The following is a 236,010-nucleotide window of genomic DNA, read 5'->3' as shown; positions in this document are numbered from 1 at the left end:
CTTGTGTATATATATGTATAATCTTGTATATACAAGATATACAAGATTATACGAGATACAATTATACAAGATTACTTGAAACAAAGAACAAAAGAAATAGCCTTGGTCAACAACTTTCTGAATATTAATATCAAGCAAGAAAAAAATAGAAAACTCTAGACTTTCCACAGTCATGGAGGAGATACAGTGCAGATTCCTTTTGAGGAGATACTCCTGGTAAGTGGTGTCCTCTTCGTGGATGACATGATATTTATTGAATCAATTCCCAGAATATTTCGAAGTCTCCAAAATAAGATGCATAAATACTCTCACGAATTTGGCGTAACTACCCGCATGCGAGAGATCAAGAGGATTGATCATGGATGATGACTGGCAGTTGAATGGGCCAGTCCACAGAGTTTGTCCATTAGTAGCTTTGTCCCTTGGACAGATTCAGCAAATAGACAGTGAATTGGTTCCAGATAGAAGAGGGGAACATCCAGTAAGATTGCCTTTGGGAAATTGCAAAGTTCTCTTAATAATTCCAACCTTCTCCCTAAAAAACAAAGGCCATATTTTTCAAAGCAATACTCTTCCAATGCCATTGTATGTCTGAGAGTCATGGAGTGTTACAGTCTGCGAGGAGCTGAAATTGAGGGTCATTCAAAGGGAGTGGGCATGATGGATGTGGTCAGGCTCCCACGTAACGTGTCCCAAGCAAGAAATCACAAAGAGGCAAAGGTATAGAAGCTGTTGGTCATCAATGATCGATGAAAAAAGAATGTTAACGCCTTCCCTTTGTTGATTAGCTTTGCTCTGTCCCATCTGTGGCTTGTTTGTATGTAGTTCTTTGCCTGTTTTCCCTACTGTGAGCTCCCCGAGTGCAGGGACGGCATGTTTTTCACCTCTTTCCAGCTCTCAGCATCATGCCTGGCACACTGTAGGAGCATAATAAATGTTTATTGACTGACTGACTGAAGACGGCTGGTCACGTGGTGAGAGTGAAGGATAACCGATGGACAGATGACGTGCTCCACTGGGACTCTTGGGAGGTCAAGAGAATTCGAGGAAGCCCCCCAGTATGTTGGCAGACGTCCTGTTGGGACCTCATGTGAAGATATGGGCAAGAATTACACAGAATGGACCGCTAGGATAGGACTAATAGAGGTAATAATGAGAATACAGATCTGTTTTCATACTTGAGAATGTAAATAAAAATAATTGCTGATGTTTATCTAGTGCTTTAAGGCCTGAAAAAGCCCTTCACATGTCCTCTCATTCGATCCTCACAACAATCCTGCAAAATAAATGATACTATTAGTTCCATTTCACAGATGAGAAAACTGAGTATTTGTAAAGTTGAGTGAATTGCCCAGGGTCAAACAGCTAATAAGTTCCTGAGTCAGAATTTGAACCAGCACTCTATCCTTACGTAAAATAGAAATCAGCCCCCCTGTGACTTTCTCATTTGCTCTGAGTTCTACACTCCGTTGCCAAATGGAATGAGTATATCTCTTTTACATTACAGTCCTTCAAATACTTAGACAGCTATCTTGTCTCTCCTAAGATTTTTTCTTCTCCAGAATAAACATTTCCACTTCCTCCTCCTGTTCCTTATAGGACATGGTTTCAAGTTCCCTCATTATCCTGGTTCCCCTCCTGGGGACACCCTTGAGGTTCCCAGCTCAGGTATGGGCTAGAACCAGTTCTAGCAGGAGCCGGAGAGCAGGTTGTTAAATTTTCAGCGTGAACATTTACACTTTGGAAATAGGTAAATGCTGCAAATCAGGACTTGATTTATTGTTTTGTTGATGGTCTAGCTTTAAGAAAATGACGCAGGAAATGTGACTAATGCATATGAAATGTAAAATGTGTGTCCTGGGCACCTTTTTTTGGAACAGCTGTTAAGCATTTACTAGTATATAGTTGTAAATGTGCCTCCTCAAATGTGATCCTAGCACTTACACAGTATTCCCGTGTGGTCTGCCCCAAGTGGAGAATAACAGAGCTATAATACTAAGGAGCTGACATTTATAGAATCCACAGACCTTCCTATGACCAAAATGGCGGCCAAAGTAATGTTAACGACCACAGACCCAGATGTCTGCTTTCCCATCTATGTAAAAATTTTATGTTGTTTCTAAAATGTTTTACAAACTGACTGGAGTCTTATAACAGCCTCATGAGGAAGATACTACGAACACTGTTGCCTCCGTTTTGTGTGGATGAAGACAAGGAAGTTCATTGGTATGCCTTGCCCATAGTCACATGGCTATCAAATGGTGGAGACAGGATTTAAATCGAAGGTCTACAGGTCCAGCACTTTACACAGCTACTCACTGCCTTTGTTTTGGCTGCTTTGAGTATAACCTAATTGCTCTAGTCAGGAGTGGGGAACCCGTGGCCCTCGAGGCCACACGTGACCCTCCAGGCCCTCAAGGGGCCACACTTGAGGACCTAGAGGGCCAAAAGTGACCTCAAGGCCACAGGTTCCCTGCCCCTGTGGGTTATTTTTTTTAAATTGCTTTATTGCTCTGTTGATTCCTATTGAATTTCCAGCCCATTAGAACCCTTCACTCTAGAACCAGCATCTAGCCATGACTTCTCCCTTTTTGTACTTGTATGATTAAATTTTTAAAAATACAAATACAGATTTTTACATTTTAAAATTCTTATTTTTAATTTATGGAATAGAATAAGCATTTCCATAACATAGTACAATAAAAAGATGATTGCATGTGATACTGCAAACCCACTATGTACAACTTGCTATTCCTTTCAAACATACAACAAAATTATCTTGTAAATTTCTTTTTTTTCTTCCCTCCCCCCACCCTACCCTAGAGATGGTTACCATTACACACAAGTAGGTATATATAGGTAAAATTATTCCATACATACTTCTATTCATCCGTTCTTTCTCTGCATGCAGATGACATCTTTCTTTATATGTCCTTTATAGTTAATTTGGGTATTTATAACAATCAAAATAGCTTATTCACTCACAGTTGTTCTTAAACCAATACTGCTGTTACTGTATATAATATTCTCTTGGTTCTGCTCATTTCGCTCTTCATTATTTTGTTCAAATCTTTCCATGTTTTTACATTTATTAGTGTTAAATTTCACCTTGTTAAATTTGATCCATCATCCTAACCTATCAAGAGCTTTTTGAATTCCAGTTCACTTGCTTAACATGTCATTCCTTCCATCTTTGCATCATCTGCAGATTTACAGCTATGTCTTCTATGCCTGCATCCAAGCCGTTGATAAAAATATTGAATCACACAAAACCCAAGGAGAGCTCCCCGGAGTGTCTCACTGTCTAGTTGCACATAATTCCATGAATCACTATTCTTTACACCCCATTATTCAACCAGTTCTGAATCAACTTGTCATCTAGAGCTCAAGCCTCAATCTTGTCCCTAAGGATACTTCCTTGAAAGACTTGATCACTTGCTACTTGAATCCCAGGTATGCATAGATAGAGAATTCTCCTCATCCACCCGTCTTATCAGCTTGCCCCAAAAGGAACTAAGGTTAGTCTGTCTGGGATGATCTTTTCATGATGAAACCATGCTGGCTCCTGGTGATCACTGCTTTCGTTTCTAAATGTTCACAAACCAGCCTTTTAATAATCCTTTCTGTATCATTGCCAGAAATCAAAATCATGCTTCCTAGCAAAGAGCTTAAAGAACTTACACTTTTCCCTTGTTTGGTAACCAGAATGTTTGCCCTTCTCTAGTCTTGTGGTTCATAGTCTTCCGAAGGTCATTGACAGGGTCTGATGGGAGAGTGCAGGAAGCAGAATTTGGTGAGCTTATGTGTCCTTGTAAGAAGATTTTGTCTTCTGTTTTACAACAATAGTTTTTCTGCACTCCATTCTCTTGGGTCCCAAATTAATAAAAGGAAGGGGGGGAGAGTTGGGGGAGAGGGGATACAAGGCAAGCAATAATCTTACTCTTTGACTCTTACGCACACACACACACACACACACACACACACACTTTAGAAAAGTCCTTCTGAGGCAACCAGGTGTAGAGAATTAGTCTTGGTGACCTACAGCAGGAACAAGGAAGAGGCCCTATTTGTAAATACCATTCAGAGGGAGCTGGAGCTTCAAAGAACTAGAAAGAAATAGGGGGAGGGGAGGTCTCTGTGTGTCTCTGTCCATGTGTTTGAATATGTGTGTTGTCTGTGTGTACCTGTGAGGCTCTGTGTGTTTTTGTGTATGTGACTGACTCTGTGTGTGTGTGTGTGTGTGTGTGTGTGTGTGTGTGTTCATAACCTAAGTTCTTCACAAGTAGCTCAGGGGATGGTAAGTCAAGCCAAGGTGGTCTCAGATGAGTATGTGTATGTGTTTGTGTATGTGTGTATAGATCTAGTCTCTTTGGATATCTATGTCTGTGTGTATATCTATAAGTGTGTGTGCCTGGTCTCTTTCAATGTGTATGTATCTGTAAGTCTCTGTGTGTGTGTGTGTGTGTGTTTTACTAACAATCCCTCATGGGTAATTCAGGGAATAGTCGGTCAAGCCAAGGTGGTCTGAGAGGAGGCAGGGTAGGGTGGGAAGAAGTCGACACTAGTCTGCGTTTATGAAAGGAAAGGTTTGTGAGGTGGCTGCCTCGGACCAGTGCCAGGGCTTGGAGGGTCAGCTAGTTAAGCATCTCCTGGCTGGGAAAAGAATGTGCAAATTGTTTGTAACTCAATCCTCCCTCTCCCTGCTCCCACCCCAACCCCCTCTCACAAATGGTCCTTCTGTGGAGGAAAATCTCCTCCCCAGGGTTAATGGCTGCTTCAATCTCCACTGAAAACTTCTCTACAGGCAATTCAAATAGGAAATGAGAACACCCAGGCGGCTCTCGCTTATTGCCCAGCTATAATTCAACAAGCAATCTGAAAATTTCACTGGTATCTTTAGTTTTTTCACTTTCACTTCCAAATCTCTCTCTCCTCCTCTCCTACCCAGCTCTCCATTCCTTGTAATAAAGATTTTAAAAGGAGAGAAAAAAAATTTCCATAAAAACCACGCACTATACTCATGTCTGACCGTACATCCAATATTCTATTTCTATGCTTCTGCATCTTTACAAAGGGAGGAAGGCGCTGCCTTTTCTCAGTTCTTTTCTGGGGCCGAGCTTAGGTGTTACTGTTACAGTGTTTCATTTTTTGTTCTACTTGCATTAGTTATATCTGTAACAATAACTACAGGCTCCCACATCCTGAAGGCAAGGTATGCTACATTTCATTCCTTCCCCAGAACCCTCTGGTGCCCTTAAGGAGGAGGAGGGGGTGTCTGGTCTCCCTGCCATCGGCTCAAACCCCACCAACTAAGTTTACTCAATATTAGAGTCTCTTGCACTCCAGTTCCATTTAACCAGTTGAGTGGGATGGTGAAGCCCTCTCATGGAATTTGGATCTCTGCCTTTCTGTGAGTTGAGTGGGATGACTGGGGATGGGGATTTTTCAGCGTGGCTGAGGGCTTCTAATTGTCAGCTAGGCCTAAGTTTCGAATCACCTGACCCGTAGGAATCTAGAACTTAGAGTAGCTGGACCCACTTCCTCCCCACTACCACCTCAACATGAGCCTCGCCAAATAAGGAAAAAGATGTTTTTCACTTCCTTGTTCCTGGGTTAGATTTCTCCTGAGATTGTGAGCCTGAACTCCAATGAGGGTGAAAGTCAGCAGTGGGAGGAGGATAGAACTGCTAAGGTATAGAGTTATGCTTCACTTCCTGTACCCCGCCTCTCCCTACCGATAGTCTATCAGTTCAGAGACTGCCCTTTCTCCCAAGATCGTAATAAAGAAGTTTTCTGTTTCTAAATTTGAGAGACCTCTGACTCTTTTAATTAATTGTTGGTGGGTGGTCTCACCCCACACACACTTAACAGTCAGATGGGCATTTACAAAGGAATATTAACTCCAAAGTTAAATCTAACATACAACACTCTCCCACACCGCCCCCCCAAAACCTGGGAGGCATAATCGTACTTTATACCACCTCAGTCTCTGGGAAAGGTAGAGGGGATAAAGTTCATAATTTAATGCAGTTTCCTATTTAGCATAGAGGTGCCGCAGTGGATACAGTGCTCAGCCTGAAGTTTGGAGCACTCATCTTTATGAGTTCAAATATGACCTCAAACACTTATTAGCTATGTGACCCTGGGCAAGTCATTTAACCCTGTTTGTCTCAGTTCCTCATCTGTAAAATGAGCTGGAGAAGGAAAGGGCAAACCACTGCAGGATCTTTGCCAAGAAAACCCCACAGGGGGTCATGAAGAGTTGGACACAACTGAAACTGAAAGACTAACAACAAAATGCAATATATTACATAGTCCCATTGTTGTGGTTTACGGGTCTTGAGAACCCCGAAATGCAAGCGCAAAGGGCACAGGTCTGCCTTGAAAGAATTCAACCACTCAAGCCTTCTTTCAATCCAAGTAGCAAGTTTTATTTGTGATGCAGATAGAATCAAGTCAGACTCCTAGTGAGTCTGTGCTATTTGTAACACCAATACAAGTGGGCCAGATTTTAAGAATCTGAGTCATTTAATGGGGGCAACATTGATATTTAAACAGAAAGACTCTAGAAAGATCTGGATGGGATTAAAGTGTAGCAAGTAGCCTGGAGTGGGCCAGGTGCAGACAATGGAGGGAGTTAAGTGTCCAGAGAACCACAGTGAAAGGATAGTTAAAAGAATTATTGACTGGGATAGGTTGGGAGTGCCTCAGGAGAACAGCAGAGACCTGGCTTGGGAAGCTTTGGGGTCCAGGTCCCAAAGACATAGTCTTTTTCTTTTAGGGGGTCCAGGGCAAACCCCATCCTCCTTCACCATCAAGTTCCCAATCCAAAGCCCCTCTGGGCTTATATCCTCGTATGCTGGCTTCTCAGAGCTTCCTTAATGGGCTGGAAGCAACATCTGGCCTTGAATCCTTCTTCCAAGGTCACCATGATTTAAGCTCCCTGGTCCAAGGACTCCGCTATCTGATCCTGGAACTGAAAATGACAAACAAAACAGAGGAAAACCCTAGAGCCACAGAACCTAAAAGGGAGAGAGGGAAGATAGCCCTTCACACCATTCCCTACCCCCTGCTTAAGCCATGCTGTGGATGAAGAGCTTAACCATTCCAGTTGGGTAGTTTTAAAGACATAGCTAATGGAAAAAGGCTGTTCCCACCCACAGGTAGCACAAGATGTCTTCTCACAGAAGCAAATCCTAGCCATCTCCCACATGGGCACCTCCAATTTAGGTGATCTGGACCATACAACACCTGGTTACATATGTTTTATGCATATATTGTGTGTATATTGTTTCCCAGATCAGCTTGCTTCATTCTATATTAGTTCAAATGTATCTTTCCATGTTTTTCTGAATTCTCTGTATGCATCATTTCTTAAGGCAAAGTAATATTGCATTATGTTCACATAGCACAATTTCTTTTATTCCTACAGTAATTACTATATTATTTTCAAAAAATATTTAAAGTGTACTCTACTTTACAGGGGACTGCGATAGGCACTGGGAATACAATGACAAAAACCAAACCATCCATGCCCTCAAGGAATTTATTTTCTAATGGAAGAAAGGGAGGGATGACTGACTTCCTGCCAAAATGACTGCCTCATCTGGAGGCAGACTGCCCAGCTCCCAGACACCTACTCCCTTCATACCAGATGGAATAATAGTCTCAAGAAATCCAAGAAGAAACTATAGCAAATGACATCTTCCACCTCTGATTTGCACCAAAAGTCATCCAAAAGCCTATGGGCAATAGAAAAGAGGGCCCTCACAAGAAAAGAGAGCATTAATGCAACCAGCAAGACGACTTGTGTCCCCTGCATGTTTGTACCCAAAGGAGGAAAGAGCAGAAGGCACCTCTGAGAAAGCCCCAGGTGGGTACCTTAGAAGCCCTAGGGAGTGGCCCAGGGAAGGGCTCATCATAATGTCCACTAGTATTCAGACTCGGACTGCAAGAGGCTCAGGGACTTTGAGGTCCTAATACTCTGGCCTTAGCCTCAGAGAAGACCCTAAAGAGCTATTGCTCTGAATATTAAAGAGCCAAGGGGCCCCAACCTCAGGGGGTAGAGAATAGAGCAAGAACCCAGGGGATCCAAGAGCAAACAGGCCTGGGCACAAAGCCCCAATTCATGAACTGAAGCTAGAGAAATAAATAAATCAAAGAAAACACCAACCAATATCATCATTATTGCAAATCTCACTCCAAAGACCCAAAGGAGGAAATGTATTTTCCACAAGGACTGCATGAATATCTAGAAGAAATGAAGCAAAAGATTTTTTTTTAATGAAATAAAATCTCTTGAGGAAAGAATTGGAAGGAGAATAAGGACATTAGAAGAGGAAGTGGTAAACTTTACCCAAGAAAGGAAATCCCTGAAAACTAAAATAGACCGAGTAGAAATCAGTGACTCCACAAGACAACAAGAAATATTAGGTCAAAATCAAAAGATTTTACTTTGAAAACAACTGATCTGGAAAACAGGTCAAGGAGAGAAAATTTAAAAATCATTGGACTCCATGAAAACGTTGATTAAAAAAAAAAGTCTAGACCTTGTGTTTGAATAAATCATGATTGAAACTGTCCTTGCCTTCTTCCCTGAACTCTTGGTTTTATTTTTGACAGTAAACAGCTCAGCAGGAGCTGGCTCTGGGCCTGATAAACTGAAACTTGGAAACTTCAATTAAAATCCAAATGCCCAGTTTTGAGTCAAACTAATTTCCAAAATGGCCTAGAATACACTTTAGCTTGACATCCCCATTCCCTTCACCTCCGGAAAAGATGTATGCTACCTTACCAAGTATGTAAGTGTCTCATTAGACAGTGCCTGGCACATAATAAGCACTTATCTGTCTATCTATCTATCCACACTATGTATGTATGTATGTACACAGATACATACACAAAGTATATATTGTATATAAGTTTATGAATATGTATATATAAATATATACATATATTAACACATATACATACAAGCTTACATATGTACATAAGTGTATATAGAAGTATATATTTGTATATGTACACAAGTATATTTATGTATACAAGTATATATACATACACATACATGTGTATATACATATGCATACACATATACATATACATACATGTTTGTGTGTGTGTCTGTGTGTGTATACACTATTACTGGCAGCTAGGTGGCGCAGTGAATAAAGTGCTGGGCTTGCAGTCAGGAAGACCCCTCTTCCTGAGTTCAAATCTGGCCTCAGACACTTACTAACTACATGGCCCTGAGCAAGTCACTTCACCCTATTTGCCTCAGTTTCTTCATCTGTAAAATGAGATGCAGAAGGAAATGGCAAACCACTTGAGTGTCTCTGCCAAGAAGACCCTAAATGGGATCACAAAAAGTCAAACATGACTGAAAAAATGACAGAGCCCCTTTTGTATTCCCTGTTCTTAGCACTGTACCTGATACATACTAAGTGCTCAATAAATGCTTTGTTGACTCGTTGTTGACTGGTGGATCTTTTGAGCTGAAGAGTTACTTGTGAGTTGTATTGGGTTATGCCAATTGGCTTTCTGCACTAAACTCAGCATCAATAGGGTAAGCCCTAGGGGATATGGGGATAGGGCACCAGGTTGCCTGAGGAAGGGTAAACTGGCCTAGATTAGAAACAGAGCAGGTCAGAGCTCCTGTGGTGATCACAAGCCGTAAGTAGCCTCTCTACTTCTAGCCTGGGTGAAAAAGGGAGACCTAGTCTTTAAAAAAAAGAGTACATCTATAAATGAGATCATAGGTCCATCAATATGTTATAGATTACATTAGTTTGTTGAGCTTATAGCTTATTTGTAGGGGGAATTATCTGCTCATGCCCAGATTGTCTAATACAGCGGCACTTGCTTCCCCAGCTTCTCCAGCTTCAATAAGCATATATTAAGCACTGCATGGGTGGAGGTAGCCTGCTTTGATCAGCTACATAGCCAGAACATACTGTACCTTTAAAACTGGCCGGATTGAGAAAGTCTCTCTATTTCCTGCTGCATCTAGAGAGTGAAGATCCTTTACATCCTGGTTGCCATGAACTGAAGTGGGAGGAGCAGGGTGATACCTTCCCTCCCCTCTCTTTCACCCAGGCTCTCTAAAATATGGGCCTAGGGATGTTCGTTTCTGTTCTGTTCTGTTTGTCCTCAGTTTTAGGTGCCAGCAATTATCCCCACTGGATCAGGAAGCCCGAGCTATGGCAACCTTAGAGCCAAGATGTCAGGATGGATGTTGTAGCCAACCCAGCTGGGAAGTTTCAGGGAAGCCAGGATGCCCAGAACTGTAACAGGACTGTACTCTACAGGGACTGAGCTAAGCTATTTGCTGTTATATCTTATGCAGCAAATATTCCTTTGTCAAAACTAATCCAACTGTTAATGCTTAAATGGAATTGGAGTACCAAGGACCCCCCACCTAGACTTGAGGGAGCCCCATCTGTGGTTGCTGGAATTTGCAGAGAGAACCATGGAGGACCATGGAGGAGGGATGAAATAGAACAAAGCTGGCCTTCAGGCAGTGGAGGGCAGGATAGTCACTGTTATATATTAAAATGCCCAGGTCTTTTTCAATTTTGCTACATTGCCACCACCCCATTTTATCAAAGTATCATAGGTTTATAGGATTAAGAGCTAGACAAGACCAGACATCATTTAATCCAATCCATTACTCATTTTAGGGTCCTGATTAGTGCAAATAATGTATCCTTGACATGGTCACATTATTCAAACTTAAAATGTGTATTTCCATTGTGCTGGAACCAATTACCACATTTTACATAATTATAACTACAAAAAATACAAATTCAAATATATTTGACCACTTCAGAGGGATTCATTATTCATCTTTTATTGGAGCCTGGCTGCAATCAAAGAAACCAAGTTCAGAAAATGAAAAACATTCATTCTTTCATTCAATAAGCATATATTAAGCACCTACTAAATGCTGGGCTTTGTCCTAGGCACTGAGGATAGGGAGGCAAAAACAAAACAGTGTCCCTGCTTAAGGAGCTTACATTCATTCTCTTGGAGAAAAATAATGTATACACAGAAAAAATTAAATACAAAATATATAAAAAGTAATTTCTAAGACTAGGACACTAGAAAATGAGTCAAAGGAATCAGGAGAGATTTCCTGTAGGAGGTAGCACTTGAGATAAATTTTGAAAAAAATCAAAATATCAAGGACTTCTATGGGGTGACCCTGAGGAAGAAGCGCATTCCAGGCACAGGGAACAGAAGCCTGTACAAAAGGCACAGAGATAGAAGACAGAGTGTTGGATATGGAGAAGAGCAAATAGGCCCATTTTGGGCCTGTTAGAATCTATACCAAAGTATAGCCATATGAAATAAAGTTAGAAAAACAGGGTAGAATCAGTTTGTGAAGGACTTCAAAAGCTAAAGATTGTGCATTATCTTAGAGGCAAAAAAGGGAGCCATTGTGGTTTCTTGAGCAGAGGGAGGACATAGTCTGACCCACATTTTATCTGGCAGCTAATGTGGAGGATGGATTGACAAGGGGGAAGGATGGATGTAGGGAGATCAATTAGGAGACTATTGCATTGGTTTAGTGAATAGGTGAAGAGGGCCTAAATGAAGTCAGCAGCTACATGAGTGGAGAGAAACAGATGAATATAAATGGACCCAGAATCAAGGAGACTTGTCAGCTGTCTGTGAAGGGGAAGGAAAGGAAAAAGTCATGGTTGACTCTTACATGACTCGAAAGATTGTAGTGCCCTCAACAGAAAAAAAAAGTCAGAAAGAGGGGAGGGTTTAGCAGGATGAGAGGGAAGATCATGAGATCTGTTTTGGGCATACTAAATTTTAGATGACGATGGCACATTCAGTTGGAGATAAACAGTAAGCAGTGACCTGACTAAGATCATACAGGTTGCCAATAACAGGTCCCCTGACTCTGTACTTATGCAGTTGATTTCTTGAACCCAACCATAGCACTTTCCATTGAGTCCCATTATATTTTATCTTCTTAGTTTGGGCACATCATTCTAGCTTTCTGGAATCCTGATTGTTACCCAATATATTAGTCATCCCTGTCAATTTTGTATAATTGGGAAATTTGATTAGCATGCCATCTATCCTTCATACAGATCATTGACTGATAGTTGTTCATACGTGTGTGCATCAACATTACAACAGATGAATATGCATATGTTTGCATACAACATAACATATGTGTTTGCATACGCATGTGTGCATGCATACATATTTGTGTATTTGGAGAAAGGGGTGAAGGGGGGAGCGGGGAGAGCAAGAAGGAGAATGAGAGAGCAAGAGAGTGAGAAAGACAGACAGAGACAGAGAAAGGAAAGAGGGAGAGGGAGAGAGAGAGAAAGAGAGAGAGAGAGAGAGAGAGAGAGAGAGAGAGTCTTGCTTCCTCTTGCCTAATCCTCACCCCCTCCACAGGGAAGCAGGCCTCTCTAATTTCTCTGGCTCTCAGTTCTTTCCTACCATCCCAACCTACATTCAAAGTGACTAATGACTAATAGCTAAGCCCTTTGACTGTCTGACCCAGCTTGAGGCACTGAGGCCAAGTAGAGTTGGCCTCATCTGTCCTGTAACTTCAGGAGGTGATTAGATTCCTGCCTTTCTTACTCAAGGGCCCAAGTTTCAGCCTTGTTTTCTAGAAACCTGCAAGGGACCCTTTGACAATTAAGAAGCCTGGGATTTTAGCCACTGTATTGTTCATTTAGCCCACTCCTTTTTTGTTTGTTTGGTTTTTTTGCTGTCCAACATCCCCCCACCCCCATCTCTTTGCTGGCCCATCTCTCAGGCCACTGCTTCTTTTCTACCTTTTCTGCCCTTTTCTCCGCACCCTTTCCTTTCTTCCTTCTTTTCTCTCTCCCTTTGGGGGAACTATTGGAACAACATAATCTCAGAAGAATCAAAACTGCGAAGGAGCTAGAGGTCGATGGAGAGAGATTTGGTGGGTGTACATAGGCTGAAGCTATTAAATACGATGACTTGAAAACAAGAAGTTCTTTCCTTCCCCCACTCTGTCTCCTCTGGTTGTCTCTCTTTTTTTTTCCTTCCTCTTACTCTCCCTTTTGATCTCTCCATACCTTTCTCAATCTGCTTTTCTCCTGTTTTTTTTCCCCCTCACTCTCCCCTTCACTCTGTCTCTCCTTCCTCTTTCAATCTATTCTGTACAAACCACCAGTTTGATATTTGTAAAACAAAGTCACTGTAAAAAAATAATAAAAGCCAGTATACACACACATGCATACATGTGTATATGTAAAATCAATCCCTGGGAAGTAGATGATAGAATCACATTCTTGTCTGCATCTTACAGATTAGGAAACTGAGGCTGGGAGAAGTTAAGTGACTTGTAAATGTCTGAGACAGGATTTGAACTCGGGTCTTCTTGACTCCAAGTCAGAAATTTCTATCAGCTCTATCATTCTAAGCCTCGAAGCCACACGTGGCCCCCTAGGTCCTCGAGCATGGCCCTTTGACTGAATCCAAACTCCACAGAACATAAAAGGATTTGTTCTGTAAAACTTGAACTCAGGCAAAGGGCCACACTTGAGGATCTAGAAGGCCACATTTTCCCACCCCTGTAATTAAGCAGCCAGTATATGACAAAAGTGGAACTCAAACCCAGACCTTTCTAACTCTGAGACTTAGCCTCTGCTTTTTGTCTGGTATATAACGGATGTTAAATAAAAATGTATATGGAATAAAATAAAACCGCACTCTAAATCCTATAATCCCATGATCGTCTGCATTTGAGGCACTTCAAAGTCTGTCTCTATCCTCCCTAGACAAACTAGATTCCCAAATAGCCTCTGCATTTATCCCGGTCTCAGATGAAAATGTCTTCCCCGTCCCCCACATGGGCCTTGCAGATTCCAGCCTTTGCTTACAGCATTCCCCCTTCCTGGAATTCCCCTTCATGTCCTTTCCGTCACTCCCATACTATCAATGCCCAGCTCAGGTCCCACCTCTACCAGGAAGTCCCCCGATTACTCTAGCCTTCAATGACTTCTCTCTTCTCTGAACTCCTCCATGGGCTATACCAGTCACTGCAACTCACAATTATATTTTGTCTCATACTCTTCAGACTGAGTGCCCTGAGTCTTAATTAAGCTATGCCTTGATTCTCTGTCTCCTCATCAGTAGCTAATAGAAGAACTAGGCAGAGTAGGCCTCAGCAAATGGCTATTCTTGCTGCATGCTTTTGTATGTGTCAAAACACCCCATGGAAACTGAAATGTGGCCAGGATAGCAGTGACAATAACCAAACAGCATGGCATGATGGAGAGACTGCTGACTTAGGTGTCTGGGAAATCTGGGTTCAAATCCAATACTCTTGATCTGGGTAACGCTGGGTAAGTCACTCAGCCTCTCGGCGCCTCAGGCAACTCTCTCAGACATATTTATTGAGTTAGAGTAGGGCCTTGAGCTATATTAATGGAAGGAATTCCCAATTAATGAAATCACTGATTCTTTTTGTTTGTTTGTTTCTTTTTTCTTTTTTTTATTATAGCATTTTTTTTTATTTTTAGTTTACAACACTCGGTCCCACATAATTTTGAATCTCAGATTTTCTTTCCTCCCTCCGCCCCTCTCCCCAAGATGGCGTGGAATCCCATATAGCTTCCACGTATAACTTCACATTGAATTAATTTACACACTAGTCAAGTTATGGAGAAGAACTGTGATCAATGAAATGAATCATGCGAAAGAAGAAACAGGACCAAAAAAAAAAAAACCAACCCAAAAACAAAAACAAAAGAGAGAAAAAGGAAAAAAAAAGGGGGGGGGGGGAAGGCTAGCATGAAGTGTGCCTCAATCTGCATTCATACTTCATAGTTTTTTCTCTGGATGTAGATAGCATTCTCCATCATGAGTCCTTTGGAGTTGTCTTTGTACCTTGTGTTGCTGAGAAGAGTGAAGTCTGTCAGGGTTGGTCCTCACAGAATCCATATATCTGTGGTTGTGTATAATGTTCTCCTGGCTGTGCTCCGCTCACTCAGCATTATGTCATGTAGGTTTTTCCAGGTTGTTATGAAGTCCGTATCATCCCCATTTCTTATAGCACAATAGTATTCCATTACCTTTATATACCACAACTTGTTCAGCCATTCCCCAATTAATGGGCATCCCTTTGATTTCCAATTCTTAGCTACCACAAAAAGAGCTGCTATAAATATTTTTCTACATATGGGTCCTTTTCCCGCTTGTGTGATTTGTTTGGGATACAACCCTAGAAGTAGTATTGCTGGGTCAAAGGGTATGAACATTTTTATAGCCCTTTGGGCATAGTTCCAAATTGCTCTCCAAAATGGCTGGATCATCTCACAACTCCACCAGCAATGTAACAATGTTCCAATTTTCCCACATCCTCTCCAGCATTTATCATTTTACTGTTTTGTTATTTTAGCCAATCTGACAGGAGAGATGTGGTATCTAAGAGTTGTTTTGATTTGCATTTCTCTAATCACTAGTGATTTAGAGCATTTATTCATATGCCTATAGATAGCTTTAATTTCTTCCTCTGAAAACTGCCTGTTCATATCCTTTGACCATTTCTCAATTGGGGAATGACTTGTATTCCTATATATTTGGCTCAGTTCCCTGTATATTTTAGAAATGAGGCCTTTATCAGAGACATTAGTTGTAAAGATTTTCTCCCAATTTTCTGCTTCCCTCCTAATTTTTGTTGCATTGGCTTTTTTTGTACAAGAACATTTCAATTTAACATAATCAAAATTATCCATTTTGTATTTTGTAATGCTCTCTATCTCTTGTTGTGTCATGAATTCTTTTCTTTTCCATAAATCTGATAAGTAAACGATTCCTTGCTCTCCCAAATTACTTATAGTATCAACCTTTACTCCTAAATCATGAATCCATTTTGACTTTATTTTGGTATATGGTGTAAGATATTGGTCTATGCCCAGTTTCTGCCCTATCATTTTCCAATTTTCCCAACATAGTGAATTATTAGCCCAACATAGTGAATTATTAGCCCAGAAGCTGGCCTTTTTGGGTTTATCAAAGAGTAGATTGCTATAGTTGTTGACTTCTCCATCTTGTGTTCCTATCCTATTCCACTGATCCACAGCTCTGTTTCTTAGCCAGTACCAGGTAGTTTTGATGACTGCTGCTCTATAGTACAGTTTAATATCTGGTATGGCTAGGCCGCCTTCTCTAGCATTTCTTTTCATCAATACCTTAGATATTCTAGACCTCTTGTTCTTCCAGATGAATTTTGTTATTATTTTATCCAGCTCTGTAAAATAATTTTTTGGTAGTTCAATTGGTATGGCACTGAATAGATAGATTAATTTAGGTAAAATTGTCATTTTTATTATATTAGCTCGGCTTAACCATGAGCAACTGATATTTTTCCATTTATTTAGATCTGACTTTATTCATGTGAAAAGTGTTTCATAATTATGTTCATATAGGCCCTGGGTTTGTCTTGGCAGATAGACTCCCAAATATTTTATAGTGTCTACAGTAACTTTGAATGGAATCTCTCTTTCTATCTCTTGCTGTTGGGCTTTGTCAGTAATGTATAGGAATGCTGAGGATTTATGTGGGTTTATTTTATATCCTGCAACTTTGCTAAAGTTGTATTATTATTTCAAGTAGTTTTTTACTTGATTCTCTAGGATTCTCTAGATAAATCATCATATCATCTGCAAAAAGTGATAATTTAGTTTCTCCTTTGCCTATTCTAATTCCTTCAATTTCTTTTTCTTCTCTTATTGCTACAGCTAATATTTCTAGTACCAAATTGAATAGTAGGGGTGATAATGAACATCCTTGTTTCACCCCTGATCTTATTGCAAATGCATCTAGTTTATCCCCATTACAAATAATGCTTGTTGATGGTTTTAGGTAGATGCTATTTATAATTTTAAGGAAGGCTCCATTTATTCCTATGCTTTCTAGTGTTTTTAATAGAAATGGGTGTTGTATTTTGTCAAAGGCTTTTTCTGCATCTATTGAGATGATCATATGGTTTCTGCAAGTTTTGTTGTTGATATGGTCAATTATGCTAATAGTTTTCCTAATATTGAACCAGCCTTGCATTCCTGGGATAAATCCTACCTGGTCATAGCATATTATTCTCACGATAAGTTGCTTCAATCTTTTTGCTAATATTTTATTTAAAATTTTTGCATCAATATTCATTAGGGAAATTGGTCTATAATTTTCTTTCTCTGTTTTGACTCTACCTGGTTTGGGTATTAGTACCATATTTGTGTCATAAAAAGAATTTGGTAGGACTCCTTCTTCACCTATTTTCCCAAATAGTCTACAAAGTATAGGAATTAGTTGTTCTTTAAATGTTTGATAGAATTCACATGTAAAACCAGCTGGCCCTGGAGATTTTTTCCTAGAGAGTTCATTGATGGCTTGCTCAATTTCTTTTTCTGAGATGGGGTTATTTAGAAATTTTACTTCCTTTTCTGTTAACCTGGGCAATTTATGTTTTTGTAGATATTCATCCATATCTCTAAGGTTGTCAAATTTATGGGCATACAATTGGGCAAAATAATTCCTAATTATTGTTTTGATTTCCTCTTCATTAGAGGTGAACTCACCCTTTTCATTTTTGATACTGGTAATTTGATTTTCTTCTTTCTTTTTTTTTAATCAAATTGACTAAAGATTTATCAATTTTATTGGGTTTTTTTCATAAAATCAGCTCTTTGTTTTATTTATTAATTCAATAGTTTTCTTGGTTTCAATTTTATTAATCTCTCCTTTGATTTTCAGTACTTCTAATTTGGTATTTAATTGGGGATTTTCAATTTGCTCTTTTTCTAGCTTTTTCAGCTGTATGTCCAGATCATTGGTCTCCTTTTTCCCTATTTTATTCATGTAAGCATTTAGGGATATAAAACTTCCCCTAAGAACTGCTTTTGCTGCACCCCATAAGTTTTGGTATGTTGTTTCATTATTGTCATTCTCTTGAATGAAGTTATTAATTGTTTCTCTGATTTGTTCTTTGGCCCACTCATTCTTTAGAATTAGATTATTTGGTTTCCAATTAATTTTTAGCTTATTTTTCCCTGGTTCTTTATTACAAATAATTCTTATTGCATCATGATCTGAAAAGTATACTTTGACTACTTCTGCCTTTCTGCACTGGATTGTGAGGTTTTTATGCCCTAGTACATGGTCAGTTTTTGAGTATGTGCCATGTACCGCTGAGATGAAAGTATATTCCTTTTTATCCCCATTCAGGTTTCTCCAGAGGTCTATCATATCTGCCTTTTCTAAAATTCTGTTTACCTCCTTGACTTCTTTCTTATTTATTTTGAGGTTAGATTTATCAAGTTCAGAAAGGGGGAGGTTGAGGTCTCCCAATATTATAGTTTTGCTGTCTATTTCTTCCTGTAACTCCCTTAACCTCTCCTCCAAGAATTTATATGCCATACCACTTGGTGCATATATGTTAAACAATGATATTGCTTCATTGTTTATGGTGCCTTTTAGCAGGATGTAATGTCCTTCCTTATCTCTTTTAATTAAATCTATCTTTACTTTTGCTTTGTCTGAGATTAGGATTGCTACACCTGCTGTTTTTTACTTTAGCTGAGGTGCAATATATTTTACTCCAGCCTTTTACCTTTACCCTGTGTGTATCCCCCTGTTTCAAATGTGTTTCTTGTAAACAGCGTATTGTAGGATTATGGTTTTTAATCCATTCTGCTATCTGCTTCCGTTTTATGGGAGAGTTCATCCCGTTCATGTTCACAGTTATGATTTCTATCTGTGTCTTTTTTCCATCCTATTTCCCCCTGTTTATGCTTTTATTTCTCCCTTTCCCCTTCTCCTCCTCAACAAAGTTTTGCTTTTGACCACCACCTTCCTCAGTTTACCCTCCCTCTTTGAAATCACTGATTCTTGACATATTATTATTACACTGTGGGAATGGGGGGCGGGGAGAGAAGGGAGAGAAATAGTCTTAAAGTCAGAATACCTGAGTTTTAATCCTGGTTTTGTTGTTGTTTCAGACCATTGTTCTCATCTATAAAAAGGAATATCTGCATGCTCTTTTTTACAAAGATATAAGGAAAATGCTTCTTAAATCTTAAAAGCAAAATATAAATGTTATTACTATTATTATCGCTGGAATTTACATAATAATTAAGAGTTTACATAGAACTTTACATATGCAAAGAGGAAGCACAGAATGACTGGTCAATGAGGTCCCAGTCCTAGGCATATGATCCAAAAAGGAGACTGTTGGGCGTCCTTGACCGGTAAGGGACCCGTCCCAGTACGCAATGAATGAGGCAGGAGTCAAGATGGGAGAAATCATCCATTTTTATAGGGTTTGTACTACATGAGCATAAGCAAGTGGCCAATGGGTATGAGGATGACAGCATGGGAAGGAACAGAAATGTTGCAGAGGGACAGGATAGAAATGTTGCAGTACGGGTATATGGTTGTACTTTGTTTCAGTCTGGGTATCGGTATGGGCATGGGAAGGATCTGGATTGTTGCAATATATGGTACACTATGGTATCTCCAAGGGTATGGGAAAGATCAGGACTGTTGCAAGGTGGTATCTGTAGGGGTATGGGAATGAGGGCAAATGTCATATTACAGTATCTACGAGGGCATGGGAATGCTCGGGCATGTTGCAAGGTGGTATCAGAGCTGTATGGGCTACGTGAGACACGAGGCAGGATGTCCCCGTAAAGTATCAAAGATGTTCCAGTAAGTAAAGTAACAAAGCAGTGCGTTAGGTAACGGTTCAAGAGCATTAGGTAATGGCCAGCTGGGTCCCTCCCTCTGGGCTTGTGAGTCCCTTGTGGACAGGCTCTATGTAGGTAGACTACAGGGGCTTCCCAAAGGAGGAGGCCCTCCCTCCGGGTGCCCACCGTTCCACTCCTACTAAGCCAGTCTGGTTTACCCAGGAAACAGGCCAAGTGCTGGGGTCCTAACAGCCCCAGGGTCGGCACCAACCCCTTATAGGAGACCTAACCCTCTTCATTCTAACTCATCAGGACCTTCCATAAGCATCTTCATCCTAGGTGCATGCTCCAAGGATTGGGCCCTCATTGGCCAATCCCCTGTTACATGTATATTATCTCACTTGATCTACACAGCAGCCCTATGAGGCAGGTAGTCAGCAAAAAATATTAATTTATCAGAGACAGCCCATGGTGCAATGGATAGAGAATAGGCCCGGAATCAGGAAGACTCGAGTTCAATTTCAGCCTTACACACTTGCTATGATATGACCCTGGGCAAGTCACTTAACGTCTGTTTGCCTCAGTTTCCTCAGTTACCTGCAAAATGGATATAATAACAGCATCTACCTGACAAGGTCATTGTGAAGATCAAAAGAAATAATATTTGTAAAAATGAAAAATGTTTAGCCTAGTGCCTGGCGCATAATAGGTGCTATAGAAATGTATAATCCCTTCCCTTTTCCATGTAGCCCTTTCAAGTGCCAGGCGCTGTGCCAGCACTAGAGATACAAAGGAATGTAAAAACAGGTCTTCAAAGAACTCCTAACGTAGGACAAGGATCATCTCCCCTATTTTGTGGAGGAGGAATCTGAAGCACAAACAAGGACATGACTCGCTAATGGACATGCCAGTAGCAGAGGCAGGGCTAGAGTCTTCTCCTCCTGTTTCCTCCACTGTGCCTTGCTTGAGGGCTGGTAGACAGTAGATGCACAGTCAATACTTAAGGAAATGGATGGAATTTCTCCTGTCTCCTCCTCCTCTTGGCTGGGGGAACAATGAGAGGCCTGTAGTCACTGGAGTCTATCTCCTCCATGCCCAGGTGTCCGTGTATCAGCTGAGTCATGGCGGGAGGAATCCTTCTAGGTCTTCTCTCAGGCCTATAAAACAGCTCCAGCTCCAGCTCTTCCCCAGGTTCCCACAGACCTTGGCTCCTCAGCATCTCCCACACACATCTGTCTAGCTGCTTCCCAGCTCTTGCCTTTTCTAGAACTCTAGGATAAAATTCCCTTACCCTCCTCTCCTTGCCCAAGATTGGCACTTAAGGCATCTTGGTCTGGGAGCCAGAAGAGCTGGGTTCAAATGTGATCTTCCTGGATGACCATGGGCAGGTCCCATATCCCCACCAAGACCCAGATTCCTCCTCTGGCAAATGAAAGGGTTAGAGGAGTTCTGACATTCTGTGACTCTATGGTTTACTCACTCCTCATCCTCTGCAGGGCTCTTCTTTGCTGAGGGGCAGTGGGTTGTAGGTGAATAGGGAGCAAATTTTAGTGGAAAAAGCAGTAGACCTAAGACTTTTTTTTTATCCCACCCACCTGCACTTATTTGGATTTATCAATCATGCCCCCAGGAACTTCATCATCCTGCAAGATTGAATCAACTTTGGTATTCACATCTCATCAGTACTCTCTGCCCCTCTGATGGGAGGGCAGTAGTAAGAGCTCCAAGATTCTCCATTGAAGGAGGCCACCCAGAGCCATCGAGTTATGCTCTCAAACTGGGTAACTTCCCTCCCCAACTTTTAGCTTCCTTTTGCTTGTTGTCTCCCACCCTCATTAGATTGTAAGTTCCTTGAGGGCAGGAACTGTCTTTTTTTTGTATTTATATTCCTAACGCTTGGCACATAGTAGGTGCTAAATAAATGTTTATTGACACTAAGAATCTGAGGACATGGAGGCAAGAGATCTGAGAACTAATCTAGACTCTACGCCTTAGTAGGTGTGCAATCTCAGTCAAGACACTCTTACTCTTTGGACTGCCTCCACTGTAAAATTAGGGGACTGGGCTAATCAAAGAAACTCAGAGTTTGAAGAGGCCTCCATCAATTCTAACATGGAACCCCCTCTAAACACAACCTTAAAGGGTTCTTATGGCCCAAGTGCTTGCTGATCTTTAGTGACAAGCACCCATTACATTCTGAGGAAGCCCATTCAGCATTTGGATAGTTTTTATTGTTAAGAGGGGGCAGCTAAGTGGCAGAGTGGACAAAGTACCAGACCCAGAGTCAGAAAGACTCTGCTTCCTGATTTCAAATCTAGCCTCAGACATTAACTAGCTATGTGACCCTATGCAAGTCACTTAACTCTGTTTGCCTCAGGTTCCTCATCTATAAAATGAGCTGGAGAAGGAAATGGCAAAGCCTCCAGTATCTTTGCCAATGAAACCCCAAATGGGTCAAACATGACTGAAATGACTGAACAGCAGCCATATTGTTAAGAATTTTCTTTCATCCAGGCTCCAATTGCTTTTCTTCAATCTCTAGTTATTACTTCTGTTCTGGGCCACGGAGAACTAATCTAGTCCCTCTTCCATGCGACTGCCCCTTCAAGTACTCGAAGACAGTGAACATGTCTCGTCCCACCACTATACTTATATATCGCATGAAGTCAAAGCCCCTCATGATCCTCTAGACACTCCCCAGTTTTTCAATGTCCTTCTTAAACTGTGGTGCCCAGACCGGAAACCATATTCTAGATGTTGTCTTGTCTAGACAGGGCAGTGCACAAGTAGACTGTTACCTCCTTGGTTCTGGACACCAAGGCTTATTTTTAAAAATTGATTTGTATTTATTTTAGCTTTTACATCAACTAAATTTTGTCTTGTATCCTTCCCCTTCCTCCTCCCAGAGAGTCATCCCTTAAGGAAAAGAATTATTTTTAAAAGAAAGAAAAAAGAAGGAAGGAGAGGAAAAAAATTCAGCAAAGCCAATCACAGAAAAAAATCTGATGTTCTATGATGGTCCCAGACCTGTGGACTCCAATACTCTACAAAGGAGTAGGAAAACCCACTGCCTTCTTACTCTAACCTAAGTTGCGGGTGGCCTTATTCCTCTGTAAATTCCTATTGGGCTTAAATATAATAACTATCCTCCCTACCTCCTCAGATATTTCTCAACTGGACCAGGATCTAGCTATATCTCCCTTATCTTGTATTTGCAAAGTTGAAATTTTGAGACAAGGCTTTACATTTTTTCTAATAAATTTTATCTTATTATATTTATCCTTATATTCTAATCCATCAAGGTCCCCTCTGGCTCCCAAACCACTGCCCAAACATATTAGCCATCCCTCCTAGCTTTGGGTCATCTTCAAATTCTAAAAGCATATCATTTATGAGTTCTTATGTCATATTTGTGTCATGGAAGGAACTTGGTAGGACTCCTTTACCTATTTTTTCAAATAGTTCATATAGTATAGGAAATTAATTGTTCTTTAAAATTTGGTAGAATTCGTTGTAAATCCATCTTGTCCCGGGAATTTTTTCTCTGGGAGCTCATCTGCGGCTTATTCATTTTTTTTTCCAGATCAGTGTTATTTAAGTATTCTATTTTCTCTCCTGTTGATCTGGGCAATATATTATATATAAAACATATTATCCATATATATTATTCATATATATGGATATATTAGTTACCCATCCATTTCATATGGATTTTCATTTTTATTGGCATATAATTGAGCAAAATAGCTCCTAATAATGGCTCTAATTTCATCTTCACTGATGGTTCATTCACCCTTTTCGTTTTTGATACTGGTAACTTGGTTTTCTTTTCTTTTTTTTTTAAATCAAACTAATCAATGGTTTATCTATTTTATTGTTTTCTTTTTTTCATATAAAACCATCTCCTAGTTTCATTTGTTAGTTCAAGAGTTTCTTACTTACTCCTTTGATTTTCAGAATTTAATGTTTAATCAGGGATTTTTAATTTGTTCATTTTTTGTTTTTTTTTAATTGCATGCCCAATTCATTGATCTCTCTCTCTCTCTCTCTCTCTTTCTCTCTCTCTCTCTCTCTCTGTAAGAGTTTACAGGTATAGCCAAGATGGCGGCTGGAAAGCAGGGACTAGCGCGAGCTCCCCGCCGAGTCCCTCCAAAAACCTATAAAAAATGGCTCTGAACCAATCCTAGAACTGCAGAACCCACAAAACAGCAGAGGGAACCAGGGCTCCAGCCCAGCACAGCCTGGATGGTCTCTGGGTGAGGTCTATTCTGCACGGAGCTGGGAGCAGAGCAGAGCTGAGCAGAGCAGTGAGTAGTGCGGACCAACCAGACCAGAAGCCGGGCAGAGTGTGCCCTAGTGCCCTGAATCAGTGAGCTACAGCAGTTACCAGACTTCTCAACGCACGAACAGCAAAGATAACAGAGAAGGTTAGTGGCAAAAGCTGCGGGAGTGGAAGGAGTTCAAGGTTCAGCTACCACCCCAGGGGCAGCGGAGGTGGGGCAGCTACAGAACTACAGCTGCGGTTGCTTCTGGCCCCAGGCCCACCTGGTGGGAGGAATTAAGTGGCAGATCAGAGCAGGAGTGCAGAGCCTGCTGAAGATCTAAGTCCAGTCCGGGTTGGGGGTTCTTGGGGAGCGAGGAGTGGTGGTGTGGCAGAGCTGGTGCATCGCCCCAAGCGTGGAACATAGAACTCTTTAGTCTACAAGCAGTCATACTCCACTGAAAAACTCAAGGATCAAGTTAGTTGGCTGGGAATATGGCCAGGCAGCAAAAACACACCCAGATTCAGTCACAGACTTTGGATTCTTTGTTTGGTGACAAAGACCAAAACATACAGACAGAAGTTAACAAAGTCAAAGAGCCTACAACAAAAGCCTCCAACAAAAACATGAACTGATCCCAGGCAATGGAAGAGCTCAAAAATTTGGAAAAGCAAGTTAGAGAAGTAGAGGAAAAATTGGGAAGAGAAATGAGAAGGATGCGAGAAAACCATGAAAAATAAGTCAATGACTTGCTAAAGGAGACCCAAAAAAATTCCGAAAAATATACTGAAGAAAACAATACCTTAAAAAATAGACTAACTCAAATGGCAAAAGAGCTCCAAAAAGCCAATGAGGAGAAGAATGCCTTGAAAGGCAGAATTAGCCAAATGGAAAAGGAGGTCCAAAAGACCACTAAAGAAAATACTACCTTAAAAATTAGATTGGAGTAAGTGGAAGCTAGTGACTTGATGAGAAATCAAGATATTATAAAACAGAACCAAAGGAATGAAAACATGGAAGACAATGTGAAATATCTCATTGGAAAAACCACTGACCTGGAAAATAGATCCAGGAGAGATAATTTAAAAATTATTGGACTACCTGAAAGCCATGATCAAAAAAAGAGCCTAGATATCATCTTTCAAGAAATTATCAAGGAGAACTGCCCTGATATTCTAGAGCCAGAGGGTAAAATAGAAATTGAAAGAATCCATCGATCACCTCCTCAAATAGATCCCAAAAAGAAATCTCCTAGGAACATTGTCACCAAATTCCAGAGCTCCCAGATCAAGGAGAAAATATCGCAAGCAGCCAGAAAGAAACAACTTGAGTATTGTGGAAACATAATCAGAATAATCCAAGATCTGGCAGCTTCTATATTAAGAGATCGAAGGGCTTGGAATACGATATTCCGGAGGTCAATGGAGCTAGGATTAAAACCAAGAATCACCTACCCAGCAAAACTGAGTATCATGCTCCAAGGTAAAATATGGATTTTCAATAAAACAAAGGACTTTCAAGCTTTCTCAGTGAAAAGACCAGAGCTGAATAGAAAATTTGACTTTCAAACACAAGAATCAAGAGAAGCATAAAAAGGTAATCAAGAAAAAGAACAAGAAAAAGAAATTGCAAGGGACTTACTAAAGTTGAACTGTTTTGTTTACATTCCTACATGGAAAGATGATGTGTATGCTTCATGAGACCTCAGTATTAGGGTAGCTGAAGGGAATATGCATATATATGTATAAGTGAATATGTATGTATATACATATATATATATATATATATAGAGAGAGAGAGAGAGAGAGAGAGAGAGGGGGGGGGGAGGGAGAGAGAGAGAGAGAGAGAGAGAGAGAGAGGGCACAGGGTGAGTTGAAGATGAAGGGAAGATATCTAAAAGAAATAAAATAAAATTAAGGGATGAGAGAGGAATATATTGAGAGAGGGAGATAGGGAGAGATAGAATGGGGTAAATTATCTCATATAAAAGTGGCAAGAAAAAGCAGTTCTGTAGGAAGAGAAGGGAAGGCAGGTGAGGGGGAAATGAGTGAATCTTGCTCTCATCAGATTTGACCTGAGGAGGGAATACGATACATACTCAGTTGGGTATCTTACCCCACAAGAAAGAAGAAGGAAGAAGATAAAAAAAAAAGGTGGGGGGATGATAGAAGGGAGGGCAGATGGGGGTGGAGGTAATCAAAAACACTTTCAAAAGGGGACAGGGTCAAGGGAGAAAATTCAATAAAGGGGGATAGGTTAGGAAGGAGCAAAATATAGTTAGTCTTTCACAACATGAGTATTGTGGAAGGGTTATACATAATGATACACATGTGGCATATGTTGAATTGCTTGACTTCTTAGGGAGGGTGGGTGGGAAGGGAAGAGGGGAGAGAATTTGGAACTCAAAGTTTTAAAAATAGATGTTCAAAAACAAAAAAAAAGTTTTTGCATGCAACTAGAAAATAAGATACACAGGCAATGGGGCGTAGAAATTTATCTTGCCCTACGAGAAAGGAAGGGAAAGGGGGATGGGAGGGGAGTGAGGTGACAGAAAGGAGGGCTGACTGGGGAACAGGGTAACCAGAATATATGCCATCTTGTAGTTGGGGGGAGGCTAGAAATGGGGAGAAAATTTGTAATTCAAACTCTTGTAAAAATCAATGCTGAAAACTAAATATATTAAATAAATTTTTAAAAAAAGAGTTTAGAGGTACAAATTTTCCCCTAAGTATTGCTTTGGCTACATACCATACAAATTTCAGTATGTTGTCTCATTGTTGTCATTATCTTTAATGGAATTATTGGTTATTTATATGATTTATTTTTTAGGATTAGATCATTTAGTTTCTGATTAATTTTAAATCCATGCTTTCAAGACACTTTATTAAATGTAATTTTTATTGCACTATGATCTGAAAAGGATGCATTTAATATTTCTGCTTTTTCTGCATTTGTGGGTAAGTTTTATGACCTAATGGTCAATTTTTGTGAAGGTGCCACATATAACTGAGAAAGGATATACTCCTTTCTATTCCCATTCGATTTTCTCCAGAACTCTATCATGTCTAACTTTTCTAAAATTCTATTCTTCTCCTTAATTTCTTTCTTATTTATTTTGTGGTTAGACTTATCTATTTCTGAAAAGGCAAAGTGGAAGTCCCTCACTAGTATAGTTTTACCATTTCCTCCTGTATCTCATTTAGCTCTTCCTTTAAGAATTTGGGTGTTCTGATGATCAACTATGAATAACTTAGCTCTTCTCCAAAATACAATGATCTAAGAAAATTACAAAAGACTCATGATAGAAAATGCTATTCACATCCAGAGAAAGAATTTATGTAGTCTGAATGCAGATTGAAGCGTACTATTTTCACTTAATTTTTTTCATGTTTTTTTTCCCTTTTGATCTGTTTCTTCTCTCACATGACTAATACGAAAATATGTTTTGGGGCAGCTAGGTGGCACAGTGAGTAGAGCACCAGCCCTGGAGTTAAGAGGACCTGAGTTCAAAGCTGGCCTCAGACATTTGACACACTTACTAGCTGTGTGACCTTGGGCAAGTCACTTAACCCCAATTGCCCTGCCTTCCCCCTGCAAAAATAAATAAATTAATACATTAAAAAAAAAAGAAAATATGTTTTACATGATTGCACATAATGTAACCTATATCAAATTGCTTGCCATTCTGGGGAGAGGATTGGGGAAGGAGAGAGGGAGAAAATTTGGAACTCAAAAAAATTTTAAAATGAACATTAAAAATTGTCTTTACATGTAATTGGAAAAAATAAGATACTATTAAAAAAGAATTTGGATGTTCTGCCATTTGGTGCACTATGTTTAGCAAACTGATTATCTCTTTTAATTAGGTCTAGTTTTGTTTTTGCTTTGTCTGAAATCATAATTACTATCCCTACAATTTTTTTTACCTCAGCTGAAGAATAATAGACTCTGCTCCAGTCCCTTATCTTAATTCTCTGTGTGTCTCTCTGTTTCAAGTGTCTTTCTTATAAACAGCATATTATTGGATTCTGGTTTCTAATCCATTCTGTTATCTGCTTCTGTTTTATGGGTGAGTTTTTCCCATTCACAGTTATGATTATTAACTGTGTATTTCCCTCCAACATCTTTTCTTCTGTTTATTCTTCTTTGTCTTTTTTTATCCTGTCCCTCCTCAAAAGTCTGTTTTGCTTCTGACCACTGTCTCCATTAATCCACCCTCCCTTTTATCAACTCCCTGCTTTCTCTTCTCCCTCCTCCTCCTACTTCCCTGTTGGGTAAGATAGATTTCTATACTCAGTCAAGTGTATACACACACACACACACACACACACACACACACACACACACACAGTTTTCCTTCTTTCAACCAATTCCGATGAGAATGAGGTTCAAGCATTGCCCGCAACACCTTCATTTTCCGCTCCACTATAAAAAGCTCTTCCTTGTATACCTCTTTTATGTGAAATAATTGTCCCCATTCTTCCTCTTCCTTTCCCCTTCTCCCAGCACATCCCACTTTCTCACTCCATTCTTTTTAGATCATCCCAACATAGTCAAATCACCCATGCTCTCTTTCTATGTAGACTCCTTCTAACTGCCCTAATAATGAGAGAGTTCTTAGGAGTTACATGTATCATTTCCCTATATAGGAATGTAAATAGTTTAACTTCATTAAATTCATTACAATATCTCTTTCATGTTTACCTTTTCATGTTTCTCTTAAATCTTGTTTTTGAATATCAAATATTGTATTCATATTTGATTTTTTTCATCAGAAATGCTTGAAAGACTTCTATTTCATTAAATATCCATTTCTCGTCCCCCCAAAGGACTATACTCAGTTTTGCTGGATAGGTGATTCTTGGTTATATCTTAGCTCTCTTGTCTTCTGGAACATTTTATTCCAAAATCTCTGCTTCTTTAATGTGGAAGCTGTTAAATCTTGTGTGATCCTGACTGTCTCCATGATATTTGAATTGTTTCTTTCTAACTGCTTGAGATATTTTCTCCTTGCCTTGGGGGTACTGGAATTTGGCTATAGTATTTTTGGGAGTTTTCTTTTTGGGATCTCTTTCAGGAGGTGATTGGTGGATTCTTTTTTTTTAATAGTATTTTATTTTTTCCAACTACATATAAAGATAGTTTTCAATATTCATTTTTGTAAAATTTTGAGTTCCAAATTTTTCTCCCTCCTTCCCCCCTCCCCAAGGCAGCAAGAAATCTGATTATAGGTTATACTTGTACTGATTGGTGGAGTCTTTCAATTTCTATTTTACCTTCTGGCTCTAAGATATTGGGGCAGTTTTCCTTTATAATTTCTTGAAATATGGCATCTAGGCTCTTTTTAAAAAATCATGACTTTTAGGGAGTTCAATAATTCTTAAATTATCTTTCCTGATCCATTTTCTTGGTCAGTTGTTTTTATGATGAGTTGATTCACATTTCTTCTATTTCCCCCCCATTCTTTTGACTTTGTTTTATTGTTTCTTGATGTTTTAGGGAGTCATTGCCCAATGCTAATTTTTAAGGAATTATTTTCTTCAGTGAGCTTTTGTACCTGTTTTACCAGTTCTGTTTTTTAAGGTTTTACTTCCTTCAGTATTTTTGTGCCTCTTTTATCAAGCTGTTAATTCACTTTTTCATAATTTTCTTGCATTGCTTTCATTGATTTTCCCAATTTTTCCTCTCCCATTCATCTCTTTCTTTAGTTCTTCCCGGAATTTTTGTTGAACTTGTGTCCAATTTACGTTTTTTCCCTTTGAGGCTTTGCTTGTAGATGTTTTCATGTTATTGTGATCTTCTGAGTTTGTGTCCTGACCTTTTCTGTCACCATATTAGCTTTTCATGGTCAGATTCTTTTTTGTTGTTTTTGTTTGCTCATTTTCCCAGCCTATTTCTTGTCTTTGAACTTTATATTAAAGTTGAACTCAGCTCACCTAGGGGTGGGGAGGCACTGTTCCAAGCTTCAGGCTTTTTCACACTGCTATCTTCAGAGCTAGTTCTGGGGGTCTGTAAGTTTTTGGTGCTTCCAAGGTAGTGTTATCCTAGGAGAACTATGGTTACTGCTCCCCTGGTCTGTTCTCTGGTCTTTACCTAGGAAGGGCCCCTGTTCCTCTGCAGCCGAAAGGGCTAGCTTTCCTCTCTGCCCTACAACTGTGACCCACAACTAAGTATGGCCAATGGAGTTGACAAGCAGTGCTTAGTCTTGTGCCCAGTGTCAGCTCAGGCTCCCTTGTAGTCTCTTCTAGATCAATTGTCTAGTCCCCTTACTATTTCTAGGCTTAGAGTTCCTAAAGTTGCTGCTGCTGCTGCCATCATAGCTGCCTCCAAGGCCACTGGTGTTGCTGCCGTATGTACTTTTGACTGGCCCCCACCCTGATGTCACAGATCTCTCCAGCTGACCACTTAAGTTGTCTTGGGCTATAATAATGTCTCATCCCAACCTTGTGCTGGCTGTACTGCTCCAGAATTCAATTTGGTACATTATTTTAAAGTACTTTAAAACATTCAGTACTTTAGAAAATGTGAATTCCCCTTAATGTGCATCCTCCGACACCAACCAAACAGAAGGAATCTCAGAACATCTACGCCAACTCCCTCATTTTACATATAAGGAGACTGAAGTCCAGAAAAAGAATCACCTGCCCAGTATCCTTCAGGTAGCCAGCTGAAGAGCTCAAATTCAAATCTTGGTCCTCAGATCCCAGAGCTTGGGCTCTCCCTCTTGTACTGTGGCGTGACCTAGCCTCTAGATCTCCAGAGAAGGCTGAGGCCATTCAGAGACAGCTCCCTCATATTTTTTCATTCTAGGGGGTGTGCTAGAGCCAGCTCACACCAGCTCCCAGAGGAACTGATTGTTAAATATCACTATAAGCATTTATTCGTACTTTAGAAATTGGCAAGAAAGTGATAGAGCAAATATTCATATGGTAATACAAATTTAACTTAAAAGTGCCTACATTTCTCCCCCAAGAATCATTTGTTAAACACTTATCAGCCCATTCTCCACCAAGAGTTGGTTGTTAAACACTTATTAGCCCACTCTTGCCTTGTTTTCCACCTCTCCATAGCTCTCTACCTACACGTTCTTCTCCTTACCCACCAATGTCAGGAGGTAACCGGATTATAGATTTTTGAGCTGAAAGGATCTTGGAGGTGATGGAATCCCTTTTTCATTATACAGAGGCCCAGTAAGCTTAAATGACTAGCTCAAGTCACATATATAGTAAGTGACAGAGGTGGGGTTTGAAAACAGCCCCTCCCAACTCTATAATCCAATGCTATTTCCACTGTACCATGGAAATAAATCCCCCGCCCCTTTCCTCTAAAGTTAACCCTTCCATCTGTTCCACTGACTATTTTTAGATACCTAGCCATCCTATCTTCCTTCCCTAGCAAGTTTCTTTCCCTGCCCAAGGCTCTCTACCCAGGCCCAATTCCATCTTTAGCTGTTGCTGAAGGCATCATGTAAAAAACTGGGCTTTTCTAGCTCATTTCTAGCACTAACTTCCCAGGAGGGTTGGCGGGGGGGGGGGGGGGGGGGGGGGGGGTGGGGTGGGGTGGGGGGGGGGGTGGGACTCTGACATTGACTCCGGGTTTGTTTTTTTTTAATACCAAAAGGAAGAATAGTAAGTCCTTCAAAGTACTGTGAAAAGAGGGCTTCAAAATCCTTTGGTGGCTGCAGAGATGGGAGTTATCTGGGGCAGCTGGGGCAGTGGGAAGAGCTCTGAGCAAACAGTCATAAGATAATGTGTTCTAGGACTGGAGAGGACTCAACATGTCCAAAACAGAACTCATTTTCTTCTCCTCCCTGCACTTCTCCTCCAAATCTCCTTATTTCTACTGAAAGCACCACCTAGGCTTACAACTGTGCTATCATTCAAGTCCTCACTCTTCCTCAAAACCACACATTCAGCCAATTGCCAGATCCTAGTTTTTCCTCCAGTCTTTTCCATTTGTCATCCTCTCTCCAACCTAGCCTTTTACAATAGCCTCCTATTTAGTCTCCCCACCTTGTCTCTCCCTTCTCTGAACTATCCTCTGCACAGATGACAAAGTGATATTCCTTAAGCATGTGGGTCTGACCATGCCACTCCTCTGCTCAATCAGTTGCAGTGGTTCCCTATCACCTCTGAGATCAAATATAAACTCCTCTGATGATAATTCAGAGCTTCAATCTACCTCTCCACATAATGATAGATTATTCCCTTTCACACATTCTTTGAGCAAGCCAGACTGACCTTGCTATTCCTCACACTTGGCATTCCATCATTTCCCATTTCTATGCCTTCACAAAGACTGTCCCATACTTGGAATAATGCTTCTACCCCCTTAGAATTCCTTGTTTCCTTCAAAGCTCAGCTCAAGCATCACCATCCACATGAGGTCTTTCCCGATCTTCCCAGTGCTAGCTTCCTCCCCTCCACAAGTAACAATAATTTATATAGTGCTTTAAGGTTTTCAAAGTGCTTTGCAAATATTATTTCATTTGAACTCAGGTCCTCCTCACTCCAAGCCCAGAGTATCCACTGTACCACCAGCTGCCTTTTTTTGATGTGTGTATATAAAAGCTCCTTGAGGGCAGAGCCTTTAATTTATGTCTTTGTCCAGAAGAGTCCACAGTAAATAAACCCTTAATAAATGCTTGTGGATTGATTGATGAATTCGAGATAATCTAGTCTGACCCCTTTGTTGTATTGATGAGGAAACCGATGTCTCAAGTAGGTGAGTAACTTGCCCAAGATCACACAGGAAATCAGTAGGCGAGCTAGGATTCAAACTGGAGACAGCTTCACCCCAAATTCAGTCAGGAGAAACATGCTCTGAACCCGTTTCTGTCCCTAACTTTGCTAGGAGATACTTCTCATCTCTGGGTCTTAGTTTCTGATTCTGATTCTATGGCTCTTTGTCTGTCTTGGCCTCAGTTTCCTCTTCTGTAAAATAAGGCTATTGCTAGCACTTACTGAGAGTTACTGCATTATTGAATTACTTTGTGTTTGGCCACAACTGCACACACTTACAAAGCTGGTTCTGGGTGATCCAGGCAGCCCCAGGGTGCTTTATAAGTACTTTACTTGTTGCTACTCAACCACTGTGGGCAGAAATTTGGTGCTAATGAGGCTTCCCAGCTTTTATTGGTACATATAAAAATGTAAGTAACCTGGGGAAGGGGTGTGGCTGGAGCTATTTCTAGCTATAGTGGACAGCCCTGTCCTGAGAGTCCAAAGTCCTGGATTCTCATCCAGGCTTTTGCACTGGTGTGTGTCTTTTACCAACTGTGTAACTTGGGGTAAGTCCATTCCTCTGCCTGGACCTACAATTTCTTCACTGTGAAATGAAAGGGTTGGATTAGAAATCACTAGATATCTTTGAACTCACACAGTTCGTGATTTGTTAGCTTACCACTCAGAGTTGAAAGGGATGGAGATGGGTCAGAGATAAGCAAAAGGATGAAAGAGAGAGAGAGGTGAGGGAAGAGTAAGAAGGAAAGGCCTGAGGAAGGACCAGGAGAGAGACAGGAACAGGAAGGGCAGAGGCAAAGGAAGCAGGGTCAGGGCACAGAAGGAGAGAGGAGGGAGGAGAAGAAAAGGGAAGGGACAAAGGAGAGAGACTGAAGAAATGTTGGAGGGGATAAACTGGGGAGTGCAGGGGAGAGAAAATGAGCAGATGGGATATGTTGGGCCCTCTGCAAAGTGACTTGCTAGTTGGATTCTGTCCCATGACAGACTGACAGAAAAGATCTGCTTAGCTTTTTGGTGTAGGGAGACAGGAGTATTGGTAGAGAGATTGGTTGAGACATCTTCAAGCCATGGCACTATGGGAGAGGGGGGAATGTACAGGACAGGGAAAAGGGGAGAGGAAGCAAGGGGAGGAGAGAGAGGGGGAGGGGAAGGAAGAGAGGAAGAGAAAGGATTAGAAGGGGAGGGAGAAAGGCAGAGGGGGTGGGGGACAGAGTGAGAGAAGAAAGAGGAGAAAGGGAGAGGCAGAGAAGAAAGAGGAGAGAAGGAGAGAGACAGAGAGAAGGAGGGTGAGATCGTCTTAGAATGTCACAGGTATGTGGAGAGAACAGGTAGTCCAATATCTCCCTTGATTCCCAGCAGCACCTTCATCCCCCATGCTCCTCTAAAAGAGGACTTCTCAGGTGAAATCATCTTCTTCTTGGTTCAGCCTTCTCATGTTCCCTTAACTCTTGTGTGACCTATTGCCTAATCCTATCGGTATAATTTACCCATTACTGTTTTATTACTTGCTTTGATAAATATGTTTGCTCGTTATTCGTGATATTCGTCTTTTGTGTAATAACTGTTTAGTATGAGACTTAAGAAACCCTCCTGACTTGGGACAGGACTATTTCCTACTAGGAATGACCAGGAAAGTAGATACTAGGTCAAACTTTTTCCTCTCCCCAATAGAGCATTCTGCTTCTAGTCTGCAAATAGCTGGTGTGTAGAAGAAGGATACAATTATTACCCAATAGTCCTCTTGGAGACTGGGAGTTTGAAAGAGTGCATGCCTAGCCTTGGTTCTCCTACTCCCCACAAAGGTGAAAATCCAAGTATTCTTGGCTTCGGGGTGGGCTAGATCCTAGATATCTAAATAAACTCCTTAAGCACAGGCCACCCAGGGTGCCTGTGGCCTCTTACAAGTAGGCCCAGTCTGTTGCCAGGTCCATATGTCACACAGGTGCATGACATTAATATCCTGTGACACTGTTCTATATTAGGCACGTCAAGTGCCTTGCAAACCTTAAAGCACTAAATACATTTTAGCTGTTATTGTTCTATTTCCTCCACCTCATTTTCTAGCCTGATTTTGTCTCCTTAAATTCCTCGAACATGGACTGTCAGAACTAGTCGGGTGTGGTGTCCGTATTTGTCAAAGCTGAAATAGACAGTCAGCTGCAGAGTTGGGACTCAGAGCAGAGGCCCCCCAGCTTCTGGGAGAGATCCAACCCCACTCCTCCCTACCCTCCTAACACAGTCTCATCTATTTTCCTCTAACTACACAACTCTACCCAGGGTTTTGGGAGGCTTTTCGTTGCTAATAAATACAGGGACACAGGCAGGGAGGGGGTAATATTAACAAAGGGGAAAATTAGAAGTTTCAGGAAGTCTTTAGAGCTTGAAGTCGCCATGGTCTGTATTAGAAGGTGTATGGAACTGGACGTGATCTTTCTCAGCCCTTATCCTGATCGTTTCAATTTAATTTAGTTCATTTCACTTCAGTTCCGTACACTGCGGGGCAGAGGAAAAAGATTCATGATTTGCAGTCATGAGAAGACCTTGGTTTCAATCCTGTGGAAAATGAGCTCAGCCATTCCCCACCTGATGGCTATCCTCTTCGTCTCTGGTTCTTTGCTACTCCAAAAAAAGAGCTGCTATAAATATTTTGTGTATTTATGGGTTGTTTTCTGCACTCCTCACTCTTTGATTTCTTTGGGGGGCAGTATTGGCCTGGGTCGAAGGTTACATACACACAGAGTTTAATATTTTTTTTTGCACAGTTTCAAATTGCTTTTCTGAATGGCTGCATCAGTCCATTGTTCCACAATTTTGTATGCCTGTCTTCCTACAGCCCCTCCAGCAATGGTCATTTTATTTCTTTTCCACTTTGCCAATCAGAGGGGTGTCAGGTCGTCACAGGATGGTTTTGAAGAAAATACTTTACAAACTTTAGAGCTCTATAGAAATGTGAGCTCTTCATATGGAAAATTCAAACCGGAGTTCGCTGACTCCAAATGTTTTCTACAGCCATTCAGCAATGAGGTGCACTGAATTTGTATCATGGGCCCCTTTAATTCTCCTCCTCCTCAAGATAATTGTTGATGCTCCTTCAGTCAGACTTTGTAAGACATAATTCCTAGTTCTCTTTTCATTCAAGTTCTCCCCCCCAGATGAACCCCCTTCCTCAACAAAGATAATATTGTTCCTGTTATTGCTTGACCTGACATTTTAAAAACATTTTACATAAGTTATGTCTTCTTGACCTCAAAATAACTCTGCAAAGGAGAAAGGGCAAATATGCTGATTTTACAGAGGAGGAAATTGATGGTCACAGTGGTGACCCAACTTGTTCGAGACCACCCAGTGATAAGTAGCAGAGCCATGCTCTGCCCACAGCCCTTTGCCAGTCTCTGTTCCTACTAAGCAAATAGTGACAATGCTGGATAAAGGGAGAGTGACCTTGTCCCTGCTCTGCCCTGAGGAGCTACAATCTAATAATGATTTGCTGTTGTTTTCTTTAATTCGTTGTGTCTGACTCTGTGACTCCATTTGGAATTTTTCTTTGCAGAGATAGAGGAGTGGTTTGCCATTTCCTTCTCCAGATCATTTTACAGATGAGGAAACTGAGGCAAACAAGGTTAAGTGACTTGCCCAGGGTCATTCAACTAATAAAGGTCTAAGGTAAAATTTGAACTCAGGTTCTCTGGCCTGGCACTCTATCTATGCTCCATCTAGCTGTAATAATTATAGCTTACCTTAATGTACTTCTTTATAATAACCCTAAGGGGAAGGTATTATTAACTGTCTTCTATGACTAAGGAAAGAGGCCCAAGGAGGGGAAGTCATTTGTCCAAAATTATAAGGCTAATTGGCAAGTTGTAGAAGGAGGACTACATATCCAGGTCAGCTGACTTCAAGTGCAATGATGCCTTAAGGCTGAGGAAGAGAATCAGCCCAGGTCAGATCTAGAGAAGGAAGGAAGGAGCTTCCAGTCAGACTGGGAGTTTCCTTTGGAGGCAGCCCTGGTATGTAACAGAGAGAGTGCTGGTCCTGGAGTCCAGAAGGTCTACTTCTGCTGCACATTAGTCATATGACCAATGAGTCTCCCAGAGACTCAGTTTCCTCATCTGTAATGATGAAGATATTCATACTTGGGCCCTCCCACACAAAGTAAGAAGGATGAAGAGGAGGTCTCTGGCCCAATGAACAGAATTAATACACGTGAATGCACTGAACTACTATACTTGTCTAAGATAAAGTTGTTTCCTGGACCTGGTGGGACGAAGTCTGTGGTGGTGCCTTAGACTTTGTCAGACGTACCCCTGTTCTCTCTGCTCCTCCCCATTCCACGGGGTAAGATAGTTGAGGTCAGGGACATTTATTTTTATTTGTTGCTTCAGATCCCTAGTGCCTATAGAACTGCATAGTAATAAAGGCAGTATAGTACAATGGAGAGAGGACTTTGGAGTCTGGGGACCTGGGTTCATATCCTACCTCTGATGCTTCCTACCTGTGGAACCTTGGCAAGTCACTTAATCTACCTGGACCTCAGTTTCCTCATCTATAAAATGAAGGATTTGGACTAGATGGCTTCTGAAGTCTCTTCCAGCTCTAGAACCACGATCCTATGAGATAATGTACATAGAGTGCTTTGCAAACATCAGGCTTTGTAAGTATGCAACAACATGGTGTAGTGCCTAAGACAGACCTGGGACCTGCAGGCAGGCAGGCAGTCAATAAACCTGGCACACAGGCCTATGCACCAAGCACTGTGCTGAGCAGTGGAGAGACAAAGAAAGTCAAAACACAGTACCTGCCCTCAAGGAGCTCACAATCTAATGGGGGGGGGGATGACACACAACATGCAAACAACCACGAGGAAACAGGCTATATACAGGACAAATCGGAAATAATCAACAAAGTGAAAGCACTAGCATGAAGGGCAATCAAGAAAGTCTTTCTGTAGAAGGTGAGATTTTAGCTGGAACGAGAAGGAAGCAGAACCAAGAAGGGAGAGCTCTCCAAGCATGGGGGACAGCCAATGAAAACACCCAGAGTCAGGAAGTAGATCGTTGTATTGTAGAGTATGTAGTGAAGAGTAAGAAGTAGAAGATTGGAAAGATAGAAAGAGGCCATATAATAAATGGATCATTGTACTGTGGAGTATGTAGTGAAGAGTAAGGAGTAGAAGACTGGAAAGATAGAAAGAGGCCATATAATAAATGGATCATTGTATCGTGGAGTATGTAGTGAAGAGTAAGGAGTAAGAAGACCGGAAAAATAGAAAGAGGTCATATAATAAATGGCTCTGGCTACCAACAGGAGGACTTTATATTTGATCCAGGGAGCCACTGGAGTTTATTGAACAGGGGCATGATTTGCTCACTTCAAGTCTAGTATTCTTACTTCTCCACATGGCAGCTATCAGACAAAAACCTAGCAAGTGTCCAAGGATGGGTGTCTTCCAATCCCTCTGACCCTCAGTTCTTTTGTGAGCTGTAACTTCTATACTAGCTATACTCTCCTACCTTCCTTATCTTTTGTTTTTTAGGTTATACATGTACAATCATATTAACCATATTTCCACATTAGTCATGTTGTAAAAGAAGAATCTGAACAAAAGGAAAAGACCATGAGAAAGAAAAAACAAAAAAAAAAGTGAAAACAGTATGCTTCGATCTTCATTCAGACTCCATAGTTCTTTTTCCGGATGTGGATAGCATTTTTCCTCATGAGTCTTTTGGAATTGTCTTAGATCACTGTATTGCTGAGAAGAGCTAAGTCTATCATGGTTGATCATTGCAGAATATTGGGGTTACTGTGTATAATGTTCTCCTGGTTCTTCTTATTTCACTCAGCATCAGTTCGTGTAAGTCTTTCCAGGTTTTTCTGAAATCCATTTGCTCCTCATTTCTTATAGCACAACAATATTCCTTTACATTCATATGCCACAATTTGTTCAGCCATTCCCCAGTTGATGGGCATCCCCTCCTCAATTTCCAACTCTTGGCCAACACAAAAAGAGCTGTCATAAATATTTTTGTGTATGTAGGTCATTTTCTTTTTTTTTTTATGATCTCTTTGGGATACACACCTAGTAGTGGTATTGCTGGATCAAAGCTACCTCCCCCATCTTGACTCTGTGGTGAATCAGTTCAACTTTGCATTGTCCAAAACTGAACACATTCTCTTTACCCTAGAACCCTCCTCCTTTCCAAACTTCTGCAGCACCACCAACCTTCCTCGGGCTCCCAACCAAGGGGTCATCCTTCATTCCTCGATATCTTTCACCCCCATCTTCAGTCTGTTGTCAAGCCCTTTCAATTTCACTTTTGTAACATCTCTCTTATACACCTCTCCTCTCTTCTGCTACTGTCCCCATAGGTTCTAGTCACTTCATGCCCAGACAATTGCAATAGCCTCATGGTTGGTCTGCTCATCTCAAGCTTCTCCTTACTCCAGCCCATCCTTCATTCAACTTCCAGTGTAATTTTCTAATGCCCAGGTCCAACCACATCACCTTCTCCCACCCCCTTACTCAGTGGATTTCTATCACTTCCAGGATCGGATATAAAATCCTCTGTCTGGCAGTCAGAGCCCTTCATGACCTATGCATTTACTATGTGCCAGGCGCATTACCTCACTGGATCCTTACAACAACCTGGAAGGTGCTATGGTTATGCCCATTTATAGTTGAGGAAACTGAGGCTGACAGGTTAAGTGACTTTCCCAGGGTCACATATCTAGGAAGGGAATGTCTGAGACCTAGTTTGCACTCAGCTCTTTCTGTCTCTAGGCACGGAGGCACCTATAAGATCTCTGTAAATCATCTTCTCCAACTCCCTTATTTTATATATGTAGAAACCTAAGGCCAAGGAGGTTAAGTGGATTGACTAAAGTAGGATGGGGAACCCTCTGCCTTGAGGCCACGTGTGGACTTCTAGGTCCTTGGGTGAGACATTTTGACTGAGTCCAAGTTTTACAGAACAAATCCTTTTATTAAGGGAATTTGTTCTGTGAAGTTTGGATTCAGTCAAAAGGTCACACTTGAGGGCCTAGAGGCCACAGGTTCCCCACTCCTATAAAAGGTAGTATGTGGCAAGACTAAAATTTGAACCCAGATCCTCTGATTCCCAATTCAATACTTCTACTAAAGAATGATGCTGTTGTGACCACACTAGAGGTCTTCAGGCAAAGTTGAAATTGTGAGTTCTGAGGTATGTGGCAGAAGGGATTTTTTTTTTTGGTAATGTTATGTCATCTCTTCCAGCTGTGAGAGTCTGTGGATCCATGACCCAAAAGTTCCTTCCTGTGACCCTCCTTTCAAGGCTGTGTGTGGATAATTGGGGAGAAAAGCATGCAAGTGAGATGAGAAAGCATAGGAAAATGGGGAAGCCAAAAATAGGAAGTGATAGAGAAAGATAAGTAGAGAAGGTGTTAGGGAATCACAGGGATAGGGTAAGAAAAAGGAAGAGGGAGACAGAGATGGAGGAGAAAGAGAAGTAATAGGGAGAGAAACAGGAAGCCCCAGAAAGAGTGTTAAAAAGAGAGGGAGATGAGAGATGGGGACTAGAAGAGGAAGTGATGAGATGGAAGAAGGGCAGAGAGGGGAAACAGGAGAAGGGATATAGGAAGTGAGGAAGAGGGAGTAAAAAGGGGATGGGGGTAAAGATGTGAGTAGGGAAAGGGAAGACTGGGAGAAGAGTGATAGAGCTCCGAGTTGGGGAAAGGTTTAAGAGAGAAAGAGTAAGAGGGAAACTTAAGGAGAAAGGGAAACGTGGAAGTAAGAGACTGGGAGAGAAAAGGGGGCAGAGAGCGAAGAGGAGCGTCGATCACAGTTTCTCTTTCTAACTCAGTCCCTGACCCTTCCCGACCCTTTCCCACTCCGCTTGCTCCAACCCCGGAGGCCCCCTCCGTCCCCAATCAGCCTCTCTTTAGGAACAAGTCCGCATGCGCGGCTTCCCCCCTTCCCCTCCCCACCCTTTTCGTCCCCTCTGAGGCCCCGCCCCTAGTCCTGATTGGATAGGAGGACTGGGGCCCGAAGAGCCAGAACCCTACGGGGATCGTAAGCAGGAGGAGTTGGCTCTGCAGCCTCTGAGCTTCTGCCTGGGCGGCGGGAGCACCTGGCTGGCCGAGACACCTTCCCCCCTACACAGCACACTGCCACCGCCACTACTACCACTGCCACCAACCGGGAGCTAGCCCACGCCTGGCGACAGCCGCACCTTCGGCTCCTTCCTGCCCAGGATCCTGCCTCCGTTGACTGCTGGGCTTGCCAGCCTCAGGTAAGAGGCTCTTTCGGGGTGCATCGAGCAGTGTGTGGTTGTGTATGTGCGCGCCCGTTGTGTACGTGTGTGCGTCGAAGGGTGTGTGTGTGTGTGTGTGTCTGTGACTGTGATGTGATGTTCGCGCGGTGTCAGTGCATGGTGTGAAAAGTGCATGTGCTGTGTGTTGTTTCTGTGGGGGTTTATGTGGTGTGCGAAGTGTACCCGTGTGTGTCTACGGTGCCATTATATATGATTTGTATACAGGCTGAGTGTGTGGTTTGTAGCGGAGTGCATATATATATGTATATATGTATATGTATATACAGGGGTGTGTCAGAGACAGTGTGTGTACATACATAATAAATACAGTGTCTGAGAGACTGTGTGTGGTTTATATATAGTCTGTGGTCTGTAGCAGGAGCATATATATATTTGGGGGTGTGTCTGAGAGAAACAGTGTATGGTGTCACTGTGAGCGGTTTATATATAGTCTGTGTGGCCTATAATGGGAGTGTGTATATGGGGGTGTGTCTGAGGGAAACAGAGTGTGTGTGTGTGAGAGAGGCTGGTAAGAGAAGGGGTGTGTGATGTTTGAGGGAAAGTCAATTTAACAAGTATTCAAGCATTAATTAAGCACCTACTATGTGCTGAGCAAAAGGGATACAAAGGCAAAAAGGAAACAGTCTGCTCTTATGGTGTGGATATCAGGTTTGTATTTGTGTGTGGAGGAGAATAAGAGCAGTGGGAAATGGATGTGGTGAAATTGTGATGTTTGTACATAATTGTAAAGTTGTGTTGGGTGAGATTGGGATTTAAGTGAGATTGTGAGGGAGTATGTTCGGTGTGTGAGACTGAGGGATGCTATGTGTGTGTGAGATTGAAAATGGTTGGGGTGAATGTGTGTGTGTGGGGGTGGTGTGTGAGCTTGTGTGAACGTGTAGTCTGTAAGTGTGAGACTGAGAGTAAGTGATGTGTTTAGTGTGAGACTGTGAGTGTGGTTTGTGAGATTGGGAGAGTGTGTGGTGTGAGGTTGTGAAAGTATGTGGTGGTGTGTAACTGAGATTGTGAGAGATGGAGCGGGAGTGTGTATGTCATTTGAAGACAGAAACCCCAAATCACGACCCCCTACCCCAGGAAGTGTCCCCCTGTTAGGGGCCTCCTTGAGGAAGAGGGCATGGTGTGGGGGAGGGAGGCCGAAGGAAGGAATTTATTTGTTTTGTTATGAACTACATGACCATGACTGCAATTTCTCCTCTCCCCCCTTCTCTGCCTCTGCAGAGACCCCAGGAGGCTCTGTGAGCTGAGCCTTGGTGGTGGTATTCCTTTTCTCCCCCACCCCATCCCTCCCCATTTGCTTTCCTTTCTCTGACCTCGTTTTGAGTTATGGAGGAAAAGTCCCACTGCCCTGCCCCCTCCTCCTTCCATCCACTGACGATTTACAGCTGGAAGAAGCCTCGGAGATCTGGAGCCCAGCCCCCTCATTTACAGTGCAACTGAAGTGACTTGTGTGGGTTTAGTGGAAGGCCTGTTGCTTTGTACGCTGGAGTCCAGAGATCAGATCCCTGCCCTGAGGCTGTATAACCCTGGGAAAGTAAATTCCTGAGCTTCAGTTGCTTGTTCCACAAGGTAGAGATCAAAATAGTACTCACTGTGCTGGGTTACTGTCAGGTAAGAGGGAAGGGAAAGGGAGTAGGCATTTATTAAGCACCTACTTACTATGTCCCGGCACTTTGCTAAGCACTTTTTACAAATATTTTCTCATTTCATCCACACAACAACCCTGTGAAATATATTGTGCTGAGATCCTTGTTTTACAGTTGAAGAAACTGAGGCTGAGATAAGTGACTTGCCTGGGGGTCATCCAGCTAGTAAGTATCTGGAGGCTGGATTTGAACTCCTTTCTTCCTTACTCCAGAACTAAGGCTCTCTCCACCTAGCAGAGCCACCTGGTAGCCTCCAGGAGAAAAACTTGAGTATTATTCATCTATTATATTCGTCCAAAGTTACACCGCAAGTGGTGGATTATTCTAATGGCAGTGGGGGGGGGGCGGGGAAAAAACACATGGCTTTTTCTAGGATCCCATACTCACAATCTCTCCTCCCTGGGCCGGTCACCCCTCTTTTTTTCCTTTTCTTAATACTCCCTTAAATGTCCTTCAGTGCTTCTGGAGGCTTAATTTCCTTTGCCCACCTGCTCCCCACTTCCCCATCTTTAGGAATTTGGTCCCCAAAGGAAAGGTGAAGCTTCTTTTCATTCTCTCCCTTCTCTGGCTAGAAACTAAGCCTCCGTAAACCCCTAGTATCAGAGGGAAAAAGCTCTGAACTTGGGGTTAGAAAGACCTGGATTCAAATCTAACCTTCATCACTTAATGGAATTAAGTCATCAGGCAAAAAGTCTGTCCTCTCCATGGTCATGTTTCTTCTTCATTTGTCAGATAGGGATAATACCAAGTACCTGTGATAGCTACGCCAAAGGGTAGTCCAACTCACAAATAGCTAACATCAGGTCATTTATAAAGTGCTGGATAACTGCTCTACTCTGATTGTTTCCATCCAATGACTGCTGTGATTGTTTAGGGGGATGCTAGGAGAGTGTCCAATACGTCAGGCTGTCTGCTACACTGGCAATTGGGGAACACCAGATTTGGAGCCAAGGATCCTGGTTCAAATCCTAGCTCCATTGCCTACAACTTGTGTGATGTTGGCCAAATCATTGGCCTTCTCTGTGCCCCAGTAAAGGAAGGAACTGGACCAGATGGTCTTTCGGGTTTCTTTCAGCTTCTAACATTTTATGTGCAAAGATCACTTCCTTCTCTGTAATTCCATGTTCTGAGGTCCCTTCGAGCTGTGACATTTTATGTTCTAAGGTTCATTTCGGCTCTGATGCTCTATGCTCTTGTATTTTAGCACTGTCATTCAGTTCTATGGTCCTTTCTAGCTCGAAATGCTCTAATTCTTAAGTAATAAACTATCTCTGAGAAATCTCTTTTTTTTAAGGGGGGTCAGCCTTGGCCCTAAGTTTGCCCCAGTGTCTCCCAGCCCCCCCACCCACCCAGTGAAGAACTATCTTTGAATCACTTCCAGACAGGGCCACTCCTTAAAGTTTTTAGCAACCATAACTGGCTATGAAATAGGGAAAGAAAAGAGATAATAAGATCTGGTAATTGGATGTATGTGGTACCTACCTCAAGGAGTTCATACACCTGGTCCTACAGGGTGGTGCAGTAGACTGAGTTTTGGACCTGGAGTAAGGAAGGATTGAGTTCAAATTCTGCCTCAGACACTTAGCTTGGTGATCTTGTACAAGTCACTTACCCCTCCACACCCCACCCCGTGCCTTTTTTCTCCTCTGTAAAATGAGACTTGCCTCACAGGGTTGTTATGAGGATCAAATGAAATAACACACAAAATACTTCGTGAACTTCAAACTGCTATACAAATACTAGCTATAGTAATAATCATTAATTAATATTTTTCATTAACAGTGATTTAATTATTGTTAATTTTATTATTAAATAATGAATTATAATACTGTTATAATAAATTAACAGTCATTTAATGGTTGACAATAATATCAATTTGATTATTAATATTAATTATAATTACAGGGAACTCAATCCAGCTTGTCAGTGTGTGCTAAAATGTGTGATACAGACTCACGTGCTGTAGGAAATTCAGGGGAGAGAAAGATCTGGGAAGGCTTCATGGAGGAGAGGGGATCCTGGAAGAATGGCTTGGATTTGCTCTTACTCCTACTTCATATGGTGTTCTGTACCTAGAAGGGACTAGTGAGGATAATGAGCCCTGAACATTCCATAGCTTTTAGCACACATTTATAAAGTGCCTGCTGTGTGTGCAAAGCCCTATGTTTTGATCCTTAGGATGAGGGAGATGGGATTACAAAGTACAGCTAAGCAAATTCTTGCCATAATGTGGTTTATAATCTAGTAGTGTATTTATTTCAGTACTTCTAGGAACTGTGATCTCATCAGTGTGGACAGAGATCTCAACTCCTCAGTGGATGGTTTTGTGAATTGGTCCAGTGTTGGCCCAGTGTTGGCCAATCTTCTTATGATAAACTTTTCCGTGATTTATTTCTCCATGCTTTTTTATTCTAGATGTAAGAGATACATAGTCAAGCACCTTCCCTCTAAGATTATCTGCCATTTACTACATATAGAATAATTAAAAGTAGATATTATTTGAATTATATAGTATATACCTAGCTTGTTTGCATATTCTCTCCTCCATTGGAACAGGACCTCCTTGAGGGCAGGCATTGTGTTTTTGCCTTTCTTGGTATCTGTGATGCCTAGCACAGTGCCTCCCATATATGTGCTTAATAAATTCTTGTTGACAGAGACAGACTTACCAAATTGCTAGGTCTGTACTGGAAGTCTTCCCAGCTTGGTACAACCAGCTGGAGCTTTTCACCCCAGGGGCAAAACCTTTGAGAACCTAGGGATCACTTCCATGGTGAAGTGAGGCATTGGACAAGTACTTTAAGGAAAGGACAGAAAAATATGATGGAAATTGATAAGGGCCTACAGGGACTATGGAATGCTATGGAAAGAGTGATATTGATGGGGCCAGGGTAGGATACTGGGGAAGGCTTCACGGAAGAGGGAACCTTTGATCTGGGCCTCGAAGGATGAGGAGCATGCTGACAAGTAGCAGAGTTTGGGGGCAATACTGACAGGAGCAAAGACATAGATGGGCTGTGTCTGGGGGAGGGGACCAGGAGAGGCAGCAGTGAGCTGTTCAGATTGACTGAAATAGAGAGTCCATGGAGGTGGGAGGGGAAAGTAGTGGGAGCTATGCCTGGAGAGGGAGATTGGAGCCCAATTTTAGAGGAGAGAGGATTAGGGCATTCCAGAGGGGGAATACTATGTGGGCCTGGGGAAAAGAACAGCTGTCCCTAGGCAGTTTGGGAAGGAATTCCTCTTGAATTGGATGGGTCATTTGGAGACATTCCTTTATGTCTGGGGTTTGGGTGTACTTAATTTTTAAGTATATTGGTAATTATTTCAATATAGTTTCCTTTGTAATCCTTTGTATTTTATGCAATTAATAACATTATTCTGAGAAGGGGTCCACCCAATTGCCAAGTCCATGACAGAAAATGTTAAGAATGGTAGCCAGTCTTTAAGTAGTGAGCTCTGCCAGAGACAGGTAAGACTTGGGTTGCCTCCACGGGGCTCACTTTCTTATATCAGGATAAGCAGATATATACAACCCTGAGTACAAGACAGAATTTTAACCAATCCCTTTTCTTTCCTCCCAACCTTCCCTCATTGCGTCTGATCTGAAATGGGTGGAAATATAACATGGAATGGGTTGGGAATACAACAGAAACTGGGTTCAAGTGCCGGCTTCCGGTGTGACTGAGAGCAAGTCTAGATCCCACGCAGATTGGAAGGACCCTTGGAGGCTGCTCATTCCAGCCTCTTCATTTTACAGATATGCAGGAAACCAAAGCTCTTAGAGGTTCACTGATGTTCCCAGAGTCACTCTGGGAGAGGCCAAGACAGGATTTGCACTCAAGTCTTCTGACTCCAATTCTATTGTTCTTTCCCCTAAACCTAGCTGCAAGCCATTTCCTTTCTTTGAGTCTTGGATTCCTTATCTGGAAAATCAGGATAAAGAATGCTTGGGCATTACAACCCCACCCAAACCTCCCCAACTGAGGACTGAGCTTTGTAAGCTTTAAAATGCTGTAAAAGTGGAGCTCAGCTGGAAGTAGAGGGGGTGGGGCAGGAGGGAAGAACAAATTGGGGCTAATCTTTCATCTCTAAGGTCCATTCCAGACCCAAATCCCCAGATCCTTTTTCTTTCTTTGGTGTGCTCATCTTCATTCTCTTCTCAGCCCATGCTGCCTTGCCCTACTGAGGGATGCCTCTTCATTCATTTGGCCTCCCCACTCCTTCCCCATTATCATCCTCCATCCTTCCCTCCTAACAAAACCTAATCACTATGGGATTTATTTGTTAGAACAGCTGTCTTTCTGTAGCTTAGAAATGCATCTGGTAGACCTATCTGGCCTTGAGTCAGAAAGACCTGAATTCAAATCTAGCCTTAGACACTAGCTGTGTGACCCTGGGCCAGTCACTTAACTCTGTTTGCCTCAGTTTCCTCATCTGTGAAATGAGCTGGAGAAGGAAATGGCAAACCATTCCACTTTCTCTTCCAAGAAAACACCATCCTTATAATCACCCTGTGAGGGATGCTGCCAGTGTTATCTCCATTTTACAGATGAGGAAAACTGAGGCTTAGAGATGAAATGGCATGTTAATGATTACACAGCTGGTAAATGTTGGGGTCAAGACTTAAATTCAGGTGACCCCTGAAAGTTTCTTTCCACTCTAAAACTACTCTAAAACAGTCCCATAACCCTTTGTCACTTTCCTGCTCGTGAAGCTTCAGTTTCTCCTCTATTTCCCTTAGGATAAATGATAAGCTCCAGTGGGAAGCCCTTCTCCTTCTGGCTCCAATCTGTCTTTCCAGACTTATTTCCCTTTCCTACCCCTTACATTGTATTTGAAACTATATCCCCTATTGTTCCCTATGCATGACATTCTATCCCTTTCCATGCCTCCACATGTATTTCCCATGTTTAGAATACTGCTTTTTTCTCACCTCCCCTTCCTAGAATCCCTTCCTAGTTCACAGTTCAGTTCAAGTACAGCCTCCAGCATAAATAAGGCTGTTACTGATAAGACCCTCTCTGACAAATTCTTTTACATTTATCTTGTATATATTTTGTATCCACTTCTCTGTGTGATGTATCCCCACAGAAGGGTGTAAGTTCTTGGAGAGCAGAGACTGTTTCATTTTTTGACTTTGTATCTCTAGCACCTAGGACAGTACCTGGCACACAGTAGGCACTTCATAAGTGCTAGTTGAATTAAATTGAATAATGATATCTAACTCCTTTGACATAACTGAATGCTTTCTGGCTATTCAGCTCTTCCCTCAGAAAGCTCTCCCTGTCCTGGTCAATAATTTAATTCACTTCAACACAGTGCATTTATCAAGCACTTACAATCTGATGCTCAGTGCAAGAAATACAAAGGTTGATGCTGCACAGACCCTGCCCTCCCAGGTAGAGTCATAGAATCCTAGGTCATCATACTGGGAAGGAGCTGTTGTCATGGGGCTCGGCCAAGTCCCTGTCTCATCTTCCCCGCAACTTTCACCACTCCTACTTATTTGATAGGTGATGATCCCAGGGCCCAGAGAGCCTACGCAATAAGTGAATGGCAGAGCAGGGACCCAAGCCTTGATCCTCTGCCTCCCAGGCCAGCTTTTTCCACTGGGCTGTACCATGTAAAATTCCTTCTTATTCTTTTCCAAAGGGTTCTGTTGCTTCCTATGCCATTCTGGGCCCAGGACCTGATGCTGTAGTATGAACCATTCACTCCCTAACATTCTTCCCATGGATGCTTGTGTTTTTCTTTAGCCAAAAGAATTTATCTGTAATGGTAGAATTAGGTAGGGTGGTGTAGATTCTGGGGGAAGGAGGAGGGAGTGTGATAGGGACTACTGGTGCCTCTCAAATTGTATTATAAAAATGACTGTCTCAAGATACTGGAATTTGGCCAAAGATGATGTATGTTTAGTGGAAGAGAAAGGGAGGATGTTGGAGAAACAGCTTCTTTTCTGAATATTGTAATGATAACACATTTATAAAAAGACAGTTCAGTTAAATATTTATTAAACATCACATGGTGGGGTTTTAAATTGAAATTGAGGTGGGCAGTGCAAGTATGATAAGCTCCATTTTATGGCAAGTGACTTTCTCATAGCCATACTTGTTCATTTGTTTTATTGGTGTCCAACTCTTCATGACCCCATTTAGGTTTTCTTGGCAGAGAAAGTGGAGTGGTTTGCTATTTCCTTTGCCAGCTCATTTTACAGATGAGGAAACTGAGGCAATCAGGGTTAAGTGACTTGCCCAGTGTCACTTGTGCTTGAAACTGGATTCAAACTTACGTTTTCCTGACTCCAGGCCAGGCCCTCTATCCACTGTACCCCCTAGCTGCCCTCCCATAGCTACACTGGAGAAGTATCTCTGAGAATCACGGACACTCAAAATTGGAAGGCACCCCAGAGGTTATCTGTTCCTGACATTTCTGCCAAGGAGGCAGCTTGCTTCTGATGCAAAGCCTCCAGCGGTGGGGACCTCAATTTGCATGCCTTGAATGAAGTTTGGGGCCTGATTGTAGAGGGCCTGATTGTAGATTGAATGCCAGGTTAAGGAGTTTGTCAGGCACATTTGATGGCCAGTGATAGACATGTAATAAAATAATAACAGCAGCTCTCTCTACTGTAGTGCTTTCTAGGAGTAAAACTCACATAGAAACAGGGGCCATCAAACCGCACATAAGGATCCCTATGGGCTGCATAGTGACATAGAAAACTACATTTTAATATTATCTATATCTATTATATTTTTATTTATTTCATTAAATATTTCCCAATTGCATCTTAATTGGCCTGGGCTCAGTCTGAATTGTTGTGGGAACACATTCGTGTTGTGGGTACACATACGTAAGTGTGTGATTGTGGTGCCAACTGGCAAAACACAGTGTGGAAACAACCAGCTTGCATGGGGCTGGGCACAGGAGGCTTCTTGGAGGGGGTAATTCCTGAGGAAGGAAGGAAGAGATGGATGAAGTTTGGTCCTAAGGAGGGAAAGGACAGCCTGGATTGGAGAGAGCACATGGGCAGATTTGGGGCAGGGTAGTGGGGCAGGAGCCGAGTGTCTGTGCCAGGGCTATCTTTCAGAGAACCTGTTTAAGCCCTTCCTGTTTCTCCTGTCCTCTAGGTCAGATAGGATCTTGGTATTGAGGGTGATGTGATGGTGATGGTGATAATGGGGATGATGATGGGGATGATGGGAAAAGTGAGATAATTGTAATAATTATTGAGAGGCAACCTGACAGACTGGATACTGTTTCAGCTTTTGAGTCAGAAAGGCCTGGGCTCAAGTCTCACCTCTGAAGCATACTAGTTGTGAGGCTCTGGGCATGTCTGGCACTTAACTTCTCAATACCCTCAGGTGTTTCTCTTAGGTTGTAGGTGGCTCAGCAGTTGTCATTCTGCCATCGTAGAGGGAATTCCTCCTTCAGTATTTTTCTACATTGATGAAGTCACAAGTCTAGTTTGCTGCCTCTTCCCACCCCTCCTCCATGCAAAAAACAAAAAAAAAGGACTCAGGACTTTCCATGCAGTAGCCTTTGAAGTAAGTAGGGAGGGTGAGGATTATTGGCTCCGTTTCATAGATGTAGAAACAGGCTCCGAGAATTAATGACTTGGCCAGTATCACATGGGTAGTTGTTAGCATCAGGACTCAGGAGATACTTGGCTCTCTTTGATGTTTATCTAGCTCAGAGAACCCAAGGTCTGAGCTAGAGCCTCCAGGCTGAAAGATGTGTTCCTTCCAACTTATGTCTTTATTCAGGGCCTGGGACTCAGGCAGGAATAATGATGTTTAAAAATTGTTACTCGTGCATGGTCCTTGAGGCTCTGTGAAGTAGGTAGGGCAGGAATTACCATGAGAGCTCAACAGTGTATAAAGGAATGAATGATGACCAGTCTGGGAATAGGACACCTGGGTTCTAGTTCTGGCTTTGTCACTAGCTTGTCTTGTGGTCTTTGCTGATTCACTCTCCCTTTCTTGGCTTCATTTTGCTCAGAATGAAGGGGTTGAATGAGATGGCCTGTTCCAGTGATGACATTCTTGGGTTCTGTGAGTCTGTGCCCAGTTGACAGATAGGAAAAACAAGGCCCAGAGGAGGAAGGTGAATTGTCTAAGGTCACACAAGGAGTTGGTAACATCAGCCAGGCCTAGAGCCTAGGTCAAGTGGTAGTGGTAGATTAATGAAGTCTCTGGACCCTTTGAAGAATAATGGGTTTTTTTGGAGGTAATCAGGGTTAAGTGACTTGCCCAGGGTCATACAGCTATAACTGTCTGAGACTGGATTTGAACTCCTTTCTCCTGACTCCAGGGCCAGTACTTTATCCACTGTGCCACCTAGCTGCCTCCTAATGTTTTACATATTTGAAAGAAATGTTTCAATTAGAGGTCAGTCAAGTTGATAGATATTTATTTTTCATTATGTTTTATTTAATAGTATTTTATTTTTTCCAGTTACATGTAAAGATAATTTTCAACATTAATTTTTTGGAAAGATTTTTGAGTTCCACATTTTTCTGCCTCCTTCCCCCCACCCCCTTCTATCTCCCCATCCCCAGCAAGCAATCTGATATAGATTATACATGAGCAATCATGTTAAATATATTTCTACATTAGTCATGTTGTGAAAGAAAAACAGAACAAAAGGAAAAAACCACATACACGCACACACACACACACACACAAACAACAACAAAAAGTGACAATAGCTATGCTTTGATCTGCATTTAAATTCCAAAGTTCTTTTTCTGCATGTGGATAGCTTTTTCCATCATGGGTGTTTTGGAATTGTCTTAGATGATTGCATTGCTTAGAAGAGCTAAGTCTATCAGAGTTAGTCATTGCACATTGTGGATGGTTCTCTTCACTTCACTCAGCATCATTTCATGTAAGTCTTTCCAGGTTTTTCTGAAATCATCCTGTTCGTCATTTCTTTTAGCACAGTAGCAACAGATATATGTTAAGTACCTACTGTGTACCAGGCACAGTGTTAAATGTTAGCAATACAAAGAAAGGCAAAAGATAGTCCCTGTCCTCAAAGAGCTCCCAGTCTAATAGGGAAAACAGCAGGCAACTATGTACAAACAAGCTATGTATGCCAACACACACAGAGGATACATTGGAGATAACCAATGGATGGAAGGCAGTAACATTTAGGGGAATGGGGAAAAACTTCCTGTAGGAGATGAGATTTGCCTTGAGACCTGAAGCAAGCCAGGGAAGCCAGAAGGTGGAGATGATGAGGGAGAGAATTCCAGGTGTGGGGGCCAGCCAGGGAGATGAAGATTTGATTTTACCCTACTGCCCTGAAACTGATGGGGGTCTATGGGCACTAGGTTAAGAGGCCTTGGCTCAGGCAGTTTGACTTGCATTCCTGTGCTCCTTCCATTGAGCCAAGAAAGCCTGGTGAGAACATGTACAGTCACCATCCATATCCTCAGATATGTATGTAAGCACACAATTCTCATGTTATGACCATACAGACACGTGCCCAGAAACATCCATGCGTGCGCGCATGCACAAACACACACACACACACACACACACACACACACACACACAAAGGTATAGGTATCTTCAAGCCAGGAGGTGACCTGTGATTCCGTTTATCTTCACAAGATAGGATATAGCTTGTTCTTGCTTTCCTTTTTCTTCTGTATGAGCCTCTTCTTGTTACTCTTTGGAAGTTCTGTTTCATGTCTCACTCCAGCTGTCCCTCTCTGACATCTGTATTGTGAAAGCTTTTTTGGGCTTAAAAACATCTTATTTTCCTAATATCCTGAGAAGGGATAAGACAAGACAAGGTGACACTTTTTTTTTGGTGAGGCAATTGGGGTTAAGTGACTTGCCAGGGTCACACAGCTAGTAAGTGTTAAGTGCCTGACATCAGATTAGAACTCAGGTCGTCCTGACTCTAGGGCTGGTGCTCAATCCACTGCACCACCTAGCCACCCCAAGAAGGTAACCCTCTTGTAGCACACTGACACCCTCACCCAAACCTACATCCCAGCACCTTTCATACCCTTTCACATACCTAGATCCTCCCACACTTTTCATGTCCGTACCTCCCTGTGCATCCTCATACTCATACATCTGTCCCCCTCGCATTGATGCACACCGATTCACCCACATATGCCACCTCCAGATGTGTCCATATCCACAGTGGGGTGCAGTAGAAAGAACACAGGATTTAGAGTCAGGGGCCTGGGTTCAAATCCTGATTTTGCCCCTTACTATCTTTGTGACCTTGGGCAAGTCACTTAAGTCTTGTTGGCCTCAGTTTCTTCGGCTGTAAGATGTAGGGATTAGACAGGATGACCTAGAATGGCTCTTCTATCTATGATTCTATGACACATTGTCCTCCCCCTAGACCTGCATATATCTACAAATGTTTCTATTCCCCTGTGCCTCCTTCCCCACATACTCACTACCTGTAGTAATATAAAATATTCCTGTACACTTACTCATGCATCCTCATACTCATGTGCAGACATCCCCAAAAGCCTACAGTACCACAACACATGCAAATATATGTCTGTGCGCACACACGCACGCGCACACACACGCACACTTGTGTTGGTATGCATACATACATGTATTCACGTATACACACATATATGTGTATTTGTAAAGCATAAGTTTATGAAAACCAGGTGCACACACATACAACCACAAAAAGTGTCCACCCCATCTAAGATGGATTCAGATCTTCACTTCCTGTCTAGAGTTAGTCTTTGTCCTGGCAATAGCAGGGCAACTCAGAATGGGCATGTTGTCTTGATCAAGGTAATGGTATCGGTCTGTAGCCTTTTGTGAGCCAAGGAGTTACAGTAGCTGCCCTGTCCCTCCAGAAGAAGAAAGATAGCCCCTGGCACTCATCTCTGTTCACAGGGCTGGAGTATTTAAAGCTGAAAGGAGCCTAAGAGGTCACTTGGTCCAATCCCCTCATTTTAGAGGTGAGGAAATGGAGAGTCAGGAAGGGATAGGTGGTTTGCCTGAACTTACAGAGCTAATAATAAGTAAGCGATTTTTCAGGGTCTGATTTCTCTTAGCTTGATTTTGGTGTGTTGGGGCGTGGAAGGTTGGGAGGCCTTTCTTGCCTGCAGAGACCCTGCTTTCTAAATGTCCAACCCCTCAGTTGGCAGGGATGATGCGGTATTGGAAAAAGTCTTCTTCCCTCATGCTTCCTCCACTGCTCTGTCACATTGCCTGAAATTCCACCGTTAGAGGGTTGATTTGTAATCTTGCTCTCCTATTTGCTCTCAGTAAACTTGAATACTTCCAGTGACAGGATGCTCACTTACCATCTCAAGTAGCTGGCTCTATTTTCAGACAGCTCTAATTTTGGGGGAAATTTCCTTTATATTGAATTGAAATCTGCCTGGATGGAACTTTCATCTTCCCTTCCCCTCCCCTCCTCTTCCTTCCCTCTTTAATGTCTCCCCTGCTAGCCATCATTATTACTCCTCTCCTATAGTAATCCCTTGCACATCAAGGGGGTAAGGGCATGCCCCTACAATCTGGAAAATCCGTGTAAAATTTTTTAGCCCTCTCTTCGGACCAGAAAAGAAGTCTGAATTTTTTCTTTTTCTTTTATGGGGTATTTACGTACATTATTGTAAAATTTGAGTTAAGTATTTGGTCATAGGCTTTGTGTTGTCTGCTGGCCTTCATGTGTCATCTGCAGCTTCTGCATAAACTCCCAAAATGTAATTTTAAAAATTTATTTATTTATTTATTTTTTTTGAAAATTTTTTTTTTAACTTTATTTTCAGTTTTTAACATTCACTTCTGTAAGAATGAGTTCTAAATTTTCTCCTCCTCCCTCTGCTCCCCCTTCCCCAAGATGGCATGCAATCTGATACAGGTTATGCATGTTCAATCATATTAAGCGTATTTCCACATTAGTCTTGTTGTAAAGCAGAATCAGAACCAAAAGGAAAAACCACGAGAAAGAAGAACCCCCCCCCCCCCCAAAAAAAGAGAGAAAACAGTATGCTTTGATCTGCATTCAGACTCCATAGTTCTTTCTCTGGATGTGGACAACATTTTCTATCATGAATCTTTTGGAATTGTCTTAGACCCTTGTATTGCTGGGAAGAGCCAAGTCTATCAAAGTTGTTCATCACACAGTTCCTATTTAATTTCTTATTCTGGCCATCAATATATCAAAACCGCAGCAGGGAAAGTCGAGTTGTAGAAGGGATAACTGTGATGTGCTAACAGCCTCCTCACTGGTATCTCTGTGTCCTGGCTTTTGCTTTCTCAGTGCATCCTGTTTACACTGCCAGAGTGAACTCATTAATGCACAGGGTGTGACCACATTAGAAGCAATTGGGCTCAGTGCTGTTGGCATCCACTCCCAAAGGTTTGAGTCTGCCCTTGAACGTTAACTAGCTTTGTATTTATGGACATATCACTTAAGCTCTGTTTTCTCCTGTGTGAAATAGGGATGGCAATACGCACACTACCTCACAGGGTTCTTGTAAGGTAGGACTTTAGAAATTTTAAATTGATAAATAAATCTGAGTCATTATTGGGTAACCATCCTGCTCAAGAACCCTCAATGGCTCCCCACAGCCTGTTGGAGAAATCCCAACAACTCAGTTTGGCACTCGAGGCCCTCTTCATTTTGGCCTCAGCCTTGGACAGCCATTGCCATCCAAAATGAAATTTCAGACTTCCGCACAACTCTTTTCCTTTTTTATTACTTCTTCTTCCTTCTCCTTTAGACATCCCAGAGGCTGAGTGGAATGACTTGCCCAGAGTCATGGGGCTGGAAATTGGAGCCTCATCCTGGAACTAAACCTGAATCTCCTATCCCCCAGAAACAGTTCTCTTTCCATTAGGCTGCTCTGTCTCTGCCAAGAGTCACATTAAAACTGGGAAAGATCAACAAGTCCTCAACAAATTGAGTACTAGAAGTATTGCCAGCCAAGGAATAGATGCTTTAGCTGGAGAGACAATCATTCTCTAAAGGAACAATGAGTGGACAGTGCAAGATAATATATAATCTAGCTGGAGCACTGGCATATATTAGCATTTATTAGCTGTGTGACCATGGGGAAGCCACTACCTTTAAGCTTCACTTTTCTTATCTATAAAAATGGGGAAAATTATCTCCCTCTTCTCTCCTCTTCTTTCCTCTCCCATTCCCCACCCCCTTCTTTTTCTTCTTTCTCTCTCTCCCTTCATCCCTCTCCCTTCCTTCCACTCCCCTCCCCCTCACCTCTTTCTCTCCCATTTTCCCTCTCTCTTCTCCCCCTCCCCCTCTCCCCTTTCCTTTCCCCTCTTTCTTTCAATCTCTCTCCTTTTCTTTCTCCTCTCCCATTCTCCCTCTCCTTTCCACTTCCCTCCCCTCCCCCTCTTTCTTTCAATCTCTCTCTCTCTCTCTCTCTCTCTTTCTCTCTCTCTCTCTCTCTCTCTCTCTCTCTCTCTCTCTCTCTCTCTCTCTCTCTCTCTCTTCTCCCTCTCCCCTCTCAATCTTTCTCTTCCCTTCACTTTGTCACCCCCACCAGGTTTGTTCTGAGGAAAGCAGTTTTTAAACCTTGAAACACCCTCCATACGTGAGCTTATTATTATGATTCAAACTCTAGAGGAGAGTGAAAACAAAGGGAAAGGGCATCATGGGTTTGAGTGTTTAAGGGAGCCTGGGAGGAGGGGAGGTGTAAGCTGTGTCCTACAGACCGGGTAGGATTTTGGACTTAGATATGAACCCTAGCCTTGAAAGTGTAGCTATAGATCAGAGGTTCTTCGCTTGGGGTCCCTGTCAAAGGATCTGTGAACTTGAATTAATTTTTTATCTCATTATCCCCTAACTGAAATTGAGCATTTCCTTCAATTATTGAAAAACATGATTCTGAGAAGGGTCAGTAGTAAGCTTTACCAAGTTGCTGAAGGGGGCTATGACATAAAACGTTAAGAAACCTTGTTAAAGTACATCAAGACCAATGCACTTATTGAGGACGAGAGATAGCAAGAGACTGCCAAGGGCTACCTGCTAAGTTGGTTAGAGAATCAGATCCTGAGACCAAGCCTCTGGACCCCAAGCTTGGGGCTCTCCCCACCATGTGGCACTATGCTAATTGCTTCCCATCCCCATCCAGGAGCTCATCTATCACTGACAGTTTCCTTCCCCATATTGGGTTTCTGTATTTTGGAGGTGAGAGAAGCAAATGCCCCAGCAGGCTACAGTGAAGTCCATGTAGGGTTCCTAAGCTTTGGGACTCATGCATCATGCTAAGCAGTGCCCTTAGTAATGCTAATCTTGTTCTTAGCTCACTCCTATAGTCTGGAGAGAAATAAAATTGATGGAGGCTCCCCAGGGACCTCTAGTCTCCTGGAACACAGACAGGCAGAACTCAGCCACCTCCTGGGGTTCAGATCTTGCAGACACCACTCCCACAGAGCTCACAGAAATCACAAAAACAGCTCTGGGCACCAAGACCAGAGATTCATAGATTATCAGAGTGAGAAAGAAGGGAATTCAATTTCTCATTTTAATACTCAAATACTGAAATGGATTTGTTTTTGATTTGGAAGTTTCCTGTAGCAAAACCTATCCTTGTCAGCCTATCCCAAGTGACTTTTGTCTAAGTCCTCCTGTGAAATTGACATAGGGAGTCCATGTACCATGCTGGATGCCTCTGTCAGGATACCAGCAGAGCCCTCTGGCTATCTGCCATCCCTTCTTTTCCCTTTGTGATCAGCCCATCTTTTCATCTTATCAATCAATTCCTCAATAAGTCCATCAGACTGGGGGATCTTAACCTTTTTTTTTTTGTATTTTTGTAAAATATGTTTAGTAAAGTGCCTGGCACGTAGTAGGCACTATTTTATAAATGCTTATTCCCTTCCCTCACCCCCTTATAGTGATATAAAAATCTAACTGTTTTCCTATACTAATTCAAGGATCCCCTGAAATCTGTCCTTGGACCTTTTAGGGGCTTGAGAACCCCCAATCAGGAACCCTTGCATTAAGTTGTCCCTTTCAGCCCAAGGTCTAACATATAATAGGTACTTAAATATGAGGACCACATTGCCCAGGATCGCATAGTTAGGGCTAGAGCTGGCACTTGAACCCACTTCTCCTGCTTCTTAGTCGAGTGATCTCTCGTGAACCTTGTGACCTCCCTATGGGCTGTATTTGAAATCCTGAAGCTTTCCTTCCTTGTTACCTTTCCTGAATAACACCCCAATGATACTCACTCTCCCTGTCTCTCTTTTTGTCTTTGTGTCTCTCTTCTTTCTATCTTCTCTCTCCCCCTGCCTCTTTCCCTCTTCCATCTCTCTTTCTGTTTCTCTATCTCTCCTGTCTCTCCTATTTTTCTCCTCTCTTCTGTCTTTATCCTTTCGCTCTTACTTCCCCTCCCCCTTCTCTCTCTCTCTTGTTCTTATTTCTCTCTGTCTGCCTCTCTTTGTCCCTCCTTTCTTAACCTTATCTCTCTTCCTCATCTGATAGTAGCATCAATCTCACAAAGTTGTTGTGGTGATATCATCATCATCATTATCATAATAGTTACCATTTACAGTATATAGTGCTTATCATGTGCCAGGCACTGTGCTAAGCTCTCTACAGTTATTATCTCCTTGTAAAACTCTTTGTGAGTCTTTAAGCATTATAAAATTGCTTACTATCAAATGAAACAATATGTATAAAGTGCTTTTTAAAACTGAAAGTCTTAAAAGCCATCACTGTTATTAGTGAGCTGATCAGGAGATGAATTTAGGGGCAATGGCTCAGTTCTCTATTACGGAAGAGGAAAGACCCTGTTATTGGGCTGGCACAGAAGTCCTCAGGGGCAGAGTTAGCTATTTTTTTTTTTTGAGACAAAGGGATGATGGAGTGGTACCAAGTGACTTTGCTCTGAAGGACTTGAAAGCAGAGATTCCATTGAGGCTGTGTGTGTGTGTGTGTGTGTGTGTGTGTGTGTGTGTGTGTGTGTGTACACATACATACATATATACATGGGAGATATGTATATGTGTATATGACAGACAACTGCAATCCACACAGTATACAAACATATGTATGTGCATGTACATATACGCACATGTGTATGTGTATTGTTTAATACTGTGGATTGCAGTTGTCAGTGTTAATATCTTATCGCCAATACACCCCAACTCTCATCTGTTCTCCCTAGAGACACAAGAAAGAGACTCTAGAGTCATATTTGGATGCTCTACATCTCCACATCTTGGAATCCCTGACTTTCTGAAAGGCTGAATTTACAGACTGCTTCTTACACCAGGGGTTCTTTGCCTTTTGGAGTCTCATGGACCCCTTCAGCAGTCTGGTGAAACCTAGGGACCCCTTCTCTCAATAATGTCTTTAAATACGTAAAATAAAATGCATAAGATTATTAAGGAAGCCAAATATGTTGAAATAAAAGTATTATTTTTTTTGCATCCAAGTTCATAGGACCCCTGTAATATATCCATGGACCCATCAGATATCTGTGTGCCCCATGTTAAGCATCACTTTCCCACATCTTTCCCTCCAGTTGTTAGTGTTTCCACCCTCCTCAAAATGACCTTGTTTTTACTTTGTATATATTTTTTGTATTTACTAAATGTTGTACATTTTTCTCCCAGTAGAATGTAAACTATTTGAGCTGAAGGACTATTTCTTTTGGTTTTGTTTCTCCAGTGCCTTTCATTGTGCCTTCCTGGCACATGATAGGCACTTTAATAAATGCTGGGTGAGTTGAACGAAACTGAAGTCAAAAGAACTGGGTGAGGACCTGGCTCCAGCCCTTTCTAAAGGAGGGAGGGGAGGAGGGTAGCTTTTCACTTCTCTTTCTTCCTGTGTAAAGACTGATACTTTCCTTCTTTGTCTCTCAGAACTATTCTGAGGGAAATGCTTTGTAAGACTTAGAGAATTAAGAGTCATGGGCAGTTGGTACAAATTTAAATCATCTTCCACACCATTAAGAAGCAGGGCTACTATGTGAAAAGCAGGCCAGCTCTGGTTGGTTTTGAAGGAAATCCCCTAAACCCCACAGAAAGCAGGAGAAAGAAACTTTCTCTTCAGGGGATCATGATTCATTGGATCTAGAACAGGTTTACCTGCTTTTCTACCCCAGGGGATCCGACTGGTTTCTGAGCTGATATGTCCTATCTCCAATTCCCTATGGCTTTGCAGGGATGGGTTACCCCACTCACTACTCTTCTCTAGGAGCCTAAGCTAGCAGGTTTTGGCCTCCCTCTACTCCCTAGGAGTGGCAACTCATTTTAGTGATACAATCCTCAGTGATGCCAGCTGACCCAAACATCAAGCTTTAATTCTGAGTCCTTAAGGAATTGTTCTGAGTGCCTGTGGCACACACTAGCAGTGTGTCTCTGGACGAATCACTAAGGTTCTCAGTGCCATGTGGGAGCTAAGTAACTGTGTATGTATGTGACACATCCAGAGTAGAATGAACATAATCTGAAAGGAGAAAGGGCAATTGGGAAAGGCATCCTGCAGAAGATGGGATTTAAGCTATGTCTCAAAGGAAGCCAGGGTAAGCATGGAGGCAGAGGTTATGGGGCAAAGCATTCCTGGCATTGGAGACAGCCTGTGTAAAGGAATAGAGACATCATATTTGAGGAGCTACAAGTAGGCTAGGGTCACTAGGTCACAGAGTGTATGGAGGGGAGTAAAGTGAAAGAAGATAGGAACAGTAGAAATGAGCCAAGTTATGAAGAATTTAAATATATATGTCTGTATGTATATATTTTGTTTTAATCAGCCGAAGTGCACTTTCTCAGGAATGCTTAGAAGTCCTCTATTTCATTAAAGATCCATTTTTCCCCTTGTAGGATCACACTCAGTTTTGCTGGTTAAGTTATTCTTAGCTGTACACCCAGATCCTTTGCTTCGTGGAATATTGTATCCAAGTTCTCTACTCCTTTATAGTGGTGGCTTCTAAATCATGTATGATCTTGACTGTGGTTCCACAATACTTGAGTTCTTTTTGGCATCTTGTAGTATTTTTCTTTGACCTGGAATTTCTGGATTTTGGCCATGATGTCTCTGGGAGTTTTCATTTTGAGGTTTCTTTCAAGAGGTGACTAGTAGATTATTTCTATTTCCATTTTGTCCTCTTATTATTCTTTTCAAGTATTAACTATAATTTATTAATGCGATAAAAAGTATAGCAAAGCTTCCCTAGCCAATGTACTTTCAGAAGCATTATAAATAAGTAGCCTTAAACACTGAAGAAATACATGTAGTACATCGAGTCAAGCCTTATTGCAAAGGATCCACATTGAAAGATTCACATAAATGTTAAAATTGTTTTTACATATGATTGGGGGAAAAATAAAATATTATTTAAAGAAGGAAAAAGAAAAATTCACATAACCTTATAGATACAAAAATAGGTTTTTCACTATCACAGAACTCTTTAAACCGTGAATTAAATTAAATAGGTGGCCTTGTCTGAAAATTTCATCCCAGGCCTAACTAAACCTAAGAGGCATGTTACAGTCACACAGTTGTTCAGCAAACAAAACCCAAATACATAGATGATTTCACGGGGAAAACCAATTCCTGCCTGCAAGCAGATTTGCCAAATTTTGTTTCTTCCAACATTTCTCAAACCCACCATTGTCTTGAAAACACAATTTTCTTTCAAATCCACATACTAATGACATCTAAAAGAAACCAAACCGGTCCAATCCCTAATATACTTTGTATGAGTAATCAGTCATTATTTCATGGAGAGTTCAGATGAGGCCCAGAATGTTGTTTAGTAAGAAGTAAGTTCTTTATCCTCACAATACAATTAGAAATCACTGGTCTTTTTCAGTGCATGCAACATATCAAAGTATATTGCAACATACTGAACAGTCACAGAAAGCAGACGTCCCACAAATCCTGTTGCTTTAGAGCAGAGACATTGTTCACAAAGTAAAGACACTCAGTCTGCAAGTGCCCTATAACATTCAAATTCACATTAGTTTTCCACACTAAATCTTTGTGAAAAATGCTGAAACAGGAGGAAAAAAAATACCCACCCAGGTTCAAAGCTTCCTTGTGGCTTTTTTTTTTAATTGACAAATTGACAACAGATTTTGCTCTCATGGTTTTCTGTGGTTGACAAGCATGAGGTTTCTGACAAACCTCCAAAGCAAATGTTGCACTGGCCCGGCCCCTTCTTTAGGAACATTCACTGAATATCTATTTTTTGCCTTCAACCCTTTTATAATCCATTATTGATGAAATTTGGACATGCCAAGGACCTTCAGTGTTAAAACCATCTTTAGTGTTAAAATCATCTTTAGGCCATGTTGTTGTTGTTGTGTTTGTCCTTCATTTTTGAAGAGAACCAAGACATCAGGGAGATGATGACATGACTTGTAGTTGACTTTGATTTGAGTGAGGGAGGGCTGTGCAAGGGCACCAGCCTCATTTTCTCCTCCGGAGCCATCTGGGTCCTGTGGCCTGATATTCACCAGGATGACTAGAGATGGCCCAGGTTGCTTTAGGAGACCCTGACCCTTTCAGGCTCAGGCCTTTTCATGTACTCAAGATGGCATGGATAATAAATTGCTGGTAAACTATTCAAAATAACAGCTTGTCTCCAATTTCTCATATTGGAACACAAGCGCGATAATCTATTGTTAGCATCCTGATGGTCATTCCTTGTTGGGAAGCATCCAGTTTTTTCAGCCCAGACATCCTGATCAGGTGCAGTGGGGAGGGGAGGACTGAGACAGAAAGGGGCAGAATGATGACAACCACCTCACTGCAGGTTTGATCTGGAGGATGTCACTTCCAGATTTTTCAACAGATTAAATATGTGAGCGAGAGTGAGGATAAGACCAAACCTTGGTGACTGGGAGGTTAGTGGAGTCTTCAACAGTCATAGGAATACTCAGAAGGGAAGAGGGTTTAGGGGGAAGATAATGAGTTCTGTTTTAGATGTGTTCAGCTTAAGATGCCTGTGGGGCATACAAATTGAGATGTCTAGGTGGCAGTTGGGCAGGTGAGGCTATAGCTCCGGAGGGACACTAATGCTAGATAGATTTAGGGTGATCTATATAGTAATAATAGAGTTCCTGGGAGCTAATGAGATCACCAAGTGAGACAGAGGGAAAAGAGAAGATGGCCCAGGGCAGGGCTGTAGAGGACATCCATGGTTGGTGGGTGTGATATGGATGAGGAACCAGCAAAGGAGACTGGGAAGGAAAGGAGTGAGGAAACAAAAACCTAGAGGGGAGAGAATATCCAGGAAGAGAGGGTGGCCAACAGTGTCATAGGCTGCAGAAAGGTTAAAGCAGATTGGGACTTATTAATTTGATTTGGTAATTAAGAGATCTTGGGCTTTTTGGGGAGGTTTTTTTTTTCCTGACTGATGAAGTCAGAAGCTGATTGCAGAAAGGTTAGATTGGAATGAGAGGAAAGTGGAAGCACTAAGATCCCTTTCTGAAGGAGTTTAGCCATGAAGGAGAGGAGAGGCATAGGAAGGTAGCCAGTGGGGTGGAAGCTCCAAGTAAGTGTTGTTTAAGGATGAGGGACATGTGGACATGTTCGTAGATATTCGAGGAGCCAATAATTAGGGAGAGGTTGAAGATAAGAGATTAGGGACTATAGAGGGGATGAAATAAAGGTCTTATGTGGAGGGGTTTGCCTTGGCATCAAGAAGGACCACTTGTTCATCTAAAACTAGAAGGAGGGGCAGCTAGCTGTTGCAGTGAGTAGAGCAGAAGCCCTGGACTCAGGAGGACCAGCCTCAGACACTTGCCACTTACTAGCTGTGTGACTTTGGGCAAGTCACTTAATCCCAATTACCTTGCTTTCTCTCCTCAAATAATAAAAAAAAAAGACTAGAAGGAAAGAAATAGCAAGGGGAAGTGGCTGAATGATGTCAGAATAAGAAGGAGGAAAGAAAGAAGACTTTTTTTTTTCCAGTGGTTTCAATCTTTGTGTGATATAAGGTCTTCAGCTCAGAGGGTTAGTGGAGAGGGTTACCCTTGGGAGAGGCGTGATGAGAGAACAGGTTTGGAATAGCAGCTGAGAAAGGGATAGTAAGTAAATCAGGGAGGAATACGATTTTTACCTTGCTTTAGTGAGGGCTTAGTTGAGATTAGATAACATAAATCTGTAGTGAGGCCAGTCAACGTGGGGTCATGATTTTCTCTAGCTTTGTTTGGCAGCATGTGAATAGGAATGAAGGAAGTGGATGGTGGAAGTAATCACAGACCCCACATTAAGAACTCCTAATTTAGTGTTCTGAGGGTCACAAAGCGCCTTCCTCACAACAAAACTGCGTGGTACCTAGGGCGAGGATCATCATTCCCATTTCACAGATGGTGAAACTGAGGCTCAGAAAGTTTTACGTGCCTCGCACAGGGACATACAGCCAGTAAGTAGGATTTATCAGGGCTCTTGACTCAAGTCTAGCGCTTCATCCATCAAAACATTTATTAAGCGCTTTGTAACAAGATAAGATATACAGCTTAGATAAGACAGTCCTTGTCTTCATGGTTCTTAGTAGGGGAATAAGACATAAACTCGGATTATTGTGATAATAATAATAATAATAGCTAGAAATTGTATATCTAATATATTTTATATCTAATTTAAAGTTTGCAAAGCACCTTACAAATATTTCATTTTATCCTTACTACAGCCCTCGGAGGTAGGTATTATTATTTCACCTATTTTAACATACGAGGAAACCGAGTCAGGCAGAGACTCAGTGACCTGCCCGGAGTCACACAACTAGTAAGTTTCTGAGTCAGAATTTGAATTCACATCTTCCTTCAGGTCCAGTATTCTATGGACTGCACCGCCTAGTTGCCTATAGATTACTGTAGTTTATTATGTTTTATGATCATTGCATTTGAGAAGTATGAACAAGGTACAGTGAGGAAGGTTGTTACCAGTAGAGGAATCAAGAAAGGCTTCATGGAGGAGGTGGCATTTCAGTTGAGTGTTAAAGGTTGGATAGGGACTTATCTGAGGAGGGACATTTGGAAGAGAGCAGGGATTTTTTACCTTTTGGTGTATGTCACAAAGCCCTTTAGCAGTCTGGTGAAACCTGTGGAGGCCTTCTCAGAATTGTGTTTTTAAATGTATGGAACAAAATACATAGGATTTGAAAAGAAAGCAATTATGTAATAGTTTATAAGATAACTTTTTAAAAAATATTCACAGATCTGTGTTTAAGAAACCGTACTTTAGGGTCTTGTCTCACTTTACAGATAAGGAAACTCAATCTCAGAGAAGGAATTGACCTGTCTGTGGCCACACAGTGAGTTAATATCTGGATTAGGACTGACCTTGTAGCTCAGGGCTTTTGCTGTCAGTCCTAGCTGCATGAGGGAATATTATTCCAGCCTTGCTTCAGCCTCCCACAGAGTGCACCTCCTGTCCTCCTCCCAGCAAGTTGTTCCTCTCCATTGCTGTCCTTTATTCTGTCCATTAGGCAGGAGGCAGAATGTCCCAGGGACCAATCTGGATGTGGCTTGAGGACACAGGGCCATATTAAGCCAAGTCCCAGGAGAGCAGTTCTGGGGTTTGCTCCTGGATTCCAGGATGGCCCAGGGTTTGGGAGGTGGACATGGAGCTGTTTCCGAATTGCTGAAGAGCAAGAAGGAAAAAAGAGCGATGGGTGGTCTTTGGGGACCCTTCATCAGATGTTATCACTATGTGCAAGAACCTTTGAGTAATACAAAAATGAATCTGGCACAGGCTGTATCATCAGCCTCTTCACATGCATTTAGTATGCCAGACACTTATCCCTTTCCCAGCCCCCTCCTCACTCCTTCTCTATTGGAAAAAAAAAAGAGGAAAAGAAAAACAAAGCCCTTGTAACAAATCTAAATGGGAAACAGAAGACATTCCCACATTGACCATGTCCCCAAGACGTACATCTCCTTCTGCAGCCTGAGTCTGTTCCCTCTATGTCAGAAGGTGGGTAGCAGGCTTCATCATTGTTGATCAGAGTTTTTAAGTCTCTCAAAGTCTGTCATTTTTATGATGTTGGTATGGTGGTAGAATAATAATAGTTAATAAATAATAATAAAAAATAATTAAAGCTAACATTTCTTTTGTTTGTTTTTTTTTGGAGGGGGGAAGGCAGGGCAGTTGGGGTTAAGTGACTTGCCCAAGGTCATGCAGCTAGAAAGCTAACATTTATATAGTGTTCACTATGTGCCAAGCACTGTGCTAAGTGCTTTGCAATTATTATCTCATTTAATCTTCACAGCAACCCTGGGAGGTAGATGCTGTTATTATCTCCATTTTATAGATAAGGAAACCAAGGCAGACCTACTCAGGGTCCCACAGCTGGTGAGAGTCTGAGATGGGATTTGAACTCTGGTCTTCCTGACTCTGGGCCTGGTGCTCCATCCGCTGTAACACTCAGCTTACCAAATTGTTCTCCTGGCTCTGCTCATTTCACTCTGTACCAGTTCATACAAGTCTTCCCAGATTTCTTTGGAATTACCCGCTGCATCATTATTTTACGGCTCGATAGTATTCCGTTACATTTGTATACAATACTTCATTGGTCCATTCCCCAGTTGACAGGAACCCCCCCTTTTCCCCAGAACACCTCCCATTCTAATTGGAAGACAGCAAGGTCATGCCTAGGTATATACACAGTGAACATGAAGAGAATACACCAATACAAAGAATTTAGAGAAGGAGGGCCGTGGCTGTGGGAAGGGATCAGGAAAGGTTTCATGCACAAGATGGGAGAGAGGGACTGCCCTCTGTGAGGTTGAAGGAAGGATGGAATGCATTTCAGACAACTGAGATCACTGGCGTAAAGGCCTGGAGGAGTGCTGTGTGGGAGGGACCAGAGAGAAGGCCAGTTTGGCTCAATCCTAGAACACGGGGAGGGGAGTAACGTCCAGTGAATCTGGAAAGATAGTGGGGGACCAGGCTAGAAAAGGATTTATTGAGTGCCTACTGTGTGCCAGATACTGTGCTAAGCCCTTCAGTAATATCATCTCATGTGATCCTCACAACAACCTTGGACTGTTGCTATTTTGGGTAGGTGCTATTATTATCCATACTTTACAGTTGAGGAAACTGAGGCACACAGATTAAGTGACTTGCCCAGAGTCACACAGCTGATAAGTGTCTGAGGCAGGATTTGAATTCAGGTCTTCCTGACTCTAGGCCCATTGCTCTAACCACTGTGCAACGGGAACTTTAAAAACTAAACAAGGCATTTTATGGAGCTTATTGAATAGGGGAATGATATATTCAGATATCTGCTTAAGAGAAATCACTTTGGCAACCCTGCTATCATGGAGTTTGGGATGTGATATAGTTAAAAGAACACTGGTTTTAAAGTCATTGTGAGAAAAAGATGTGAAGGTTTCACGGCGTTCTCAGTACCTGAGCTCGCCCCTTTCAATATAGCACCTTATGATTAAAAATATTAATAAGTCATATCCCTTTAATGTCATTCTCATTTGGGAACATATCCTTCCTCTGCCCACTGAGCTATCTCTTTTAACAAAAAATAATAAAAAAAAAAAGAACGGAAAGGAAAAGAGTCAGTTCAGCCAAACCAAGCAATACATCTGCTCAGTCTGATAGGCTATTCATGCTCCACAGTCTGGTCCCCGCCCCAGCTCTTTAATGCAGGGAGGGAAGGGAGTTTTCTCATCTTTGCTTCCAGGATAAGCTTGCGTATCCTATGATTCCTCAGGCCTCTTGCCTGCTCCGCATCTTTAAAGGTTGGGCATTCCGGACTCTCCTGGGGTACAGTTTGGCATAGCGCTTCTGTCTTTACCTCTCTGGGCTTCATTTAATTTCACCCCTTCACAGGGGCGTGCACCACCCCATGCTCTTTGTACTGGGCAGCCAGTAGGATCTTTAAGTAACCTGCCGTGGAACAAGCTGCCATAGGAGAGCTTCCTGCAAGCCCCAAGTGAGCAGAGGGGGAGCATTCTTCCTGGTCTAACCTCTGGTCTCCTTCCCAACACTGTCTCCTTTGGGGCCAGCAGTTCTGGTTGTGATTACCAAGGACCAATCATTTCCAGGAACTTCCAGTCTATGTGGGACTAGCCTCACAATTTAATTGCACAAAATGATTTTTTTAAAGTGACCCTGGAGCTCTCCAAGTAATAAGAGAAGGATTGGGGGAGGGGAATTGTCTGTCTTCAGAGAGGTGGTGAGATGGATGGATAGAAACTTTCCCAGGATTATTGAGTAGCAAGGGGACTGAACGGAAATCAGGTTCTGGTCCTGATTGTCACTGACAGGCTGGGTGGCATTGGGCAAATCACTTCCCTCGCTGGGCCTCTGTTTTCTTCCCTGTAAAATGAGGGGATTGGATGAGATGATCTTTGGGTCTCATTCTAATTCTGGAATTCTGTGATTCTGGCTTTGGGAAGCAGGCAATCTAGGTTGCTAATCCATCCCTACTGCTGGTTTGCTGTGTGACCTAGAGTAGCTGGCTTCACCCCTCTGTGTCATTTATCCTTAGGGAGAGTTGGTCCAGTTTAGTGGCCTGCCTTGCATAGAGTAGGCATTTAATAAATATTTGTTGAATAAGCATAGTGTCGAAGGTGCTGGGAGCCAGGGCACCTGGGTTTGCAGCCCTGGCTGTGCTCATAATCAGCTATTTAAAGTGTAACTGTAAGTGTCATTTCTCAGGGACTCTGAAAAGTTTGTTCTATAAAATGAAAGTGTTCGACTACATGGTTCCCTTCTAAATAAAATCATGCTTTGTACATGTTCTAAGGTCTCTTCCAACTATGACCTTCTTCCATTCCGGGATCCCACCCAGCTGACATTTCGGTGTTTTGGGGTCTCTTCCAACTTCTGTCCTGAGGCCTCCCTGCTCTATCCTATGGTCCAAGATTCCTTTCTATTCTGAAATTCCAATTCAGACAATCAGTGAATTCATCAGTAAACATTTACTAAGCACCTGGTATGTGTCAGGCCCTCTGCTAAGTGCTGGGGACACAAAAAGAGGCAAAAGACAGGGGAAGACAAGCAAACTAATGCTATATACAGGATAACTAGGAAGCCAGAGTTCAGAGGCCTTGGAAAAGGTTTCCTGGAAAAGATGAGATTTTAGTTTGGACATGAAGGAAGCCGAGGTTAGTCAGTAGGTGGAGACGAGGAGGCAGCGCAGACCAGGCATAGGGGACAGTTCGAGAAAATTCCCAGAGGTGAGAGATGGAGGGTCTGCCCTCAGCATCCTAAGGTCCCACCTAGCTCTAAACATTCTTGTGGTTTAAGGTTTATTCTAGCACTGCTGTCCTCTGTTCTGAGTTCTCGGGTTCTATTTTGTGCTGGCATTCTCGTTCATTCTTTGCCCAGGAGATAACATTATTATTCACCGTGAGCTTGGGGAGGATTTGATTCTGGCTCTTTCTTAATTGGAAAAAGGATGAGGTAAGAGGCTGCAGTGGGCAGGAACTGAGACTACTGGGAAGTATCAGTTCCTGAGTCCTAGGATGCCTCCAGCTCATCAGACCATGGGAACCAGCTGAACTTGGGCATAGCCCACTCACTGGAGGAGGCAAAGGTGATCCAGCACTGTCCTCAGGAATAAGGAGTGCCCCTTTTTACTCAAGGGAAATGGGGATCAGGAGCCTAGACAGCAGGGGAGGGGCTGAAATCGGCCTGGGGTACCATCCTGAGATGCTCTTCATAGAAGATGCCTAGGAATCACCTCAAATCAGGGACTAAACCTTGCAAAATCACTTCTACCTCTTGGTTAGTCTTTTGTTTCTTTTCTGTGTATCCCCCACAATCCTTTGTGCTTGGTAGGTTCTAAATGTTTGTTGAATAAATGAATTAATAAATGAGTGAATCATAGAATCTTAAAAGACATTGAAAACTATTTTTTTGTTCTTATTCTGAGTCTATCCTTTCCTTTCTTGTGTCCAGCAAGCTTTCCCATGAAGAAAGATTGAAAAAGAAAAAGAAACAAGTTAAGTAAAATCAATCAAGACATTGTCTTCATCTAGATGCATTATTCCATACCCATTTCCTCAGCTCTTCCTCTGGACCCAGTTTGGAGATTAAAATGAGGATTATGGGATCAGAGCTCCAGAGCTGAGAGGGCCCCTCATGGTCATCTAGTCCAGGCCCTTCACTTTACAAGTGAGGGAACAGGCCTGGAGAAGGGTCATGATTCCCCAAGTCCACACACATCATGATTAGCATATCTGTTTCAACCTCCTGTCCCTCACTCTCTTTCAACGAGTGCCTGCTGTCTGTGGCTCCTCCGTTCCTTGTATTGCTCACCTTTTTGAGCACAGATGCTCAGCTTTCAAGCCTTGGAGACTTCGCTCACATTTCCCCCTGTGGTTCCAATATCTTTGCCCATCCGGCCTGTTAAAACTCTACCTTCCTTTCGAGGAAGTTTGGGCGCCACCTCCTCAATGAAACTTTCCTTGATCCCTGCTCCCTTCCCTTCAGGCAGCCTCTCTCGTAACACTTGGTGCTCTTCTCATGTGCTTTCATATTCCTGAGTAAAAGGCAGCAAGATATAGTGAAAAGAAGGCCGAGCCTAAAGTTGGGAAGAACTGGGTTCAAATCCTGCTTAGGATACTTTTATTCAACATTTATTGAGTGCCTATTATGTGTTACGGTTTCATGGTGTGTCTCAGCGGCACTGTCTCAAAGAATTCAGAGTCAGACCACCTCTAATCCAAGTAGAGGCATTTATTGAGGATTGACGTCCCTCAGAAGTGGGCTACGTTCCAAGAAGAACCAGCAACTTCAGAGAAAGCAAGATGGATTTTTATAGGGTAAAGATGTAATTACATAGCAGAAATTATGACTATTAAAAAGGCAAGAGGGGTTTGTCAAGGAATTGGGTAATAGGGGAGGGGTCCCATCTATGGTCTGGTGGTCAAACATCCTGGTCGTGCTGCTTTCTCATTGGCTAGCTATTGTGGTCCCGTCTGGTCAAGATGATGGATAGTTAGGTATTGTGGTCTTGTCTTGGGCTAAGTGGACGATGTGCTTGTGGTTGAGTACAAGAACACACCTTTTAAAATATGTGAATTGGTTCTGGGGGCAGTGGCTACGCTGAGTTTGGGGACCTGTGGTGTGGTTAAAACCAGATTGTTTGGTTAAATCAGGACATGCCTGCTGTTCATAAGGAACTTAGAATATTGGGGGGTGGGGGCAGCTTTATTAGGATGCTGTCATTCCCCCCTCAAAGAGCTGGGGCCCACATTCATTTGGGAAAAGGGATGTAGGTCTTGGCTTCTATAGCTTCTTTAGGCTGACAAGGGCTGTGGAGCTGTCCCTGCCTCAGTGGGTCCTGAGGAGGAGGTTGACTGGAACTGAGCATAGGCCAAATCCAGGGGATGAAGGGTGATTGTGGGCTGGTATCCAGTTTGCTACCAATTGTAAGCGAATGGCCTGTAGTTTGGAAGACACAAATCTGACAAACAAGTTTAATATGTAGGGCCCCAGAAATAAGAAGAAAGAAACCAAGAGCCCCATGATGCTACTATTTTGTCTTTGTCGAAATAGATATAAAAAATAAACACGAGAATTCCCACTTTCAAAGAGCTTACATTCTTTTGGGGTAAACAATGTGTTTATATAGATAAATTTAAAAATAGAAAAACAAAGGAAGGGTAAACGTTGGCAGCTGGTGATGTTAGGAAAAGCCTCTTGCTGAAAGCAGCTCTAGAATTGTCGCTTGGAGGGCCTAACATCTCTAAGAGGTGAGATGAGGAGGGTATCTAGACATTGGAGAATGGTGTGGCATGGGAGATAGAGTCTTGTATACCAGGCTTTGTAAGCATGCCAGTCTGGATGGACCATCCAGCGCATGAGCGAAAGTGGGTAAGTCAGAAAAGGGAGGTCAAGGCCAGATTCTTTAGGGCTTTCAGTGCTAAATAGAGAAGTGTGTAGTTTCTCCTAGAGGCAATAGGGAGTTCTCAGAACTTCTTCAGCAGGGGAGTAACCTGGTCAGCTTTGGGAATAAATAGCATTTGTCCGATAATTGGTAAGTCTTTGCTGAGTTCTGATTTCTCTCCATCTGTAAAATGGGGATAATACTTATGTTAATCACTTCTCAGGGTTGTTTTGAGGAAAATGCTTTATAAATTGTAAAACACTATAGAAATGGTGTTTTATTATTATATGAATTATTATTGCTTGTCTGGTAGCTATATGGCCCCCTGTGTTGTCTTCTTTATTACATTGAGAACGGATGTTCTCTGCAACTCCAGTAATCCATTTCTGGATAATTGAGAGCTAATGGTATTGGAATAGTTATAAGGAAGGCATGGGTGTCATGGAAAGTGTTCAGGACTGAGAATCAGGAGTCTTGGCCTCAATTTAATTGAGTTCGGTTCAGCACACATTTATTTAGTGTGGTTGATGGAAAGCTAGCTAGCTTCAACCTGGACTTGGGTTCAATACTGGCACATACTAGCTGTGTGACCCTGGGCAAATCACTTAACCTCTCAAAATTCTGTCTAGGTAATTTGAAAAGGAGATGCTGACCTGCATTGGTTCATTGGGAGAGGGAATTTCCTCAGCAAAAGAACTCACAGACCCAGTCCTTGTCCTCATCCCCACAGTACAATGTACTGTGCCAGGCACTGGGGACCTCACAGATCAAAAAAGGACATACCTCCTGCCTTCTGTGAGCTTATAGTCTAGGAGGGGTAGATAAAGATTCTGCAAGGCAGAGTGTGATGGGCCAAGGAGAGGCAGACCATGTGCTGAGAAAATAGTTATCGTCCTGGCTCTCCCACTAACATGATGTGTGAGCAAGTCCCTTCTTTTCACTGGACCATCTTTTCTTCTGAAATCAGGAAGTTGAACTAGATTTCTAAGGTGCCTTCTCACGCTAAATCTTGTGGACCATAAAAAGAGAGCAGGTCCTGTTTAGATCTTTTCATCAATAAAACCATGAAACTTTGAGTACAAAAAAAAATGACTATAGAAAAGGATGCTGTGGGCTTGTGGTTTTGTTTTTTTTTTTTATGCAAGGTGGGGTATGGGGAGGAAAAGGCCAACTCAGAGACAGTGTAATTCATTGGAGAATTTCGTGCTGGCTGTTAGGAGAGTTAAGTTTCACTCCTGGTTTTTTCTCTAACTCACTGTGTTACTTTTGGCATAACGTTGAGATTCTTTGGGCCTCAGTTTCACTATCTGTAGAATGAATCAAGGGTTCAGTGCAGGATGCTGAGGCTTCGGGCACAGCAGGTAGGGCGGGTGGGGCTTAGGAGCTCACGATGACTCAGGTTGGGTTTAAAAATGTAACAGGAGATAAAGGCCGATCCTGTTGATTTTGGAGGCTGGCACTAGATCTAGGAAATCCTGTTTTTCTTCTCTCTTGAGCCTGTCATAGAACAGCACCCCTGCTACTTCCCAGTTTATTGTTATGGGACAGGACCACTCCAAGAGGATGAGGAGGATCTCCCCCCCTCCTGGAGCTCAGAATGGGAAAAAGCAAGAAGGGTGGGCAGAGGAAGGGACCCAGTGCCCAAGTTGCATCCCGTCCTTTGTCATAAGCCTTTGCCTCAAGGCTCTAAAGGAAAATTGGACTCCATTCTCTTCTCCCAACTCATTCACCGTCATCTCTTCCCCCAGTCTTGGTCCCAAAACTGGCCAAGCTAGGCCGCCTTTCTACTTCCCTATTCTCTCTTCTATCTTTCCTATTCCTGTCTCCTTGTCCCAAGACAATGTCCTCCATTCCCTGAATCATGTCTCCTCATCTTCTATCCAAATCTCATCTAGCCTTCAAGGGCCAGCTCTAGCCCTAGTCTCCTGCTTCACCATCACCTAGGTACGTGATCTTGGTCAAGTCACTTCCTTTTCTCTGCGTCTTAATTTCTTCCTTTGTGTTTGTAGGAATTTGGGCTAGAGCATCCCTAAGGTCCTTTCTAGCTCTTGACAGGTTAGGCTTTGTGCTAGAATAATGAGGAAGCATCAAAACATGGTATTTAATTGAGATGAAATGTGAAATCCTTCATGTGGGTAAAAAAAAAAAAACCAGAAACCCAACAGCTTTGCAAGTAAAAGATGGGACAATCTGGACTAGATAAGCCTCATGTGAGAAAGTCCATGGGGGTTTAGTGGACCGCAAGCTTCATATGAATCACAGGCTCTTGAGTTGGAAGGGCTGGAAAGGCAATGTCACCCAAATAGCCCCTGAACAGAAGTAGTCATCCAGCTGTCGTTTGTAAAGCTCTAGTGAAGGGAAATCCACTACCTTCTAAAGCAGCCCATTTCACTTTTGAAGAGTTCCAATTACTAGCAAGTTCTTCCTTACATGGGGCCCCAAATTGCCTCTTAGTAACATCTACCTGTTGTTCCTAGTTGTGTGCGCTATGGCCAAGCAGAGCAAGTCTAATATTAGGCAGCTAGGTGGCACAGTGAATGGAGTGCCAGGCTTGGAGTCAGGAAGACCTGAATTCAAATGTGAGCTCAAATACTTACTAGCTGTGTGAACCTGGGCAAGTCACTTACCCTCTAGTTGCATCATTTTCCTCAACTGTAAAATGGGGATAATAATAACACCTATCCCCTAGGATTGTGAGGATCAACCAAAATAGTAATTATAAAGTGCTTAGCACAGTGCCTGGCACATAGTAGGTGCTATATAAATGTCAGCTATTTATTTTATCCTGATTTCACACGTCGGTCCTCCTTGGTGTCTTTCTTCACCCTGAAGTTTTCTCTTCTCAATGCTAAACATCTTCAGTTCTTCTAGCTAAACCTTGTAGGGCACAATCTCCGATCCACTTGACACTTTAATCTCCTTCTCTGAGTTTTCCTGTTTGTTGGTATCCTTCCTAAAAGATGGTAGCCAGAATAGAACATGTTTTTCCTGATGTGAATTGACTAGACTCTAGTACAGAGGGACTCTTACCTCCCTAGTCCTGGATACTGTGCCTCTCTTAATGCATTCTAAAATCTCACTAGCTTTTTTGTCTGCCCTATCACATTGTTTACTTATATTGAGATTCTAGTCCATGAAAATCATCTGATCTCTTTCAGACAAATTACCATCTGGCCGCATCTACCCCATCTTGTGTAAGTGAAGTTGATTTTTTGAGCCCAAATGTAATACTTTACATTTATCCCTATAAATTTCATTTTATTAAATTCAACTTAGTGCTTTGGCCTTCTGAGACCTTTCTGGATGCTGACTCTAGATGCCAATAGGTTAGCTCTACTTCCTAACTTTGTGTTATCAGGAAAATTTATAAGCATATAATTTATGCCTTTATCCATGTCATTGCTAACAGTATAAAAGATCACAGGGCCAACCACAGATTCTTTCAGCATTCCATTAGACCTCCTTCTGAGTTGCCATCATACCGTTAATGACTACTCTTTGGGCCCAGCTCTTTCAAATATTTCTTAATCCACCTAACTGTACTAACATCTAGTCCATGTCTTTTTCTTTTTAAAATTTATTTATTGATTTTTAGTTTTCAGCATTCACTTGTATACAGTTTTGAGTTCTAAAATTTTCCCTCCCACCCCCCCCCCCAAAAACAGTGTGCAATCTGATATAGGCTGTACAAGTACAATTATATTAAATGTTTCCACATTAGTCATGTTGTGAAAAAAGAATCAGAACAAAAGGGAAAACCATGAGAAAGAAAAAAAAAGAGAAAATAGTATGCTTCAGTCTCCATTCAGACTCCATAGTTCTCTGGATATAGATAGCATTTTCCATCATGAGACTTTTGGAATTGTCTTAGATCATTGCATTGCTGAGGAGAGCTAAGTCCATCAAAGTTGGTTATTGCATAAGGTTGCTGTTACTGTGTACAGTGTTCTTAGCCCATGTGTTTTCTACTTTGACTATAGTAATAAACAAAGTGACATGGTAGTTGCCTAAGCTAATGTGATTTGTGTCTGAATGAAGAGAGGTATAGGGTCAGATCCAGGGAGATGCTGCCAAAGCTGATGTGTTCTGAGCGATACAGGTCTCAGGTCCTGAGAGGTTAAAGTCACACTGGATGGCTGCCCTGGTAAGGCCACACTTGAAGTGTTGCATTCAGTTTTCTGGGTCCACATTTGAGGAAGAATGTCCTCAGGATGAATTCAGCTTCTAGAAGGACCTGGATACTGTCACATGAAAGGTCCATTTAGGACCTGGCTACTGCCACATGAAAGATCTATTTAGGAAACTGAGGATCATTAGCCCCCAAAAGAGAAGACATAGTGGAGACAACTTATTTCAAGAAACAGATTAGATTTATATTTTGCCCCCAGATGACAGAACCAGGAAACAATGGGTTGCTGAGAAGGAGATTTTGAATCTATGTAAGGAAAAAATTTCTAATAGTAGAATGGGCTATTTCAGGCAGAAGTAAATTCCCTATCACTAGAAGCCATCTAGTTTGCGGAGGAAGGGGTTACATAACCACTTGTCAGGGTTCTTGGTTGGGGGGGATTCTTGGTTAGGTACAGGTTGGATTAAATGACCTCTAGGGTCTCTTCCAATAATAAATATGAGATTCTATGATTTCTTCTCTTCTTAATCTGTTATGTAAATTTGTTATTTAACTGTTGGTATTTATATTGAGGACTTGGGTAATGTTCTTTACAAAGGGATAGGTACTTAGTAAATGTTTATTGATTTGACTTGCAAAGATATTCTGGAAGTGGGTTGCAGATTTTTGGGGTCACTAGGGCAAGTCTTTGAGATGAAATCTAGGCCTTGTAATCTTTCTGCAGTTGGCCACATGTAGCTGGAGAGGATTAGTCCCAGTGTGCTGTCCAGGAAAAAGGTTGCTTGGGAGCATGTGGCCTGTTTTTGCTATTTCTGTTATCACATGATCTGTTCACTATGAAGCCTTCAGTTATTCAACAGCGGTTAAGTGCTTAATATACACCAGGCACTGTGCTACACTCTGAGGCTATGAAAAGAAAAAGGAAAAATCCCTGCCCTCAGGGAGCTTACCTCCTGTCTGAGGAAACTTGCATACACACATAATCAATACAATGTAAAGTCCGAGTGAATGGACATATGGAAGGTTTCCTGTAGAAACTGATACTTGACCTGAGCTTTGAAGGGAGCTAGACATTCTAAGAGGCCAACCTTCAGGTTGATTTGTGGTGTTTACTCCTTAGACAGTGAATTTGCTGTCACTTGTGGTATCCAGATATGGTTGACCCTCTTTCAGGAATTCTAGAGAGGGGATTCCTGCATTAACTCAAATACTTAGAATCTTTCATTGTTCTGATTTTCAGTGCTCTAACATTCTGTGTTCCTCACTCAAACATTCTATGTTTTGAGGTTCTTTCAAGCGCTGACATTCTAGGCTCCAAGGCGCAGAAGCCTATGGCTGAATTGTTGAGGAGTTCATGGCTTTACTTTTATTATTGACTTTTTTTCCTGCTAGAAAATTTTGGAGGGGGGAAGTTTTGAGTCCGTTTTTCCCTCTCTCTCTCATGATCTCCTCAGGTACACAGCAGACTTCCTTGGGAACAAAGAGTCCCTTTATATTCTTCTGGAGCTCACAGAGTAGTTTCTAGGCCACTGTGGTATAGGGAAAAGCACTGAACTGAGACCCATGAGGTCAGAGGCCTGGATCTGTGCTAAGTAACGTATTCTGTGACTTTTGGCATGTTCCTTCCCCTTGCCAGGCTATACTATCCTACTTTGAAAAGTGGCTGGATAACAGCAATCTGCCTACTCATGTGGCAGTTAGCAGGAAGCACCCGAGGCTTTGTAGATTCAAGGGTACTACAGGCAAACCAGCTGGTAGACAAATAGGAGCTGGGATTTATAGAAGTAAAAATGCTCACCATCCCTTCTCCATGGCCAGTCTGCCCTGGATCCCTATATTCCTAAGAATGGCTTGCCTGGGGGAGTCCAGTGAATTGTGGAGTCTAGTAGGGAAAGGTTGTTTATTCTCGTTACCAACCTTTGTCCTTCTCCTCCTACACCTCCTTTCAAGGTGTGAACACCTGTCCTCCTCTGCCTCCATCCACCCTCTAGTGTTCTCTCTTCCAATACTGAGATTCTTTGATTCTCTAACTTATACCTAAGATGTAGGGAATGGTTATCCATTATCAGTTGGGTGGGACTGGGAGGAAGACAAGGATTCCACAGAACCAGCATAACAGTAACATGTAGGTGTCCAGTGCATGGGGAGATTCTTGGGAAGGGTTTGCCTCCTTTTCTTTAGTAAACTTATTTGTTGTCTTGGAAAGGGTCCCTGCTAGGGCTGTCTGACTTTTACTGCCTGCCTGGGGGTGTTAGGGAGGTGGAGGAAGGGAAGGACAAGGCTGATAGGATACCATTAGTGAGACTAATCCAGATGCCCTCTGGGGCAGGGAGTGGCACAGTTGTTAAGCCCCAACCTCCACTCTCATTCCTCAAGTGCAATCGGGCTATTCACTTGCTGGCCATTCTTCTTCCTGGTCTTGTGTCTTTTCACAGAGTTTTCAATCATGGGGCCAATATTTGTTCTTTCTGTTACCTCTTTTCAGACAAACATTGTTTGTCCACCTTAGGAATAGCCCAACCCATGCTTATTTGGGCATCTGTCACCTAGCCTCTCTCTGGCTCAGTTTCCTTCTTAAGAGAAACATCATAGAACCATAGTATCTAGAAATGAAGAGCCTTTACAGATCATTTGGCTCAGGGGTTCTTAACCTTATTTTGCAACATGGATATCTTTGGCAGTTGTGTGAGACCTATGGACCCCTCTGAGGAGATTGCTTTTAAATGAATAAAATGGAATACATGGCTTTACAAAAGAAACCAATTACGTTGAAATTAAGACATCACAGGCCCTCCGACATCTCTTTTGTAGACCTCAGTTAAACCCCGAGTCTCATCTAGCTTACGTGCCTTACTTGGAGCCAGTTAGCTAGTTAGTGGTGGTGGAGAGACAAAATCTAGGGCCTCCGACTACAAATTCCTTTCTCTTTCTATTACAACACGTGGCAACATGAATGAGATGGTCTGGTGGATAAGTTGCTGGACTTTGGAGTGAGGAAAACTAGGGTTCGAATGCCACCACAGACCCCAGCTGTGTGACCCAGAGCAAGACACTTCATTCCTTTGAGCCTCAGTGCCTGCATCTGTAAAATGGGAACAAACCATAGCACCTACAGTACTCCACAGGGTTGTCGTGAAGATCAAATGAGATCATGTAGATAATACCCCTTGTTGTTGCTCAGTCCTGTCTGACTTTCCATGACCCCATTTGGGGTTTTCTTGGCAAAGATGCTGGAATGATTTGCCATTTCCTTCTCCAGCTCATTTTACAGATGAGGAAACTGAGGCAAACAGGGTGAAGTGACTTGCCCAGGCTTACACAGCTAGGAAGTGTCTGAGGCCAGATTTGAACTCAGGTCTTCCTGACTCCAGATATGGCGCTCTATCCACTGTGCCACATAGCTGCCCAACTTACTTTATTCATGTCAGGTATTATTGTTATAATCTCCAAGTTCCCTCTCATCTGTATTCTCAGTCCTATACCCTTCATGTACTGTTCCAGCCAAATCGAACAGTGCTTTACCTTTGACTTTGGACCATACTTTCCTGCCATCGTTATGTTCGTGTCCCATCTCCATTCCAGACCATGAGCTTCGTAATAGGAAAGACTGTGTCTTGTTCAAATGTTGAATCTTCTCCAGGGATCATCACAATGCCCTACGTACAATAGGTGCTAATGTTTGTGGAACTGTTGAATTTGAAGGCACAACTACCAAGTCAAGATATATTTATGAAGCACCTACTATGCACCAGGCACTGTGCTGAGTGGATAAACCCAGGATTATGGAACTTGGAGCTGCCTGGGATCTTAGATATCATCTGGTCCCACTTTCTCATTTTTCAGAGAAGGAAGCGGAGACCCAAGTTACTTACCCAGGATGATTCAGTTAGTTGGTAGAGCTAATGTTTAACCCAATTCCTTTGAAGCCAAATCTGTTATTAGTAGCTGACCTGTTAGCCAAGAAATCTTGGATGCAAATTCTGTCTCTCACCTATTCTGTGGTTCTGAGCAAATCACTTAATATCTTAATGTTCTAGGTACCTCTTTAAGACATAAGTTTCAAGGGTGCTCCTAACCTGCATTAGTAAAGGGAGTTTCCTCTTCAAGGAGCTCCCTATAGCAGTAAAATCATGGGTCCAGTTCTTCCTCCCTCTTGATAAAATTCTTTCAAGTTTGCACAAAGGTTTTCATATTTTATCTCATCTGATCCTCTCAATAATGCTTTTGTTTTCATTTTACAGATTTAGAAAATGAGTCTGTAATGTCACATAGCTAATAGGGCTGCCTTTAGCTCCCTACCACCTACTTGACGACAGCGTACCCTCACTGTAAGGATAAAACAACAACAACCCAGAATTTTGGGGTCTGGGCTTATCTGGGCATTGAATGTTTCCTAGCACTGAGCACTGCGCTCTTGTTTGAGAATTCTCTGCTAATGGGATTTGATAAATGTTTGTTGAATCAGTGATAGGATGGATGCGCAGGTACCTGGAGTACAATGGCTGAAACTCTGTGAGTCTCACTTTAAGAACCTCCTGGGTCCTAAATATCTATGACTCAGTGTTTGTTCTGTAGGAGGAGGGCCTGGGGAAGAGCAGCGAGGCCCTGGCCAGGTGGGCACCTCTGGGTCAGGCCTCACCTGGGGAGGCACTGAACTTTCCCCTTGTTGACTCTGAAGTTCAGACAGGTTAGTGAGATGGGCTGGATCAGGTACTTCCAGAATGTCTGGCGGGATTCCAGCTCTCAGCCTCCTGAGCTGACTTAACATTCCTCGTTTCTTACCCTTGTGCAGCCAAGGTATGGTCTGTTTACAGACATGATCACAGCAGGTGCAGTGGAAAGCACTCCCCACTATGAGTCAGTATACAACTCCAGTAGAAGAATTACTCGCATTCCGATGAGCCATTTCTAGTTTACCATAAAACAGAGAGACAGTTCTGTTGTCAAAGGCCCCTGTTCCATTCATGCTCTTCCATATTCTAAGGTCTCTTCCAGCTCTTGCATTCTATGTTCTAAATTTTTCTGAGTTTTAAAGTCCTTTCCAGACATCCTATTTGGTATTCTAAACTTTCTGGCTCTGCGCTAGCCTTAGAATATATTTTTTTCACCTAACTAGCAGTGTAATTACTATTGTCCCCATTATGTAAGTCTGAAAACTGAGGCTTGAACAAATGAAGTGACTTATCAAAGGATCATAGTTTCAGAGCTAAAAGGGATTTTAGGGGCTCTTAAGATCTCATATCCTTATTTTATAGATGAAGAAAGTCTCATAGATGTAAAATGACTTGTCCAAAGTCAAACAGCCAGTTAGCATTGGAGGCTAGGTTTGAATCTAAATCCACTGACCTGTCAGGAGTACTTAAACTTTGTTGTATCATAGGAATCTTTGGCAGTCTCGTGGAGCCTATGGCTCCCTTCTCAGAATCTTGGTTTTAAATGCCTCAAATAAAATTCAGAGCATTACAAAGGAAATCAATTACATTAAAATAGTTATCAAAATAATCTTTAAAACACTAAGCTCCCAGACTCCAGCTTGAGAACCCTACACCACACTTTTCATATCAGTGGTTATACAGCCAGTAAGCATCGGAATGGGGATCTGAAGCCACTCCTTTATTTCTATTATATTTCAGCACTCCTTTATCTGTCACACACACACACACACACCCAACCCTATAGGGGTGTGCTGGAGTCATTGCATACTGGTGAGCCTATTGTTAAATGTTCAGTGTGAGCATTTACACCTTGAAGTCAGCAAATGCTATAGGTCAGGGCTTGATGTATTGTTTTGTTGATGTCTAGCCTTAAGAAAATGATGGAGAAAATGTTAATAATAAAGATTAAACTTAAAAGTGTCCCGTGGACAATTTTTCTCTCCAAAAAGCTGATTGTTAAAACATTTACCATTATCTCTCTGAGTGTGTATGTGTATACACACATGTTGTTGTTCAGTCGTTTTCAGCTGTGCCTGACTCTTCATGAGTCCATTTAGGGTTTTCTTGGCAGAGATACTGGAGTGGTTTGCCGTTTCCTTTTTCGGTTCATTTTACAGATAAGGAAACTGAGACACCAGGGTTAGGCGACCTGCATAGGATCACACAGCTAGTAAGTGTCTGAGGCCTGATTTGAACTCAGGAAGTTGAGTCTTCCTAACTCCAGGCCTGGTGCTCTATCCACTGTACCACCTATCTGCCACCTGTACATATTACATACATACATGCCTGTATATGTGTATGCATGTGGCCTTCTGATTCCTTCTGCGAGGCCTTTTGACTGAATCCAAATTTTACAGAGCACCCCTGGTATACACACACAAGAACAATTAGATGAGGAATCAGAGTTGACTCAGCTGTGTGGCATTGGACAATTCTGTCCAATTCAACAGACATTTATTCCTGCTCTGTATCAAGCGCTGTGGTAGGTGCCGGGGATACAAAGACAGATGTGAAACAGTTTTCTGCCTTTTAGGAGCTTACAGTAGGTTTGGTTGGGGGAAATAACAGAAGCACCAGTAAGTAAATACAATCTACGTACAAAGTAATTTTCTAGGTTTGGGGTGGAGAGAGCGCTAAGGGCAGGGCTAAGCTGCTTCCCTTCCCTAGGTGTCATCTATAAAGGGAGAAAGTTCATCTCTAAGGATCTCTAAGGAGACAGGAAAATGTTGTGGTTGCGAGAAGGGGGTGGGGGAAGGTGGACTCTGGAAAGTAGAGATTAAAGTGTGGCATTGGTGGGAAACTCCTCAGAATGTGAGTGTGAGCAAGACGATGTAGCCAGAAAAATGCTGGATAATAGTGTAGTTTTGAGAGTTTGGAACTGACTTGATCATCAGAACCAAATTGCAGTAGTCAGGAGGGCCAGAGTTCACATCAGAGACTTACTAGCTATGTGGCCCTCAAATAAGTTCCATCAAATCAGGATCTCAACCATTTTTTTTTTTGTATGTGTGTTCTGGACCCCTTTGGCAGTTAATACGTAGAATTGCAGAGGAAACCTATTACACATTGAGGCAGTGCAGTGGATAGAGTGCTGGGCCTGGAGTTAAGATGACCTGAATTCAAATCCAGCCTCAGACGCTCACTAGCTGTGCGACCCTGGGCAAGTCACTTAACCTCTGTATGCCCAGTTTCCTTGCCTGTAAAATGAACATAATAATGTACCTACCTCCTTAGGTTGTTGTGAAGATCAAATGAGATAATATTTGTAAAGTACTCTGCAAACCTTAAAGCACTATATAAATGCCATTATTATTAATTATTATTATTATTGTTAGCAGTAGCAGTAGTAGCAGCAGTAGTAGTGGGTGCCATTAATGTGGGTGAATGTCAGTCTGGAGGGAGATCTTAAGGACCATGCCTTAGCCCTTCGCTAGCTCCCGCTGGCATGTGATTGTTGTTATTCTTTGTCCTTCATACTAGGATGGATGAGGTCAGGAAGGGGGTGTTGTGACTTGCAAATGAATTGGGTTTAAGTGAGGCAGAGCCGTGCAAAGTCACCAGCCTGACCCAGCACATGATATGCCCTTAACAAAGACTCATTGACTTGACTGTTATCCAGAAATTTTTCTTCTACCTGTGTTGTAAGGCACCTCTTAGCTCTGACAGTTTTGGAATATAGAATGTTAGAATGAGAGATGATTTTAGGGACTACTGATGAGAGAAATGACTACTAATAACCAATATCTTTGGGAGATGCAGAGACTCTCCCCCCATTCTTCCAAAGTCCTGACTTTAAGTTGAGGTTTCTTTTTTTGGGAAGGACATTACTGATAATGAGACTACATTAACTCTCCTATCTTGGTCAGTCCCCATCCAGCCTTACAAGAAGTTTATTCTAAGGTTGGAAAGCCCATTTTGTTCTACTCAAGCTTGGGTGCAGACAGATCCTAGCAGCCCCTGGTTGCTTAGAAGGGGATATAAACTGTGAACCCACTGCCATGATTGTCCTTGGTCTAAGAGAGGTGGCCCAATGACCATCCTTTTATTAATAACCTGCTGGCCTTATTAATAAAATGCTTATTATTACCCAGAAACTGTCTCTCGAACCTTTTAGTTGTCACACTTAGTTGAAACACCCTACTTTACCCATAAGATCTTTCTTCAGTTGAGATACTGAGTAGATAGTGCGTGTGTCCCTGCCATGTATATCCTCTCATAGACTATGCTTTCCTTGAGATCGGGAAATCTTTTGCCTTATTGGTCTCTGTCTGCCACTTAGCCCTGAGTATAGGCCTCAGGTGCCTCGACTATACCATCTCCTCTGCGCTTAATGAATTCTGAAAGGAGAATTGGCTGAGATCAAAACCAAAAAGAAGAAATTTACATGATAACTTTATTATATATTTAAAAGGAACAGCAAGTTGTACATAATAGATTTTCAGTTTCATGTGCAATCATATTTGTTCTTATACTATGTTATGGAAATGCTTCTTTTATTCTGTAAATTAAAAATAAAAATTTAAAAAATTAATAAAAACCAAAAAAAATGATGGGAAAGGTCAGTCCATCCCTGTTGTCCATAGTAGTGCTTCATTCTTAGGAAGTCTCTCTCCTTCTGAGATTGTTTAGAAAGGAAGTATGGTACAATGGAAAGAACCTCACTGACTGTGGAATAATCAGAACTGGCTTGAGATTCTCCCTTCAATAAGTACTGCCTGTGTGACATGGGGCAAATCACTCAAGCTCCCTGGGCTTCAGTTTCCTGGAGACGTTGGACTCCGTGGCTTCTAAGATTCTGTCTGGATCTTGATCCCAGACTCCATTTATTGAAGAAGTTTTGGTAATGCCACTTCACTTACAGTGGACTTTTCTCCAGTTATTCAAACCATGCCTGACCTTTGAGGCTCAGGTCAAGATCCTCCTCCTCCACAAGAGCCTTCCATATGCGCTCGAGCCCAAAGGAATCTCACCTTCCTCTGAACTCAGGGTATAATAGGGTCTGTCCTGTTGATTCATTTACTAAGCACCTCTTATGAATAGATATCCTTCTGCTGTGTGGGGGAGAGGGAGGAGAGGGAAAAGATAAATAAAATAGACTTCTTACATTTGGGGAGTTCAAGGTCTAGCTGGGAGAAACAAAGTCTGTCCAAATAATTGGAATACCAGGGAGGATTTGATAAGAGAGGGACAGATACAGTATTGTGTCAGGATGTCCTAGGAGGATGCCATATTCAAGGTCCTTTCTAGCTGTAAAGTTCAATGATCCTTTGACCTGGGTTCTAGTCTCAGTTCTGTTAACTGTCACCTGTGTGACCATGGGCAAATGACTGTAGCTTTCTGAGCCTCAGTTTTCTCAACTATATAATGGTGAGCAGATTGATAAAAGACAAAGAATTCTGGGTTTGAAGTTAGAGAAATGCTAGTTCTGCTCTTCAGAAGTTGCGTACCCTACCTCTGCAGACTTCCTGCAGTTCCTTCCCTGTCAATGGAAGGAGCTGAACCAGACAGCCTCTCTGCATTCTTCTTCAGTTTTCCTGTCCATTAAAGGAGAGAGTTGGAGCACATGACTTCTAAGGTCTCTTCCAGCTCTCAGCCTTATGATCCTTGAAGCCATCCATCAACTAAGGGTGTAGGTGTTGGCATCACTATTAGTAGAGAAAGCGTCTATGCTGATTAACTCCTGGATATTGGTATCGTCATGGACATAACACCTATTATTATCATTATTTCTAATCACAACAGTAACAACTGTGTAAGAGAAGATAAAATTAAATTCTGTGTGAATAGTACAGTATAATCAATACTATGAGAGGGAGAGAGATCCTGGTGGGAGCCAAGATTGGATGTGGGAGAGATCTAGACACATCAGTGTAGTGTTGCAGGGATAGTTAGGCTTGATAGGAGTGGTGAGGAGTATATGTTGGGAGTCATGGGAGAAAAGATGGGAGAGGTGGAGTCATAGAATGTTAGAGCTTCAGGGGATCTTAGCAGTTACATAGTCCAGCTGTCTCATTTTACAGAGAAGGAAATCGAGAAGCAGAGAAGCAAAAGAACTTGCCCATGGTCACACAGGTAAGTGGTAGACGTTGCTCAAAGACCTACATGTTTTGATTCCAGATCCTGGGCTCTGTCTACTCTGTGCTACCATTATGATTTGGGGTAAATTGGGGTAATCATGGGATAAATTCGTAGCTCCAGGAGTAACTCATAATTAGAAGCTAGTCTACACAAGGGGACCCAGTGTTAGACTAGAGAGGAAATGTTGTAGCAGGATGTCACAATGAGAGATCCTTTTTAATAGTACTTTTTAAATGTACCTATTTTTCTTTGGTTTTATCTCAAAATCTTTTTTCCTTTCTTATCTTTCCTCTAGGCTGACCTAGACAATGTGTTCTTCCGTGAAACCCTATGAGAACCAAAAGTATTGGTCCCTGAAGAAGGATTGTCTGAAGAGGAAGGTGCTCTTTGAGGACCCTACCTTCCCAGCCAATGATGAATCCCTGTATTACTCAGGTACCCAGCGTCAGGATGTCCAGTGGAGACGGCCCAAGGTTGGTGGAAGAACCAGAGTTGGGTGGAGTGGGAAGCTGTGGTAGGCATACTACTATAGAGTGGGTGGTATCCCCTGCTGAACTCCATCCCTGACCTGCCTTGCTAAGGTCAGGACTCTGCTTGTTCAATGATTAGAGATCAGCGATTAATAGCCAGAGCACTGGATTTGGAGTCAAAAGCCCTGGCTCTTACAGTTAGATGATAGCATCACCTGGATACACTGACTCTCTCACAGACAAGGCCCAGGAATGATTCTGTTATGTTTTGATGAATGGAAAGAGAGGGAAAGAGGAATATTCTAGGGGGAAAAGGAAAGGAAGCTTAGGGAAAATTATCTAACATATTCAGGGAGTGTAAGTAGTTGTTCAGTCATTTCAGTCATGTCTGACTCTTTTTGACCCAAGTTGGGGTTTTCTTGGGCAGAGATACCAAAGTGGTTTGCCATTCCTTCTCCAGTTCATTTTACAGGTGAGGAAACTGAGGCAAACAGGGTTAAGTGGCTTTCCCAGGATCACACAGCTAGTAAGCGTCAGAGATTGGATTCGAACTCAGGAAGATGAATCTTCCTGACTCTAGGTCTGACACTCTACCTACTGTGTCACCTAGCTGCCCCTTGTGTAAGTAGACAGCTATACAAACAAGGAGGAAGGGGTAAGGAGAACATCTGAATTGATCAAAGGGAGGAAGTTGTATATGTATACACACACACATACACACACACACACACACACACACACAGAGTTAGGTACAGAAATACATTTCACTCAACAGGGAAATAAGAAGGAAAGGGAAGGGGGTATTAAAAATATGGTAGATTATGAAAGGGATTGATCATAAGCATATAGCTCTTTTTTGAGGTGACAACGAATGAGAGTCTGAGAGTTACCCATAAATTGGGGAGTAGATGGACAAGTTATGGTATATAAAGGCAATAGAATACTGTGTGCTTTAGGAAATGATGGAGAGGAGTTCAGAGAAACCCAGGAAGATTTGTATGAACTGTGCAGAGTGAAGTGAACAGAACCAGGAAAAGTTTTTACAAAATGCAGTGATATAATAAAGAAAAACAACCTTGAATGGACTAGGAACTCTTATCAGTATAATGGCCAACTATGATTCCAGAGGGCTAATGATGAAACTTTCCAACCACCTCTAGATATAAAGGTGAAGGACTCAGTGCAGAATGAAATGTATTGTTTTTGGACATGACTAATGCAGAAATTTGTTTTCGATTGACCATATGTGTTTGGGATGGGTTTTGCTTTTCTTGTGTTCTCAGTATGGAGATAGAGGACTGGGGTTGTAGGATGAGAAAGTGGATTTTTGCTTATTGAAACCAAATATAATTAAAAATTTTTCTTAAAGTTTACATAGAGAAGGTTAGCGCTAAGTCCGAGAGGTGACAGAGTTGCTAAAGGCACACAGGGATAGATTCTCAAGATTATCAAAAGGAGGGAGAGATATCAAAAACATGAAATAATTGAGAAAAGAAAAATTTTTAGTAAGGCAACCAAAGAAACACTAATAGCTGTTGATTTGCATACCTACCTTCCCATCTGCATAAAATTTTTGTGAGAATAGTCTACACACATATCAAGATCAGCTCTGATGATGATATTAAGAGGGAACACACAGTCCTTCACAAGACATATTCCATAGTAGATCACATCTGAAAATAGAAAGATGAAAACAATATAAGATCCCCTTGTGCTTACTGTTTACTTATTATAAAAAAGCATTTGCTTCAGGGGAGCAAAACTTAAAGGTTCTTCCCTAAGAAGACCTTTCCCATACATATGTCAAAAATTAAAGTAGATTCTTTGAAAGAAATAACCAAGATGGCTGTTCAGTAATCTAACAATGTCAGGCATAGAGCAGGAAGATCCATGCTGGTCAGGGACATCAAGGAGTTGTAGTAAAGAATCCAAGTTGAAGAGAGATTTCATCTGAAGCAAGAGTTCTTGACTTTTTTATGTCCTGGACCCTCTGCTTTGGCAATCAGTCAAGTAAAGCCTATAGACCCCCTCCTCAGAAGAATATTTTTATTTGTTTGGTTTTTTTTGGCAGGGTAGTAGGGGTTATGTGACTTGCCCAAGGTCACACAGCTAGTAAGTGTATCAAGTTTCTGAGGCTGGATTTGAACTCAGGTCCTTCTGACTCCAGGGCTGGTGTTCTACTCACTGCGCCACCTGGCTGCCCCAAGAAAATTATTTTTAAAGCCACAAAATGAAATACATGGGATTGCAAAGGAAACCAATTATATTGAAATACAATTATCAAAATATATTTTTAAAAAAACAACCAAGTTCATGGACTCTAGGTTAAGAATCTCTGTTATAATTGGTGAACTCTTCCAGATGCTGCTGTTTAATGGATCCTGAAACTAAGGCCTATTATACCTATATTATTCTAATGCTGTTTTATTACTGCATAACAGAGAACATCCTTAGTCTCACACTAATTGAAAATAAATATTGCAGTTAAGAAGGGCATGGCAGCCATGAGCAGGCTGAAATCCATCACAAAGAATTGTGAAGAGGTAAAGTAAAATATGTTCTATAACAAGAGGAAAGGGAAGGAAGACTGATGGATAGCTCTATGTTCTGCTGTTATCTTCATGATGTCAGGAGAATGCAAGGAAGGACCCCAGAACTTTTGGCAGGAGATTAAACAAGATATTATAGGTGAACTCAGATATATTAAGATCTGCATCATTTCCATGGGAAACATCCACACTGATGAGATCACAGGTCTGTTCGAATATTTGAGAGTCCTCACCAACACCCTTGGAAGATAGATCATGCAAGTATAACTATTCTTGTTTTATGGGTGAGGCAACTGAGAAGCAAAGACAAATGATTTGTCCTTTGAACCTTATGCTACAGGCAGGTTATATGTATCATCATCTCCCCATATTTGAGTTTAAGTACTTTATCTTTGTTCAGTCCTTTATCATTGTTTATTTATATTTACTTTTTAAATGTTTTTCTTTGCTCCTGTGTTTGAACTTCAGAGTTTTGACACAGCTCTGGTCTTTTAATCAGGAATGCTTAGAAGTCCTCTGTTTCATTAAAGGTTTATTTTTTTCCCTTGGAGCATTATTTTCAATTTGGCTGGGTAAGTTATTCTTGACTGGGAGCCCATATCTTTTGCCTTCTAGAATGTTGTATTACATTCTTTCCTCTCCTTTATCATAGTGGCTGCCAAATCAGGTTTTATCTTGACTGTGGCTCCTTAGTACTTGAATTTTTTCTTTTTGGCTGCTTGTAGCATTTTAAATTTTGATCTGAAAGCTCTGGATTTTGGCTATGATGTTCTTAGGAATTTTCATTTGGGGGTTTCTTTTAGGAAATAATAGGTAATATCTTTCTGTTTCCACTTTTCTCTCTAATTCTGAGAGATCTGGGCAATTTTCTTTTAAGATTTTTTGAACTAGGATGTCTAGGGTCTTTTTTTGGTGGGGGGAGGTCATGTCATTCCAATGGTTCAATGATTCTAAATTTTTTCCTTCTCAATCTGTTTTCCTGGTCACTTGTTTTGCTATGAGATACCTTGTATTTTCTTCTATTTTTTTTAGCCTTTTGACTTTGCTTTACTATTTCTTGTTGCCTCATGGAATCATTGGCTTCTATTTGGTACATTCTCATTTTCAATGAGTTTGTTGCTTGAGCAAGAATTTATGCCTCTTTTATTATGTTGTTAATTCTATTTCTAATTCTATATCTCTCATTTCTTTTCTGATTTTTTTCTTCTAGTACTCTTATTCCATTTATGAAAAGTGTTGTTTTTTTTTTAAACTCTTGCTTCATCTGTTGTAGGAATTTTAGTTAAGTTTGTACCCAACCTGTTTTTTCCTCTGAGGTTTGCTTAAAGATGTTTTAGAGTAATTTTCTTCTTCTCCATTTGTGTCTTGTGCATCCCTGTCACCATAAGAGCTCTTTATGGTGGGATTCTTTTTTTGGTCACTCATTCTTCCAGCCTACTTCTTGTCTTTGGACTTGATCTCAGGGTTAGACTCTGCTACATTTCTGGAGGGAAGAGCTGGGCTGATCTTTTTGCTTCTTTCTTGGCATGTTGAGTGTTATGTTATTCCAGGATCTCAGGGAGAGACTAGGGACCTGACAACTTTCATTGCTCCCAAAGTGGTCTGATCTAGTTAAAAATCAGATTTCTGCCTCTGTGGTCTGAGTTCTGCAAGTTCCTCACTTGTGTTTGGGTCTGTGTAAGAAAAGACTGCTGCTGGACTCCTCGTCTATCAGTTATCTGGAAAACTCTGTTGGTTCAGCATGACAGAATTATAGGCTCCCCTTTGGTTTAAGATTCTTGTCTTGGTTATTCCTATCCATTCTGGGCTAGAAGCTGGAACTAAGACCCTGCTCTATGTGTGGGAAGTCTGAGCCATGCCATTGCTTCTGCTTTCTTCTGAACTTCCTCCTTTCTTGGTACATGGCCCAGGGCCTCCTTACCTGTGAATGTCACTCCTCTACATAGGTTCCCTTCTCAGTCCTCTCTGGGTCTATGACGCAGTCCTGGGTAGTGGGCAACAAAACTGCTAGTAAGTTGCTGTCTTCATTGCAATGCCCTGGTATGGGTCTGGTGGTGTTTTAGTACGGGTCTGGGACTTCCTAGGGTGTTGGAGTGCACTGTGCAATCTGCTCCTGGCTTGACCCCATCCCCAGTGTCCACAGACATCTCTGTCTGTCTTGCTGTGCTGAACTGAGATGGAAGTATGACTCACTGTAATTTTTTTCTGGATTTCCCTATTATGATTTGTTCTGGTACAATTGCTAAATTTGTTTGTAGAAGTTTTGTAGAGGGAAGCTTAGCAATACTGCTCTGCCATCTTGACTCTGCTCTCCCTTTCTGTATATGTGATCTAGTATTGCCATTTTCACCCTTCTTTCTCCCTTCTGTGTCATTTCTACCTCCTCTCTAAGCACATCCTATACAATAAAGTTTGATTCCAGGCGTGGAGCCTCAACTGTCCTCAAAACTGAAAAAAATTTGTTTAACAATCTATGAATCTTTTCCATCTTTCCACTTTCCTTCCCCTTGTAGCTTCATTCTTCGGTGTCCTCATAATAGCTGCTTACTTGGGTTTCTTGCCAAGTTTTCTTTAAAGTGGTTTAAGCAAAACCCCTCCAATTTCTCTCTGTTTTGTGAAATGATACTGCTTATAATCTCCAACCATCCTTCTCTCTAGGATGTAACAGATGAGTATTGTATTCTAAGCCTGTGATGGCCTTCCTTGTCTGTCTTAGCTTTCTATTTGGCAAGTAAAGAATGTTTTTGCTGACTAAGGCATTTTTAAGGCTCCTTTGGTCTTCTTGCTATGACAATTGATTTCGGTAGATTAAAGTTCTATTTGAAATGATTGAAATTGGTGTTGATATCCTATTCATATTCCATTTCCCAGCATCAAAAATTTATTTAAACATATCAGGTTACAGTTGTTTCAGTTTCTCCTTTTTATTCTTTTGGCTTTGTACTAATTTTTTATTTTTCTTCTAACAAGTTGGGAGTATCACTGTTATAGACAGCTGATTCAGGACTAACTCTCATATTAATGATGAGTCATTTTCATTAAGGTAAAAATAATAATCAGTTTTATTTTTATGACATCATTCTGTGTTTGTTATGTTCATCATTTTTCAATTCTTTTCTTAAGAGAGTATTCAGGATATATAGCCATGAGGTTTCTGTTTGTTTGTGAGTCTTTGGCCTTTGGAATAAGATATTCCAACATTAACAAACAAAAATTTTTTATGGTCTCTGACAACTTTTACGTGCAGTCATTGAGTATCAAAGAATATGTTGGTTTGAGGATCTTGAAAAGTGTTTTACAGAATTTCTTTACCTTTTCTATAACACATATTGGTGAATAAGCTGCATTTCTTTTCATAGCAGTCCTTTTTGTAGATGTTTATCATATGCACTGTACCACCAGCTGACTAAATAAAATAGTCCATGAAGTGATGTCTCTTACTGTCTTTGGACGGAGGACAAAACTGACTCTACCAATTTCTTTTTTCACTTTTCCAAAGGAACTCTGTGAGCCATTTAGTTATAACTTCCTCTGTATTAAAGTAAGAATATAAAGACTGGGGGCAGCTAGGTGGCACAGTGAGTAGAATACCGGCCCTGGAGTCAGGAGGACCTGTGTTCAAATCCGGCCTCAGAAACTTGATACACTTACTAGCTGTGTGACCTTGGGCAAGTCATTTAACCCCAATTGCCCTGCCTTCCCTTCAAAAAAAAAAAGAATATAAAGACTTCTAGGATTTAGTTTTTCTATCAGTATATCGGTCATGAAAAATCTCCTATTTAGGGTATCAACCATAGTCTAACAAGCCAAGTTGTTCTTAGTGCCTGCTGTCCCCTTTCCTGCTGCTGCCATTGGCACCATCACTCAGGTGGTCTTGACTACACAGGACTGAGGACCATTTTTCAATTTTCTTAGTTTCTTGGGCTGCCAGGGTCAAAGAATTCATCACCAGAGGGTTAGCCTACTAGTGACTAGCCTCCCTAGACTTGATGAGATATGAAAAATAGACATAACCTTTTTCTGGGATTCTAATTGAAGTTTTTCTTGGAACTAGATGCATTCAGAGCATGTGCTTCAACCAGTGGGATAATCTTTGAAAATTCAATTACCTCCATTCAAGGCAACAGAGTAGGGCTTTGGGTTGTGAGGACAGTGCTTTGCAAATGTGAGGGGGCTCTAAAATTTGTGCAATTATTACTGCATTGTTCCTATATAGAACACCCCCTAAAATGCTCTTTGGGGGGGGAAATTACCATATAACAACTCATAATTCTACATGACTTTAAGATTTGCAAAGTACTTTTTTTGTCACAATAGGGAAGTCCAAAGAACAAGAATTTTCTCACTTTTAAACAATAGGAAGCTAATGTTCAGAGAAGTTAGACATTTAGGAACTGGGATTTGAACCCAGGTTTTCTGATTCCAAATTTAGTGTTCTTTTCATGTCATCACATTACATCCCTAAAACTTATCCTGGGGGCAGCTAGGTGGCACAATGAGTAGAGCACCAGCCCTGGAGTCAGGAGGACCTGAGTTCAAAACTAGCCTCAGACACTTGCCACTTACTAGCTGTGTGACCCTGGGCAAGTCACTTAACCCCAACTGCCTTGCCTTTGCTCCTCCACAAACAAACAAACAGACAGACAATTTATTCTGATTACAGCCCATGGGCTTTATATAAGCCAGATTTGAGGAAAATATTCAGTATTTATTCTGATCGATATGATAGTCTGGAGGCAGTTGCTTCTTGGGGGACAGGTTCAAGGAGGCACTCAGGAGAATCCATTAGGTAAGGGGTTGTTTTCCCAGGATTGAATTCTATAACTTTGGCTGGTGCAGGAATATAGATGGAATATGAATCTGAGAATCCATTCAAGAATTCCTCATTTTCTCTTCCCCTAAAGTGTTTCATGTCTCCTATCTGTCTGGCATCACTTTGGTGGTATAGTAGAAAGATCTGGAATCAGTCAGGAAACCTGGGTTCAAGTCCTATCGGAGCCACTCACTGACAACGGTGACTTTGGGCAGATTCTTTCTCTGGTTCTCAGTCTTTTCACCTATGAAAGGTGAAATGATACTTCACTCTGTACCTTACCAGAATCTTCACTCCAGATTTGCATATGGATTATCTGTGGCTGACCTGCGGCGGTGCCTTCCAAGCTTGTATTGGTCTGATCAGCCACAATCGGACGCAGTGTACCTTGACACCGACATAGTGATGTCATTTTGGTCCTCTCTGAGCACAAAGGACGGAAAGATATTCTTTGTGGATGGAAGCCATGAGGAGGTCAATTTCAGATTAGTCTACAGAGGAAATAAATATCTAAGAATTAGAGCTGTCAAGGGATGGAATATGCTGTCTCAGAGTAAGTGGTGAGTTTTCCATCGCTGGAAGTCTTCAAGTGAAGGCTGAATGACCATTTGTCGGGACGTAGTGGGGGGACTCTTGTTCAGGCTCAGGTTGGACTGGATGGTTTTTGAGGTCTCTTCTAACTCTGAGACTACAGAATGTCCACCATTATGATTTCTCTGTCTCTTGCTGCCGCCTCCCACATCTAGGCACGTGTTTAAGAGGCTAGTAATAATGAGTCATCATTAGAGCACATTTTATCTTCCTGATACCTTTTTCTTCAGGATTTCAAAACACCTCATGAAGTAATTTCATCTGGTTTTTTTAATTTAATTTTGTTATATGATACTTCATTTCCCTACCATGCTCAAATCAAGCATCTTAACTTCTGTTGACTAATAGTGTCAATACATCCAGGAACTGTCATCTTTGCTGGATAGGAGTGTGGAAATTTCCTCCTGTTGCAGACACAACTATTGATAGCTTATAGCCTTTATTGCTTGAGCCTCAAGTAGGTTTAGTGACTTAACATAGGTTATTCTTAAACCATATAAGTTAACATAGTCAAATATCAGAGCAGGATTAGAACCCAAGTCTTCTAGACTCCAAGTTAGACATTCTATCGACTACTCCCCTGCTTCTCACTAGTGATATTTTCCATAAAACTTCTGTCATCTCAAAACTTCTGGCAGCAATAGCTCTTGGGTAAATCTCTCTCTTTATGCCACATGACTGACCCTGGGCCATGATTTCCCTCAGCACCACAGGCGGCTGCCTCCTGTGTCTTCTCAAGTGAGTGGAGGCGCTGATGTTTGAAAGGCGGCTTTGTGAGAGCAGAGTGCTTGTTAAAGACACAGAGCTTCTCTCTGTTGCGAGAGAGGAATTATGGGGGAGGAGTACATGACCATTTGCATGATGAAGATCTGTCTTCTTAGGATGATAGAGGGCTATGAGTTTCCCTTATTGTCTCTGCACAATGATTCTTTCTTGTTTTTGGCCTCAAAGTTCGTTGGCATTTTAGACCCCCTAGAATCATAGGATATGAGAGCTGGAAGGAACCTTAGAAACAGAATATTAGAACACAGAACTCTCAACATCAGAGTAAGACAAGAACTTAGAACATAGAAATAGAATGACAGAATTGGGGGGACCCTCAGAACACAAAATCAGAGTTAGAAATGACCTTAAAATTATATAGCTTAAAATGTTTAAAGATAGAAGAATTAGGAAGGAGTTTAGAAATAGTTTAGTCCAACCCTTTCATTTTACCTTAGAGGAAAATGAGGCCCAAAGGGTCAGGGACTAGAGCCCAAGAGATCCCCTGACTGTCTTGCTTCTTGTTCCCACTGAACCACACACTGCCTTTAGCTTTCACTTGGATATAGGTTAGAGGAGACACTGTGTGTTCATCTGGGTCAACCATGTACCTCTAGCACATACGTCTCTCACCACTAGCCCTTGAATATAAAATTTGATCACTGGAAACCCCCTAGGATATTTTGGAGTTTACATGATAGATTTCTTTCTTTTTTTTCTTGATCTTTTATTATGTGTACCTTTCTATATAGGAAAATGATACAAGTATCATCTGAGAACTTTACCATTATTAGGGCAGTTTGAAGTTGTTTGGAGGGGAATGTTGGGAGAACTCAGCTCTGACTCCAAAAGTTCAAATGACTTCTAATGTAACGTTCATTCCTAATATTCTATGTTCTAAATTCCAGCAGTCTGCGTTCTAAGTTCCCTAATATTTCTAAGAGCCCTAATATTCCATATTCTAACAGTCTAGGTTATAAGGTTAGATTTCTTTCTTAAGGACCATGCCTTAAACCCAAATCACCCTGGCCTCTATTCATTGGCCAACAGTAGGCCAAGCCCCATTTGGTCATTGTTTGGGCCCTGATTGGCTCAGAGTGAATGTAAATAACAATTGTTTCTGTTTTGGCCAGAAATCCTGAGTGCCTTCCCCTCCCAGACTCATTTTTTTTTAACTAGGTGAAAGAGGCCATTCTCTGCCTCATTTTTTGCCTAGCTTTAATCACTGAATGGGCATTGCCTCGGTCAAACTGAAACCTGTTAAAGGCCTTTGCCTAAAAAGGTCAAGGTCTCCCACTGCGCCCAGGGCCATCTCCAGTCATTCTGATCTATATCTGGCCACTGGATCCAGATGGCTCCAGATGAGAAGGTGAGGCTGGTGACTTTGCACAGCGCTTCCTCACTTAAATCCAATTCATTTGCACATCATGGCATCACCTCCCTGAGTCATGGTCCTCTTTGAAAACAAAGGACAAATAACGACATGTCTCCTTCAACCTTGGTGATTAATCACTCAGTTCTTAACCCCTCACACTCTCTCACACTATTAAATTAAGTATTTAATTTTCCAAAGACCCTTTACATCCATTATCTCATTTGATACTCACAACAGGTCTACAAGGAAATAGACAGGAATAATTTGGAGAGATTTATAGATAATTAGAATTGAAAGGAACCTTATAACACAGACCACAGCATGCCAGATGTAGAAGGGACAATCAGAAGATAAGATAAAACATAGAATATTAAAGCTGGAAGGGAGCTTAGAGATCATCTATTCCATGGATATCCATACATTAACATACAGTGTTTAGGTTGAATATGGTGCCTCTGACCCTGAGGTGGGGATTTCTTGAGATTTTTAGGGAAAAGCTTTTTTTTTTTTTCTTAAGAGAGGCAGCATGTTTTATTTGGAAGAATGCTGGTATTGGAGCTCTAAGAACTGGCTTCAAATCTAAGCTCTAATACTTATTAACTGTGTGATCTTGGATGAGTCACTTATCTCTCTGAGCCTCAGTTTCCTCTTCTCTAAGGAGGAATAACAATAGCTAGACTGCCTCATGAAGAGACTACCTCATGGCATTGTGAGAAAAGTGCTTTTTAAGAACCTTAATAAAAATTTGAGCTTTTAGCTGTAATACTTTAAGCAAGTAGGACCTAACCAGTAGCTAACTGCTAACATTTAACTGCGGTCAAGTTCCATATTAGCAGACTTGGTACTTTATTTTTTTCATTTCTTTATTTTTAACATCCATTTAAAAAATTTTAAAAAAATTTCCAAATTCCTTCCCTTGCTCATGTCCATCCCCTCTCCCTATTGAGAAGGCAAGCAACATGACGTCAGTTACACATGTGAAGTCATGTAAAACATATTTCTGTATTTGCCATGTTGGAATAAAAAGCAAGGAGGAGGAGGAGGAGGAAGAGAAAAGGAGGAAGAGAAGAAGAGGAGGGGGAGGAAAGTGGAAAAAAATGCTTTGATTTGCGATCAGAGTCCATCAGTTCTCTTTCTAGAGGTGGAATAGAATTTTTCATTATGAGTCCCTTGTAATTGCCTTGGGTCGTTGTAGTGTCAAAGTAGTTAGGTTCTTCACAGTTCATCATTGTTATGATATTGCTGTTGCTGTGAAGTGTTCTCCTGGTTCTGCTCACTTCACTTTGCATCAGTTCATAGAAGTCTTCCCAGGTTTTTCTGAACCCATCCTGAGGCCTAAACTTTAAAACAATGACAGCCTTTTATTGATGCCTTTCTTTACATTGTGGTCATTTCTGGAGAAAGGACCCCATTCACCTGCCCTCCAGATTGAGCAGTTCCTTGTAACTAGGAAAAGAAGGTGAAACAAAAACACTCTGTAGAGTGTTTGAATGTGAGAGTCTATAGACCTTTCTATCCTAGTAGCTTATAGATAGGGAAAGTGAAATCCAGAGAAGGAAAGGGACTTACCCAAATTCACATAGGTAATAGGGGTTAGAAACCAAACTAAAATGTGCTCTTCCACCCTGAAGTTTTTTGAAGCATTCCATGTGCCGCCTCCTAGCATCTCCTTTTGTGTCTTAGGGTACAGAGCAATTTATTACATGGGACACAATCTCCTCATCTGTAAAATGGGGAGGAGTTTGGACCAAATCTGAGCCTTTAATAGGAGAGATGTTTTTCATTTTTGAGCTGTGCTAGAGAGCCAGGAGGATGGAAGGCAGGTCTAGAAAAGTAATGCTTAGATAATCACTAATCAATCATGACTGACATGTGGGAGAGCCATGGATTAGAAGGGATGATCTCTGGAATCCCTTCCATCTCCAGTAGGCTAACATTCTATGCTCTAATTTCCCTTCCAGCTCTGACATTACGTGTTTTGTGGTCATTTCCAACCCTAACATTTACACCCTTCTTATTCCTTTCATCTCTAACATTCTACATTTGTTAACTTTTACCTGTCGTACTTAAAGCTAGCTGCTAATGTTTAACTGCTACCAAGTGCCACATTAGCTGGGTTAGTATGATTATTAATTTCGAAATGTTTCTGTAGCCTCTATACAAAAAAAATAGTTCTGATTATGAAGCCCAAGCTTAAAGAAAAATGAAATCCTTTATTGATGCCTTTTGTTTACACTGTAGTCATTTCTAGAGAAAGGATATTTGTAAAGATCTTAGTGCAGTGCCTGACACATAATAGGCACTAATAAACACTTGTTCCCTCCCCCATAAAGCCCCTTTTAGCTTTGACATCTAATATTCCAGACTGTAAGATTCCCTCCAGATCTGACTTGATGCCTCTTGGTTGTTTCTCCCAACATCTCTGTGGTAGAGTTGAAGCCTAGCACTCTGGGAACTTGGTGCTGAGAGCCTGGTAATACCAGCTTCCATGGCCTGCACCCTTCTCCATGCCAGATTAATGTTTTTTCTCTCTTTGGCTGGAGCAGTCAACCAGGCTGCCCCTAGGCTGAGATTCCAACCGATTCCCCTCCTAGAACTGGGGCAACTCTCTAGAGCCACATCTATAACCAGATGACTGCTCTCTGTCCTCCCCTCCCTGGGGTCATGAACTGATGGACAGAACACCTACCCACTTCCAGGCCTCCCCAGCCCTCTGCCACCAGGTACCATGCCCTGGATAAGTGGGCAGTGAACTGTATCGGTGCTGTTTTATTGCAAGCTGCTGCTAGCACTCCCTTTGCCCTTCCTTGCAACTATACTTTTTTTTTTTAATTTTAAAATTTAGTTCACCTTCAGCGACATTTTGGTCTGGAAGCCTGTTAGTGATTCATTTCAACAAGCACTTGTGAAAATTGGCCCTCTGTGTTTGTAGCTTTGTGACATTGACTGTGGGGGAAATAGGAGGAACTCAAGGAATCTCAAAATACCAGACCTGTGAGATCTCAGAGACAATTTAGTTCAACCCCTTCATTTTCTAGATAGAAAAACTTACTACTCTTAGAAGGCAAATGACTTGCCCAAGGTCACAAAGTTCTATGTGCTTATGGCTCTATGGCAGAACCAGGGATAAAAGCCAGGTATCTTGACTCCAATTCTATTATTTTTTCTTTATTAAAAAAAATTTTATTTTGTCTTAATCAGCCAAAATCTGCTTTCTCATTCTCTGTCCTCAACCTTATCCCACCCTTCCATCCATGCATGCAGTTGGGAACATCACAAATACATATAGTTAATCAAAACAAATTTCCACATTGGCTGTATCCAAAGGAAAAAAAAAATTGTCTCATTCTGTATTCTGAGTCCCTCATATTCCATCTTTAGTCCTCTGGAATGATGGTTGGTCATTATGCTGATAAAAGTTCACTGCAGTAGTATTCCATCACACTTATATACCGTAACTTGTTTGTTGGTTTCCTAATTTGTGTGTATTTTTTTCAGATTCCCATTCTTTGCCCCCTCAAAAAGAGATAAAAAATATTTTTGTATATCCTTAGAGTTTGTTTTACTTGGGATCAATGTCTCCCTTAATCTGCCCCCCCCTCCAATTTCCCCTGTATACCCCTCCACCACTCCCATCCTTGTCCTCTTTCTCTTCTATTTCCCTGTTGAGTGACATGTATTTCTGTACCCAACTCTGTGTGTGTGCGCGCATGCATATTATTTTGACTAGTTCAGATGCGAATGAGCTTGAAGTGTCAGCTGTCCTCTCCCTCCTCCTTGTTTGTGTGGATGCCTACTTGTATACCCTGATTATGCGAGATTATTTTCCCAACCCTCCCTTTACTTGATCTCCCTGTATAGGCTTTTCCCCCTCTTTGCATTCTTTTCCTATGAACATCAAGACAGCACAGCGCCGCTCCCAGGCCTTGTCTAATTGGATGCTCTCTGTGGCCCCTCGTGATGACAGGTTCAAAGGGGCCGTGGAGATCATCTTTCCATATTTGAACATCCTTGTTCTTTGTCCTTGTTTAGTCCTTTATCGTTGTTCATTCATGTTTACCTTTTTATGTTTTTCTTCCACTCCTGTGTTTGAACTTCAGTGTTTTGAGGCAGCTCTAGCTGTTTTCATCCACAATACTTGTTGTTCAGTATTTTTTCAGTCTTGTCTGATTCTTTGTGATCCCATTTGGGGTTTTCTTGCAAAGATACTGGAATGGTTTGCCATTTACTTCTCTAGATCATTTGACAGATGAGGAAACTGAGGCAAACAGGGTGAAGTGAATGGCCCAGGGTCACACAGTTAGTAAGTGTCTGAGGCTAGATTCGAACTTGGGTCTTCTGACTCTGGGCCTAGTGTTCTATCCACTGCACCACCTAGCTGCTCCCCAGGAATGCTTGTAAATCCTCTATTTCAGGTCTGTCCAAAACACGGGCTGTGCGCCCCCATGTGGCCCACCTATGTCCACCACAAGTACAGAAATCATCACAAGTGCTTTAGTTAAAGCATTTATGTCAATTTCCACTACAGGCGGGCCGCATAAAATCACTCTGCGGGCCGCACTTTGGACAGCCCTGCTCTATTTCATTAAAGATCTATTTTTTCCGCTTGTAGCATTACACTTAGTTTTGCTGGGTGAATTATTCCTGACTGTAAGCCCATCCTTTACCTTCTAGAATATTGTATTCCAGGTTCTCTGCCTCTTTATAATGGTAGCTGCTAAATCATGTGTGATCCTGACTGTTGCCCCTTGGTATTCAAATTCTTTCTTTCTGACTGCTGTGTGGTGTTAATGTGATTAAAGATCTTCCCCTTCCTCCCCCCACCCTCATTCAATAGGCCTCTGGTGGAGCTAGTTAAGGGAAGCTCCATTAGCAGAGGCTTGATTGTAGGCAAGCCTACACCCTTTACTTACTAGGTGTGAAGCCCCAGGCCCACACCCTTTTCCTAATTAGATCACAAGGGATGTGAAGCCCTTGGGCCCTAAAAAGAGTATATATACCCAGCAGATAGCCATTGAGGAGTGAGAAGAGAAGCCAGAGTTCAGAATTTAGCCCAAGGAGGAAGAGTTAGCTTCAAGACAACGGAGCTGCAAAGAGAGTGGAGAGTGGAAACCAGGGAGCTTTGGAGACCAGAGAACTGAGGGGAGAGAGAGCGCAGGCACTGGCAGTTGGGATTCTGAGTGTTTACAGGGATGCCGCAGCAGGAGGGAAGGTTACAGGATGACTTGGTTCCTTGCTGTAATACTGTGTTATAATTTCTTTGTTGTTACGTTGAAGTGGGCTTACTGGTTTTGGAGTACAATTGTTGCTATGTGGAATTGGAATTACTGGTTTTGGGATTTGATCCTCTGGTGTCTAAATAAATGTTATGCTTCCTCTGCCCTCTACCTAGAGAATCTCTTATACTTTGAGATTCCAAACTATACAGGCATGTTCATGGTCATCTTCGAGATCATGAATCTTGCCTTACTGATACAACTGCTTGCAGTATTTTTTCTTTGACTTGGAAACTCTGGATTTGGGCTATGTTGGTCCTGAGGGTTTTCATTTTGGTGTTTGTTTTAGAAGGTAACAATGGATTCTTTTTCTACATTTCTCTCTGGCTCTAAGAGATCTTGGCAGTTTTCTTTTAAAATTTCTTGAATGAGGATGCCTAGGTTCTTTTTGGGGGGGCAAGGCTCATGATGTTTAGATAGTCTAAAGTTCTTAATTTTTTTTCTCCCCCATCTGTTTCCCAGGTCATTTGTTTTTGCTATGAGATACCTTACATCTTTTCCTTTTTTTCCCAGCCCTCTGACTTTATCATACTATTTCTTGTTCCTTCATGGAGTCATTGACTTCTGTTTGGTTCAATCTAATTTTCAGTGAGTTTGTTGCTTGGGCAGGTATTTGTACCTCATGCACTGTGTCGTTTGTTTCATTTTTAATTATTTCTTTGATTGTTTCTCATTTCTTTTCCACTTTTTTCTTCCCATTCACAGACATTTTTATACCTAAAAAAAACTTTTGCTTTATCTGTTCCAGGAGTTCTAGTTGAGTTTGTGCCCAAGCTGTGTTTTTCTTTGAGGTTTTGCTTATAAGTGTTTTGGAGTTATTGTCTTCTTTTGGGTTTGTGTCTTGAGCTTCCTTGCTACTCTAATAGTTCTTTATGGTGGGAACCTTTTTTGTTTGCTCCTTCTTCCGGCCTGCTTCTTGACTTTGGACTTGATGTTAGGGTTAGTCTCTGCTGTACTTCTGGAGGGAAGGATTAGACTGATCCAGTTGCTGCTTTCTTGGGGGGTATTGAGGGTTGTATTATTCCAGGATCTCAACCAATTGTTTCCCTCCAGCCCCTGATCTGAACTCTGCTAATTCCTGACTTGGGTTCGGGTCTGTGTAAGAGTAGACCTCTGCTAGATTCCTCTCCTCTCAGCTATCTGGAAAGCTCTGTTGGTTCAGAGTGATGGCTCTCCTTGGGTCTGGGATTCCTTCTCTGGTTATTCCTTTACAGCCTGGGATAGAAGCTAGAACTGAGATCCCATCCACTCTCTTCCTGGGAGTCTGAACCACACAACTGCTCCTTCTTTCTTCTGAACTTCTTTCTTTCTTGTTACATGGTTCAGGGCCTAGCTACCTGTGAATATTCCTCTGCACTGGTCACCTTCTCAGTCCTCCCTGGGTGTGTGATCCAGAACTGGGTAGTGGGTAGCAAAACTGCCCATTGGCCCCTGTCCATATTGCATTGCCACAGTATGAGTCTAGTGGGGCTGTGGTATGGGTTTGGAACCTTCTCTTGCCTGGGTGCACTAGTGTACTCAGGCACTAGAATACTGCACATGGCCTAATTGACCCTGTCCCCACTGCCTATAGATCTGTCTGTCTCAGTCTGCTGAGCTGGGCTGGACAAAGGACTCACTGTGACTTTTTTCTGGATTTCCTCATCACGATTTGGTCTGAGGCATTTGCTAGATCTGTTTGGAGGATTTTGTGTTGGGGAGCTCACCAAATTGCTTCCTCCCAGTCCATCATCTGATTAGCCTCTAGTGTTTTTTCCAATGTACTTCTTGGACTCTGGGTCCCTGAATATCCAGAGCCTACATTCTATACTTGAGGTAAAAGAGCAGCAAACCTATAATTCTGCTCTTAATACATATGGGAACCATAAAGGAGGACAGGGACCATGTCTTTGCATCTAGGGCAGCAGATAGAGTGCTGGGCCAGGAATCAGGAAAACCTGAGTTCAAAAATGACCTCAGACACCTTGTGCAAGTCACTTAACCTCTGTTTGCCTCAGTTTTTTCAACTGTTAAATGGGGATAATAACAGCATATACCTTGTAGGTGAAGATCAAACAATATTTGTGAAGCACTTAGCTCAATGCGTGACGCATACTAGGTGCTTATATAAATACTTTCTCTCTTCCTCCCTCCCTCCTCTAGCCGAGCCCAGCAGGAGGTATTGTTCAGAGTGGTTTTTTAATAGGTAGTATTTTAAAGAATCAATAAATGAGTAGAAAGTGAGTAATATGATCATACTGACCCACCATTGAGTGGTGTCTTATGGAGTTTTGAGAGTTGTGTACACTCACTCATCTCATTCTCCCCACCCTTATGACTAAGGAGAATTTACTCTCTATAGATAAGGAATTAGTTCAGGACCAGAGTCAGAGCTTATTCTGCGAATGAACTCAACACTCATTTTGCAGTCAGAGTTAAGATCTAGGCCTAAGTCTGTGGCCAGGGCTTAGTCTATGGCTACAATGAACTGGTCAATACATGGATGGAACTGTCAAATTTGGCCTTATTTACACTGAGTTCTAGACATGGTGCCAACAAGTCAGTCAATGAATATTGGCCAAGCACTTGGGATATAAAGACAGGCAAAAAACAGTGCTTGTTCTCAAGGAGCTCATGGTCTGATGATGGAAACAGCATGCAAACAATTATTTAAAACAAGCCATGTACAGGATAAGCTGGAAATAATCAGTAGAGGGAAGGCACTAGCATTATAGGGAACTGGGAAAGTCTCCTTGTAGAAGATGGGATTTTAGCTGGGACTCGAAGCCTAGGAAACCACAAGGCAGAGATTTGAGGAGGCAGAGCATTCCAATTATGGGGGACAGCCAGTAAAAATGCCCGGTTAGGACATATGGAGTGTTTTGTGTGAGGAACAGCAAGTCCTATGGGCCAGAAAATGAGAGCAGGTGAAGTGAAGGCTCTAGAATATCTTTATATTTTAGTAGCTGTGGGCAGGAGATGAAATCTTCCCTTGGTCCTTCAGGGAAAAGTTAATGCACAGAGGCTTATGGAAAAAAACCTCAAAATCTTAAGTAACAGAAAAGCCAAGCTTTTGTAAGGAGTTTGGAGATGTCCTTGTCCATTGGCAGCCAAAGGCAGTGATCTGTAGACCTTCACATTCTCAGTGTGGGAGGAGACCTGCCAATCACCAAGCTTGGCATCTGATCCCAGGGATGGCTTCAGACACAAGAGATAGATTTATAGGTCATAAAACTGACCACCTGTCAGGGACATTCCAAAGGAACAAGCTTTTGGCTGATTTCCAGTGAATTTCTATAGCTCTGATTAGAGGGTTGGACTATATGGATGATTTCTAAGGTTCCCAGTTCTAAATCTAAGTTTCTGTGGTCATCCACAGATGTTGCTAAATTTCTGTTCCTAGTTTTTAGGTCCATAATTCATCCAGCCTCATATTCTGGAGATTGACTTAGGCAGAAATCTTGCTTGTGACCCACCAGTATTCTGTAGAGGTGTGACATTATTATCACAGTCAAAGAGATAGAACATGATTGTGTTCTAGAGTTGAAAGGCAAAAAGTTCCTGCTGGTAGGCCCACCAAGGATACCATCTTTCCTTCTTCTCTGAGCCTTTCTGCAGGCTATGGATAAAATCAGGGAGTCTGGTCTGATAGTCGTTAAACTGGCCCTTATATTCTGACTGCGATCGTTCATGGAATTGGTCGAGGGAGAGGAAGAGGGGTGGGGGAGGGGGGCTCTCTTCGTGTTTAGCAGCAGTGGAGGGAGGGATGTCCGAGGAGAAGGATTCAGTGTCTGGCATGTGGTATTATGGGTTGAATTGGACTGAAGTGATTTTTCTCTTATTCATGCACCTTGGGTGAATCCTTCCCTGCCAGGCCATAGAGGGAGTTGCTTGGGGTCTTAAATGCAAAGTATACCTAGAGGCTGGCTAGAGAGACTGCTGTCTGTCACACGGTCATAAGAGTTGTGTCCTTGATTGGAGCCTCTCAGATTGGCTTATGTCAGAGGTTGTGGGACCTTGACTCTCACGTGCTTTCTTTTACAAAGGAAGATAAATCTGTGGGTCCTGTGGAAAGAGTTCTGGGGTTCAAGGCTGAGAACTAGGGTCTGAGTCCTGCCTCTTTATATGACATTGGTGTGGTCATGCAATGTCCTGGGCCTCATCTTCCTCACTTAAAAAATGAGAGAGTTCAATTAGTTGTTATCTGGATTCCTTTTCAGTTATAGATTTCTTATCTTTATAGTCCCTTCCACTTCTTCATAATCCCATACTCCTTGGTGCCACTGGCCAACCAGGCTACCTTGAGTCAGTTGGAGGCAGTGACCTGACCTTTATCCTCTGAGCCAGTTGTTAATAGAAGTTATGGGGTTTAGAGGGGATTTCACAAAAAGAATCAGACAGCCCTATAATGCACAAAGCAGTGGGCCCAGTAACATAGCACTAACTGAGGGCGGGCCCAAGGCCTCTAGCATGGCACCCTTGGGTAAGAGCATAGGAGACCAAGAGAAGTATACAACCAGGGTGGTCCCAAGCGGCCGGGTCAGCTGCTGTGGTGTTGTGGCAGGAGAAGAAATGGATGGCTACTACAGTTCTTTAGGGGTCCCCTTAGGAATCAGCACAGATAACTCCAGGATCTCTCGTCAGTCTTCCTGAGGTGGCATGACTTAGTGAAGATTCCTTTCATACCAGGGCAACTCATTGAGGCAGTTGAAGGTCAGGGAGATAGTAGGTATTGGCCGGCCAGGCCAGGCTGACTCAGGACTGGTTGTGCCAGCATGGGGTGTGGCAGAAATGGACAGGAAGGGAGGGCTTTAAGAAGGAAAGGGATTTTTAAAAGGCTTTAAGCAGAAAAATCTCCTTGCCTATGTTTTTTCTCTTAGCAGTAGAAACAGTAATTGATATTCTCCCAGTATCTTTGCGCTTCTCTCCTTCCTCACTCCCAGTGCTACAATAAAACAACAAATATTTTATTTATGACTCCTCAGGGAGGAGGAGTGGGAAGGATAATGTTGGGTAGTTTTGGGTTTTTTAGTCTCCTTTATGTGTTAAACTAAACAGAAAATAATAGCATCACCCATTCCTCCCATATGATCTTTGGGGAACAGGAGCTGACCGTTGTATCCTAGTAATGACCCCTCAGGCATAACCTCCCTGGAAGCCTCTCACATCCCTCTGAGCTTCCTTTCTTTGCATAACCAGAAAGTCTGGTTTGGAGACCCTCATGTTAAAACCAATATGAATGGAAAAATCGTTGGCAGCCTCCGTAATTCCTAGCCCAAAGCCCCTCCTCCTCCTCTCAGTGCTGGCCCCAAAGGAATCTGGGAAAGTTTCTTGGTTAATTGTTAACAGATTTCATTACTGTAGTCTTTAAAGTTTACAAAACCTTTCCTTTACATCCTCACTATTAGGTAGAGAGAACGTGTATTATTAACTCCGTTTTCTAGGTGGAGAAACAGGATCAGAGAGATGAAGTGATTGGCTGAAGTTTTCATGGCTATTAAGTGTTGGGAAGCCTCTTGCCGCTGCGCCAAACTGCTGTCTTCTGACTGAGGACTGACAAGAACGCAGCAGAACTTTCCCTGATGCTAGAAGGCACCGACCCAGAAATTCTTAACAAGGGGCCCAGGGCAATCATTTGTTTGTTTATTTTTATATGACTGAGTCTCCCTTATCTCACCTAGGCCAGAAGTGACACAGCCACTCATCCGCCCCAGTCCCACTGCTGATCTGCAGGGAAACTTGACCAGCTCTATTTCCAGTCTGAGCCAGTTTGACCCTCCCTAGGCAGTCTAGTAGCAACAAAGAACAAGAATTTATTAAATGCCTGCCAGACCCTGTGCTAAGCTCTTTATAAATATCTTATTTGATTTTCACCGCAGAGATAGGCCCATTTCATATAGTTGAAGAAATTGAGGCAAACAGGTTAAGAGACTTGCCCAGCTGGAGTCATGCAGCTGATAAGTGTCTGAGGCTGAATTTAAACTTAGATCTTCCTGACTTCGGGACCAGCGTAGTAGCAATACTGTGACATCTTACCTATGCCTATTGAAGTTCAGAACTCTTGAGCTCAAGGGATGCACTAGCCTTAGTCTCTCTGGTAGTAGAGATTACAGAGATGAGCCACCATAACTAAATTTGTTAGCTGTATTTCGATATAATTGGGTTTTTTTGTAATCCTAAATATCTTATTTAATGCATTTTTAAAAATTCTAAGAGGGTCTGTAAACTTTACCAGGTTGCTAAAAGGGTCCATGATCCTAAAAAAGGTTAAGGAGTCCTACACTACCCTCCTTTTAAAAATATTTTTATCTTATGTTTACTTCCATCCCTCCTAACAAAGAATAAAAAAAGAGAAAAAGCATGTACTCATGCTAAGAAACCAAGATACTCTAATCTCTGCATCCTCCAGAAAACATATAGCCTACCTGGAAATATTGTAGACATTTATGCATGATATAAGGGAAAATATATCCAATGAGTAAAGGAGGGATCTAGCCAAGGGAAATGGAAAAGAGAGTGATCACTTGGGGTCAGGGACAGGAAAGGCTTCCTGGAGGTGGGAACCTGTGAGCTGGGCCTTGAAGGAAGAGAATCCTAGCTCTACAGCTGGAAGGACTTTAGAAGCTATAAAGTCCAACTCACTCATTTTACAGTTGAATAAACTTTGGTCTAGGGAGGTTAAATAACTTGACCCAAGTAAGGGTCAGAGGTGAGAGCTGAACCCTTTTCCTCTTGGATTCACATTACATCCCAGCACAGTCAAGGAAGGAGTGTGTTCTAGGCACCAGGGGATGGCCCATTAAGGGTGAAGGAATAGTTTGTAGTCCCTTTTGGGAATAGTGAGTAACTAGTTAAGTTTGGCTGGAGCTGAGATTATAGGAAGGGTAGTAAGTAACCTGGGATAAGGTTCATTGCTGCTCCACATGTGTCTCATAAAATAGTGTATAAATTCTTTAGGGAGCTGCAAACATGGTGCTAGGGGATAGGGTGGGGAAGGATCCTGGTGCAATTCAACTGGTCCATTTGGGGGGTGGTGAGGACCTGGTGGATTCTGGGAGATAAGGCTAGGGCTAATTTTCACAGCCAATACTATTGGGATATTCCTTTTTGCCTGATTCCACTAATACTGGGCATTTCAACCACAGATTCCCTCATCTTCCTTTCCAGATGGCTTCTCCAGCCACCCAGTGCTTTCAAAGACTTCACTCCTAACAAACATTCATTTCTGCTTAGACCCACTGCTATGGTTACCAGATATGAAAAGGGTGAGGGAATTCTAGGTCAGGATAGCATTTTTTTTTAAGTTTGCTTATTCTTTTCTCTCTGTGTTTCTCCTTCTATGAAGTGCTACATTATCCTGGCACAGAGAGGTAGGAGAGTATAAAACAGGATTTAGAGTATCATTAAATGATATACAGTGTAGTAGAAGACCAGCCTGGGGTTCAGGAAATCCTATGGTAATAACTTTGGAATGATGCACTCTGACCTTTGGCAAATCCCTTTCCTTCTGAGTCTCAGAAATCCCTGTCTGTAAAATGACAAGGGATTGGACTTGGCATCTCAAAGGTCCTTTGCACCATGCCATTCTGTGTGGTTGGGTTTTTTTTTTTGTTTTTGAGCCAAAATTCTTTGGGACCAAGAGCACGAGAGGTCATTGTTTAGGTTCCTTGAATAAAATTCAAGGCATCCTCTAGCTTCTGAGGAAGACAGCCCAGATAGCCATCATGAAAATGGTTGTCTCTTCCTTGATAGCAGTTCCTACATACCATGTTCTAAATTCCCTTCCTTCCACTTCTAACATTCTGTGTTTTAAGGTCCCTTTCAATGAGCACATTCCATATTTTAAGGTCCCCGCCCCCAGCCCAAACATTCTGTGTTCTAAGTTCCTCTCCATTTCTAGCATTCTGGCTTCTATATTTCTTTCCAGTTACAATATCCTATCTTCTAAAATCCCTTCTAGCTCTCACTTTCTATGTTCTAAGTTCCTTCCCACTTTCCATTCCATGTTCTAAGTGTTTTTTTCTATTTGTAATGTCCCATGTTCTAAGGTTTCTTACAGCATCTCAGGTTCTTTCCAACTCTTAACATTCTGATTCTCTTCTCCGGGAGAGAGAGCTCTGAGCTCATGACCACTTGTCCGACAGTTGGGAACATTGTACACACCCTTGCCAAAGGTTTTAAGCAACTGAGAGTTTGGGGCTCTCGGAGGAGCTTTTTATCTCCTTACACAAGACTGGGTTTGTGAAGAGTGATGGAAGCCAGTGCCTTCAGTTCCTTTCTAGGTAAAGCTGGACCCCATGCTGGTTGGCAGAGACTCAGCAGCAAAGCAGAGATGGAACAAAGCAGGACCTTTAGGCTCTGATCCAGTAAACACAAACTCTGTAAAGATCACTCAAGAAGGCCTGCTAGAAATTAGTCTTGGGCCCCAGACATCGGGGCACAAGGATGGAATGAAAAGAATTCTAGATGTGTGGGAAGAAGATCTGGGCTCTAGGAGGACTTCTGAAACCTGGGACCCGCATTTTTTTTTTTTTGAGAGCAAATAACTTCCCCCTGCGAACTTCAGTTTCCTTCCTGTAACAAGTTGCTAATAAAACCTGTGGGGGGGTGGGGTGGGGTCGGGGTGGTCTTGAGGACAATGCTTTGTAAACGTAAAGCTGGGAAGAAATGTTAATTATCTTGCTGGGCAATACCATTTTCTCCTTTAGTGCCACGTTGTGGTAAAGCTGGGGTCCTGCCCGTTGGAAGGGCTTCCTATTTGAACTGGGCTGTTGCTTCCTAAGAGCAGTCTAAGTGTGGAGAGTCTAGTTATTTAGATTAGGGTGAATTTGGGGGCCACAGCACCTCCTGGAGCCTGCCTTTATTGTGCAGGGGCCGTGATCTCTGTAGGGGAAGGGAGGAGAGACTGTACAGATAAAGTCACAGATCCTTAAAAGCGTAAAAGGAATCAATTTGATCCAGTTCGTTTCAGGTCCTCTAAAGTCCCTTCTGTCTTTAAATCTATGATCCTATGAATAAACCTTTATTAAGCATCTACTATGTCCCAGGCACTAGGGTACAAAGATAAAAATGAGACATCTCCGGACTTCAAGGAAATTATTTTATACTGGGAGAGTAAGAGTGGAGGCCAGGAACAAAGTGCACCATACACACTGATACTCTTATAGACCCCCATAAACTCTGGGCATTGTCTTCACATGCTCCTCCAAGCATCTCTGGCTTTCTCCAGTGGAGTATCCCTTGACTAGTTTCATTCATCTCTCACATCCCTGTTGAGGGAGGGTGGTATAGGGAAGGCCATGATGTTGTTCTCCAAGTTGGCCAAAACTCCTTGCTTCGCCAGCCCAGGATCTTCCAGGCCACTACCTTCCCCTGTGGGACCCCATCCCTGGGGTGTGGAGTATCTCATGCTTTGGAGTCTTAAATACTCACAAATACACACACACACACATATACATTGCAGATGTGCATTCACACACACATACTCTCACACACACGCATATACACCATATAAACCATACCTGGGGAAGTATTATTGTCACAAAACTATTTCTTGCTGCTGCCACCAGGAAGAAAACGAGTGACTAAACTATGGTGTTATTGATGTAACCAGGTGCTGTGCTTGGGTGAGCAGTTAGTACAGAAGTAATGAGCAGAAACTCTACCCTAGCCCTGATCAGGGGAGGTGGAAGGAAGACCCCATAGCTTGATTGTTCTTTCTCCCTTTCTGGTTAGATCAGAGGCAGCCAGGGAGTGTGGGGAGGCATCCATCTTAGTATGGATCTCCACTCCCCATGCTGCCCCCCACCCCCAGGCTCCAGAGCTTGCTGATGTCTGAAATTTCCCCTTGAGATCATTATTTAGGAACTAGGATATAGAAGACGTTTTTCAGTTCAATTCAGTAAATGTTTATTTAACACCTATTGTGTGTAAGGCACTGAGGAAACAGAGGAAAAGAAAACGATCCTTGGCCTTAAGAAGATTACTTTTATTGGGAAAAATCAGTGATTTGCCATTTTTTTCTTTTGCTTCATAATGTAATTGGACAGTTTTCCTTTATGATTCAAACCAGTTCCTTTGAGTTAACTTTTGTTTGGTTAAATGCGTAACTAATATCCTTAGCATCCTAGTCTGGTGTCTACCATTTTGGCTAGAGCATATTACCATGTGACAAATAATTCCTTTGGACCCTTACTCTAGTCCAATCAGTATCGGAGTATCGGTCAATTTGACATGATTCCAAAGGGGTAATGATGATAAGTTCTGTATATTAGGCCCCAGAACTGTGTGTTGCAGGTTGTAAGATGACTTGCTTAATCATAGGAAGCTAAATGGAGGTTCTCCACCCTTGTTTTTCCTTGTTATGGTGACCAAGCCCAGTGTGTCCGGGATGACTCAGTTGCATGGAAAGTCCTCCAACTTATTTTTGTACTCTGTACCTTTCTCTCTTGTCCAAGAGCAAGTGACCATTTTATGACCACTTAAGTCAATGGAGATGCCCCATGCTTCTTTCAACCTGTGACTACCCTGCTAATATGTCATTTTTGGCTCTCAAGAGCAAGGCCTATCAACCAATGAGATTTGGTATTTTGCCATGCCTCTTTGGCTTATTTTGGCATCAAACCCTATAAAAACAAGGTATTAGAAGAAGGGGGCATCTTAGATCATGAGGAATTAGAGGGGACCACTTTAATAAAAGTGCCAATGGCTCAGAGCTCCACCTCGGTCTCTTATTGTAGGTTGGACAATTTTAATCCCCGCAATGGAAACTCAGCCATGTAAATTTAAAAAAAAACACCCCAAAAACTTCTAAGCAGACCTAGACTGTTTGCCTTAAAGGTCCCTGAGGCCAGATGGCTTGTCTGAGATCCTTACAGACTGTAGGTCTATAGGACATGATTTGCTTGTGCAACCTCAAGTAACCAAATCCAAATGCTTAATGTTTTTAGGGAAAGCCTGCACTTTTGGGGGGAATTTCTTTTAATGTTTGTCAGTTTGTCCTGGTGAGAGGTGAATTCAGAACTCCTTTTGAATTGTCCGTTGGACAGATTTCAGTTGCTGTACATCTTGTAGGGCCCTAGAAGGAAATTTTGGCCGCACCCTTCTCTCATCTCGCCCTGTGCCTGATCCTTGGAAAAAATTTCAACTGTCTTAAGTCTTGGAGAGAATTTTTGACTAGGACAATTTGCTTTCTTACCTGATGGTAAGGGGGTGACTTCTAGTCAACTCCTGGTCTGTAATCCCTTTGGGGAGAGTCCTATGTGTTGTGGGAGCTCTGTAGGACTAAGTTATCCTTCGGACGAAGGAGGCTTGATTTTCTTTTTACTCATTTTTTTTTATTGACTGACACTGTGTTAGGTCAGTTAGGGAGGATTAAAGAATTGTAGTAGTGCAACCTAGAAGGGATGTGTTAGAAGTCATCTCATCTAACTCCTTCATTTTATAGAAAACCAAGCCCTTGAGAGATCTAGTGACTTGTTTAAAGTCATGCTAATAAGCAGTAGAGCCAGGAGCAGTAGCCCCCCCACCCCCAGCTTTCCAGATTTCCCTTATGTGTTGTTGAATATAGGGTCCTTGATGCTAGGGATTCTCTTGCTTGCTTATCTTTGTAATCTCAGCCCTTAGCACAGTGACTAGTATGTTGTAGTGATTAATTCATTATCTGTTTATCTGTCTGTCAATCTATCTCATCCTTGGTTGGGGGTGGGCAAGGGATGGAGGGGTCAGGAAGGCTTCCCAGAGGAGTTGGCATTTGAATTAGGCTTTAAAAGATGGCGTGAATTCATTGGGTAGGTAGGAGGAGGGACAGTCTGCACTTAGGGAACAGCATGATCAAAGGCACTGGGCATATACCGGGGAAAAGGGGCAGGGCTATGTAGATTGGCTTCAGGGAGGGCCGGAGGAGGTATGATGAATCAGTGATGTGGAGTATGTACTTTCAAAAAGATGCGAAGTGTTCCATTTGTAAAGGAGAAGAATGAACCTTTTCAGGAAGCTGAGGGTCAGCCAGAGCCAAGTGACCCAGCAGAGATGATGGGCCAGGTAAATGACTCATGGCCATCTGGGACCCTTAGGAAACAACTTCTTTTCAAATTCTTGGAAGCTGCTTCCCTTTGGCTGCAGAAACTAAGCACTCAACTTGGATCGGATCCAGACCAGGGTCCCCTCAAGGTCAGAAGCCTTGCCTCCTCTAGGCCTAAAGATGGCCCTTTTAAAAAATGAGTTTGGGAAGCAGCTATGGTATAGGGGATAAGAATGCTCTGCCCTGGGGTCAGGCTTCCTGGCATGAAGCCCTGGCTCTGAGCAATTATCAGCTGGGTGACCCTGCATGAGACCCTTCCTTTCTTTGGACCCAGTTTTCTTGTGTATAACATAAGGATAATTCTATCCTGCCAAATCAGAGTTGTTAGCATTAAATGAGAGAATAGATGTGAATGTACTTTGTAAAAATCTATGCATTTAGGCAGGCTATTTCCCAGCAGTGGATGGAGGCTATAGAGAGCAGATCTTACTTTCACAACAGGGAACACTTCTCAATAATCAGAGCTATCTAAAAGCAGACCAGGCTGCCCCAGGGGTTAGTGGCTGCCCCATCACTGAAGATCTTAAAGCAAAGGCCAATATTCATTGGGCAAGGTATAGAGAGGAATTTCGAACAGGTGTCATTGGCCTGGATCAGGCATTTTTGTGTCATGGACCCTTTTAGCAGGCTGGTGAAGCCTATGGACTCCTTTGTTGTTTTTTTTTCAAGACACAAGTACTTGCTGTCTTTTATTTTTTACTAGACCTTGGATTCTGATGACATGGGGAATGTCTGATGGGGAAACTCCTTCAACCAGTGTAGAGCTGTACCTGATGAGAAACATTTTCTTTTTTCTTTTTTTTTTTTTACTCCCAAGGAATTTATTAGTTAAAAGAAGGAAAGATTCCTTCTTTCAGCATTGATTTTCACAAGAGTTTGAACTACAAATTTTCTCCCCATTTCTACCCTCCCTCCCACTCCAAGATGGCATATATTCTGGTTGTCCCGTTCCCCAGTCAGCCCTCCCTTCTGTCACCCCACTCCTGTCCCATCCGCCTTTCCCTTCCTTTCTTGTAGGGCAAGATAAATTTCTACTCCCCATTGCCTGTGTATCTTATTTTCTAGTTGCATGCAAAAACTTTTTTTTTGTTGTTTTTGAATATCTGTTTTTAGGAGAATTTTTTTAATGTATAAAAATAAAAGATATAGGAATACATGGACAATCAGTTATAGTGAGCTACATTTATCAGAATTACAGAATATTTATCAGAATTACAAAATAAGTTCATGAAGCCATGGACTAGATGATCTCTCTCTCAGCTCTTAATCCTGAGAGTCTCTGATTCTATAAATTTCAATAGAAATGTGAGATACTAATTTTATCATACTTTCCTGAAAACATGGTTTGCTGGGGCAGCTATAACAAAGGAAGAGGAAATGCATAAACATGTGGAAGGCATTGAAAGCAGAGGTTGAGGACCTCATGGCCTTTTTCAGTTGTGGCTGGTCTTGTATACTTTGTGCATGAACTGTATAGAGAGCTTTCTTCTAGGCATTCTTGGGGGGGAGAGAAGAAGGTAGGGCTCCCAGCCCTGGGACCATTATGATATATAAGGGCTGACAAAAGGAAGCATGAATGACAATAACCATGGCACCCCTTTCTCTAGACCTTTCACATTTTACAAAGCCTTTTCTTACAATCAGAAATGGGAAATGACATGCTTATGGCTACATAGCTAGGAAAGCTTGAAGCCAGAATGCAGATTCCAGGCCCTTCAGACTCTTATTCAATGTAGCCGTGGGATGTCAGTTATGATTTATGTTGAGCAAATTCTCCCAGTCTTCTCCCAATTTAGTGCAGTGATCAGTCTCCCTGAATCCCTGAAAGGTATTTGTGAACCAAGAGGAAAAGTAGATTTCAGCTTAATATAAGGAAGATCCTACCAACTGGAGCTGTCCAGTGATAGAACCATCACTGAATGTGTCCAAACAGAAAATGGATAGCCATTTGTCATGGATGCTGTAGAGGAGATTCCTGCTCAAAGGGTTCCTTGTAGCTCCAAGTTTCTAGGATTCTGTGAAATTATACTCTATTTATTTTTGCTGCTTGGTGTACATTTAGGGACCAGACTTGTGATTCCAAGGGTATTAGGAATTCCTAGGTGAGGAAACTCCCTTTACCAATGCAAATAGAAAATTTCTTTGCAACTAAAAATCTTAGAGATTTGCCTGGAGTGCCACATTCTGAAGGAATCAGATTTAATTCCATAATCATTTGTAAAATGCCTGCTGTGTGTCAGACTCTATGATTGGTACAGTAGCTACAAAGACGAAAAACAACACAGCACCTACCCTCAAGGAATTTATAGTCAAGCGCTGTATCCGCCACACAGTGCTGTCTTTCTATTGCGGATGCAGATCTGAGGCTCGGGGAGGGGCAGGGGGTGCGGGGAAAGGTTGAGGCTAAATATAGAGACTGGAGTCATCTACATGGAGATTCTAATCCAAGCCATGGGAACTGTTGAGATGGCCAAGGGAGAGGCTACAGAGAAATAGAAGAGAATTGGACTCAACACAGAGTTTTGGGAAATACTTAAAGGGGTCATGATGACAAAGACACAGTGAAGGAGACTGGGAAGGAGTGGTTCAGGCAGCTAGGTGGACTTCCAGGATAGAACAGTGTTTGGGACCGAGCACAGTGGTTTCCGTGCCATGTCACCATGTATGTAAACCTCATCCCATCCCCCTTCTAGTTTTGAGTGCAGTAATCAAACTAACACTACTATTCTTAGAAGTACCCTGTGGGGGCAGCTAGGTGGTGCAGTGAGTAGAGCACTGGCCCTGGAGTCAGGAAGACCTGAGTTCAAATCCGGCCTCAGACACTTGACACATGTACTAACTGTGTGACCTTGACCAAGTCACTTAACCCCAATTGCCCTGCCAAAAAACCAAAAAAAATTTCTTAAAAAAGAAGTGCCCTATGACTCCAATCATCATTCTCCCTAATTTTCCTACCCCAAACAGTCCTCCCTGGCCTCCATCACCTAGATGTATCATCTTCCCCTATCAGAATGTAAGCTTCTTGAAGACAACGGCTGTCTTTTATTTGTATTTCCAGAGCTTGACACAATGCTTGGCACGTAGTAAGTACTTAATAAACACTTATTCATTCATCCATCTATCTGTTCATTAATTCTATCACTCATGCCAAGGGAGAAGAGAGTATTCAGGAGAACCGGATCTCTGATGGTGTTGAACACTGCAGAAAGGACAAGGAGAATGACTGAGAGAAAGCTGCTGAATTTGGCAATTAAGAGGTCACTGGTGACCTAATAGAGGGGTGGAATTGGAAGCCAGATTGCTAGAATTTGAATGGTGAGAGAGTGGTGCAGACATGGTAGAAGCACATGACTTTCTTGAATTCCTTGAGTTCTAAATATATTTTGAGTTGACCTTTAAAGGATTGGCAGGAATTCAACAGGTGGAGGGTGACACTGCTCAATGGGGAGGGGGACTAATTATTCTAGGCATGAGCCAAAGCACTGGTAACTTTGGGATGGTTCATATGGTCACTCCCTGTTAACCAGAATAGCACATTTCTCAGTTCTGGAGGATCAAGAGGGGCTTACTTTTTTTTTAAATATTTATTTTTAGTCTTCAGCACTCACTTCCATAAGATTTTGAGTTCTAAATTTTCTCCCCCTTCCTCCTCTCCTGCCTCCCCAAGGTGGCATGCAATCTAATATGCTCTCTACATATATATTCATATTAAACATATTTTCACATAAGTCATGTTGTAAAGAAGAATTAGAACCAATGGGAGGAACCACAAGAAATAAACAGCAACAAGAAAAAAGAGAGCAAATAGTCTGCTTTGATCTGCATTCAGACTCCAAAGGTCTTTCCCTGGATGTGGAGAGCAGTTTCCACCATGAGTCTTTTGGAGTATTTTTAGATCCTTGCATTGCTGAGAAGAGCCAAGTCTGTCAAAGTTAGTCATCACACAATATGGCTGTTACCATGTACAGTGTTCTCCTGGTTTTGCATCAGTTCATACAAGTCTTTCCAGGTTTTTCTGAAGTCTGCCTGCTCATCATTTCTTATAGAACAATAGTACTCTATTACATTCATATACCACAACTTGTTCAGCCATTCCCCAGTTGATGGGCATCCTCTCAATTTCCAATTCTTGACCACCACAAAAAGAGCCGCTGTAAATATTTTTGTACATGTGAGTCCTTTTCTCCTTTTTATGATCTCTTTGGGATACAGACCTGGTAGTGGTATTGCTGGGTCAAAGGGTATGCACCTTTTTATAGCCCTTTGGGCATAGTTTCAAATTGCACTCTAGAATGGTTGGATCAGTTCACAACTCCACCAACAATGCATTAATGTTCCAATTTTTCCACATCTTTTCCAACATTTATCATTTTCCTTTTTTGTCACATTAGCCAATCTGACAGGTGTGATGTGGTACATCAGAATTGTTTTGGTTTGCATTTCTCTAATCAATAGTGATTTAGAGCATTTTTTCAGATGACTATAGATAGCTTTAATTTCTTCATCTGACAACTGAGGGGCCTTCTTTTGTAATTATTCAATCATACCTTTATCCGTTACCTACTATGTGCCAAGCTCTGTAGCAGAGTAGAAAGAGCTCTGGATTTAGAATCTGAATCCCAGCTCAGCTCCCTACTGTGTGACCTTGGACAAATCACTCATCTCCTCTGCGCTGTGCTTCTTTCATCTGTAAAGTGAAATTTGGACTAAATGACTTCTGAGTTCCTTTCTATATCTAGTTGGATGGATCATCAAAGGAATGGAGACTGGAGATAAACATAATTCATGGTTTTTCTTTGACTTAGTCTGTTGTTTTGGTGCAGATTGTATTGGGTTTCTTCTATTTCTCTGGTTTTCTCCTAGTCTCCCCCCTCTTCCCCCTCATCCCATTCCTGCCCAGGCTCACAATTTGCCCAAGAACGACCCAGCAAATCCTTTATTTGAGCCCTTTCACACGTGTTCATTTATATCACCGTCAGGGGCTTGCAGCCTCTCAGCGGCAGAGTGGCTACTAGAACCCAGGTCTTTTGGCCTCCTAGTGCAGAATTTTCTGAGCCGCATTAGACATTCCCTTCCTAGAAGCTGACTCAGACCCCAAGTGTATCTGAGCCGTTGGAAGGAGAGCCCTAGGTTAGGTTACTCTATAAAACTGTTCCCACTGCCACAGTGAGATTCAATAGGGGTGAAATGGAAGCATTTGTCAGGGTTGGCTTGAGCTGACCTGGGTGTGGCCAGCTGGATGGAGATAGAGGAGCTGAGGAGAGACTTCCCTCCACACTCTGGCTCTGATTCCTTTAGCAGAAAGAGTGACTCATTCAATTCGACATCCATCCAGCTGGCCTGGGCCTCTCTTTGTGCTGCTCAGCTTCACTTACAAGGAGCCTACTGTAAATAGTCACCAGGCCAGAGAGTGCATGTCGGCCCCTCGCTCCCCATTTTAGGTCTGTCCCTTTCTCCTGTACTGCCATGGGTGCCACAAGGGAGCCAGGCCTTTTCCCTCCTTTGTCCACTCTCAAGTTCTCTTGGTTTCCTGCTTCCCCTCTTTGCCCCTCCCTCTCCTTTCAATTTGGAGAAGTTCAGAAGCTATTCCCTGTTACTGCCTTCCTCCTCCCCCTTCCTTTCATTCTTCCCTTTTTTCTTCCTTTCTTTCTTCACTACCTCTCTTGACTCTTCTCTCTTTTGAAGAGTGGAATAAATCCAATCCAGAGCCTCTTTGTTTCTCTGTCCTTCCCTTTCTTTATTTCTTTCATTTCTCTCCCTCCCCCTCAGCACCCAGAAGGTACAATACAGATCTGTGGAATTAAGTTAATGCTGGTTATTATTAGCGTGCGTGTGTGTGCGCGTGTGTGTGTGTGTTAGTAGGTAGGACCATAGGATGTAGAGATGGAAGGAACCTAGAGGTACTCTGTTCTAGTTGTCTTACTTGAGCAAATGGAGAGACTGAGACCCAGAGGGGTCAAGTGATGTTTCCAAAGTCACATAGGCAGTGAATAGTATAGCAAAAAGTTAGAATGTAGGGCTTTTGACCACAGATCAAGTTTTTTCCACTGTAGCACACTGCCTTCTTCATACACTGTGCTGCTTCCTTTCCCTGGATAGAGTGCTGGCCCTGGAGTCAAGGAGACTTGAGTTCAAATCCAGCCTCAGATACTCCCTAGCTGTGTGACCGTGGGCAAGTCCCTTAACCACTGTTTGCCTCAGTTTCCTCAACTGTAAAATTGGGAAAACAATAGCACCTACCTTCTTTGGTTGTTGTGAGGATCAAAGCAGATAATACTTGTAGAAAGCACTTAGCACAGTGCCTGATATGTAGTAGGTGCTATGTAAAGGTTTATTCTTTTTCCCCCTCCTTTTTCCCTACCTCCATCCCAGCCCCCCAGTATGGCATGTCTCTCTGGCTGGCAGAGAAAGATGCATGGAACAGAGCAGAGTCTGGGATACCACAAATAGCTGGGAAAGTTTAGCATTTACCAAATACTTAGCAATCAGGCCCTGGTGGCTAGAAATATACATCAGGAGCTTGTGGTCTTTCATAGCTAACAGATGACAAATCCCCATACTACAAATATAGATCCCCAAATATCCTTGAGAGGTCAGTAAATAAACTGGACTGTAACTGGATCATTCTATATCACATAACAACTTGTGGACAATTGTCCAGACATAACATTGATCCATAAATATTTTTTTAAACTTAGCTTATTTTTTTCCAACTAATAAGCATTTATATTCTCTCTCTCTCTCTCTCTCTCTCTCTCTCTCTCTCTCACCTCTGCCCTAATGGGGGGAAAACCCTTGGGACAAATATGCATAGACAAGCAAAACAGACTCCTCTATTAGCCAGGTCCAATTAGTTAGACACTAGCACCAATTAAGTGATTACTATGTGCCAGGCAGCTAGGAGGCACAGTGAATAGAGTACTGGGCTTGGAATCAGGATGACTCATCCTTGTGAGTTCAAATCTGGCCTCAGGCACTTACTAGCTGGGTAACCTTGGACAAGTCACTTAACCCTGTTTGCCTCAGTTTCCTCATCTGTCAAATGAGCTAGAGAAGGAAATGGCAAACTATTCCAGTATCCTTTGTCAAGAAAATCTCAAATGAAAACCTCAAATCTCAAAGAATCAGATACGACTGAAATGACTCAAGAACAACAAATATGCCAGGCTCTATACTAAGTGCTGGGGATACAGTGAAAGGCAAAAGACAGTCCTTGGTCTTAAGGAGCTCTCAGTCTTATGGGGAATCAACATGACAAAAAATCCCTATGTGCAAACGAATTATATATAGGGTGATTAACTGGAGATACTCTACTGAGTGAAGGAATTAGCATTGAGGGGGATTGTAAAAGGGTTCTTGCATAAGATGGGACTTTAGCTGGGACTTGAAGGAAGCTGTGGAAGCCAACGGGTGGAGTTGAAGAGGGAGAGCATCCTAGGCATGGTGGACAGCAAGCGAAAATGTCTAGAGTTTCTAGAGTCAGAGTACATGGAAAGGGGATAAGGTGTATGAAGACTAGAAAGATTGGAAGGGGCCAGTTTATGGAGGGTTTTAAAAGCCAAACCAGATTTTCTGTTTGATGCTGGAGGTAATAGGGAGCCACTGGAATTTGTTGGATAGAGGAGTGACATGGTCAGACTTGCCTTTCAGCAAGCTCAATTTGACAGCTGGGTGGATGATAGATTAGAGTGGGGAGAGACTTGAGGCAGGCAGACCCACCAGCAGGCTACTGCAATTATCCAGGCATGACGGTCTGCACTAGGGTGGTGACAGTGTTAGAGGAAAGGAGGGGCCGTGTTGGGAAGGTAGAAACAATAGGACTTGGCCACTGAATGACTGTGGGTTTAAAGAGAGTAAGAAGCGAAGGATGACACTTGGATTTTGAGCCTGGGTGAATGGTGGTACCCTCAACAGTAATTGGGAAGTCAAGAAGACAGAAGAGTTTGGGAGGAAAGATAATGAGTTCAGTTTGGGGTGTATTGAGTTTGAGATTTCTAGTAGGCAGTTGCAGATGCAAGACTGGAGGGCAGGAGAGTAGTTAGGGCATTGGTTTCGAGTCTAGCCCCTCTCTGTCGGGAGCCGGGGGGCAGGCTTCATCATGGGACCTCTAGCATTGTGGCTCATTGTTTGGTTGACCAGACTTCCCAAGTCTTTCAAAGCTGTTCGTCTTCCCAGTGTTGTTTCTGAGCAGATTGATCTGTTTACACAAGTCTAGCCAGGTTTCTCTAAAACTACCTTTCGTCATAGTAGGCACTTAATAAGTGTCTGTTGGCTTGGATATCTAATCAGTTCCCAAATCTTTTGCAATTGGACCTCAATATTTCCTTTTGCATCCATCTCTTTTTCTCCTGTCACACACAGTCACTACTCAGGTCCATATATCGCTAACCTGGACAACTTTCTTAAATGGAGATCCTGGAAGGAGGGATCTAATCAGAGGGAGAGGCCACAGCCAGAGAGAACCTACAATGTGTGAAGTCTTGAGTTGGAGGAGAGACCACCATCTCCTCTCAAACTCTGATGGAGACAGCCCAGGACTCTGAGCTTTGGAAATACACTACTTCCCCAAAACACCAGACCTGCTCTTAGCCCAGCCTATGTAAGGGGGAGAAATCACTCTGGAGGAGGGACCCACCTTCTTCATTACCAATAGATGCCACCAATAAGCAGATAAGCACAAGAGCTCCGGGAGTGGTAGCACACTCCCAGATCACTGGCCCCCAGCCCAACCCTCATACCATCATCCCGAGAAGCAAGTATTGTGCAGAAGGGGCCAATCATCCCTACCAGCTGCCAACTAACTGCTACCCATGGGGCAGGCAAACCAGCCTAGCTGAAAGACAAGGCAGCATGTGCTAGGAAAGAAAGGTCAAACCATCTTTGACTACTTTTCCTACAGACCCCGATGGAAACAGAGCATTTGGGCTCCTGGAACCCAGGAGTTTTGGGAAGGAATAGCATTGTTTCTAGCCTACTACCTGGTGCAATCAGCCTGGGTGGCTGCCCCTGTGATATGTAGTCTGGCAATTGCTCCCATCAGTGTTATGGCCCCAGCTACTGAAGACCCAGGGAAAAAAGTTCTTGCCACCTAAGACCTTGGCGTTGTCAAATGGCTCAATATTAGAAACTGATGTGGTTTTATTAGTGGAAATGCCACTAAAGAAGAGGCATTATCGTCTTCTTTGCTGTTGCACATGAAGGATCGTGGGACCTTTCCATCTGACTTGGAGCTGAAAATTTCCATATATGTTAGAATATGAGCTCCTTGAGAAAAGGGATTATTTTTTCTATTTGTATCCTAAGAACATGGCACATACGAAGTGCTTAACAAAAGCTTTTTAAAATTCATTCATTCAAGAACAAGATAACTAATATTTCTGTTGTGCTTTGAGTTTCACAAGGCTTTTTTCTCACAGCCATCTGGGTAGGTAGTACAGATATGATTATTCCTATTTTCCAGAGAAGGAAATTGAGGCTTACAGAGTTTGAGCTTTTAACAGGACACAGAGAAGCTAAGAATGGAAGAAACTCACGTCATGGCCTTATCATTAACTAGTTTACATTGGGGATTGGGGAAGTGGTCTTTGTCTAGATCCTGGAGCAGTACCAGATTCACATAGATCTTCTAAAGGACACAGATCTCTAAGAGATGTCAGTGGTCATGTAGTCCCGATCTTATAAAGAATTTCTTCTACAATCTTACCTGACTAGTAATTTTCCAGCTTTTGCTCAAAAATTCCAAATAAAAAGGAGCCCACTGTCCCCCAAAGCAGCCCATTCTACTTTGGACCAACTTTAATTGTAAGGAAGCTTTTCCTGATATCAAGCCTAAATTTATCTTCTTGGCATTCCCACCATCGATTGCTTCTAGTTCTAACCCCTGGTTTCGAGCTGAATAAGACTGATCCTCCTTCTACATGATGGTCCAAATACTAGATGATAAGAATCTGGACTCCTCTAAGTCTTTTCAATCCCAGGATAAACATTACTAGTCTCTTCAATCAATCAGCCAGAATTTATTAAGCATTTACTATGTCCTAAGCACTGTGTTGAACTCTGAGGATACAGGGGAAAAAAAACCCAAACTTAGATCCCCATGGAGGAGACAACATCTATAAATCAGAACCAAGGAGATAAATTCAAACACTTACAGACAACTTTCTTGACCCCTCTAAGTTTTTCTCATCTCTAGGCTAAACATTCTCAGTCCCTTTTTATAGTCGACCAGAATTGATTAAGCACTTACTGTGTGCCAGATACTTCTAAGCTCCAGGGATACAAGGAAAAATCAAGGAGTTTACATTCTAACATCTTTGAATTAGAACAGATAAGATAAACATAGAGTACATGGAAAGTAGCCTTGGAGAGGAAAGCCAGGAAAGGTTTCCTGTAGTAGGTGACACTTGAACTGAGCTTTTTCTTAATGTTTTGAAACTTTTTAAAAAGAATTGTTGAATTTTTATTCTCTTTTAGGGCAATGCTTTTTCTTTTTTCTTTTTGGTTTTCAATATTCACTTTTATAAGATTTTGAGTATCAAATGTTTTTCTTCCTCCCTCCCTCCCCTCCCCATTCCCCAAGACAGCAGACAATCTGATATAGGTTATACATGTGCAATTATGGTAAACATATTTCCACAGGCAAGAAGGGGCCAGGTCATGAAGAACATTAAATGCTAAACAAAAGATTTTATATTTTATCCTGGAAGTAATAGGCAGCTGCTGGAGTTAATGAGTTGGGAAGCGATATAGTCAGACCTATGCTTTTAGAAATATCCCTTTGTTACCCAAATGGAGGATGGATTGGAGTGGAAAGAGATTTTAGAATCTAGTGCCATGCAAAACAAGTCTTATTTTTTCTCCCTAATTGGTTGACCAATCAGGAGGCTATTGTAATAGTCCAAGTGAGAGGTGATGAAGGCCTGATGAATTAATGTTATGGCTATGAGAGTAGAGAGAAGGAGATACATGTGAGAGCTATTTTAGAGAAAGAAATGACATTTGACAACTCCTTTAATATGCATGGTGAGTGAGAAAGAGGAGCCAAGCATGCCACTGAGGTTGCAAATCCAGGTGACTGGAAGAATCGTGGTACCCTTGACAGCAAGGAAGTTCAGAAGAGAGGAAGGTTTGGGGGAAAGATAATGAGTTCCGTTTTGGATATATTGAATATAAGTTGTCTACAGGACATCCAGTTTGAGTTGTCCAGTAGGCAGTTGGTGATCAGGAGAGAGACTAGGGCTGGCTCAATAGCAGTCATCTGCTTAGAGATGATAATACAGTTCTTGGCACTTGGCACTTGATAAGCTCACCAAAGTAGAACATAGAAAAGAGAAGAGGGCCTTTGAAACAACAAACCTTGGAGGACACCTGTGAGTAGTGGGCATAATAACATGGATGAAGATCCAGCAAAGGAGACTGAGGTGACCCAAGAGAGAATAACTGTTCTCTCTTCTAGGGCTTCTCACTTCCCTTCACCATTCTGGTTGCCGGTCACTGCACTATCCAGCTTCTCAATGCCTTTCCTAAAGCATGGTGTACTTCAGATGTGGGCTGGTTGGAACAAAGTACCGTGGGATCCTCGTTGCCATATTCTTGGACCTTGTGCCTTTTCAATGCAGTGTGCATTGCATTCACTTTCTTGGCTGCCATATCATACTCTTGGCTCATTGAGACTGTAGTCTACTAAAGCCTTGGGATCTTTTGAGAGGAACTACAGCCTATCAAAGCTTGCCCCATCTTAGACTTGTTTAGGTATATAAGGATACTTGGATTCTTACTTATTTACTTATTTGGATATACTTATGTATATTTTTAACCTAGCTGAAATATTATACTTTTTTTTTTTTGGTTTAGGGATATGATTTCATCAGCACGGTATTATTGTTTAGTATGCTTGTTCTATTGAGAACAGCTGTGTCCTGGCCTGTTGGGGGCCCCCTTAGTATAGGAACTGTTAAAATGTTTGACTAAAAAGTTTGTAATCATTCATTTTTTCATCTTTACCCACTGGGTGACTGGAGGGGGCTGGGGAAGTGTCCTTAATCCATCCCTGTTTCTCTTATTTGAATAGCCTGTCTTTCTCCTTCATTTTCCTTGCTCTCTTTCTGTCTCTTTGTTGTTTTTCACTTGCGACTGACTCTTCATTTGGGGTTTTCTTGGCAAAGGTACTGAAGTGATTTGCCATTTCCTTCTCCAGCTTATTTTACAGATGAGGAAACTGTGGCAAACAGGGTTGAGTGACTTGGCCAGGGTCACACAGCTAGTAAGAGTCTGAAGGTATGGAAGTGGGATATTTTAGTCACTTAATTAGCATAATTCCAAATTTCTTTCTCCAGAATTACTGGATCAGTTTATACTCCCACTAACAACAGCATATTAGTATTTCTGTCTTCCCAGAACCCTTCTAACATTGACCTTTTCCTATCTTTTGTTATCTCTTCTAACTTGCTAGGCATAAGGTGAAACTTAGGGTTTTTAATTTTTTCTCTTATTGTTGGCGATTTGGAGTAATCTTTCATGTGGTTAGTAATTATTTGCAATTCATCTTTTGAGAACTGTTTGTTCCTGTCCTTTGACTACTCATCCATGAAGGAATTTTTTTGTCTTATGTATAAAGTGTCCCAAAAGTCTTACTGAAATTGTAAGCTTTTAACAACAGAAAATTACAGTACAACTTTTGGTACACCTTGTATTTATGTTAATTTCCCATATATCTTGAAGCTCAAACCCTTATTAAAGATTATATCTCTTTAGTTCTCTGTGTATATCTCCTTGTCAATCTCTGTTTCTCTTGATCTCCTTTTCCGTGTGTCTTTTTCTCAGTACATACATTTATGCACAATTAGAGTAAGCCTTTGCAGGGTGGTGGGCATAGAGGAGAGAGTATCAAAGAGACATGGAGCTTTTGTTTTGCCAGTTCAGCAGATCCCATCTGAGCGGGCTCATTTTGACTTTGCACAGAGAGCCTCATGTAGCTTCTGCAAATAAAAGTCCTTTTTGTGCTGTCGGGGTCAGCTTCTTATCAGCTGGGAGCTGCAGAGCCTAGAGCATGTAGCCTAGCCTAGCACCTTGTCTTTTCTGCTTATCAGCCCAGTCCATGATCATGCTTGGGTCTCTGCCCTTGGTGGGCATCCTTTTAATTTATTTTTTATTTTTAGTTTACAGCACTCAGTTCCACAAATTTTTGAGTTCCAAATTTTCTCCCCTTCCCCTCCTCCCTCCTCACCCCCCAAGATGACATGTAATCTGATATAGGTTCTACATATACCTTCACATTAAACTTATTGGTGGGCATTCTTTAACTTGTTTCCATGGGTACTTTAATGTGCTCCTTGGTGACTCCTCAGTACCCACAGAATTCTCATGTACACTCACAGCCATGATCAACATAGGCACATACCCATTCTATATACGGGCCCTTTCGGGCTCATTCCACATCCCCTTTTGATGGTTCAATAACATAAAGTAAGGCTTTGACTTCCTCATTTAGGTTTCACAGTTCAGACCACTAGGTGGCATAGTAGTTCGAACACTGGGTCCACAGTCAGGAAGAGCCGAGTTCAAATAATGATCCTGGGGAAAGTCACACTTCACCTCTATCTAACTCGGTTTGCTCAGCTGTAAAAGGAGGATAATAACAGCACTCAACCCATTGGGTTGTTGTGAGGATCCCAAGAGACAGATAATATTTGTGAAGCACGTAGCACAGTGCCCGGCACAGAGTGGACACCTGATAAAGGCTTGTTCCCTTCCTTTCCCTCCCCTTCATAGACGTAGAGCTGGGGAGCGACTTTATGGATCGTAACTATGGGAGGTTGACTTGGAATCATGAGAAACCTGATTTAAATCCCTTTCAAAACACTTTCCGAGCTTTGGGACCGTGGGCAAGTCACTTAAACTCTGATCCTCAGTTTCTCCCTCTGGAAAATACTAGATACTGGAAATGTTGCAGTTTAAGGGGTTCAGGGAACCCCCAAAGACCAGAGTACTGGACAGGGTCATCTGGAATGAATTCATGGGCTCAAGCATTCTTTAAGTCAGGGTGGCAAAGGTTTATTGTAAGGCCAATATGGTGGGCAGAGCTCCCTAAGGAGCTTGCCATTTAACAGGAATGATGCTAAAGCTTACATGGGAAAGTGGTGGATTATCTGGCAGATATGCTAATTAGGTGATAACTTACAACCTTGGCCACAGGAATCATTCACTGCTGGAAACCAGGGGAAGGGGTTTCTCAGGGGTGTATTTATGGTCTGTTTATGTCTATAGCAAAATAGCTTTGAGAATTGATGTCTATAGCTTGACTTTTGGATTGAATATGATAACTCTGGGAATCAATACACGATAATTCTGTGGTTACAAGATAGTCCTGTTTTTACAAGAGAATTTCTTCAGAGGTCAGCTTGTTCCTGTGATGGGGAGAGATAGTTTGTTTTACTGGGGCCCACTCAAGAGTAATTTCAGGGAAGGGTAGTTTGTCTTACTGGGACCAATTCATGAGTTAGTGCTAAGCATAGTGTCCTTGGGCTGTGGAGAAAACTGCCAGGGATAGTGTTTTGAGGCTAGGGAGAAATGTGATCTTGGAATTGGGGTCCAAGCACAAGCACCTCATTAATAAGACCTGTAGTCCCTTACAGCCTTCTTGTGGGTATCCAGTGAGATAATGTATGTAACCTGCTACATGTCAGCTATCACCATCCAGTCCTCTTCCATTCTGTGGGAGAGTGAGGTTCAGTTACTAAAAGATGACCCAGGAAGCAGAGCTGAGATTTGAATGCAGGTTTACTGACTGCAAATCTGAGTGAATATAGAGCACACTGCTACCTCTTGCTTTCTGATTCACTAGTGTTAATGAAACACTTTAATTAGCATTAATTAAGCAGTTCACTGTTGGGAAGGGACCAAATTTTGCTAAGACTAGTAAGGTAGTTGAGACATACACAGATAACTTTAATACCCAATAGTACATGCTAAGTGCATTCAAGAGATGCAAAGTACTGTGTGAAAGTGGCAGACTTGTTACAGTGTTGAAGAATTTACCCAGAGCACTGTAATTTCTCCTTAACCAAGGCATAGCTTTATTTTTTACAGCTGTTAAAGGAGGCAGCTTCTCTCCAGACTGCACCAGGCTGAATATGGCTTTTCTTCTGAAGAAATAAAAATGTCAACTGAGAAAAGTACCAAATAGGCAAGACAAACGAAGTTATTATACAAAGTTGGAAGGTTAGTGGAGGTATACAAAGTAGACAAGGTAAATGAAGGTATGCAAAGTGGAACCAGTGATTCCCAGCAGCCATGTGGGCTTCTTAGAATATTTAGAGAAAAGGGTAAGATATTAATAGATAGTTGATTCATAAAAAGTCATACAAACCTTGCCATAGTTTGGCCTGAAGGCTGCTAAGTTTCCCATAGTCATTCAGCATAGGAATATCCAGTGTGCCCACAGACTTTTGCAGCAGTGCCATAGAAGCATAACAAAATAGAATCCTGATTTTCCGATTCCATGCTAGACCATAAACTCAGTGAATGTAAGAACTCTTGTCTTATTAAAACTTCCTTCCTGCCTGGCCCCCCCCCCCCCCCATCAACAAGCACACAGCAGATACTTAATAAACATATATTGTTGGAAGTGAGTTCTTGCAGTGATTTGATCTGTCCATTAATATACAATTAATTACAGTTATTGGTAAGTCAGTTGTCAGCTTATAGTATCTCACATGTTTGGGCCGTGGTAAAGAAAGAATCCAGCTACATAGGGTGCATGAAGGGGAACCAGGGAAGGATAAAGTCTAGAAAGTTATGTTGGATCCTGATTATGGCTGACCTTTTAATTCCTGGCTATGGGGTTTGTATTTTATCATGTAGCAGAAGGGAGCCAGTGAATGTTCTTAAGCAGAAAAGTGACAAAGTCATACCTATTTCTTGAGAAGATGATTCATTCAGGCAGTATGTGAAGGATGGATTGGAAAATGGAAAGAGACTGGAGGCAAGGACATAGTCTAGGTATGTGATGATGAGAATCTGACATGGGGTAGTGGCAGTGGGAGCAGAGAGGAGGGTGCTGGAGTTACATTGTAGAAGAAGTCACAAGATTAGTGACTATATACAAATGAAAGGGAAAGGGAAGAGTCAAAGATAATCATAGGGTTCTAAGCCTGGCTGACTGGAAGAATGGTGCTACCAATAACCCAAATGGAGATGTTGGAAGGACGAATATATTTGGAGGGAAAGATGACTCCAGTTTTGGACAATTGTGAGGTGTAGGTGGAATATGCAGATGGAATTAAGCCAGAGATAATAGGAAAAATAAGAGATGAACAGCTGGGCTTGGGGAAAACATCAAGTTCTGAGAGAATAGGTTTTGAGGAGTCAGCCTCACTGCTCCTGAGTGTCATGGGTTCTGTCTTCCATACTTTCATTTTTCACATGAGCACTCTATAAATGGGGCATTGCAATTTTTTTATGTGTCGGTAGCAACAATTTTTTTTCTTTCTCTCATGTTACTTACTTTTCTCTTGTTTCTTGTAGGACATCTGTGAGAACCCTCGCCTCTTTGTGGATGGCATCAGTTCTCATGATTTGCACCAGGGCCAGGTGGGAAACTGCTGGTTTGTGGCCGCCTGCTCAGCTCTGGCTTCACGGGAGGGCTTGTGGCAGAAGGTAAGGTGGTTTGCTGACACTGTTTGTACCCTGGCTCATTTCCTGAAGAAATCTTAGAATGCAGCTAAGCTGTGGAGATAGATAGATAAGGTAGGTAGATAGATAGATGAAGTAGGTAGATAGATAGATGAGATAGGTTGATAGATTAGATAGGTAGATAATAGATTGGAGAGATGATAGATAGATAGATGAGGTAGATAGGTAGGTAGATAGAGAGATAGATAGGTAGATAGAAGAAGAGGGGGAAGGGAATTATTCTTTATATAGCACCTGTTTTGTGCCATGTACTGTGCTAAGTGCTTTACAGATTTACAATATTATCTCATTTGAACCTCACGATAACCCTGTGAGGTAAGTGCTGTTATTATCCCCAGTCAAAGAATCTGAAAGAGGTTGAGTGACTTGCCCAGGGTCACCCTGCTAGGAAGGGTTCAAGGTCAGATTTGAACTCGGGTCTTTCTGACTCCAGGCCCAGTGCTCTATACATTACACCACCAGGTGGACCGAGAGATAAATGATGGATAGACAGATAGATGATGGATGGATGGCTAGATAGATGGTGGCTAGATAGGAGGATGGATGGGTGGACAGATAATTTATTGAGCTGTTACTATGGACCAAGTTTTAAGAGGTGGGGTGGGAGGTGATAAAAAAAAAAAAAACAAGGAAAACAAAACAGTCCCTACTCTCAATGAGCTTATAGACTGGTAAAGGAAAATAAAACAAACAGGGGAGTTAGAAGGCAGGGGGGTGGTTGAAGGGGAGAAGGTACCCATGAGGGGAAAAGGCAGTGGTGGGGAGGCAGAGCAGGGAGTGAGCAGCCCAATAATCTTGCCTGGGCCTGACCTTCATTGCTCGTGTGACCGTGCAGAATGACTGGATGCAGAGTTTGGGTGTGGTAAGATATTTGGGAAGCACCTTGGTGCAGGGGAAAAAATGCTTGGTGAATTTGGCCTCAGAGGTTCTAATCCTGGCCCTTTTGCCAGAGCAAGTTCTCTTAACCTTTCTGGGCCAGACTTGCTGTGAGGATTAAATAAGATCACGTTTGTAAAGCAATAGAAATGCTAGCTAGCCAAGTCATTAGTATGGAAATGTTAGAAGGAAGGGCAGCTTGATAGAGTAGGCATTGGGATCAGTCAGTCAACTAGCATTTATTAAATACCTGCTGTGTGCCAGGTGCTGTGCTAAGTGCTGGGGATACGAAAAGAGGCAAAAGACAGTCCCTCCCTGCCCTCCGGGAGCTTACAATCTAATGGGAATGACAATGAGCAGATAACTATGTACAAGCAAGTTATATTACAAGTTAACTGAGAAATGACCTCAAGACTTGGCCTGGGCATGTCCTAGCTAAGGAACCCAAGGCTTGCTTTTTCTGTGCCCCAGTTTCACCCTCTGTAAAATAAGAGATAATAGTACTTGCATTTGAGAGCTATCATGGTGTAGTCAAGACATGGGCTCAAGTCCTGTCCCCAGCACATATTGACTCTGTGATGCTGGACAACTTATTTAACTTTTTTTTTTTTTCTAAATCCCAGGTGCCTCCTCTGTAGGAAAGGAATAGTTACACTAGGTGCCTCAGGGTTATTGTAAGCAGAGTGCTACAGAGATATGAGCTGCTGTTCTTATTCAAAGCAAAGGAGAGCTGGGAGTTGTCACAAATTTTAGACTTTAGAGACCATGTAGCCCAAGCTTCCCATTTTACAGGTGGGGAATCTGAGATGTTGAGAGGTGAAGTAATGAAACTTCATTAATATCATAGGAATTGTAATACAGGGGAAAAAAAGTAGAAATTCAGAATGAGAGGGGGCCCATCATCCCCCAGTGTCAAGTGGATTTTAGGATGTTTCTGGAAAATGGTACAGGCTCATGAGGTCCAAGGACACTTAAGAGGGTGTGAATTTCAGATAGAACCATCCTGCCCACATGTGTACTCGTTTCAAGGTTCCGTGACCCAGAGCTTATGTAGAGCCTCATTAACCAAGGAGAAAGGTAGACCGAGGGAGAAGTGTTGATAGATTTAGGGACTTATTGGTCATTCTGTGAGCATTTTCAAAACTCGTAGAGGTGATGAGTGAATATTCCAAACATTTGGAGCTCCTTCCTTTGATTCAGTCCAGTTGTTGCCAAGGCAATGTGCTATCATGACAAGAGCCCCGAATTTGGAGTCAGAGGACTTTGTTTTAAATCTCTGCCCTGGTACTTACTACCTTGTGTGACTTTGTGCAAAGGATTTAAAATGTCCGGACCTCGGTGTTCCTCATCTGTAAAATGGGGTGAGGTAGATTAAATGATCTCTGAAGTCCCAATCCACCTACCATCGTAAATTAACAAACATTTAAGTGTTTGCTCTGTGCAAAGCGCTTTTTCCTTACTCTGGCTTCAAAGACTGAAAGATGGAGAAATATTTGCCTTTTGAATGAAAAAAGATAACCCAGGGTTTCATGTTGGGAAACAGATAATTTAGGGGACTCTCGTTTCTTGTGGTCTCTTTCTTTTTTTCTTCCTCTTTTGTTTCCTTCTGGCCTCGGTTCCCAGAAGGGTTATGGAAAAGGGTGTGCCCCCAGAAAGGAGAGTTGGAATCTTTGGGTACTTGCTTTAGTGCTTGTACGTGAGCAGAGAAGTGACAGGATTCTATAAGGGAGTGATTCTATAACAAGAAACTGAGAAGTTGTGAGGGTGTTTTGACTCCTAGCAGACAGAGAGAAATCACCCAGAGTTCATCCACCACCTGTGGAAGCTGCCAGAGCGCTAAGGCTATCAGGGGCCATGTCTGCTCCCTGATGAGGTTACTTTAAGATCGTCAGAATGAGTTGAAGGGGGAGCATTCAACTTTAGATGGCTGAAAAACAAGATGAAAGTAAATGGTGATTGATAACAATTAATTAAGGAACAGTGAGGATAGTACCTATTTGTGCCCAGGTGTTTATATTTCTTTTGATTTTCTTCTATAATTATCTGCCAATCCAGTAAATTATAGTTATTAATTGTACTGGTTAATATTTAGGTTCAGGCATTCCTAGTAAAAGAAAGATAAGTGAGTAGTAAAACATGTCCAGCTCTTCCTCTTACCAGGCTGGCCATTCACTGGGTAGTGCCATTGTCCACTTGATGGCAGTATGGCTTAATCAAAAACAGAGTTCCTAAAAAGAAATAAACAACTTGTGGAAACATGGCTTTGTAAGTCAAATTCAATTCAGTAAGTATTTGTTAAGCACCTACTATGTGCAGTCTACTGTCCCTAGCACTTAGGATTTAACGATGTATATGTATAATGATGCATATCATGAGTATAGGCAGTACAGTGCCTAGACTCAGGGAGCTTATAATTCAGCTTACACACACACACACACACACACACACACACACACACATACACACACACACAAGACTATAAGTTAGGATGTGATAGGTAACCTTTGTTAGGTCATTGGGCAGGGAGGGATCACTTACAGGTAGAGAGAACAGGTATGACCTCATGAAGGAGCTAACACCTCATTGGACTTGGAAGGAGGAGGAGTCTAGCAGATAGACATGAACATTTCCTTATGCAAAAAAAAAAGAATATAAAAAGGATTTGCATGAAACTATAAATCTCTCATATACCGCTTATGCTTTTTAAAAAGTATATATTAAATTTAACACCAAACATTCTCCTTTTGTCCATGCACCCTTCTCAAATTCCTTGTGCTTTCTTCTATGTGTTTAAAAAAAAATGTTTCATTGGGTCTTCTTTTTTCTTCTCTCTGTCTCCCAAACACTTCCCCCCCTCTTCTAATAAAGACCTTCTTTTATAGACTATTCCATTTTAATATACCTCTAATGGTTAGGAACTTTTCCCTTCATTCTCTTTTAAAAAAATTTTTTTGGCAAGGCAGTTGGGGTTAAGTGACTTGCCCGGGGTCATACAGCTAGTACGTGTCAAGTGTCTGAGGTTGGATTTGAAATTAGTCCCTCCTGACTCCAAGGCCAGTGCTCTATCCACTGTACCACCTAGCGACCCCCTCATTCATTCCTTCTTAAAAATCACCTTTCTGCAATATCTGCCCCATTGCTTCTAACTCTGGGGGTCAAATTGAATTAAATCTAATTTCTTTTCCATAGGACAACCCTTTAAATACTTGAAGACAGAATTATAGACTGTTAGAGTTGAAAGGGGCCTTGACGATTATCTAATTCAACCATTTAATTTCACTATTGATGAAAAAGGCAAATGACTGGTTTACTGTCATGTGTCTAGTGAGTGGCAGGGCCAGGATTTGACCCCCAGGTCTTCTGACCCCCGAGTCCAGTATTCTTTTTACTCTGCCAACAGATTGAGACTGGATGGAGGTGGGGTAGAGATCACTTAAGAGCTTACTCAATCTTCACATTAAAAATGCCTTTGGATACACTATAGAATTAATTAATTCAGCATTTAATGAGCAAATAACTATTTCAGTTGCTGAGGGAGACACAAAGAAGAAAACAGGCCCTACCCTCAAAGGCTTTATAATATAGTAAGAAAGGCAAAACATGGATACAAATGAATTAGGAGAATGTTTTATGGGCCCCACTAGAAGAACAAGCAAAGCCTTGTTGGAGTTAATGGATGGAGAGATTATTTATAGCTGAGGGGTTAGTGGGATCAAGGTATGCTTGCTGGAGGAGGAATCACCTGAGCTGGGCCTTGATGGATGGGTTTGAAACCCAGCAGGCAAGGATTGGGGAAGTGAGGCAATTCTAGGCATAGGGACAGTGGAGGCCAAAGGCCGTGAGTAGAATTCTTGGGGTGGGGGCGGATAGGATGGGGGATGGAGAAGGCTAATGCTGTTTGATGTGAGTATAGAATGAATGGAGGGAAGTAATGGGAGATAAGAAATGTTGGGTACAAATGTTAGGCCTTGAATGCCAGCTTAGAGAATCTGGACTTTATCATTCAGGCAATCAAGTGTCTTTGAAGGGTTTGGAGTAAATTAGGGGTTCAGGAAGATCATCTGACATCACGTGCAGGAGGCATTGAGGGGTATGGAAACTTCATGTTCTTTTGATAGCTGACTGGTGCCTTGTCTTGTGTTCTTACAAAGCTGCTGGTCAAGGAGATGGGGTTTGGATTGTGGCCATTGGAACAGGGAAAAGCTGGTTTATGGACCAGGAATTTCCTGTATTTTTGTTTCTTCTGAAGCCTGGCCAAAATGTTTAGGGGTTTGGAATGTTTATAGGATTTGGAGTGGACAGGGGCTGGAATCAAGGTGCAGGGACATAGGAGAAGTTGTGTGTGAAGGAGAGTTACATGGACTTTCTTTAGAAACACTGGCCATAAGCCCAGATTTCAGCTAGTTCAGTTTAGTGAAAGCTGCTTTGAGCTAGGTAGTTTCCCCCTCTGGGCCTCAGTTTTAAACATCTCGTTCTATATCCTAACCTTCTGTATTCTAAGGCCCCTTCCAGTGCTAACATTCTGTGTTCTGAGATCTTTCCCAGCTCTGACAGTCTATGTTTTAAGGGCCCTCTCAGCTTTGACATTCTGTGTTCTAAGGTTCTTCCACATCTCACATTCAGTGTTCTAAGGGTTCTCCCAGCTCTGACATTCTGTGTTCTGAGGGCCTCCCAGCTCTGGCATTCTATGTTCTGAGGTCCTTTCCAGGTCTGACCTTCTGTGTTCTGAGGTCCTTTCCAGGTCTGACATTGTGTCCTAAGGTCTCTTTCAGTTCTGACATTCTATGGTTTCCCAGCCCTTTTAAGGTACTAATCTGATTAGGGTATCCAGGAGCAACATTTCCTTCTTGCCTGGAGCCCAGTAATCTTGAAAGGTTCCTTCCTTCCCTCCCTCCCTCCCCTTCCTCCCTTCATTTTTGCCTAGAAACCTTCTAGAGCACCATCATACACCCTTCTGGAAGGCCCAGAGAAGCTGTGTCTGGCTCCTATGCAAGACAACATGGTGTAGTAAACAGAACTTGGACCCAGAAGAGAGCTAGGTTCAAATCCCTCCACTGGTACTAGCTGTGTGAGTGTGGGCAAGTCACCTGACCTCACCCAATCTAAATTTACTGATCCGGAGGTATGAGAATCATAATTCTGATGGTAGCTCTTTGTAGAGTTATTGTGAGTTGCTATAGGAAACCAGGCACATGACATACTTTGCCAGCCTTGAAGTGCTATATAAATATAAGTGATTATTGGTGAGCTAAGGATTCTGGGCATCCAGGTCTATCTCCCCTTCCTGCTCTATGGCTCATGTTAGGCAGGAAGCTTTCTTTCTCTGTGCCTCAGTTTCACTGTTGTGAGGCATTGCTGTGAATGTCCCAGAGCCACGATGCTTGGGAATCTTTAGCATTTAAAACCTTTCACCAAAACTTCAGGCCACACAGTATGGGAAGGGGACCACACAATGACAAAACAAACACCATAGCCTTCAGACTAGTCTCAGGGGGTTAGGGGTTATGTTGCAAAAAGGACTAGGCTCTTTAGAGAGAAGCTGCAATTCTTAATCTGTTTTGAGAAGGTGGGGATGGGGTGGGAGGAAGAAGACTTCCTATGTGCTCATTGTGGAAGAGGTGGTTGTCCTTCCAGTGTCTAGAAGAGGGCACGATGATGGGAGGGGAGGGAACACTGGCCTCCGAGTCAGAAAACAGAGTTTTGTCACTTAGTACCTGGGTGATTTTGGACAAGTCCCTTCCCCCTCTTTGAACCATTTTCTTCATCTCAAAATGGAGAAAATACTGTTTGCACAGCCTTCGAGGGACTTCTCAGGAAAAGAGACTTTTGTAAACCCCCAAGTGCTGTAGAGATGGGAGTCATCATCACTGGCTCCCTACTGCCCACAGAAGAAAGCACAAGCTCTTCTGCTTGGCGTTCAAGGCCTATTACAAACCGCTGTTATGCTCCAAGCGGTTATTACTCTGTCTCAGCTCAGATGACTCCTTTTCATATGCTCCATGCTTCAGTTAAACTGATTTACTCGTTGCTTCTAAATTGCCTCCATATTTTTTTGGTCAAGCTATTCCCTGTGTTTGAAATACCCTTTTTGCTTAATGACATCCTACTCATGCTTTAATGTTATTATTGTTCAGTTGTTTCAGTCGTATCTGCCTCTCTGTGCCCTTATTGGGGTTTTCCTGGCAAAGTGGTTTGCCACTTCCTTCTCCAGCTCATTCTACAGATGAGGAAACTGAGGCAAACAGGGTTGAGTGACTCGCCCAGGGTCACACAACTAGTTGGTGTCTGAGGCCAGATTTGAACTCCGATCTTCCTGACTCCAGGCCTGGCACTTCATTCATGGCACCACCTAGCTACCCTCATGCTTTTGATACCCCCATTCAAATTCTACCTCCTCTGGGAAGCTGTCTGTGAGCTTCCATAAGAAAGACTTTTTAAACCAACTGATGCGTCACATAACATGTTGATTGTCCTCTAATGTATGGATGTAATGCTGTCCATTGTATAGTTTGTCATGTCCTATCCCTTTGCTGGAGTGTGAGACCTCCCTATCTGAGTTCAGATCTTATCTCACACTTACTAACTGAATGCCTCTAAGCTCCTTTCCAACTAAATCTACAATCGATCGACCACAGTGCTGTGTAGACAACATAGCTCTTTGCTGAATTCAGTGGAGCAGAATATTCCAGCCATACTCTTCCTGTTGCTGGCAGGGCAGTTTCCTCTCTGTCTTTTTGGCAACCACCCAGCTTTCACCTCTTCCATGAAGTCTTTCCCTGCGTTACCAGTTCAACCTGTAAGAGACTGGGGTGAATATGGCATGGTGGGGTGGCTGGAGAGAGAGAGAGAGACACACACACACACGCACACACACACACGTGTTTGTCAGGAGTTCTGGATACACAATTTCTCCTTTCCACAAATAGTTTAAATGTAATTGTTTGTATGTCGTCTCTCTTTCCCTCCTCCCCCCGTCTTCCTTTGGGCTGTGAGAAGGCAGGGATAGTGTTTTTGCCTTCCTTTGTGTCCCCAGTAGGTACCGAATAACACAAAGCTGTGTGACCATGGGAAAGGCTAAGCCTGTTTCCCTAGTGGCATCCTTTCCTTCACAGGGTACTTCGAGGGAAACCCTTTGCAAATCTACACGCTCTATAAAAATGGGAGTTGATACTTAGTACTTCACAAGAAGAGCCCAGGGTGCCACTGTTTCTTTCCATAGGGAGCAGATCTAAGCCAGTGGCTCTGTACGAACAAGGGGCATTTTTTTTTTTCCACTGGAGGGAATGTTTTGGGGACAGGAAGACTGTCCCAGATAGAAAAAGACAAGTTGCCATGGGTTTTTTAATGTCTTTGTAAGTGCTGCCCTCCAGTGGTTTGCTGTGGAAGCAAAGCTACCAGCCTGTGGAAAGCCAGTTGTCACTGTAGGACCTAGAACTGGAAAGAGACTAAGGGTCCCCTACAGCATGCTACCTCTTAGCAGGATTTAGTAAATGGTTGCTTATCGATTCATTACTTATCTTAGGGGAACTCAATCTTCCAGGAGCAAAAGGACTCACAACTTTCCAGGAATCCATGCAGGGGCTGCTAGAGTCCATCTCATACCGAACCAATCGTTAAATTTTCAGTGTGAGCATTTACACCTTGGAAATGATAAAATGCTCCAAAATGGGGCAGCTGATTTATTGTTTGGTTGAATTTCTGGACTTAAGAGGGTGATAGAGAATATGTTAGTAATGGAGATTAAACTTAAAAATGTGTCATGTGCATATCTCCCCCTTCCCGCCCCAGCCAGTTGTTAAATATTTATTAGCACACGGATGGATCCGTGGTTTCATTCTTATGGGAGCTCCTTTCACCGAGGCAGATTCTTTCAGGACTTAGTCATAGTCTATGAGTTACTGTGACTTTCTCCCTAATATACTTATCCTCACTTTACCTTCTAATTTTTAGCATCTCTGAGCCTTGTTAGGGTAGCCTGTGACAAAACACAGAGCCCACTGGCAGACCTCTCTCTGTCTAAAGAACATCCACCTTCATGGGGTCGAGCAGGGCTTGTGTTCCTATGACATGAACTCCAAGGAGCCCAAGGTCACCTCTGTGCCAGAATAAGACTTTAGCCCTATCAAGCTTTGCCGGCATAGGAGTATAAGAGTGATTAGGCTTAATTGCTAAGTGATTTGGCTCAGAGAATTAATTGGAGGAGCTAGGGGTTCTGAGGAGCCTGGAAAAGAGATTATAGGGGACACGATAGTTGTCCTAAATTATCTGCAAGTCTGTCCTAGGGAAGAGGGATTAGACTTGGTTTGCCTGGCTCCAAAGGCTAGGATCAGGACTAGCCAGAGGGAAGTGACAGGGAAAATAATTCTGGCTGAACATAAAGAAGAACTTTCTATCAACCTAAGCTGCCCAACAAGTAATGGACTCTCCTTGTTAAATACTGAGCTCCCTGTCACTGGATGTATTCAAGCAGAGGCTGGATGATCTCCTGACAGGTGTGTTATGGGGGAAATTCCTTCCTTGGGAGGGAGGTTGGACTAGGTGAGGAATTCTTAAGCTTTTTTGTTTCATAGACGCTTTAGCAGTCTGCTGAAGCCTGTGGAAAGATCATTTCCCAGAATCACGTTTTTGGCCATATTCATAGTGAAAGGAAATGCTAAATTTCAGTGAGAAGTTAGTGAAAATATAGAACTTTTTCCTTAACCCCAAGAATCTATCTATGAACTCCTTGGAGACCTGTGAACCTCGGGTTAACAACCCTTGAAGTAGATGCCCTCTGAGGTCACTCCCAGATTCTTGAACCTAAGCTGGTGTATGAATTCAGTGGTGGGAGACAGGTCATTGTGGGCCAGTTCGGTTGGTAGCCAAAGTCTGTAGAGCCAGGAGTATAGTATTTCTGGAGAGGAATGAAGACATGAGTAGCTTGGGTGTCTTCCTTAAAGTAGAGGCTCTGGAAGGAGGCAGCCAATCAGAGAGAGGGGCCGGCTGTGTGAAGTCTAGGGGTCTGTGAGCTCCTAGGGTGAAGAGGTTTTGATGACTCCATAAAGTCAGGAATGCAGTCTGGAGAGGAACTGAGACCTAGTTTAATTAGAAGTTAATGGACCTGTTTTCTAGTGTAATGCTGATATTAACTTCAGGTTGGATCTTTAGCACTTGGGTCTAGATTGAGACTGGGAAACAAGTTGGAGCGCAGCTGGAGACCAGGTCAGGATCTCAGGTCAAGGTCAGGGCCTACTGTCAAGGTCATGCTCAGTCTGTGACCAGCATCAGATTTCTTTCTGCCTGGCATCATTGTCAGAGCTCAGTATACAGCTGGGGTTAGCACCTCGTTTGGAACCAAAGTGTGAGACTGACTTTGGAGATGAAACTGAGTCTGAATTCGGGGCGCATTCAGCCTAAGAACAGAGTTAAAAAGGCCTTCATTTCAAGGAAATGACAGAAAGGCCAAGCAGCCCCATTTTACAGATGAGACAGCTAAAGGCCAGAGGCCCTGAGTCCCTTTCCTAACCCAGCAAAGATGGAAATCAGTTCTTTTGCCTCAGCCCTAATTTTAAGGGCTTCTAATCCCAGGTCCAGAAAAACAAATCCATAACTCCAGATGCAGACAACACAGACCCTGGACTCTCATTAACATGCGTAGAGCAGAAGACAAAGTGGAGGGGCCTGGGTTCTGTTCAGAGGCAGCCATGTCTATCTCCTTGGTTCCTCTCTGCATAATTTGATTGTTTCTTTTCTGCCAGAAGCTAAGTGACTCTTGGCTTCCCCCTGCACAGCTGCTGCTGATGTCATGGAGTGGGAGCCTGGGGCTGGGGAGGGAGGGAGGGAGGGAGGGAGGCTGGGTGCCTGGTGGACTCAAAACAAATGCATGACATCATCTCCAGTGCTTCTCACATCTCATAGGCTCCTGGCCTTAGAAGGGGTCTCATTCAGCCCCTTCATTTTATAAAGTTCCTGGAACCCAGGGAGATTGAGCGACTGTCCCAAGTCACATGGGTGGTATTCATCTGAGGAGGGATAGTCTGACTCCAGAGATTTTAGACTTTCTTCTTCTTCAGGCTGTACTCCCAACCCTCCCAAATTAGTATCCTCCCCCCCTCACCCCCACTTTTCAGCTTCCTTTTATTTGTTGTCTTCCCACATTAGAAAGTAAAGTCTTAGGGGGCAGAGACTGCCCTCTGCTTGTATTTGTATTCCTGGCCCTTAGCACAGGACTTGGCACATAGGAAGCCTTAATAAATGCTTGATGACTTGTCTTGACTAGACTTGTCCTGCTTAGACCCAGAGACCAGAGGCAAGAACTAGACACAATGGGGAGGAAGTTGCCAAGTGACAGATTTAGGCTCCATATAAAGGAACATTTCCTAATAACTGGAGCTTGGGACAGGCATCCTGGTACTTGTGGTCCTCTGTGTGGCATTTCAAACACCTTTCACAACCCGGCCCTAACCTAGCCTTTCCAGCCTTATTCCACATTCCTCCCCTTCACACAGTCTGAGGATCTTCCACATTCACCTTTGTGCTTTTGCTCACACACAGATCACGCCCTCTTTCTCTCCATGGCATTACCCTGGATAGTACATGCAATATTTTGCACCCATAGTCCCTCTGCTCTCCACTATCTTTCTATTCTTTTAAGCTAATCAACTTCAACCTGCCTTTGCGTTTATTCACTTGTTTCAGTTGTCTCTGACTCTGTGACCCCATCTGGGGTTTTCTTGACAAAGATACTGGAGTGGTTTGCTATTTCCTTTTCCAGGCCATTTTACAGATGAGGAAACTCAGTCAAACAGGATCACGCAGCTAATAAGTATCTGAGGCCAGATTTGAATTCAGGTCTTCCTGACTTCCTGTATCACCTGGCTGCCCACCTTTGAACTATCACTTAATCAAAAGAGATTGAGGTTGGAGTTGGGAGTTGTAAGTTCTACTCCTGGCTCTGAGTAAACTTGAACTAGTGGGGCTCAGTTTTCTCACTGGTAAGAAGAAAACTGGAATGGTCTCTAGGGAGCCTCCAGCTCTGATATTCTATGTCCTGTCCAAGGTGGCTTCCAACTTGACATTCTGTTTCTCTAGTCTAACGTTTTCCTGCTTTGATGGTCTGTGTCCTATGTGGTTTAGGAGGCCTTCCAGCTCTGACATTCCGTGTCCTATTATCTTAAGCTGCCTGATGTTTTGTGTTCTATAATCTAAAATGCCTTCCAGATCTGATGTTCTCTGCTGTCTGATCACACAGGGTTTTTAGGATGTTCTTCTGTGTAGGGCCTTGAAGATATAACATGAAGTTGACTAATTGTCGTATTCCTCTCTAGACTCCATTACCCCACTCCCCCCTACCCCAGATGGTTGGGAGAATGGCAGAAGTTAGGAGCCTTCAGGGAGCTCATTATCCCCAACTCCAATCTGCCTTGCTCGCTCTCCCCTCCCCTGACGACTGGGGTGTGTTTGTTGCCACCCAACATTTTCCAACCTGGTTGCCCTCCTTAGGGAAAACCTTTTGAAATCCTTTATTATCCAGGGAAGGGGGTGTGGGTTCCGAAGCACACATCTGCCCTCTCGGTTCGGATGGCTCCCACCATCTACTCTGGCAAATGTAGCTGTGTGGTTGATGTGATTAATCGAAAGGCTGTGCATTGAGTTCAATGTGTTAACAAACCCCACATATCCTAAAAGGCCAGTTCTTCCAGGAAGCCTGCCCTGAAAACTCTGGCCCATCAGTCCTTTCTTTCTCTGACCCCTTAGTGCCCTTACTCCCTCTAACACATGTCTAGCAAATTACCAGGCCCTGGTTTGTAGTAGATTCCTAGGTACTACAGCCATAGAATATCAGAGCTAGAAGAGAACTCAGAACATGAATGTCAGATCTGGGAGGGACCTTAAAACAAAGAATGTTAGAACGTAGACACTCAGCTAAGATGGATTGTAGAGCACAAAAAGTAGAACCAGGAGGGACTTAAAGCAGAATGTTGGGTCTTAGAATAATTGTTAGAGCACGAAGGAAAACAATTTCAAAGTCATCTCATTCCTTCACTTTATAGGTGAAGAAACTGAAACCCAGATAAGGGAAAGTACTTGTCTGTAACAGCTTCATAAGTGTCAGGATTCTATCCCCATGTAGACTATAAGCTGATTGAGGAATAAGAGGTAGTTTAGCATGTACAATCCAGGGAGTCCTAATCTTTTTGGTGTCATGGCTCTTTGGCCGTCTGGTGAAGCCTTCTCTAGATAATGTTTTTAAATGCATGTAATAAACTACATAGAATTACAAAGAAAACCAATTATATTGAAATATAGTTATCAGATGTTTTTAAAAACAAATGCCTGGACCCTACATTAGGAAACCCTGTTGTGTACACATGGTCTTCATGATTTCCTGTGGCCAAAACTTCAGCCCCCTGTGGGCAACCTTGGGCTGAGCCTCTCTGAACTTAGCCAGGATGGTTTTGAGACAAGAGACGTCATCCAGTTCATCACTGGATTTGTATTTGAAACTTGTCCAGCTTGGTAGAATCTCACAGAGTGTTCCCCTGGCATGGCATCAGAGAGCCCAGAGGTACAGCTCCATGATGAGAACCTCGGTGGAAGCCGTAAACATGAACATCATTCAAAATGCAAGGACTTACTGATTGTGGAACAATTTGGGATGCTATTCAGCCACAATCTTTCTTTTCTCTTCCCATCTTCCAACTAGAGATTAAGAGTTGGCTATGTTCTCTGTTTTGAGTTCAGTCTTTCAATGAGGCAATCTTTCCCTCTCCCTCCCATCTTCCCCTCTCTCTGTCTGTCTCTATCCTTTCTTCCTTCTCTCTCTCTCTCTTTGTCTCTCCCTCTCTCTCTCCCTCCCCCTTACCCTCCTTTCTTTATCTCTCTCTTCCCTCCTCTTTCTCCTTCCTTCATTATATCTTCCTCTTTCCTCCCCTCTCATTTTCCTCTCTCCTATTTTTCTTCCTTCCCCCTCCCTCTCCATCATCTTATTTCCTCTCACCCTGCTCCTTCCTTTCTTCCTTTTTTACCTCTCTCCCTCTCTGTCCCTCCTTTTGCTCCCTCCTTCCTTCTCTTCTTCCTCTTCCCTTAGTCCCTCCATGCTCTCCCTCCTCCTCCTTCCCTTTATCCCTTCCTCTTCCACTCCCTCCCTCTCCCTTTCTTGCTTTGGGCCTGGCTTCCCACACTATTCATCTATTTACTATTTCCTCTTCTCTGGGGATGCCCTGAAAGGATGTTGTTTGGGAAGTGGTTTCCGCTCAGAAGTGGCCTGCCCGCTATTCTGTCAGTACACACACACACACACACACACACACACACACACACACACACACACACACACTCCTCCCTGGGGTGTAGGGCAAAGCTCCTATCTCCAGGTGACAGCCCTGACACTTTCCTCTTAGTGTTGAGGTTTTCTCTGAGGGTTTAATCAAACACAGAAGACAGTAACAACCTACCATTTTGAACATCATGGAGGAAATTAAGGCTCAGAGGTTTGAAGCATCTTCCCCCATGTCTCATAGCAACTTTGTGGCAAACCTAGGTCTAAAACTCGTAGTCGCAGCCTTTTTTTCACCCCTTCCCTTCCTGCATTCCTCCTTAGAGCCCTCATACTTTTCTGTAATTTCCTCATGCTCATTAAATCATGTGTGTATCATAGTGGTAGTAGAAGAAAGAGGGCTGCATCCTGCCAGATAAGGAGAAAAGAATTTCACCCTGTGAAACCAAATTATCCCTTTCATCTCCTTTGAGCATGAGTAGGAAAGAGGACTCCTAAGCTTTCCCAGGTGTAGTAGCCCAAGCCCTAGACTTGGGGGTAGGGAGGTCAGGAGCCTTGGTCCACCACTACCTTGCTTTATAAGTACAGCCAGAGATGATCTCTGAGAGTGGTTGTTATTTTATGGTCCTATGTTCTATTCAGAAACAGGTCTAGACCCTGGAACCTGCTTTACCATAGTACCCAGGGCAGCACAATAGAAGAAGTAGTCTGAACCTCACAAGGCCTGGGGACAAGAGCTGGATTTTCTACTTCCTGGAAAAGTTTCCACTCAGGGCTTCAACATCCTCCTCTATAAACTAGTGTTTAATATATCTTACACTATCTACCTTACAGGAATGGAATTTGTAAAGCTTGAAGGGCTGTAGAAATGGTATCATTCTTATTTTCATCATCATTATATTAAATATCCCTCAGGATCAGCCCCATACCCCTAACAGCTCAGGATGCTGTCATTGTCAGGTGGTAGTCTAGAGGTCCTGCGCAGAGCCTGAGGTAGGGTGATGGCTTTGCCCTACCTGACTTCACCCTAAAAAATTCAGGTAGGTGCCTTGAAGAGCTTCACACAAAAACTATGAATGGAGGAACCAGCTCTGAACCTGCTAGAGACAGCATGGTGGTGGAACACTTGCATTTGGAAGAGTCTGGGTTCACAATTCTCTTCTGCTTCTTAGTATTATACCTTTTGATTGATCTAACAGATATTCCTTAAGTGCCTACTATGGGTGAGGCAATGTGCCAAAGGCTGAGGGAACAAAGACAGAAATGAAATAGTCCCTGTCCTTAAGGACCATCTACAATCTACTAAGGGGCTACGACACAAATAAGTATTCTGTTCTTGTGCAGTCCTTTCAGTCATATTGGACTCTTTGTGACCTCATTTCAGTTTTCTTGGCAGAAATAGTGGAATGGTTTGCCATTTCCTTCTCCAGCTCATTTTACAGATGAGGAAACTGAGGTAAACAGGGTGAAGTGACTTTCCCAGGGTCAAACAACTAGTAAGTGTCTGAGGTCACATTTGAACTCAAGAAGATGAGTCTTCCTGACTCCAGACCTGGTGCTCTATCCACTGCACCACCTAGCTGCCCCAACAAATAAGGGTAGTCCAAAGTAAACTATGGAGGGAGGGAGAAGGCATCAACAATTAAGAAAATCACAGATGGAATGCTGTCCGAAGGAAGACAAGAATTCTGAAAGGTGGAGAAGAGGAAGGAGTGCATTCTGGGTACTGGAAATGGAATTTCAAGGTCAGGAAACAACTGGAACATAGAGTTTGGCTGAAGAATACAGCATGATAAAGGAAATAATGTGAAATAAGGCTGGGTACAGGGTGTCAAATTATGGAGAGCCTTACGCACCAAACTTATGTACTAAGCTGAGGAATCTGTATTTTATTCCATGAACCGGAAGAGGTTTTAGAGCGGGGGGATGATGATGTTCAAAACTGTGTCTTAGGAAAATGATTTTTAGCACCTGAGTGGAGGATAGATTAGAGAGAGGAGGTAGAGATCAATTAGGAGACTATTTCATTGGTCCAGACAAGAAGCATGATGAAGATTTTAAATATGGTGATGGTCACCGAGGCAAAACTGACCGTTATTTGGTAAATGATCAGATTAGACGAGTATCAGTAGGGGAAGGAAGGAAGGAAAAAGGGAGGGAGGAGAAGGAGGGAGTTGGAAAGGAGAAACGAAAGTGTTTGCTATCACTGTCCTCTCAAGGAGATTATATTTAATGAGGATAAGACAAAACACAAAATGCAGCTGAATGGGATGAAGAAGCCCAATGTGGGGACTTGGTTTTCAAAGTTCAGAAAGTCAGGAAAGGAACAAAGTCTCCTCAAAATGGAGGCTTCTAGAGGAATTCACCAGTGGGAGGAGAGAGATGGATCTTGTGGAAGGACATTCCAAGAGGATTATTCCATGGTGAGCAGCCTATAGTAGTGGGTAGGATGTTCCAGGGTGACAGCATGAGGCATAGTTTTGAAATCCAGAAGGTCAGGAACAGGGCTGGGAGGGGAAAGAGAGAAGGGTCAAACATGATTCTGAGGTCATAAACCTGCGAGGAGGATATTTGTATCTTTAAGAGAAATGAGGGAATGTGGAGTTGGAGAGGGTTTGCATGGAAGGTCCCTTTTGGACACATCAAAGTCAGGATTCCTCTAGGACTTCCAGAAGGTGTATAGCAGGAAGTCGACAGTGTGTGGGTAAAGTTCATGAGAGAAATTAAGGTTGGGCATATATATCTAGGAGTCATCTGCATAGAAATAACACTTGAACCCATTGGAGCAGATGAGATCACAAGGGTGGAGAGTATATAGAGAGACCTAGGTTGGGGGACACCCAGGTGCCAAGGGGGCTTACACAGACTATAGACTTTTTGCTAATCCCCCAGCTGTTGGTGCTCTCTATACAGCTGCCAAAATTACCTTGTGTTATGGATTCCAAAATGAAGAGCTTGGATTAAGTGGTCTATGGATTTCTTTCAGCTTTTGCTGATCTTGGGATACAGTCATCATTACCCAGACCCTCAGTATCATGTTTTATATGTATTTATCTGTGTTGTTTCTTGAGGAAGGTGATTGCCTTGTTTTTGGTTTTCCATCTCTAGTGCCCAGCACAGTTCCTGCCACATAGTAGGCATTTAGTAAGCTTATTTAGTGGAATGGAATTGAACCTATGGTGATTCTATCCTTGTAACCCCCCCCACCTCCACCCCACTTACCCTACCTATGTGTCCCATTTAACCTGTTTGGGGTCTTCTTCTGCCATCATTAATGTGTTGGTTACAGGTAGTTCCAGTGTGGGCTAGCGTGCTCATCAGGGATACCAGGGCAGCTTCTACCCCCTTCTGAACTCTTCTGGTAATGCAAATCTGGGCCAGACATTGGGTGATTTGGAGCTTGTCTGAAGGTAGGAGAGGGTGACCTTAAAAGGTTGAATTTAGTGCAAGGATGGTGAGTGCTTTGTAATCATTACTTTTTTTGGACCCTTTCTTGCCCCCAGCCACAGGGTCTTAGAGTATCCATGCTGGACCTCATGTGGTCATTTTATTCAGTTTCTATCTAGTGCTGGCATACCCGTTACACCATTCCCTGCAGTGCAGCTGTGCCTAGCCATTTTGTTGACCAGAACAAGCAGCATGAAACATGCCCTAGACTCAGCTTTGTAATTCATGATGTGGAAATAATACAAGAAGTAATTAAGATGAATTCTATTGTGTAGGAGGGAGAGAGAAATCATAGTGACTCACAGAGATGTTTTTAGTTTCCCATTTTTGCTGCAATTTTTCTTGCTAAGTTAGGTTGTTTCTAGCTGCTGAAACTGAGAAACAGTGAATGTGTTAAAAATCTTGAGTCCTCAAATTTCTATTCCCTGGGGCAGAGGCATGACTGATCCACTCTAGCTACGGCTTTGGCTGGCAAAACCGGGACACCTTTAGTGATGGAAAGCTTACTACCACCTGAGTGAGTCTGATTCATTGATGGATAACACTGATTGTTAAGTTCTTTTTACTAATTCAGAAGTTTTCCCCCCGTGACGTCCCCAGTTGTCCTTAGTTCTTCCCACTTAGCCAGATGTGAAGCATTTCAGGTACTTGAAGACAACTCTCAATATCTGTTCTCTAAACACCTCAATTCCTTTAGTGGACACTCACATGACTTGTGTGGTCTTGGGCACTCTCACCATCCTTGGGCACCTGCCTTCAGATATGTTCTGGCTTGTCAGTGGCCTTTCTAAAACATGGTGCCTACAACTGGATACACTACTCTAGAGGTGGTCTGATCAGAGCAGAGGACAAAGGTCACCATGTTTCTGTTACCAAAGCCAGCATCGTGTTCATTCTTTTTGTTACTGAATCACATTGTGATTGTCACACAAATTCATATTGAACTTGTGATCCACTGAAACTCCCACACCCTTTTCACATGAATGAACTGTTTCCCTCATTGGGTATGTCTTCAGATGGGCACCTTGGCATAGAGGAAGAATGCAAGTGATCTGGGTTGAAATTCCAATACTGCAATTTTTATGGCCTTAGACAAGCTGAGGCAGAAGAGTACAGTGAAAGAGGACTGGCTTTGTAGTTGGAGGACCTGAGTTCAAATCCTTCCTCTGTGACTTACTGCATGTGTGACTTTGGGCAAGTCCCTTAATCTCTCTGGGGTTCAGTTTACTTATCTTTAAAATGAGAAGACTAGACTAAATCTGAAGTTCTTCACCTTGGGTCCATGGAGTTCCAAGAAGTCCATGGATAGATTTCAGGGGGTATTTTAAACTAGATGTGGGGGAAAGAAGACATATTTATTTTCGTTAACCTGTAACTAAAATTTAGCCTTTCCTTTAATGAGGAATTAAAAAAAATACCATTCTGAGAAGGGGCCTGTAGGCTTCACCAGACTGACTGCCAAAAGGGTCTATGATGCACAAAATTCTAAGAATCTCTGGACTAGGTGATCTCCGTGTTCCCTTGCAACTCTAAATCTATGACCCTAAGTCACTGGGCCTAAATTAGAAGTTGAATTTTAAGCTGTAACCATGACAATCTGTGAGTCTATGAAAACATTCCATATGATGTTTCCCCTACTAGAATCTTCTCTTCCCCCAAGCCCATTTCCCAGCTGTTGCGTAGAGCCTTAGAACACTTGTCTTAGTAATAATGATGATAGCCAGGTTTTCCATAAATTGTTTTGAATACATAATCTTCCTTGATCCTCCCAATGGCCTTGTGAGCGAGATAGTTTATTCAACATTTAGTTCAAGTATTATTATTCGTGTTTTACAGATGAGGAAACAGATTCAGATAGTTTATGTGATTTGCCCAAGGTTACTCTCCTGGTAAATGTCACAGGTAGGATTAAAACTCAGGTCTTTGACTCCAAGTTCAGGACTCCGTTAGTTTATACTGCCTTGTTTTAAACATAAACAAGCCCCAGCTCCTCATTGTCTCTATGTTGGTTGTCAGAACAGTTGCCTTGGCAACTGACATCAGCATCTTCTTCCCTGTGGGTTACCCTGCCTGCTTGCACTGCAAATAAGAACCAAGAAAGCTTTCCTTAGGGCCCTGGGGAGGCTCTGCATCAGGCCCTGGGAGTCCCTGACTTGTACTGGTAAGGAAAGTTGGAAGGAGGAGCCAGAGCTGGGGAAAGGGGTAGGGGTAAGCAGGTTGGAGGAAAACAGGTGAGGGAGGGAGGAGGCGGGGTTGGCAGAGGTGTAGCCTGGATGCCTCCTTCCCACAGCCCCAGTAACCCCAGGACACTCAAGACAGCAGGTCTAGTGTGAGGAGCTGAGCAGGGGCCATGGCTGCTGAGGAGGCCGATAAGCCACAGCTGGAAATGCCACTGGTCCTTGATGAGGGCTTGACCAAACAGATGAGGATACGAGTGGATACTCTGAAGAAGAACAATGAGAAGCGCCAGGATGGGGAGAAGTTGCTGCGACCGGTAGAGTTTGTGTACCGCCTGGATTTCATCCAGCAGCAGAAACTACAATTTGAGCGCTGGAACATTGCACTGGACAAGGCTGGCAAGGTGACCATCACGGGCACTTCCCAGCACTGGACACCTGATCTCACCAACCTCATGACCCGGCAGCTCCTGGACCCAGCGGCCATCTTCTGGAGGAAGGAGGACTCTGACGTCATGGATTGGAATGAGGCAGATGCCCAGGAGTTTGGGGAGAGGCTGTCAGAGCTGGCCAAGATCCGAAAAGTGATGTACTTCCTAATCACCTTTGGCGAGGGCCTCGAGCCTGCCAACCTTAAGTCTTCAGTGGTTTTTAATCTGCTCTGACATTGAACCTGGTTGCCCACTTCAATCCTTGCCCCCATCCTTTGGATCAAGGTGTCTTCCCTCCATTCTTCTCTCCTAGAGCTTGCCTTTTCTCCCCCTGCCCCAAACTAAAAAAAAATCTAAACATTTCACACATTTTTCTAGATGAAGACATCTCCCCTTCTCCTCCCCCAGTTTTTTTTCCTAATGTTTGCTTGTCTCATCTTTGCACCCCCTAATATTTTGAATCCCATCCGCTTGTCTTATTTTGATCAGGAAAACCTTTCCATCCCCAGCCCCTTCATTCATTTCTGTTCCTATCCATTCCTTTTCTTGCCCAAATCCCTGCCCTTTTAGATCTAGGTCTTCCTCTCTTCCCCTCTTTACTACTTTCCCTCTATCCCCTCGATCAGCAACCACCCTGCCCTTTTGATCTGATCAATCCTCTCTTTCCCTCATTCCCACCTTCCTGTCTTTTGGGGAAAGGATTATTTATCCCCACATACACCCTCAGTTCTTTTGCCTGGTATTTGTCTCCATCCTGCCTTCCCCACCATCATCTTCTTCCTTCCCCAGCACCTCCCTCTTCATGTAGGATCGGTGTGTCCCAGCCCTCCCTCCTGTTTTTTGATGTCTGCCCTCTTTCTCCACTATCTCCCTCCCACTGATATTGCTGGTCGCTGACCACCTTGTTTCTAGAGGCAGTGACAGCATTGTTGCTGTGTCTGGTCTGAGCTTTTGGGTGTGCTCAGCAGCTTTGGAGAAACTCGTCAGTGTCTGGCTCACTTTTCTCCCTGACTTCCTTCCTGCTCTGGGACAGAAACCTCAGCTGGCATTCTTGATTATGCAAGGTGGGAACAACCTTCTGCTAGCCTAGGGTATACTATTGCACACAGACTGCTGGCAGGATCAATGGATTAGAGATGGATGCAGCTAAATGTCGGGCCAGCAAGAGACTAAGTAGAAGGTTGGGTGCAGGGAGAGACAGTGAGAGAGATCAGCTCATGCTGGGCATGTTGTGATGGCTGAAGACTTGCCATTCTCTCTTCATCCAGGGCAAGGGAGAGCCATTCCAGAGAAAGAGGCCTTTAAATCTCTATTGCTTGTCTAGAGTTTTACATCAAACTATCAGTGCATCTGAAGCAGGATTTCTTTTAGTGAATATCCAGCTTTTCATATAGCTGAGGGATCTTGACTCCTCTCTCTGGGCTGTCCTATGGACCCTGCCCTCACAGTGCATGAGCTGACATGGGCTGTCCCAGGCAGCAAGGCATAGAAGGAAAATCCTCACTTGAGACATGTCCCTTTTATCTGAAAACTTCTTTTACAGAGAACCCAGTTTTCTCAGGCTAGATACAGTAGCCTAGGGGAAGAGAAAAGCATGGAGCAGTTAATGTTGGAGCTGAACCCAGGAGTAGAGAATTACCAGGGAAAGTGGTCTAGTTCCGTTAGGTTCTTAAAAAAAAAGACAAAATGCACATATATATATATATATTCATATAGATAATATACCATAGCTCTCTATATGTTACAGAATATTGAATCTCCATATTTACAGATATATATATATTTTGCATAGCAAAAATGTACAAATAGTTTGTTCTTCTAAGAGGCAAGGGACTTCTCTAGATGACCTTTGGAGTTTGCTTCCAGATGCAAGATGTGGTGATTCTCAGTAGATTTCCAGTTCTGCCAAGTTCACATAAAAAGATTTACTCATCATTTCCAGCAGATGGAGGAGGGGGCAAGGTCGTTGGTGAAGATTTCCATCCTCAGGGAAGCTCAAAGATGGGAATGGGGACGGCCGAAGGGTCCAGTTGTTCAGGTGGCAGGAGGGGCAACACTAGATACTGTGGCTCAATGCTAGGGCCGTTGGATTCCATCAGAGGACACTGTGGACTCTTTGGACCTTCCCTGTAAGTGACGTTTGTTGTATGGATGGCCTTTTCCATGGCCCTAGTCCTTAAGGATGGCTGCTTTGGACTGGGGTGCTCTCTGCCCATAGGCATTTGGCTACTTAAAAAAAGTTTTATTGATATCTTTTGTCTTTACATCGTAATCATTTCCTACCCCCCCAAGTTGAACCCCCCCTCAACAAAGAGTGACAACATCTTCTACAATGACTGTATCTGGATCTGATGATACAATGTTTTGTCCTAGTTGGCTCCCTTTCTCTTTGCTAGGATGGGAGAGCTATAGTTAATCATCTGTTTTCTGGGACATTGCTTTGTTGGTTAATCAGAGTTTAACTTCCTTTTGGTGATCTCTTCATTACATATACTGTTTTCTTGGTTCTGATTATTTTACTCTGCCTCAGTTGCAACAAGTCTTTCCCTGTTTCTCCAAATTCCTCAAATTCACTGTAGTATTCTATTCCATTCCCATATCTGTTCAGCTTCTGTCCTGGGATTGGGAGGAAACAGATGTTGTATGGTTAACAGGACATGTGTTACACAACTGCAGTAGTGTTTATGAGGCAGGCAGCATGGTTTAGTGTGGAAACAGTCCTGGACTCTGAGGAGGCAGGATATCAAAATTATAGTTTCAGCTTTGTCACAGGCTCACTGTGTGACTTTGGGAGAGTCATTTTCCCTCTCTGGATTTTGAGTTCTACTTTTGAAAAATGAGGGTGTTGGAGTCGATGATCTGTCTAGTTCTAATAACATTTTATGGTTCCATTATTTGATTGTATGGCTCTTGCTAGCTGTTGGCTAGTATTGGTCACAGCTTAACATAACCAAATATTTAGTATCTGCTCTATGTGTAAATCTTGGGCTCAACTCTGGGCAAAGATGAAAAACTGATATGTTCGCTGATCCTCAGGGGCTTACATTTTAGTAGTACAGAATAGTAGAGTTGGATGAGACTGCACAGCACCTAGGTCAGCCTCCTCATTTCACTAGCTTCAGAGTGGCAGAGTTATTTCCTCTAAGTCACACAGGAAGTCCACAGAAGAGCTAGGACTAGAACCCAGGCTGCCCAACTCCATTCAGCAACAAATATACTAAAACCTATACATATTTTCCTTTTCTGAGTCATCAGTTGCTACCTGGATCTTCAGGCTAACTATAGAAATCTCCCTTTCTTTAGAGGGAATGTATTTTATTTTCTAGAACTATTTCAAAAAATAAAAAGGACAACAACAAGAACAGCAAAAAACAAACCAAAGGTCCAATTGTAACTTCCAGGGTTTGTTCACAGACTGAAACAAGAGCTTCTCTATGCTGTGGTTTACTTTGAGCAGGGTAGTGTCCACCATTAGCTGTGTCATTGTTAAGATTGCTATTGTTTTCCAAATTCTGTCTTATTATCACCGTGCTTGCCATACAGTAAACACTCATAAGCAATGCTTTATCTATCCTTACCTATCATTTGATCCTCCCTCCAAACCTGTAGAGGTATGAGGTGGGGGAGGGCAGTGATTGTTTCCCACCTAGTTTTACCCATTTGGAAATGAGGAAAAACAGGTGAGACCCCTAGTCAGAAGGGCATTTGCTTGAGCTCCTACAATGAATTAGTGGCAAAGCCGGGACCAGAACCCCCATCTCCTAGTCCCTCTAGTCCGTGGCCATAGGAAGCTCTCCACTAATTAGTTCTCTCAACATGAGCAAATCACTCAGTCCTTGAACCCCCTTTTGTCATTTGTCTAATGTATTACCTTCCTTGAATGGCTGTTGTGAAGATCCACTGGGATAACTCATGTATTTTAAAAATAGAAATTGCACAAAAAAGTATGAATTGTTATTGTGAACTTCATATGTCTACCGGTGCCTTTCTAGCCTACCCTAGGCAAGACCCCCATGGCTTTGGAAACTTCACTAAGATTAGCATGATATAGATGTTGGTGCGGGGTGTCATTGTGGGTGACAGCTACTTCATCTTTATACTCCTGCCCATCTGGTCTCTCTCTTTCAGTGTGAAGTCTCTCCAAACTTGTATTCTGTATATGTATCCAATAAAAGTCTATATTCTCTCGTACTCCAAGGTGTACGTTCTCTCCCTGGATGGTGTTTCCTTCAGGGCCATTTTGTTACTACCTCCTTCATTTGCAATCAATTGATCAACCAGCATTTATGTGCCAGGAACTCTGCTGGGGATACAAAGATAAAAATGAAATAGTCCCTGACTTCAAGGAGATTACATTTTATTAAGAAAGACATGTATACATAAAAACAAAAGATAGATGAGATAAATACAAGCTAATTGGGGAAAGGGCCAGGAGAGCTCAGTGTAGATGGCATTTCAGTTAAGTTCTGAAGACTATTAGGGATTCTGAGATCGTGGGGTTCCACAATTCTCACCCACATCATATCACCTGAAGGAAGAGAACATTGATGTTGAAAGTTTGGGCTTTGGTGGTGAGGAAGAGCTCTGAACTATTCCCCAGGGGAATCCCATCCCATCTCTGCCAGTTGATGATTTCATCAAACCCTTCTTCCTAACAGGATTATCCAGATTTGGGAGTTTGGGAGTTACCTATTGCTGGGGGCTGGATGACACTATGTAAGGTTGAAGAGGGGCTTCCTGTTTGTGTGTGGGTTGGAATCGGTGACTCTGAGATGCATTCTGTGAGTCCACAAGGCATAATCCATATGTACTATTAACAATGATAGATACCATTTATATCACTGTTTAAGACTTGCACAGAACTTTCCATATTATCTCATTTAATCCTTGCAAAACAGCTTAGTAAAATTGGTACTCTTAATGTTACCATTTCATAGGTAAGGAAACTGAGGCTTATAGCTGGTCAGTGTCTGAGGCAAGATTCTTGACCCCAAGTCTAACAGTAGCCACTGTGAAACCTAATGTATTTACTTGTGGACACTAGATATCTCCCACCCTAAGCCTTATGAGATGTACATTATTTTATTATGTAATGTAACGAGCCCGCAGAGCAGCTGGAAGGTCTCTGAAAGACCTGGCTGATCCTATGTTAATGGAAATTGAAACAGAAAGCAGCAGAGTTGTGAAGAAGTGACCTTCATCTTTGAGGATAACCTACCTGTAGCTTCCTTCCAAGCCTTTGTCCCTCTTATCCCATCTGTGTATAGGCCTGATGTTATCCCTGGGCCTGGTTGAATTGCTGACCCCTAGGGCTAATTTCTAAATATTTTCCACCACTACCAGCTGAAGAAATTGAGGCCAGAGAAGTAAAGTGATTTACTCCAAACCACACAGATAGTACTAAGTTGGAGAGGTAAGATTTGGACCCAGGCCCTCTGATTCCAAATTAAATTCTCTTTCTACTGTATCATAACAATTCATATTTATAGGGCACATTAAGGTTTACATTTTGCTTTCTTCACAACATTCCTGTGGGATACGTAGAATAAATCTCCCCACCTTTACAAATGAAGAGTAGATGAGTTTAAGGTCCCTTCTAGCCAGGCTAGGGGTGTGCCGATAAATGTTCAACAACCAGCTCTTGGAGGGGATGCACACAACAACACACTGTTGGGTTTAATCTGTACTCTTAATATTTTTCCCCATCACTTTCTTAAGTCCTGACAATCAATGAAACAGTAAATCAAGCCCTGATTTGTAGCCTCTGCCAATTTCCTGAGGTGTAAATGCTCACATTGAAAATTTAACAATTGACTTTCTGGAGTTGGTTCTCATTGGTTCCGACATTGCTTTTTGCTTTAAATACTATGGCCCCTTAAGGAAGTGACTTCGAGTCCTCAAAATGGGAAATGTAGAAGGGATCTTAGTAGTAATCCAGTCCTTCCTTCTAATTTTATGGCAGGTGAAACTGAAGCCCAGTTAAGGCGAATGATTGGCCCAAGGTCTCATGGCAAGTTTATGGAAACATCAAGATTAGAACCTAGCCCTACTCTGGAAAGTCAAGAACCCTTTCCCCCTGGAATTATAAGTTCTAGACATAAAAGGAACCTGGGGGGGTACCTAGTTCAACTCCCTTATTTTTCGGATATATAAAACTGAGGCCCAGGTAGGTTAAGTGATTTTCCCAAGATCCCACAGGTAGTGAACACCAGAGGTGGGGATTCGAATCCAGTCATTATGGCTCCAGTGCTCTGTCCACTATATCATATGGCCTTTCTTTCCCCATCTTGCTGCCACCCACTAGCATGACAACAGGGCAAAAGTAGGCACCCCAAACCAAAAACTCCCTTCTTGTTGTTTGTGTGGGAAGGCTCTGGAATCCGGCCATCTCTGGGTTCTGAGGCCGGAGTAAACAGAAATCCCCAAAGCTTCCTCCCATCGATTGCATCAGCCTTGGGTGTGCTTCTGGGTCTTTATCGCTCCCACTGCTTGCCCAGAATTAAACAGCAGCCAGGATTTTCAGGGCAGATCCATTTCACCAAGGTGCTTGATAGTAAAAGCCAGATCTCCCAGATACATGCCACTAAGGACCTAGGATGCCTGAAGAACCTGATCTTAGACTCAAACGATCCCTCTCCTAGAATCTGAGAATTTTAAGATCATAGACTCTTAGACTGCCATCCTAGTGAATAGTATTGTTAATGACCTGTCTTTTTATAACATTTTAAGGTTTACAAAGTGTTTTCCCCACAGTGCCCCAGCAAGGAAGGTTGTGTATTAAAGTCACCTGCATGTCGTAGATGAGAAAACCGAGGCTCAGAGAAGAGAATTTACTTGCCCAGAGAACCATGACTGAAACCCAAGTCCACCAATGACGGGCCCAGTGCTTTCCCCACCTGGTTAGGGATGATAAATTCATCATTCAGCCTGACTCAGGCTCTCAGAGGTAGGGGAGACTTCTGAAAGCATCTTATCTGATCCAGCCAGGCATCACCCTTTCAGGCCAATCCTAGCCAGATAGATAGATAGATAGATAGAAAGAACACTCCTTAGGCATTGATAAAGTACTGGGGATATAAATAGAAGTAAGCAAGACAGTTCTTGCCCTCAAGGAGCTTACATTCTAATAGGGGAGCACAACATAGATAGAAAATTGGGGGTATACATCTGGTGGCATGGTATGGAGGTATCTGGGAAATGACATGTAAGTTTTGAGTGAGGAAAAAACTCTTTTCTGAGACCCCAGTATGTTAGGGGCCAAGTCTAGGGTTCCTATGGAAAGGGGATAAACATGATGTCTGAAGTGCAGAGGATGCTACACCACTCTTTTTTTTACATGTAATTTTAATTTTATTTTACTTTTAAAAATTAGCTACTATTTTTTTCCCTCTCATCTCTCTCCCTCCCCCAAAGAAAAAGGAAAAACAAAACCCTTGTAACAAAAACTCATAATCAAACAAAACAAATCCCCATGTTGTCCTTGTCCAAATTTTAAGTCCGTTGTCCCCCGTTAGATGGTGGACTGGCAGCTTCATTATCGATACTCTTTGGAATTGGGTCTTTGCTGTACTGCTCGTTGTCAAGACTGTTCTACATCCACTGTGTTTCCTCAGCTCTCCTCCATATTCAGTCCTGGTCCTTATAAATATACAGTGTTTAGCTTTTATTTTGAAGTTCTTTCCATATGCATTGTTACAATCATTGTATAAATCATTCTCCTACTTCTTTTCCATCAGCTTATACAAATCTTCCCAGTTTTCTCTGAATTAGCCACATTTGGTATTTCTTACGGCACAGTAGTATCCCGTTACAGATTTGTTCCACCATTCTCTCAATCAACAGGCATCCCCTCATGTTGCCAGTTCTTTAAGTGCAACTTTGAATGTGTGTTTGAGATATTTCTCTCTGTTTTAGACCTCCTCACGGTATAAGATTAGTGGTGGACTCTCTGAGTCAAAGGGAAACAGTTCCAATGTTGTTGTTGTTTTTAATGAGGAAAAGACGGATCCAGACCTGTGATATAATTGGTGTAAAGGAAGTAGATTCACCCTACACTATAAATCTTTTAAGAAATGGTCAGATATGTTATAGAGGGAATTTTTATTAAGGTACAAGTTGAACTAAAGACCAGTGGGGTCCCTCCCAATTCTGAAAAATCTGTGATTCAGTAACTAATTAGAAAAAAATTCTTTTTTTTCTTTCTTTTTTAATTTAATATATTTAGTTTTCAGCATTGATTTTTACAAGAGTTTGAATTACAAATTTTCTCCCCATTTCTACCCTCCCCCCCACTCCAAGATGGCATATATTCTGGTTGCCCTGTTCCCCAGTCAGCCCTCCCTTCTGTCACCCCACTCCCCTCCCATCCCCTTTTCCCTTCCTTTCTTGTAGGGCAAGATAAATTTCTATGCCCCATTGCCTGTGTATCTTATTTTCTAGTTGCATGCAAAAACTTTTTTTTTGTTTTTGAACATCTATTTTTAAAACTTTGAGTTCCAAATTCTCTCCCCTCTTCCCTTCCCACCCACCCTCCCTAAGAAGTCAAGCAATTCAACATAGTCCACATGCATATCATTATGTATAACCCTTCCACAATACTCCTGTTGTGAAAGACTAACTATATTTTACTCCTTCCTATCCTATCCCCCTTTATTGAATTTGCTCCCTTGACCCTGTCTCCTTTCAAAAGTGTTTGTTTTTGATTACCTCCACCCCCATCTGCCCTTCCTTTTATCATCCCCCCTTTTTTATCTTCTTCCTCGTTTTTTCCTGTGGGGTAGGATACCCAATTGAGTATGTATGGTATTCCCTCCTCAGGTCAAATCTGATGAGAGCAAGATTCACTCATTCCCCCTCACCTGCCTTCTCTTCTCTTCCTACAGAACTGCTTTTTCTTGCCACTTTTATGCAAGATAGTTTACCCCATTCTATCTCTCCCTATCTCCCTCTTTCAATATATTCCTCTCTCATCCCTTAATTTGATTTTATTTCTTTTAGATATCTTCCCTTCATCTTCAACTCACCTTGTGCCTGCTCTCTCTCTCTCTCTCTCTCTGTGTATATACACACACACACACACACACACACACACACATATATACACACTCACATATACATATATATACATAAGCATATATATATATGCATATTCCCTTCAGCTACCCTAATACTGAGGTCTCATGAATCATACACATCATCTTTCCATGTAGGAATGGAAACAAAACAGTTCAACTTTAGTAAGTCCCTTGCAATTTATTTTTCTTGTTCTTTTTCTTGATTACCTTTTTATGCTTCTCTTGATTCTTGTGTTTGAAAGTCAAATTTTCTATTCAGCTCTGGTCTTTTCACTGAGAAAGCTTGAAAGTCCTCTATTTTATTGAAAATCCATATTTTGCCTTGGAGCATGATACTCAGTTTTGCTGGGTAGGTGATTCTTGGTTTTAATCCTAGCTCCATTGACCTCTGGAATATCGTGTTCCAAGCCCTTCGATCTCTTAATGTAGAAGCTGCTAGATCTTGGATTATTCTGATTGTGTTTCCACAATACTCAAATTGTTTCTTTCTGGCTGCTTGTAGTATTTTCTCCTTGATCTGGGAGCTCTGGAATTTGGTGACAATATTCCTAGGAGATTTCTTTTTGGGATCTTTTTGAGGAGGTGATCTGTGGATTCTTTCAATTTCTATTTTGCCCTGTGGCTCTAGAATATCAGGGCAGTTCTCCTTGATAATTTCTTGAAAGATGATATCTAGGCTCTTTTTTTGATCTTGGCTTTCAGGTAGTCCAATAATTTTTAAATTATCTCTCCTGGATCAATTTTCCAGGTCAGTGGTTTTTCCAATGAGATATTTCACATTGTCTTCCATTTTTTATTCCTTTGGTTCTGTTTTATAATATCTTGATTTCTCATCAAGTCACTAGCTTCCACTTGCTCCAATCTAATTTTTAAGGTAGTATTTTCTTCAGTGGTCTTTTGGACCTCCTTTTCCATTTGGCTAATTCTGCCTTTCAAGGCATTCTTCTCCTCATTGGCTTTTTGGAGCTCTTTTGCCATTTGAGTTAGTCTATTTTTTAAGGTGTTATTTTCTTCAGTATATTTTTGGGTCTCCTTTAGCAAGTCATTGACTTGTTTTTCATGGTTTTCTCGTATCCTTCTCATTTCTCTTCCCAATTTTTCCTTTACTTCTCTAACTTGCTTTTCCAAATGCTTTTTGAGCTCTTCCATGGCCTGAGACCAGTTCATGTTTTTCTTGGAGGCTTTTGATGTAGGCTCTTTGACTTTGTTGACTTCTTCTGTCTGTATGTTTTGGTCTTGTTTGTCACCAAAGAAAGATTCCAAAGTCTGAGACTGAATCTGGGTGCATTTTCGCTGCCTGGCCATATTCCCAGCCAACTGATTTGACCCTTGAGTTTTTCAGCGGGGTATGACTGCTTGTAGAGTTAAGAGAACTATGTTCCAAGCTTGGGGGGATGCGCCAGCTCTGCCACACCAGCACTCCTCCTTCCCCAAGAACCCCCACCCTGGACTGGAGTTAGATCTTCAGCAGGCTGTGCACTCCTGCTCTGATCCGCCACTTAATTCCTCCCACCAGTGGGCCTGGGGCAGGAAGCAACTGCAGCTGTACTTCTGTAGCTGCCCCATCTCCGCTGCCCCCAGGGTGGTGGCTGAACCACAAACTCCTTCCACTCCTGCAGCTTTTCCCACTAACCTTCTCTGTTGTCTTTGGTGTTTGTGGGTTGAGAAGTCTGGTAACTGCTGCAGCTCACTGATTCAGGGTGCTAGGGAACGCTCCACCCAGCTCCTGGTCTGGTTGGTCCACACCGCCCACGCTGGGCTGTGCTCCACTCCACTCTGCTCCCAGCTCCGTGTGGGATAGACCTCACCCAGAGACCATCCAGGCTGTCCTGAGCTGGAGCCCTGCTTCCCTCTGCTGTTTTGTGAGTTCTGCAGTTCTAGAATTGGTTCAGAGCCACTTTTTATAGGTTTTTGGAGGGACTCGGCAGGGAGCTCACACTAGTCCCTGCTTTCCAGCTGCCATCTTGGCTCCGCCCCCCAGAAAAAATTCTTAATGGTACTTGAGATGACCTTTATAGCCTCTTCCAGATCCAAGCCTATGCTCTTATGATTCTAGGTAGTGGTTTTGTGGTTTGTGCACTTGCTTATCCACATATCCATCCATACAAGGAAATATACATATGACTTACTGCACTGTTTAATCTGCTGCTTATCAAATCATCAGTAGCCTACTGACTCCTAAACAAAAGCCAGTCTGCTTATTCTGGCATTTGCTGCCCTACATACTCTGTCCTTTCAGCTTTGTCTAGCCCCGCTCTTATTCCTGCAGTCTGTGCCCAAACTAGATTGGTCATAGACTCCCTAATCTCATCCTTCCTTCAGCTCTTTGAGAGTTGGGATTGTTTCATTCTTTATCCCAATGCCTGGCACATAGTAGGCACTTAATAAATCTGTCGATTGGTTTACATAGGCCTACAGTGCATTCTATCCGTATCTCCACCTGTCAAAGTCCTCCATAGCTCAGATCATATGTCACTTCTTCCATGAAGCCTTCCCTGATTCCCTCAGCTAAAAATCAGCCCTCTTTCTAAAATGTTCTCATAAAACTGTTTCTCTTCTCATGCACTGATTTTATTCAAATTTTTATCATGGTTCTGTGTTTGTGTCATTTTCCTACTAACCTGTGAAATCCAGGAAGGTGGGAAGTGTCTTGTTTAAACTTCAGAACTCTTCCCACTCATAGCACAAGGCTCTGTGCACAGTTGGTGCTAAATAAATGTTTGTTAAATGAACACATACACTCATACCTATATAATAGACAGTTAGATATGGTGGATAACACAGTAGACTTGTTTAGGAGACCTGTATTTAAATGTCCTGGAATGGATATTTTCTACCTGAAATCATAAACCTAGGGCTGGAAAGGGACTTCCAAGACTATTTAATTTTGTTTGTTTTATACATGAGGAAACTAATGTGCAAAGATGTTAAGGAACATCCCCAAAGTCAGGTAGGGAGTAAAATCAGAGGCAGGATTTGAATCTAGATCTTCTGATTTCAGAGTCAGTGTCTTTCCACTGTACCAAGCTGCATCTTGGCAAGTCATTGGTTCTCAGAACCCCAGTCTCTAAACCTGTAAAATGGGGAGACATGTTTGTCCTCTGTCTCACAAGGTTGTTCAGTGAGGAAAACGCCTTGTAAATCTAAAGTGCTCTGTTGCTCCAGGGTGTGGAGAGAGAGCATGGCTTAGTGGAAAGAGTACTAGATTTAGAGCCAGGAGGACCTAGGTTCAAATCCAACCTTGGATACTAGCTATGAGACTCTGGGCTAATCATTCTGCCCTCTTTGTAATGACTGAGTCACAGATGGGTCCCTATTTGCATTGGTGGTGGTAGTTACCACACTAAGCAAGCACAGCTCCTGGACACATCTGATGTATTATTATCTACGTTGTGTACATGCATATACAAATACGTTGTCTCTGACACATACACACACGAGTTTATAAGTACAGATCCATAAACCCACTTATACATAAGAATGAATAAACAGACATCCACACTCACACATAGACACATATGAATACAAAAACAGATACAAGTATTCATCAATCATTGCTACTTTAAAAAAAAGGTTTCTTGCTGCCTTTTGTTTTTACATTCCAGTCACTTCCAAATATAACCCTCTTCTCTGAGCTTTCACTGTAACAAAGGGAAAAAATTTTAAACAAAAACCTATAGATACAGTTCTCAAGCCCGATAGTGTATGCAACATTCCATATTCATAATCCCCCACAAATTACTACCTCCTGGGACTGCACTTCCTTCTAAGTCCACACTCCTGGTCACATCTTGATTAAAGGGAGGAGGGTATGTGAGGCCCAAAGTAGCCTCAAGATACCTCCCTGTAGCTCTGAGAAGCCTAGCAATAATAATAAAAAATAGCTCATATTTATATATTGCCAACTATGTGCTGGGCAGCTCGGTGGCACAGTGGATAGAGTGCCAGGCCTGGACTCAAGAAAACCTGAATTCAGATCTGGCCTCAGACACTCGCTTGCTGTGTGACCCTGGGCAAGTCACTTAACCTTGTTTGCCTCAGTTTCCTCATCTGTAAATGAGCTGGAGAAGGAAATGGCAAACCTTGCCAAGAAAACCCTAAATAGGGTCACGAAGAGTCAGACGCGACTGAAACGACCGAACAACAACAATTACCGTATTCCAGGCGTTGTGCTAAGCACTTTACAAATACGATTTTCTTTGATCCTAACAACAGCCCTGGGAGATGGGTGCTATCATTATCCTCATTTTACAGTTGAGGGAACTGAGTTAAGCAGAGGGAAACTTCCTAGGAAATGTCTGAGGCCAGACTTGAACTTGGATCTTCCTGACTCCGGGCCCAGTGCTGTATCCACTGTACCACCTATTTCCCTGGGAAACATGAAGCTGGTGAGGAGAGCTTGGGCAGGATCCTTCTCCCTCCTGCCTCCCCACAGCCCCAGCGCTCTTCCCCGAGGAGCTGCTCTGTACCTGATCACCAAGAATCAGGAGCCCGACTGAGGATTAGGACCAGCGGAGCTCCCCTGACTCCCTGTTCACCCCTCTCATCATGAGGCCCTAGTGACTCATTAATTGGCTTCTCTGGTACTTACCAGGCTTCACGCAGAGCCTTGTTAGCTACTAATGACCTTCATTGGGTCCTGAAGGAGATCTCAGAACCAGAGAAGGATGGTGACTTTGAGGCAGTCTGGCGATTGGGAAGAGCCCTGGATGTGGAGCCGGGGCCTACATCCAAATTATTGCTCTGCTCCTGTCTGGTGAAGGGGCTTTGGCACAGTCTTAGGTCCATAGTCAAAGGACCTGGGTTTATCTCCCAGCTCTGCCACTTCTGCATCTGTGTGATTTTGAGAAAGTCACTTGCCTTCCCAGGGATTGAATATCTTCATCTCTAAAATGTCTAGGGAGACAGCTCTCTACTACACTGTGTTCCCTTCATCCCCATTTTACGGGAGAGAAGATTGAGGTCTGAGAAGTTGAAGGAAATCTCCATAGTTCACATAGCCAGTAATAAGTTGAGGCACGATTCCACCCCAGGTCTCCTTTCTTCCCTTCCAGTCCTCAGTCCTCTATATCCCAGTAACTCTTTTTTTTTAAAAAAATAAATATTATTTTATTTTTTAAAGCTAATTTTCAACATTCATTTTTCATAAGATTTTGAGTTCCAAATTTTTCTCCCTCCCTCTCTTCCTCCCCTCTCTAAGCAATCTGATATAGGTTATACATGTGCAATCATAGTAACCCTTTTCCTAAAGTAAATTGGTTTTGATTTCTTTTGTTTATTGACATCACCAAAATTTCTCCCAATGTCCTTCCCTTTTCCATATAACAAAGAATATTTTTAAAGGGAAAAGAAATCAGCAAAACTGATCAATACATTGAAAAAGCCTCAAAATGAAAATAGAAATCCACACTTGAGGATCCCATCTCAGTGAAGGAATGAGATGAGTGAGCCTTATATCTTTTTGCCCAGTCTTATTCTTTGTAACTTTACAACATTCCTTTTTGATTGTTTTGTGTTTGTTCTTTCTGTTTGTGTGGCTGCAGTGGGAAAAGGGAATAAGCATTTATATACACCTACTGTGTGCCAGACACTGTGCTAAGCGCTTTACAAATATTATTTCGTTTGATCCTCACAATGACCCTGGGAGGTAGGTGCTATCATTACCCTCATTTTACAGATCAGGAAACTGAGGCAAACAGAGGTAAAATGATTTGCCCAGGGTCACACAGCTAGTAAATGTCTGAGACAAAATTGGAACTCAGTTCTTCCTGATTCTAAGTGCAGCACTCCATGCCCTACGGCGCCACCTAGCAGGCTGTTGTGTGTATTGTTTTCTTCTCTGCTTACTTCGCTCTGTATCAGGTTATGTGAATCTTTCCACGCTTCTCTATTTTCATTGTTTCCATTGTTTCTTCCCGCACAATAACACTTCATTAATTCACATACCACAGTTTGCTTAGCCACTCCCTAATTTATAGATATTGATTTTGTTTCCAATTCTTTGCTACTCCTAGATTGCTATTACCGTGATCGCTATTAAAGAAAATTCTGTATTATGGGGTATTGGCTTAAGTGTCATAGGATCACAGATTTAAGATTTACAGAAGAGGAAACCGAGGCAACCAGGGTTAAGTGACTTGCCCAGGGTCACACAGCTAGTAAGTATCTGAGGCTGGATTTGAACTCAGGTCTTCCTGACTCCAGGACTGGCACTCTATCTGCTGTGCCACCTCGCTGTCTGACATGTAGTAGTTCAACCACCTGGTTTTACAGTGGAGGACCCTGAGGCCCAGAGAAGTTAGGCAATTTGTCTGATGTCACACAGCTTGTAAATTGTGGAGCCAGGATTCAAACCAAGCTCTTTGACTCCAGGCCTTACACTCTTTCCACTGTATCATGGATGCCTGTGCACACAGACTGGTAGACAAGATTAGTGTCTGGCTTTTCCAGTGGGTTCCTTCCCTTCTGGCACAGCCACTTCCTAGATTCCTGGTGCTACCCTTCCAGTATCTCATGCCAGCTCTTCCCTGAAGCACCAGGTTTGAGGAAAGGAAGCAGATGTTCTCTATACCAATGGTATCCAACTCAAATGGAAATGAATCCCTGCAGGCTACATTTTTACTTAGAAAACCACAAATTAACATGATCTATGTTGTATTCTATTTTATTTATTTTGTTAAATATTTCCCAATTACATTTTTTTGTTATCAGTTGTATATTCAAAGTCATGCAGAATGTATGTCCGTATTAGCCATGTTGCCAAAAAAAAAAGATAAAAATAAAAAGCCAGAAACACAAAGAAAGTAAAAAATAAAGTATGCTTCAGTCTGTACTCCTAACTTCATGAGTGGATAGCATTTTTCATCATGGGTCACTTTGGAGTTGTCTTGGCTCGTTGTCTTGATCAGAGTAGCTGAGTCTTTCACAGCTGATCATCATAGTATTGCTGTTAGTGTGTGCGGTGATCTCCTGGTTCTGTTCATTTTGTTTTGCATCAGTTCATACAAGTCTTCCCAGATTTTTCTGAGACTATCCCCCTTGTCATTTCTTATAGCACAATAGTATTCCATGACAATCCTATATCACAACTTGTTCAACCATTCCCCATTTGATGGGCATCCCCTCAATGTCTAATTCTTTGCCACCACAAGTAAAGCTACTGTAAATATTCTTGTACACGTAGGTCCCTTTCCTTTATTTTTAAATCTTTTTGGGATACAGATCTAGTAGTGCTATTGCTGGGTCAAAGGGTATACATAGTTTTATATCCCTTTGAGCATAGTTCCAGACTTTTTTCCTCCCAATTACATTTTAGTCTGATTTCTTTACATGGGGAGTTTTGGGGGGTCAGGTGTGACACCTCTGTAGAAGGCCTATTCCATTCATAGAATCTCAGATTTGGAAGGTGAGTCATCTGGTCCAATTCTCACCTTAACAACCAGTATTGCCCTCTATATCATCTCCAACAAAAGGTCATCCACAATCCACTTGAAGACTTCTGCCAGTAGAATGTAAGCAACTTGAGGGCAATGACACTTTTTTCTCTTGTCTTTGTATTTCCAGCACTTAGTATAATGTCTTGTACACGGTGGATACTTCAGAAATGCTTGTTGGATTGGGTTGGACTTCCAATGATGAGGGATTCACTACCTGGTTACACAACTCATTCCGTTCAGAAGCTCTAATTTTTTTTGCTAATAGGGAGCTGAAATCTTCCTCCTTATAACTTCCAACTCATGGAGTTAAAGGACCTGGGTTTGTACCGTACCTTTGTCAGTAACTCACTTTATGACCTTGGGGAAATCATTTTCCCTCGGTAAGTTTTCTGTTTCCTCATCTAAAAATAAGGGTAATAAATCTTGCTTCTCTTAGGACTGGGTTGAAGAAAGTTCTCTGTAAAACTTCAACTTCTGTAGACATTTTTAGTTTATAATAATTATTGCTAAGAGGGTTGTCTCTTGTCTGTTTCTAGGTTATCCCTGACTGGAAGGAGCAGGAATGGGATGATGACCCTTCAAACTATACGGGCATGTTCCATTTCCATTTTTGGCGCTTTGGAGAGTGGGTTGATGTGGTCATTGACGATCGGCTACCTACCATTTATAACCAGCTCATCTACTGCCACTCCAATGTTAAGAATGAGTTCTGGTGTGCTCTCATTGAGAAGGCTTATGCCAAGTACGTTCTCCTGTGCTGGGGCAGCTGTAGAGACTGGGGGGGGGGCGGGTGGGCAAGGGATTGTTGTATCAGGAAAGAGGGATTTTGGTCCCAGCTGATTAGAAAACAGGTAAGTGAGAAAGTTAAAATTAAGAAGGTAAAGCATGTTGGTTGCCTAATTATGGGACCCAAACTCTCTCTCTTGGCATGTTAAATTTTATAGCTTTTCCAGCAGCCTGAATGTATGCATAAGGATCCTTGAGAATGGGGATTTAGTCTTGTTTCATTGACCTCTGTGTTCCACTCCAGCTCAAAGTCCATGCATGATAACAATCTTGGTATCCTCATGGCCTAGCACAGTGCCTGGCACACAGTAGGTACTTAACAGATGGTAATAGAATAGAGCACAGAATGTCAGAGTTGGAAGAGGCCTTAGAGCACAGAATGTCTGAACCAGGAGGGGCCTTTGAACAGAGAAAGTCAGAGATGAGAGGGGCCTTTGAAAAGAGAATGTTCCAGCTTGAGGAACTTTAGAACTCATCTAGTTCAATTTCTTCATTTTACTTCTGAGAAAATGAAGATTTAGAGGTAAAGAAATGTGTGCAGGGGGAGACTGAGTAAGGAGCAGAGCTGGATCCTAGTCCAAATCTTCACACTCAGAATCCAATGCTCTTTTCATTACATTCTGCTCCATTGAAATGGCCACATGACCTGAGATGGGGAGTGGGGAGAAGATAAGAACTGGTCTTCTCTTTCCTTATCCTCTCATTAGATAATGGTACTAGATATTTCTAACACCTGACTAGCTCCTAGGACAATGATTCCACAGCATCCATAACACATTTGGCCCAGGGGAGCAGACAGTAGGTAGATGCCTAGAAATAACTGGATAACAGGGGTATATCTCTGCTATCCAAGAGGGGAAAGTGCTGGGATCATCTCTGGGAAGGCAGACCCTCAGCCTTTCTCCCTTCTCATCTGCCCTTGCATATGGCCTTTGCTGATGGATGTCCAAGATCTTCTAGGAATTACTCTGAGATTTCTTTCTCCCTGAGATCTGCTTACTGGGGAGGACTAATTCCTTCCAATGTCCCTTTTCTTCTTCTGAAACATCTGGGAAGGAGGACACTGGGAGACCAATTGGTGCGGTGTATAAAGTGTTGAACTTTTAATCAAGAAGACTTGAATGCAAATCTTGCCTTAGAAGTATACTAGCTGTGTGACCCTGGGCAAGTCACTTAACCTGTCTCAGGTTCTAAGGTGCTCCCCATGCTGGTACCAAACTTAGTCCAGACCTCTAATAGGCTTTAGCCTTACTGTAGCTCAGAACTCTCACTGTCAAGTGATTCCCCCAGCCTCAGATTCCTGTGAGACTCTGTGAGAGCAGGAATTTGAGTTATGCACCATCACACCTGGCTCCAAGACTTTTTCAAGATAACTATCCCTAGTGCTTTCAGCTTACAGATAGTTGGCCTAGTCACCCCTCCCATCCTGGACATCTTGTAGGCATGCCCCATTTTGCCCATTCTCTCTGTCCCCCCCCTTCCTTCTCTGTCTTTCTTCCTTTCTTCTTTTCTTTCTTTTTGTCTAATTTTCTTCTTTCTTTTCCTTTCTCCCCTCCTCCCTCCTTCCCCCTCTTTTTCTTTCTTTTTCTCTCTTTTATCCTTCCTTTTCTTTCTTTGTCTTTCTGTCTTCCTTTTCTTCTTTCTTCCTCCTTTCTTCTTTTTCTTTCTATCTTTCTGTCTGTCTTCTTTCCCTTTTGTCTTTCTTCCTTTTTCTCTTCCTTTCTTCTTTCCTTTCCCTTCTCCTTCTTTCCTCCCTCCCTCCCTTCTTTCTTTCTCTCTCTCTCCCTCCATCCCTCTCTTCCTCCCTTCCTCCCTCCCCTTCCCTTCCTTCCTTCCTTGACATGTGCTTTTCTGTGTAAAAAAACCCCAAACTCCCAGAGGCACATCAATAAATCTTCTATAACTTAGAGTCTTAAAGAGTCACCTGGAACCCTGGAGAGGTTAATGGCTTGCCTGGGGGCACACAGCCAGTATGTATCAGAGACTGTATTGAACTCACATCTTCCTGACTCCAAAGCGAGCCCTCTGCCCACTGTGCCATGCTATCTCTCTATTATGTCAAAATTCTTCCTAAAAGGAGGCTTCCAGAACTTAATCCGATAGCACAGATGGGGTTTGACCATCTATCTGATCAGGGCATATGCCAAAAGACATAGGGGGCATGCTTGCTCCTAAATCCAGGATTTCCCTGGGCCTGATGACCTCTTGAGGGTGTTTTCTGAGTTTTTAAATACAGGCAAAAATGAAATTGCTGAGCTTCACAGCTCAGGGACTACCAGAACATGATCCAGGCCCCTAAGGAAATAACCTGCTACAGGCAGGGTACCCTGAGCACAGAGACAGGGAACGGGCCTGGTTGTGTGAACAGAGCCTTGGATTCTAAGTCTCAGAACTCTCTTTGTGACTTCTAGCTTAGCTTAGTGAGAGGCCTTAGCTAGGCCTCTTCCCCCCTCTCTAAAATGTAGCTGATGATACCTACCTTTTCTGTCTCTCAAAGCTGTTGTGGGGATCCTATAAAAGAAGGTATGTCAACATAGGAGGAAATAAAGATTTAATAATGACAGTAGTAATGATAGCTTACATTTCTACAGGACTTTGATGATTACAAAACGCTTTATATCTGTGATTCCCTGTGCAGGAGAGGGGCTGGTTTTATGATCCCCGTTTTATAGCTGAGGCAGTAAGACATCATAAAACTTAGGGTCCACACTTTATATACTTTGGAAGGAATGACTATAGCCCTTTCTGTCTTTACTTCCTGCCTTCCCATTAGGCTGATAGGATGTTATGAGGCTTTAGATGGGGGCAACACCGCGGATGCCCTGGTGGATTTCACGGGGGGCATCACAGAACCCATCGACCTGACAATTGAGGATTATGCCAATGATGAGACTTTGCGGAGCCAGCTATTTGAGCGGGTGCTGAAGGTGCACTCTCGTGGGGGACTCATCAGTGCATCGATTAAGGTGAGAGGGCTCATAGCCCAAACCATACCCCAGGCTTAAACTGAGTTCTGAACCTACTGCCAACCCCTTGGAGGCCTGAGTCAGAGTGTCCACTAGAGAAAGCCTACCACCCAGTATTCATGGGGAGTAAATATGAATGTTGGGAACTTAATATGTGATCCAGGGAGGCCGAGGCCCACATTTCACTATCCGGATTTCTGAGCCATTGGAGGTGTGTGTGTGGGGGGGTGAGGGTGGACGTGGGACCTTCAGAGGGTGCTAAAGGGAACTGAACTTGATGTCAGGGGCCCTGGGTTTAAGTCTTGGCTCTCCCATTTACTAGTTATGTGCACATGGGGGAAAAAATCTCTTCCCTTCTTTGACCCTCAGTGTCCTCGTCTGTAAAATGAGGATAATACTGCCATCTCAATTTCCTAAAACTCATATGAGGATCATATAAGATAATGAAAAGCATTGAAAGCCTTAAAGAGCTACCCAGGTATCAGTCGTTATTTTTTGCTCAGGACAGTACTGAGGAATATTATAGGATTTAGAGATAGAAATAGGTAGGGGTCATTTTACAGATGGGTAAACTGAGGTTCAGAGAGATGAGATGACTTGGCCAAGGTCACAGTCCATGGCAAGTAACAGAACCTAGATTTAATTCCAGGTGACTTGACTCCAAATTCAGTCCTTTCCCCCATTCCTTCATCTTTGGTGGTGGAGGAGAGAGAGTGGGTCACCTGCCTGATGATTTCCCCCTCCCCTCTTATGTTTCCCCCTCCCTCCGATGTTTCCCATGTCACTTAGGCGATGACAGAATCTGACATGGAGGCTCGCCTGGATTGTGGACTGGTCAAGGGTCACGCGTATGCCATCACGGATGTGAGAAAGATCCGTCTGGGCCATGGCCTGATGGCCTACTTCAAGTCGGAGAAGCTAGATATGATCCGGTTGCGAAATCCCTGGGGAGAGAAGGAGTGGAATGGTCCCTGGAGTGACACGTGAGTCCTTGACATCAGATGGCACTTGCAAGGGCAGTGATTAATCTTGCAAATGGAAGAGCAGAGAGAGATGGGAAAGGAAAGAGAGTTTGTTTGCCTCTGCTGAAGTCAGGTACTGGGAAGGAGCTGTTGTTTTTGCCAGGAGAAAGAAATTGGGGGATTTGTCCAAATACTTTTATGCCATGTGTAGCCTAGATTGGGTCCGATTTGACCATGATCATAAGTTGGTGCTAATTAGGCTAAAGTTAGAGGACAGACCACCAGCCCCTTGATCCTAAACTTAGAATTGAGTCCTAACCCCAGAATAGGCCTTGACCTTAGAATGAGCAGTGACCCTGACTGATCTCAAGAGCCTTGACATTGACCCTAACCTGAGACCCTTCTACAAAACAGTTGTTTTAAAAATTTCAAACTTTTTTTTGAGGGCTAGTTTAAGATGATTGTCGTTTAATAAAATGCAGATGTTTATGTTATCCTGTAGCTGTGGGGGGAAATCTATTTTAATGAGATTATAATTTGTTAAGTAACAGACATTTATATTGTGCAAATTTCCCTTCCACTTTGATCCTGTTTTAGAAATGAGTTATCTGTGTAAGAAATAGACCAATGCCAATCTGATCTGAGGCTTTGGAATAAAGCTGTTCAGGTAGATGGATGTCATTGTCCTATCTCCTCTTTGAAGATGGAAATATCTGCTGATTGAATGAATGAATGATAGTAATAAATAGGCTCCAAAGATTTACATTGCACTTTCTCACAATATCCCTGTGAAGTGCAGAAGAACACGTATTATCCCAATTTTACCAATGAGGCTCAGAGACCAACTTCACATGGCTAGTAAGTTGCGGAGCCCAGACTTGATCCTAGGCAGCCTTCTTACTTTAGATACAAGTGTCCTTTCCACTGCATCTGCTTGGATGACTAAAGGAACAAGCTACGTGATGTCCGACTACATAGCAAGTCTCCACTCGGGGACCCACAGAGCAGGGAGGGAGAGACCTCAGCACTCAGAACTGGGAACACTCAGAACTTTCCAACACTGGGCACACTGATAGAGGAAACAATTAGCCTGGTGTTTTCCTTGGCTTATTATGGAACAAATGATTACTCATCTTACCTCAGGAGACAGGTGATATTATGCAAGACTGATTTATACGAGATACTCTTCCTACTACTGCATATGTTGTTGCCTTGACCGCTCCTGGTATATTGGCATTTACTCTTCCTGTTCTGAGAAGCTCTGTACAGGGAGCTGCTGGGAAATGTCTGCAACTAGCTCTTGGGGGGAGGATTTACACACAGCATACTTTTAAGTTTAATCTGCGTCATCAATATTTTCTCCATCACTATTTAAAATCTAGACAATAATTTTAAAAAAAGTTGTGGTGTTGTATAGTGTTGGCCAGTTTCTGAGATTTAAATATTACTCTGAAAATTTGACAATCAGCTCTCTCAAGCGAGTTCAAGTTGGCTCCAGCACACCCCTGGCTGTAAAACATAGTGAGTAGGGTACCTCAAGTCAAGATTACCTGGATTCAGGTCCTGCCTCTGACACATTCACTGAGCAGTCTTGGGCAAGTCACTTCACTTCTTTTTTTTTGGGGGGGGAGGGCAGGGCAATTGGGGTTAAGTGAGTTCTCCAAGGTCACACAGCTACTAAGTGTGTCAACTGTCTGAGGCTAGATTTGAACTCAGGTCCTCCTGACTCCAGGGCCAGTGCTCCACTCACTGCGCCACCTAACTGCCCCATCACTTCACTCCTTAATGCCCTAAGCTTAATCTCAACATGTTCAAAACTGAATTTTCTTTCCTCCCACCCCCAAACCCTCCCATCTTCCTACTTCCTATCTTCTGCACCATTGTCAAGGGTACTACCATCCCCCTGCCACCCAAGCTCAAAACCTAGTGTCATCCTCAACTCCCCTCTCTCTCTCCTCTCTCTCTCTTTCTTTCTCTTTCTTCTCTCTCTCTTTCTTCTCTCTCTTTCTTCTCTCTCTTCTCTCTCTCCCCCTCTCGCCCCCCCTTCATTTTCGCATATCCAACCTATTGCCAAGTCCCATCTAGTCTATCCTATGTCTGCCATATATAACCTATCTTGTATGTACCTTCTTCTCTCCTCTCTCCTCTGCCACTACTCCTAGGCAGGCTTTTATCACCTTACACCTGGACTATTGCAGTATTCCAGTATTGCACTATTGCTGGTTGGTCTCTTTGCCTCATTCCAGCCCATCCTCCACACAGCTGTCAAAATGACCTTCCTAAAGTATAGGCCTGAACATGTCACCTTGACCCCTCACCCCTACTCAGTGAACTCCAGTAGCTCCTGATTCCTTCCAGGATCAAATATAAAATCGTTTGGCTTTTAAAGTCCTTTATAACCTGGCTTCTTCTTATCTTTCCAACCTTCTCATATTTCACCCTCTTCCACATACTCTATTATAGAGTGACCCTGGCCTCCTTATTTTTCCTCTAACACAATACTCCATCTCCCAACTGCAGATGCTTCCCCTGGCTGTCCCACATACCTGGAATGCTCTCCCTCCTCATCCTGGCTTTCCTGTCTTTAAGTGCCAGCAAAAGTCCCACGTTCTACAGGAAGCCTTTTCTGATCCCCCTTAATACCAGTGCTTTCCTTCTGAGAGTACCTCCAATTTATCCTAGATATCTCTTGTCTGTACACGGTTATTTACATGTTGTCTCCTCTATTAGACTTTGAATTCCTTGAGAGCAGGGACATTTTTTTTAACCCTTCTTTGTAGCCCCTGCACTTAGCACAATACCTGGCACATAAGTGCTTAATAAATGCTTATTGACTTTAACAGATGCTTGTTGATTGATTGTCAGTTGAAGAGTAGATACCCTTCTTCATTGGTAGAAGGATTTCTTCCCTGAGAGCTCTCTATGTCAATGAAATCTTAGGTCCAGTTAAAAAAAACAAAACCAAACAACTCATCATCTCTTGTCCTATTTCATTCATTTATTCATTCATGCATTCATGATGTATAAGTACCTGCACTATACAGAACCTGTGCTTAGAGCTAGAACAGATCCAAACTGAAGAAGGGCATCAATTTTCCTCCGACAGAGCTGATAGTCTAGCAGAGTAATAGTACACACACACACACACACACACACAAGTGTGATACCCAACAATATCTGATCAGATAATTTGACAGGTGTGAAATCTAGTGTCTCTTTCTCTAACTGATTCTCTCCATCCCCACCCTGATTTCCTCCATATCTCACAGTTCTGAGGAATGGCAGAAAGTAAGCAAAAGCGAGAGGGAGAAGCTGGGTGTGACCGTGAAGGACGATGGGGAATTCTGGTGAGTCTTACACACAGGGAGACATGGCCAAAGGCTCTGGGAGAGTCTTTGATGCTGAGATTCATCTAAGGCCAAGTGAGTTCTGGAAAGTCAAGATGGCCCAGAGTACTGGAAACAGTATGGAATTGGGGGGTCAGGAACGACCTAGCTTGTAGTCCTGGCTGTTCTACAAGCTCGTTGTGTGACCTTCAAGGAGTCCCTTCCCTTCTCTGGGTTTCTTTACCAAGGCATTCAGCAAATGTATTTCAAGTGCTCAATAAATGGGAGGGCTCCCTCAAGAGGATAGTTATCTTTTTTATTCATAAAATTTTACTTAGATGCTTCCACATCCATTAAGTTACAATCACAACAGCTTCCCCATTTCTGAAGCACTTTGAAATTTATGTAAAGCACTTTACATATACTACCTTTCTTTGTATCTCTGGTACTGCTTAGCACAGCGCCTGTTTGGTGAAGGGTAAACTTAATAAGTGTTTGTTCATGGATAGGTCGATCCTCTGAGGAAAGTACTTATCCTCACTTGAACAAGAAGGGACTTACCCAAGGTTACACAGCTTGTAAGTGGCAGAGCCAGATTCAAACCTGTTTGCTGACTCCAAGGCCATTGTCCTTTTCACTGTACCATATTCAATTAATTAGTCAGTAATCATTCATTAAGTATGTGCTCTATGGCAGCACTTCTTAAACTGTGGGTTATGACCCACAGTTTTTTTTTTAAATTTAAATTTATTTATTTAACATATTTAGTTTTCAGCATTGATTTTCACAAGAGTTTGAATTACAAATTTTCTCCCCATTTCTACCCTCCCCCCCACTCCAAGATGGCATATATTCTGGTTGCCCTGTTCCCCAGTCAGCCCTCCCCTATATCACCTCACTCCCCTCTCATCCCCTTTTCCCTTCCTTTCTTGTAGGGCAAGATAAATTTCTACGCCCCATTGCCTGTGTATCTTATTTTCTAGTTGCATGCAAAAACGTTTTTTTTTGTTTGTTTTTGAACATCTGTTTTTAAAACTTTGAGTTCCAAATTCTCTCCCCTCTTCCCTTCCCACCCACCCTCCCTAAGAAGTCAAGCAATTCAACATAGGCCGCATGTGTATCATTTATGACCCACAGTTTAAGAAGCACTGAAGAGGTCACAAGTGGAAAAGGTTTAAGAAGCCCTGCTCTGTGGCAGGCACTGTGCTAGGTTCTGGGGATATAGAGATAAAAGTGAAACATTTTCTAACCTCAACGTGCTTACATTCTGTCAGACCAGAAATATGTTCTATAGGCAGATAGAAAATGAATATAAAGAAAATACAAGGTCATTGGGCGATGGGAATGGTGGAGGAGACACTAGCAACTGAAGAGATCAGAAGAGGCTTTTTGTAGCAGTGGGCCCTTCAGCTGAGTTTCGAAGGAGAATCTGGAGCTTCCAAGAGATGATGAGGAAGAAGTATGTTTCAGGAGGGCCTGGGACACAGCCTGGGCAATAACTGAGTTTTTTTTCTCAGTTTTTTCTCTCCAGTCAGAAAGCTGAGATCCAGGAAAGTGATTTATCCTAAGTTCCACTCTGATAATCCTAGGATTACCAGAACTGGGATCCTCATGAATCTCAGGCTGGAATTCCTTCTTCCATATCCCATCAAATCCCTAGATTTAGTGGCATCAGAATTAGCAGAGTCTTTCCAGATTGGGGGTAGGGGAAGAATCCTCTCTCTCTCTCTCTCTCTCTCTCTCTCTCTCTCTCTCTCTCTCTCTCTCTCTCTCTCAATCTGGCATGCCGGCCGGCACATCCTTCACCATAAACCCTTCACCCAGGATGACATTTGAAGACCTCTGCCGATATTTCACGGACCTCATCAAGTGTCTCATCATCAACACGTCCTACCTGAGCATCCACAAGACTTGGGAGGAAGCAAAGATCAAAGGGGAGTGGAAGTATCATGAGAATCCTCTGAAGAACCGCACTGGGGGCTGTATCAACCACAAGGAGACCTTCTTCCAGAACCCCCAGGTGAGCTAAGAGTGAGGAGCCACACACATACCCTGCCTCTGTATCCTCCCTCTTTCCTCTCCAGGCACTCTTTACTTCCTGTTCCAAGTGTTTGGGGTGTCTTAGTGCAGTTCTAAGCTAAGGTTTTGGGGACACCTTGCATATACAAGCCATGCGCCCTATACACTCAAGGGAGGGGGTGGGAAGGTGAGAAAAAAGGTAAAGAAGCAGCATGGTACAATCAGTAAAGCAAAACTCGATGAAGAATTAAGAGATCTGAGGTCATATTCCAGCTTGTATAAGCTTGGGCAAACTGCCTTATATCTCTGTGCTCCAGTTTCTGCCTTTGTGAGATATAGGAAGGAAGCATGATGAAGTGCAAAGAGCTCGGAATTTATGAGGCACAAGTCTCAGCGCTGGTGTTTATTGGCCGTGTGACCTCGCCCAGGGCCTCAGTTTCCTCATCTTGAAAACGGAGATTCAAGCAGTTAGCACTACTTATCCCACAGGATTCTAGGAAGGAAAATACTCAGCACACTGAAAGGCACTGTCACTTTCCTTCAGGACTAGAGGAATCTAATTTCATGAGTCTGGGCCCTCTACCAACAATACCCTTTTATAATTTCATAGATTGTTATTGACAGTTACTACAGCCAACCAATTCGTCCTTCTGCAGGTCAGCCTGAGCTGCTTTAAACTAAGGTAGGCTGGTTCTTGGACAATAGCCACTCATGTTCATACTCACAACCTTTCTAGCCTTGTAGGACTTGACAGACAGATCCACTACCCGGCTCTGCAGTGAGGGCTGAACCAGATTGAAATGTAATTGGGAAGTGTTCAACAAAATAAATAAAATTATAACACAACATAGACATTTTAATTTGTAGTTTTCTAGGTCAGTTTGCAGCCACAGAGACTGTTTCTATTCTATCTCCTGCTTTAAGACACCAGGATCATCTCCCTTCCCAGCTGGGATATAAGACAAAGCCACTGAAAGGCATTCATCATTGTCTATAAAATGAGGGTGGGGCTAGTGGATATCATCATGACTATAATTTAACTCCTGCAGCTCAGTCCTTACCACACAAGCCTTGTGCACAAAACCATTTGGCCCACTTCCCCTCAGAACTTTGACTTTCCCACCCCTGACACAGTCAAACCTTTCCCTATGCCCTTACCTACCATCTTGCATTTCTCATATCCTGTGTTCTCTCCCTCCCTCTCCTTCTCCACCTCTCTCTGCATCTCTCTTTCTGTTTCTCTCTCTGCAACGCTCTCCTTGCCTCTCTCTGTTTCTCTGTCTCAGTCCCTCCTCTCTCTGTCTCCTTTTGTCTCTTTCTATCTCTGCCTCTGTTTCTCTCTCCATCTCTCTCCCTTACTCCCCCTCTCCTTCCCTCCTTCCCTCTCTCTATTTCTTTGTCTCAGTCTCTCCTCTCTCTTTTTCTATCTCCTGTCTCTCTCCCTCTCTCTTTCTCTTTCTTCGTATCTCTCTCTGCATCTCTCTCCTCCGCTTCCTCCCTCTCTCTGTTTATCTGTCTCAGTCTCTCTTCTCTTTTCTCTTTCTTTCTCTCTGCCTCTGTTTCTCTCCATCTCTCTCCCTCCCTCTCTCTTTCCCTCCTTCCCTCTCTATCTCAGTCTCTCCTCTCTCTCTTCCTCTATATTTTATCTCTCTCTCTCTCTCTCTCTCTCTCTCTCTCTCTCTCTCTCTCTCTCTCTCTCTCTCTCTCTTTCCCTCCCTCCCTCCCTCCCTCCTTCCCTTCATAACCCCTCCCCATCTCCAGAGACATTTCTCCTTCATGGTATCATAGACCATCAGAGCTAGAAGTGACTCCAGAGAACAAGCAGTCCAGCCTACAATTAAGCAGGAATCCTTCCTACACGGTGCCTGACAAGGGATCCTCTACCTTCTCCTTGAGTGATGGAACCTCATCTGTGAAATAAGGAGATTGGCCTTGGTAGTCTCTGAGGTCCTTTGCAGCTCTCATATTCTAAGAGTCTTTGAACTACTATATCAGGAACGTTCCTCAGTTTACCCTTATAACTCTCTGACTATGAGTGAGCCACTTGACCTCCTTCAGCCTCAACTTCCTTATCTTTAAAATGAGGGTAATCATACCTACTCATGAGGTTGTGAGGACGAAATAAAACAGTTCTTGTAAAATACTTTGCCACCTTCTTCAGGGCTGTTTATTAGTCATTGTCACCATCATCATCATCATCACCCTGGTTTCCATGTGCTCTACACAGGTGCTCCGGCCAACTCTGAGGGCATAAGGCTCAAGTTTCCTGCTCTGGGATTTTGCTACATCAGTGAAATCTCAGGGCTGGTCCTGAGCTGCTGTTATTGTTACTGTCAATGTTCTCACCTGTCCCTGTTTGTCTTTCTAGACCTACCATCTTGAGACCCCAGATGACATGATTTTGAGATGGATATAGTGGAAGGAGCCTTGGATTTAGAGTTTAAGGGCCTGAATTTGAATCCTGGCTCTGTTACTTAGTACCTTGGGCAAGTCACTTCCACTCTTAGGCCTCATTTGTTAAATGAGATGGCGTTGAACTACACAATCTCTGTGGCATATGCCAGCTCTTTAGTGCTCTGGTCCTTCCCTCATGAACCTGAAGTTCTGTCTTCCTTTTCCACTTGTCCCCAGTATGTGTTCAATGTGAAGAAACCAGGGGACGAGGTGCTTATCTGTTTGCAGCAGAAAACAAGGCGGACCACCCGCAGACAGGGCAAAGCTGAGAACCTGGCCATCGGCTTTGACATCTACAAGGTAAAGCAGGGGTCCCAGAGGCAGGACCTGTTCCCCTAGTAGGGGAGCTCCCCTTTCACTTATAAGATAGGGGATTCTCCAGGACCGTGAGTAACCCCCTTCTCTGTCCCTGGGAAAGATGAGGATGGTAGCCAGGAGCAGTCTGAAGTTTAGGCTGTTGAGCTGTGCTTAAATCCCACAGAATGGGATGCCTGCTCCCTCCTGGCCTTTGGGGTCCACAGCCCGGCTTATTTCTGGGCTTGCATTGAGCTGGGTTAAACAGTAAGAGCCCTAAATTTGGGTTCCGAGAATCCAGATTTGTCTGTGCTATGTGACTGACTGCCCTGTGATCTTGGGCAAAATGATCTCATTTCTCTGGCCTGTTTCCTCCTTTGTAAAATGAGAGGTTGAGCTCTGGTGTCCCCTCCACTGAATCCTGTGGTCCTTTCATAAGAACGAGTCCCTGCTTCTCCTTGGTGTAGAGGTTTGTCAACTGGCAGCTAGGTCCTTTCTTTGGGATGCATTGACGGCCACCTCTACGCGGTGCTCTGACCTTCCCCGAGGGAACGGGGGAGATGCACGATTCTGAGCCTGAGGCAGGATGCTCCTGGGACTGAGCTCATCATCAGAGGTCAGAGAAGAAGGCCTCACCCAACCCCAACGTCATGCTGCTCCCATGCTTCCCAGAGCTCCCAGCCAAGTGAGGGTCTGTCTTTGGGGATTTTCTCGAGGCTCTTGTCTCTTGGTCTGACAAGCCTGGCTGCATTTTACTGCTTCTCATCTGGCTGACTCAGTGTGATGGAGTGGAAGGAGATCCTAGCTTAGCACTAGAAGACCTGGAGTTTGGATCCTGGTTCTGTGGCCTTGGACAAGCCATATTTTAGCTCTCAGAGCCTCAGGTTTTCTCATTTGTAAAATGAGAGATAGTAATGCTTTTATGGCCTCCTTCACTGGGTTATTGTAAAGATCTAGTGAGGTAATGTCAGTCTTTAAACCTTAAAGTGCTGCGTAGGTGTTGTCATCATCATCATTATTGTTAGAACATATTAGGAAGTATATACTGCCACTGCACATGGACTTAACAGAGACTTGGGTTCAAATTCTGCATCCAGCTGAGAAGGATGATTATTTCTCTCTTATATTAATAACCATTTACTATTAGAGAGATGCAGGATTTTATCCCTTCCTGTATCCTCATTCTGTATTAGGTCAAATCAGCTTCTGAAAAATAGGGCTGCTAATGAGATTGGATTAACTTTCTCCTCAATCTTGTTCAGATCCCAACCAACTGGGAAAGTTTAGATCTGATCAAAGCTGGGCGGGGGTGGGGGGGTGGGGTGGGGGTGTGGCCCGGGGTGGGGGGAGGGGCGGGGGGTGGTGGTGAAGCAGTATGTGTAGATACTGGCTAGGTGTGTTCTGGGAGTAAGAGTGACATAAAGGCCCTAGCCCCTCATTAAAATAGCTCCACCTCTCATTATAATATTCATTCTTCTCATTAATTGTTAACCAGTCAGGGATGATTGCCATCTGTCAAGAACACCCACTCTTCCAAGGGCATATAAATATCAATAGGCCGCCATGATCCGTTTTTGGTTTATGAGAGATAGCCAAATGACCAATCCTTTTATTTATAAAATTTATTAATACTTAATTATGAATTATATGTTATTGTATAATATATTACACCATTATATTCTACTAATTATATAATTGGCATATAACTAATTATTAATAATTAATAAAATTTATTAATGGAATTAATAAAATGATTGCCCAGAACTAAGTCTCTTGAACTTTTTATACATCACGCAGCCTTTTTTAGCTGTGCAGCCTAACCTGCAGCGTCTTCATTTGTAAAAGGATCGTAATACAGAGTTGTGCCCAAAGTCTTAGCGTGGTTTTCACTCCAAACCACACGAATACCTTTGGTGCAGCCTGTGTTACCTCTATCGCCCCCCTCCCAGTATTGTTGGGAGGACCGGTGAGATAATGCCCATAAAACGCTTTGCTAACCGTGACCATATTATCATGTCAGTGATTATCTTTTCTGTTGCTGCTGTTATGTCCTCCTCACCTGCCCACTCCCCCCAAATCTGCATCTCTTTCAGGTTTCCCTATTTATACTGATGGCACCAAAAGCCTCTTAGTCACCCAGAACCTCAGCCATCTGGTAGGCTGGACGTCTGGGGACTCTTACCCTTTCTTGTGTCGTGGCCTCCTTTGGCAGTCAGTCTGGTGAAATCCATGGACCCCTTCTCAGAAACATGTTTTTAAATGCGTAACTGACCTAGGCAGGAGGTGCAGTGCATAGAGCATCAGGCTTGGAGTCAGGAAGACTTGAGTTCATGTTGGGCTATAGACTCTTACTAGCTGTCACCTAGCTTTCTGCCTGCCTCAGTTTCCTCATATGTAAAATGGGGGTGATAATAATAGCATCTATCTCCCAGGATTGTCGTGAGGACCATATAAAGTAATAATTATAAGGCATTTAGCACAGTATTTGGTAGATTGTGAGTGCTTAAATAATAATAATAATAGTAGCTGTCATTTATATAACGGCACAGTGGCTAGTACCTTATGGGTGCTTAATAACTTCTCATACATAATAATAACTAACATCTATATAACACTGTGCCTGGTGCCTTGGAGGTGCTCAATAAATTTGAATAATGATAACAATAACACAAACAACTAACATTTATGGAGCACTTACTATGTGCCAGGGACTGTGCCAAGTGCTGGGGAGACAAAGCTCCTCCCCCAAAACACAATATAGTTATCAAAATATTTTTAAAAAACCCAAAGTTCATAGACCCTAGGTTAAGAACCCCTGGCCTAATAGACCAGTATCTTACATCATATGCCAAGATAAGGTCATGATTTAGACATAAAAGATGAAGCTGTAAGCAAATTAGGAGAGCAGGGAATAGTATACCTGTCAGATCTATGGAGAAAGGAAGAATTTATGACTTAACAAGAGATAGAGAACATTATGAAATGCACAAGTCGATAATTTTGATTACATTAAATTAAAGTGTTTTTATACGCTCAATGCAACCAAAATTAGAAGGGAAGCAGAAAGCTGGGAAAGAATTTTTACAGCCAGTGTCTTTAGTAAAGGCTTCATTTCTAAAATATATAGAGAACTGAGTCAAATCTGTAAGAATACAAGTCATTCCCCAATTGATAAATGGTCAAAGGATCTGAACAGTTATTGGATGAGGAAATTAAAGCTATCTATAGTCATATGAAAAAATGCTCTAAATCACTATTGATTAGAGAAATGCAAATTAAAACAACTCTGAAGTACCACCTCACACTTATCAGATTAGCTAACAAAACAGGAAAATGATAAATGTCAGAGAAGATGTGGGAAAATTGGAACACTAATGCATTCTTGCTGGAGTTGTGAACTGATCCAACCATTCTGGAGAACAATTTGGAACTATGCCCAAAGGGCAGTCAAATTGTGATTTTGATCCAGCAATACTACTACTAGGTCTGTATCCCAAAGAGATCATAAAAACAGGAAAAGGACCCACATGTAGAAAAATATTTATAGCAGCTCTTTTTGTGGTGGCAAAGAATTAGAAATTGAGGGGATGCCCATCAATTAGGGAATGGCTAAACAAGTTGTGGTATATGAATGTAATGGAATACTATTGTTCCATAAGAAATGGTGGGCAGGCAGACTTCAGAAAAACCTGTAAAGACTTACATGAACTGATGCTGAGTGAAGTGAGCAGAACTTGGAGAACACTGCAATAACTGACTTTTTTAGACTTAGCTTTTCTGAGCAATGCAATGATCTAAGACAACTCCAAAAGACTCATCATGGAAAATATTAACCACATCCAGAGAAAGAACTATGGAGTCTGAATGCAGATCAGAGCATTCTATTTTCTCTTTCTTTTGTTGTTTTTTGTTTTTCCTTTTTGTTCTGACTCTTCTTTTGCAACATGACTAATGTGGAAATATGTTTCATATGATCATACATGTATAGCCTATATTAGATTGAATGCTGTCTTGAAGAGGGGGGGAATGGAGGGCAGGGGAAAAAATTTAGAACTCCAAATCTTATAGAAATGAATGTTGAAGACTAAAAACAAAAACAACAAAAACCCCGACCTAGTTAGCCTCCATCAGGTCCAGTCTCCAGCTGTCAATATGGCAACCACTGCCCTACCTGCCTCCCTTACAGGGTTGTGGAGAAAGCACTTGACTAAACATAAACAACTTATATAAATGTGGTTTGTTATATTTTTCTCACCTTCATATGTTTCCTCTCCCTTTCTCTTTCCATCCAGTCAATTGCCAAACCCTGTTGATTTTCCTTGAGTTCATATCTCTTGTACCCATCCCTCTGATCTGTATCATCCACCCGAGAACCCTTGAGTCATGATGTAGACAGAGGTGAAGTATCAGCAATAAGACTACTGAACTAGGAGTCAGGAGTCATAGCATAAACTTGCTGTCATTTTCCTCCTATCTGGCCTCCTTTTCCTCATCTGTCAGATGAAGGAATTCTATTAAATGACTACTGAAGCCCCTTCCAGCTTGGATCTTTGGTGGGCTAAATTCCCTTCTAGATCTAATGTTCTGTGTTCTATGTTCTAAGACCTTTTCTATCCCTGGCATATTGTATTCTTTGTCCAAATAGCCCTTCCCAGGCTTTGTCCTTGATGTTATAAGCAGGGGTTTGCTGGGGCTAGCTCCTACTGACTCTGTCAGGGAAATTTTCAGGGTGAACATTTATACCTCAAAAATCAGCAAATTACAAATCAGGGCTTGCTTAATTGTTTTGTTGATTGTCTGGACTTAAGAAAGTGATGGAGAAGATACTAATAATGCAGATTAAGCTTAATTAAATTAAACTTAAAAGTGTGTTATTCATAGACTTTCCTTCTCTCTACTCACCCTCCCCCAGAGAAATGGTTGTTAAAATATTTATCAGCACACCTCTGATTGTAAAGTCCATTCCATATTCTGTGTTTTAAGGCCTTTCTTAGTTTGGACGTTCTATGTTCTACTGTCACTTCCAGCTCCAACATTCTAAAAAATTTGTTGTTTTTGATGTTCTTGGGTCACTAAGGTTCTAGGATCCTAAGGTCTCCAAGGAATTAAGAGCCCAAATTCTATCCCATTGGGCTGCTTTAAGGAAAATGTGGCAGCAGGCGTTGGTGATGTGGGAAGCTAGGGTATAAGGAGACCTGAGAATGTGAGAAAGAGTTTCAGACACAGTTATCTCTACAGGTGGAGTCGAACCGAAAGTACCGCATGCATACTATGCAGGAGAAGGCAGCTGGTTCCATCTATATCAATTCACGCAGTGTCTTCCTGCGGACGGAACAGAAAGAGGGCCGGTACGTCATCATCCCCACCACCTTTGAGCCAGGCCAGACATGCGAATTCCTCCTCAGGATCTTCACAGACGTGCGTGCCTCTTGCCAGTAAGTGCTCGGTGTTGGGGGAAAGGAGAGTGGGTAAGGGAAGAATCTAAAAGAACAGGGCTTGCTGTATTCCCTGCCCAGAAACGCCCTGTTGACCATTTATAATAGTCTCACTTGTATGACACTTTTAACTTTGTCTAGAGTGTCTTATTTGGTAAATGGGACAGGAAAGATAGTAATTCCCGTTTTATGCAAGAGGAAGCCAAGTCCCAGAGAGAGGAAAGGTACTTGCCTTGGCTCACAAAATGAAGTAATGGTAGACCTGGGGCTGCAATCCAGGGTTCCATGGATTGAAATAGTCACTGTCTATATTGTTTTCTTGGTTCTGCTTACTTTGTTCTGCGCTAGTTCATAGAGATATTTCTGTGCTTCTCTGTATTCATCGCACACATCATTTCTTACAGCACACATTCAAAGCCCTTCATAATCTAGCCCCCTTCTACTTTTCCATTCTTCTTACACCTTGCTCCCCTACACATACACTTCCATCTCGTAACACTGGTCTCCTGGCAATTCCACAAACAAAATATTCCATCTCTCAGCTCCTGGCATTTTCTCTGACTGTCCTCCATGCCTGGAATGCTCTCCCTCCCCTTTGACTGCTAACTTCCCTGGCTTCCTTTAAGTCCTAGCTAAAATCCCATTGTCTACAGGAAGCCAACTCCCCTTAATTCCAGTGCTTTCTCTCTTTTGATGATTTCCTATCTATCCTCTACATAGTTTGCTTTGTTTGTCTGCATGTTGTCTTCTCCATCCATTAGATTGTAAGCTCCTTGAGGGTAGAGGCTGTCTTTTGCCTCTTTTTGTGTCCTCGGCACTCAGCACAGTGCCTGGCACATAGTAGGCACTTAATAAGTGTTTCTTGAACAAATGAATGAATCTTCACCTACCACAATTTATTTAGTCATTCCTCAATCAATGTACATCTACTCTGTTTCCATTTCTTTGCTAACACAAAAAGCATTGCTACCAGTATTTCGGTGTCTGTGGTGACTTTTTTCTTGTTGATGATTTCCTTGGGCTAAAAGTACAGTAATGGAGTATGAACATTTTGGTCACTTTATTTGCATAATATCAGATTGCTTTTCAAAATAATTGTACCATTTCACAGCTCCACTGACAATGTATTAGTATGCCTGTCATCTTACAACCCCTCCAACATGGACTTTTTTTTTTTTGAAAAATTAGTTTTTGTTTGTATTTTCAGTTTCTTACGTCACCATAGTTATTCCAAATGTCCCTCACTCTCTCTCTCTCTCTGCTAGAAAACCATTGCATTTGACAAAGAGTATTTTTTTTGAGACAATAAAGTCACAACTGATAGATATCTTGAAAAAGTCTGAAAACAAAACATTGGCTATTTGCATTTTTTGGTCATTTTTTCCAACTTGCAGTATGTGAAGTGAAGCCTCACATTTTTTAAAATTTGAATTTCTCATTATTAGTGATTTGGAGCATTTTTCCATGTGGTTGTGAATACTTTGCAATTCTTTTTTTGAGAACTGTTTGTTTATATCCTTCTAATATTTACCTATTGAAGAATGGCTATTAGTTATATGCATATTTATTATTATTATTAATTGTTTCTATTATCTTGGATACCAAAGCTATATCAGAGAAAGATTTTTTTCTCCCATTCTACTGATTTCTTTTTTATTTTAGATTCATTAGTGTTGTCTGTGCAGAAGCTTTTGATATAATCATATAATCAAAGTTATCTATTTTATCTTTTGGGGTTGCCTCTGTCTCTAGTTGGTTAAGAATATATCTCCTACCCATAGCTATGAGAGGTATACTATCTGTTTCTCTTTTAATTTTTTTATAATCTGCTCTTTAATATTAAGGTTGCATTTCCATTTAGATTGTATTGTAGAATATGATATGAGGTGTTAGTCTAAGCCTAATTTCTGCCAAATTGATTTCTACTGTAACTAGCAATTTTTATTAGATAAGGAGTTTTTTCCTATGTAATTTATATTTTCTACTTTATCAAACATTCCGTAGATTGGATAAGAGAATTTAGAGCTGGAAGAAACCAATGAAATTATCCAGCCTAAATCCCTCATTTTACAGATGAGGAAACTGAGACTCAGAGAGTAAAGCAGACCATCTGTGACATCACACAGGAAGTAGGGATGACTGATCAAGAATGTGATGTTTAAGTATAAGTGGTGCAGTGGGTCAGATGCTAGAGCTGGAGTCAGGAAGCCCTGAATTCAAATCTGGCATCAGGCTCTCACTAGCTACATGATACTGGGCAAGTCACTTAACCTGCCTGCCTTAGTTTCTACAACTGTCAAATGAGGATAATAATAGTACCTACCTTTCAGGTTTGTTTTGAGTCTTGTATGAGATGCTATTTATAAAGTGCTTTGCAAACCTTAAAGTGCCCTGTGAATGTTAGCTATTATTATTTCCCAGGATGTCCCAAAAATCTTAGTGAAGCTTTATGATATTAAATCTTAAAACTCCACTAAGAATTTTGGAGTACCATATATATATATATATGTATGTGTGTGTGTGTGTGTGTGTGTGTGTGTGTGTGTGTGTGTGTGTGTGTATGTAGAGAGAGAGAGAGAGAGAGAGGGAGAGAGAGAGAGATCTGCCAAAATCAGATTTGATAGAAAGTACCTACTGTTAGAACACTAGCAGTAGGTAGGTCCAGTAATTCACAGGAGGTGATATAAGAATGGAGCTATCCAGTGAAAAGTCCTTCGTAGAAGGATTTAAATTCCATTTTTACCCTCTCTTTACTCTCCTAATTCTTGTTCTTGCCATCCTTCCCTTACTCCCCCAAATTGATTCCTGTCCTCTTTTATCTCTCCTTCTCACCTCCTATTCCCTTTTCTCATTTTCTATCTCTTCTCCTCCCCTCAGGGAATTGCACCTGGATCAGCCCCGCCATTGGTGGTGGAATAGAATATTTGGTTATCCTCAGGTTGTGTCCCAGGTCCACATCATCAAAGCAGAGGGGCTGAGGGATTCCCCTTCAGAAGGTAGGTGTTCTTTCTCTTTGCCCCACTTCCATCCTCTCTGCGCCTTCCTTGGGGTGTTAGGTGAGGGAAGTTTCCTTCCTTCCCACTGAGATCAAGGCTCCTAGCTTGATCCAGGTTGGAATAGTTTGGACAGGCTGAGAACTGGAGGTTGAGGCTGGTGAATTGCTTGAATTTAGGATTTCTGAGTTGCAGTAGGGTTATAGCCCATCAAATTTTCACACTAGCTCCTGCCCTGGGATCAGAGTACCCTAGGCTGCCTAAGGAGGAGCAAACCTCCCAGTGTGACCTCTTCCGTCTTGGCAAGATGAGGAGACTCAGTTTCAAAATTAAAAAAAAAGGACTACATAGACACTAGGCATGGTAATATCTAAAGATAAGACTCCAAGACCCCATCTTCCTAATCCTCCTATGGGAGAAGGATATCGATGGAAGAATGTATTTACCATATAGTAACTGCGTAATGTGAGCCTTCATTGATGGCCTCCCTTCACATCTGTCTGGCTCTGCCAGTCTACAAGGATTTCAAAGACAGAGCCAATGATAGATGATGCCTCTCCAGCCTAGATAAGTTTAGAGGGCTTCATCACTAGCAGACTGGCCACCAAGAGGCAAAGTTTTAGGTCATAGCAGCTCTTGAAGACAGTCTACTAAGGTAGGGAGGGCTTTGTGATCTCAGTCAAGGAAGGGTCTCAGTACACAGGAAATCATGGAGCTTTGGAAGAATTATTAGTACATGAGTGTGTGTGTTGGGGGAAGGGTACAAAAATGCTTTAAATGACATTGTCCCCGTCCTCAAGGAGCATATAATCTGGAAGGGAGACAAGGTATGTATACAAATAACTATATACAAGTTAGAAGGAGGAATTATGACAGAGAATGAATCATCAAAGGAAGAATCACTTTTAGCTGAGGAAGACCAAAGGAGGCTTCATGGAGGAGTCATCTCAGCTGGACCTTGAAGGAAGAAAAGGATATCAACAGGTGGAGATATAGAAGGAGATGTATATGAGGCAGCTAGGTAATACAGCGGACCAAGTGTTAGACCTGGAGTCAGGAAGACCTGAGTTAAATGTAGTCTTAGACACACACTAGCAGTGGAACAGTCACTTAATGTCTGTCTGCCTCAGTTTACCCGACAGCACTTACCTCCTGGGGTTGTTGTGAGGATCAAATGAGATAATATGACACTTGACACATTTACTAGCTGTGTAACCTTGAGCAACTCACTTAACCCCCTTTGCCCTGCCTTTCCCCTTCCAAAAAAAATACTTATCACAGTATGTGGCACATAATAAGCGCTGTATGTGTTAGATGTTATTGTTATTAAAATGCAGCCTCAGACACAATCCTGGGCCAGTCACTTTACCTCTGCCTGCCTCAATTTCCTTATCTATAAAAGGGGGATAATAATAGCATTTACCTCCCAGGGTTGTCTTGAGGATCAAATGAGATAATCATTGTAAAGTGCTTAGCACAGTGCCTGGCACATAGTAAGAGTTATATAAATGTTAGATGTTATCATCATCATCATCATCATGTAGTCGCAAACACACACTAGCTTTGTGACCCTGGGCAAATCACTTAACTTCAATCTGCCTCAGTTTCTACATCTGTAAAGTGGAGATAATAATAGCACCTACCTCACAAGGTTGTGAAGATCAGATGGGTTAATATTTGTAAAGCGCTTTGATACCTTAAAGTGCTGTGAACACACAAACTGTTGTTATTATTGTGGTTCTGGGCATGGGAGAAGGCCTACAAGAATTCACAGAGGCAGGATGAGACCAGGAAATCCCCAGCCTTGGTTTGGCTAGAATACAAAAGAAAGAGATGGAGCATGATGGCAGTGGGAGAGGTGATGAGTTTAGGCTTGTTTGTGGGGAAGATTAACCTGAGGGTGTATGTGCAGAATAGAGTGGATCTTTCTTAGAGGACCTTGGAAACCTCTTCATTTCCCAGATGATAAAAGGAGCAAATCTGAGGCAGGGAGACCTATTAAAAAGTGATTACACTAGTCAAGGCGGAGGTAAAGAGGTGAAGAGAAGGGGATGGATATGAGACGTGTGGAGGGGGGATTGCCAAGGTCTTGTAAGGGATTACAGGGTCATAGGTTCTTAGGATCAAGCAGAAGGGACCTTGGAGGCCATCGAGGGTCATTTTACAGATGAGAAATGAGGCCCAGAGAGGTTAAGTGTTTGGTCTAGGGTTGCACATCTAGTAAGTGTCTTGCTAGGCAGAAACTCAAATGTTGGAGATAAATCTGATTCTAAATCCAGTGTTCCATCCACAATGCCTGAATAAGAGGGGAAGAGTTCAAAATGAGTTTCCAAACCTGGGTGACTGGGAGGATAAAGGTTCCATCAACAGAATCAGAGGTCAGTTTGGGACATTGTGGACTTTGGATGCTCATGGAATGGTAAGGGGAGCTGACATTTTTTAGGAAGCAGTTGGAAATGACAGGTCTAGACCTCAGGCAGGGCAGGGATGCTGGGACTACGTGTACCTCTTCAGTGATCCCAGGTCCTTTTCTCAGGGTGGCCTTGTTCACTAAGTGTATATTATCCTTTCTGCTCTACCTCTCTCCCCTCCAAGTTCTCTCCATGTTCCATTTCTCTTCCCACAGGGACTAACTCCTACGTGATCATCAAATGTGAAGGAGAGACAGTCCGATCGGATGTGCACAAGCATAGCGGCACCCCAGAGTATGATGTGAAAGGCATCTTCTATCGTAAGAAGCCAGAGCAGCCCATTGTAGTCCAGGTGGGTATCTGGCCCATTGGGCCACAGACTGCAGGTACCTAATCCCTAGGCATTACCTTCCAAGAGAAGCCTGATGAGTTAGAGAGAACCCTGAGAATAGAATCAAGAGCCCCGGTTCTGTTCCTAACTCACATTTCACATATAGGATGTCCAAAGGTTTTATAGCTTCAAACCTGCACTAAGACTTTTGGTATGTCTCATATTGCATTCCTCATAAGAAATCCATGAGTGGCTGCTTTGAATAGAATCATCCCATTTTACAAACGAGAAAACAGTTTTGAAATGACATAGACTTGGCCAGCATTAAAAAAAAAAGCTAATAAGCCTGACAGCTAGCATTTGAACTTGTGTTCTCCAACTCCAAACCTGAGGATACCTTCATTTGCACATACCATACTGTGGTCTTGTACAAGTCAGCTTGTCACTGTACCTCAGTTTCCAGTTTGACCACAGAGAATGTCAGAGCTGGAAGAGACTGCAGTGCCCCCCTACTTCCAACCCCTACTTAAACACAAATCCTGTCTAAAACATAGGCTTCCACTAGAAGGGAAAACCCTCCACCTCCCAAAGCAGCCCTTTCCACTTTGAGTGCCTCTTAATTATTCGGGGATTTTTCCTGATATCAAGCTTAAATTGGCCTTTCCACAACTTTTACCCATTACTCCTAGTTCAGCCCTCTAGGACCAAGCAGAAAAAAATCTAAACTAATTGAAACAGAGCAGCCCTTGAAATATTTGGACCTAGCTACTCTGTTGCCCCTCAGTCTTCTCTTTTCCAGGCTATATCTTCCCAGTGCCTTTAACTGTTATTCTTCAGTCTCTTCTTCACCAGCCTAGTTTCTTTCCTTGGCATACTTTCCAGCTTATTGACTCAGTTCCTAAAATGTGACACCTACAGCTGAACACAAAACTCTTCAGTTACTGCCCTGTTGGGGGAGGGGGGTCCTATGTGAAGGACTTCACCTAAATAAACTAGTTCCTTTTAGTTAAATGATATATACCCCCAGCTCATAGAGAATGGTATTAGAACTTTGACATTTATCTTGATCCTTTAAAAAAGGTTTAAAAACTGCTGTTCTTAATATTTTTTTGTGATGGATCCCTTTGACAATCTGACTATTTTGTCAGTTTGGTGAAACCAATGGACTGCTTCTCAGAATATTTTTTATTAATTCATAATTGAAGGAAATGCTAGGTTTAAATTAGAGATTAGTGAAAATAAAGATGTATTTTATTTCCCCATTCAAGTTCATAGACTCCCTGAAATCTATCCATTGGGGGCCCATGAGCCTCTAGGTTAAGAACCCTTGCTCTTGAATCAGAACCTTTGAGATCGCTAGCCCAGGCTCAAATCCACCCCCACATGCTTTCTCTTAAGAACCATAGGTTGGGAGGGGTATTAGAGCCAACCAGTCCAACCCTTCCATAAACAAGAATCTGCTCTATAACATTTCTACCTGATTCAATTTTTTGCATAGCTCTAATTGGTAGGAAGTCTTTCCTTATATTGAGATATTTAGTTTCCAATTAATTTTTAATCTTTGCTTCAAAAGCCCTTTATTAAATGTAATTTTTATTGCATTGTTTTTGGTAAAAGATGCACTTAATATTTGTTTGTGAGGTTTTTATGCCCTAACACACGAGAAATAAGTATACTCTTTTCTGTTTCCATTCAATATTTTCCATAGGTCTATCATTTCTAACTTTTCTAAAACTCTATTCAGGTCCTCCATTTCTATTTCATTTTTTGGGTAAGTTTATCAAGGTCTGAGAGGAGTCATTTGAGGTTCCTCACTATTACAGTTGTACTATTTTCTCCTGTAACTCAGTTTACTTTTTCTTTAAGAATGTAGATGCTATGCTATTTGGTGTATACATGTTCAGTATTGATATTCATTGTCTAAGGTACCTTTTAACAAAATGCAATTTCTTTTCTTATCCCTTTAAGAAAGGGATGATTTTATCTCCTGTTTTTTTGCTGTTTCTTTGTTTTTGATCCATTGGTACCCTTGCCTTTTTTGCTTCATCTGAAACATAAGTTTTGCTCTAGCCCCTTGTTTTAACTCTGTGTATTTTTAATTCCTTACACTGAGCAGAAATCTTTGAAGATCTCATTTGCCTCTCAGCTGACACCTCTCAGATGCTACCTCCTTCACAGCTCTTTTCCTAATTTTCCTAATTATTAGGATTCTCCCTTCTTGAAATTACTTGGTGTTACTTTGTATTTTCAGTACGTGCGTATGTATGTCATATTGCCCAGTACAACACAAGCTCCTTGAAGTCTCTGACACCTTGTGATGTTATAGGTGCTTAATAGTGTTCATAGAACTTGCTTCAATTGATCTGGACTTAGTCATGATATTATTATCACATAGCTAGTATTTATAAAGAAATTTCAGGTTTGCCAAGTGCTTTGCTATGTTATTTCATTTGAGGCTCACAGCAACCCTGAGGAAAAGGTACTTTTATTATCTCTGTTTTACAGATAAGGAGACTGAGGCAGTCAGAGCTTAAATGACTTGCCTGGGTCTCACAGCTTGTAAGCATCTAAGGCTGGATTTGAACTCAGGTATTCCTCACTCCAAGTCTAGCACTCTCTCCCTCGTGCCTACATGGCTGCCCTCTAGAGCCGCACAGAACAAATGTGCCACCTCCCAGCCCATGACCTCTCACTACGTGTGTGTTCTTCTCCTAGATTTGGAACCATAAATTCTTGTTGGATCAGTTCCTGGGGCAGGTGGCCCTGAAGGGGGATCCAGATGACCTCCAGACATCACATGCCCTGCATCTACAAGATCGGGGCAGTGGGAATTCCAATGACCTTCCTGGAACCATCTCCCTCCAGGTCTACAGCAGCAGCAACCTCTCACATATCTAGGGCTTCCCCTCAGCCCTGGAGAATCCATGGTGTGTGGGGGGCACGGCTGGACCTGCTCCCACGTAGCTCCAGCTTTCTCTCGGAGCCCTTTACACACACAATGAGATTTCCTTATTTCCCAAGGACAAATTCACCACATAGAAGAATTATGCATGTCTCTCCTGGAATACAGTGTCTAATGGTGCCAGAGGCCTCCAGGACCTTCAGCACCTCTTAGTCAATGGAGTGGTAGAAGACACAGAGCACTTCAGGACAGGGCATATCCAGAGTCACTTGTTTACATGCCAGTGGCCCTGTGGATTTTGCCCTTACCCCTAACCAATTCTCTGCTAGCCAATTTCCTCTCACTCCTTTCTTCCTCCCCACCCCCCTCCACTGCCCTTCACCTCCCACAACCTCACTTTTCCCACCCACCATAATGACAGTTTGCCCTCCCTGGGGTCCCTTTTGTTCAGAGAAAGTAGAAACATCTTTGTATAATGGAGAGAGCCCTGAACCAGGAGTCAGAAAGATGTGGCTCCACCATTCATTGGCTGGGTGACCAGTGACACCAGGGAATGACTCCATCAGTGTATCGGTGTGAAGGTATCCGATGGCTGAGTGGGACTTAGAGGAGATCCTTTGGGTTTTGGCCAGGCCAGAAGCTCCTCCCTCAACCCTGCCCCCCTCCCATCTCTTCAGACTCCTCGTTAGTGCATGGGAGACTTGCCAGGATTGTTCATTCATAACAGGTCCACTAATTCATCTTCACATCAGAATGTCTTCTTTTGTCAGTTTGGTTGGGTCTTCACCAAGATTGCCAAAGCCAGATTGTTTTCCAAGCTTCTTATTAGGTCACTGGGCCCTGTCTTAGAAGTGAAAGGACTTCACGTGGGCACCTGGATGCAGTCAGGCTCTCTACCAGTCGCCAATGCTGTAGCTTTTCCCGCAAGTTGAACCAACTGCCAGACACTGAAGGATCACGAGTCTCATCCAGGTCAGACCAGCTGTTGTCACTGGTTCTCCTCCCAAAGGGGGTCAGTCCCCACCTAGCTAGACATCTGCGCATCAGTCAGGATGATAGTTGGCCCCCTTGGCCAACAGGATGAGATGTGTCAGAGAGTAGTGCCAAGGCAGCCCCAGCTGTTGATGAGAGACAGGACTCTTAGCCATGCCAAAGCTGGGGTCCAGGGGGACGGAGTGCACCAAAGGATAACCCCTCCCCCTCCAGGCAGAATGGGTTTTCTTCTGCAAAACAGGCCACATCGGCCCAAGAAACCAAAGAATCTTCCTTCTTATCATCTCAATATTGAGGCCCAAGTGTCTTAATGGTTTTCCTCCCTGCTTCATTGTGGTTTTTCTTATTTCACATTTTAGAGGCTAGGGCATTTCAAGTCGATTAGGAGAAACAGAGGACCAGAACCCACCCCTTTTTTTTTAAACTGTAGTTTCTTTGGGTCTTACGAAAATGTGATTCCAGGTGGATGTAATTAGGGATAGGATGAATGGGATTCTCTGTACTTTTTTTTTTTCCATAACTGGGATTTGCAATTGGATAAAGGCCAGGGCATTCTATATAACTGATTGGGGATTTTACTGGTTTTTGTTTTGTAAAGCTACGCCTTATTTGCTCCCTGATACATTCATGAGACATGGGCAGTTTAACATCTCCAGTCCAAACATCTGTTTTTCCTGGAAGTCCTTTGGATTGTTAGAAACATATAAGTTTACCCAGACACCGTAGTGACTCAGTTGTGTCTAAACCCTTTCATTCTCTAGATCAGCATCAAGAAGGAAGATCCTATGGTTTCATGAGGGTTGAAAGCCATCACCCTCATAGTTAGAAAGCCAGAATCTTCAGTGAAGCTTGCAAACCTAGGTCTAGTTAAGGGGTAATTTTGCTGTAAAGGTATAGCCCCTGCCTTTGTTTTCCTGGGGATCAAGTGAGGAAAGAGGTGCCATCTCCCTGTCACTCTTCCTCTAGGATATCTGAGAACTTTTCATCTCTAGGACTTTTGCTACTGGGACCAAAGTTTACCAAGCTGAGACAGTCCACTTCTGGACTGCTCACTGCAGCTTCCCTTCCTTCCTTCCTGTCCCGCATATGGCTATTATGGGACACTCTTCTCTCTAGGTTGTCCATGGTATGAGGAGCTGAAGGAAGAGGAAAAGGTCATGAAGAGATAGAATGAAAAAGGAAGGAAGGAGTAGGATGAGGAAGGAAGAAAGAAAAAGAGAAAGAGAAAGAAAAAGAAAAAGAAAGAAAAAGAAAGGAAGGAAGAGAAAGGAAGGAAGGAAGTTGTTTTTACCTTAAACTCAGCTTTGGGACCCAAGGTGCTCCACATGGGTTTGAAATTGAGACTCTGTGTGATTGTGACAATGAACAAGTTGGTTAAACCTCTGTGTGCCTCAGTTTTCCTCATCTTTGAAATGGGGCCAATGATCCTTGTTTGTCAAGCTTTTCATGATGAGTTCAGTATAAAGACAAAAATATAGACATATGTACATACATACACTTTGTGTGTATGTGTCTATACACAAATATACATATATGTAAATATATAGTATACTGTATTTACATACGTACAAATGTCTCTGTCACAGAATATTGGAGCTGGAGGGACCTTAGAGGTCATCTCCTGTATGTATCTGTCTTGTAGCATCCCCTAGTAATGACTGATCTACCTCCTCTTGGGGTAGCCCATCCCACCCCTCTGTTAGGGAGTTTTTCCTTTCATTACGCAGAAATCGCCCTTTCCGGAATTTCCATGCATTCCTCCTGGTTCTTACAGCTACAGCAGAGTCTAAGCCAAGCAATCCTTATACCCCTTCCACATGAATGCCCTTCAGATATTTGAATGCAGAAACCTGAGTTCAGCCTCCAACCCTCTTTCCCTAAGGTTAAAGATTCTTTGTTGTTTTCGCGTGATCTCCAATCCCCATCCTCGCCTAGCTGCCCTTCTCTGGGCATGCTCCAGTTTGTGAATTTCCTTCCTAAAATGTGGTGCCTAGAACTGGATGCAGCATCCCAGATGGGCCTGACCAAGGCAAAGGACAGCGGGACCCTCGCCTTTCTCGCTAGGAGTATATGCCTATTTTACATATCTCAGATTCATATTTGCTTTGGGGGCTGTTGTGTCCCATCGATGACCTAGGTAGGCTGACTCTTCACCTTCTCCTAATTTCTAAGGCCCAGAATTCCAGTATTCATCTTCCTGATAGCAGCTGGCCAGACAGAAATCATACCCTCTCTTTTCTGGAGCTGGGGTCCTGCCTGAGTCCCGGTTGTCCTGATGGATGACTGCCGCCCTCTCCTGGCCCGGTTTCTCAGGCAGACCTCTGCTATGCTTCACCCCACCCCCTACCACTTGGCCCTCTCCTCTCACTAGCCTCACCAGCAAGCTTGCCACCATAGCCTCCCCTACTACACAACCTTCTAGTTCTGGAACCACAATCCCATCAACTCTAGGAAGGGGTACATGGCTCCCCTCACCATCTGTTACATTCTGGACCAAAGTGCCCCCACCCCACCCCCCTCCACCTTACGTGTCTTGTTTCTCTCTTACAATATAAGCTCCTGAGGGCAGTGACTGCTTTTGCTTTTGTATTTGTATTCTCAGCTCTTAGCACAGTGCTCGGCACCCAGTAAGTACTTAATAAATGCCTTTTCTTCCTTTTGTTCATTTTTTTTATTACTAATCTCATCTGGATTGTGAGGGAAGCAATGTTTCTGATAGTATTAGAAGAGTGGGCACATGTTGGAAAGAACATCAGATTTGGGTTCTGGAGTGGTGATCGCCTCTGTTGGGTCCAGAGGACCTGGTTCAAAGCCCTGATCTGCCACTTGCTATCCTAGCTTCTCTGGGTGGGAGGAGGGTACTAGAAGACCTAAGAGGGGTGGTAGCCCCCAAATCTGTGATCTGACTGCTGCAGCATTTGAGCCGACCCATGAGGGGAACCCCAGGGACACAAGTCTTGCTTGGGAATTACCTTGCTGGTGTGGGCTGGATGCCAAACTCCCTTCCTTCTCCCACCCCTCTCCTGCCCAATTCCAACCTATCCAATCCACCCCACCATCACCATCAGGGAATATTTCTCAAGGCCTTGGATCCTGTAGGGGAGCTAAGTTGGCACTAGACCTGCCTCTAAAGGCTGATGACCCAACTCCCCAAATATTTCTCCCACTGTCACCCCAATTTACCATTGCCCATGATCATTTGTACGTTGCTTAGAATCCTTGTTGCTGTTCAGTCATGCCTGACTCTTTGTAACCCCATTTGGGGTTTTCTTGGCAGAGATACTAGAGTGGTTTGCCATTTTCTTCTCCAGCTCACTTTACAGATGAGGAAACTGAGGCAAACAGGGTGAAGTGACTTGCCCTGGGTCACACAGCTAGTCTGAGGCTGGATTTGAACTCAGATCTTCTTGACTCTAGGGCCAGTACTTTATCCGTTGCGCCATCTAGATGCCCCCATAGAATCCTTAGCTCCATTCAAGGCTCAGCTCTAGTGGCATCTTGTATAGGAGGCCTTTTCTGATGCTCTCCAATTTGGGGCTCTCCTCACCCTGTTACTTTATTTTTTATGTACTTCATTTTTACTTATCTTTGTGCTTGTGTTCCTCTCCCCTTCCTGGTATAATGGAAGCTAGAATGGAAGCTTATTGAGAGCAGGAACTCTCTTATTTTTGTATCTCCACCTCCTAGCACACATAGTAGGCTTTTAATAAATATATATCAAAGGGCAGCTAGGTGACGTAGTGGATAGAGTGCTGGGCCTAAAGTTAGGAAGACAGCTTGAATTCAATTTCTGGCCTCAGGCATTTACTAGCTGGGTAGCCCCGGGCAAGTCACTTAGCCCTGTTTGCCTCAGTTTCCTCATCTGTGAAATGAGCTGGAGAAGGAAATGGCAAACCACTCCAGTATCTTTGCCAAGAAAACCTAAATGGGGTCACAGAGTCAGACATGACTGAAAAATGACTAAACAACAAATATTGAGTCAACCATTTCCAACAAGGCAGAATTAGCACAGTTCCCTTGATTTTTAATGTTTATATAGAAGGGGGAGGAAATGAAGGAAGGAGAGAAGTTAGCAATAGTGATGCCCTCCAAAAGGGCCATTAGACTAGTTTTTAAAATGCTTGGCCTGAGTGTGGTGAAAGCTTATGATCCCTGCTACTAGGTTGGCTGAGGCTGGTGGATCGCTGGAGCTCAGGAGTTTTGAGCTACGTTTCCTAAGCTATTGGGTTTTTCACTAAGTTCTGCACCACGTAAGCGTCTGAGAATTATAGGATACTAGATTGCCTAAGCAGGCAGGACAAGCCAGTACAGCTCAGAAATGGATGAAGTCAGAGCTTTCCAGATGATCAGCGGTAGGATTTGGCTCCTGAGTGACTGAGGCTCTTTAGCCTGGGTAATAGATGGAGAGCTAATCTCAAAGCAAACAAAAAACGCATGGAAGAGTGTAGAAAGAAGTTCAGAAGGAAGCATCATCAGGACAGTTTGAAAGATTCATCCTCATTCTCATTCTCTCTCTCTGGCTCTCTCTGGCTCTCTCTCCCTACCCCCTTCTCTCTCTCTCCCTCTTTCCCTCCTTCCCTCTCTCTCACTCCCTATCTGCTTATCTTTTTTTTTTAAAGCAAGACGTATGAAATGAAGAATTAGTTTTATTTAGAATCTTCTGTATTCTATATGGAAATGTTCCTTTTTTGGTGTTTAAGTTGAGTGATAAAAAGAAAAAAAAAAGATATGGTGCAGTTCCATACAAGGAAAAATTAATCCACTCCAACAGTGGATAGACTTAATTTTCAATTAAGAATCCATCCAGTTCCATAGAGGGCAGAATCAATCTAATTTCATCCAAGGAAGATTCATTCAATTTAATAATGTAAGGAAAAATCAATCCTTCCTAGACCCTTCCCATCAGGCTATTTTGAGCCTTATACAATCGAGCAGTTAATGCAGCCCCCCTCCTGTCCTCATTTGCTCCCACTCTTCTGTTCTGGAGAGTTGTTGGCTATGGGGCTGAGGATAAGGAATAGTCAGCTAGTGCTGGAGGCTGGTGAGAGACAGGGCAGAGAAGTTTTTGCAGGGTGACCGTTGGGTCCCAAGCACCAGGCTACCACTACATGTAGCACTGGGCTAAGCTAGAGGAGATGCCATGTTTACCTAATACAGCATCTGTGCCCATGTGGAGCTCAGCACACGAATGCACATTCAGATAACTGTAATAGTATAATATAAATTGTTGGTTTTGTTTTGTTTTTAAGAAATACATTTATTAAGTGCCTACTAAATTCAGCCCTTTATGCTAGTCCCAGGAGAAGAAATCTCAGCTGCCACCTCTGAGGACTGAACCACGTCAGGGACTTTGTTCAGCCCCTCAGGACTTCACTGGGAAGGCAAACATCATCCTTTGGGAGCCCTGATTATCTTAAACCCACTTAAACTCCAGATTTCACAGTCCAAATTCCATTGCTGCTTATTGGGGGGCTGCCAGGCTGGAAACATCACACACTTCACCTGCTATTAGAGGTGCCCCTCAGTCTTACCCAATAGCGAAATGGGCTAGTGCAAGCGGCAGTAGACGCCCTCAGTCACTGGAAGTGTCCAAAGAAATCCCCCTTCAGTTACAAGTTGGATGATTTCACGTCTTCTGAGGTCTCTTTCAGCTTTGAAATTCTGTATTTAATGCTGGGGATGATGAAGAACATCCCAAGAGGTATTCAAAATAAATTTTCTCTAGAATCCTAATGTCTATCTGTGTATCCTATTGGGTTATGGGTGGGAGAGGGTTAGAATGGGGTAGGGATGGGGCAGATGTACTTGACTTCTATGACTTACCCTGATGTGTGACTAGAGCTGGAGCATGAGGCAGTCAGTCAGCAAGCATTTATTAAGCACTTACTACGTGCCAGGCACTGTGTTAAGTTCTGGCGATATATCGGCAAAAATAAAACGCCTGCCCTCAAGGAGCTCCCATTCTGATGGGGAAGACAACATACAAACAACTATGAATATACAAAATCTATACAGTATAGAGGAGATAATTTCTGAGGGAGAGTCCTGGGGTGGGTTGGAATGGGGTAGGGACCAAGGTCTTCTGCCAAAGGTGGAATTTGAGCTCAAGTCTTGAAGTAGGCCAGGAAAGGCAGGAGGTGGAGGGGATGGGGCAGGGGGTTCCAGGCATAGAAGACAACAGATGAACCTACAGAGAGTCAGGAGATGGAGGGTTTGAGTGGGAAGAACGGCAAATGGGTCAGTGGAGTTAGACTGTAGAGTACATAGAAGGAAATGCAAGAAGACAGGAAAGAGAAGGAGAGGCCAAGTTGGAGGCATGGGAGCTTTAGTGGAGGGGTAAATTTATTAAGCAGAGTAGGTCAGATGTACACTTTAAGGCAGAGATTGTTTTGGACCATAAAGGCTAAAGGGGGAACCACAGTGGGCAAGAAATAGGGAGGGGCAGATAGGTGATGAAGTGGATAGAGTGCTGGCCCTGGAGTCAGGAGGACCTGAGTTCAAATTTGGCCTCAGACACTTAGTAGCTGTGTGACCCTGGGCAAGTCACTTAATCCTGATTGCCTCCAAAAAAAAAAAAAAAGGGAAAGAAAAAAAATAGAAAAAAACCATTCTCCCATCCTCCTTAGCCATTTGAAAAAGACAATGGCTCAATAGCCTCAGGGTGAGCAGGTCTGCCACTGACTCCTTGGCTAGGTTCCTATACCTCTTGCAGAAGGAGACTGCTAAGGACTCCCAGCCAGGCCTCCCATGGGTTGTGAGTCTCAAAGGAGATGATGTGTGCAGAGGTAAGTGGGATGCCCAGAGGTCTGGAGAAACCTGAAGAGGTTATGATAATAATTGAACTAAAGGCCCCTCCCAATCCAGCCCCACCCAATTTACCAGTCTATTGGAATACAGAGCCTGAAAGGACCTCAGAGTCCAACTGAACCAAGTTCAAAGGAATCCAACTCCCTCCCTTGAACAGAAGGGGAAATCCTACCCCACATGACGTACTGAGTTCTGCCAAACACTCTTAAGTTCTAGACAGACTTTACCAGATCCCTTTAAAAATGAAAACAATATCATAGAGAAAAATATTCATTGGCCCATTCCCAAGGCTGTGCTTGTATTCATTGAAACTGGGTTATATAACCTGAAAGAAGGAAAGGTCACATGGAGACATAGAAAAACGGTCACTCTCTAGCAACTAGTCGTTTCAGATGTGGCAGTCTTCTCACATTCTTAAAATCTTTAAAATGAGACCTAGGCTAACAAACAGATCCTTCTCCCATAGGACAGTTAGCCCATATGAAAGCACAGAAACCTTTTGTAGTTTGCAGAACCTAGTAAATTGAGGGGTGAGGAATGACAGAATATCAGAGAGCCACACTTCAAGGTTTGTTCAGGATAAATGCATCAAGAAACACAAAGCAGGAATCTCATGTTTATTAAATATGTGATTATGACATGCAAAATTAGTGTTTTATATATACATGAGGGTGGGGAGACAGGGAGAGATGGAGGGAAAGAGGAGGGAAATAGAGACAGAGTGAGGCATCCAGAGAGAAAATCACCTCAAACATTAGTGTCAAACTCTAAAAATGGGGGCCGCTAGGTCCTATATAACAGTCCCTGTGGGCAGCATATCGCTTTAGAAAATCACATATTGGCAGCTCTTTTTGTGGTGGCAAAGAACTGGAAATTGAAGGGATGCCCATCAACTGGGGAATGGATGAACAAATTGTGGTATATGAATATGATGGAATGCCACTGTACTAAAAGAAATGATGAGCAGGCGGATTTCAGAAAAACCTGGAAAGACTTACATGAACTGATGCTGAGTGAAGTGAGCAGAACCAGGAGAACATTGTACACAGTAACAGCTACATTGTGTGATGAGTAACTTTGATAGACCTAGTTCTTCTCTACGATATAACAATCTAAGACAGTTCCAAAAGATTCGTGATGGAAAATGCCATCCACATCCAGAGAAAGAGCTATGGAGTCTGAATGGAGATTGAAGCAGACTATTTTCACTTTTTTTTGTTTTTTCTTTTTCATGGTTTTTCCCTTTTGTTCTGATTCTTCTTTCACAACATGACTAATACAGAAATATGTTTAATGTGATCGTACGGGTATAACCTATATCGGATTGCTTGCTGTCTTAGAAGGGAGGGGAAGGAGGAAGGAAGAAAAATTTGGAACTCAAAATTTTACAAAAATGAATGTTGAAAACTGTCTTTACATATAATTGGAAAAAAATAAAATTCTATTAAGAAAAAAGAATCACATATTACTATTATCCATGTCCAATTGTATTTTTATTTATTTTGTTAAATATTTCCCAATTTCATTTTAATCTGGTTCAGGCTCCACTTGAGAGCTGCTGTGTATCTGATACCTTTGGCTTAGAAGACAGAAAATTAGCTTCTGAGTCACAGAGAGATGGGTTCTAGGCCTGCCTCTGACATTGGATCATGGATGCTGAACTAGAAGGGACCTTGGAGATCATCTGGTACAGCCCTCTCCCTTTAAACATGAGGAAACTGAGCCTCCGTGAAGTTAAGTGACTCGCCTCAAGTGACACAGATATTAAATGACAGGTAGGATTTGAATCGAGGCTGTTTGACTCCAGAGGTGTCCTTTTTTAATATTTCAATCACATCCTATTTTCTGTCACAATCTTACATCCATCTCAGCACTTGATTCTTACTACCACCACCCACACTGAGGCCTTTACCATCTCTTCCTTGCCTGGACCGGGCAGCTAAGTGGCCCAGTGGATAAAGTGTTAGACCTGGAGTCAGGAGGACTCCTCTTCCTGAGTTCAAATCCAGCCTCAGACGCTTCCTAGCTGTGTGACCCTGGGCAAGTCACTTAAGCCAGTTTGCCTCAGTTTCCTCATCTGTAAAATGAGCTGGAGAAGGAAATGGCAAACCACTCCGGTATCCCTCACATGGGGTCATGGAGAGTCAGACGTAAATGAAATGACTGAGCAACAATACTTACAAATATTACTTCATTTCATTACTTCATACTTCTCAAAACAACCTTAGGAGATAGATGCCTTTATTCCACCCATTTTACAGACAAAGAAACTGAGGTTAAGTGATATGCCCAGGGTCACACAGCTAGAGTCTAAGGAAGGATTTGAATTCAAAGTCTTCCAGACTCTCAACTCCATCGCTCCATCAACTGCACCTTGGAGTATATTATCGAGTCCCCTCTTCTTCTGCTCTCGGTTCACTCCCATCCTCACAAACCCCAGCCCTGCCTCTGAACTCAGAGGGAACTTCCCAATCTTACCTAGGCAGCCCAACAAACAAAACAACTGCTCCTGGGAATGGTATAGTTGGCGCTTTTTCAGGGGCCACTAGGTGGCACTATTATGCTGCTGTTGTTGGGGGCCCTGACACAGGAATTCTGAGATTTGCGCAGGTTGCCTCCCCTGGGATTTAAATCAGACCCAAGGCAGAATCTCCTGAACCTTGACCTTGTTAGAGCCTGGGAGGGAGATGGTCACAGCAGAGCTTTGGGCTCGTGCTCTCCGAGGTCTTTGGGACGACCACACGGGCTTTCATCAGTGTGTGATGGTCCTGGGGCGGTCCTTCAGTAAGGGGGTGGATTAGCTGACCTCTTGTGAATCCCTTCAGCCTGGTCATTCATTGTGTGATCCTTGCTCTCATGGTGTGACCGTGGTCAAGGCACTTTCCATCTTCGTGAAATGATGGGGTTCAATTAGGTTACCTTCAAAATCCTAGCTAGATTTCTGGAATTCTAGCTATGTTCTAAGGCCCTTTGCCATTCTGGCATTCTGTGTTCTATGTTCTAAGGTCTTTTCTAGCCCTGACATTCTATGTTCTAAGGTACTTCCTACTTCTAACATTCTATGTTCTAAGGTACCGTGTAGTTGTAACATTCTGTGTTCTAAGGTACCTTCCAGCTCTGGCACTCACAGGGCAGGCAAGCCAACCTAAGTGTAGCAGCAGGGCACCCTGAAGGAGAGGCAGGGGGCAGCACATGCCAGGCAAGTCAAACAACATCTCTCACATGCATTCCCTTCCTTCTAGTCGTGTGACCATGACTAGGACCTTCCTGAGGTCCTCATCACCTCCTCCCTGACCGGACTAGCGTAATTATGGTAGGGAGCCTCCGCCCTGGTCTCCCTACCTCTAATCTCTGCTCTGTCTATCCTTTCTTCACACAGCTACCCCCCTAAAAATGGACACAGGTCTGCCCACCATCACTCTTCTGCCCAGCAACCTTTGGCGATTCTCCCCTTCCTCTAGGAGAAGAGCCTGAGACTCTCCACAATTGGGCTCCTGACTACACTTACTTTTTGGTATTTTAAGTGCTTCCCTTTCACGAGTGCTACATTACAGCCAAACTGAGGGATCAGCTGTTCTCAGAACTTCACCTGTCATCTCCTGCCTCTGTGCATTTGCCCGAGCACACGCCCACCTCATCGCCACCTTTCAGACTCTTTATCTTCCTTCAAAGCACTACACAGCGGCCCATATCACATCAAAGGATGTGAACAGTCTTCTCCTCAAAGGAAGAAATTCAAGCTATCAACAAACGAGTGAAAAATGCTCCAGAACACGAATAATTAGAGAAATGCCAATTAAAGTCTCTCCTACGCTTTCCATTGCATCTCTCCCCCCCCTGACCCTGCCAACGAGCCATCCCTGGTAAATTGGGGGGGAGGAAAAGTAGTACAACAAAGCTAACCACCATACCAAAAAATCTGCCATGACAGGCACCGCAGTAATGGCCTAGGCTTCCACCTCTGCAAATGAGGGGCAGAGATGCCTCCTCACATCTCTCCAACAAGCGTTTATTAAGTGCCTACAATGTATAGGGTATAGATAGTGTCAGCTGCTGAGCCTATCAAGACAAAAGCAAATGCCAGTCTCTACCCTCAAGGAGCTTATATTCTACTAGAGGGAATCAACACATAAACAGATAAATATACATGGGTTGTCCCAAAAGTCTTGGTGTTTTTAAACATCCTCCCTTAGACTTTTGGGATACCTTGTACTTGATAATTTGAGGAGGGGGAGAGCACTATCAACTGAGGAGATCAGGAAGGACTTCCTCTAGGAGGCAGCATCTTTGTCTTTCTTGAAGGGCGTAGTACAGCAGGTGCCTAATAAATGTTTGATGATTTGAACAGAATTGGAAAATGTTAGAATCTGAAGAGATCTTAAAACATGGAATGACCAGAGCTGGGAGGAACCTCAGAAACTATATGGTTCAGATTCTTCATTTTGTAGTTGGAGGAACTGGCAAACATGGGAGCGGAACAACTTGTCCAAGATCAAACAACAAGTCAGGGGCAGTCAAGAAGAGACAGGAAAACGGACCTCCTTCTTTTCTTTGCAGAGGTGGGGGATGACGGGTATGGAAAATGATATACACCGTTGGACTTGGTTCATGTTTTAGTTAATTTTTGCCGGCTTTTTTCTCCTCCTTTCTTCATGTTACAAGAGATGGCTGAATGGAGCAGTGGGTAAGAGAGGAATGCATTTGAAATGAAGATGATATAAAAAAGAAGGTATCTATCTATATCTATATCTATATCTATATCTATATCTATATCTATATCTATATCTATATCTATATCTATCTCTATCTCTATATCTATATTTAAATTAGCAGTAGAGAGCTAGGACTGGAAGCTTGGTCTCCTGACTCCTAGTGAGCAGCTCAGTCCACACCACCCATGTCCTTGTGGTCGGTGATGATCCAGGGTCACACAGCCCCCAGCCCTCTCTCCATGGGGAGCTCCAGAGGGCAGAGATTGGGTGCTCTTCTCCTTGGGGAAGCCAAGAACCATCTGGTTCCCAGTAGGTGATAAACTAAATGAATAGCTTGGAGTAACGTAGTGCTTGGCACATAGTAAACAATATTTTTATTCAAATAAAGTAATGTAATAAATAATAAATTAATAAATGCTTGTTAACTAACTATTATAGTAGAATAGAAAGGGCCCTGGATTTGGAATCCAAAGATAATGCTTGGCCTTGGTCTTGTGTCCTTGGCCTTTTTTTAAAAAAAAATTATTTTATTTTGAACTTAAAAAATAAAAAGCTTTTCCAGGAATAGTAGAACAGAAAAAAAGATGATTGCTCATGAACCTGCCAATCTGTTATGTACAACTTGCTATGCTTTTGAAATGCGTAATAAAGTTATCATGTAACTTTCTTTTTTTCTTTTCTCCCCTCCCCCCACCTCTGCCTGTGGCTACCACTAGATGCAGATGTGTGTGTATGTATATTCTATACACACTTCTATTAATCAGTCCTTTCTCTGAAGGCAGATAGCGTCTTCCTTCCTAGGCCCTTGAAGTTGATTTGGGTATTTATAATAGTCAAAATGACTTAGTCGTTCAAAGTTGTTCTTAAAGCAGTAATGCTGTTACTGTGTGCAACTTTCTCTTGGTTCTGCTCATTTCCCTCTTCATTTTTTCATGCGAGTCTATCCATGTTTTTCTAAGACCATTAAGCTCATCCTTTCTTATAGCACGGTAGTATTCCATCGCAATTATATACAATCGATGGGCATCTCCACAATTTCCACTTGGCCAAGTCTATTCCCCTTTATGGGCCTCAGTTTCCACATCTGTAAAATGAGAGGACCAGAAGAACTAAGTGGTCGCTAAATTCCTTTAAAGCTCCAAAGGCTCTAGCTGAAACTTTTACGTCCAGGTGAGCGGCGTCCCTACTCTGGGGGCTGCGGCCACTGAGATGCTGGGAGATGAAGGCAGGGCCCAGCTGGAACCCAGCTCTCCTGAGCACCCGCCCAGCAATCTCCCCAGGGCACACGCTGCCTCCAGCCCAGCTCACGTGTCTCTGCCGGCCACAGTACAGGTCCCCCTCGCCCCTCCCCTCCCTCTTTGCCGCTGATGTCAGAGTAGCCACAGACCTGGAATGAGTCCCCCCTCCCCCCACTGCGGGCTCCTCCCCCTCCTTTAAGAAGCTCAGGGAGTGGGACCAGAAGGCACAGCCCCACGAAAGGGGTAGCATAGCTAGGACCCCTGGATAGAGCTGGACAGACAGACAGAGGGAAAGAGACAGGGAGAGAGGGGAAACAGAGAGAGAGAGAGAGAGAGAGAGAGAGAGAGAGAGAGAGGTGAGACAGAGAAGAGACAGAGAGAGAGAGAGAGAGAGAGAGAGAGAGAGAGAGAGAGAGAGAGAGAGAGGCTGACAGAGGGATCCAGGGAGTCAGGAGAAGGAGCAGGGAGAGGGAGACAAAGAGAGACAGACAGATAGACAGGGGAGTGAGGGAGTTAGAGACAGAGAGGCAGAGGACCAGACAGAAACCGGAGGACAGAGGTGGACAAGACAGAAACACAAACATATTCAGACATACAGAAGATCAGATGATCAGAGAATTCTAATCTGGGAGAGACTTTAGGGATCATCTTGTCAAACCCCATTCACTTGAAAGATGAAGAAACAGATGTCAAGAGAGGAGCCATGACTTACCCAAGGTCACACAGCTTGTAAGGAATCGAGCTGGAATAGAGACAGAGCAAGACCAGGACACAGAAAGAAACAGAAGGGGCTAGAGAAGTGAAGGTGGGAAAGGCAGAGAGAGAAACTAAGGAGAACCATATAGGACTACAGAGAACCAAGAGACAGAGCCCTCAGGAGAGACACTGAGACACTCAGAGAGTGGGGACAGAGGCAGAGATAAAGCTGGAGGGTCATCGGCTTCAGGCAGCATCAGCTCCTACCTTCTTCGGTTCCAGAAACTAGTTTCTTCCTCTCTAAGGTGGGACAGCTGGGAAAACTAGGAGGCAACTGAGACCAAACCCTGACTAAGGTAAGGCCTCCCATGCAGGGCAGTTCCTTCTGAATCAGGTTGTTGTGAAAGCTTCTTAGAGGTGCTGACCTGGGGGTGAGGAAATTGCTGGGATCATGATTATAATCATAAAGTCACCCTGAAGTGAGCCATGGTCTTCCCCTCTCCTCTCCTTCCCTCCCCTCCTCTCTTCTCTCCTTTCTTCTCCTCCCCTTGCTCCCCTCTGTTTCTCTCTCCTCTCCTTTCCTCCTCCACCTCCATCTCGCTCTCCTCTTCTCTTTTTCCTTCTCTTCCCCTTTCCTCCCTTCTCTCCTTTCCTTTCTTCTTTCTCTGTCTCCATCTCCTTCTCCCTCTCTTCCTTTTCCTTCCCTTTCTTCCCTTCTTCTCTCCTCTCCTTTCCTCCTTCTCCATCTCCATCTTCATCTCCCTCTCCTCTCTTCTCTCTTCTCTTCTTTCATTCTCCTCTCCCTTTTAAATTTTGCTTCTCACCCACCACCTCGGGAGGTATCATCCCTTGAAATCAAGTCCTCTCTCCACCCACCCCCATCAGTTGAGGGCTCAGAGCAGCTTCAGGGCTGAGACCTGGACCCCTGATTCCATCCCAGCTCCAGTTCTCCAGATTCTTTCATTCTCGGGAGTCTTGTCACACTTTTAATCAATGGTTCTTGACTTGATCTGGTGGAGAGAGCACTTGGGCTGGGCTTTGGAAGATGGACAGATTTTGTCAAGGTGTGTGTTGGTAGGGACAACATTTGGGTTTGACACCTGTCTTAAGGAAGGGCAAAGAGGATCTTGGGGGTAGAGGTTGGAGAGGAAGGGAAGGGAAAAGAGTATAGCCAGGCATCCAGTCTGGCTAGTGCACAGAGTAGGTGAGGATGAAGAGGTCTAGGGAAGGCTGGAGAGGTAAGACGCTAAGAGATCTTAGATGCTGGCTGTTGCTGACTCAGCCAGATGGGGTGGGTTGGAGGGTCTAACCCCAGCAGGTCAGGTGCCCAGTTTACCCACGCTCCCTGCAGACCTGGGCTCATATCGAAAGTTATCAGATAGCCTTTCCCTCAGCTTGAGGATCTTCCCCTAAGTTGTGGGGAGGAGGAGAGATAGAGGAGAAGGACTTATCAGCTTTGTTCCTACATGTTTTGGGAGTTTCTTACCTGGGAAGAGATAGACAAGAGCAGTACCGGAAAGATTGGGAGACATGGAGTTAAAGGCCTTGAGTTCAAATCCTGCCACTGCTACTGACTGGGTCTGACCCTAAACAGGTCATACTACCTCTCCAACCCTCACTTTCCTCCTCTGAAATGAAGGTATGGGACTAGATTCTTTCTAAGGCCCCTTCCAGTTCTCAGTTGTATGATCTAGGAATACCACCACCATGGGGACCAGCGTGATTTTGTTCTGGGAGAGGAGAAGGGGAAGAAAGAGAAGTAAGTCCTGTCCTCTTGACAGCTGGTCCTGGGCCAAAGCTGGGAAGGGGCAAGGAATGAGGGGACCCAGGTTCTACCTTGTCTCTCATAGGATAAGCTGGAGCAAGTAAACTTTCCAGTTTGTCTCCTTACTCCTCTGTAAAATGGGTTCATCAAGGCTGCTCTGCCATTTTCTGAGGCTCAAAGGAGATTGTAGGACTGTGCCTAGGACTGCTCATTTCTCAGGGAAGCTCCACCCCTAATCAATAATAACTTTCTCCCTCTGATGCCAGAGTAAGTACTGTCTTTATCCTCTCAAATGGCACTGCTTTATGGGTATCTCTCGCTCCTTCCTGAAGGCAGGGATCTTGCCTTATCTAAACTCCCCTGGTACTAGCACTGAGGTCAGCAAACAGCAAGTGTTTAATAAATGTTCTTTGTTGTTCAGTCATTTCTTGGTCATGTCCAGCTCTTCGTGACCCCATTTGGGATTTTCTTGGCAAAGAGACTTGAAGCAGTTTGCCATTTCCTTCTCCAGCTCATTTTACAAATGAAGAAACTGAGACAAACAGGGTTAAGTGACTTACCCAGGGTCACACAGCTAGTAAGTGTCTGAGGCCAGATTTGAACCCAGGAAGAGGAGCCTTCTTGACTCTAGGCCCAATACTCTATTCACTGTACCACCCAGCTGCTCCAGTTCACGTTGAGTGAAATGAATTGAATTCTAGAGGATGTCAGCCGGGATTCTGAAAGGACTGCAGACCAGGCCAGGCAAGGATCATTGAAAGAGCTGGAAAAGTTGAGAAGAAGAGAAGTCTTGGGGTGGGGGCGGAGGATGGAGGGGCAGTGACTTCCTTCAGGTATCGAAAGGCCTGTCATATAGACAAAGGAGCAACAGCAAGAAGGCTAGGCTCAAGCCAATCCCCAAGGGGTAAATGCTCTCACTGAAAATTTAACAATCGGCACACGCCTTACTGTAACTTGATATTTCACAAGTGCATTAACTGCCCGTCATTCCAATATGCGGAGTTCCCATTTCATGATCCCCATCAGCCATTTAGATCCATAGGATATCAAAGCTGGAAAGGATCTGCCTCTAACTGTTATCTGGGAGATAGACAGCAGCTGAATCCCTTCCCCTCTCTGGCTTCCAGTGTCCTCATCTATAACTTGAAAGATCGGAGGCACATTCCAGCTCTGACATTCTATATTCTAAGATTTTTCCCCCCTCATCTAAGAGGCTATGATCTAAGGTCTCATTTTGCTCAGATGTTCTAAATACTACAATTATATGTTCTAATTCCCTCATTTTATTGCTGAAGAAACTGAAGTCATTGGTTTTGCCTAAGGTTGGCCACATGGCTAGTTAGTGGTAGAGGCCATCCTCTTCATTCCTAATCCAGTGTTATTTCTGCCCCTCTATACAGGATGCTCCAGACATCTTGTTGCAGTTTTAAGCGATTAAAATATATTAAATGCACTAAGACTTTAAGGACATACTGTACTTCTCTTTGCCCTTTGAGACTTTGTGTCTACTTTTAATTATTCACCTGTCTCTTCCCTGCCGTTATTATCCAAGCTTCTAGTGGCCCCCTGGAGTAGTTAGTTCCTTATAAGGGTTAGAAAAGAGAAAATCAAGTCAGTTAGAATTATAGGTAGAGACGAGAGCAAATAGTTGCTGAGTGAATCTTTGAGGGATGATCCCATAGTGAGGGTGACGGGCTTTGGGCCATCTATGACCAGATTACATAGATGTGCCAGTTGGGAAGAAGAGAGCTTACGAGTATGAGCTGGTATGCGCTGGTACACCCTTATAGACCTGCCTATGCTATATTATGTGGGCAGTTAGGTGGCTCACTGGATAGGCCACTGGCTCCAGGGTCAGGAGGAGCTGAGTTCAAATCTGGCATCAGACACTTAGTTGTGTGAGCCTGGGCGAGTCACTTCACCCTGTTTGCCTCAGTTTCCTCATCTATAAAACAAGCTAGAGAAGGAAACAGCAAACTGCTCCAGTATCTGTGCTGAGCAAACCCCTAATGGAGTCACAGAGAGTTGGACTTAATTCAAATGACTCAGCCACAAAAACAAACGCCATATTATCTATATAAAGGTTGGGCTAGATCCTCTCTGAGGTCCCTCTCCATTCTGAGATGCCATTGGTTTGGTGGTAGGAAAATAACCGTAAGTGGGGGCATTCTGTAAATATACCCACTGGGGCTGAACCAATTTGAGGAGGTCCTGCTAGACAAATCTCAAGGTGTGGCCGCCTTTTTGTACCTTCCTCCAGACAAAAATCCCATTCCAGTGACTATGCCAGGTGTATCTGAATAAGGAGAAGGAGGGCACTGAGGACATTCACCTCATCATCTCTCACCTCAGCTGCAGGACTTCATCATGCTCCTGCTCCAGGAACCTGCCGCACCATTCCTCTCTTTCCGTTTCTTTTTACGTGTTTTCTTCCTCCAGTAGACGGTGAGCCCCTTCAGGGCAGGGACCGTCTTATGCCTTTTCTTTATATCCTTAACACTCAGCACAGTGCCTGGCACACAGTAGGTGCTTAATCAATGCTTATTGACTGTGATTCTGATTCTCTGAAAGAGTCTTGACCTGGGAGTCAGAGAACCCAGGTTCAAATCCCAGCCGTGCTGTTGTTAGATCGTGGGTCAGTCCCTTCTCTGGTCCTTGGTTTCCTCCTCTGTAAAATGAGAAGGTTGAACTATATAGCCTCCAATATCCCTTCTATCACTGATAGTCTATGTTCTAAGGCCTCTCCCAGGGCTAACATTCTGCATTGTAAATGCCTTCTAGCTCTGACAGTCTGTGTGGTCTATATTCCAAATTCTATGTTCAAACATCCCTTCTAGCTCTAAATAGTCTGATTATTTTAAGTCAGAAAATGGCAGCCTGATAGAAAGGGGTGTGAGTATGTGTGTGTGTGTGTGTGTTTTCACATGTGCATGTGCTTGTATGTGTGTTTGTGTGTCTTTCTTTGTGTAACTGGGGGACATTCCTAACCCTTTGCTTTGCTTAGGCATTGATGGGGTTGGGGGTAGCCTTGCGTGTTTCTAGAATGAAGATAAGCATATTGATCAGTCAATCAATGGTCACAGGGCTTTTAGATCATCATTTGGTGGATCATTTCCTCCCCTATGCGTTTCTTCCCTGAGTCTCTGCCCAGTTGCCAACAGTCTGGGGGTCTCTCAGTTCACTATATCCTGGCTCAGTGTGCAGTCTCTGTCCCTGGAGACTTTCCAGAAATCAGTCCTGGAAGGCTTATGCCAGGCACACCCAAGCTGAGATGGAGGGAATATTTGGTGAATAACAGTTATTATCCTCTTGAAAGTAACCAACTGAAATAACTCTCTCCAAAATTACCAATGATCCCTTAAATGCCAAATCTTATGACATCGTCTCAGTCCTCATCCTTTTTAACCGTCCCTCAGCATCTGACACTGTCAATCACCCTCTTCTCTTGGATACTCTTTCCTTTCTAGGTTTCCATTACACTGTGCTCTCATATCTAACTCTTATCACTCAATCCTCTCAGCTGGATTTTCATTCAAGTCATGGCCACTAACAAAAGGTATTTCTCAATATAGCTGGCCTTCTTCTCTTCACCCTTTATATTATCTTGATTGGTGATCTTCTCCACTCCCATGGATTCAATTATTATGCCCATCGTACAGCTAAGGAAACTGAGGCAGACAGAGGTTAAGCAACTTGTCCAGGGTCACCCAGCTAGTAAGTGTCTGAGGCTGGATTTGAACTCAGGTATTCCTGACTCTAGGAGAAAAAAAAGAGGAGAAAGAGAAAGAACTGGAGGAACTTTCTCAGGGAAAATTCTTAAAAGAACATTGAAGAAGGGATTGAAAGAGGAAAACAAAAAGGAAGAACCAGATTTTGAAGAGGCGGAGTGAAATTTGGACATATGTCTGGAGGATGGAGGACTATGACATGATGGAGATAAGGGGAGAAGGGCCACTGGAACATTTCCTTCTGTGCAGTAGACATGAGGCTCTTTTTCATAGAGGGGAGAGCTTCCCTATGCGGAAGGCTTCTTGTATTCTAAGGAGCCACAGGTACCACCAGGAGAGAGGTCATCCAGCGATGGTCAGAGAATTAACTAAAAGGCCAGTAATAGTGGCTGATACCTACTGAGTGGTGCTGAGGCAGCCAAGTGTTAACCTGAAAGAATGGTGGAAAGGCCTGTAGTCTTCCTGGAGTACCCAGCTAGGACACGAAGGATTATGGATCCTGAACAAGAAACTAAAGATTCTGGGGCCCAGGGGATTTTCATCATGGCTTCCAGTTGAAGGTGGCGACTTTGGAAGATAAAGATGAATTTTGGAAACGAACAACTGGTAAAGAAGATGGTGTCTAAAAGCAAGATGTGGATTTCTGAACCACAACTTAAAATCAAGGAATGATGGTTTTCTTGGACACTTTTTCTTGCCTGCTTTTAAAAGCTTTCATTTGTGCAAATCAGAGCTCGATGGCTCTAACATGAAAATGGAGTGGGTCAGGGGAATTGCCCACATAATCTGCCATGCCAGTCATCACAGAAAGCAAAAGGGCACCACATATGGAGAATTTCAGCAGAGGAGACCAGTAATTCATAAGAGACAGCACCCAAGAGAAACCCAAGGCCTCTCTACAGAGATGTACAAAGTATGGGTGGCAAGCAAAGGGAACTACAGATTTAACCCAAGGAGGCATAGTCACAAGGGTCTCACTGATGAGACCCATGAAAGGAAGAAGGCCCTGAAAGAATGTAGCTTATTCAAAAGAAACAAAATAAACTACATGACAAAATAGCACAGAGAGAGACCAAGAAAGACAGCTAGTTAGAGAAGAGAGAAAATGAGGAAATGTGGGAACTGGAGCAGGGAAGCCTGTTGAAGAGCATTTGGGTAGAGATCAGTGGAGAAGGAACACGTGATAGTGTGATTGGAATTTACTGTAGGCAACTTGGACAGAAGGAGGGCACAGGAGAAAGAGAATTCAGCAAAAAGATCATGAACCTGGCATGGAGGGGTGATACAGTAGAAATGTGGAACTTCAACTGTTTGTACATCTACTCTCTCTCTCTCTCTCTCTCTCTCTCTCTCTCTCTCTCTCTGTCTCTCTCTCTCTCTCTGTCTCTCTCTCCTCTCTCTCTGCCTCTTTTTGTCTGTCTCTCCCTCTCTTCTCTCTCTCTACCACTTTCTATCTCTCTCTTCTCCATCTCTATCTTCCTCTTTTTCTCTCTCTCTCCCTCTCCCTTTCTCTCACTCTCTCTCCTCTCTGCCTCTTTTTCTTTCTCTCCTCTCACTCTCTCTCTGTCTCTCCTCTCTCTGCCTCTTTTTGTCTGTCTCTCACTCTCTTTTCTCTCTCTATTTTCTCTCTCTCTCCTCTCTCTGTCTCTGTCTTCCTCTTTCTCCTCTCTTTCTCTCTCTGTCTCCTCTCTCTCTCTCTCCTTCCTTTCTCTCTCCTCTCTTCCCTGTCTTTGTCTCTTTTTCTTTCTCTCTTCTGTCTGTCTGTCTCTATGTATCTGTCTTTCTTGGTCTCTCTGTCTCTGTTTCTATCTCTGCCTTTCTGTCTCTCTCATCTCTCTGTGTCTCCCTGTCTCTGTCTCTCTGTCTTTGTTTTTCTCTGTCTCTTTTCTTCGTTTGTCTGTCTCTGCCAAAAGCAGGAAAGGTGATGAATTATCAACTTACCCACATGATCATTCTTAGGACAATCAAGAGGGGAACTATTCTAGGCCTGGTTCTGATCAACACAGAGGAACTGGTTGCTAGAATTGCAAACTTTTCCTATGATACGTCCCTAGACTGAGAGCTAAAAGGAGACTTAGATACTGAGTCAATTGCCTCATTTTACATGTGAGGAAACTGAGGCCTTTAGAAAAGTTAAGCAACTTGTCTAAAGTCACCCAGATAGTAAATATCAGAATCAGGATTTTAATACACGTCCTGTTTTCCCAGAGTTAGTGTTTTTTTCCCCTTTCTATCATGTTTCTATGATTTTGTGGTAACCATTCATCCTCAGTAAAGCCAACATCCTTGACTTGGGAGAGGGGGAGGCCATGGGGCTGTCCCCAGGGTCTCAAAGTCCCTTGGATGCAATAAGATGTAGCCTAGTCAGGGAGAGGGCCCAAAGTCCCTTCAACAGGGAACCCTGGGGCCCTCCCAGGGCTTTCAGGGACAAGCCCTAAGCCTGTCCTCCATCTCCATGGGAACCCAGGGTTTTCAGGGTCACATGTCACAGAGCATAGGAGACAGAGGGAGGAGGGGAGAAAGATTAAGACAGGAGGACAGGGAAAAAGAGAGACACAGTCGGTAGAACAGGGAGAGAGACAGTGAAGGACTGAGAAAGGAAGGCAGAAAGTAACATAAAAAGAAGCAAAGACACTGAGAGCAAGTAGAAGAGAGATAGAAAGAGAGAGGGAGAGAGAGAGAGAGAAAGAGAGAGAGAGAGAGAGAGAGGGAGGGAGGGAGGGAGATACACGGAGATACACAGAGACATACACAGAGATAGAGACAAGCTAAAATTGATATGTAGCATGTTAAGAGTTTGTAAAACATTCTATATATATGATCCCAAGTTGATGGATGGGAATGGGAGCCATTGAGGGCACACTGAACCTTTAAATAGGCATTTTCCTCCTCCTCCTTCTCCTCCTCCTCTTCCTTCTTCTCCTCCTCTTCCTCCTTCTCCTCCTCCTCTTCCTCCTCCTCCTCCTCTTCCTTCTTCTCCTCCTCCTCCTCCTCCTTGTTCTTCTTCTTCTTCTTCTTCTTCTTCTTCTTCTTCTTCTCTCTCTCTCTCTCTCTCTCTCTCTCTCTCTCTCTCTCTCTCTCTCTCTCTCATAGCCTGGATATTGGAGACCTCAATTCAAATCATGCCTCCAATACTCATTTCATAACCCTGATTGATTCATTTCTAATACCATGCCTCAATCTCCTCATCTCTAAAATGGGCTCCTCCCTGCCAGGGCTGTTGTGAAGAAAGCACTTTGCTCACTAACCCACTACAGAAATGGTAGTTATTGTCTGTTATTATCACCCTCATCCCTGTCCTCATCCCAGTTTAGGGTTCTTTCCTCCCCAGGCCAGCTCCAGCCCTCAGCTGCCATTCTCTTTGCCTCTGCACAAAGGCAGCCAGGCCTCCTCAGGTTGCACGTCTTCCACCCCCACCATCCACCTGGATCTGATGCCTCCGGTGACCCAGGGTTGGATTCCTGGGTGGTTGAGGTAACTTAGAGGAAAGGAAGGTCAGGGCTCCAGTTACAGCCCAGTGGGTGGGGGATTAAATAGCGGGCTGCCTTTCTGAATGAGAGAGTATAAGAAATTGATGCCACTTCCCTGATGGGCCTCAAGGAAAGGCATGTGAGGGAAGCTGGAGAGAAGGGTATACATTTCAAGGGCAGGCTCTGTGTGTGCCGGGAGCCGAGCGTTTTGGAAATTTTCTTCCAAAGGCCAAAGGGTAATATCTTCCTCTGACACCCACAGCCAAGGCAGGGTGGAGTGGTCTTGGACTTGTCTTTTAAAGGAAGCATAGAAATATGCGCCTCCCCAGGAACCTTCACCTGATTACCCTTGTGGTTGTATTCATAGGATTGTTGAGACAGAAGGGACCTTAGTAATCAATAAGCCCAACTCTCCCATTTTACGAGAGAGAAAATTGAGGCCCAAGGGAATAAAACGCGCGGCTAGTACATCATTCTTCGTACTATGTCACGTGGTCTAATGGCTTTCCCTCTCATTTTTTGAGGGGTGGGGCACCTCTCTAATTCACTTCTCATGAACAGCGTGGTTTTTTTTCGTTATCTATGAATGTGTCTTACCTAATTGACTGCAAACTTCATCAAGGCCGAGACTCTGTCTTTTCTAACATGTGTCTCTTCCTCAAAGCTTACAGACAGATAGGGCTTAGTGAATGTTGAATTAAATGAATAGGATCATGGAGCAGCTGGGTAGCAGAGTGGATAGAGCGCCAGGCCTGGAGTCAGGAGGACTTGAGTTCATATCTGGTCTCAGACACTTACTAACTGTATGACCCTGGGAAAGTCACTTAATTCTGTTTGCCTCAGTTTCCTCATCTGTATAATGAGCTGGAGGAGGAAGTGGCAAGTCACTCCAGTATCTTTGTCAAGAAAATGCTAGATGGGGTCACAGAGAGTTGGACACAACTGGAAATGACTGAACAACAACAACAGATCGTAGAGCAGAGCTGAAAGGGAACTTTGGGGGCCATCTGCTCTAAGCTTTTCATTTTACTGTTGAGGAAACTGAGGCCCAGAGAGGTCAAGTGATTTGTCCAAGGTCACGCAGATAGTGAATTTGAACCCAGGTCCTCTGGCTCCAACACCTAGGCTGCTTCCCCACGTATATTAAACACAGCGTACAGTAACAAAAAAATGAGTCTGTTGCTAATACCAGATGTGTGGCACTAATGTAAGTGCAGAGGGGTTGGGTCAGGCTTGAGTGATTGAGCTCAAAGGGAAGAGGAATGGGGAACTCTGCAGGCATCCTGTACCTTTGAAGGAGGGATTTTTGATGGGTTGACTGACTTGGGAGGGAGAAGCAGAGCCAAGCAGAGACATTTAGTGGATAGGGCATTGGACTTGAGACTCAGGCAGAGTCCTGGCTTCTAATCCTACCTCAGAGACTTACTGCCTGTGTGACTATGGACAAGTCATTGTGCCTTTCTCTCTGTGCCTTGACTTCCTCATCTGTAAAATGAGGGCGTTGGAGTTGATGGTATTTAAAATCTCTTCCAGCTCTAAATCTGTGTTAACAGCCAGAATAATAGTATAATACTAACAACTGACATTTATTATCATGCCTACTATGTGTCTGGCACTGTACTAAGTGCTTTACAATTATTATCTCATTTGATATTCACAATAATGGAATAATATTCACAATGGAAGGTAGGTATGGTCCCCATTTTACAGATGAGAAAACTGAAGCAGATAGATATTAAATGATTTGCCCAGGGTCACACAGCTAGCAAATGTCTGAGGCCACATTTGAACTCAGGTCTTCCTGACTCTGGGCTCAATGCTCTGTCCACCATGTCACATAGAGCCGCTGAGTCCCCCCTGCTTGGCAGGAGTAAAGGGTCCAGCCTGGAGACTGAGCCAAAGGCTAAAGAAAACTCCATTTCTCTCTCCCCTCTTGTAGATCTGTTTCTGGTCCCCGTGGATGTGTTTGAAGAAAAACAATGGTGATTCTACAACAGGTAAGGTGTTTGGACTGGGGGTGGAAGCCTTGGAGAAAGGAGTATATGATTCCTTGGAGTTCATAAAGGCCATAAAGTAATGATATGTATTGGAAAAAAAAAACTCTGGTCTAAGAGCAGGAAGCCCGGAGCCCTGGATCTGTCACTTAGTTGTCAGGCATCCTTGGGCAAGCTGCTTCCTTCCCTGGGTCTCAGTTTTCTCCTCTGCAAAATGGGGCTAATAATACTTGCATTTCTGACCTCACAGAGTTCTTATAAGGAACCTGGTTAGTAAACATTAAAATGTTCCAGGAACATGGCCTAACCTTTGACGATCGGTGACAATCTCAGCCTCTTTATAACTTATCATGATAATAACTTTTATATAGTGCCTTAATATTTGCAGAATGCTTTATATGTGTGTATTTATGTCCATTTGTGTCTATATCTGTAGTTCTGATCTAACAAGTGGGCACTATTACTATCCTAATTTTACAGATGAGGAAACTGAGGCTGAAAGTGGTTTGTTTAGGGTCACATGGCTAATCAGTATCTAAGGCAGAATTTGGACTTCATTTTCTCTGACTTCCAGCCCTCCATATTACTGAGTATGCCATCTCCCTGTTGGTCTTTGAGAGTTTCTATAGTTGAAAAATTCCTCCCAGAATTATAGAATTCTGGAGTGTGAAGGGCCTCCAGAGGCTGTCTAGTCCAACCTATATCGTCTTGCTCCTCCCTGCCTCCCCTCCCCCAGGGCCAAATCTCTCTAACATACCTGGCTGGTTTCCAGCCTTGGTCAGAAGTCCCCTGCAGGGAGGAGGAACCCACTACCTTCCAACTTTGGGACAACTCTAATTCCTTCCTTTAAGTCCCAAATAAAATCTCATCTCTTGTAGAAAGCCTTTCCCAACCCCTCTTAATGACTCTTCTCTTTTAATGATTTCCTATTTATCCTGAATATAGCTTCTTAGTACATATATGTTTGCTTGTTGTCTCTCCCATTAGCTTGTAACCTCCTTGAGGGCAGGGATTGTCTTTTGCCTCTTTTTGTATCCCTAGTGCTTAGCACAGTACCTGACACATGCTAGGCACTTTATAAGTGTTCATTGATTGGTTGTTAGAAAGTTTATGCCTGACATCAAGCTTGGGTCTGCCCCTCTGCTTGGTAATGATCCTCTTTGAACCTCTGTGGGCTGTTCCTCCCCCAAATGATGCTCAGTGCATCACTGGGCCCAGCCTGGAGGCGCTTCAAGCTGGGCAGGACCTACCGGCAACTGTTTGGTGCTGGTGTAGCCTCTAAGAACCCAGTATCGCCTCCAAGCAAGAACACCAGAGGGGGATATGAGTGGAAGATTGGGGTTGAAGTGAACTTGCTGACTTTTCTAGAGCAGCAGTGTTCAAAGTGGAGTGTCATGGCATAACCCCAAGGGTGATCAGTCAATGGGACATGGGAAGGTGTGTCACAGGACTGTACTGTCACTCCCCCACTCAATAAACTCCCGTGGTTCCCTATTGACTCAGGCTAGCAATTCACAGTCTGAGGCCCTGAACTTGTTTACTATTTTGATAATTAAATTTCAATATAATTATGTTCCTTTGTAATCCTATGGATATTATTTTATGTATTGAAAATATGATCCTGAGAAAGAGTCCTTTGCGTTTCACCAGACGTTCAAAGGGGCATATGACACCAAAAAAGTTAACAACCCTGATTCAGAATCAAATATTTTTTCATCTTTGTCATGTCCTTTAAAATTTTTATTTTGGTGCCATTTTATAATATACACAATAATTAATACAGTAGGGTATACACACATACACACACACAATTTTTAAATAAATAAATCCACACACACTGGAGCTGCAAGCCGCTGCATTTTTTTTGCTAACAGGATAGGTGACTGAAGAAGATTGGAGACCAATAAAGTAAAGGCCATGGGGCTAGTTTCTGCGTGAGCCATTTTATTAGCAGTGATAATCAAATTTAAAATATAGTGTTCTAGCCTTTTCTCTCAGTATAAATGTGAAAATGTCATGCTGTAGCTCGCGGGGCAGAAAAGCATATGGAGTTACCCACACAGCATTTTGGGTGGTTCCCCAGGGATGCTTTCTCCATCACCCCTTATCCCCCATTTTGGAGCTTCTGGAAACCGCTCTGGAGAGTAGCAGCTGATTGCCCAAGCTGATCCGCCAGGGTATTTAAGGTAGCCAGATAATAGGACAGCAGCTGGTGTGTCTGGAATCACACTGGCCCTATGCGGGAATGACAGAATGTGTAGAGAGACGGAGGGGATGAGTGCATAGGATGGGAAAGGCAGCAGCGAGCTAACAGAGCTAGCCTGGCTCTACCCTTTTGGGTCATCCTCATGATGATGTAGGTACCAGTGTGATGTCAGTCCAAGCCCATGCTGGTTCAGAGACCCTACATGCCAGGACTGGGGAAGAAGGAAGTTGTGTTCAGATTGGGCCTATCTCAGTTGTGGCAGCTGAGCTTCTGGTTTCTTGTCTTGAGGGAGGAAAGCCTGGTGGTGGGCGCCAGGCAGATGACCTCCCTTTTTATGGGTCTCTCATGTAATCTTCACGACATTCCTATGAGCTAGGGAGTATAGAGATGGGGAGAAGAAGGGAGAGGAATGTCTTCTCTTCCTCTTGTGGAGGGGGACAAGCAAGTTGGCCCCATTGGGGAGATCAAAGTCCCCTTTCTAAGATGATGCCTGGCTGGAGTGGCCCCCTCCTCATTTGTGGCTGGCCCCCTTCGGTCTCTTAAAAACCACGGTGGTCATATAGCACAATGGAAAGAACACTCTTGCCTCTCGAGTCTTAAAGGATCTGGGTTCAAATCCCACCTCTGACAATAACTACCTGTGTGGCCTGGGGCTAGTGATTTGTATTCCCTGGGCCTCAGCTGTGGCATCTATAAAAATGAGGAAGTTGGAGGATGATCTGATGATTTAGGGAGGGGCATCGTGTTCTGGGGATTAGCATGTTGTAATGAACAGCATTATGTAATCAGCAGACCTAATTAGGTTCTCACTCCAGCTCACACACTGATGTGAGACTTTGAGTAAATTAGTTCCCTCCCCTGTCTGGCCTCAGTTTCCCAGTTTGTTAAATGAAGCTGTTAGATTAAATAATTCCTCTGGTGTTTTCTAGCTCTGACATTCTGTGTTCTAAGGTTCCTTCCAACACTAATATTCTGTGTTCTAAAGTCCTTTCCAGCACCAACATTCAATGTTCTTAGTCCCTTCGGCTCTGAGGGACATTATTTTGTGCACCTCATCTTTCCTTTGATGGTTCAGGGAGATGTGGAATGACGGATGCAGGGCTCGGGTTATCCAGATTTTGGGGTGTGACACTGACTATGAGGAACCTTTTACTTAGGAAAAGACAGAACAAACCAGTGCTGTTCCATGGTGTGGGACCTCCTACTTTCCCAAGAGCACAGCCTATCAGTCGCTGGTTGGTCAATTGACTATGGCAGCCCCGTGGGGGGCAGCAGGGAAAGCAGCCATCAGGCCAAGGCTGCTTGGGGAAACTAATGAGCTCATTTGTCACCAAGATGCAAGCCAAAGAATGTGTCAGCTTATGCCAGGTCTGAGCTGGCACCCCTCCCCCTGACCCCAGCTCCTAGGAGTAGGTAGGCCGTCCCCTCCCCAACTCCAGCCCTAGGACCAAGGAAGGGGAAGGGGATGCATTCTATCTGGGAGCTGACTGGAAACCACTCTCTTACCCTTCTGTTCTGTGTTACAGTCTCATAGACCTTTGTTCTCTCTTAGGGCTAATCAAGTCTGAGACAGGGCTAGAAGGAATGTTAGTGATCGATTTAATGAAAAAAAGGCCTGTTAAATGCCTACTATGTGTAAGGTTCTACGTGTAGCACTGGAGATACAAAAAGGGATTTTTCATCTATTCAAGATCCCCCCCACCCTCACCCCCCCCCCGACATGCACACACATGCAATATTTTTACTTGAGACCCAAGAAAATTCAATAACAAACCTAGGGGCACACATTTAATTAGTGGCTAGCTAGGGCCAGCTGCCCTGAATCCCACTTTCTGGCATGCTCGTCACTTCCCTGGCCATTTCCAAACCAGGCAGTAAAAGGGTGTCTTCTTTGCTGGTACGGACCCTTGTTTCTAGAACCATAAGCCTAGGGCTAGAAGGACCTTTAGGAGGTACATCTTCCCTCCCCCACTCCCATGCCCCAATCTTGGGTCCAGATTCAGCCAAAAAAGTACACCTGGCAGATAAGAGAATCAGATTTTAAATGCTTTGTACAGCCTTGCTACTGAAGGCATGTAGGGACACAAATAGCCATTCCCTGGAGCAGCTGGGGCCCATTCCCATAATGAATTGTCCCCATTTACCATTGCTGACTAATTCACATCATTTCTCATGTGGGCCTGAGCTGGGCAGGCTGTGAGTTACACGCAACTGCTCCCAAGGGACCCATGGGGCTGTAATGAAGAGTCCAGCCTGAGCTGAACAGAGGGCACATTTGCATATAGATTGAAACACATCACCACGGGACGAGCCAATGGACCATTCCTTATCTCTGGACCTAGGCTTGTTTGACAGGGCCTCCCCCCACTCCCCGGATAGAATCATCTTTCCATTAAGCTTACTCCCATAGAAAGAATTCTGTATTGGGAGTCAGCAGATCTGGTCTCTGGTCCTAGATCTTCCATTAAAGACCTGTGCAAACTTGAGTGAGTAAACTTGAATAAGTAAATTTGACTCAGTTTCCTGAATATAAAATGGGGGAGGGTGTCTAACTCTGAGATCCCATGATATATATACATATATAAACATGTATCTACATACACCCACATATATGTGTATGTATATATGTATGTATGTATATGTGTGTGTGTGTATATCTATCTATATATATCTACATATATATCTACATCTCTCTCTCTCTTTATATATATGTATATATATATATGTCTGGTTTTCATCACTCTTTCCAGAGAGACTGCATGGTACAGTAAAGAAAATCCTAGCTCTACGGGTTCAAATCCTGCCCAAGCTCTTACTACCTGGGTGACCCTGGGCAGTCACTTACCTTTTCTGGGGCTTCTTCATCTATAAAATGAAGAGATTAGGTCACCCCTAAGGACCCTTCTATATATAAATCTATAGATCAGAGATCCTATTACTTTTTTTTCCTGCTGTTCCCGTTTATCCTGCTTCTGTCCTCTATTCATTTGTTCACATAATCCCCAGTGTCTTGAAATCCATTCTTCAAGGCTCAGGTCAGTTACTACCTCTTCCATGGAGCCCTCCCTGATTCCTGCCCCCCCCCCACCAGCTGAAAGTGATATCTCCAATCTTGAATCACTTTCTTTTCAATTTCTATGAAACATGTCTAGGTTCTGGAGGTAGAAGGGATCTCAGGGACCATCTAATCCAACTGCCTCATTTTAACAGATTAAGATATTGAAGTACAGAGAGGTTAAGTGACTTGCCTGAGGTCACACAAGCGGGAAGCATCAGGGATGGGATTTGAACCTGGGTCTCCTGACTCAAGAGACAAGTTCCTTAACTTTGTGTCCTGGACCTCTGTGGCCATCTGGAGAAGCTCATGATCCTTTTTTTAGAATGGTTCTTAAATGCACAACATAAAAATAGATAGGATTACACAGGAAAGCAATTATACTGAAATACAGTTATCAGAATATTTTACAAAACAACTTCACAGTCCCTGAAGTGCTCTAGGAAGCCTGATCTAGAGCCAGCTTTCTTTCCATGAGCCATATTGCCTATTGCAAATTAAGCATGGCATCGTGTTTACTTGTCATGGAGAAAAAACCAACAACAAACTTAGCTGAAGGTCTTCTCACACCTTCTTATGGTATTGAGGTAACTCTTAACTCAGAGGTATGTGTTCCCTCTTCCCTCAACCAAGGGAACAGGGAATTTCAGAGAGGATGCATGGAACCCCCTCTTCCTACAGAGATGCTGCATTGTAGGAACGTCACTGCTTTGAACCAAAAACTGGGTTCTAGACTTGACTCGGGCACTCAGTCATGTGCCCTTCTGCCTCAGTGGCAGTGCCAAGGGGAGCAGGGCAAGGCACTGACAAGCACTGTCCAGCTGGAAAGACTTCTAGGACGCTCCTGGTGATGTACAGTGGATCGTTGTCTGAATTGTGGCAGGTTTAGGGCAGAAAGGCTCATCCCCAGAGGGCTGATCTCCTGGGGATGGATTGTCTGGCCACAGCAACTCAAGAGCACCATCTAGGTGCTAGAGCACTGAACTCGGAGTTGAGAGGATGGGAGTGGGAACCCAGCCTCAGAAATTTACTGGCTGTGTGTCCGAGGGCAAGTCGGTGGGCAACTAAGATATGGTCTCAGTTTCCTAGTCTGTAGAATGGGGATGATAGTGATAGTACCCACTTTATCGAGCTGTTGTGAGAATCAAGTGAAATAACATATGTTAAGTGCTCTGTAGACATTAAAGCAATAAATAAGTTATTACTATTATTATTATAATATCAAATAATACTCTTATGTGGTATCTACCTTATGGGGCAGCCAAATCGGCCCACTTGCTGCCTCTCAGACACATAACACTCTGTGTCCCATCTCTAGACATAGCCAGGCAGTGAAGTAGATAGAGCACAGGACCTGAAGTCAGGAAACCTGAGTTCAAATCCAGCCTCAGATATGTCTAGCTGTGTGACCCTGGATCAGTCACTTGCTCCTCACTTTCCTCAACTGTAAAATGGAGGGTGATAGCACCCTCATGGCAGGGTTGCTGTGAGGATCAAATGAGATAATATTTGTAAAACACTCAGCACATTGCCTGGCCCACAGTAAGCACTTAAATGCTTCTTCCCTTCCCTTTCCTTCCATTTTGCAGATGAGGAAGCCTTAAGGACCAGAGATGTTCGGGGACCAGGCCAAGATTTGACCTACAACAAATTAGGGTCAGAAATATGATGAGGCATCAGGTCTCCTGACTCCTAATTTAGCTTTCAGATACAAGAAAGGGGAGGCAGTATGGATTAGAAGCAAGAGTTCTTGGTCAGGGCTTGGACCCGGGTTTGAATTCAAGTTCATTTCCTGCCTCAGACAGGTCACTTTCTTCCTCATGCATAAAAACTAGGGGCTAGAGCAGATGTTCTCTAAAGTCCCGTCAAGCGCCTGTCTGTCTCTGACATTCTATGACTCAGGAAGGGGCTGAGGCTACGTGGGGGAGTCCAGGGAGTGCCACCGTCAGGAATGACCTTTGTAGCAGCTGTGCAAGGCTCTCTGGGGAATGGAGATTGTCGGGTTGGGAAGATGCATGATTACGATCCAGGCCTGGGGGCTGGCATGTGCCTCATCAAACACCTATTGGACTGTCATGTGCTAGATTTATAACATCTCCTTAGCATTTACAACACATTCACCAGCAATTACAGCCTAATCCTCTAAAGCAGGCCCAGTGAATGCCCTTTGAACAGATTCCTCTGGGAGAATAAAGAATCCTTAGACGTTAGAACTGGAAGGGACTTTAGAACATAGAATGTCAGAGATGGGAGGGCCTTAGAACAGGAATGTCAGAGACGGGAGGGCCTTAGAACAGGAATGTCAGAGCTAGAAGGGGACTTAGAACATAGAATGTCAGAGATGGAAGGGCCTTAGAACATAGAATGTCAGAGATGGGAGGGCTTTAGAATAGAGAATGTTAGAGGTAGGAGGGACTTTAGAACATGGAATGCCAGAGTGGGAAGGAGCTTTGAATATAGACTATTACAACTGTAAGGGAACTTAGAGGTCCCCTGGTCTAATTTCCAAATTTTACAGGGGAAGAAATTGAAGTCCAATGAAGGGAAATAATTTATTCAAGGACACACAAATGAGTCTGGCAGTCAGGACTTAAAAACCTAGGCCATAGCTCTGGGTTAGGGAGAGAGGACTCTGTTCTTATGTAGATGTGCTCACTATTACGTTGCTTCCTTCTCAAGGGCTCCTTCTCTCCCCGCCTCACCCCACAGAAGCCATGTCCTGGGAGCCAACCCTCTGGTGATAAGCCTTAAGCCAGTCCTCAGACACCATGTACCAGCTCCATCTGTGGGCCTAGGCCTGAAGTTCAGGCAATAGGCCTATTTTTCCATTCTAGCAGTACCTTGCAGAATTTGGGCTCTGTTGACCCAAGCTGCTAGGTGGTGCAGCAGATAGAGCACTGGGCTTGGAATCAGAAAAATCTGGCCTCAGACACTTACTAGCTGGGTGACTCACTTCACCCTGTTTGCCTCAGTTTCTTCATCTGTAAAGTGAGTTGGAGAAGGAAATGTCAAACCACTCCAGTATCTCTGTCAAGAAAACCCCAACTGAAATCAGTCAACAACAAACGACCTAGCCTGCAAACCCCTAGGGTAACCTCCATGTTGGGAGAATGTATTTATTTGTAACCAAGTCAGTCAATGAGGTTCTTTCTTGGGGTTTCTTTCTTTGGGGTTCTTTCTTGTTCCCAACTCCCAGAAATAAATTGAGGGTAACAGTGGTATTTTCCCCTAACCTCAATGTTTGCTTGAGGCATTTTTATCATTAAAGGAAAGAAGTAACTGGAGTTTTTAAGTCCATGCTCCTGGTAGAAGGGATTGTCCTCATCCCCACCAGGCCGCTGACTCAGCTCCCTTTTCTTCCTTTGATGCTGCTGTTGCTGATGCTTCATTGGGGAGAGCAAAGATAGAGTGGGTCCTGGCAAGGGAGCCAGCAGCTCCTCAGGGTCCAATGGGCATTAGGGAAGGAGGACTGAATGTAGAGACCCATGTTGAGACTTCTTCCTCCCTTGAAGTAGTGGTCCTGGCCCTAAAACTGGCCTGGGAGCCATGGCTGGGAGCAGGATGTGCCAGGCCAGGCTTCCTAGCTTGTAGCAGGCGCCCATCATTGCTTTGACATGGGGATGCAGCCCTCAAAGGGCCTAGTGATGCCAACTGAGTGGAGCATAAGGACAGCAGGCCCCGGGGTGGTGGGATTATTTCCTTGGCCTCTGGTTTGCACTGTGACCTGCAGGGCTTCTGACCAAGCTCACAAACTGCCTTTTGCTCTATGGAGTGCAGCATATGCAGTGTTCTTCATTTACAAACACATCTGCGCTGGTTGACAGGTTACCTGGGCAGGTGCGTGTATGTGTGTGTGGGGTGTCTGGGTAAGTATTCTGCTCAGTCTTGCTGGGCAGCCTGCCCACCACAACCTACCTCTTCTCTTTTCTCCTCCCCTAAAACATCTAGGCTAAGGGAGTTGACCTAGGAAAGAGTGGGAACATAAAACAAAAACAAATCCTTTGCACCAAAAAAAAAGTCTGCAATTCAAGAGGGTTGAAGATGAAGAGTACTACCCACATCCTGCCAGAGAGGTAATGAGCCTAAAATGCAGAATGAGACACACATTTCTGTCTGCAGAGGACAGAAAAGGGGTCTAAGTGAAAATACATCGCCATACTTGTCAGGAATGTCATTGATGGCCTCCATTCAAGGAGTGGGATCTTGAGATTTTTTCCAGTTCTGCAACTCTGCACAAGGGTGGGAAACCTGTGGTGTGGATGCCACATGTGGCCCTATAGATCCTCAAGTGCGGCCCTAGGGGATTTGTCCTGTGGAGTTTTGGATTCCGTCAAAGGACTGCACTTGAGGACCTAGAGGGCCACACGTGGAGTCTAGGCCGCAAGTTCCTCACCCCTATGCTCTTCTCTAAAGCCAAACTCCTTGTTGCTATGGACACTAGAGGGCTCTCTAAGAGAAGGTTCCATTCTACATATCTCTAACTGCCAGCTTGGGGAGCCAGCCTGGGCTGAGCTTCAGACCCGCAAATACTAGTAATAACTCGTGTTTTTATAGCGGTTTATGCTACACAAACAACTTCTAAAGTCCTGGCTCCAAACTACCTTTCCAGCTTTGCTTCATACTACATACTTCCTTTCACCTGCCCATGTGTTCAGCCAGCCAAGCTTAGCTAAATATTTCAATTTCCTGCTGTCTACATTTTTGTACAAGTCATTCTTCTTGTCTGGCGGCATGTTTTCTCTCCTCATCTCCATCTTGCAGAATACTTGTTTTTTTTTTTCTTCAGTCAGTTAATCCACAAGCATTTATTAAGCTCCTATCTCATGCCTATTGTTATACCCAGGCCTAAAACTATAAAAAGAAGCATCAAAGAGTCCTTTCTCTCAAAGTGCTTAAGTTCTATATGGGAGGAGGAGGGGGACGACATGTGCACATGTAATTCCATAGAAATAAATGCACAGTCATGGGGGAGGCAGTAGTGTAAAGGGAGGCAAAGACTTCACATAGATGTCAGTGCCTGAGCCGCTCCTTGGAGAAGGATAGGGATTCTGAAACATGGAGGCAGGAGTGTTCCAGGTGTGGAAAACAGCTGCCATGTGTGAGGAAGAGCAAGAAGGTCTTTATTAGACAGCAGAATGTGGACAGAGGAGTCACGTGTGTACAATAAGACTGGAAAGGTAGGTTAGGACTAGGTTGTAAAGGGCTTTAAAAACTAAATACAGAAGTGTTATATTTGAGGGGCAGGTGGGTGGCACAGTGAGTAGAGTACCTGCCCCAGTGTCAGGAGGACCTGAGTTCAAATCCGACCTCAGACACCTGCCATACTCACTAGCTGTGTGACCTTGGGCAAGTCACTTAACCCCAATTGCCCTGCCTTCCCCCCTCTGAAAAAAAGAAGTTTTATATTTGAACCTAGAGGCAATAGGGAGCTCAGTGAGTAAGGAAAACCCCATCGAAATGATCCAGTGAGAAGTGATGAGGATCAGAACCTGGCCTCAGGTCAATGTAGCCTTCCTTGATCCAATTGCTAGCGCTTTGTCTTTTGTATGGGATGTATCTCCCACCCCTTCTAGTAGAACATAAACTGTTTCTTTTTTTAATCTTTGTGTCTCCTTTACCTAGCACAGGGCCCAATTCATAGTAGGCTTTTAATATATGTTTGGTGAATTGAATTATGCCCATTTTAGAAGTGGGAAAACCAAGGTTCCTACAGATTAAATCATTTGCCCACAGTGGAGAAGTCAAAGGAAGAAGCATTTATTAAGTGCCTATGATATTAAGGGGTAGCTAGGAGGCATAGTACACAGAGTGCTGGGTCTGGAGTCAGGAAGTCTTATCTTCTTGAGTTCAAATCTAGTCTCAGACACTAGCTGCGTGACCCTGGGCAAGTCACTTAACCTCAGTTTTCTCATTTGAAAAATGAGCGGGAGAAGGAAATGGCAAACCACTCCAGTATCTCTGCCAAGAAAACCCCAAATGGGTCACAAAGAGTCAAACAGGTCTGAAAATGAAAAAAAAAAACCCTACAATGTTAAGAGGTTAAATGATTTGGCTAGGATGACACAGTTAGTAGGTGTCTGAGGCTGGATTTGAACTCAGGTTGTCCTGACTCCAGGTCTAAGGCTCAATTCACTGTCCCACCATAGTGAAAGAACTAGCAGTTAGAAAGCTTAGTTGAATTCTAGTCTGTCACTGTACTGGTGGAGCATTTTTATAAAGTGCTTTACTGGTAGAGGTGAATTAAGGCAGGGAAGTAGGAGAACATCCCCCCAAACCCTGTCTCCATACTTATAATCTGGTGCTCACCTGCTCTTCCAGCTTAATCGCATATTGTTCTCTTCCATGGGTTCTCCCCACTGGCAAAGGAACTCCTTTGCAAACGGTTAGTCAGTCAATAAACATCCACCAGGTACCAGGCTCAGTGTCAAGCTCTGGGAATACAAAGAAAGGCAAAAACCAGTCCCTGGTCTCAAAGGGGTTCAGAGGAGACAACATGGAAACAGCTATGTACAAACAAACTATAGACAGGATGCATTGGAGATAATCAATAGAGGGAACGCACTAGAATTAAGGGGGATGGGGAAAGGCTTATCATAGAAGGGGGGACTTTACCAGGGAAGGAAGCCAGAAGATGGAGGTGAGGAGGAAGAGCCTTCCAGACATGGAGAACCTCTAGCAAGGATACCTGAAGTTGGGAGATGGAACATTGGAGAGGGTGGGCATTAGGGCATAAGGCATAAGAAGTGTGAGACTTCCATATCTCCATGTCTTTACTCCTGCTATTCAGAGAGCCTGCCCCTCAGGAGAACACCTGGGAAAGCTGTCTGTTTTGCATTTATTTTAGACCATCATCTTATACTACAAGCAACAATAATCTCCAAATGGCTACCTGATTTGCCTGTAAAAGGTCATTTCATTTTTCCAAACTTAGTTTTGAAAATATTTTTCTGATTAACTCCCCATTCACACCCCCGCCCCGAATAATTAAAAAGAAAAAGAAAACCGTCTTAAGAAATATGCAAAGACAAAAGGAATTCCCATATTGGCCACATCCAGAAATGTGTGCCTCATTCTGCATTTTAGGTTCAGTAGCTCTCTGGCAGGATGTAGGTAGTGTTCTTCATCTTCAACCCTCTTGAATTGCCATTTGTAATTACGCTGATCTGAGCAGAGTTCTTAAACCTTTCGAAGTTGTTTTTATATCTGTTATTGTCCCTGTATAAATCTTTCTTCTAGTTCTGCTTATTTCACTCTCTATCGGTTCATATAGGTCTTCTCATTTTCCTCTGAAACTGTCCATTTCATCATTTCTTATGGTTCAATAATATTCCATTACATTCACATGGTGCTATCACATGTGCGGTGGCCACAGTCCAGTAAAACCAGCTCAGCAGACCAGCTGAAGGGTAACTAACAGTGCGTTAGGGGATGTCTCCCTCAAACATGCGAAGACTGCCCATGGCAGAACAGGTGGATGAGAATGATTCATTCCAGTGGCCATGAAAGTGACTGAGGTAGGCTTGGTCAGACATCAGAGATGCCAAGATCATTCGCTGCATCCCAGGCCATCATCAACCGTCTTGACTTTTGTCCTGCCACTGGACTTCGATGACTCTGGGAGAGAGAATGAGGCTGATGACTTGCTGCAACTCTGCCTCACTTAAACCCAATTCACACACAAGTCAAGACATTACCCAAGCATTTACCAGCGCACCCCTGATTCTAGTACACACAACTGTGTTTTACAAGCAAAAGCAAAAGCAAAAACAAAACTACTGATATGTTTTTCTTTTGGCACAATAGACACTTCCCAACGAACACCCAAACAGATTCTTCTATAAAGTGAATTTCCTCCAAATATTTTATTAGTTATTAATCAAGAAGAGGCAGAAGTATGTCCTAACATTGACTACTATAAGGAATCAGTTTTGTTGCTTTTCCAGACTGATTTCCATTACATCGTTGCAGTCACTGGGGGGAGGGGTGGTGGTGGTGTGTCTCAATGGAAAGAGGTATGGACTTGGAGTCAAAGGATCCCAAGATCAAGGACAAATACTGGCTCTGCCACCTAGTGCCTGTGTGACTGGCCACCTTCCCTCCTAGTGAGAAATCAATACTCCCAAGTACAATCTAACCAGATTAAAATATAATTGGGAATAATTTAACAAAATAAATAAAATGTGATAAATCACAAATAATTTAAAACTAAGTCAACATGTGGCCCACAAGGATCCTTATGTAGGGATTAGTGGCCTCGGTTTCTCTTGAGTTTGACACCATTGGATTAGGAAATTCCACTTGAAGTCAGAAAGTCCTGAGTTCAAATCTTAACTTAGATACTTATTAGCTACATGACTCTGGGCCACTCCCTCAACCTCTGTGTCTCTGTTTCTTCATCTATAAAATGAGGAATTTGTTTTGAGTGACCTCTAGGGCAAGGGCTTGGGTTTTATGAACTTATTTTGATAAGTATCTTTCAATGTAATTGACTTCCTTTGTAATCCTGCAATTTTGTTTTATGCATCTAAAAAGATTCTTCTGAGAAAGAGAATGTAGGCTTCCCCTGACTTCCAAGGGTGTCCATGACACACCATGAAGTGAAGCACTTCTGCTTTCAGGTCCCTCCCAGCTCTAGTTCTGTGACCCACCCCTTTTCCCCCTCCACAAAGATCAGCTTCCTTTGGGAGACCACTAACAGTGAAGAAGCTTTTCCCTCCCAGGAGCCTGACCCCGACTTGGCACAAAGACTTCCTTTCACATGTGCCCCCCGTTCTGCCCTCTCGAACCAAGCGCAACAGTCTTCTGTTTGAATGGCCCTTCCAACACCTGAAGATGCTAGTTACCATGACTTCTCTAAGTCTTGCCCCCTCCTTGCTGAATGTCCTTCAGGCCATTCCTTCCTTCCATTGATGCTGTTCCTCTTTCTCCCCAGTTGTGGATAGCTAGGGTTCCACCATCCTGGCCCACCCTCATTGGCTGAAGGTTCTTTCCTCATCTGAAGGGCAGGTGCCCCTAGATGAGGATGGAGCACTTTGAACTGTTTCTCAGTCCCATGTTTAAGGAGGTTGGCAAGCCTTTTTTCCTGGGAGCAGGTTTAGATGGGAGAGAGAGAAAGTGTGGGACCACAGCAGAGGGATCTTTGGATTTGGAGTCAGGGTTGAATCCTTGTTTCGCCCACGATGTTATTTCTGCAAACTTAAAGGAAGTCACCTCTCCCAGCCTTGGAGGTAGAACTCCGTGATCTCTGGGGTCCCTTCCAGTTCTAGAGTCCATAATCCTGGAAACATCAGAAGGTACCCTGGTCTAGGAGTTAGAGTGCTGGGCTTGAAACTAGAAAAACTTGGCTTCTTACCTGCCTCGGTCACATATGAGCCGTGTGACCTTGGGCAAGTCTCTTAACCACTCTGAGTCTTGATTCTCTCGTTGGTAAAGTAGGAGTAATTCGACCTATAATAGGGTTGTGAGGCTCAAACAAAATACCTAGAAAATGCTTTGAACTCTAAAGCAGTGTATAAAAGCTACATATCAAGCTGGGGAGCATGCAGCAAGGAAGGGCAAGGTTGATTTAATAGACAGATAATTTTATAGGCTGGAAGAGACCTTGAGGGCCGTCTAGTCCAACTCTTCATTTTACAGATGAAGAAACAAAGGTATGAGGTCAAATGATTTATCCAAGGTCACACAGGAAATAAACATCAAAAGTAGGATTTGAACCGAGGTCCTCTGATTCCCGTCAGTGATCCTTCTGCTATACCAAGTTGCCAGAAGGATCATACTTTGTTTTCCAGGGCTCTCTCTCTCTGGGACCAACTGAGGAACAAAAAGATAGGAAGACTGATGCAAGGGTGCAAGCCAGGGCTGTATGTCAGTACTTGAAGTACCTGGACACCAAGTCTCACAGTTGGTGTTAGTCAGGGAAGGCCTCCAGGAGGCGGTGGGTTTAAGTAGGCTTTGGAGGGAGGTGGGAGGGCATTCTGAGTACGGAGGAAGGGGACCCTGGTGATCCTTCTGACAAGCAAAGACAAGATTTCTTCTCTCTGCCCAGGTCTGGGAGACCCACATTATCTGATGAGCCTAGGCTTTGCTGCTCACTGAATTATTCAGATCTCCCCTTGGCTGTTCCTTACTGTGTGAAGCTGGGCTGGGAGGGGGATGGGGGCTCGGAGCTCTCCACAAGGGCCCAATTTGAGTGTGGAGACTCAGTGATCCATTGCTTTTTGCATGGAGGGAAACTGGGAAAGAAATAAGGAAGGAAGGCAGGGAAGGGATGTCAGCAGCAGGAGAGAGCCTTGGATCTGAAATTCAGCAGGGTCTGGGGCTGAATGCTGGCTCTGCCTACTTACTACTGGTATGAATTTGGGCAGGTCCCTTCACCTCCCAGTCTCTTTTCTAATCTATAAAATGTGTGGGTTGAATGGATAACCTCTCCATTTCCTTCCAGCCCTGAATCTATGAACTAGTCCAGTCTCTACCTCTTCAAAGAGCCCTTCTACAATACCCCTGACAAGTAGCCACCTAGCTTCCACTTGAAAACCTCCAGAAATGGGGAGCTCACTGCCTCCCTGAGCAGAACATTCTCCTTTTAAACTGCTCTAACTCTTAAATTCTTTTTTATTTTTCTTCAAAATTTGCCTTCCTACTGACTCCCATCATCTGAGACCCCACTAACTCTTCCCAGTCCTGCCAGCTGGAGCCAAGCCACAAATTTAAAGCTGCCCTATGACAGCCCTCTAAATTCTTGGAGTCTTCTCTCTCTCCACCATTTTCGAGGAAGGAGAGAGGGAAGACACGAAGTAGAAATAAGGGAAAGAAGATTGATTCGTTGACTTAATATTCTAGCTCAAGAGCTGGAAGAGAACCCAGAGATCAGCTCGTTCAACCTCCGCCATTTTAGAGATAAGGAAATTGGGGCCCAGGGAAGTTAAGTAATTTTTCCAATGTAACCAGGAGAAATTAAAGCATCAGAAGCAGGATTTGAATTTAGGCCCTCTGAGCTAAAGCAAGAACTCTCTCCCTTGTAGTTTACCTTCACGATTAGTCCATTATTATCAATCGTTCAACTGACCTGTCTTTATGAAGCCCGGGAGACATGTAAGGAAGGCCCTTTGTGGGCCTCAGAGAGCTCACTGAATGAGGCTGACTAAAGACAGTCCAGCGCTGTGTGGTGTGGCCCAGATTAGGACCCTGAGCCTCTTAGCTCACTTACTCTCTGAGCTACACAATATAGAGCACCTGCCCTCCTCCTCCTATCCCTCGGGGATAGCCAGGGTGCGGAGCAGTCCAGCTGGGGTGGGGGTGGGCTATGATCTGGGTCATAAATTTTGCAAACTCAGCTCCTCTTTCCTTTTGAGTCCAGTCATGGGCTGGCGGGACATACCTCATTACTGCAACCTAATGCTCCATGCTCCCCGTCTCTTCCCCTCCCCCAGATCCTCTCCCACCCCCATCCCCAGCTCCTCGGAAGCCAGGTATGAAACACCTGGAATGGTACAGATATTGGGATTAGAACAGATAATTTTAGGGCCTGAAGGGATTTTGGAATCTAGAATGTTAGAACAGGGATAACAAAATGTTAACATTCGAGCGGCTTTAGAACATGGGAAGTTAG

General features: G+C 42.9%; 2 protein-coding genes across 2 annotated transcripts; both read left to right on the top strand.

The window, feature by feature from the left end:
- The first annotated feature begins 40,682 nt into the window (after positions 1-40,682).
- Positions 40,683-195,935, top strand: CAPN5 (calpain 5). Its single transcript, XM_036742447.1, has 13 exons — positions 40,683-40,958; positions 85,867-86,044; positions 129,993-130,124; positions 167,396-167,601; positions 170,419-170,611; positions 171,401-171,594; positions 174,843-174,920; positions 176,724-176,919; positions 179,550-179,672; positions 184,905-185,101; positions 187,979-188,097; positions 190,721-190,857; positions 193,552-195,935. The coding sequence occupies exons 2-13, from the start codon at positions 85,880-85,882 to the stop codon at positions 193,732-193,734; spliced, it is 1,923 nt and encodes a 640-aa protein (XP_036598342.1). The 5' UTR covers positions 40,683-40,958; positions 85,867-85,879; the 3' UTR covers positions 193,735-195,935.
- LOC118835254 (olfactory marker protein) lies at positions 150,092-150,583 on the top strand. Its single transcript, XM_036742448.1, has one exon. The coding sequence runs from the start codon at positions 150,092-150,094 to the stop codon at positions 150,581-150,583; it is 492 nt and encodes a 163-aa protein (XP_036598343.1).
- Positions 195,936-236,010: the final 40,075 nt, after the last annotated feature.

This window comes from Trichosurus vulpecula, chromosome 2, assembly GCF_011100635.1.
Source record: "Trichosurus vulpecula isolate mTriVul1 chromosome 2, mTriVul1.pri, whole genome shotgun sequence".
NCBI lineage: Eukaryota > Metazoa > Chordata > Mammalia > Diprotodontia > Phalangeridae > Trichosurus > Trichosurus vulpecula.
This window is presented reverse-complemented; position numbering and strand designations above follow the sequence as displayed.

Bases quoted from the DNA above. Each gene is read 5' to 3' on its own strand.
- CAPN5 (XM_036742447.1), top strand. From the start codon at position 85,880: ATGTGTTCTTCCGTGAAACCCTATGAGAACCAAAAGTATTGGTCCCTG. The intron at 176,920-179,549 runs GTGAGCTAAGAG...ACTTGTCCCCAG, and splicing joins CCTTCTTCCAGAACCCCCAG to TATGTGTTCAATGTGAAGAA. The intron at 179,673-184,904 runs GTAAAGCAGGGG...TTATCTCTACAG, and splicing joins TCGGCTTTGACATCTACAAG to GTGGAGTCGAACCGAAAGTA.
- LOC118835254 (XM_036742448.1), top strand. From the start codon at position 150,092: ATGGCTGCTGAGGAGGCCGATAAGCCACAGCTGGAAATGCCACTGGTC.